Source organism: Ylistrum balloti, unplaced genomic scaffold (genome assembly GCF_031769215.1).
Source record: "Ylistrum balloti isolate Yb309-2 unplaced genomic scaffold, AGI_CSIRO_Ybal_v1 Utg370508, whole genome shotgun sequence".
Taxonomy (NCBI): Eukaryota; Metazoa; Mollusca; class Bivalvia; order Pectinida; family Pectinidae; genus Ylistrum; species Ylistrum balloti.
The window spans coordinates 88,215-376,572 of NW_026782328.1; the positions used below are offsets into that span (position 1 = coordinate 88,215).

The window sequence follows — 288,358 nt, forward strand, 5'->3', positions numbered from 1 at the left end:
CAAGATGTGGATTTGATGTCACCTTGTTCTGGGATTATCACACTGGATATCATTGTACAAGATGTGGATTTGATGTCACCTTGTTCTGGGATTATCACACTAGACACTATTGGACAAGATGTGGATTTGATGTCACCTTGTTCTGGGATTATCACACTGGATATCATTGTACAAGATGTGGATTTGATGTCACCTTGTTCTGGGATTATCACACTAGACACTATTGTACAAGATGTGGATTTGATGTCACCTTGTTCTGGGATTATCACACTAGACACTATTGTACAAGATGTGGATTTGAAGTCACCTTGTTCTGGGATTATCACACTAGACACTACTGTACAAGATGTGGATTTGATGTCACCTTGTTCTGGGATTATCACACTAGACACCATTGTACAAGATGTGGATTTGATGTCACCTTGTTCTGGGATTACCCGACTAGACATCATTGTACAAGATGTGGATTTGATGTTCAGGTTATTTTCATAGATATGCTGTGAAACAATCTGTTATAAAGTACTACAATAGTTATTCCATAAGGAAATGTTTTTGTGGGTTCTAATAATGATGCTTTTTTCTGGGTATTGTCAAAAAACCTTTGAACTAACAGGACATATTTCTGTCTATACATTTCACCATTACCCATAGCACCATGGCATATTTCTGTGTTATTTTCATATGTTATAACTATGTTCACAAACAAGACTTATAGGTCTAGAAATGAATCTTACTTCTTATATCTGACCAATATGTACTATGTTAATACTGAAAAATGGTAATATTCTGTTTCATATTTGTGAAATGTTATTGGTACAGTGGTACTGAAAGTTTGGTACCATAAAGAATTATTATGAAAACAAATATTCAAATATTTGATTATTGATTGAAATCCATATTTTTGCCTCTGAAAAGTGCTTCATTTTAAGAATATTTTTTGAGATAATATTCGTAAATTTGATAAATAAACCTTTTCATTTACTTACAGAATCAAATTCACGGAAAGTGACATCACTATCAAATCTGAGATCCCCGAATGTTGAGGAAGAATCAGCAGACACGAGACCCTGACCATCCTCCTCCAATTTCAGCATTTTGTTGGGACGAGTAACACATGGCATGTAAGTAGGGAATGATCTGCCAGACCTGTATAGATCACACCCAGAATGTAACAACTAGTTACCAAGCAAATTCTAATGCTTAGCAATACAATAGAAGTCACACAAAAAACGCTTATGATATGAAAATAATGAAATTGCAAACTAAACATTAACTGGACTCTATATAAGTTAGGGACCTAAAAATAAGGCTCACCAAGATTTCTAACTAGAATAATTCTTAGGTCCAGAAGACAATAACTAACATGAACTGTCATCCTGAAGATAACCAATACCCTAACATTGCAAAGTTTTAGTTTCAGTCTCGGTAATGTCAACGCTTTATGTATGACCTTAAATTTCCTCGACATTCACCATTCCTTTGTCATGCCTCATCTCTTACTATAGAATATAATGGCTATTACATATGTATAGGGATCTAGTTACCATGGCAACTAATGTTTTGGCCAAAAATATTGATAACAATAATAATAAAGAATAAAACAAAACCTGCATGGACATCTATATTTGGCTCGGAATACAGTTTCACTGAAATTGGTTCTCCAGTAAAGTAGAAGTCTGGACAAGATCCTATTAATCAGGTCATAATTGATTACCATAACAACCAAATGACATCAGTTGTTTTTGAAAATAGTACCACTGAACATTCTTCAAAACCCTTATACACCCATTATCATCATAATCTGAAAATATCCTCCCCAACACCACTGGGCTATCTAGCATTGCTAACTTTCTCATTAATAACAATTCCTCCACCCCATAGTTCCCTTGCATAAAACAAGAATTATACAAATACAAAGCTGATTCCAGCGCCCCCTACCTAATTACATAGCAGGGGTAGGACTAAACCAATATAACTTGTACCTATACAGATCATTAGAAAGTGATGAAAAGTGAAAGCATCAACTGATCCAGGTTCTTTACCTTTTCCTGATCCAGCAAACAACTGAAATAACAACAATGACAACAAGAGTAATGGCGACGGCCACCGAGACACCAACAACTACGGACTGATCCTTGTCTGTACTGGTCTCTCCTTGGAATGCAGAGTCCTCTTCTTCACAGATTGCACCCTTATATCCTCCAGTACATCTTAATAAGACACAAACTTACATCATAAACCAGATGGTAAATTATAAAAGAATCCCACTTAGGCAGATTGTACCCCACAGAGAGATAAAATTTGTTGAAATCAATTATCAATTATTTATAGTAATGATGGCCTTGACCTTGACCTTCAGGCCTGAACATTGTTTAGAAAATCACTTACAATCAAAACGGATTGTAAGAGGTTTGGGTTTATCTTTGAATGGTCTTAAAAGGGAACATAATCCACTGCATGGGAATCCCATTTCTATTTATAGTAATAATTACATTAACCTTTGACCTTAAAAGCAATCTTAAGCAAGCATGTTTTATAATGAAATACTGTGATGTGCAAGTTTCATAGGTCCAATGAAACACAAGCAATCCCATACAGTGAATTACAGTACAAAATTAGGGTTTTCAACACTTGTGTTAGTCTGTGCAAAAGCCTTTGCAGATGATACAACATATGATAGTAACATACAGATTTTATTAATCATCTTCTAAGGTGAGACTTAACTTCATATTGAACTGGATATTTTTCTAGACTTTTGTAGATCTGAATCTGTGTGTACAATATGTGAATGAACTCACTATGTTTACCTACCTACAATATTGATCTTTAGTATCTTCAGATATTACACATGTGCCACCATTGGCACATTTCAGTTCACAAAGACCTTCCATGCTACTGTGAGAATAATCTATTTGCTCTTGGAATGGAGGCTCTACCTTGAAAGGACTGATATTTACAACAAGAGATGGAGATGTAACCATTTGCGGGGTACCAGTTGCTGGTCTGGGAGTTGTCTTCACATTGTAGGGTAACTCAGTTCCGAGGTTCTGATTTCCTGATCCAGTAGGTACCCCTTCACTGCTGTCTGGTGTTTCTGTCTGAAGGCCTTGATTTTCTAGTCCAGGAGAAAACTTCAAACTGGTTGGAGAGTCTGTGTGAGGGTTTTCACTTGTTGGTCTAGCAGACAACCTTTCTTGAACAGTAGTAGACACAGTGGTTTTTCCATCTAAGTCAATATTCATTTTAAATGTAATTAGTTTTTAATATTGTACATAAAAACAATACTATACATGCTACTGAAACATTTTATTGAATACAAAATTACTCGTAAACTCTAAAATAAAGTCCAGCATATTTTCTTCATTAGTTAGTAAGTGCATTTTTATTTATGTAAGAAACTACAATCTTATTTTCAGGATAGGCGAATTTTTCGGGTCTGATTGTTTTCGAGTTAATATTCATAACATTTTAAATAAAGACGGAATATTGTTAAAGCTGTTGAGTTTTAACTAGTAGTAACTTTACCTGTACAATCTTTGAGAGAGCCTTGCATAAATTGGAAACCATCAGGACAGTAACAATTAGCTCCCCTTGGAGAGACCAAACACAAATGAGAGCAATGCTTAAGGCTACAGACATCAGTCCCTGAAAACAACAATGTTTAGTACTACAGGCATCAGTTCCTGAACACATCAATGTTAAGTACTACAGACATCAGTTCCTGAAAACATCAATGTTTAATACTATAGACATCAGTCCCTGAACACATCAATGTTTAATACTACAGACATCAATCCCTGAAAACATCAATGTTTTGTACTACAGACATCAGTCCCTGAAAACATCAATGATTAGTACTACAGACATCAGTCCCTGAAAACATCAATGTTTAATACTACAGACATCAGTCCCTGAAAACATCAATGATTAGTACTACAGACATCAGTCCCTGAAAACATCAATGTTTAATACTACAGACATCAGTCCCTGAAAACATCAATGATTAGTACTACAGACATCAGTCCCTGAAAACATCAATGTTTAATACTACAGACATCAGTTCCTGAAAACATCAATGTTTTGTACTACAGGCATAAATCCCTAAAAACATCAATGTTTTGTACTACAGACATCAGTCCCTGAAAACATCAATGTTTTGTACTACAGACATCAGTCCCTGAAAACATCAATGTTAAATACTACAGACATCAGTTCCTGAAAACATCAATGTTTTGTACTACAGACATCAGTCCCTGAAAACATCAGTGTTTAGTACTACAGGCATCAATCCCTGAAAACATCAATGTTTTGTACTACAGACATCAGTCCCTGAAAACATCAATGTTAAGTACTACAGACATCAGTCCCTGAACACATCAATGTTTAATACTACAGACATCAGTCCCTGAAAACATCAATGTTTTGTACTACAGACATCAGTCCCTGAACACATCAATGTTTAATACTACAGACATCAATCCCTGAAAACATCAATGTTAAGTACTACAGACATCAGTCCCTGAAAACATCAATGTTTAATACTACAGACATCAGTCCCTGAAAACATCAATGTTTTGTACTACAGACATCAGTCCCTGAAAACATCAATGTTAAGTACTACAGACATCAGTCCCTGAAAACATCAATGTTTATTACTACAGACTTCAGTCCCTGAAAACATCAATTTTTAATACTACAGGCATCAGTCCCTGAAAACATCAATGTTAAGTACTACAGACATCAATCCCTGAAAACATCAATGTTAAGTACTACAGACATCAGTCCCTGAAAATTCAATGTTTAGTACTACAGACATCAGTCCCTGAACACATCAATGTTTAGTACTACAGACATCAGTTCCTGAAAACATCAATGTTAAGTACTACAGACATCAGTCCCTGAAAACATCAATGTTCAATACTACAGACATCAGTCCCTGAAAACATCAATGTTCAATACTACAGGCATCAGTTCCTGAAAACATCAATGTTTTATACTACAGACATCAGTCCCTGAAAACATCAATGTTAAGTACTACAGGCATCAGTTCCTGAAAACATCAATGTTCAATACTACAGACATCAGTCCCTGAAAACATCAATGTTCAATACTACAGACTTCAGTCCCTGAAAACATCAATTTTTAATACTACAGGCATCAGTCCCTGAAAACATCAATGTTAAGTACTACAGACATCAATCCCTGAAAACATCAATGTTAAGTACTACAGACATCAGTCCCTGAAAATTCAATGTTTAGTACTACAGACATCAGTCCCTGAAAACATCAATGTTAAGTACTACAGACATCAGTCCGTGAAAACATCAATGTTTACACTGTACAATTTAATTTCCAGTAGCCTACAGAATAAATAACAAGTAATCAATGTTTTAAGCATATCCATGTTATAAAATATCAATATTTTTTGTCAAAAAAACATGTAGGTTTGCTACAAGAATCTACATAACCTTCTAATTCACAATGGCCTTTTCTGATTCATTATGTTTATGTATTCCTTACAACAAATGAGTTGTGCAATGAACAGATTATTTCAAGAATCAATTAACGACCTTTCACCTTTAATACTTATAGACAACAAAACCTGATAGGAAATATTACTTTTACTAGGTAGAGTGTGACATTAACCTTTGACCCCAATTAAATGACCTAGATATCATCTTCTACCCCATGACCTCTTTGTCTACATTATACCTGTACCTACTTAGCTGTGCCTGTTGGAAAGGATGCACTATTCTCAGACAGCTGGGAGTGGACACTAGCTGGATGTGATCTGTCCTACGGCTACCAGCCTTACTATACAGGTTCACACGTTTTGATCTCTTGTCCAACAGATACAGTGTGTTCTCAAATGCAGCAACACTGGAGAAATGAGGACCACTTACTGTACTCAGTAGTCTTCGCCTGAATAAATTCAAAATCAAACGAAATAGTATCAAAATATGGAACAGCCACAAGAGCAGTCAAATGAAATTCCACTCAAAACAGTAAATAATGTGCAAGTATTGACAGAAATACATTTTTCTCTACTGGTGTCGCATACATATATAAAGCAAATATGATGTATTAGGGGAAAAATGAAAACGCAATAATTTATTTCCAAAATAATTTGCCAAAATGATGCTGTTAAAGACCTATATCCAAGTAATAAATCCTAACAGCTGAAACATCTTGTAACCATTATTTTCAGTATCTACCATCCAAATATCATACTTCTGCACCTTTTGGTCAGTCAGAATAAGTTGGTTAAACAGATGTTGCGCCACAGCATAAGCTCAATTGGCCCTTTGGGCCAGATGAGCTATAAATCCTTAACATAAGTTAAATGAGATAAGATCTGATCACAAATTGTGGAATCAATATTTAAATTAGTTTTCTATCTGATTTTTTGTTTTCATTGAATCAGTTAGTTTTGAAATCTGTCTATGTACTTTATTCCAATTTTTGTTTGTCTTTGTTTAATCAGTTTTATTAAAAGAAATCAATCTATCAAATGTACTGTGCATGTATACCATAATTCAGTTTTACCTTCTTTTGCCATCCATATCACTCGACCACACCTGATTGGCTGGTGAACTGATCCAGTAGATGCGGTCAGTGGCATAATCAATGGTCAATGAATTGACAGACTGACCTACTGTGGCCTCAACCACAACAGTAAGATTGCTACCATCCATGGCCATCCTGATAATTGTTCCATCATCAGCACTAGTCCATAACAACCAGCTGTTGGACAGACATGTGATGTGTGTGATAAAGTTCAAGGTTAGGCCTGACCATTAAGACAATGTCTTACAAATGTCGCGAGAAGGAGTGGTCACTTAATACTGATTCCAATGTCATTGGTCTCTTTGGAATCACAACGATAAGTTATATTTGTAAAGTTACTGTCAAATGTGTAAACTGAATATAAATCCAGGCAATGCAGATTAAAGACAATCTTGGTATTCATAACATAAGATTCCATGAAATTCAATTGTGCATTTTGGAGAACTTATTACTTCGATGGAACAAATTGAATCTTTCACAATCATGATTATTTGAAAAATGAATTAAAATCCTTATTGAGTGATTGATACAACAAAGAAAGTTATATAAGATTTTCAGGGTAATTGTCTTGCTGTCCATTATACATTTTAAATGATTCCAAACTTTACCATGTTGATTTGCCTTTACTTTTCAACAGTACATCATATAAATGATTTACGTATCAGAAGAGTTCCAATTTTAATTTTTTCTTGTATAAGTAGTGGAAACTGCAAATTTTAACTTTCTATATATATGTATACATACCCAGCTATGGGGTGAAGGACGATAGCACTGACAGGTTCATATCGCAAGGACCGACAGAGGACAGGTACTGACTGGAGGCTACACACAGCCAAAATTCCATCTTCAGCATCTGTGTAGTAAACATTACGGCCAATCCAGTCATATGAAAGATCTGTCACTCTGTGTTCAAGTGTAATCAAGGTAGTCACAGTCCTTCCAGTCCTCTTGTAAAGCAGAAGTGCTTGCTAGGAGTTAAAACAAAGCTTTCCTGTGACTCTACAGGTATATAAACATATAGCTGATGGCTTCATGAATCTATCAGCCAAGGTCACAGGCCCTAGTGGTCAAGGTTGCAATAATATTTCTGAAATTCTGTAGACTACTTTCACCGAGTAAGGAGATTCATTAATGTTCACTCGTTATAAAGGAAAGAAAATCCTCTTACATTATTAATGATATCAGAATAATCGAAAATACAGAGCAAAAATTCAAGGTCAATATATATACTTTGTATCGTGTCTAATAGATTAGACAGTAAGTAGTCCTAAACAGTTTCCTTGTTATCAGTGGGATGTAGATTAGTAGTCCTAAACAGTTTCCTTGTTATCAGTGGGATATAGATTAGTAGTCCTAAACAGTTTCCTTGTTATCAGTGGGATGTAGATTAGTAGTCCTAAACAGTTTCCTTGTTATCAGTGGGATGTAGATTAGTAGTCCTAAACAGTTTCCTTGTTATCAGTGGGATATAGATTAGTAGTCCTAAACAGTTTCCTTGTTATCAGTGGGATATAGATTAGTAGTCCTAAACAGTTTCCTTGTTATCAGTGGGATATATATTAGATAGTAAGTAGTCCTAAACAGTTTCCTTGCCATGCATCAGTTGGATATCTAAATTAATCATCTATTTACTAGAGTTCTTTTGAAGTATTAAGACTGATTTCATATCAATAAAAACTTAATTTTGTTTTAAATGTCTGAACACTTTTCACTGTAAAACAATAATAATATTTGCAGAATCAACCTGAACAGATGTAACAAATATGATGTCTCCCGTCTCCATGACAACATCCAGGGCAGTGACAAATCCACTGGCTTCACCAATCATCAACTCCTCTATCTGACCTTGATCATTGACCTTGTCTATTCCACCAGTTCCACCAATTACCAAATAAGGACGTGGCTCTGACATTGTGAAACATATCCATTCAGCGCTAATTTCCATTTAACTAGTGAACAGTCATTGTTTATATTCATATTTGAATTCTTCTTCTTGATCTTGACTTACATTTATATTGCTTTGAAAATGAAAATCTTAAGTATGATTTCATCTTTTAGAGAGAAGAAGATATTGCAGAATTTTGGAGCAGAAAATAAATAGGTACAAGATACTGTACTTCTTTACCAGATATCTGTGTACATAACGGTTTTAGCTTTTGAAAACCTAAAAAACTGAAACTAAAAAACTGTCGAATTTTTCAAACAAAATTAGCCTTGAGCATAACAAGAAAACATGAAGTTTAAATTACCTTTAGCATGACATAAGGAGCCCCTTTTCATGTAACCATGACTACAACTACAGGAATAACCTCCATCTGTATTAGTACAAAACTGGCTACAGCCACCATTGTCCAGTTCACATTCGTTCACATCTTCACATCCTTTCAGGTCTCTTGATAGCTGGTAACCTTGATGGCAACTACAAATGGGTCCCCTGCTTGTTTTGTTACAGATGTGTTGACACTTGTTTGGTTTCAGACAGGCTGTGTCTTGAAGAGGAAAATGAGATCAAAATAGCTTAGATATGGTAAACTAATGATGATCAGTCTGGATATTACATCATATAAACTTCAAAACTGAGCTTCCTGAAACCTCATTACGACGCCTTATTCTCTCAGTTTTTCCGTAATCATTATTTTACAATTTTCTCTTCACATCTTATCAAACCTTTGAATGACATAATTTTACCTGACAACAGCTTTGGAAAAAATATGGTTCACAAGTCCAGTGAAACTTGAACAAACTTACCCTGTACTATGTTGTACTACAAATATGTTTTTCTGATGGTTCAAATTTTGTGCTTTTATGACAACCAAACAAAAAAATGGTCAAAGCAAAATGTAACCAAGTATATGTCATCATTCAGTAGACATTCTATTTGTCATCAATTACTTGATGTATAAACAATCAATGTTAGACCAACGTTATTGTTGTTAACCACAGGGACCTTACCCTGGCATTGTAGGATGTTATGAGATCACGTTGATAAATAGACCTCCCCCCCTCCCCCCCCCACCCCCCCAATTGTAGGAAATCTGACCTTTGACTTTACCTTTTGGGAGTTGCTCTGCTTTTGGAGGAGTCATAATGTGATCACACGGTCTTGTAAGTTCATCCTCCCCGTCAGGACAGTCAGGCTGACCGTCACAAAGGTAGGAGCGGTCAGTGAGGCAATGTCCATCCTGGCAGCGGAACACACAGCTAAGATCAAGTACAGCTACAAACAGAGCAATAACAGATCTTCCATCCACACAATGATAAACGCTGAAGAAAAAACATCTATGGTTATACAGAAACCAAAGAGATACAAATCAACTGCAAACATTTTATATACCAGCGTTTTACACACATATATAGACAAATACTCTGTATAGATAAAGACAAGTGGTAATAAAAAAATATCCTATACTTATAAGGGGGTGGTAGATATAGACAGGTAGGTGTTATATAGACAAGTGGTAATAAAAAAATATCCTATACTTATAAGGGGATGGTAGATATAGACAGGTAGGTGTTATATAGACAAGTGGTAATAAAAAAATATCCTATACTTATAAGGGGGTGGTAGATATAGACAGGTAGGTGTTATATAGACAAGTGGTAATAAAAAAATATCCTATACTTATAAGGGGGTGGTAGATATAGACAGGTAGGTGTTATATAGACAAGTGGTAATAAAAAAATATCCTATACTTATAAGGGGGTGGTAGATATAGACAGGTAGGTGTTATATAGACAAGTGGTACTAAAAAAATATCCTATACTTATAAGGGGGTGGTAGATATAGACAGGTAGGTGTTATAGACGAGTGGTACTTAGAAAAAAGTTGTTGTTGGTATAAAGTAATGGCAGTTATAGACAGGTGGTACTAATAGACAGGTACTGTAGTAGATTTATACAGGTAGAAGTCACACAAAACCAGTAGGTTACACAGGGCAGTTAAAGTTATAGACAGGTGGTAGATACGGACAGGTGGTAGCCACACATTGACAGTAGTTATAGACAGGTAGTAGATATAGACAGGTGGTAGATATAGACAAGTGGTAGATATAGACAGGTGGTAGCCACACAATGACAGTAGTTATAGACAGGTAGTAGATATAGACAGGTGGTAGATATAGACAGGTGGTCCACACAATGACAGTAGTTATAGACAGGTGGTAGCCACACACTGACAGTAGTTATAGACAGGTGGTAGCCACACATTGACAGTAGTTATAGACAGGTAGTAGATATAGACAGGTGGTAGATATAGACAGGTGGTAGATATAGACAGGTGGTAGCCACACAATGACAGTAGTTATAGACAGGTGGTAGCCACACACTGACAGTAGTTATAGACAGGTGGTAGCCACACACTGACAGTAGTTATAGACAGGTAGTAGATATAGACAGGTGGTAGATATAAGTGGTAGATAGAGACAGGTGGTAGCCACACACTGACAGTAGTTATAGACAGGTAGTAGATATAGACAGGTGGTAGCCAAACACTGACAGTAGTTATAGACAGGTAGTAGCCACACACTGACAGTAGTTATAGACAGGTGGTAGATATAGACAGGTGGTAGATATAAGTGGTAGATATAGACAGGTGGTAGCCACACACTGACAGTAGTTATAGACAGGTAGTAGATATAGACAGGTGGTAGCCACACACTGACAGTAGTTATAGACAGGTAGTAGCCACACACTGACAGTAGTTATAGACAGGTGGTAGATATAGACAGGTGGTAGATATAAGTGGTAGATATAGACAGGTGGTAGCCACACACTGACAGTAGTTATAGACAGGTAGTAGATATAGACAGGTAGTAGTTATAGACAGGTGGTAGCCACACACTGACAGTAGTTATAGACAGGTGGTAGATATAGACAGGTGGTAGATATAAGTGGTAGATATAGACAGGTGGTAGCCACACACTGACAGTAGTTATAGACAGGTAGTAGATATAGACAGGTAGTAGTTATAGACAGGTGGTAGCCACACATTGACAGTAGTTATAGACAGTTGGTAGCCACACACTGACAGTAGTTTTATATATGTAGTAGTTATAGACAAATATAAGCTATAGATGACCTAGTTACCTTGACATGAGCGACCATCCGCCTTGAGGATGAAGCCATCAGCACACCTACAGGTTACACTATCTCCAGGACCAAAGCAAAATTGGCTGCAGCCACCGTTATTATCTCCACATCCATCAACTTGAATGGTACCCAAACATCAAGGTGAAAATCACATGGTCTTGGTTTTAAAGTATTAGAATCCCTTACCAAACATTGATGTAGATATTGCATTTAATATTAATCTGTGGATAAGGGTTCAACACAGTACAATAGCTTATATTAAGGTCAATTTCGTTCAAATATAATGATCCGAAGAAAACTTCAATCAGATCAATCAACAGTTTTCATTTGAAGTCTGTTATTTTTAAAATCATAGAAGGGATATGAATTCTAATTATATTAAAGATTTTTAAAAAAATCTACAATGTACAGTTGGTGGTATACATGTATCAGTAGCTTAATTATCAAAAAGGACATTCAAAGGTCACAAGATAAAGTAAACCGATTTGAAAGGGAATTTCTGAATTCAAGAGTTCTGAAGTTCTGGTTTGATTTATTGGATATTTAAGGCTGTGCCAGGTTTAATTGACAGAGGAAAGACAATTTCTTCGAGAAAAACCACCGACCTATATCCACTACCAGGAAAACTGCCCCACGTCAGCCTCAAATCCATAACCAAGAGGTTGAGGGGCTAGTGATAAAGACACTCAGAGGCCTTAACCACTAGGCCAACACAACACCATGAGTTCTGAGATTACAGAGGACATTTGATGGACTTTTAAGTCTTTCATGTATAATGAGGTCACTCAGTATTGTACAGTTATTGACAATTAATAACTTTCACAATGAATCAACTGGTTTCAATTTCTTATATACTGAAGTGATTTTTACAAAAAGATTAACAAAGTCAAGTGTATTAACCTTGTGACAAGTCGATGGATGAAGGAATGGCTAAATCCACCAGTACATAACCAGTGTTATGAAGGAAACATGTCTCCTTGTTGTGGTCAGATTTGTGTACCCTACACAGTCGACTATGATCTGGTTGCTGGTCAGACCAGTAAATCCAGTGGTCAACCACAGCTAGACCTAATACTTGACCAGTGACACCTCTAAAAGGAAAAAAAGAACAATGATCAAGTCATCTGATCTCACTAATCCTATTGTATCAAATGTGGGAAATTCTTAAACTCCTATTGCTAATATTGGAAAATATCTTACCAGGTACTTTATATGATCAGGGATGAACAACTTACAGTTTAATTTCATCACATTAAAATGTACAGGACAGTACAAGAAGCAATGCCATTAGGACGAGTCTGGGCAAGGGAAGGCAGAGTCAATTCAGGGCTAGGGTAGGAAGGTCAGTATAGGGGCTGAGGTAAGGGGCCAGTATAAAGCTGGGGTAGCAGGTCAACATAGGGCTGGACTAGTGGATCTGTATAGGGTTTGTGTAAGGGGTCAGTATTGGGCTGAGGTAAGGGGCCAGTATAGAGCTGGGGTAGCAGGTCAACATAGGGCTGGAGTAGTTGATCAGTATAGGGTTTGTGTAAGGGGTCAGTATTGGGCTGAGGTAAGGGGCCAGTATAAAACTGGGGTTGTGGATCTGTATAAGGCTGAGGTAGGGGATCACAAGTGGGCTATGTTAGAGTGGGGTCAGTACAGGGCTGGGATAGTGGATCAGTATAAGGCTGAGTAGGGGGTCAGTAGTGGGCTGCGTTACGGTGGAGTCAGTATAGGGCTTGGGTAGCAGGTCAATATAGGGCTGGAGTAGTGGATCAGTATAGGGTTTGGGTAGGGGGTCAGTATCAGGCTGAGGTAAGGCACCAGTATAGGGCTGGGGTAGGGAAGGGGGTCAGTTTAAGGTTTTGATAAGGGGTCAGTATAGGTTTGTGGTGGGTGTTGGGGAGGAGGGGGTGGTCAATATGGGACAGGAATAGTAGGTAAGTATAAGGTCTTAAAAGGGGGTCAGTATAAGGCTAAGGCTGAGTAGTGGTTCAGATTTTAGATTTGGACAGGAAGGGTCACTTACTGCCAGTGAGTCCAGTGATCAGTACCATCAGGGAGGGAAACGGACATGATCTGGTGGTAATGTACATCCACAAAGTAAAGACGCTGGTCATCTCCCAAACTGACCTTGAGGTGGTCAGGGTGCCCTACATGAATGCTTAGTCTGGTGAACACTGTTCCATCAAGTTGACAACGCCCAATGAATGGCGAGTCACCAACATCAGAGAAGTACAAAAACCTTAAAGATAAGCAGTGGTCATAGATATACACATTGCTCAAAATTTAAAGAAATAATGTTTTCTTTAAAAACATTGGCAAAATGAATCCATTGCAATGTTAAATCAAATCTACTTCCAGCTTGAAGATTTTTGACATAAAGCCTATTTCAAAATGAACCGGAAATTTAAAAATGACCGAGATGCAGACTTACGTAACTTATCTAAAAGACAGATGGAGAGGATGAACACTGTATACACCTTTAAAGTCATTTCATGATGAAGACAGAAGAACAAAGTAAATAGTGTAGTCTTGATGCCAAAATTATCTTTAGTTGTGAAATGAGAGAGATAAATAGAATACTTCACACTGAAGCAGACCACTAGTCACTGATCACTGTCAAGTAATTATCCAGGCACACTGCGTATGTACCAATTTTCTCTTTTTAGTTGGATTAACCGGACTAAACAAATCTAGGAATTTGGTTTCACTGAAAACTCTCAAGGTTGAGTTTCTACAAGCTACTATTGAAATGAAATAAAAAACATCCGCCATAAAATTATCAAAACTACAAACAATTAAATCATATGTATTAATGTTTACACTGACAATGAGGTTTGCTAAAGTGTGCTAAGTATACCCATTGACAGGGTCAACATCCAGAGAATTGGGTTGATCCAGGCCGTCAGTCAACAAGGTCAGGCTGCGTCTTTCAGATTTGTGACCAACCATAATGGCCGCCTGCAACAGAAATATGCTTATTTGTATAAAGTAAACATTATACAATCTTGTGTTAAATCAAAAATGTGTTTCTATGTACACAGTAAACATTACACATTCTTGTGTTAAATCAAAAATGTGTTTCTATGTACACAGTAAACATTACACATTCTTGTGTTAAATCAAAAATGTGTTTCTATGTACACAGTAAACATTACACAATCTTGTGTTAAATCAAAAATGTGTTTCTATGTACACAGTAAACATTACACATTCTTGTGTTAAATCAAAAATGTGTTTCTATGTACACAGTAAACATTACACATTCTTGTGTTAAATCAAAAATGTGTTTCTATGTACTCAGTAAACATTACACATTCTTGTGTTAAATCAAAAATGTGTTTCTATGTACACAGTAAACATTACACATTCTTGTGTTAAATCAAAAATGTGTTTCTATGTACACAGTAAACATTACACATTCTTGTGTTAAATCAAAAATGTGTTTCTATGTACACAGTAAACATTACACATTCTTGTGTTAAATCAAAAATGTGTTTCTATGTACACAGTAAACATTACACATTCTTGTGTTAAATCAAAAATGTGTTTCTATGTACACAGTAAACATTACACATTCTTGTGTTAAATCAAAAATGTGTTTCTATGTACACAGTAAACATTACACATTCTTGTGTTAAATCAAAAATGTGTTTCTATGTACACAGTAAACATTACACATTCTATGTATCACAAAAGTACAATACAGTAGTGCAATCCCATTTTCTATCTGTCTTGTAACTAGTTCTTAATAAAAAATTTTCCACATTTATTCTGACACAAAGAATTTAGCAGCAACATCTCTTTCACTAAAATAGAATTATTGTGGCAATATAGCAGCATTCAAGGTCTAGAAACACCAGTCTTAACACTACGACTGATGCACAACTTCTATAAGGAATTCATTGTACAAGAAAGTAATCACTTTTCATCAAATTTACTTTTATAATATTTACACAAAGCTAAAACTTTCATAATTATGAATATATAGTTTTGAATGTATATATACAGTTAAATGATATGATACAACTCACTTGTCATACTTACCTTGGGTCCAACATCAGCCCAGTAAATGTTCCCTGACACCCAGTCTACAGTTAGCTCCCTGACATGTTGTACATCATCGCCATTGTATAGCATGTTCCTGGTAAGGTAAAAGAGGTCAATTAGTGATTAAAACAAGAAAATGTTTAAAGTGCTACAGATACTCCTACCTCTCTATACATGTTCACAAGCATAACCTATTGCAGGAGTTGACAAATGTAATCTTTGGCCCTTTAACTCAGCTTGATGACAATCAGAATCTGATCAGGTGTAGAATTATGATAAAGTGAAAATTCAGAGGATTTCATGAAAGATAATGTGCAACCTTTAAATTGTAGGAGTTGTTAATTTGGCTGTTGACTTTTTTATTGCAGAAGTTGTCATATGTGACCTTTGACCTATTCATTGTAAAAGTTGTCAAATGTAACCTTTGACCCTTTAACTCGGCTTGATGACTATCAGAATCTGATCAGGTGTATATGATAAAGTGAAGATTCAGGGGATTTCATGAAAGATAATGTGCAAGAAGACCTTTTAATTGTAGAAGTTGTCAAATGTGACCTTTAACCCTTTCAACTTGCTCAATGACCCCCTTAATGTAAGGTGTAGAACTTCATATTCTGGGATAAATATTAATGTAAATTTGTGTAAGATTTACAAAACATGGCACTGATTTGAAATGAGACAAGACTGACACACCTGGGTACTACTATATACCAAAAATGGTGGGAGACAAAAACCAACTTGACGTTAATCTAATAAAACAATCAGTCCATTATTACCAGGATTAAAGAAAAAGAAGTGTTACTATTTGTGTACATTATTTGTGACTCACAAGACTTTACTTTCATTTGCATATTAAAAAGGATATATTGAGATGAATAACATTGACATTTCACCTAATTTTCCAGTAATTTATTACTGTAAGTCAAAGAAAATCTACAAATTTTTCAGCATTGGCATTCTTTTCTCATTCAGCTTTCCTCTCAATCAGAGGAAAACCACAAATAATGTAGTGCATTTTAACAATTTCTGGTATCAATCAGTTAATTTGTTTGATTTACTCGGTCACTTGGCCAGTAAGGACATCCATTGTTGCCATGGTGATAGTGGTACCAGTGGAGTCGCAGTACACCACAGACTTGGTGCTGTTATCCACTTCCAGGGAGGCTGGTGTGCGGCCTGAGGCAAGGGTGGTGTGGAGGAGAAGGTCTGGGGTGTAACCAGGCTGTCCCAGGGGTAACATAAGGATCTGACCTTTAGTGCTTATATAAATCTGCTTGGCTTCAGGTGTGCCTTCAAAGTAAATTCATGTATATGTAATAACACCAAGAAAGATCGATAAAACATTAATCAGGACTTCTAAGATACCACTACAGCTTTAAAAAAATTACTACCTTTAACCGTTATTTCTACTGTAACATGTAATGTTTATTGTTAATTCAATACAACTACCAGGATGTAGCTTGTATAAAAGTCAACATTCAGGAAAACACCATCTATCAAAATTCAGTTACTCAGTCTGTTCTTTCTTAACCCTTTCGGCGCCATAGGCGACTAAAGTCGACATGCAGACAGACCGCTGTAGGCGACTAAAGTCGACATGCAGACAGGCCGCTGTAGGCAACTAAAGTCAACATGCAGACAGGCCGCCGTAGGCGACTTTGGTTGACAATTTTTATATATCTATCATTAGCCAAGATATGCTTGTTTTAGTAATGCCGCCATTGTTTTCAGATATTTTCTGGAAAATATTTGGCGCTGAGCTGTACATTGTAAGAGATATTTGGTGCTGAACTGTACATTGTAAGAGATATTTGGCGCTGAGCTGTACATTGTAAGAGATAATTGGTGCTGAGCTGTATACATTGTAAGAGATATTTGGCGCTGAGCTGTACATTGGAAGAGATATTTGGCGCTGAGCTGTACATTGTAAGAGATAATTGGCGCCGAAAGGGTTAATATGTATGTAGATGACCATGTTTTGGCAGAAATAATATCTTCAAAATATGTTAGACTTCGAATTAATCATACATGTAAGTGGAATTAAACTGTTAACACAGATAAAACTAAAATTAGGATTTTTGGAAATGTGGAAATGTGAAAGATTATAAGCACTGGACATGTGATTAAATTGATTTAGATATAGTTGACGAGTTTCATTACCTTGGAGTTGTATTGAATTATAATGGAAAATTTGACACAATAGAGAATTACAGAACAGGGTCATAAAGCATTTTAGCAGTTAAGATTAGGCCTGTCAGAAATATAATTTCAATTCTGAAACAATACTGTCGACATTTGACACATAATGTCGTGAGTATTTTTAATGCTGGTTCTGAAATATGGGGTTATGATAAAGCAACCAATATTGAGAAATTACATTCAAGATTTTGTAAATATGTGCATGGTGTTAAAAAATACCTCAAGATATCATGGAACGGAAATCGGAACAAGAATTTGCATGTTAAATCTAATCAAAATGATACAGACAATGTATTTTTTTTTATTCATAAATGTTGGTTTCACTACCACCAAAGGAGGTCTCTTATCAAACTTTACCACATCAAAACATGAGTATATATTCAAATTTATGCAATTATTGTCCATGTCAAACAAAAATGAATTATACACTTTGGCAAAATACGTAAGGTCAGCAAGCAAGAGATGGTAGAATTCAGAAATCTTCCTTTTGCATATTATATTTAATGTTAAATGTTGTGATTGATGTGAGATATTTTTCATTAACAATTACAAGGAGCATTAGTCCATTACTAAAATACTTTAGTTATTCAATGAATACTTACGAGAACAAGTGTGGCCATCCTGGGTCAAGACTTGATCTGGAGGACACATACACCTGTATCTATGGTGACAGGACAGACACACATGTGAACAGGAAGCTGTCTGGCATAGGACATTGGATTGATCTGTAAAAATTAACAGTATTTAGTCAACAATGAAACAACATGTCCCTAAGATTTATTTACTTTTAACAATAAATGACAGAGTATCACGACTACTGGACATCTAGATTTTAAGAAGTCATTTGAAAATTTTAATTTTGTTATAACCTGTGACAAAAAATATACTATAGCTTTTCACTTAAGCAAGTCATTCTTGCCTAATTGTTCATTAGAATTCAGTTTTTTTTTTGTTAACGAGTAATGACCTTGATGACATTGAATTGTCATCTAAACATCATGTCCTGGTGAACAGTGACCTTGAAAATTTTTTTTGATTAATATTTGACAGCCAATATAACTAACAGGAATTGTTACAGAATCCTGATTGTACCAGGCAAGTTTAGATAAAAATTTCAATTGTTCTGGCATGAATTTGAACATACTACCTAGACCCCACAACTTTCAAACACAGCCAGACATCATGGACAAAAAACAATAATGGCAGGAGATATGAGACGGTAACATACTGTATTTTTCCTCACGATAAGCCCTGTCTCCTCATGTTAAAGTCTAGTATGAAGATTGGGGAGGACTTTTTATGAACGGTTTTAAGTTTACTATTCTAAAATTAATGGTTCTGCAAACATGAAAGAGGGTTATTTGTTGGCAAGGGCTTAAATGCAGATAAATACAATTCTTTTGAAAATCAACCTCCACTAATTTATTTACCTTGAGGTAGTCCATGCAGAATTGGTGAGCCTATAACGAGAGACTTTGGATAATGGAGTCCATTTTTAAATTGTGAGATTTCACGACAACCATTGTACCAGTTACAGCTATTTAATGTTCCATGCTGGATGTTGGCCCAGTAGAGAACACCCTCTAATACTGCCAGAGATGATGGTTGGTTCAGCTCCCGTGACACCACAATCTACAACACCAGAGGATAGTCAGACCCCTCATCGAACAAAAGCTGGTAGAACTGTACTTAATGACCCCAATACAGTCAGTGTTTAAGTTAGCATTTTGACTAAGAAATGCATGTGTAAGTACAAAGATGTGTTGTATTCTAACCATAATTACCCCAGAAGGAAAGATGGCTTTAGCTGGAACCAAATTCAGCTGGCCATATTGGAGAGAATTTTGGCATAGAGAGAGGCCAGAAAGCTGGACTTCACTGTACATATAGTTATCAATTACCTTGCTTGTCAAAGTCTCAGGAAAGCATATGCAGTACAGTTCAAAAGCAGACTGGTCAGACATGCCAAGCAAGAAAAGGCAGTGTGTCTGATGAGGACATTAACAATGACAAGAAAAAAAAAACTCACTTGGACTTCCAAGATTCACAGCAGTAACACAACTCACCTGTCTATTGGATCCATCCAGGCTGGAACTCTCTATTCTGTGTAAAATTGCATCTGCCCACAGGAGTGTTTTCCTTGGCCAATCTATCACTAAACCTGTTGGGTGTTTGAGGCGGTCAGTTATGACCAAAGCTGTGTTTGTACCATCCAGGTTTGATGATGATATCTTTGGTACATCTCCCCAGCTTGACCAGAACATCCTCCTGTTTAATATCAATGTACAATTACATAAGATTCATATTTATATAATCTCATATGAGATCAGATCTAACCCATTATCTAATCTGTTAACTTTATCCGATATCATAATCCATTGTTTTTTTTTATAATCCATCGTTATCCGATATGATAATCCATTGTTATTTTTTATAATCTATCATTGTTACCTCAATATAGCAAAAACGAAATGCATAGTATGCAAAATAGAGATGTCAATTGTCAATATTCATTCTGATACAAATTCTAGGTAAGTGAGTTATTTTAGGTAAAAGTCACAGAAAAGAATATATTACTGATATGGAGAATGCATTCACTTTCTAAGAATATTTGACATACAGTTAACCGATTATGTAATTAATTGACTACATCGTAAATCCTATTGGATTATAACTGATAATCAGCTATGTATTTTAACCAATTTCCCATCACTTCTATGTACCAACAGCTGCTCATGTGAGTAATCAGGATTTACCTTGAATGATGGCAAATGACAATATCCTGTAAATTGTCCAGTTTTTCCTTGACAATGACACAGCTAATTGGTGATGTCCTCCGACAGGCTATTATCTGACCTCTGTCCTGACTGACCATGTACACAGCATCAGTCATCCAGTCTACAGCCACTCCCTTTGGATTGGAGAGACCTGTATTCACATTCATTACAGATTTACATAGGGAAACTTTAATTTTCAATTATCAGTATTAATTTATTTTAACATAGATTGGTTTAATAAACTTTCAATTGCTCCGAGTAGCAGTCAGCCAAAAATTTTCATCTCGATTCTCATACACATTTTTTTGTCAAGTTGTACTTTACAGATAATCAAAAATATCAGTAAATAGGTCAGTATTACCCCGTTTTTGCATTCTTACAGTATTTTCAGAGAGGTTGACACATTAATACTGATATTTTCATCTGTGAAACATTATCAACCCATTTTACTTTCACACAATTTTCATTTAATCTGAAATCTACCATCCAATCCATTCCCACCATCACATCAGTGTTTGAAAACTCCTGAAGTCTTGATGTAGATCTGAACTTTAATTTGGTAGGAAAATTTATTGATACAGCCCCATTTTGACATCTTCTTCATCTGAGGTAATTGATAATTAAACAATTTTTAACATCATATCAATAATATATTAATGTTCCAGGTTTGTTTTTAATCATCAAATTATCCTCTGTGATAATTGCATCTCTTGATAATGAAATCTTGAGGGAGACTTCTTAAAAGACTAGATCATTTGTTTCAGAAAAATAGATTGTTTCCACAGCACAGACGGTCACAGGTTTATACCTATATCCACCAGGGTGTGTGTTGTCCAGTTCCCAAGCTGTCCCACATATCTGAACTGTACCATACTGGAGGTCTTGTTTGTGGTTGACCAGTACAGATTATCATTTGGTCCAAAATCTGGATTCAAAAGTTCATTCTGCATTTAATATTCTCTCCCTTTATCAGGTCATGACAAAATCATCACCAAGTTTTATAGTAGTGCTCCCATCAAGTTTTGTTTTACCCTTTCTACATTGATAACAAATCTAATGACCCCAAAAACATGTACAGGAGTACTTTTAACAACAACAAAAGAATGCTCCTGCAATTGGTTAAAAAAAGTTGTTTTGAGAAATTGTTAACACAACAAAAAAACAATTGAAAATTGCAGCTTTTATTCTGACACTAGATTTGATACCAAAGGTCAAAGTCTATGATGTATAAACAAGAGGCCCTTGAGCCTTAACGGTCATCTGACTACAAAAACTTCTAGCAGGGAAAAGGGTTCTTTTTTCACTTTGAATGAAATCTTACGAAGAAGCTGTTTTCCATGATGCAGATGGTAGTTTGGTGGGGAGTAGGTAACTGTAACAATTGTTATCTATTTTTTTACTGTTAAGTTGGTGCTCAATCCAGCTGGTGAAATTTGAGAAGTTTGAAAAAGGTGTTGCACTGGAAAACTGTGATTGTGCAATTGTGTTACAAAATGGCCTCCCTGGATGCTGTATTAAAGTTTTGACATGGGCGAAAAAAGTAACATCAGTTTGTTGGCTACATTTCCTTAACATTCTCACCAATTTTATGCTCAATGACACCAGTGGAACTGGAGAAGTCTGAAATGTCAAAAGTTTACACACGGCGGACAGTGGATGATGATGGACTAAGCAAAATGGCTATAGGCCATCATGACCCTTATAGGCCATCATGAAAAGCTCCTCCTCTCGGTGAAAGGCGAGCTTAAAATTGTCATTTTGACTCAAACACTTTCTATGACCTTACCTAGAGCTGTGATGTCTGGCTGATCCTCAAACATAGTCACCCACCTCCTAGATCGGATGTGATATGCTAGAACTCCAGTGTTGGCTGCTACATAGAGCACTGGGTCAGGATCTGCACAAAACACAAATGATGCATGCATGTTCACAAATATTTCAAGATGCATGTCGGTGAAGAAATCTTATAGTCAAACTGAAATATATTTTTTGTAGACCATATCTTCTTGATACAAACACCTCTACAATAAGTTTACTATCCAACATCAGACTACACTGAAACACATATCTCCATCTTTATCATCTTTTAAACTTCTTTACTGTAAATCCAGAAATTTTTGTGTCGGGGTATCTTTCAGAGTTAAAACACTGTAGTAGAGTTTGACAAAGTCTGGTGGCCTTTAATTTTCACATTTTAAACATTCTTGCTACAAAAATTAAATACTGGTTTTAGTCTTTGCAGATTTATGCCACCTTTGAGTCAATGAATATTAAGTAGCACCAAAACTTTCCCAAATAACAGTATATCATTTCATATCATATCACATCATTTTTACAGTTTCAAATTTTGACAGCAAAATTTTACCATCAATCACAGACTACTTTCATGAAGTTGTTGAATCTTAAAGTTGGGTAAATCAGACAATTTCACACATTTCCTTGACAGCAGATTTCACATATCAACCTTAATTTACAGTACTAATTCAGGCTTTGGTTCTCCTGGTTTTACATAACATTATAAAAATGTTTGGTAACCAACTAACACTGACCTTGAACTCTACAGTGAGTGGTGTTCTGTATTCTGTAACCAGGGAGACAGGAGCAGTCGAAGCTTCCATTGGTGTTTGTACACTGGTGATCACATAACTTCCCCTGATATGTATCACATTCATCAATATCTATAAACATAACCAATATTGATTTAATAGTTAAACAAAATTCACAGTAATTCCTTCTTATTTTAACTCCACTTCCCCACTTTTTTAATATATTTTTACTAATGCAAAGCCTAGTGTTCCATTAGTGTACAATTTTATTCCAGCCTGGAAAATTTTTAATAAAGCCAGTTTTTCATCAGTCTCAATGTTACAAGACATAACCTGGCCCCAGATATTAAACTGGAGAAATTATGCCCCTCTTTTGATATCACCACATGGCTGATTAAAACTGACTGAAAATGAAGATATGTCCCATACTGACCATAAATAGTGTTAACCTTGAGGTAACACTGTATCCTGGAACTGTCCCCTACCTTTACAGGTAACATTGTCTGGCATCATAGAGTATCCCTGTTGACAGGTACACACAGGTCCATATGGAAGTGCTTTACACACTCCAAATTCTCCACATCTCCCAGCATCACAGGATTTTCTCGCACTTTCTGAATACAATGACAGGTCATTAATGTTTTTACACATTTTTAATCAAGCATTAACTACACCTTATAAATAAACTTGTCATCTATAACCTTCATCATATCTGTGTTCTTGATAATCCTGTATAGAACTCTGACCTTCACAATACTACAAATATTACTGTGACATTGACAATTCTTTTTTGAGGGTGAAAACTTGTAATGCCGAAAATTCTAGAAATTAACATTTAAATCAACATTGAAAGTGCAACACTTCACTTGAATCTTGACAATTAACATTGACAATCTTACATCTTATAGATCTTAAAACAATATTGAACCTCTGGACAGTTATAGAACCTGTCCATCAGTCCCAACATTGGGGCAAACAGAAAAGAACTGATATATGCATACCTACAAAGTTTTATGGTTTCTAAGTTTGAAGGCTTAATTATCAATTAAACAGAACTGATAACACACTGTTATTGCAGTTTAGCATATTTGACCCCTGTGACCTTGTAAGTAGGTTAAGGTCATTTGTTAAAAAATTTTGATAGCCCTTCATCCAAGCATGCAACTGACCCAATACTATGAAAATGTAAATTGTTTACAATGCACGATGCCAGACAAACCTGAACACAACAGATCGCTCAAGACTTTGTCTCAGATGACCTAATAGCTTCTAAATATACCTATCAATTCTCACTCAAAAACATGAGAATTCAATTTCTTACCGTAACCGTTAACAATTTGAGTTAACACTTTTAATTCCCCTTTTTTTCACGATTACCATGATAACAGAAACATGAGTATAACTCACCACATCTGGGAGACTCATCCGAACCATCCCAGCAGTCAACATGTCCATTACATACTTTAGAATATAACAGACAGCTCTTATGATCAGCACATAAAAATCGGTCATGCTCCAGTGAACAATTTTCTCTTGGGTCTAGAAAACAAATCAAACGTTACATCATATCAAACAATCCTCAAACACAAGATTCTAAAGAATCCTGCTTCATATATGTTTGTCTTATCGAATAAATAATCCTTTTTTCTAACCCAAACTCCATCCCCTAACCAAATTATACAATATCAGGTGCTTTGGTCATTCAAACAAAGTATGTTCTGATACAGCAGTAAATTCTGTTCATTTCAAAACCAGCAAACCCAAAAGAATGAAAGAAATCTCGTCAACTTTCATAAATTACTCTTGTTTGTCAGCATGGAAGTGCATGAGGGTGGGGTCCTACTGAGGGAAGAATCCAGAATATCTGGAAAAAAAACCCAAGAAGAATGGTGAAATAATCCTGTACCTTTAATTTCATGCCCTGTTAGGAATCAAACTCATGATAACCTTTCGCAGTGAAAAATCTGCAATATCTGCTGTATCACTGGACCAATCACCACTGAAAGTTTTTATATCTACTGTTTTAGACAGAAATCACTTACCACATACAAGTTCATCTGATCCATCCATACAGTCGTTGATACCATCACAGACAAAATGCCTGGACACACATTCAGCACTGTGTGAACATGGGAAGTAACTCTGGTCTGTACAGTTTCCCAACACTAAACACACAAATGAAAGTCAACATCATATGACGTTTTGAGATTTCTAAAGTTTTAGATTTTGCAAATTTTGTAAAAGGAGACAAAAACTTGAAGACAGACAGTGTATTATTATTATTATATATGACATGACAGATTTTATAACGGACTTCATCACCTACTTGGTTGTAAGAGGTGGAATATAATTACCACAAAATCTTTCATCCGACTGGTCTGAACAGTCAACCTTCCTGTCACAGAACTTCGCTTTGGGGATACAAAGACTGCCATCATGACACCTGACTTTGTCTGGTCCACAATCTTCTACACCTAGAAGTAAAAATACTGCAACAATTAGAATAAACGTGATCTAAAGCTAAATCACCAGTACAATATCCTGTGTTCTTGCTTTATTCTATCACCAACACTTCCCTCTCCCAAATCCCTATACTCAGCGACGGATCCAGTAAGCATTGGCCCATATTCTGGAAGGAAAGGTGTGTTTGTCTACATCTAGTAAGAATAGAGGTGTCTTGGCCCTTTTTCAGGCAGAAAAAGGAGAAAAGTACAGTGCCTATGTCCAAGGAGTTACAGAGAAGTGCCCTAGCCCACATTCAGGAAGAAAGTGGAGGGTCTATATGGAAAGGAAGCTTGGATATGCTTAGTCTAGATTCAGGTAAAAACATGTGTGCAGGGCCTTTACCTATAGGAGAAACAGAGGTGTGGTGGACAAATAATCTGAGAAGCAGTAGTATACAGGGTCTATACCCAAAGAAAAAGCAAAGGTGTGTGGGCCTTTATCAAGGGGTAGAGGCAGATATATGCAGGGCCTGGGTCTTATGGAAAACAGAAATTAGCTGGGCCTAAAGAGGAAGAAGCAGTTAAAGAGAGGTACATGTTCTTAGTCTAAATCCAATGGATAAAGGAGAGGAGTTATTGAATAACAGTTGTTTTTCTTAGAATAATTGACAGTAGATCAACGTGGTTTCACCAACAAGATTGCTCTGAAACCTAGAATGTTCATAACCTCACATCTTCATAACAAAAATTGTGAGAGGTTTTTATCTTGTGTTATTATGAGACAATTAATTACCTCTGACTGGTACTGATTGAATTTCTATGATTGTCAGGGCTCCACTACAATCTGATGATTTCACAATCACATTGAGACTTTTAACTGACCAGGGAAATTAAACAATTATACATCGTGCGTGACAATTTATTTCGGGAAATAGCTAGCTTACCATGAGGTTTATTATCTGCGTCAAGAAGTTTAGAGTTGGAACTGAAATTATGGCAAGTTCACTGATGAAAACAAAACTGATAATCATTACCTAGAGCAATAAAATATAAAGACATGGGATTTTCTTATACAACAGTTGGTTTCATACTGGCACAAATAATTATACAATTTAACTTGGCGTACGCGTGGAAATTGTGTAATACTTCTACTGGATATTACGTCAATAAGATCAGCCAATTGTGCCAATTTCGATCTAAAACACACTACCGTTTTGATTGCCGGACACCGATACTACAGATATCTCCAGTGTAACGAACACCAGACACAGGGCACAGCTATGGTACACCCTTGCAAACTCCATGGTCTTCTTTCTTCACCCTACTCCCTCTCAACTGCAACGTCTTCACCGGAAGTAAGCCATGCGTGAAATGCACGTGCATTTGTCATTGGACATTCCACACATTCTCAACTGTCACGTAAAATATGAACGTTGCTCCCAACCATTTTCATATTGTGATGGTCAATCCCCAATATCACGATTGAAATATTTCATTGCTTTAGATACCTGTCTTTTGTCTTATCCGAATAACAGGTACAATGTAAACATGGCAGGTTTATTAAGATTATCTCAAGGAGTTTACAACGATCGAAATGAAACTTCCAAAACTCACATAAAGGATATGCATGAACTTTTTTCTGGAATGATAGCGATGATCAATATTTTCTGTGCATCAACTGAATTCACGGTATTTGTCTATATCATAATTGACAATAAAAAATTCTTGTCGAGGAGTTTATATACACCATGTGGTGATCGTTTTATGTCAGGGAGTTTATATACACATTGTGGTGATCATTTTATGTCGGGGAGTGTATATACACCGTGTGGTGATGGTTTTATGTCGGAGTTTATATACACTGTGTGGTGACCGTTTTATGTCGGGCAGTTTATATACACCGTGTGGTGATGGTTTTATGTCGGGGAGTGTATATACACCGTGTGGTGATGGTTTTATGTCGGGGAGTTTATATACACCGTGTGGTGATGGTTTTATGTCGGGGAGTTTATATACACCGTGTGGTGATGGTTTTATGTCGGGGAGTGTATATACACCGTGTGGTGATGGTTTTATGTCGGAGTTTATATACACCGTGTGGTGATGGTTTTATGTCGGGGAGTTTATATACACCGTGTGGTGATGGTTTTATGTCGGGGAGTTTATATACACCGTGTGGTGATCGTTTTATGTTTAATAGTCGTTACACTGAGCATATTTTCTGGATTTCAATGCATAATAAATATCAATCAGGGTTAAAGTTGATTCGTTTAGGGATATTTTCTTCGATTGACACAAATGCCATCGGAACTTATGATCATATTTGTGGAGGGGCTGTGCAATCGTGATGATAATTTACTGTTATAGCTTTTTTTTCTGAGCGGATGCAGGATTCCGGGTTAGAGGAGCGCAAATCTGAAAAATATTTCTATCCCCCTTGTAGTTCTCAACTCTTCGATTCTACATGTTTTCCCGTACTTTGTTTTGCATGTAGATGTATGCGAAGAAGTGAAGTCCTATGTATGGTAGAGATTGACCAGGAGTTCCAGCAGGGTCCAGTGGCTGAGTTTGTTTGGAGGGGATGAAGATCAAGCCCCATCCTCCCCCACCCTCCGCCATCCCCCCTCCTTCGGAAAGAAATCAGCAGCAGCATATTTGCGTAAAGGCAGTTACGCGCCTGGAAGTCAGTCGTCCGCCTGTGACATCCTTCAAAATCTCCTATAGCTGTTTCTTGCGAAGAGCTCTTGAGATCCATTATCTTCATATAATTTTTCCTCTGCAGACAAATGCAATTTTAAGACCGCAACATCGATAAGATAAAAATCGCTTGATGGATTTGGACTGAAGAAGCTTTTTACCACCATACCTTGGAGTATACGGAGAAAGCCTTGTCACAAACGCGTATCTGTCGGGTTTCCTTTATTGCTATTGTTCAATGTTTTGGGTACAAAAGAACACATATTTATCTCGGATTTCGACAAATTATCTAACAAAATTCCATAGGCTATGTTTCCGATGATGCCTTCTTATCCATGTTTAGTTCTGAGACTGACTGGAAAAGTAACTTGCAGTCGCTATTTCAAGTTCTAAATTGAAAAAAGTACCATGCCGCATATATATTATAATACCACTCCTTTCAGGTCCACTTTTACGTACTTAAAAGAATGAGAACTAAAGAGCATCTTTATGTAGTAAAAGTAGAGAAATTTGTCGACGGGATTTATTTGTGACTATCAACAAGGGATTTACATGTATCAAAGAATCATGTATAGATATTCACAATTACCCTTGACTTTCTTATATCTACAAGTCATTAGATATATATAAATATCCATAAATGAATCATATATATTTATAAACCAGTATCCACTAGGTACTAGTCGTATCAATAACATGTTCGAAAAGTTCCGAAAACACGACAGGTGCTAAAACTGAATTATGAATATATCCAAAGTTCCGAAAACACGACAGGTGCTAAAACTGAATTATGAATATATCCAAGAGAAAATCTTCAGATTTGTTTTTAGGTCATCTCATCCGAAGGGTCATAATGACCTATAGCCATCGTGCTTCGTCCGTTATCGTCCGCCGTGCGTAAACTTTTGACATTTCAAACGTCTTCTAAAGTTCTATCAGAGGGATTGAGCTCGAACTTGCATGAAATGATCCTGATATGGTCCTGACTAAGTGTTGTTATTTTTCGGGTATGTCTGAAATCCAAGATGGCCGCCATCTTGAAAAAACATTTTAAACAGGTGTCGTTGAACTTCTTCTAGCTTGTGAATTTTAAAATTTTACTTCATAATTACAATATTGTTACAAATGCTGTCAAATTGTTATGTAGTACATATTTAAATTAAAATTTGATAGAATTGAGTTGTTTTTACATCAGTGCGTAGTGGTTCAATTTGAAAGACTATCAAGAAATTAGTCTTAAACTGAAAAAGTCTCCTCCATGAAATCATGTCAACATTTAATGCCAAAAGGTTCCATTAGACCCTGTAGAGCTCTAGATCTGTAATGATACTTTTTTATCCTTTCATAATCTTATGATCAGGTGGCCATAATTACAAAAGATTGTACCAAAGAAGAATTCCACAGAAGTAGATGTATCCCCGTTGTGGCCAACAGTAGAATGATTAATACAAGGCAGATACATGTTTTATTAAAGTTATATTGTTTATGTGAAAATTTCATAAAATTTTCACTGGAGATTCTCAAATTTAGGTCATACCATTTGTGAAAGATTTCATTAAGATTCCCAAAGTAAATATGGGCATGACTCCCGAAAAAAATTGTTGGGCCTTCATCAAGTAAGAACTTGACCTGTATCATGTTATTTAAAAAATTATATCAAATAACAGTTCACTATATCAGTTTCTGCAAATGCGTTTTTCAAGATGCCGCCATGTCAGCCATCTTAGATTTCAGACCGATATGAAAAGAAACAACACTTGGTCAGGACCACCTCATGATTATTTCAGACAAGTTGGAGCTCAATTGCATGGGTGAAATTTGAGAAGTTTGAAATAGGTGTTGTACAGGAAAACCATGATTGTGCAATCATGTTGCAAAATGGCCTCCCTGGCTACCTTGTCGAAGTTTTGACGTTTTCTATGAATTTTTTTCTCTCTTAAATCTCTCTCACTTTATTATTTATTTCCTTCTGACTAAGAAGGTCGTATACTGAATACATAAAACTGTGTTTTTTTCTTTACAGCAGTTCAATTGATTCAACAATTTGTGAAGGAATTGTTGACATTTGTTCTTTTTTTTATCTTATCCTGATATCCCCACCCTCAGTCTTTAACTATTTTCCTTGAAACTTGGTATGCCACATTGTGTTCTCATCAACAGCACTTTAATTGAATATTGTATGTCTATAATTTGTTTCCTATTGTTTATCTCATTATCTTTACCTTGTCTAGAGATGTTCACTTTTCAGTAATTATCAAATGTATAGCTTCTAGACTGCTAACACCTATGATATAATGCTGGTTTGTTTGAAATGTTTTACTGTATATACATATGTGCATGTTGTACAGGGGACTTATTTCATAGATTTACTATCTTCTATCTGTCAGATTCTTAAATTATTGTATGCACATATCCACATAAGAGTTTTCACTCTAGAAGTATACTTTGAAATTTAATTGAAGGTGCTAGCTTTGGTGGGGTGTTGGGGCATCCAGTCTGAATAAAGCACATCTGATCATCATGAGTGGAAAGCATGTTGATGTTTCCACACCAGGTAGTTCTATCTTCAGGTTGACCATACATCCTTTGTTTCCGACTGTTCAATAACCTCCAAAGATGCACCGATTATGATGATGAAGACCCACTGATGTTGTTAACCCAATGCTCTGGTACCAGGTGTTGTGACTGAATTCCCTGATGTCTACTAGTGTTATCACCCCCAAATAATTTTCAGAATTCCTTTCTAATCACAAAGTCTACAATGGAGTGATGCTTGCTTTTCCATCCAATACATTTATATAAAGTCTTTTTGAGCGACATTGTTGAATTAATGAATTATTTTATAGAAATAATGAAAACAAACTGTATGCATTTGAAATTGACTTAAGGAAGTACATTTGATGAGGAAAACGCTCAGATTAAACAAACATGAGAAAAAATGTAGGGACCTTAACGGTGACCAAAGTGGATCTCTATTATTGTGACTTCCTGTAATTGATGTTACTCATTCTCTTTGGGGTTAAGGATTTGCGAAGTATAATTCTGATCCCCATCTGTAAAGATCGTGTCAGACAAGTTTGATACAATCATAAATCACATCATTCCGAAGCTTTATCAATTTCTTTATATCTGTCTGTTGCCCAAGTTCAAGGAAGGCGTTACTGACTGATATACAAAGGTTGATAATAGTATTGTACTATACTTCGGTCTGTATCTTATCGCCTATAGATTTTGATTTTGTCGAGGTCATTTCCGCAGTGTGTAGCCAATATTTAACAGTAAACTTACATGAGTACCAAGTGACTAAAACTTCTACCTAACTTCCATTCCCCCCACCCCCTGTGGATGCAGCAATTTGTAGATATGTAATTGAAGAATGAAATTGCCAGTCACTTCCTGTGTAAGATAAGTCTCAGCTTGGATGGTTGAGTGGCACAGTAGTTACACACCCCTCCTCACCTTGACATCTGGGGTTCAATTTTCTTACTAGACATGAAAAGGTATGGGGTCACCTGCCTGGCCATATCAGTTTTCCCAAGGTACTCACGTTTCCTCTCACAATAAGATCCCTTATGCGCTTCCAATCAGGCCAATTGTTTCCCAATTGTTGTAAGGGTCCAGGGTGGAGGGTGGGCCATTTCCACCTGTCTCTCAAATACCATACATAGGATGGATATGTCGGCTAATTTAACTTATGACTTCTGTATTTTCTACATAAATTTCCATGTTTTGAAGTATTTCAACTAGTTCCTGATAATGGAAGTCAAATATTTTAATATTTATTAATTGTGGTAGCACAGTGTATGACAGTCTACAACAGAAATACACGGCAGTTGATATGACTGATTAAAGAGGAGACAACAAAGTAATGATAATTATTTTTGTGTGAAATTGATCAGCAAATAAATGAACTGTTAGACTAAAGGAACGCCGAAAATGAGTTACATATGCATTTATTTCAAAATTTCAGCTTTCATACAATTAAAATCTGCTAATTTACTGTAACATCAAGACCATGTTTCTGCTTGGTATCGTTTCTTCTGGTCGAGTTGGAGAAGGTATTTATCTGCCTCCTCCACTGTTCTGTTTCCATATTTCTGTATAGCATCCTTCAAGGCATCTCTCACGTCATCTGGCATACGTTTTGCATTTCTACAAACAAAACAGGATGTCAACAAGCTTTTTTTCATTCTCACTTTTTTTGCTTTTATGTTTCGAGTATCACACAACCCAACTTCATTTACCTTTAAAATCACACGCTTCAAAAGAAATATTAAAATATTATACATTGAATTGAAGTTCATATCTAAAATTTTATTAAGTAGAGAAAATTATTATTGTCTAGAGTGTTTTGTGTTGCTCTTAATTTTCTCTCAAAACTTTTTGTAGCAAAATGAAATTCTGAACAAAATGCTCTTGGAAATTGCATTTCAAAACAATCTTTATAAAAGTTTGGAATATCACGACAAAGATACTGAGGATGTACCCTGCTATGTAGAAGTAAGCATTGTGTTTGTCTAGAAGGTTCCACAGGGTCTCGCCATTCTCCTGGATACGGTGCTGGACATACACCTTGTCCTCCTGAAACAGAAAATATAAATTAAATCAAGCAAAGAGTACAACTTCCTTCACAAGTTATTTAAAATGTTAGACACTCTAACATCATTGTGGAGACAAACATAGTTGCAAGCCGTCACAATGTTCTGGTAAAACGATAGATTCCCAATGTCTCTTTGTTTTAAAATTATTGCTGATCTTTTAATGACTGATTTTGTACCAAAGGCAGCCATATGGTTTTCCCTGCATTCTAATAAAACCTATCTACTCCTCAGGTTTATATTTATACCACATGCCAACTTTAATTGAAATGATAATGCTGGTGACAATATAAATATGGTGTTTCAATAGTGAAATATTGTTAAAAATTCTAACAAGTGCCTGTAGGAAGAAGATATGTAGCAATGATTTATGTCCTTTTTTTAAAGATAAGGTATCGGATAGAACTTGGGAATATAGTCAGGAATGATGTGGTGAAATGGTCTTATAGAGTGGACCTGTATCACTGACTTATGTGACCACGTTACTGGCCTGTAGTTTTACTGACCTGATCTCTTGAGAAGGCAGTGTACAGGGTAAGGAGACCTCTTTCCATCAATAATGTCCATTCAGTCTCACAGAAGAAGTCCTTCTTTTTATTACGACAGCCAAAGTACAAGGTATTACCTGCAATAACACAGTCAAGATAGTTTACCTAGGTGAGTTACTAAGCCCTCTGTCCACAAGCTACATCCTCACTTATCTAACGGTTAAAATACTATCATTATCATAGTATCGGTTATCACCAGCATACAAAGTGCACATGTTAAAAACACCCCCCAGAAATTATGAAATTAAACAAAGCTTTATGTTTTTAAGTGCCTGCTTCCATATAGAAAAGATGTGCAAGTATGCTTACTAAACAGATCTTTCTAAATATTGGGAAAAAACATGACTTATTTAGCATAGATCCAAAGTATGTAAGTTGTGCTGGTGCTGTCCTACCTCCAATTTGCTTACTACTTCTTTCTTGGATGAAACTTCTGAAAGGGGCACATCCTGTCCCTGAAATCAACAATAATCAATGTTTTTCCTTTTTAATACAATTTTACATTTAACATCTTGTTTCTGATTCTTATCCTATGAGAGTTTGGACAAATTCCTACTTCAGTTTATACCATATGTCCGTTAGTAAAATTTCCTTATTATCAAAAAATTTAATTTGTGGATGGAATCTGTGGATTTTGTCTGGATTGAAAGAGACTTTTGCATAATGCATAAGTATACTAAGGCACATTATAATTTGTTCTATTCAGGAATGATATCAAAATCCCACTGTAGACTACAGGGTAGTAAAGTCTTCCTGTATCTTTCTGAATTATATACAAGGTAGCCATAGAAGGGTTAAGGCCATGTTTAACACACTGCACTAGTGGCAAAATAACATTAACAAGATTATTCAGTGAATTACAGTCCCCTACCAACACACCACCCTGACACGTAAAACCCTACCACCACCCCGACACGTAAAACCCTACCACCACCCCGACACGTAAAACCCTACCACCACCTCGACACGTAAAACCCTACCACCACCCCGACACGTAAAACCCTACCACCACCCCGACACGTAAAACCCTACCACCACCTCGACACGTAAAACCCTACCACCACCTCGACACGTAAAACCCTACCACCACCTCGACACGTAAAACCCTACCACCACCTCGACACGTAAAACCCTACCACCACCCCGACACGTAAAACCCTACCACCACCTCGACACGTAAAACCCTACCACCACCTCGACACGTAAAACCCTACCACCACCTCGACACGTAAAACCCTACCACCACCTCGACACGTAAAACCCTACCACCATCTCGACATGTAAAACCCTACCATCACCTCGACATGTAAAACCCTACCACCATCTCCACATGTAAAACCCTACCACCATCTCAACATGTAAAACCCTACCACCACCTTGGCATGTAAAACCCTACCACCACCTCGACACGTAAAACCCTACCACCACCCCGACACGTAAAACCCTACCACCACCTTGACATGTAAAAACCTACCACCACCCCGACATGTAAAACCCTACCACCACCTCGACATGTAAAACCCTACCACCACCTCGACATGTAAAACCCTACCACCACCTCGACACGTAAAACCCTACCACCACCCCGACATGTAAAACCCTACCACCACCCCGACATGTAAAACCCTACCACCACCTCGACATGTAAAACCCTACCACCATCTCGACATGTAAAACCCTACCACCACCTCGACATGTAAAACCCTACCACCATCTCGACATGTAAAACCCTACCACCATCTCGACATGTAAAACCCTACCACCACCTCGACATGTAAAACCCTACCACCACCTCGACATGTAAAACCCTACCACCACCTCGACACGTAAAACCCTACCACCACCTCGACACGTAAAACCCTACCACCACCTCGACACGTAAAACCCTACCACCACCTCGACACGTAAAACCCTACCACCACCTCGACACGTAAAACCCTAACCCCTACCACCACCTCGACATGTAAAACCCTACCACCACCTCGACATGTAAAACCCTACCACGACATGTAAAACCCTCGACATGTAAAACCCTACCACCACCTTGACATGTAAAACCCTACCACCACCCCGACATGTAAAACCCTACCAACACCTCGACATGTGAAACCCTACCACCACCGCGACACGTAAAACCCTACCACCACCACGACACGTAAAACCCTACCACCACCCGACACGTAAAACCCTAAAACCTACCACCCCCCGACATGTAAAACCCTACCACCACCCCGACATGTAAAAACCTACCACCACCTCGACATGTAAAACCCTACCACCACCCCGACATGTAAAACCCTACCACCACCTTGGCATGTAAAACACTACCACCACCCCGACATGTAAAAACCTACCACCATCTCAACATGTAAAACCCTACCACCACCCCGACATGTAAAACCCTACCACCACCCCGACATGTAAAACCCTACCATCACCTCGACATGTGAAACCCTACCACCACCTCGACACGTAAAACCCTACCACCACCTCGACACGTAAAACCCTACCACCACCTCGACATGTAAAACCCTACCACCACCTCTACATGTAAAACCCTACCACCACCTCGACATGTAAAACCCTACCACCACCTCTACATGTAAAACCCTACCACCACCTCGACATGTAAAACCCTACCACCACCTGGACACGTAAAAACCTACCACCACCTCGACATGTAAAACTCTACCACAAGTGTAAGTTCCAGCAACTAGTAGAGTAACAGACAGATATCACATGATCATGGTAGGTGATAGGTCAAGCTGTAGGTCAGAGTGACCTACTTTTGATATTGTATATCATAACACCCCATCTCACCAAGGTGAACCCATACCACATGTATTAAGTCTCTGTGACAGGAAGTGTAGGAGATAGACCCTGGACAAGACAATGGAAAAATGGAACTCAAATTTACAGAAATTCTTACCTGGTCCCACCATAATTACAGGTGTCGCAGGGTCCTTAGGAAACGTGATGGTGCCTGGTTTGACCCACACAGGTACATGAACATCCTTAGTGGGGTCTAAACTGGCTAACCAGGTTGAACAGACACCTTTTCGGGGACGGAAAAGCTTGGTTCGATACTGAACGACAGCCAGTAAAATCTGGATCTCTCCAGGATGTGCCTTTAGAGATGCAATTGATAACATTTTTATATGCTTTTTAACATGAACCCATGATTGTAACAGCTTTCAATAACATTTACCAAGTAACCCAGAATGCCAAATACCAATATAAATGTTTTTTTCATGAAATGCCCTTACCTGCAGGGATGATGCTATAGAAAATGTTCTTGGTTGTAGCTGTGGAATCACATCAAACAGATACTCAAATGGAATGTTTGCACTGGTGTGGGGGAAATCCTGCAGCACCTGTTCAACAACACATCAAGGTTTCAATATAGATATCAAATAGGCAGAGTGTTCTTACAGGCAGTTAGATTTTAGAAAGGTTTCACAAATACTGCACATAACATGTATTTGGGTTTTGGTTGTCCTACCATATAATTATCTAAGGTATGACTGTATTGGTTTGTAGGCTTATATAATTTTCTGTTACCATTGAAGTGTTTTGTTAATTCAGTGTAACTATATGAGTGATTTACCTCCAATATTGTCCTCCTCACACGGTTACAGTAACTATACAGTTCTTCCTGAAACGAGACCAATTCATGTACTGGTACAGGTGTACTGAAGTCCTATTTCAAATAGAATAATTCATATACTGGTACATGTGTACTGAAGTCATATTTCAAATAGAATAATTCATATACTGGTACAAGTGTACTGAAGTCATATTTCAAATAGAATAATTCATATTGGTACAAGTGTACTGAAGTCATATTTCAAATAGAATAATTCATATACTGGTACATGTGTACTGAAGTCATATTTCAAATAGAATAATTCATATACTGGTACATATGTACTGAAGTCATATTTCAAATAGAATAATTCATATACTGGTACATGTGTACTGAAGTCATATTTCAAATAGAATAATTCATATACTGGTACAAGTGTACTGAAGTCATATTTCAAATAGAATAATTCATATACTGGTACAAGTGTACTGAAGTCATATTTCAAATAGAATAATTCATATACTGGTACATGTGTACTGAAGTCATATTTCAAATAGAATAATTCATATACTGGTACATATGTACTGAAGTCATATTTCAAATAGAATAATTCATATACTGGTACATATGTACTGAAGTCATATTTCAAATAGAATAATTCATATACTGGTACATGTGTACTGAAGTCATATTTCAAATAGAATAATTCATATACTGGTACATGTGTACTGAAGTCATATTTCAAATAGAATAATTCATATACTGGTACATATGTACTGAAGTCATATTTCAAATAGAATAATTCATATACTGGTACATGTGTACTGAAGTCCTATTTCAAATAGAATAATTCATATACTGGTACATGTGTACTGAAGTCATATTTCAAATAGAATAATTCATATACTGGTACATGTGTACTGAAGTCATATTTCAAATAGAATAATTCATATACTGGTACATATGTACTGAAGTCATATTTCAAATAGAATAATTCATATACTGGTACATGTGTACTGAAGTCATATTTCAAATAGAATAATTCATATACTGGTACATGTGTACTGAAGTCATATTTCAAGTAGAATAATTCATATACTGGTACATGTGTACTGAAGTCATATTTAAAATAGAATAATTCATATACTGGTACATATGTACTGAAGTCATATTTCAAGTAGAATAATTCATATACTGGTACATGTGTACTGAAGTCATATTTCAAATAGAAAAATTCATATACTGGTACATGTGCACTGAAGTCATTTCAAATAGAAAAATTTATATACTGGTACATATGTACCGAAGTCATATTTCAAATAGAAAAATTCATACACTGGTACATATGTACCGAAGTCATATTTCAAATAGAAAAATTCATATACTGGTACATGTGTACTGAAGTCATATTTCAAGTAGAATAATTCATATACTGGTACATGTGTACTGAAGTCATATTTCAAATAGAATAATTCATATACTGGTACATGTGTACTGAAGTCATATTTCAAATAGAATAATTCATATACTGGTACATATGTACTGAAGTCATATTTCAAATAGAATAATTCATATACTGGTACATATGTACTGAAGTCATATTTCAAATAGAATCATTCATATACTGGTACATGTGTACTGAAGTCCTATTTCAAATAGAATAATTCATATACTGGTACATATGTACTGAAGTCCTATTTCAAATAGAATAATTCATATACTGGTACATGTGTACTGAAGTCATATTTCAAATAGAATAATTCATATACTGGTACATATGTACTGAAGTCATATTTCAAATAGAATAATTCATATACTGGTACATATGTACTGAAGTCATATTTCAAATAGAATAATTCATATACTGGTACATATGTACTGAAGTCATATTTCAAATAGAATAATTCATATACTGGTACATGTGTACTGAAGTCATATTTCAAATAGAATAATTCATATACTGGTACATGTGTACTGAAGTCATATTTCAAATAGAATAATTCATATACTGGTACATATGTACTGAAGTCATATTTCAAATAGAATAATTCATATACTGGTACATGTGTACTGAAGTCATATTTCAAATAGAATAATTCATATACTGGTACATGTGTACTGAAGTCATATTTCAAATAGAATAATTCATATACTGGTACATGTGTACTGAAGTCATATTTCAAATAGAATAATTCATATACTGGTACATATGTACTGAAGTCATATTTCAAATAGAATAATTCATATACTGGTACATATGTACTGAAGTCATATTTCAAATAGAAAAATTCATATACTGGTACATGTGTACTGAAGTCATATTTCAAGTAGAAAAATTCATATACTGGTACATGTGTACTGAAGTCCTATTTCAAATAGAATAATTCATGTACTGGTACATGTGTACTGAAGTCATATTTCAAATAGAATAATTCATATACTGGTACATATGTACTGAAGTCATATTTCAAATAGAATAATTCATATACTGGTACATGTGTACTGAAGTCATATTTCAAATAGAATAATTCATATACTGGTACATGTGTACTGAAGTCATATTTCAAATAGAATAATTCATATACTGGTACATGTGTACTGAAGTCATATTTCAAATAGAATAATTCATATACTGGTACATATGTACTGAAGTCATATTTCAAATAGAATAATTCATATACTGGTACATATGTACTGAAGTCATATTTCAAATAGAATAATTCATATACTGGTACATGTGTACTGAAGTCATATTTCAAATAGAATAATTCATATACTGGTACATGTGTACTGAAGTCATATTTATTTCAAATAGAATAATTCATATACTGGTACATATGTACTGAAGTCATATTTCAAGTAGAATAATTCATATACTGGTACATGTGTACTGAAGTCATATTTCAAGTAGAATAATTCATATACTGGTACATGTGTACTGAAGTCCTATTTCAAATAGAATAATTCATGTACTGGTACATGTGTACCGAAGTCATATTTCAAGTAGAATAATTCATGTACTGGTACATGTGTACCGAAGTCATATTTCAAGTAGAATAATTCATATACTGGTACATGTGTACTGAAGTCATATTTCAAATAGAAAAATTCATATACTGGTACATGTGCACTGAAGTCATTTCAAATAGAAAAATTTATATACTGGTACATGTGTACTGAACATATTTCAAGTAGTAATTCATATTTACATGTGTACTGAATATATTTCAAAATGAATTGGTATCCTAACTACCACATTTTGTACTTGGTAAGTACTGAAGTCATATTTCAAATATAACTACCATACCATATGAATAGAATATCATAACTACCACATCCTATTTTGTACTTGGTAACACTATTTAAACCATATTCATGTGTATGAATTTGGTATCCTAACTACCACACTTGTACTTGGTCATATTTACCATAGAATAATTTGGTATCCTAACTACCACACTTGTACTTGGTAATACTATACCTACCACACCTTGATTTGGTATCCTAACTACCACACTTGTACTTGGTAATACTATACCTACCACACCTTGATTTGGTATCCTAACTACCACATTTGTACTTGGTAACACTATAACTACCATACCATGATTTGGTATCCTAACTACCACATTTGTACTTGGTAACACTATAACTACCATACCATGATTTGGTATCCTAACTACCACACTTGTACTTGGTAATACTATAACTACCATACCATGATTTGGTATCCTAACTACCACACTTGTACTTGGTAACACTATAACTACCATACGTGGATTTGGTATCCTAACTACCACACTTGTACTTGGTAATACTATAACTACCATACCATGATTTAGTATCCTAACTACCACATTTGTACTTGGTAACACTATAACTACCATACCATGATTTGGTATCCTAACTACCACATTTGTACTTGGTAACACTATAACTACCATACCATGATTTGGTATCCTAACTACCACACTTGTACTTGGTAACACTATAACTACCATACGTTGATTTGGTATCCTAACTACCACACTTGTACTTGGTAATACTATAACTACCATACCATGATTTGGTATCCTAACTACCACACTTGTACTTGGTAACACTATAACTACCATACCATGATTTGGTATCCTAACTACCACATTTGTACTTGGTAACACTATAACTACCATACCATGATTTGGTATCCTAACTACCACATTTGTACTTGGTAACACTATAACTACCATACCATGATTTGGTATCCTAACTACCACATTTGTACTTGGTAACACTATAACTACCATACCATGATTTGGTATCCTAACTACCACACTTGTACTTGGTAATACTATAACTACCATACCATGATTTGGTATCCTAACTACCACACTTGTACTTGGTAACACTATACCTACCACACCTTGATTTGGTATCCTAACTACCACACTTGTACTTGGTAACACTATACCTACCACACCTTGATTTGGTATCCTAACTACCACACTTGTACTTGGTAACACTATAACTACCATACGTTGATTTGGTATCCTAACTACCACACTTGTACTTGGTAATACTATAACTACCATACCATGATTTGGTATCCTAACTACCACACTTTTACTTGGTAAGACTATAACTACCATACCATGATTTGGTATCCTAACTACCACACTTGTACTTGGTAATACTATAACTACCACACCATGATTTGATATCCTAACTACCACACTTGTACTTGGTAATACTTTAACTAACAAACCATGATTTGGTATCCTAACTACCACACTTGTACTTGGTAATACTATAACTACCACACCATGATTTGGTATCCTAACTACCACACTTGTACTTGGTAATACTATAACTACCATACCATGATTTGGTATCCTAACTACCACACTTGTACTTGGTAATACTATAACTACCATACCATGATTTGGTATCCTAACTACCACACTTGTACTTGGTAATACTATAACTACCATACCATGATTTGGTATCCTAACTACCACACTTGTACTTGGTAATACTATAACTACCATACCATGATTTGGTATCCTAACTACCACACTTGTACTTGGTAATACTATAACTACCACACCATGATTTGGTATCCTAACTACCACACTTGTACTTGGTAATACTATACCTACCACACCTTGATTTGGTATCCTAACTACTACACTTGTACTTGGTAATACTATACCTACCACACCTTGATTTGGTATCCTAACTACCACACTTGTACTTGGTAATACTATAACTACCACACCATGATTTGGTATCCTAACTACCACACTTGTACTTGGTAATACTATAACTACCACACCATGATTTGGTATCCTAACTACCACACTTGTACTTGGTAACACTATAACTACCATACGTTGATTTGGTATCCTAACTACCACACTTGTACTTGGTAATACTATAACTACCACACCATGATTTGGTATCCTAACTACCACACTTGTACTTGGTAATACTATAACTACCACACCATATTTTGGTATCCTAACTACCACACGTGTACTTGGTAACATCATCATTACCCTTTCTACTTTGTATTACTACAGTTACCTGTCCTTCAGCTGTGCAGAATTCCTCAAGTTTTTCCTTTTCTAATTCATTATCAGCAAAATAGACCAGCAGTTCAAAGAATGAACGTCGAGGTACTGAGTTGATATCCAAGTAATGACGAAGTAGATATTCCACTGTACACACATCAGGCAGGGTGTGGGGCAGAGCAATATCTAAAATATCACACACATTATTGTTTCTCACAAGAACTGGACACTCTATTTATGCTATTTACATCAAGATCACTTCATTATTTGCTTTCTTAAGAAAATATTTACTTTCATATAATGGAGGGCTAGGAGAATGGTTCTACCTACTGTACAACAACTCTGCTCATATTCCTTAGCTTTGGTCAACATATGACAGAGTATGGCGTTTTGTTATCTTGATAAGTTTTCCTAGCCTTTCTAAATCAAATACAATAAAATTGATTTTGCACATCAAATATGGAGGAATGATTTAACTTTTAGAGCTCCACCTCATTATCTCCATTTTACAAAATCACAGAATATATACTTTCATGTAGTTTAGAGATTTTACACTTGTTTAGCAGATGTTTAATTTCTTGAATCACAGCTTGAATCCAAAAATATTTTCAAGCTCTGGAACTTTAAAATAAGGATTGAAAATATCTAGTTCGATAATTTCTGAGTCCATTGTGATTTTTATCCCAAATTTCACTGCAAATGCAGCACAAATTCAGATGTGCGGACATCACTGTTTGAAGGTGTAGTTCTTACTTGGATCATTTTGCTGAATAGTGAATGAAGTATCAGGTGAAAGTCTCATGTGTTGTATAAACTCATCTACACTTTCCTGAGAATTCTGTGGTGCCAGTAAGGCCACATATCCGGGAGAGAAACTGAAAAATAAATCAGAAATCAGAAAAACTTTATTCAGAAAAAAAATGGAAGTAGCATCAGCCAAACACTATGTCTGTAAATACTTCCATCAGCCAAATACTATATCTGTAAATCTGCTTACCTCACTATCCTGTTAGCACTAATCTGATTACCTCATTATCTTGTCATCACTTATCTGGTTATCCCAGTACCCAGTCACCACAGGTCTGATGCCCTGTTATCCAGTCACATCAGGTCTGATGCACTGTTATCAAGTCACATCAGGTCTGATGCCCTGTTATCCAGTCACATCAGGTCTCATGCCCTGTTATCCAGTCACATCAAGGACTGATGCCTTGTTATCAAGTAACCACAGGTCTAACGCCCTACTTTACAGTCATCACAGGTCTACTGCCCTGCTATCCAGCCACCACAGGTCTGATGCCCTGTTATAAAGTCACCACAGGTCTGATGCCCTGTTATCCAGTCACATCAGGTCTGATGCCCTGCTATCCAATCACCACAGGTCTGATGCCCTGCTATACAGTCACCACAGGTCTGATGCCCTGCTATCCAGTCACCACAGGTCTGATGCCCTGTTATACAATCACATCAGGTCTGATGCCCTGTTATCCAGTCACCACAGGTCTGATGCCCTGTTATCCAGTCACCCCCAGGTCTGATGCCCTGCTGGCCAGCCACCACAGGTCTGATGCCCAGTTATCCAGCCACCACAGGTCTGATGCCCTGCTGTTCAGCCACCACAGGTCTGATGCCCTGCTATCCAGTCACCACAGGTCTCATGCCCTGCTATCCAGTCACCACACGTCTGATGGCCTGTTATCCAGTCACATTAAGGAAGGTGGTCCTACACTATATGAATTTTACTGTGTTTGTAATGTTTTAGAAGTCTGCCAAAATTACTTAATATACATTTGTAAAGTCCCTTTTGCTAACCTTATCCTTACCTTTTGGCCAGCATCATCACACCTTCTCTTTTTTTATTTATTGTGGGAGTTGAACATTCTCACACAGGCCATTTTAAGGGGTGTGTGGGAAATATGAAATAATTGTCTCAAGCTAGTTAAGTTGATGATTATACATTGCAAATATTATATATCCTTACCAGATATTTGAACCCTGAATATCCAGTCTCACCAAGCGAACATCTTGGAAATGGTCCTCACTTGTAACTCTGTCATTTGAAATCAAACGTGCATAAAATGGATTTGATTGGCTGTAGTCACTGTTTCCATGGCTACCAAGTCTAAACCCAGACAGATCTTTAACTTTGCTGGAGTCATCAGAATATATCACCTTGTACCTTGGAGGTGGTCTGTTTGGAACAACATGAATTAAGAATATATCATTTTTATATCCATGAAAAATTTAGTGAAGGTAACAGTTCTAATGCTGTCAATTCTACAAAGCTCAAATGAAACTGAAGGGACAAAAAATACTTGGTCAGTGTTACACAAGTTTCTCACAATCATAATAATTAATATGACCATGTAAGTAGAAATAAAATTGATTAGCATCACAACATCATTACTATATAGACAGAAGACTTCATGAATTGACTTTTGCTTCACTGGTAACAACAAAGTAGTATTCACATGACATACAAAAGGTAAAACAAATGGGGTATCAGCAGATACAAACTAACACAAATGATAGATAGATACACCTTGTACTGTTGTAGTAGTGATTACACCTAGTACTGTAGTAGATAGTGATTACATCTAGTACTGTAGTAGATAGTGATTACACCCAGCACTGTAGTAGAGAGTGATTACATCTAGAACTGTAGTAGATAGTGATAACACCCAGTACTGTAGTAGATAGTGAATACACCCTGTACTGTTGTAGATAGTGATTTTATCTAGTACTGTAGTAGATAGTGATTACACCCAGCACTGTAGTAGAGAGTGATTACATCTAGAACTGTAGTAGATAGTGATAACACCCAGTACTTTAGTAGAAAGTGAATACACCCTGTACTGTTGTAGATAGTGATTTTATCCAGTACTGTAGTAGATAGTGAATACACCCTGTACTGTTGTAGATAGTGATTTTATCTAGTACTGTAGTAGATAGTGATTACACTCTGTACTGTATTAGATAGTGATTACACCCTGTACTGTTGTAGATAGTGATTTTATCTAGTACTGTAGTAGATAGTGATTTTATCTAGTACTGTAGTAGATAGTGATTTTATCTAGTGCTGTAGTAGATAGTGATTACACCCTGTACTGTTGTAGATAGTGATTACACCTAGTACTGTAGTAGATAGTGATTACACCCTGTACTGTTGTAGATAGTGATTACACCCAGTACTGTAGTAGATAGTGATTACACCCTGTACTGTTGTAGATAGTGATTACACCCAGTACTGTAGTAGATAGTGATTACACTCAGTACTGTAGTAGATAGTGATTACACCCAGTACTGTAGTAGATAATGATTACACCTAGTACTGTAGTAGATAGTGATTACACCCAGTACTGTAGTAGATAGTGATTACACCTAGTACTGTAGTAGATAGTGATTACACCTAGTACTGTAGTAGATAGTGATTACACCCTGTACTGTTGTAGATAGTGATTACACCAATACTGTAGTAGATAGTGATTACACCTAGTACTGTAGTAGATAGTGATTACACCCAGTACTGTAGTAAAAAGTGATTACACCCAGTACTGTAGTAGATAGTGATTACACCCAGTACTGTAGTAAATAGTGATTACACCCAGTACTGTAGTAGATAGTGATTACACCCAGTACTGTAGTAAATAGTGATTACACCCAGTACTGTAGTAGATAGTGATTACACCCAGTACTGTAGTAAATAGTGATTACACCCAGTACTGTAGTAGATAGTGATTACACCCAGTACTGTAGTAGATAGTGATTACACCCAGTACTGTAGTAGATAGTGATTACACCTTGTACTGTAGTAGACACCCATACACCCAGTACTGTAGTAGATAATGATTACACCTAGTACTGTAGTAGATAGTGATTACACCCAGTACTGTAGCAGATAGTGATTACACCCAGTACTGTAGTAAATAGTGATTACACCCTGTACTGAAACACAGTACAGCAGTACTAAGGAATAGTACTCAGTAATTATCAGGAAGAAAGTGTGTTGCAGTTTTCATTGAAAACTAAAAAAATCTTATATTGGAAAAAAAATACTTTCATCATCGACATATATACCAGTATTTGATAGCCATCAATAGTATAATACATATGATAACACAAGTGTATTCTCACATGAGCAGGCCAAATCCTCACAACTTTCATCCACTAACACCCAAAAAGGTTTAGAAGGAGATGGAAGTTGGAGTTCTTCGCATGATCAACTATGGTGTTTTTTTCTTGATTTCATACACGTAGCTTGTTTCCCTACAGAATTACATATGGAGTGAATCTGTTACGGTCTGATTTGATGACCACTTTCAGATAGAAGAAGTCATATACGGTATATGTGATCATATTTTTCCTAATTTTTTAACATCAAAATAGCTAGTTCAGTCAGAACACCTGTGTGTTGTCTTACCTTATATGGGCTGGAATTATCTCCAGTCCTGGGGGGAAAGGATGTAAACTGAGAATACGACTCCACAGAGATGCCAACCAAGGGTAGATAACTGCATCTGGCCTGTAAATCAACACAGGCATCAATCGCAAATAAGTTTCCATTATATAAAGCATGTTATTGTGAATAGAATCAGACCCCGTGTTAGATAACAGAGACAAAACCGTGAATAAACGATCACTTTGTTAAACTTCAGAGCTAGATCAATATTTTTATTTGCCTTTCTCTCTATATTTTTATCTGAATACAAGGTATAACATCTTGTCGTTTTAACCTTACCCAAGGTCATGTTGATCATCGGCGAGACCAACAGGCACCAGGCTCTGTCCACCAAGTTGCTGGATTCGTTTGAACAGTTTCTTGCCTATTACATTGAATCTGTGAAAATCAAGAAATTATACAATTTTAATGCAAAATTCCATGTTATAATGGCTACCTGGTATTTCCTTTGAAGAGAGTCTATGAATCACAATGTTTACTGGTTTTGAAGAAATGGTTTAAAGCTTTCTTTCCATTCTTACTTTTGATAAGATGAATCCCCCAGTCCTAATACAGCATACTTGAGATGGACTAAAGAATTGGCAGGAAGATTCTTTCTCAGGATAAATCTCCAAAACAACTAAAACAAACATAAAATGAATCAGTTAAAATCAGTGACAAATTGATAAATTAATGAGATGGCAAGTGAAACTCCTTTTAGTATTACTGTTTACTTATTAACTGTACTGTTCGAAGGACAACATGTTAAAATTCTGTGTTAGATCTTCCAACAGTTACTCTCAACATCATTCATCACTATCACACTATCAACATAATGTCCACAAACACTTGCCTTCATATTATCTGGAGGGTCCCCTTGTCCTGTTGTGGAACACACAAATATCACTAATCCCTCCTGCAGCAGGCTTGCCTGTATGGAAATGAAGCCAAGTGTGATCTCTTCATTCCAATTTCAAACTTCTTCATTGAAACATGTATACATAATGTGCATATGTTGAATACTTAAACATATTATGTGGTATCAGATTGAAATACCAGGCAAAAAATGACACAAGTATGATTGAAAAGCGTGAAAAAAAAAGATTTTTTCCACAATTCTTTACTACAATAACTTACCACTGTGTATGAATCAAGGGACATCACTCTTGTTGAAAAATGTCTCCGCTTGGCCTCCCTGCATATTTTTTCAGCAACATCTTGCGATGTCCCTGTCTGACTTCCATATAAAATCAGCAGTTTTCTGTCCTCCATCCTAATAAAATGACATGTATTGAGCTTAAATGTATACAAAATTCAAACAAATTTATCAGGACTAATGCAATTGACGGTAAAAAATAATCAGAAATTTTCATGGCTCCATTTAAAGTATATTGTTACATGATATTAAAGTACAATTATTCTAAATATGCCAAACCTCAAATCAAGACATAGTCTGGGATTCGCAGAAGTTGATGGAGCTTGACTGTTTTTATCTTTTAAGCAATAGTATCCTACTGTTCAGATCTCTCATTTAATACTAATAACAACAAACAAAAAAACAATATCACACCCTTGTCTACTTATCATAGGCTATAGTAATTTGTTCATGGACAGATTCGGGACTCAATTTTTGTTGTTATATAGAATTCCAAGAGATAGTGTTTATTTTGATTATCACCCTTGTTTGATATAATACCATGGTCATACAAAAGTATTTAGAGGTTGGTGTATGTAAGTGTGATGCAGTCTTTTTTTTTAAATAACTTTTTAAAGCTTCCAATGACACCAGAATCTTAAGCTGAAGAAATACCTTGCTTGTTTATTGTTTAAAAAATGGCATGTGTGATAACTATACTTTAATTTAAGGACAATTTTAATGAATCTACACAAATGAAATGCTAAAAATAATAGATTAAGAAAATATTCATCAAATATGTTAATTTGAAGTGTAAAACACATTCAAGTTGTGACTCAACTTGGGTAAATGAATTTGAAAAAAAGCAAGAAAAACATAAATAAAATAGATGATGTCAAATGAATTCCATAAGTTGGAATGAAAACTTTGACACTGAAAACACTGTTGGATATTTAAAAAAGGGAGGGAAGGGGAGGGGACAGCAACAGGAATTAAAACCCTGGTGTACAAATTGAGCCGAAGATGTACAAGCTACACAAAGTTCCCCTCCTTTTACACATTCAAGGGCTAATCTGCTCATGCGATCAAACATGCTCAGCTTGACAATTCGTGGTTCTTTGAGATGTTAAAGTGTTAAAACTGATGTGCAGGTGAGATGGAATGATAATACATGCATATGACGAGATACTTTGACAGGTGCCCTTGCCACCCCCTCCTTCCCTTCCTTATTAATCAACAGCGGCCGACCAATGGTCATAGAAATCAGGGTCGTTGAATAAAATTAAAGCATTGGGTCTGAGTCAATGGTCAACAGAAAGCTACATGTTCAGAGCTTGGTCAAAGGATCACATGCTGCTGTTTACCTTTCTATTTCATCAGAACGGTACTACTGTCCTTTCTTGTACCGGAAGACACCAGCGGCGCGTTCGAATAAGTTACCGTTGTATCCACGGATTTAGGATACTCGTAAGCGTAATCCCTAGAGTATCGAGGATGCGGACTTAGATGTAGATCTTCATCTAAGCCCATGGACTTATATTGAATAAAGAAGAATTTATTGTCAGGATGTGACGATTATTCAGTGCAATATTGCGTTATGTGTTTCAGAAAAGGGAAGATGGAATATAATCTTCCAATATAGGATATAACATGTCAGAAAATGTCAGTAAAACACAGATACACACAGAATAGGTTTTGGAAAATTATGAAATATGCTCTTATTTGGGAAATTATATTACTGAGGAAGTGACAGATGAGGGAATCAAAAGTAGGAGACTGTGGTCAAATATCCGTAGTTTAAACAACGAATAAACCAATTCAGGAAAGGGAAGCTGCTACTAAATACAATATAATGAATTTCAAAATCAGAGATAAACTAATGGAAGCACGAAAATGTTAAAGTATCGACTCAGCAGGGACTTCATTATATTTGATAATAGTGTAGAATAGAATCTCTTAGCCCAGTAGGGACTTCATTATATTTGATAATAGTGTAGAATAGAATCTCTTAGTGGTTAAAGGCTCAGAATTGTACTCCCCAAAAATCACGTCTGAACTTCTAGATAACTCTATAAATACGATATGTTAGTCAGTATGAAGAAATTATTTACAACAAAAGGTTGTAGATCACGAAAGTCTACAGTCAGCACATAGTAAAATATCTCCATCTGGCTTTTGTAACAGTATTGTGACAAAAAGCATCGTCACCTTTAATCGGATCTTTACACAGTAAAGTAACATAAGACATTTTCTGAGTTGAACATAGCTCGCCCTTTCCTAATATTTCAGCTTATAAAGACATCAATTTATCTACAAAAAATATCCGAAAAAGGCCATATAGAATTCTTTCGTAAGACCATCTGAACCTGGAGATTTATTTTTTTCATAGCTTTTTAAAGCCGATACAATTTCAGTCTTTGTAATTAGTTCCCCACACATAAAATTATCAAACTGTGTTAATTTGGGAAGATCTTCACAAAAAGAATCAGCTAAGTTAAACTAAATTTCTTCTTCAGCGAAAAGCTTTGAATAGAAATCCCTAATGGCAGCTAAAATAGCATTGGAATCCGAAACAGAAGAATCATTCATGTCGATTTTCCTTGCAATTTTCTTCATCTTCATCATTTTCCAATTAAAAAAGATAATGTGAAGGCTCCTCTGGAAAATCTTAAAAAGAAAAAAAAAACTTTCGGCCTTATATAACGTCTGGTCTTGGCCCCCTGAGAAATGAGGGGCGAGTCATACAGGTACAGATCAAATTGATTAAAATTTCTTTTCTTCTGTAGGAATGTCAGAATTTTGTCTTTATTTGGTCTGAAACATCTTTGGGCGAATGGGAATCTATTTTTGTATAAAGGATGTATGTCGGCCCCTGAAGCATGAGGGGCAGGGCCCAATAGGGGAACTAGAACGATTCTTTTAATCCCTCTTCTCTTGTAGGAATCAGATCTGATTCTGCCCAAATTTGGTCTGACGCATCATTGGATGAAGGGAAATCATTTTTGTATAAACGGTTGGTCTTGGCACCCTTGGACATAACGGGTGGGACCCATTAAGAAACATCGATCAAATTCTTCTAAATAGGTCGAGGCTGTCGTCAAATGGGTCGGTATCGCCATATCGCCCTATCTATTCTTATTAGTTGTAGAAATATAGGCTGTTATGGACAACAGCAATAATTTTTTTATTTTCAGTTGCATAATAAATATATGTAATAAATATGATAATCAAAATATGGGTTTTCTTTCAGAACCACATGCACAAAAAATTTAGGAGGCTTTTGTAAAAAAATGTTAAGCTTATTGAAATATACTGTTAAACGGTGTCTTTTATAGTCTGACTACGGGTCTTTGGATCGGGATCGGTCGACTCAACATTGTTTATCTATTTATTTAACCGGTTTTACGTCCACTTTTAACACCTTTTGGTCTTTAGTGGACGAGTGGGCTTTACACACTTGTTCTGGATGTAAGCGAGCATACCGATCCGGTTTCAGGGTTGGCGTACAAGGTTTTCACTCCAAACGTATTCGGTTTACTCATCTCGCAATAACACACCGCGTAATTTGTATACGCGACCTGACGATTGCGACAAGACTCAGGTTAATGCGCTGTTAAAAGATGGGAGAACGGGTTTATGTTGATTTTGTTGGTTGATATAAAAGGCTCTATCTCGTTATACGTGGATCATGGATCTCCGTGGAAACCCAAGATTAATGGGACCGATGCGAGTAAGTGTTAAGGCTGAAGTTAGACGCTATTATCAGAACATGTCTTCATATTTTCCAACGTCGGGCCGAAATCACCACTCCAGGCCCACATGTTACTGTAGACTCTCTCAGTCTCTTTCCGTACCCAATTCAGAGCTAGTTACTTGAACTTCCGAGTGCCAGTTGTAATAAGACTATTTTTCTGTCGATACATGGTTAGAACAACTTGCTTTAATGCTGATAAATCTTTGAATGTAATCATTATTCAGTTCTTCGAATCGTTGATTTAGAATAAAGCTGAATATATTTATATTATACTTCCAGTTTCCATGTGGAATGGGAAACAACATTTCTCCCCGGATGCCACAACAACAGGGCATGTTTCCAAATGGGAGTCCATTTCTACAGAATCAATCACCAAACCATCCAGTATTGGCACAGATGTCGCCCAGTCTTCGACTTCCAATGGGATGTCAACCCCCGGGACCAACTCCCCCTACTATGAGGTTATTCAATCATCTAGGCAACGTCCCAATCTCTGTTCCTGGTCAGATGCAGCCACTGTGGGGGTCAGGGGCCTTATCAGGAATGCAACGTCCCAATCCAATGGCTGCTCGAGGACAAATGATTTCAGGAAATATGAATCTTGGAAATGTTCCATCTCTAAACTTGATGGGTGCAACACAAAATGCACCTTCCCAACAGGACCAGCTGGCATTTAGTCCAACAGCTATTAATTTACAGGTGGGATCCTTAATCACTTTTCAGTTTAAAATTCAACCCCTGGTTGTACATCATTGGTACACAGATGAAATATTGTTTGTTTGGGAACAGCCAGTGCCATTTTGAGGTGGGGTCTCCTGGTGGCTTATACATTGAACAACATATGAGAGACCCACTTGTGTAAAATGCAGAGCAATTTGAGTAAAGTGTTACCTAAGGACACATTCACAATAGAACTAGAAAACTTTCCAGAGAATCACAAACCATGCCAAGTATAGATAGATCATACCACACCCCAAATCTTCAGCTAAGGTTGCAAAGTTTTATCAGGATTTACATTTGGTATATCATAAATGGAGCTCTTTTCAAATTCAAAGGAATCCTTTGTATATTTTGAATGGCATTCCAGAAAATAACTCAAACCAAGCTCTGCTGATGTTCTAATGAACTATAGGAGCCCAAACATCATGCATTGTAATTATGATGAAATGCAATAATTGTTTTTCGTTTAAAATCCTCAAGAATAGTTTTTTTGTTTTCATTGGTTATTGGCAAATCAATTTCTTTAATTTACAGGTGCAACAGCAAGGTAACATGGGCTTTATGAATGGAGGACAGATGAGGTCTCCTGTTTTTCAAAACATGAATCAGACATCTGTGGGCATGCTTGGTAACATGGGTCCCAACCAGAACCAGCTCAACCAAAACTGTCAGAATATGGACAGTAGAGGGCAAGATAGGAGAAACAACCAGTCTTCATTTAGGTCCCAAAGCCATAGGGACAGAGGCAGAGGACAGAGAGATCGCGACAGAGGTCAAGATGATGGTAGAAGTCAGGGATCTACCTCTAGACGTAACAGAGATAGCGAAAGATCACAGCATTCTGATGGCAAGGATCATGATCGATTAAGTGGAAAAGGCATGTCGGGTGACAGAGGAGGAGACAGAGGAGGGGACAGAGGAGGGGACAGGGGAGGGGATAGAGGAGGGGACAGAGGAGGGGACAGAGGAGGAGAAAGACAAGGAGATATACGTCCTCGAGATAGAGATTCTGGAGATTCCAGGTATACATAAATGTCATGTCGTTTTTGTCCTATAGATAAACTGTAGTGTGAATGGCATTGATAGATGAATCATCTTTTACAATAGCTGAAGTTAAAGTTGACATTTTTTCTAGAACTGGAGAGAAAATTTAGAAGCCATTGTCTTGCATTCTTTTCTGGGAATTAAAGTGTCATCACACTGTAGATCAAATGGCACTGTCAGTTTGTCTAATTTTTTGGATTAGTTGTCTGTAATCCAGAATGTCATCTTAGACTTGGACCCTGGAGACACAAGAATATATATGATCAGGCAATATTATTTCATGTACCAGTACAAACTACATATAGTATACAGTGATTGGTGAATGTATGTTATGTACTCATTGCTATCAAGAACCATGATATGAATCAAAACACACAAATTGTCACATAAGTAGTAACGTACTTTGACTACAGTATACTTTCATATTTAATTTATCGGAAAGAAGTAAAGCTCCACTGATTTAATTGCAGGAAATCCAGACGGGAGTCTTGTGGCAGGTCAGATTCCAGAAGGAGGGATAACTCTAGACCTAGACAGAGTCCGAAAGACGATAATTCACGTAAAAATTACTCAAGAGGATATGGTGCCAGAAGAGACGATTCAAGAGGAAATATACGAAGAGGCAGCAACTCTAGATGTAGCAGCAGAAGAAGAGATAATTTCAGTGAAAGTCCTAGAAAGGGAGGACAGCGTGAAAACAGACCACGTCAGAACCGTGACAGTGGAGATGAAACGAGAGGAAACAAGAGACGAAATGATGAGGAATCTTACAGCAGGTATGTGTCTGTGTATTGTTTAATAAGGTATAGATCATATATGTTTTGTTTTTAACCCTTCAGTCACATTTTGTGTGCAGAACTGATCTCAAAGTGCATTATTTATAATGAAAAATAAAATAGATTAATGCATGGTGTAAAATCTTCAGTTATGAGAATGTACAATACATTGTCTTGAAGTTTTGCTTTACTAAAGCTATAAGAATATTCAGGTCAATGCATATGTGTGGAGTGCTACTTCACAAAAATATGGAGAATGTACCTAGTCTGAAGTTTTACTTCACTAAAATTTGGAGAATGAAAAGTACACTGTCTGAAGTGTTACTTCACTAGAGTTATGAGAATGTACAGTACACTGTCTGAAGTGTTACTTCACTAGAGTTATGAGAATATACAGTACACTGTCTGAAGTGTTACTCACTAGAGGTATGAGAATGAAAAGTACACTGTCTGAAGTGTTACTTCACTAGAGTTATGAGAATGTACAGTACACTGTCTGAAGTGTTACTTCACTAGAGTAATGAGAATGTACAGTACACTGTCTGAAGTGTTACTTCACTAGAGTTATGAGAATGTACAGTACACTGTCTGAAGTGTTACTTCACTAGAGTTATGAGAATGAAAAGTACACTGTCTAAAGTGTTACTTCACTAGAGTTATGAGAATGTACAGTACACTGTCTGAAGTGTTACTTCACTAGAGTAATGAGAATGTACAGTACACTGTCTGAAGTGTTACTTCACTAGAGTAATGAGAATGTACAGTACACTGTCTGAAGTGTTACTTCACTAGAGTAATGAGAATGTACAGTACACTGTCTGAAGTGTTACTTAACTAGAGTAATGAGAATGTACAGTACACTGTCTGAAGTGTTACTTCACTAGAGTAATGAGAATGTACAGTACACTGTCTGAAGTGTTACTTCACTAGAGTAATGAGAATGTACAGTACACTGTCTGAAGTGTTACTTCACTAGAGTAATGAGAATGTACAGTACACTGTCTGAAGTGTTACTTCACTAGAGTATTGAGAATGTACAGTACACTGTCTGAAGTGTTACTTCAGTAGACATGGTTGCTCTGATGTATTCAGTCTGTGATTCGCTTGTCACTGAGACAATTGTCCTTTAAAAATAACCATGTAAGGTTTACATTTTATAATTTCACAATGCCTCTAAAGTTGGTTTGTTTGGGAAAAAAAATGAAAACAGATGTAGTTAGTTTTTTCCAAGTAATTTATGTATGAAGATAATATAAATACAATATCATTGTCTTGGATTGGCTAAGGCTCAACCCTGTAAGATCACTCACAACCCTGTAAGATCACTCACAACCCTGTAGGATCACTCACAACCCTGTAAGATCACTCACAACCCTGTAAGATCACTCACAACCCTGTAAGATCACTCACAACCCTGTAAGATCACTCATGGCTGGTTAACTTATCTGTCATAAGGGAGAATGGCAGTGTTATATATTACACACCTGTAAAGGTATATTATTGAAGACGTACAGCATCTCCATCCTAAGAAACCATGTAACTTACTTGGAAGTGGATCGCAGCTTAGGCAAGAAAGGGATACGTTATCCTCTTATTCGTTTCACATACATGTACTCTCGTTATTTTTATAAAGTTTGTAAAGAAAATTTGATTCATGTGTCACAGATATGTAGTGGGCAAGTATATAGGTGAATTATTGATAATCCACTCCTTTTTAATGAAAGTGGCCTCGTTGAAAGGTTTCATGATAAGTGGAACAGTTAAAGTTTATCTCTTCCTTAAAACATTGACTACCAGTACAACAGAACTGCGCGTGCGGGTCATGCAGATCAAGAGAGGTCATAGGGTCACCAACTTGGTGGGATGGGCTGTCCGATTTATGAACAGAATGACAATTGCCCAAAAACTTCCGGACTCATTGAATTCCAGAGATACATCATCAAAATGAGGTGGAAGTTCAGACACTACTATAGCCCCGACCAATATTAAGACCGTGACTATTCGAACGACGGGAAACGAAAAAAAAAAATAGATTCACCGTAATGCCAACGTGTATGGCCGATGATTAAAACATTTGAATTTTATTTATTTATTTGTTGTTTTTATCTCCAAACTATCATATATGACCGATGACTTTTACATATAACTATGTGAAAGGAGGTAATCCAATGTGGCGGACGCAGAACTCGGGAATGATAACCCAAAGAATGGCATGTTCCTGCGTATAATGCGCACCCCCTTTTTTAAATGATAGTTTTATCTTGAAAAAGTGTGCACTATATTCGGAAATTTACGGTATATAAGGGATAATGGATTCAGATTTATATTCCTGCTAAAATGTAATCTATATATGATGCACTTTATTTACACTCATTTGGATATTACATATTCCAGTGGATCAAAAAGGAAACGGACATCAAGTCCAAAATCCTCATCAAAGCTGGAGGAAGAGCCGCCTTCAGATGGGGACATTGAGACAGAGAGTCAGGACCAGTTTGAGACTGTGGATCCCAAAGACATGTCCCCACCTGCCTGGATAAGATGCTCTCCGGCTGATCTCTACTTTGCCAGGAACTCAGAGGTAGACACAACTTTTGTATACAGTTAATGTCAAGGTGTTCTGTATGTAGGTGTATAAGGTCATTCTGAATATAGCTTTATAGCATTTTTTGACAAGAAATTCATTTACTTTAAAGGATAAAAATGCTATACAAAAATGCTGTTTTAAGATTTTGAAATTTCATAATTATAAATCTAATTACAAAGTCTAGCATTAGAAAACAGTAGATAAGTCAGCTGTATGTTTTCAGTCAGGGTGTATGGAAAGTACAAAGAGAATGACTGACCTAGAGGACAAGTTTGATCTGGACCTGCTTCAGAGAGCCAAGTTAATCAAGGAAGCTCAGCCAGTAATAGAGGTCCCTCCACCAGTCATGCATGGCCACACCCATCACCATGATCACTCAGGTAAATTCACTAGTAGTAGAAGTTCCCCTATCAATCACTCACGGCCACACTCATCACCATTATTCACTCAGGTAAATCCACCAGCAGTCGAGGTTTCCCATGACAATCTTGCTTTCTTTTAAAATGTATGTGATCTGTCTGAAAACAATTGCAATAGTCACCTTTAAACATTTATTCTCTTTGAACATTATATTTTGTTTTCAAATAAGTTTTATCACGACTGGTTTAAATTGACTGTCTTCATAACTATGGTAAATTTTTACCATTGTATAGACTCAGACAGCAGTAGCAGCAGCAGCAGCTCTGATTCTGATGACAATGAAGATGAGGACAACAAGTGGATGGAGGAGCTAAACAGGAAAAAGAATCACCCGTATAGACTGCATGAGGAACTCTGGTACAATGACCCAGGGGAGGTAAGGTCATATAGGGTTCACCTCTGTGTTATGGTAGCTATTGTTTGAACTCAGGAATGTACAGGAAATTTATCTACAATTTCTGAAGTTTTTTACAATAAAATGACGTGTATATCCGAGAAGATCTCAATGAGTTGAATATGTTAGAATGAAGAAGTTAAATATGAAATAAGATGTAATCACCATTCTTCATTAAGTGGTAAACTGGAGATCTCAGCACCGATATTTTATAGTTGCTGGTCATAAATAGAGTAATAGAGTGTACATATACTAGGGCAGTCTTTAACCAAATTTTAAGGCCATCTAAAACATCATTTGTTCAGAGAGTTGATTCAACACCTAGGGGTCTGAGGATGGGGTCCAAAAAGGGACAATGGTTTGATTCAAAATGCTACTCATCCTTTATTCTTACAGATATTTCATTCATATTTTGTCTAAAACATCATAAGGGATGGGTAATTAATTCTTAATAGATAAATAAATAAAATAAATAATAAAAAATTAATAGAAAGTCAATTAGACCCTGAGGGACTTAGATGTGGGGTTCTGGAAGGGGAAGTTAGGCAATATTTGCTTCAAAATGTCATCTTTCTTAATGCTTAAGTAGATTTCAACCAAAATTGGTCTGAAACATCATTGCAGGTTGGGAATCATTTCTGGTATTTAGATAGTTGATCTGATTGCTAGAGACCTGTGGGCAGGGCCGAAAATTGGGAAGTTAGACGATGCCTTGCTTCAAAATGCTACCCGATGCACTTCCTTAATGCTTGAATGGATTTCACTTAAATAAAATGTTGGCAATTAATTCTTCAATTCAGAAAGTGAATTTGACCCCTAGAGGACTTAGGGGTGGGGCCACAAAAGGGGAAGTTAAACAATACTTTTTTTTCAAATTGCTAACTGTCCTTAATGCTTGAATAGATTTCATTCAAATTTTGTCTGAAATGTGGGCAAACAAATTCTTCAATTCAGAAAATTTGACTTTTAGGGACTTAGGGGTGGAGCCAATATTTTCCTTTAAAATGCTACTCCTTCTTAATTCCATTGTGGATTTCACCCCCAAATTTGGCCTGAAACACTACAAAGGAGTGGCAATGATACCAAATGTCCATGAAGTGATCCTGAGATTGTCCTGACCAATTCTTATTTTAAGGTTTGGTCCAAATAGTCTGAACCACTTCTCAAGTTTCATTCACACCATTGAGAAAATATGGAGTTAAGTTGATTTAGGAAAAGAAACAGATGATATGTTATCAATTTTCAACCTGGTCAAAACTTCAACATGGCAACCACAGTAGCCATTTTGTAACATGATTCAGTTTCATTTCAACAAATTTTATTGACAAGATGTAAATGTCAAACTGGATTGAATAACAGGCAAAGCCTATGTAAATTCTCTCCAAATAACTGTTTTCTATGTATGAGTTTCTGATACTTTCTAGGAATGTTCAAAATTTGAATTCATCAGAATAATTTGACCACCATTAGAGAATTCTGTGGTCTGTCTGATCATCTGTTGATTTCCAGATGGCCGTTAAGGGTCAAAGCCCTCTTGTTTATGGTAGGTCTGCAAACTTAAGTGGCTTTTCATAATTTCTGACTTCTTTTGCTGTATCCAGTTAATATTCTATTGACAGATGAATGATGGTCCTGTCTGTCGCTGTAGTTTGAAATCCAGAAGGACTGGAATACGTCATGACAAATATCCAGGAGAGGAATCATATGATTTATGTAACTCTGTATCTAACAATAAAAATGTGCTGTACCACTACGTCATCACAATGTCCCCGCCCACAAACTTTCTGGTGAGTTGTATAACGGCATCACCATCATATTTTCATCATTCTTAAAAAAACCACACTTTTACTCATACCTTACAGCCTGTGAGATTCAAATTAGGACTAATATTTTTCTCTGTCTTAATGTTTATTTTGATAAGCAGGCATTACCAGAGTTTCACACCAGAAAGTTTCTGTATTTAAGATATTAATTGTAAATCTCTGCCAAATTGTACCGGTTACATCAGTTTGATATGAAATAATGTTATATTTGTTTTTATTTCAGACCCGTAGCCCCACCATTATTGAACATGACAATCACGAATATATTTTTGAAGGGTTTTCATTATTTTCTCACTATAAACTTGAAAATGTAAGTATTCTTTTGGAGATATACATTGTATTAGAATATGTGATTTATGTAAAGTAAAATGCCTTCCAAAAGCCACTTTTTTATATCCTAGTAACAGTATTTATCTGAAGTGAATAGATTGAATGATTGTTGAAAAAAACATAAATAAGCTTTAGGTAATTTGTTTGAAATAGACTACTGTGAAGTAATATCCGTGATTTTGCCAGATATATTGACTTTGTCCTGATGGAGAACAAATTGTAACTTTATCTAAGTAGGTCTGTATTTACAACCTACTGGATGTTACATGTAAGTAAGTAAAGACGTACCTGTGAAAAATTTACCTGTTATCAACAAAAAATCCACTTAATAAGCAAGTGTCAATAGAAACTGAATATACAAATTTCATTTAACTTAAAATTTCAACTGATGATTCATATTTGGGAGTTTAAAGACATTGTTCTTATAACCAAGACATGAAGAACTTCTACTTGTGTTTTGTTTTATTGCGTCAACAGATACCTGTGTGTAAAGTGATCCGGTTCAACATTAACTACACAATCCATTTCTTTGAGGAAACAGTTCCAGAGGTGAGACATTTATTGTTGAGGTTTAAAAATATTGAAAATGTACTGTGTGGTATTAACTAGATACCAGAATTCTCTATCTATTTATTGTAACGGTAAACTTCATGATATCTTTTTTGTGTTAATGTAAACATCACAATATCTTTTTTGTGTTGTTGTAAACTTCACGATATCTTTTTTGTGTTGCTGTAAACTTCACGATATCTTTTTTGTGTTGCTGTAAACTTCACCATATCTTTTTTGTGTTAATGTAAACTTCACCATATCTTTTTTGTGTTGCTGTAAACTTCACCATATCTTTTTTGTGTTAATGTAAACTTCACCATTTGGTTTCACAAAATATCTTATTTCAGATACACTGATGTATATCATAATTTTTCATCATTAAAAGTGTGAACTGAAAACACATAAGATTACTTTTTCCTGATTCAAAGTTTGCCAGTTCTTATAACAAAAATAGCGAAAGTTGGATACAGGAGACAAAAATACGATGTAATTGTTTTAACATCTATTTCACTGATGTCCTGTAAATGTAGGAAGTTGTGTTATTCAGTGAATGTTGTTAGAAGTTTATATTTTCTTGTTCCGGTATAATACTTTTGTTGTTCTTTCAACAGAACTTTACCATCCGGAGCCTTGATCTGTTCTCCCAGTTTCTGTTCACGGAAATTCTAGAACTAGTGGATCTTGACTGGAAAGGTCCTGGAGGGGAAGATTCATGTCCACGCTTTCACTTAATGCCAAGATTTGCTCGTAGTCTGCCAGGTCTGTCAAGACATTAACGAAACTGAAACATCAGAATTTACTTTTTTTAAAATTATTCCATTACTGAAACAATCATTGTTTGAAAGAAATATTTTAATACGTTGAAGATCATAAGCATCATGCTCTGTAGTCCTAATGTCAGTTGCTTAAAGGTCATGTAGAGTTTACAAGTTGTTAATGAAAAATTGTGTATCATATTCCATTATTGAACTGACTTTGGCACCCGTAGGAGATCTTTTATTTAAGGAAAAAACTTTTAACGGTCTGAGAAAAGATTTGATCAATAGATTTTGAATGAAGTAAGGTGACCTTTCCTTTTTATTTTTTTTTTCAGAAAATGGTAAAGAAATCCTATCAATGAATGAAGTGTTGTTGTATTTGCTGCGATGCTCTAAACCATTGTTGGAGGAGACAGAACTTGCACAGATGTTAAAAGCTGACCAGCATGAATGGCAGAATTTCCTGGATGAAATACGTGGAATGGTGGTCACATATCCTGGAATGGTTAGTAGTAATAGCTAAACAAAACCTGTAACCAATTAATTATTGTCTAGGTTTACTGAAAAAGTTGTGAAATAGTTATAGTAACATTAGAGTATATAGAGCGTAAGGGGTCAATAGCCTCTGAACTTTGAAAAAGAATTTTTGTGTGATAAGTGATTTTAAAGTCATATGTATCTCAGATATAAATAGTACATGATGACAGCAGTTTGACTAATGGATAGTGTAAGAGAACTTATACAGTAGACATGTACTGTGATTATCCTGGTTTATATACTGTTGTTTATCATTTATTGTTATAGAAGCCAAGTTCCCTAAGGATTGACCAGCTAGATCGACAACAATCTGAAACAGACGTCATTACTTATCCTCTCATCATCCACTTTGGTATCCGCCCTGCCCAGCTGAGTTACGCTGGGGATCCTTAGTAAGTGGTGTCCACTCAGCCCTGTCCAGCTGAGTTATGCTGGGGAATCCTATTTAGTGGTATCAGCCCAGCTGAGTTATGCTGGGGATCCTTAGTAAGTGGTGTCCCCTCAGCCCTGCTGACTGAGATACGCTGGGGATCTGTAGTAAGTGGTGTCCACTCAGCCCTGCTGACTGAGTTACGCTGGGGATCCTTAGTAAGTTTTGTCCACCCAGCCCTGCTGACTGAGTTACGCTGGGGATCCTTAGTAAGTTTTGTCCACTCAGCCCTGCTGACTGAGTTACGCTGGGGATCCTTAGTAAGTGGTGTCCACTCAGCCCTGCTGACTGAGTTACGCTGGAGATCCTTAGTAAGTGGTGTCCACTCAGCCCTGCCCAACTGAGTTACGCTGGGGATCCTTAGTAAGTTTTGTCCACTCAGCCCTGCTGACTGAGTTACGCTGGGGATCCTTAGTAAGTGGTGTCCACTCAGCCCTGCTGACTGAGTTACGCTGGAGATCCTTAGTAAGTGGTGTCCACTCAGCCCAGCTGAGTGATGCTGGGGATACCTATTTAGTGGTATTAGCCTAGCTGAGTAATGCTGGGGATACCTATTTAGTGGTATTAGCCCAGCTGAGTGATGCTGGGGATACCTATTTAGTGGTTTTAGCCCAGCTGAGTGATGCTGGGGATACCTATTTAGTGGTATTAGCTCAGCTGAGTGATGCTGGGGATACCTATTTAGTGGTATTAGCCCAGCTGAGTGATGCTGGGGATCACTATTTAGTGGTTTTAGCCCAGCTGAGTGATGCTGGGGATACCTATTTAGTGGTTTTAGCCCAGCTGAGTGATGCTGGGGATACCTATTTAGTGGTTTTAGCCCAGCTGAGTAATGCTGGGGATACCTATTTAGTGGTATTAGCCCAGCTGAGTGATGCTGGGGATCACTATTTAGTGGTATTAGCCCAGCTGAGTGATGCTGGGGATCACTATTTAGTGGTATCAGCCCAGCTGAGTGATGCTGGAGATTTTTAATAAGTAGTATCTACCCAGTTGAATCAATGAAATAGTTCATTTGAATTGTATTAATTTGTCATAAATAGGTTTTTGGTTAAAACTTCAGATTTTGGAGAAGTTGCTGTCAAAAATTTAGTGGCTAGTCCATTTCTTTTCAGAAAGAGTTTATATCAGATAAGTTTTCTTCTAATCTCTCAGAAAGAAATGCACTTTGCATTGAAAATATTATGTTTAGGTGAATTTTAGATAAGTATAATGACATCCGAGTTTAAACATGTTACACACTATAAGGGAGATGGTTTTTTTATCTGTCTGGTTTGGAAGGATTACGGTTTTGAGTTAAAATTATTATTTTTATGATGAATTTTGGGAATTATAGAATTTAAGTGACCTGGATAGTGTTGTATTTAAATAGTGTTCTCGTGATAAGGATTTACCATTACTACTACTGTTATTATTATGACATTCTTAACGGCCGTCGACACATTAAACGTCATTAGAGCCATCAACCGGTAAAACACTCAATGATCTTGCCACTACTAATTTAAGCTATATGATAGGTAGATTTTAGGAAAAGATACCTGTCTCTTGGTGTCAATTTTGTGCAATAATGATAATATTGACAAAGCAGAACAGACAAGACCTTTGTTCACATGTAATTCATTTGTTTAGATTTTGTTGTTAACTGATAGTGTGTGAAATGTCTAAGGCATTATTTTAGTAAATTAACTCCTGCAGGACACGGGGACAAATTCTCTCTAATATGTTTCATCAAATGTTTCCAAATTTAAGTGATTGTATTTGTGTTGGACAGCTACCAGAAGACTTGGAAACAGTATGTGAAGTTTAAACACCTCCTGAACAGTAAACCCAAGGTGACCTTCTCAGACAAACAGAAACTAGAACAGAAAGAGAGTTATTTACAGGAGCTCCGCACGAAGAGGTGAGACACATCAATATTCCTATGTTACTTCACAAAGAGTTAAGACACATCAATATACCTTTGTCACTACACAAAGAGGTAAGACACATCAATATACCATTGTCACTACACAAAGAGGTAAGACATCAATGTACCTTTGTCACTACACAAAGAGGTAAGACACATCAATATACCTTTGTCACTACACAAAGAGGTAAGACACATCAATATACCCTTTTCACTACAAAAAGAGGTAAGACACATCAATATAGCTTTGTCACTACACTGAGAGGTAAGACACATCAATGTACCTTTTCACTACAAAAAGAGGTAAGACACATCAATATAGCTTTGTCACTACACTGAGAGGTAAGACACATCAATGTACCTTTGTCACTATACAAAGAGGTAAGACACATCAATATACCATTGTCACTATACAAAGAGGTAAGACACATCAATGTACATTTGTCACTACACAAAGAGGTAAGACACATCAATATACCTTTGTCACTACACAAAGAGATAAGACACATCAATATACCTTTGTCACTACACAAAGAGATAAGACACATCAATATACCTTTGTCACTACAGAAAGAGGTAAGACACATCAATATACCTTTGTCACTACAGAAAGAGGTAAGACACATCAATATACCTTTGTCACTACAGAAAGAGGTAAGACATATCAATATACCTTTGTCACTACAGAAAGAGGTAAGACACATCAATATACCTTTGTCACTACAGAAAGAGGTAAGACACATCAATATACCCTTGTCACTACAGCAAGAGGTAAGACATATCAATATACCTTTGTCACTACAAAAAGAGGCTTCCATCTGAGCCAACAAGAACGATTAATATAAGTTGGAAAAACTTGCTTTGCAATTGTTGTAAAATAATTAAAATTTATTATGAAAAAAAAGAGGTAAGACACATCAATATATGTGTTGTTGGATACTGTATACTGATTGTAAAATAACATGTGTTGTCAGATAATGTATACTGATTGTAAAGTAGAAATGTTGGTTCCATAAGTTCTGTGATCTTTTGTTCCAGTACCATGAAGAGGGAGGTTACAGTGGAGATCAGTAGTGAAGGTTTCCTGAGGACAGGAATCAAGTCTGATATAACTCAGGTCACTATCATTGGATTATCAGGGTTATTTCAGACTGTATGACACTGTGTGCTGGAAGTGAAATGTCAAGGTTTTGGGGAATCAAACTGTATGCTGGAAGTGAAATGTCAAGGTTTTGGGGAATTAAACTGTGTGCTTGAAGTGAAATGTCAAGGTTTTGGGGAATTAAACTGTGTGCTGGAAGTGAAATGTCAAGGTTTTGGGGAATTAGACTGTGTGCTGGAAGTGAAATGTCAAGGTTTTGGGGAGGGGAAAACTGTTACTAAACTTTATAATGATAAGGATGGTGAAATAGTACATAACTTGGTATCATTATCTTGCCTTGTTGAAGCCATGTTTACCGGATATATCACTATATCTGTATTTAGGAATATTTTTATTTCTGGTTTGTAATGTCAGTAGAATAGAAGTTCTTATAACACAACCAGTAGAAGATTAGAGTGTCACATTTTTATGACTACACGGTCACCTTCATCCCACATGAAAGTTTGATGGAGGTGACCGTGTAATCTTTTCCACTATATCTATACATTTTACAAGATTAAGAATGCCACATTGGTTTATTTAGTACCAAGAAGTAATTTGGTTTCCGATTTTTTGATAGATTAGAGTGATATCAGCTGAATTGACCTGTTTCTGAATAAAACATACACAGATTTAATATTTCTTTCTGTGTGTTGTCCCCAGATTTAATATTTATTTCTGTGTTTCATCACCAACAGCATGCCATGTTGATTCCAGTACTGCTAGGACATCTTCGGTTCCATCAATGTCTGTCTGTGCTGGAGAAAACACTTGATTACAAATTCAAAGACAGATCATTGTTACAGGTATGTACAAAGACACACTACTTATATATCAATCAATTAGAGATATTTCTTAATGAGATTTCTTTCCTTTTAGTTTTTCAATCGTTGATATCATTAGAGATACATGATAGCTCATTTGTCATGATACACCACTTCAGTTTGGCAGGAACAAGCAGATACAATGATGTAATTTGACCTGGTGTATATATTTGTGTTAAAGTTTCCTCTTAAAGAGTTCTTTCTTTCTTTGATTTCAAAACTGTTTTCTAACTAGCAAATGCTGTACAAAGTTCAGAAAAAGAGGATTGTGTAAAAAACCCCAAAAATATCACAAAAATAAAATTCCGAAATCTTGTGTGTTTGTGACAGTTGGCTTTAACCCACACCTCATACAAAGTTAATTACGGCACCAATCCTGACCATGCCCGTAACTCCCTGTCAAATTGTGGGAGGAGGCAGCTGGAGTATGGTGATCGAAAGATCCATTACGCTCACACACGTAAACGTGGTAAGTAAACATACAAGGAGACGTATGCAACCAAACTTTGTTTAAACTCCAGTGAACGTTTAGTAATGTGTGCAGAGTAATTGGAGAGTGTTTATTTTAGGTTTTATGATATAAGAACAATTTAGAGGATTTAGATATAAAAGTGTAATTAATGAACATGTTCCTGGCTTTTGCCTGAATGATTTTAGATATTGTGAGTATATTAAACCACTCTTGAATTGAACTTAGTATGTCACTGAAGGAAGATACCTATTCTACATATTTTTTCATGAGACTGGTATTCAGCTAGAAGTCGTGTAAAACAAATGTTATATTTGTGTAAATATGATAGTCAAGTTCAAAAATTTATTTCTTACTTAATGTAATGAAATTGGGGGCAAGGTTATACACTGTTTAGAAGGATCAAACTGTCAGTGGTGGCCACATTGAGTTACCATGTTGTCCCGTTGACTGTTGTTAGGTATAAACATCCTGTTGAACATCATGTCACGAATGGGTAACAAGGAGGAGTTGTCCTCAGAGATCCCGCACAACGAACGACTTGAGTTCCTCGGAGATGCTGTTGTGGAGTTTATCACTAGGTGAGGTGGTAGACCTTTCAGAAAAGTAATATATAACCATCTTCCCATAGTGGATATTATATAAACAATTCTACACCTAAACCTACCACAAGTGATATATAATCAACCCTGCTCAACTCTTACATGATAGATATTATATAAACATTTCTACACCTAAACCTACCACAGAGGTAATTTATAATCAACCCTGCTCAACTCTTACATGATAGATATTATATAAACATTTCTACACCTAAACCTACCACAGAGGTAATTTATAATCAACCCTGCTCAACTCTTACATGATAGATATTATATAAACATTTCTACACCTAAACCTACCACAGAGGTAATTTATAATCAACCCTGCTCAACTCTTACATGATAGATATTATATAAACATTTCTAGACCTACCATACACTGTTGTTTGGTTGATAACATGTCTGAAAAGGAAAGCACAGATGTGTACCACATTTTGGTGATGAAATTGTGTTTATATTTTCCACTCTCCGTCTTAGAGTGAATATGAATAGAAATCAGTGTGTCTGTGTATCCATGCATGGCTTGACCTGTCTGTAGTAACCAGCTTATCTACAAGATATCTTATGAGACTCATATCAAGTTCACTTCATATCAAAGCCACTGTATCAAAGAATTAATTCTACACCTGATGAGATTGCTTTGAGGTTAAGGTTAAAAGGTCAAAGGTCACACTTAGACCATTTTTTTAATCAAAAACTTATTTTCATAGCATATTTAATTATTTAATTCATATGAATGCTATAGTATCCTAACATAAAAATCATTATCTTCTTCGACCTTAGTGGTTGATGTAATAACATCATTTATCAGTCTTGAAACTTTGGATTGCTTTTTGTCAGTTCTATGTTTCATACATGAAATTGGTCTTATGTTGCAGTGTCCACTTATTCTATATGTTTCCCTGGCTGGAGGAGGGTGGACTGACCACTTATAGAGCAGCCATTGTCCAGAATCAACAGCTGGCTGTACTGGCAAAGGTACATAATCAGGATTACTGATCAACATGACAAAATTATGTCTTGTTTCTTTTGTGAATTTACCTTTCCCATCTCCCTTTCCCTAAAAATAAGCAATCACAATTTGTTACTGGAGATATGTATTTTGCTTTCAAAGTTCTGTCATTTAAAATGCCAGAACAAGACAGTGTCATTGTGTATATACCATATTGGACCTAAAAAGCACTTATTGCACTTACAAAAATTAATTCAAACAAGATACACTTGATGAAACTATTTACAGTTTGCCTGTGAAGCTATAAAAATGTGGAAGAAATGTTTTGAACCTGTTTGAATTTTAAGAAATTGAAACTACTGGTTAAAAATGTTATTTTCCTGGGTGGAGATGGGAGTCTATTATAAAATTGTTGTCTTTTGAAACATTCACCATACTGCAATACATTTTAAATGACAGTTGAGAAATCACAGGTTTCATTTTTATCTTCATAACTTTGGATACTGTGAGGAAACCAGCCAGTGAAAAGCACATTTCTGCTTGTATATTGGTTGAAGTCAGCATTGATACAGTGGTATACAGAGGTGGATTTAGACTTAATATGACTAAGGATTAATGTTTGGTAAAATCTTTATAAAACTTAAATTATTGGAATAGCCTTGATTTGATTATCAAAAAGTGAAGCAATGTTGTTCTTTGACAAAACGATTGCTTAGCTTGTAATACAGAGTTGGGGCCATGAGTTGTGTCAGCTGGCACACACACGATTTTATGGCAAGATGTAAAAAAAATAAAACTACCCAAACATACTAATTACGTGACGTGTATGTGTATAATTTGATGCTATCAATTACTTATGGTGATTTACTGCCTGCTACCCAGTGTTTAACGTCAATGTGAAAAGTGACTATATGGAACGATTATTGTGACGCCAATATCTCTATCAATAGTAACATGTGTGGTCATGTGATATGTTCAAACAATTCGAAATGTAAGTGAAACAAACTAAAATTAGAATCAGTTCCAGCTATTACTAGACAGAAAATAATTGTTTTTGTTGAAAAAAATCATGTGTTCGAACTACCTGCCTATTGGAACTGACTGGAGGTTAACTGTAGTTTGAAATAAAACTTCAGCCTGAATACTTTGTAGATGTGAAACTAGGGGACAATGATGCTGAATATTGTAATGGTAGATTACATTCAGACTAATAGCTGTTGGAGTGAGACACTTTGGAGGCTGCTATTGTATAAAAAAAGATTGCTCTGTTTTAAAGTTGGATCAATTTGCATTGTTCAAATATACTTCGATAAATTGCTGAAAGCCCAAGATTTAGCAAGAACCATATCAGTTGAATTTTTGTTTTCAGAAACTCACCCTTCAGAACTTCATGCTGTATGCCCATGGTCCAGACCTGTGTCATGAGTCGGACCTCAAACATGCCATGGCTAACTGTTTTGAAGCCCTTATGGGTAAGTTTGATTTGTCTTGTAACATTTATCACCCAGCCTGCTAAATGTTTGTCGTGAAATGCGGTAATGTTTGCTTACATTAAAAAAATGGCTACTAAAACAGGCTCTAGTGAAGCTTTCCTTTGGTTTGTACATCTGGAAGTTTCATTGAACTTTGATATAACTGAACTCCCATATTACCCACACTGTTATGGGAATTACAGCTTCTTTTGTGAAAGAATTAGTCAAGAAGCTGATTTGGAATTCTACCTAAACTCCTCAGGAAACTGATTTGCTTTGATTTCCTGTACATGATAACCAGAAATTCTGCAAAAGACTTAAATGAACCTTGTTATCAAAACATCTCGACTAGGGATTGTTGAGATCGTTGTTCAGTACATGATAACTTACACTGTGTTTCCTATGACCAGGCATGTGGTGTAGTCCCATCTCTAGGAACTCGAGTCCTCAAACTATATACTTCCATGATCCTGAGTTGTCTTTGAGGAAAATTGCAGATTATTTATATTCAGTACACAGATTCATTTTTGATGCACATCTAAAAACCTTTGACAGGTTTGGTCTTCATACACCAGGGGATATGGGTCATTATTTTCACCTGTTTGTTTTCCAGAAATTATCAGTTGCTTTGGAACAGTGTTAGACAATCTAAACCTTATTTGCATTTTTCAGATAATTTATCTGTAACTGTAGCAGGTGTTCTCTTCAGATGTCAAACATCTATATGTACATTTTGATAAGGAATGTTTTTTTATTTACTCTTAAGAATTATTCTTTTTGGGCAGTTCTCAAATCTTACAGGGACCTGTTTTCAACAGGGGCTGTGAAGGATCATATCAAGATTAATATTCGATTTGTAAAATGTTAATAATAGTGGATGTTTTTGTGTTAACAGAGTATCAATTGATGATTACAAAATCAATTATGTTACATTATATTAGTACTAACATGTCTCTTTTGAAACAGGTGCCCTGTTTATATACAAATGTTAGTACAGATATATCTCTTTTGGAACAGGTGCCCTGTTTATAGACAAATGTTAGTACAGATATATCTCTTTTGGAACAGGTGCCCTGTTTATATACAAATGTTAGTACAGATATATCTCTTTTGGAACAGGTGTCCTGTTTATATACAAATGTTAGTACTGATATATCTCTTTTGGAACAGGTGTCCTGTTTATATACAAATGTTAGTACAGATATATCTCTTTTGGAACAGGTGCCCTGTTCATAGACAATGGTATAGAGCTAGCAGGACGTATTTTCTGTCAAACATTGTTTGATGATGACCGCCTTGTGAAGACATGGAGAGAATTGGCCCTTCATCCGCTCCAGGAGGAGGAGCCTAATGGCGACAGACAGTGGGTGGAATCAAGCCCTGCCTTACAGGTCAGAACCAAAGGGTTACTGGAGCTGAGAGGCTATATAGGTCACTTGTCATGTCTTGTCATTGAAACCACTTTATGACTCTAATTTAACCTTGGTTTTTACAGAACGTGTTTATCTAACAAAATGATTTTCGACCATGTTGTCATCAATACTTGAAACAATTATACACATTTATGTAAAGAATGGGGTCAGGCAGTTTTATAATAGCAGCTTTATTAATAAACATATGTTCTACAGGTTTGGTTTATATCCTGTTGAGTAAGCTATAGGTCCATGTAATGTTACAATGTTAAAAAGCTATCTTACAAAGTTACATTTTCCGAATGCTTTGTAGATATTCCAAGAGACGACAATATCTTCTAGTTCTTGAAATACTGCTAGCTGCCTTAAACAGTTGGATGTATTATGAGGACCATATTCAGAGAACACAGAACTATGTGATTGACTAGAAGATATATGATATCAGTCTGGTGTACTTAGATATAGTTATATACATTTATGGACACAGCTTTCATTGAAACATTAATTCTCAAGTTGAATCTAACAATTTTTTTCTTATTTTTTTTAGAAATTATTGAATTTTGAAGAAGCAACGGGGATTACATTTAACCATATACGTTTGCTGGCCATGAGGAGTGTGGGCGTACATATTTAACTATATACTGCTGGTGAAGGACCTTGAGGTGTGTGTGGGCTATGAAAGGTGTGTTGACTATAATAACCTTACATTGTAAGTACATATTTAACTATATATGTCTGCTGGTGAAGGCTTTCACCTTGAGGAGTGTTGACTATAATAACCTTACATTGTAAGTACATCTTAAACAATTATGGACCTTTGATGAGGTCAGTATGAAAAATGTTAACTTAATAACTACTGGAAGGAATGTACAAAAGACACACAAAAGAACATTAATTTTCAGTAGGAATTTTATATTAGAAACAGTAGAGCTCTATTATGTTGTCCTCTGTGAAAAAGAACTGAGCATTGACAGCCTTACTAATTACTCTGTAAACTTCTTTAACATTTGTTTGTGATGTTTTTTCAGGGGTCATAACCAGAGGCTTGAGTTCCTAGGAGATACAGTGTTACAGCTTGTGGCATCACAGTACTTATTCCGTCACTTTCCTGACCATCACGAGGGCCATCTGTCTGTATGTTCCTTACTCTCATTTCAGACAGATACACTCAAATAATACAAGTGGGAGTGAGCTGGGAATACCCTATTTGTGTGCTTGTTTGTGTGTGTGTGTATGTATGTCTGTCTGTCTGTCTTTCTGTTGCTAATTGTGCAAAACAAAAGAAAATCACATTTGGTTCTAAGACAGTTTCAACAATTATATTATTGAACAAGATTATATACTGACAGGATAAAGACTTTTTTCATCTCTGATGATTTTACTGTGACATGATGTTCTGACTGACCTTTGTGTCCCCAGTTGTTGTGTGTTGCGAACTCAATGTACTGTTTGACCTTTGTGTCCTCAGTTGTTGTGTGTCATGGAACTTAATGTACTAACTGACCTTTGTGTTCCCTAGTTCCAGTACGTTTTGTTGCAGACAAACCAGTGTGTTGGCACTTTGAATGTAACATTTCAGGCATAAATTTGGACAAGCCTGCAAGTGATGATACAGGCCTTGAAAGGCTTAATCAAAGCTTGTTACAAAGCAAAATGAGATCAGTAGTTCTACCATGAATGAACGTCTCTGGTCCAACTGATCAACAAAAATGGCCCATTTGCAGTATAGTATGTGACTTGATGCACTGACTGATTGTTCTGTCCCAAGTTGTTGTACATCATGTGACCAAATGTACTTTCTATTTTCACAGTTGTTGCGGAGTTCCTTGGTAAATAACAGGACACAATCCATCGTATGTGATGACCTCAATATGTCCGAATACGCAATTTTTGCGGAAACAAGAGGAGATAAGCTTGATATGAAAACAAAAGAAAAGGCTGATCTTCTTGAAGGTCTGTACTTTGTCTGATTCTGTTCTAATGAGATCCAAAACAGAACTGTTTCTTTATCTGTATATCTATATACTGTCTACATGTACCTATATACTGTCTACAGATATCTATATACTGTCTACAGATATCTATATACTGCCTACATATACCTATTTACTGTCTACAGATATCTATATACTGCCTACAGATATCTATATACTGCCTACATATATATATATACTGCCTACATATACATATATACTGTCTACAGATATCTATATACTGTCTACAGATATCTATAGATATCTATATACTGTCTACAGATATCTATATACTGCCTACATACACCTATTTACTGTCTACAGATATCTATATACTGCCTACAGATACCTATATACTGCCTACAGATATCTATATACTGTCTACAGATATCTATATACTGTCTACAGATATCTATATACTGTATACAGATATCTATATACTGTATACAGATATCTATATACTGCAGATATCTATATACTCTCTACAGATATCTATATAATATCTACATATATCTATATACTGTCTACAGATATCTATATACTGTCTACAGATATCTATATACTGTCTACAGACATCTATATACTACAGATATCTATATACTGTCTACAGATATCTATATACTGTCTACAGATATCTATATACTGTCTACAGATATCTATATACTGTCTACATATATCTATATACTGTCTACAGACATCTATATACTATCTACAGACATCTATATACTGTTTACAGAACTGTCTCTTTATCTGTATGTCTATTTGGTGATGTGGTGAGTCTATATCTGAAATCACAGAATTGAAAACTTGGATTTATTTTTTTTTGAAAAGAAATTTTTGTGCATTGTTTGATTTCTTATCTGTTCTACATTACCAATAAACATTTTCTTTTTGTAGATTTTCCAAATGTAAAGTGGCATTTATCATTGTCTTTGTAGAAAATCTAAGAGGGACAACTTTACATGTAATTCCATAGAATTCTTGAATGTTATATTGCATTGTTTGAAACACCTGTTTAGAATACTTTTAATTTTGCAGCATTCATTGGAGCGTTGTTTGTGGACAAAGGTATTGATCACTGCAAAGTCTTCTGCAATGTCTGTTTCTTCCCACGACTCAAGGACTTTATCATGAACCAGGACTGGAATGATCCAAAGTCCCAACTTCAACAATGCTGTCTCACTCTTCGAGAACTGGATGGAGGCGAGCCAGACATTCCTTTATACAAGTAAGTAGCAGTTTTGTCAGAAAAAAAATGATGATTTCATGCATCTTTAGGGAAATATTTGTACCGTGTAAGCAGAAATATGCCTTACTTATAAGAGTAATAAATCACTGTTTTGTGTGAAATAGAATCTTACACATGTCATACTGAATTAATCAAACTCGTCCATTGATTAATGTAACACTTAATTGTTATATCAAATTGTAAGAAGAGTTTGATCAATTCTATAAGACATGGCAACTCTTAATTTTCTACAGAGCAAACCTTTTTCTCACTTTTCAGCTTTTTATTTTGTCGGTAGTAGTATTTTATTGACACTAGAATGTGATATGACACCCACCATAAAATATAATATCAGGTGAGCTATGTACTACTTAAATGTTTCATATAGTTATTCTTCTCCTCATTTTTTGTATTTGGACTTCCCCAATGATGTATTTTTTTCTTTCAGGATGATAGAGGCATTCGGACCAACTAACACTCGGGAGTATACTGTGGCTGTGTATTTCCGAGACGAGAGATTAGCTAAGGGGATGGGCCACAGTATTCAGCAGGCGGAAATGGCTGCAGCCAGGAATGCACTGAAAGAAAGATCAGGTAGAGCTCTCACAGTTGTAACATTTCATATCAGTGATTTGTAGATTTAGATATAAAATGAAAATAACTTTGAGAGGAAAACATTGTTTGACAGTTGGAAGGTAATATCACAAACACTGGTAAAGTACTTTATTAAGTCTTCACAATATACACCACAATAATATTCTATGTTAATTTTTGCTGACAGCATATTTTGAAGTTGTAATATCCACAGGATAATAAATATTCTGTTTATCTGTGTACTGTAGAAAGTATTTTTTTTTAAAGAATTATTCCCTATCCTCGCACACCAAAAGAGATTCTTGGAGAAGAAACAGAGGAAGAGAAAGCATGGTCGCAGACAAAGGGTAGGAGAGCGGAATGGAGGTGAAAGAGGGGCTGGATCTTCCTCAGGGTACAGCCAATCTCCCAACAAATCAGCTGACAACAGGCGGCGGCCCGGCAGGCGTGGACGGTGAAAGAGACTTGCTGGTTTAGAGTGTTTATAAGTCAGAGTAAAAAAAGGCGAGGAATTGATTACCTCTGCCTTTTTACTATTAGACTTTTGGAAACAGACATGGTTCTGTTAATAACCGTATTGAAATCAACCAAGTTGATTGTGTGGCAAGACATCAGAAAGTGACCAAACCACCTTGTCAGATGTGAAAGGACTGTTTAATAGGGAAGGGCACCTGTTAACACTGTCTGATAAGGTATTCTGTAAGTAAGGTCAAGTAAACAGCAGTAGACAATGACCTTATCACACAAGTCTGTTTAGGATGATGTTACAGATGGTGAGTCTGTTTAGGATGATGTTACAGATGGTCGAAGGTAGGTGAAAGTGGTCGTAAATGGAGTAATAAAAACTTTCACTGTCTTTAAGTTGAGATGGTGAATCTCAACCCAATGGGAATATAATTAAGTTGTCAAACACAAGGCTTGCCAAGTGTTTTACAGCTTTGTTATCTTCCCCTGTGGGTTTAGATCCCCCCATCTCATCCTAAAGGGGATGAGTGATTGTTTTTCTTTACAAAGTGTATTGTGTGTGAACAAATAACATGGATGGTGTATGGATAGTGATGAGGCCTGCTTTTAATTTTGATGGGAACACAAGATTTTTGGTTTTGAGAATAACACAAGATTCCAGTAACAGACAAAATAAGTCTGTGTGTGACCTTATAAAGGTAGTTCTACTTCCGGGTCACATAAGTGACACCTCTTTAATTGTAGTCGGAACATACAAAGAGTATGTGGTATGTGTAGCTTGTCTCAACACTAGGGTGAGACAAGAAAATCTCACACTAGTAAAAACGTGGATTTACCTGTCCAGGATAAAATCAACGTCTAGTCTTGTTTGAAACTCTTTTATGTGAACAGTTTCCTAGTCAAAGGTGAATGATACAGCCAAGTGCTTGAAGTTTAGCAATAAAGTTTGTTTTACTGTTAATGACCTTATGTCATTTCCTTCTGAATGTTTACAGTTTTCAGTCATGGGGAAATGATATTCAAGATATTAGATAAAATGTTTATGCCCACAATGGAAGACAATGCAAAACTGGTTTTTGACTAAATTTGTATGTGTATCATTTATTCTTGGCATTTGAGGATTAAACACAACAGGAAATTCTGTTGATTTATGTATCCTATTATCACATTTGCCTTATCTTTCATATTCTAAGGAAATGTATCTAGTTCAATTGATATTATGTATTATTGGTTCATTTTTCTTGTTTAATTGACCAGATGACTAGACCATTGATTTGTAAATTCTATTTAAACAAGAGTTACTGAACTTGTGTATAGTTCTCTAGTCTGTTACTTAGTCAAAGGGAGGTAACTCATTTAAACAGTTACAAAGAAAATGAGAGATGGTTGTTTGTATTGTTCTAATGAATAAGATTTTATACCAGATATTTTGTTAATAATACAATGATATTTATTATTGATGGAAATTTGTTATTTTATAAATTAAAGTAGAAAAATAGAAAGAAGTGTGGATATGTATAGGCTTAATGGTTATAATGGTTAAACAATAACATCTGTGCCAATAATAATTGAATTTGTGAGAAATTTGAAGTGAAACATTGGTATGTTGAGAATCTGAAATATAAACATTCATTCCTTCATTGATATTTCTTATATTTATTTGTGTGAAAGAGATAAGTATTGTACTTTAAATTGTCAAAGTAAGGGATCTGTTTGAGTACTGTAGTATGTAACTGTTGATGTTTGATGATCATCAACAATAAACAACTATAAGTGTACCATTTTGTGTTGTATTTTCCTTTTAATGTTGTTTTCTTTTTGTACATTGGAGCCATTTCAATCCTAGCAGTAAAGAGTGATTCAGTTAACTGAATGATTTCAAAAAGAATTTGGAAGCAGTCCATTCTACTTTACATTTGAGGTATCCATACTGATGCTGCATATGTCAACACAGATCACAGCTGGGTCAACAGACTGATGACAGCTGGGTCAGCAGACTGATGCTGCATAGGTCAACAGAAAGATCACAGTGGGGTCAACAGACTGATGACAGCTGGGTCAACAGACTGATGCTGCATAGGTCAACAGAAAGATCACAGCTGGGTCAACAGACTTATGCTGCATAGGTCAACAGACAGATGACAGCTTGGTCAAAAAGACTGATGCTGCATACATCAACAGAAAGATCAAAGCTAGGTCAACAGACTGATGCTGCATAGGTCAACAGAAAGATCACTGCTGGGTTAACAGACTGAAGACAGCTGGGTCAAAAAACTGATGCTGCAAAGGTCAACAGAAAGATCACTGCTGGGTCAACAGACTGATGACAGCTGGGTTAACAGACTGATGACAGCTGGGTCAAAAAACTGATGCTGCAAAGGTCAACAGAAAGATCACTGCTGGGTCAACAGACTGATGCTGCAAAGGTCAACAGAAAGATCACAGCTGGGTCAACAGACTAATGACAGCTGGGTCAACAGACTGATGCTGCATAGGTCAACAGAAAGATCACAGCTGGGTCAACAGACTGATGCTGCAAATGTCAACAGAAAGATCACAGCGGGGTCAACAGACTGATGACAGCTGGGTCAACAGACTGATGCTGCATAGGTCAACAGAAAGATCACATCTGGGTCAACAGACTGATGCTGCATAGGTCAACAGAAAGATCACAGCTGGATCAACAGACTTATGCTGCATAGGTCAACAGACAGATGACAGCTTGGTCAAAAAGACTGATGCTGCATACATCAACAGAAAGATCAAAGCTAGGTCAACAGACTGATGCTGCATAGGTCAACAGAAAGATCACTGCTGGGTTAACAGACTGAAGACAGCTGGGTCAAAAAACTGATGCTGCAAAGGTCAACAGAAAGATCACTGCTGGGTCAACAGACTGATGACAGCTGGGTTAACAGACTGATGACAGCTGGGTCAAAAAACTGATGCTGCAAAGGTCAACAGAAAGATCACTGCTGGGTCAACAGACTGATGCTGCATAGGTCAACAGAAAGATCACAGCTGGGTCAACAGACTGATGCTGCAAATGTCAACAGAAAGATCACAGCGGGGTCAACTGACTGATGACAGCTGGGTCAACAGACTGATGTTGCATAGGTCAACAGAAAGATCACAGCTGGGTCAACAGACTGATGGTGACTCAGTCAAGAGACTGATGGTGTCTGTAGCTTGGTCTACATACTGATGGTGTCTGGGTCTACAGACTGATGGTGTCTGTAGCTTGGTCTACAAACTGATGGTGGCAGGGTCAACAGATTGATGGCGGCTTGGTCTACAGATTGATGGTGTCTGTAGCTTGGTCTACATACTGATGGTGTCTGGGTCTACAGACTGATGGTGTCTGTTGCTTGGTCTACAGACTGATGGTGGCTTGGTCTACAGACAGATGGTGTCTAGCTTGGTCTACATACTGATGGTGGCTGGGTCAACAGACTGATGGTGGCTTGGTCTACAGACAGATGGTGTCTGTAGCTTGGTCTACATACTGATGGTGGCTGGGTCTACAGATTGATTGTGCCTGTAGCTTGGTCTACAGACAGATGGTAGCTTGGTCTACAGATTGATGGTGTCTGTAGCTTGGTCTACAGACTGATGGTGGCTGGATCAACAGATTTATGGTGGCTGGGTCCACAGACAGATGGTGGCTTGGTCTACAGTCTGATGGTGGCTGGGTCAACAGACTGATGGTGTCTGTAGCTTGGTTTACATACTGATGGTGGCTGGGTCTACAGACTGATGGTGTCTGTAGCTTGTTCTACAGACAGATGGTGTCTGTAGCTTGGTCTACATACTGATGGTGGCTGGGTCAACAGACTGACCACAGCTGGATGAATGGTACTCCACTTATTTATCATGGTTTAAATGTATTACATACTCTTTAGGTTCACTGTAAATATTAATATAAAAACAATTCATTTCCATCCCAAAGAAAGGCCATCTTTGTTAATCAATAGCACTTGAGAAATTTCCCTAGCAAATGTGGTCACTGTCCGTCATATTACTTCTGTACAAGTCGTTAATGGTTAGTTGCCAGGTGTGCCAATTTGATCTGCTTTCTAGCACATTCTTCAAAATAACACACTCTGATATAAACTCAAAGCTTTGCCTGGTAATAAGCCCATCTCTATCTACTGGTGTTGAGCAGAGTTACAAACCAAAGCTGTTTCATTGCCCAACAATAAAACCATCCAGTGACTTTACATGAGAATTTGTATGATAGGTCTCTGATGGGATAAAGAAAGTATTTTATCTGCTAGACTTGGGTATGGTCAATCACAAGAAAACTGCAAATATAAATGATTTGTGATTTTATTTACAAACAATACAACCTAATTGACTCAGTCTTAAGCAAGAAATGATGTATTGCATGTCGGTCTCCTAGTAACACAATAACAAAGGAACATATGTACTAAATAAAAATTACAGCCACAGTACTCAACCAATCACTAACTCACATTTACACCTCAAATCAGCCAATTAGGAGTTAGAATGCACAACATGTGATTCATCTCCATAACAACTGAATGACCTTGTGCCATATGAACTTATATTTAAATCATTTGAGAGTATAATGATTTCCATTAATAGACAGATCTCATTACTAATACATAATCAATAATGACTGTAACTTTTAGATGAAATGGTATCGAAATATTTCAATGGAATTTCACTGTTTCTCACAGTTATTTTGAAAATGACCTTTTTACATCTGATCATATACTAGTTTAATCTATTCAAACAATTTTTTGACATTTCACAGGAATTTCAAGTTGATGATAATGCTTTTCCGTTCAATAGTTAAGCAATGAAATCTTTTTTTGAAATGAAAACTGCAACAGCAAATTGATTCCATGAAACTTGTATATGATATTGACTTGAATTTAAAATGACGAAAATATGACAAAAACAACAGATATGATGAGGACAATATCCAAGTCTTCAGAAAGTGACAAGTAACACATAAGATATATCAAATCCCTACTTTTTACATAGTTATATAGTATTTAATGTACAATCCTCATTTTAATTGGAAGGTCAACTGGCTGCTTGTGACTTCTGTGGTGATTTTCATTAATGTTTTAATTAAACCTATACAGCATTTTGTCAATTTCAATTTTAGAAAAAAAAGCATGAACTTTTTATTTGAACTTTTTGGATTAGATAATTGATGACGAATAAATTTTTGACTTCTTTTTGATTCAATTGAAAAAGAAAATGAAATAAGCGTTATAAATCTTCCCTACATGGTAAGCCAAGCAAAATTTTAAAAATGTTTTATGATAAGCACCTGCATTTATCTGTTTTATTTTGTTTAAATAAATAATAACAAACAAAATGACACCCTTTTGAAAATGACATATTCCTAAAGACTTGGATATTTGTAATAATGAATTACATAATAATATGACTCTTGATTTCACTGAATCAACGACATCATGACAAGTCAACTGGAATGACATAAATATAGAAACATGATTTAAAACGTATCTAGAACACATCTACATCATGAGATATAAATAATAAAAAGTGTCACCCTGTTGTCATCAATAAGCACTACCTTTTGGTGCCCCAGCTCAGTGTCCAATCAAGACAAAGATCTGGTGGGCAGGGCCTCATCTCTAGCCAAAACAGTGGGGTACACAAAGGGTGATTTGTTAAAAAAACAAAAAAAATAAACAAAGCTCTGACATATTTCACAAATTGCTATGTACACGATTAAATCACAAATTCAGTTGTTTTCAATACCATTTGTTTCTAGCTATTTCTATATATATTAGATATTTACGATACGTACAGCTTTCTATCTTTCTACTGTACAAAGCTAGATGAATGCAGTTGCTCTCCTGCTGTGTAAAAAGGCAAAATAAATGCAAATTTGGTTAACTTTTGTTTGTACATCTCTCATTTACAAGCTCATGCACACGCGATTGCCATTGTATAAAAATATAACCCCAATCACATCCGACCTCTCGAGGTCATGTTGATATTGAGTACGACTTGATACCTGATCAAATCCATCTTGGAACACAAAATTTTAACTTCCTTTACTTTTTAGCACTTTTTGCATTACAGCAGGTTTGGGCTGAATCTTTTTGATTTTTTTTTTGCCGTTTTCTAAGATGGTTGTTTTTAAGACTTGACAGAAGGATATTGTAATTCAGATCTGATGTTGGCCATTTGAATTAATTTTTTCATAACAACAGATATACCGTCAGTGTTCCAGGATGGTTTCCATCTTTCTTGGACATAAGTCATAATATTAAGTTTCAATTAAAGTCACAACCCAAAGATATTTCGATAAACTCATTAACTTGCATAAATTCTTATTTTCATATATAAATGATATGCTAGAATTGTGAATGAGACATGATATCACTTTTTTTCGTATCTGTTTTCTAAAAAGTTAAAAAAAAAAAGTCTTCATCCCCATCAAAATGAAATGGTAATTGTTCAGGATTTCCATGTAACATATCAGAATATATGTCAATAATCATCCATGCAATGTCTGAGCTTTTACACCCTGAATACACATTACATATTTTAGTTTTTTTATGTATTTTTTATATAAAAGTCTATGTTTGTACAAATATTTCAAAAGTGTTCAGTGAAGTCTTAACATACTCAAGTGCACAGCATTCATGGCACTGAAAAGTTAATACAAAGATATCATTCTCACTGACCATTTTTGTAAAAAACTGTACATAACTACTGTGATTTATACAAGTTAAGTAAAAATTTGTGGGGAAAAAAAAAAAAAACAAAAACAAGAACAAATCAAAACAAATACAAAGGGTCCTTACATAAAACAGCTGACATCACAAGAGTTAATGCTAGCAAATATATATTGTACATACCTCCACTATACAATATACTATACATGTGTCCACTGTGGGAAATACATAATGTACAATATATTATATCTCCAGTGTGGGGTATATAACATAATATATTGTACATACCTCCACTACTGGGGGTACATACTTTCAGTGGCAAAAGCTCTACTTGTAAATAAAGATAGTTATGTACAAAAGCTCTGTTGGTATTCTGTCACAAGTTGGAGTTAATGTAGAGAGCATTCATATTTTACATCTGGTGGTGGTTGAAGTTTTCATCAATAGAATATCTTTACATTTATTAACAAACTCAAAACTTAATAAGCAAATTTGTCAAAACAACAATTAAAAAAAAAACAAAAAAATGAAGTTACCATGTGTTTCTTTTGGAGGAGGGAGGGGGTTAATTCTACAAAAACATAATTAAAAATGATAATTTAAAACATTCTTCCAAAGGTTACAAAAAGCATGCTAATTCAATCACAAGATAATTTCAGAAGGTAGAATATTTTGGACATGGGAATCACTCTAGTATTAATAGACACATAACAGAGATCATTGTCCATACATCTACACCTATTTGGTCGTTCTATGGTTATTATTTATGGTTAAAAAAAAAAACAACAAAAAAACAAATATAATTGTTTTTTCAGCTTTAAAAATGGCATCTTAAAAACTAGCTATGAAAATGTCAGCATCTATATAATATAGAACGTATTGCACCTTTCAAATTTTACAAATAATCTTTTATTTTTACCAAGCAATGAACAACAAGGGAGGAAGTTTACAACATAAAGAAGATAAAATTCATCTTTATAATCAAGATGTATGTATAATCTTAAGTCCGGCCCCATTCTGTTGAGATCCTTTGAAGAAGGTTCCCCAAGGACTTCGCTGTGTTTTATGTAAATTCTCAGTTTGCTTGCAACAGTCAAGTCATTGAATACAAATGATAGTAAGCAGCATTAAAACTGATAAAACTTTGCTGAATGCAAAAATGCAAAGGCATTGATTACAAGGAATTAGGACACATATAGTAATTTAGCACTATGATTGTTTTCAATAACACACAACGTTGTAATGGAACAATATATATATCCCATAACTTATTCTTCTAATTTCATTTTAAATGGAGATAACACTATTGTCTCAATAACATTCTTCATATACACATGATAATGGCACAACTGAAACAGTTGATCAGTTCTCACCCCCCTCCTTAAGAACGCCTTCATACAAGTTATAACAAAGGGGAGACAACCCAATATTATAATTCCCAATGCTTTTGAACACGTTTATGGTTATATATGTGTGTAAGATAAAAACCTTTGCAATGACTGGAATTAAATACAATCAATTTAAAAATAATGATCAATATGCTGTTCCTTGTATCACTAACACTTTCAGCGCTCTTTTTCTTCCTGGAGAAACAGGGGCAGATAACTGATGTGATCAAGGGCAGATAACCCTTACCCACTCCTAATTAGGCAATGTATCTTTGATACACTTAGAGTGTTTGTAGGAGCACAAAGGTGTTAATCAATTTCTGTATCATCAGAAATAAGTCAATTTTATGATAAAACATTTATAAATAAGAATTATTATGGTAATACTATACATATAGCTCTTCTCTCCATGGATTTCATCACTATCACAACAGAGGTGAGTATGAACGGACTCACTCGAGTACTTGTGTAATTCAGATCATCTAAACGCTATCTTTTATCACAATTCCATTCGTATGACTATATGGCAACTGATGTGTCAATTTCGGTGATGCATGACATCAGAAAGGGTGCAATGATGATAGGGTCCTAGCACCTGTCATTTCAGGCGGGCGAGTTCACCTGCCACTCCTCTCTTTAAGATTGGGACAGCCCAATCATCACCTATCCCAATCACCAAATCTGTCTTTGGTTTCGTTGAAAGGAAGTCCACATTTCCCCGTGTTGCACCAAACATGATTGATCCGTTTCACCGGAAAGTTTGAATGACTAGTATTTGCACTGGGTCACAACCTTGAAACATATGACAAACCCAGATTTAGAATACATTCTTAGGTAGTATTCAAAATAATTATTGTGATCAACAAATTGGCACCCTTATCTGGTTCATCATTTCGTCTTTTGGGTTGTAACCCATGTTTTTCCTCTGCAAGAACATATGTATTTCTCTGTAGGAAGGGCGATAGCATTCGTTCCTGTTCCAGCACTCGTACATAAGGTCAAAGATCTCCTTGGGGCAGTTACTTGGCTGCGGTAGGTACACCTCTTTGTTATCGTTACGGTAATAGTGTCCAGCGTTCTCAATCACCTGCTCATCAGTCAGACTGTCAAAGGGCTGGTCCTTGGCGAAGGTTAGCACTTCCCACAGCGTCACAGCAAATGACCACACGTCACTCTTGGTCGTGAATTTACCCTGGAAACAAGGTTTGTAGAGATGAAAACACTACTATACAACAAAATATCCAGGTAGATGTCTTGTTAAATCCTTGAAATTCCTCCGACAATACAGTGATCAATCAAAGGTCATAAACTTTCATAAAATAAGCGTTTGACACTGTTAATATAATTTACTAGTAATAATTTAAAAGACAGGTTTCAAGATTAAGATGAAAAAAACATATCAACACACGATAAGATTTATATAGAACTATATCTATTTTACATACCAGTAGGATACTCTCCCACGCCATCCATCTAATGGGTAGTACAGCACGACCCTCAATCCTGTAGTAGTCGGAACTGTACAGGCTACGACTCATACCAAAGTCAGAAATCTTAATGGTGAAGTTGGTCCCCACCAAACAGTTACGTGTCGCCAAGTCTCGGTGAACCATGTTTAGAGATTCCAAGTATTTCATTCCCGAAGCGATCTGGGAGGCCATGTAAATCAGACAGCCGTAGCTATGAAGAGAAAAGAAAATTATTTATAATTTCTGCTTTTGTATACTTTCATATTTCATATCATGAATCTTATGATCACCTTCTCTACCAGATCATTCTTAGTCAGCAGATTTCAATCAGTAGATATTGATATCCAAATCTAATTCGTTTAGACATCACAAAACATTTAACATTTGTTTATATTCTCATTCAGATTTTTTTGTGGAAGTTTTTAAAAATACTTTTGATCCAAAAATTAACATAAAATTAGAAATAGCTTAGATATGGCTATAATTACCTCAGGGTCTTGGCATTGGTTGCCTGGGCAACTGGGCTTTCTGCTTCATGGTCCAAAAGAAACTGGTTTAGGTCTCCATACTTCATGTACTCAACAATCATACACAGTGGCTCCTCATGGGTACACACGCCGAGTACACGCACAATGTTCGGGTCCTTGAGTTGGGACATAATCTTAATTTCCTTATGAAAGTCAGACCTGTTTGATAAAACAACATCATTAACCATTTATCTAAAGTCTCTGTTGTGAAATTTGTATGAAAAAGAGAATTGATTAAATTACTTATCACTATCATAATCATGTTTTTTTTCCATGTTTGAACATTTCTTCTTCCCTTTTTTACTCCCAACCTGAAGTTCTCTGAAGTCTAGAAAATGTCTGTAGGACATGAGGTTAATCAGTGCTATCCTTTGGCAATGTCTATAATTAGAAACAGTGACCTTAGCCTTGAGCTTGGAGCCTTGAGATATGAAGTTTTGACTCCCCATCCCACAGGTATTCTTTTTGATAAGATTTGTTAAGAAATGAAGTGAACACATGGTTGGTCAGAGGTAATGAAAATACATTAAAGGGAGCATACTTATTTACAAGTATCAAACCATATTTAGATATTCTGTAATGATTGTGTGTGACAGGTAATGTGAACTGTAGTGACTTACCTAGCTCGGTCATCAGCATTCCTCCTCAGCATCTTCACAGCAACTAACACTGGGCGAGAACTGGTCCGGTTTCCAAAATATTCGTCATTAATGAACTCCCCACAGTTGATGGCCTCACACAGATGAACCTGTTGATCAGGAAGACAATGATATATAAATAATTAGGTAGCTATTCCTTTATCACACATATACAATTAATCAAGCTCTCTTCCTTTATTTAAGTTTCTGAAAATCACAATAGACACCCGGGAATCACTCCTTTTTACATTTCATCTTTTTTACAGGGACTGATTAAGTGAAAAATGTTTCTTCATCAAGCCACAAATCTTATTTTGTAAAATTTTTATTCTATTAATTCTACTTCAGAAATGGAAGCAGCAATGGACAAAATATGTGGATATAGTTCAAGCTTTGCAAAGAGGAAACAGACCAAAAAACCCCTTACCTCACCAAACTGACCCTCGCCGAGAACTTCAATGAACTGTAGACTATCTCGGGGGAACTGCATGACAGAGTGTTCTAGAGACAGAAGGAGTTCAGCATTGGGAACAGCATACACATTGTTACCACTAACACCCTGTAGACTTGGGATGTTGGGCACCTGCATGTTGTTGATTACGTCAGCTGCCGCATACAGGGCATCGTATGTCGGAGGCTTGTCCAGGGAATTGGTCATCAGGGAGGGTGTGCCCCCGGCTGATTTAGGGGTGGCATTGCTCCTCAGGGGAGGTTGAGGGGGCTGGGGTGGAAGGGCTACCACCAAAGCAGACTTTGTCACATCAGGTACGGCATAGTCTCGAGAATCTAAGGAAGTAGATGAAAAAGTTACAACATGCTTTAATTAAAGTGTTACATTTTAATGACTGTGGACTTAATTAAAAAAATTGAAATAAGCATAAAACCTGCTTATATTATAAATTTATAAATTTTCCCATTTAAAAATATGATACAGAAAAGCAATGTTAGGTATTGTTGTTGTAGAAATATTTTTTTTCTGTTGTGGTATGGAAAATTCTAAAACTAAAAAATATTTATTTAACAGGTTTTATGTCCACTATTTCGGCCATTTGGCAGATAAGGATGGTTAATAAAATATACATGAGTATCTATAGAATAACATGTCCTTCACACCATAGAGAGATTACAAATTTATATATATGGTACACCTACATATATATACACCTACAAGAATACATATATATTTTCTACTTCAGGGTAATGAATTTATAAGGACAATAAAAAAAATCGTAAAAGCTTCATCTATCAAATGCATTAAATATTGAAAGTTTTGTTTTTTCTTTACTGAAGATAAGTTTTAAAGAATAATATAATTTATCAGATGTAGCTATGGGAGATTTATAAAATAAACACCTAAATATATTACTTTTTTTTCTCCTAAGCCTTATAAATCAGGTGTTTCTGGAGGAAAAAAAGTACACACTGTTGAAATTAAAGCAGTATGCAAAAGCTTTATAGCATATTTGTAGAGTAAATATTTCCATGAAGCAATGGCCAGTTGTCAACTTTATTATGACTGATTAAAACCATAATTATTCACAAGATTGGAAGCTGGCATTTGAAAAATCCTGGATATGTTGAAGTGACAGAAAGTGAAGCATTGAATTGCATTAATAAAGAACAATATATATGTAGCTGTATGAAAAGAAGTCAATTAATTAATTCTTAAAATCCATTCCATACATATCACAAAGAACACAAGTCTTAAAACATTCTACTGTGTCTGAAGGGGAGGTAGGGTATACAGGGGATGGAACAGCTAAATGGTATACATTGGTCTCCTCTGTAGCTTGTTGAACATTAACCCTGCCTTCAACCTCATCTACATGCAAACTTTACAACATTGCATCATTTACATTTCTGTTCGTTGGAACACAGGAATACCATGGTCAAAGGGAAGTAACTCAAAGAATATCTGAGGATTTTTTTATCATTACACATTCATTCCATCATAATGAGCTTACAACATCCAGTTTAAAGCAGATAAACTACAAGCCAAGCAAACACTGCATTCCTTTATCTCTTCCATCCATTTCAAATTACAGGGTCCTCTTTCAGAAACCAACTTAACAAGGAGGGTCTCATTCTCCTAACAATTCATACAATATACAGGTTCTATACACATCAGGAAGTATCCTTTGAAGATATGGCACCAGGAATTTACTACATAAACCATTCAGAACACATGCTTATCTTTTCCTCTTGAAGTAAAAGAAGAGGTGTTCCAAATAGCAAACATGCTTCACAACACCAGATGTCCTTAATTATTTCTAGGTCTTGATCAAATAAATTCTACACCAACAATCACATTTTTTAAAATCAAATATGAATATTTGACGAAATGAAGCTTTAAAGAATTTGCTGTGATTGGGGTCTTGTAAATGTAATATTATTATGGAATTTGTGAAAACTACCATGGAGAGGTTTACACAGTTAAGTTACACACAGGTCAGGGTTAAGTATGAGTATGGCTATATTTAGTAATGAAGGTTTAATATCTCTGTAGGATTTTTAATTTCTCTTAAATATTTTAGTTAGAAAATGTGAAATTCACGAAAATGGACTTTAGAAACAATTATTATAAATTTTTTACAAAATCATTGGTTTTTGTTTTAACGGTTAAATAATCTTTAAGATAATTAACATATAATACTTTAACAAAACCCAAACAAATTTGAAAATCCAAAATGAATGAATGAGTTTTACAATAATGAAGTGTCTACTGTCAATGCAGAACTCCTGAGTAAAGAGATATTGGTTTGTTGGGAGCAGATGAAGGCAGTATATTTAGGGGCAGGCATTACATCCCATAATATCTGGTAAGCAGTATCAGGCGAATCCACATGGCACCCTCGACATGCGCTGGTATTGAGATTAGACCAATGTATACCTGTTCCTTCAGACGAACTCGGGAAGTCAGGGAGTTCTCTCCCTTGTATTGAATCTTTGGGATCCAAGTATGGACAGGAAGGAGTTGGGCTCTTACATAATTTTTCACCGCCGTTGCAGAGTTCTCGATCTACATCCATTTCGTCAGTGGCTACACTGTTGTAGACGTTTCCGTTAGACACTTTGCCATTGGTGTTGCCTTGAAGGTCACTGAGATTGACAGCGATGTGTCGTTCAACAGCCGGCTTCAAGCTGCGACGGTTGTTGTTTTGTTTCATTCTCTTATGTCGGATAATGAAAGTGATAAGAACGACAAAGAAAACCAAGAGGAGACCACCTAGGGCACCGATGATAATTCCAATATGATCGTCTTTCATGGTAGCCGTTTCCTTTGTTTCAGGTTGATCATTACGGTCATTCCTATCTGTGCCTACAAAAGTCAAAACAAAATATGAAAAAATTCAGACACAATAATTCTATTTTTTTTTTTAACTTTTGATTTTTTATTTAAATATCAGTATTTTCTTTGAGACAATTTGATATTTTGATGCTGTACACTGAGGGCCTTTATTATCATCAATTTTCTAAAAACGTTTTCAGTGAACTAAACGGTAAAATAAAATTTTAAGTATTAAGCACATGACCTAGGTTGTCACAGAAATCTAGCATCTTTACAAGAAGATTCTATATTGCAGGCCTACTGACTGGTACTAGACATGCAATATAATCCTATAGATTTTATGAGAGATGTTAATTGGTCGCAGTCTTAATCAGAAAATTAGGAGTGTAAGTGAGTCGATGACGACTGCCGTGAAAGTTGGACGTTAGTTAGCGTTAGTGATTATAGAACTGTTAGAAAGTGAGGTGGTCTGGTCCAGTGACTTTCTTAATTCTCAACAAGAAAAAATCATCAATTAAATTCATTATTAATTTGTAGAGGAGAGACTGTCCAGTTGGCGAGAAACAGAATATATCTTACCCACATCAATCGTTGGCTTATGAAAATTGATATCCTGATTTGTATCAGAAGAATCCAAGGTCTTGGATTTGCTTGTAGTGGGAGTGAATGTTGTAGGGGGAGGAGCTTCCATTGTGAAGTTCCCATTGGCTGGTTCTGTTATAAAGATATAGCTGATATTAAACCACTGCTGACAATATGAAAGTTCTACTGAAAAAATATTTAAATCCATAGCAAACATTAAAACATTATTGGTATAACTGAGTTTTTGAAAAATAATTTGAAGAATTTTGCCCTTGACTTTTGTCTAGATGGCACTAAAATCATTTTTACAGATACTAATCTATTCAGAATGTCTTTTAGATAGAAGATCTGTCTCAAAACAAATAATTTCTAATCGAAATAATACTGAAAACTAACAATTAAATACCATATTAAGTTGAGAGTTTCGTCAGTGTTCTGTGTGAAGTTCTAAAAACCTACCAATGGTATTGCAATAGATTTGGGTAATGAACGAATGTAATCACTTTCACTGTACTTACCTGAACATCTGACAAGTGTTATTTCTTATCTATGTGGGTTAACCTAAGTTAGTTCATCTCTCCTAATGGAACAAATACTATGATGAAGAAGTAAGTCTTACATAACTATGAAGTAACAGGACACTAGTAAGAATTGTATACAACTATTGAATGATACTGGACTTGAAAACTAAAATTCTAACAATCTCGGTCTTCTAAAATCACTTCTGACCGTGCAGCTTCACATATAAAATATAGTGCAATCAGTGGAAACAAGTTCATTATTAATTTTCAAGTGAGTGAAGAATCTGATCATTAGAACATCTCACATGATCAGATATAAAATAAAAAAAAGGTTAGTAATCCCAGTTAACTTTAAAAACTATTTGACTTGTAAATAAACTACACTAAAAGAACTGTCAAAATTTTGCTATAACCATTTTAAAAACATCTACTGTAAAACTAGTACAGACACCACAAACATTGCCCTCCTGTTAAGTTGGTGTATCAGTGTGATTTATACTACGGAGACAAAAGTGAGAATAACAAGTAATTACATGTAGATTAATCGTTCGATTGTGATAGGGATGTCAGTACAATACTACAATAAATCACATATAATTACTCCACTGGACTAATGTAGAAAGGAATTTGAAGCAATTTCCGAAAATTTCCAAAGAAATCTGATGATGTAGTAGACTTTGTAAGTTGAATGGTCAGTTTTGCACCATTATCCACAATATATTAGAGAGAAGGTGAGTGGTCAGTTCTAAAAATTAAGATTATATACAGCAAGTCTTGTCCATTCACCCCCTATTAGAGAGTAGGTAAGTGGTCAGTTCTAAATTTAAAGCTTGTCTACATGGTCAGTTTAGTACCTTCATCCTTTTTTAGAAAATTAAAGTGACCAATGGTCAAGTTATAATGATTATTCTTACCTGAAACAAACTTGACTTCACTGATCATCATCCACTTGGCATCAAAGTAGAGGACAATCTTGACAAACTTTCCAGTTGTGTGGTTGAGGCTAATCTCAACGTTCCGAGCATATTCCATCCAGGAGTCCCTCTGAAAATCATAAACTACTGGTGGCCCAGAAAAGTATTTGCCTCCCACACTGAAAAAGATCTCAGCCCTTCTAAACACTCTTACATCTTTGTTAAAGTAGTTATTACAATGAAAAATCACCATGGAAAAGTTCCGGATTTGGTCAAATTTGAAAACAATTTCAATAGGCATGGTGGCATGAGTGTCATTCTTCCATCCAACCCACTCATACCCTTTGATTCCAAGGCCTCTCTGGTCTAAACGGAAATTCCCTGTACCTTCATCTCCATCAGTCAGTTGTCCTAAACCTCCAGAAAGGTAATTTTCATTGAAGATTCCATCATAGGTGAAATCAAACAGATCCACCTCTGATCCTCGTTTGTCCCCTTGAGGCATCGTGTATGCAACTACGCTGTCTGTAACAACAAATAAGTTTATAATCAATTTAAATGATTATTTTTGCATAAAAACACATAATAAATCAGGGTTTTTTTTCAGTAAGAGTTATCTTTCTTGTCCCTATAACACACATCACCAAGTTTGTTTCATTAAAATTTTGTAAAAATATATTAGAAGTGATTTCCCGCAGTGACAAGTGTTTTCTTACTACTTTCATCTTCTTGTCAAAAACCAAGTGATCAGAGAAGCAGGTAATCAACAGATGTTATGGCAGTTTTCTGCTTGGACAGAAGAACTAATTGACTAGTCCCAATCTGTTGATGTCGTTCATGAACCAAAATATCTGTCTAATGAAAGAAATATGAAACTCCTGAAACAATGAATAAAAGGGACCAATCGGATAGTCTAGCCCAGTCAGTTAGAACCAGTTTTCTGCAATAAAAATTTACAATATGTTTTTTTCATTAGTTCCTACATCATTATTACCCGATTGGCATTTCGTTCTCAGGCAGCGGAGAATATTTGTTTGTGATCAGAGCTGTGTGGTGGAGAAGAGATTTCTGTGAATTTTGATCACAGAATAAAAAATCCATTACAAGCTAGGTGGTCAATCTTGAGAAATCGTTAAAATCCTGCTAATTTCAATAGCTATTTTTAAACTCACGAATGAAAGAAATTTACCTATATATTGTAAATATAACAAAATTAATTATAAGAATACTGGTAACTGATAATATTGATGAAAACTGATTCTATAATGGTATTGATTTAATCTTCTATCTAAACGATGATAAACTTGGCAGAATTCAGATTGGGGTTGAACTCCTGAATATGGTCTTACATATATTCACAGTTGCTTCAAATGATTCAGACCAACATCTACCGTCTTGAAGTAAATAAAAACAGATACAAGACAAATCTTTAGATTTTGTAAAAAAAAAAAAAAAAATAGAAACTTTCACATACTTACCTCCATCAGTATATTTAAAATATTGCCGAGTCCGTTACATATTCATAGCCGTATATTCATACATTAACAACATATTGCTTAGCTAGTGGAATTATGTTAATTAGTATTGTTAGTCTCTTAGGATGTTGATGATGATGATGATGATGATGATAAATAGGAAAAAAAATCATCTACAAGTAAATATGTACATGAATAAGTTTCATGTGACAACAGAGCAGCAAATTATGATTAAAAACAGTATATGTTTGCTGCAGTAAGTGATTTCTAGTACAAAATCACAATATATACAATGTTTGATTTACATTTTTAAATTCATGAACAATGCAAGATGTTTTAGGTGAAGATATTCTTATGACGGCTCCTTTCATATAAATACCTAGAAAAATATCCTAACATCATACGCTACCAGCTGAATAGGAAAGTTGTTTCATATACAGATTTTGGAAAATTAGAGCAAAGCAGCATATCTATATATATATCATAACCTAAAAGGCAAAGTGCTACATGTTAAACTATAAGAAAATTACTCCAAATCTTATTGGGTACGAAAAGATATAGAATATAATTTCCTGGCCTGATCTCTGGTGTATATACAGGAAGGTATATACTTTTTTCCCCACTTTAACCCCATTGGCTAGATTACTCTGTCTGCCATTTCACCATTACAAGTACTCAAAGAGCTGCCAATGTTAACCTAATCTCTGACTACTTATGTAAGTTATAAATTTGTAAATATATTATAAGAAAGACTTCACACTGTTAGAAACTAATGTTTTGACTCATAAAACAGATATAATCAGCCGTTAGGACCTCGATATCTGTAGTTAAATATGTTTGTGAGTTCTACATTTGTAAACATATTAGAAAACAACCTAAGAGTTGCTATAAAGTGATGTTTTCGCTCCTAACATTGATATTTTCATTATGGTACCATCGTCAAACCTCCGACATCCAATTTTCCGCCACCAGGCTAAAACCCTTCACTAGTTAGTGCTTGAGATAATATTTTATGCTCAGCATTTTTGTATCGGCGAGGTCTTGATAACTGGTGATTTAGCCATAAAACATCAGTGCCTGAATCATCATCATATTTTCTCAAGCATTTTACGTAAATTGTCAGTGTTGCCTAATGATAAATGTAATCAACCATCTTGTAATAGACAATTTTCACGAAAAATATTCTTAACTTCCCCGGCTGCGTAAAGGACTGGAATGTAAACTAATGTATCATAGTCGGGTCTGTGATTTTTTTCTGTGTAATTAACTACCGCGCTGATTGAATTTGAATATCAATTACTCGTGTTCTATGGCAGAATCAGGATGTGCAATGAATTTGTAAAGCAGTTAGAATTTGATATCATAAAGTTAGAGAGTTCCATCTTTTAATTTGAAGTTGATGGCATGAGTAATTTGAGCAATATATAAAAATTTTACAACTCTTTTTAAATCATCATGAGCAAAAATGAGATCCTGCTTTTAGCAGACAAAGCAATAACATTTTTATGACTGACAGGATGAAACATCAATGATTCTACACATTTACAGCCAATCATTACATCAATGTTACAGTGAAAACACAATATTCAAATATAAATAAACTATGATTTATATGAACATGACATATGTTTTGGATAATTGACCTTGTAAGGTTTTCATTAGTTTTATAACAATGGAAGCGTAATGGTTTTTTGAAATTAGAATCAGGAAATCAGAACACACAAGTTTCAACTTAACAATACCTAGTCATGCATTGTTTCCCTGGGGAAATTCTCCAGATCTGCTGTTTACTGTTATAGGTTTAAACTGTAAGTAATCACAGCATAATACATTCATGTCCTCTACTTCTATGTAGAATTTTTTTCAATCTACCTTGACCAAGTTGATTATCTATTTGATGTTCCTTTGTCTATGTGGGATTTTTGATAACAGGTAATGACTATTTTATCCTAACTGTAATGACTATCACTGGTGTTTACAATCAACTGTTCCAGATTCTATACCAGTCAGACTTCTAACTGTAATGACTATCACTGTTTACGATCAACTGTTTCAGATTCTATACCAGTCAGACTTATTCCATTGTATTTCCAGGTAAAACCAGTTCCTATCACAGAGAGGTATTACACAGTTTATCTCCCTTGATGAAATATCATCACAACTCTATCTGGTATCATTCTTTTCCTCGATATTTCTACATCAAATCTGTTCTTGGAGTGTATTACAGCATGAAAGAGACTGCTTTCACCAATCCTTCCCAAACTTCTCAAAAATTAACAATAGCAAAAGAGTGGAAGTTTTGTATATAAAATATTGGACTTTGCTTACCATTCCAGTTACATCCATAGAGCTCGACTCGCATACAGACAGTACGTGTGCGGAGACTGTAAGGAATAAATCGGATGCGTTTACAGATGATGGGCGGTGACACCTCACACACTTCCGCCAGGTAAGTATTTGTGTTTCCAGTAAATTGCTGCAAAATAGAAACATATTTTTTCTTAATTTTTACTGTATCAAAAAATAGATTTCTTATCAGACTTTCAATTAGTAAGAAAATCAGTACGTGAGGGGACTGGCTTATCATAAAACACTGGTATATCACTATGATGGAAATGGAGCCAACACAGAGGGCTGGAGGAGGATACAGGGTTATTGAAACAACAAAAAGAAAACATTTTAAAACAATTTATTCTTATAAAGAACTTGTTTAAAATAAAGAGTAGATTTGACAAAAATACTCCCAAAAAACATCCTTCTTGGAATAATTCCATTGATGTTTGTACAGATTCTAATCGTAGACTATCAGAGTATTTATCAAACAGGCAACACTATATTGGTTGAAAAGGAAACTTTACAGCAATTAGCCATGTAATAGTCTCCTAAGTGGATGCCTTACAAGTCTGACAAATGATGTAAACGTGAAGTTTTTGAAATAGAATGAAATTTCACAAAACTAATACCGTACTGCCAGAATGTAAAAAGTGCAGTTGAAATATAGCTTTATCACATAGTGATACTTGACAAAAATACGTTTGAACAAATCTAAATAGTCATCCTTCTTTATATCTGGTTCCTGACTACCAACCCTGGAATGTATTCACCAGAACGTCCAATGGTAAATGCCATTCACAGAGGTATGCATCAGTATAAACATTTCAATTCTACAATATCTTTTTTATCAAAACCTAAACTAACATAAACACACCAGTGCTAGAATTATCCTTTTTATCAAAAATACCCAATTATGTAAACATTTCCGCAATATGTGGTTAACTTCAACATTCCTCCCATTTTGAACACCTATTTATTTTGTTTGTAAGTTTACACTAAGAAAGAAATCAGATATGTTCAGGAAATCAAATGGACATCATCGACAGTATATTTGTATGGTAGATGGACATCACTGACAGTAGATTTGTATAGAAGACAGACATCACTGACAGTAGATTTGTATAGAAGACAGACATCACTGACAGTAGGTTTGTATAGAAGACAGACATCACTGACAGTAGAAGACAGATTTGTAGAAGATTTGTATAGAAGACAGACATCACTGACAGTAGATTTGTATAGAAGACAGACATCATGACATCATCGCGACAGTAGATTTGTATAGAAGACAGACATCACTGACAGTAGATTTGTATAGAGAAGACAGACATCACTGACAGTAGATTTGTATAGAAGACAGACATCACTGACAGTAGATTTGTATAGAAGACAGACATCACTGACAGTAGATTTGTATAGAAGACAGACATCACTGACAGTAGATTTGTATAGAAGACAGACATCATCACTGACAGTAGATTTGTATAGAAGACAGACATCACTGACAGTAGGTGTGTATAGAAGACAGACATCACTGACAGTAGATTTGTATAGAAGACAGACATCATCGACAGTAGATTTGTATAGAAGACAGACATCATCGACAGTAGATTTGTATAGAAGACAGACATCACTGACAGTAGATTTGTATAGAAGACAGACATCACTGACAGTAGATTTGTATAGAAGACAGACATCACTGACAGTAGGTTTGTATAGAAGACAGACATCACTGACAGTAGATTTGTATAGAAGACAGACATCACTGACAGTAGATTTGTATAGAAGACAGACATCACTGACAGTAGATTTGTATAGAAGACAGACATCACTGACAGTAGGTGTGTATAGAAGACAGACATCACTGACAGTAGATTTGTATAGAAGACAGACATCACTGACAGTAGATTTGTATAGAAGACAGACATCACTGACAGTAGATTTGTATAGAAGACAGACATCCTCGCGACAGTAGATTTGTATAGAAGACAGACATCACTGACAGTAGATTTGTATAGAAGACAGACATCATCGACAGTAGATTTGTATAGAAGACAGACATCACTGACAGTAGATTTGTATAGAAGACAGTAGATTTGTATAGAAGACAGACATCACCGACAGTAGATTTGTATAGAAGACAGACATCACTGACAGTAGATTTGTATAGAAGACAGACATCACTGACAGTAGATTTGTATAGAAGACAGACATCAGACATCACTGACAGTAGATTTGTATAGAAGACAGACATCACTGACAGTAGATTTGTATAGAAGACAGACATCACTGACAGTAGATTTGTATAGAAGACAGACATCACTGACAGTAGATTTGTATAGAAGACAGACATCACTGACAGTAGGTGTGTATAGAAGACAGACATCACTGACCAAATGTTTGTTGGAAGAGGGTGGGAATGAAGGATATCAAGGGGAAAAATGCTTCATTCCCATAGAATATTTGAGACATTTAGAACAGAATTTTAAAAGTTTGTTTTTAGCCACCCACTTTGGATCTGATATTGTTCCTGATGAAAACTGGACCGGCTTAGGTGACAGGGTAACTGGATAAATATACACATCTGTTGTAGGGAGGACAGCAGTAACGTATCCATCACCGGGAGGGGGTGGGGAGAGGGGTGAGGGGTGTAGCAGAGGCACACAATTTATTGATAAAACTGCACTGCAGCATATGGTTATGCAGATGATGTTGTTTTATTTATCATAAATTCACATTAAATCTTTCTTGTTTTGATAACTTATATTATGCCTTGTCTTCAGAGTCTTTGATCTTAACGAGATGGGTGTATCAGGTTTTTGTGGGGGTGAAAGAGGGAAGGCAAGTGGAGAGGAGGAAATGGGGGTGGATATCATGTTCACTGACAACCATTACTGGTACAAATATAAATGAACATTGATGATTTAAAACATTTACGTAACATTGTGGCTTTAACCTTGGAAACTGTATGGATCCAAATTTTCCTTTCCAAATTTTAAAATTTACATGAATCCTATTTCCTCAACTTCTATCTTAACAGTATACATTTATTTACTGAAAATATTTTTGACCAAATATTCTCACCTCTCGACCTCGTCGGTCCCTGAATCGTATCCATTCACCATCATCTTCTCTCTGGTACTCCAGTAAAAAGTGTTCAGCATATTCTTTCCCCTGAAAATTTAAACAAATATACATAAAATCATCTGCTACGTGAAATTTTCAAATTGGAAGACTTGCATGTTGGGTAAATCTATTTTCTGGACAGGTGAGCTAAGTTAAGCCACTGCATCAGTAAAGCTGAAAATTTGTGTTGAAATTGATTAAGCAATAATCAATATATAAAGTTCTCTGACCTTGCTTCGGAATTGTTTATCAATATGACCAATTATATATATCAAAAGTTTGATGACAGTAAACAAAAGGGCAGTCAGCTGATTGTGGTTCCCCTGAAAAAATCAACATGGCTGGCGGCCATTCAACTTTTAGACACATGGAAGTTAGATACCTCTTCCTAGTTTTGTTTAAATACTCTGAATGAAGAGGTTTAAAAGTACAATTCCATCAAATTCCATTATAGACATCTGTAGTACAATCAGAATATTCAGAATCAATGACCTTACTGCAAATACGATGACATCAAATAAATCTGCAGAAATATTTTGGATTCACTTTAGTTACACTAAAACTATCCTCCTGCACAAAAGAGTATTTTTTAGGGTGAACTGTGAACAAATATTGATATACATTTTCATGTAAATAATAATGTTTTATTATCAAATTCAATGGTATGCTCATGGCCCATTAGAAACATGGAAAATATTAACCTGTCTGTACAGTCAGAAAATACAATGAGACCCTATCAAACACGCATCACCCGGAGGAGATATCACCCCTGCTATTGTTTGTGTGCAGGCAGCCATATTGTTTCGTTTCTGCTCTCTGTTAGCTGCTGATTGCAACTTCATTAAACATTGATCTGATTGTAACAATGTGCATCTATAAAATTCTAAATGTAGTTCATAATGAATGTGTTTTTCATCAATATGTATCCCGGTGGAACATTTGGCTGATCTGAGGCTATGATACGTCATGTTGGACTGATCTGTTTTTATCGTTCTGCCTGATATATGTGTAAGTGGAAGTCTTTAAGTGCTTACATTTGACTTGTATGATACTGCACTATTGATGTACTTCAGTTTAGATTTATTCTAACAGAAAGTTTCAGATTTAATTCACTATTAATATTATTAATTTACTATTTGCCTTGAGAATTTAAGTTTCACCATCATTAAATTTTCAAAATTAAATTACAAAACTCTATTTTGTCCTCATCTCTGTGCCAATACTGCATAATCTAAACTCTATTCTAATGCTATTATAGTAATTCTTCCAAAGAAATAGAATAAAATGCAATTTCTGAAGATGACATTTACAGTAGTAACACATCAGTCTTTCTTTCAGTTCTTGTGGCGACACAAAAATTTGACTCGACCTGTTACTATAGATCTGTTGCACAGAAAAATGTATGTGTTTCCGCCTGTTTACACGTCTATTTCTACACTTCACATGTACTGTTAAAGTATTCCAAACCATCTGTTTATATCATCTTCATTAATGCTTCATGAATCTTAGTCTGAACTGTTAAACTGTGTACCTTAATATGGTAGAAAAGGGCTGGAGGAGGGGGAGGAGGGGGAAAGGAGAGGAGAGGAGGCAAGGAGGAAGAGGAACAAGGAGAAGTGGAGGGGACAGAAGGAGGGGAAAGGAGAGGGAGGAGGGGGAAAGGAGGGGAGGGGAGGGAAGGAAGAAAAAGGGAGAAAAGGTGAGAAGATGGAATTATGTGGAGGAGAGAGGAGAGGAGGGGCAGAGAGGAAGAAAAGAGAAGTGGAGAGGAGAGAAGAAAGGTAGGAGAAAAGAGAAGAAGGGAAGAAAAGGAATGAGGAAGAGAAGGGGAGAGGATGTGAGGAGGACAAATGAGGCAGATGGGAGTGGAGAGGAGGGGAGAATGAGGAGGAGAAAAGCAGCATAGAGAATCACTCGGTAATTCAGTCATGAATAAATGCAGGTCCATATGCTGAAACCTGCTTATCATTAATTGCAGTCTCATCAAAACTTTATGGGAGAGCAGCCATAAAAGGTAGTGCCAGATTGGTGTAGCATTGATAGGGAGGTTCCACATCACTGAACACAAAGGTAGATTTTTACCTGCATAAAAGTTGTACTTAATGCTCTTAATGTATTCCGATTAATTGGAAACAGAACCCGAAGGTCGCATAAGATTTTTATCATCAGTTCAGCATTAGACAAACAACTGGACAAAAATATCCTTGACAAGGTACAGGTAAACTACAGGTACCCAAGTTTAAAACTGAGGGAAGGTATGGCTGGTTAAGAAAGGCTGGTAGAATAAGTGTTAATGACATTTTCAAGGATATGATCAGAATTTGATATATATCTTAGGAAGTTCAAATGACAGGTTATTTGATATTAAATATCAAAGACTTCTTTTTTCGATTCAAACAAATTGATAACATTTCTTAAATGTGTAAACAAGTCCCATAACCACATGCATGACCTTCATTTACCCCTGAAATAGTTTGGTAGACATGAGGAATTATTAATTTACCTGGGTTTTTTACAATCATTACTAGATTAACTATACTTCCAGACCATAATGATTAATTCATATTTATTTCCAAATGCTTTTTTCTCTAATCAATATCTGAGCCGAAATCCTCAGTACACATCAATGTCAATATATCTGTTTCTTCTTTTCACTGTGTAAAACTTTAAGCATCAAAACGTTGCCAGAAATATGTAAGCTGATGCACAATACTTTTTTTCTTTCTCAGCTGAAAGGAATTTTGGCAAAAGCATAATATGGCGAGAAATTTCTTCACTTCTCATTTAAATTCACATGAAATGAGCTGTACACAATTATGTGTCTTTTGGCTGTAAATGTATAGAAATATGTCCACCCCAGGAATCTTATCCAATCAATAAGTAACCAAGTGCACACATGTAAACCCTCCTTGAACTGGACATGACATGAAAGATTCTATCTGACCCTGATATATGATTAAAGCTTCCCAATGAACCAACCGATCTCTATCATTTTCAAATTGAAACTAATTACCCAACTTGATTTGGCCTTCTGACACAATAGAGAGACTATCTTCGGAGTTTTCACAAGACTTCTATCTTGGGTCCGAGTAGGAATTTATTAAAACTTTGTATTGGACCATATTCATGCTTGTCGCTGAGGCATGTATTGGGAGTAATGAACCTTTGTGCACCTCTCCAGTGGCAAATCGGCCATGAAATTGTGAGATGAAATTCTGTTCAATTTCAACCGTAGGAGACTGTCAATCTCTCAACCAGATAAAATGTGATATGGCACCCTGTATACTCTTTTCATGTCCCATCTCATGAATGAATCAACCTTCGGAGAAAAAACCCAATCTGATGGCTCAACTGATCGTCTCAGGGATATTTCCAATATGAACAGTGTGCTCATGCAATCCAAATTTTATTAAAGCTGTATGGCGAACACAGATTCTTGTCTCCCTCAAAATCAAGTTTCTATCTTTTCTCTGCGAACCTTTGTTGAGATATTAATGTTATTATATAAAGTATACAGACACCCTGTATATATGAGAGAAGTTTAAACCTGCTCACTATTTAAAGTTATTTTGATAGCCTTATCCCTAAAATCAAATCTTCAGCATGAAAATGTCATTACAAAGACGTGTACATGTCTGATATAAAAAATTCTCATAGAATGCAATTCACTTTTGGGTCTGATAAGAAAAACCAAAAAAACCCAGCAAGTCTAGCTTTACTTTCATCAATAACTTTAATGAATGGTTGAGATCACTTATGACATTCACAATAACAGCAAGGTCAAAAAACTACCATGTGGTCTGAGTTTATCTTTTAATTCTCAAGTCACAAGGCATCAAAGTTAAAATTTTAAATTTTAACCAGGCATGGATTTTTTCCCCATTTCACATACAAAGGAAATGATTTCCTAAGGAAAATGTGCAGAGATCATTGACAATATTGTAGTAAACACAAGATTTTTTGTTGCTTCATATAAAGATATACGAGAAGGCCCCAACAGACAGGAAATGTAATGTTGAGCACCAACATATGAGACAGCCCCAACAGATAGGAAATGTAATGTAGAGTACCAACATACAAAATGGCCCCTACAGACAGGAAATAAAATGTAGAGTACTAATATACAAGATGTCCCCTACAGACAGGAAATGTAATGTAGAGCACCAACATATGAGAAAGCACCAACAGACTGGAAATGTAATGTAGAGTACTAACATACAAGATGGCCCCTACAGACAGGAAATGTAATGTAGAGTACCAACATACAAGATGGCCCCTACAGACAGGAAATAAAATGTAGAGTACCAACATACAAGATGGCCCCTACAGACAGGAAATGTAATGTAGAGTACCAACATACAAAATGGCCCCTACAGACAGGAAATGTAATGTAGAGTACCAACATACAAGATGGCCCCTACAGACAGGAAATGTAATGTAGAGTACCAACATACAAAATGGCCCCTACAGACAGGAAATGTAATGTAGAGTACCAACATACAAGATGGCCCCTACAGACAGGAAATAAAATGTAGAGTACCAACATACAAGATGGCCCCTACAGACAGGAAATGTAATGTAGAGTACCAACATACAAGATGGCCCCTACAGACAGGAAATGTAATGTAGAGTACCAACATACAAGATGGCCCCTACAGACAGGAAATGTAATGTATAGTACCAACAGACAAGATGGCCCCTACAGACAGGAAATGTAATGTAGAGTACTAACATACAAGATGGCCCCTACAGACAGGAAATGTAATGTAGAGTACTAGTTTTATGTTGTGTTTGCCTGAATCTATTTCTTGTTCTTTATATGGAGTATCTCTGTTTTAAACCTAATGAATTTATCTTATTTCAAAAAGTGACAAAAAATGTTAACACTTTAACAAACTAATAATATTCTTCTGATCCAATTTGTTCCTACAGATACCACCTATTAAATTTTGAATTCAAAGACAATCCAGTTTGATTGAAAAAAAAGATCATGTGTTTCATTTTTTAAAAAAATTCTTGAAAATAAATCTGTATCCGCCATACATGCTATTGACATAAATGCACTTATGCACCTATCTGTAATATACATCACAATACCTGTATCACTCTCCACGTACACATAACAACATCAAAATAGCTGATCTGCAACTAATGATTTCAAACCATTGAATATTATTCTTTTAATTCTTGGTTGGAACTATTGCCATGGTAGAAATTCTGATTGGTTTTAGAATTTAAAAGACAATGAAAGTGTTCAGTAAGACTACAGAATAATGATCCTCAAATTGAAAATACATCTAGTGCAATAAATACAGATTTTTTCTCTTTTTAATTTGAGAATGTTCATTATTTTAAACACATTTTCCTTTTTTTAATGTTGATTTTAGTAACCTAACCCACAGATGATATACGTGTTTCAGGGTGACAAACCTAACTAGTCATTTCTCTCTGGAAACTGGCTGTTGATTTCGTAGATTGGTTCTTGTCTGTGATTTCCACAGAGAATACCTTTATCTACACCCTGTAGGTCTGTGTGATTGAGAAATATAATTGACTTTTCACACAAGTGTTGCTGTATAAGTTTTAATTGAATCTCGCAGAGTGAGTTGTAGCTACATAATTTACTATTCCTCAATACTTTAAAGGTTCCCGTTATATATACATATACATATATGTAAAGTTAATCTTATTTACTTGTTTACAGTGTTACAGTAATTCTCTCAAGACATAAATCAAAATTCGGGAATATTTTCTGACTCTGTCAAATTGACTAGAACAGATACAATGGGTTCTGTAAACCAACACAAGCTTGTTGTAATTACGTTTCTTAATTGTCTCAAACAGATTTCGTTATTGTTATTTATTCTCTTAGCAAAACAAATGCTGTATGATAGTCTATTCATTTGGATGAATTCTACCAAGGGAGGTAACTGGCCTGTGGGGAACACCTGATCCGATTTGACCAGTACGACTACCTTAACTGTGAGGACTGGGGTCAGTGTATTCTGTAAACAATGTTTTATGGTTACAATAACAAGGAGGATTAAATTCTAATCAGTCATGATTTCCCCAGATCTTGCGTAGAGCTTTCCTCTTCTCCGACTTTACGTCAATATGACTTTTAGTTTGGTTATCTTGATTCAGATGTAGGGACCCTCTATCAAAACAATAAACATAATCTTCACAATTATCAATACTACAGCGATAAGACAGAAATGCCTAGGTCAATGTACTTTTAAACGATGTTGATATACATCTTAAGTGAACGGTATATTCAGCCTCCATTTTCTATTCATTTTTTTCAGTTTCTGTCATATTTTTTCCTTTCATTTCACTCAGTAAAACTTCTCAAATCATCAAACATATACCATTATTTTTGGAAATAAAACGTGTATTGGTTTACATGTTGTTGGCCTGCGCTTGGTCACTTTAATATTCTATATTGAGTCTAGACTGTTGATCATAATACTTGTATACCAATAGATCATAATCAAAAATAATTTATTTTGAGATAGTTTTCATCCAAATCCATCATCTGCCTGCCACCAGTGGAGTGCGGTCTGCTCTATCTATCCTAAGGTGGTCGATGGCTGCAGCCATGATCTGACACTTGTAGTATGATAGCTATCTCTACCACATAACACCTACTGCTAGCATCCTCTTCATTTTCTTGGCTTTGGAAGCTTAAACTTTCTAGTGTGAAATGCTGAATTGTCAAACTAGTTTATGAAAAAGATTTACTTATATTTGTGAACAGAATATAATACCAATGCAAGCTGAAGCAGATATTTATATGTTATATGGTTGTTTATTTTGAATCTTTATGTATGTACAAAGGTATATTCTATTTTTATCACCTATTTTATAGATTAAGCTCAGCCGTCTTTGCAGAAGTTTGCTGTTTATGCTGTTCATTCTTTATACTGTTATAAAAACCTAGCCTTAATCAGCTCTGTTTTCCTTAGTGAAGCCTTCCTGAAGTCTTGAGTTCAGAAACAGCCACTAGGATGTCAATGACTGGTGACTTATACTAAACAGGAATATCTCTCTGATCTTAGACATTCAGATAAAAACCATTTACAATAAAGTGACATTTCCTATTGATGAATTGATTATTGGTGAATGAAACAGGATTAGAACATCACAAAAACTTGGAAATTGCCATATTGCAAAAACTGTTCCATATCATGGGCTTGGCTGGGCTCAAATTCCTGTCTGAAAAGAATTGACCTCGTATTTGATAAAAGTTGATGGCTCAAGACTACTTTTTTACCTTAAAGAACAAATGATGTTTCTTCAGGCAGGTAAGTCGCCACCGGTAGATGTTGTAGCATATGGAAGTTAATTAATTTTCACCTGGTTTTCACCTGTCTGAACATCAATCACTCCTTGACAAGTATGCTTATCATTATAAAAAGCTCAGGAGCCCAAAGGTCAATCCTACCTAGAACCTAATTATATAGCCACTACACGAAATCACAGGATTAAATTCACAGCTTTTTTTTTATTCCTACATCAAGTATAGATATGTTCTTATTAACACTTCTGAACAGCAAATTATTTAGTCATTCCCAATCGTAAACCTACTGGGCTAAGATGGATGGTTTAATTGAAGGTTGTCAAGTTCAAAAACGCAAAAAAGTATCCGATTAAAAAAAAAAACAGTTGATTGAAATTGATTTTAATGGAAATCAAAAATACTCAATGGACAGATAAATTTACCTTCAACTTTGACACCGCAAGTCCGCAAGTTTGTGATTTTATTTTGACAAAGGAGAAAGATGAATAATGTAGAGCTAGATAGGGCGGAGATTTAAAACACTAGAGAAGATGAGAGATAAAATTTCAGAGTGGCTGGTAATACATCATCATTAATACATGATTTTCAATCATTTCCTGTCCTTGACCTTTCAGTTCTAGTAGCAAACTTCAAGGTTATCAAGGTGAGATTTAATGACAAATGATGGAGTTACCAACCATTGTTATTCATGGTCTTGACTATATGGTCAACAATGGTTTATGTTCACAATGTACAAAACAATCCAATTAACACTAATGGCGGAGAATCAAGAGAGTTATAAGCTCATAATATTTGGGGAGAGTAATTCCTAAGATGATAAACAGGCTAGCGCTAGATCTGGGCAGTATAAATTTAGATCCTTGATGTCAGTGAAGGTTTGTCATTGCCAGGAACAGCGCCATTTGTCTCTGTCCAGACACTTGCAGACATAATGTCATTACGATAAGTGATTTACCTCCCTCCAATCTCCAGTCTTTTTCCTCAGCTTTGTCAGACTTTACAGGCTTATGTTGTCAGGTTGGATAATACCGGTCAGTCCGATTTGGACAACATCATCCCTTTATTTATCAGTAGACTGGCCAGAACCCAGGCTGATAAATAAACTTAAGTATGTTCAGTCTGGAGGTATTCCAAACTGGATACCTCCGATTCAAACAAACACACACCAATCCTACACTGGAGTCAGCCCAAAACTATGATTTTTAATTGATGCTGTCATTTCACAAACTCGACATCTTTTCAGCTGACATGAGAATTTAAATTCATCACGTAAGTAAAAAAATAAAAAGTTTACCTGTCCATTGCCGAAGCGACCTTGAACTTCAACCTTGGTAATGACCGTGAGCTGGTCGAGGTCAATTTGGAGGTATTCGTAGGAATCCATAGTAATTTGTTCTTTTGGACACCATGCTCCACCACTGATCTCTTGACGGATTCTAAAAAGACAAAAAACACAACACTCTTTACTTAAGTTACAATTTAAAAGATAGGCAAGCAGAAAAATTACGAAAAGATGAAAACACAAGGTTGTGTATGATACAATGATATATGTAAGGCTGATTTAATCCTAAACCTTCATGTTACAGGTTTCTAAATCTATTTATAAACTTGAAACCTGTCTATAGATCTTAACAGCCATACTATTGGCTGGTTCAATTCTAAATCTTTGTGTTAGGGGTTTGAAAATCTATTTATAAACTTGAAACCTGTTTATAGATCTTAACAGCCATACTATTGGCTGGTTCAATCCTAAATCTTTGTGTTAGAGGTTTGAAAATCTATTTATAAACTTGAAACCTGTCTATAGATCTTAACAGCCATACTATTGGCTGGTTCAATCCTAAATCTTTGTGTTAGAGGTTTCAGAATCTATTTATAAACTTGAAACCTGTCTATAGATCTTAACAGCCATGTCTCCTTCACTTTCTATCGGACATTATTATATTAGGAACAATATCAATATTGATCTTCATCTTCCTTTTGCTCTACATTTTTTCCACTTATAACGTTATTTTTAAATTGCACCTCATTTATGATGACTCTGCCCCCGATTTTATCTATATCAGTTGTGGAGAGTGCATGAAACCTGTGTATGTACTATTTATCTTCTGCTTACTGGTTCTGAGAAATTCTCTGATTGAAATGCCAGATATGATACCAATATTTTTACAAACTGTAATAGATGTCTGATTCATTTACTAAACACAAACACTCAAGAACTATTTCTATCTGTGAGCTTTTCCTCATGTTCTATATCAATATAGCAATATGTATCAGATCATTTGATTGGTCGATTCAAGGAACTCGCAATCTCATTGGTCAAAAAGCAGCATGTGTAAAACTCAGCACCTCAGGAATGCCTTAATGATATAGAACATACAACTAAATCATTCAATAAAATTTTATTCTACAGACATAAGAAATTTAATATGATAACACTTTGTTATTCAAACCGTTTCTTCACCAAAGTTAACTCAATGCTGCCGTTATACACAAAGATGATGGCAGAGTGTCAGTAAGTGTCAATACTATAAGCTAGGCTTTCTTAGCAAGCAAGCCAGAACATGACAGGGCCACCCAATCCCATCTCTACTTCAGCTAGGAAAAAAAATCTCTCCATGTCAACCAGGTCTGTGCCAATCAATATTCCTCCATTTAAAGTCACCAGGCAGGAAAAAATGGTGACAGGAGGCTGTAGCAAGATACAGGTTACATACTTCTGATGGAAAATTTGTTAAAAACAAATTGGCAAATTTTCCACTTGGGCGTCTGCACAATGTTAACTGATTATCCTGCTAGAATTAAGGCCATGTGTGGTTACATCTATTACAGTAGTATAGCTTTCATTTCTGTTTAGTTTGGATGATATTGTCTTTTCTCCTCTGCTGAAATATCTTATTTAGAAGTTAAGTGTAGTGTACGTCTAATGGTATAAAAAGTAGGAGACAAAGACGAGGTATACTGTCTGAAGCAGGAGGGACACTGAGAATACACAGAGAAAGACAGGCCTTTATACTCCCATTATTAACACCTGTTGCTGTGCTAAACAACTATCTGTCTTTACCTTCAAACACCCACGCAGTCAGTCCAATGTTTCCTGTACCCTGATTTTTTGTGGGAGTCTGAAGTTTAAAAATATGGCCTTGAAAAATTTCTTGGAAGTTTTGCCAAAACAACTTAAGTTGACATTCAGTGCCTTGAAGTATATAGGCCCTTCATGATAACTCAGAATGGAACATTTTTTTTTCTTGCACTTTGCATTTATAAATACAGATAACTTTATCTATATTCCAAGTTAGTTCATTTTTCAAGTCCATCATTCAGGAAATCGAAAACGGGGAACATTTTGTTCACTGAGTGTATCTTTTCATCATGTACAAGTTTAGGTTTTGCATGAAAATTATAAGAGCCTGTAGCTTGTTTTATATTTCTAAACACATATGTTCATATATTCTACCAGTTACCATGACAACTGTTACAACAATTTATCATTAATATGAAACAAGACACTGATGTCACAAAGTACATCTTCTTGTTACATTGAAGGAACAGAATGGAATGTCAATTTGTATCGTGTGATCTGTCGACATCATCTGGTGATGGTTTATTTAGGTACATAGAAATACAGTAGTGATACTGTTGTGTTCTAACTTGGTTATGTAATGGTGTTACTTTAGTCACTATAAAACAAGTCATATGTACCCTAACATTGGGGTTAAAATTATTACTTAATTATAGATAGGGGTGGGGGTGGGGCATGGTAAGACACAAGCATGTGTATCTTAACATTGGGCTAAGTGGTATCTCTTAGTTATAGCTAGGGGTGGGGGTGGGTCCCAGTAAAACACAGACTTTTCACTAATGATAGGAAGTTGATTTTTAGTTATCAAAGTTATGTGACCTTATAATAATAATTCACCAATAATGTGTCTAAACTTTCACTCTAAAAGACTAGCACTATCTTTAGAGGTCAGAACCAGTACCAGAGGCTCTGCAGACTCCCTATACAGCCATCACGATGTTTTGGAACATTTCCAGTCAGGGTGGAATTGTAATGCCAATTAATTAATGGTACCCATTTTTTTATCACTCAAGAATGGCTTTACTAGTGTGAAAGGTTTGAGATAAAAACCTATATATATAATTTATCTTTTGCTTAACTTATCGCAACCTTTCTGAGTGACATTTACGCAAAAGAAATGGCATTTTAGGTAATAGCACCTCAAGAAAAAAAAGCTGCAAATTTTGGTTTTTCAGCTGATAAAGTAAACCTTCCACACTGTAGGAACTAATTCTCTTGTAAAATGATTTCAGAGTTTTGTTTATTCCTAAAACATTTTTGCAAATCAAGGATTTTTTTTTTGACAAAAATCTACAGCTGCCAAAAACATGTGAATATCTCAAGATCCAGTCTGTTTAGATGTAAGATATATATTCAGATGCTTACAATCTCAGAAACAACAAATTGTAGGGAACTAGATGCCTCAGGTCACTCTGAAACCTTGCAAACTAAAACTGATAGGTGCTCACAAATGTTGATTTTTAAAGGAAAGAAAGCAGTCAGAGATATCAGATAAAATCTCTGAGAAAAAAAAAAAAAAAAAATTGGTGAAGTACTGCAGCCATTGAAGGGTTGGCAAAGGAAAGAACTGTTGGCTGATATGGATGTGAGGGAAGTCACCAACAGTGATACTCAAGTACATAATGATAATGATGAAGATAAAGGAAGGGGATAATGACAATGAGAGAGGAGAGATAATCAAGGTGGCACTGGTTTTTTATAAGAAATTTCAGGAGATCTATAAAGTACTATTAAAATTTCACATTAATGTAGCAGATTCAGTTCATTCTTATCTTTCTCTCACATATCTATAATGTTGATGATTACCTAAAATACACACGACATTTCAATACTACACAGCCAATCATCTAAGTCAAATAGATTTAACATTTGCAATCTAATTCACTGTGACAAGAAGGAGAGTTTCGACTTGATGTAATCATTTTCAGCTCGTACCAAGTATAATTTAATAATTCTCCAATTCTAAAAAAGTCGAATAGAAAATTGAGTTTTTCATTTAATTGTAATCTTCAGGTCTGTACACTGTTGCCATGAATTCTGAAAATTACGAAATGTTTATGACCTGGCAATGACATCATTAAGACCAATGAAGAAATGTAAAACCTCGGTCATGCGAGGCGCCCACCGTAATGGTCGTCTGCCTGTCTGAAACCAAACCTCACACGCCACAACTGATCCAGTTTGTAAGAGCCTAAAACGAGCTTTCATCTCATCATTGTCTTCAGGAACGTATCACAACTATTGCAGTAAACTCAATTTCAAATTTCATTACTGCCGTCGTTCAATTTCGTTCCTCAGAGAGAGCATGGTCGATATCAGGTTTTGTTTCAATTTTCTTGCTTAATGACTCTGCCTATGAGTCTATTGATACTTTTCATCACATCTGAAGAGCTGCACAAAAGGGAGATTATTCTGTTCAAATGGAGATTATCACCTCAAAATGTTACAAATAGGCTGAAATTGTGCCTGAAAGTTTCATGCAAAAAGAGTAATTTATAAGACAAGGGAGATAACCTTTTGAAAAGGCATAGAAATAAATTAAGGGAAGATTCAGTTGCAATGAAAGATTCACATGAGAATTAAGCTGGACTGAAATCAAAATAGGAAGGTTGTACTTAGTGCTTATAATGATTATCTATTGTTTACCAAGATGTGTGTGCTGAACCTAGAATTAGACACAATTTCCCCTTTGTATTAGATACCCCTCAAATTCCATAGCCTTGTATCATCATGCACTCTGCATAAACAACCTGAGGCAGGCAAAGTTGATTGAGCTTCACCCACAGAAATCAGGAAAAAATGTCTCAAAAACTGGATAGAATATTTCATATTCTACTACCTCTTTCTGTATCAATGGCAAAATGTTATAAAAATTATCACCTAAATGTCAAAAACATCTCCGATGAAGATCTGTAGTTTATCAACACTTCCCTGACAAAGCTTGATGCTAACAAAGCTCTTGGTAACAGTCTGTAGTCTTATCTAAGGAGTACATGCATACAGAAATTGGCTGCACCACAACTTAACCGTAAATGTGAAATGTTGAATTTTTATAGACAGCACAGAAACTGACAGAACGGCACGATCTTCTAGTGCCTGTTTTTTTGGAGTCCTTCGTTACTGATAATATTGTTTCTGGTTGTGTCGTCTGACTTTCCCAGACAAGAACCACTCAAGACTGATGTTTGGAGAGAGCACACAGCAATGGAGGACCTTTGAAAAAGTTTGCATAACCTGTCTATGACAACTCTTCACTAACTCATATTTTACCTATCAATCAAAATAAATCAATAAATTTATCACATTTTCATTCCATAACCAAAGTCTGTGACACCTCAGAACATTGAGAATCATAAAACCAGATTGCCTGGAATATTCAGAAAGAAATATGTGATCAAGTTTAATAATAGTTAAGAAATTGTATTGAGGCAATGGAAAACCTGTTGTGGTGTCAAAATTGGACAAAATTGTGTATGTGTGTTTCATATGTAGAACAAGCAGGGTTTTCAAAGTCTACATCAACATTCTGTGATTTTACTAAAAAAACACAACAAGAGAGCCAAAAAAAAAAAAAATGTTTGCCTTTTATTTTTAACACAAGTTGATAAATCTTAAAAACAAATTGATTTGGGATATTGATTCCACTCTGAGCTACATGCAAATGGAGTTAAGATTTTACATTTGGCACCGATTATATTCTCCTGAATGTGGATCTCTGATGTTTCTAAAAATATTTCCGGCTGTCGATTTTAAAGTTTAGAGTGCATGGAGACCATATGTTTCCAAGGAAATGAAGCAATCTGGAATTTTCAAAATCTTGGCATCATAAACCACAACAGGTGATTTCAAACAAACTTTTCAATATTGAATTTGAAAAAAGTGTTGGTGGTTTTAAAGCATGATATGCATGAAAAATCCCTTGGCCACTTTTTTTCACTTTCCTAGGCATCAGTGTTACAGTAATGTTACAGATAAAAGCAAACACCAAATGGACTGACAAAAGAGATATGGTTTAGAATTTTTTGCACTAAGTATTCTGTTGATCCATAAAGTTCAAAATGACTTCACTTTTAAAATTTAACACAGGAATGATGTTCCAATGTCACTAAAAAATGATTCCGCTTAAAATTTCGGCATCTACAGATCTTAGAGCCTTGTTTCAATCGTCATTCAGTATGCTGGGCAGGATATTTGATGGTTCCATTTCAACAATAAGGGAGCTCAAGAGAGAGGTGGAGAAAGTTTATGCTATTTTCAAAACAAATCCAGAACTACTCAAATAACAGCAACAGAATCTCCAGAGATTGGAAGAGTTAGGTATAGATTATATAAAATAATTTACTCTGTCAGAAATAATCTATATAAATCATAAATTTTCTTGTCAACACAACATTCTTTCAAGAAGATGGATGATGATTTTCCTATGAAAATTTTTGTTCATTCATTCACCCCTGGATTAATACAGAGCATCTTGTGAATCCATTCCCTGTTGATGGAGAGATACTAGACAGCTACTTTTGTTTTGTTTTAATGCAGTGATAAGCAGAAGGTGTGAAGAACCGATAAAAGTAATAACATATAAACACAGACCGAAATATGGGTGAAATTGGATGTTTATTTAACCATGTTAAACTCCAGTATACATTTCCAGCGATCCAGCTGATAATTGTAAGAGATTTATTATGGTGTGGTTTTCAATTATGAAACGCAGCTCTCTGCCAAAACTGAAATGAAAATATTCCAAAGATGAGTTTGGGGATTGAAAAGGCTAGTATTGGAATCCATAAAGTTATACAGGTTTGTTAAATTTCCACAAACTCTGATCCTTGTAGAATTTTTTGTTTCAGTTTTAACTCCAATAAAATTTCTCATTAGATTTCCTCAAGGCAATGACAAAAACCTAACATTCGGTCTCCATCTACTCCAGTTACCATGACAACCAGTCCAAAATAGCAGCCTCTATACCACTATAAGATTTATAATTAGCTATTTTATAGACATCTGATGTTTGTTTTATTCAAAATAAAGAGAAATTCTATTCTACAGAAATACTTTGGTTTGGTACCACAAAGACCTAAACGCTGCATGTTTTTGTCGAGACGTCCCCGCCTTGTCTCGAGGGAAACCTTCAAATATACCATCATTCTACCTAATTCAATCTTATACCCTACATGTTTAAATAAATCAGCAGACCTGTTCCTCTTAACTCAATTACTCTCACTGTATATCCATTTTTTTCTCTATTGATTAGAATTTATCCGCCTTTTCAAAACATCCATAAAATCATCATCCACAAGAATGGCTTTTAGGTCAAGCTAGAAATAATTTTACATCAGGCTGCAACTGTTTTGAACAATGAGCCACTGGTCAATATATATCCACGAAGGTTGACCAATTATGTGGAACTGGACTATTGTCTCTGGCCATGTGATGAACCACTGTAGAACAATCAAAACCTGATCAGCGATACATTTTGGTTTACGACTCTGTCAAGGTTTATGGTGCGAGACTCTCTACTACATGAAGGTGAAATTAGTTTATCGTGTCTACCATTATAGTGGACTCTACAAAGACTCCCCTGTCGCCATGGAGATCTGTCCTTCATCAGATTGCCTTACATCAAATTAAAGACGCTAGATAGAGTGTGATGTGCTCTCCAAGGTTCTGCTAAGATAAGCCTGAACAAGTTCCCCAGGCTATAGACATCCGCAATCAATGCATTTACATATATAATAATACTTCATATAGAAAGTTGTTTAAAAGCTGAGAAAATATCAGTCACACCGTACTGAAATCAGAACAAGAGGCCTAGTGGCCATGATGATTGAATATAAAGGTTAATGGGTAAGTAACTTTCAACTGTTATGAAAAAGAAATTGTGACACTGATGGTAGTAAGCTAGTGTCAACACATGCATACCATCAAAAATGTTGTTCTATGCTAATAATTCTTACAAAGTTATTTCCATCATGAAGACCAGCTTCCATTCATGAAGAGCATTTAATTTTATCAAATCTTGTTGTAGGGAAAAAGGTTTTTGAAATTTGAAATTCATTCTTTTGGTTTATCTTAAGCCAGGGAAGGTTTCTGCAAAATTTCATTGAAATTGGTTCAGTGGTTTTTGAGAAGTTAAAAATGTTACATTGTTTGTTGATGCATAACGGTTGAAAAAAGATGATTACAATAGGTCACCATGAGACTTTAACTCAGGTAACTTAAAAAAGCTGGATTAACATTTCAACACAGGTTTGAGTGAACCTAGTTTTTTTTAATAAGCCAGTGGAAGATTTTTTTCATATGCCCTGTTTTTTTTTTTTACCTAAACAGACAAACCTATAATACCGTGATATTATATAGTTGTTTTATAGTGAGAATATCCTGGTACTAAGCTGACCCTGTAGTTTGTGAATACAATTTATAGATTCCTCTCTCTCTATATATATTTATTAACATTCTACATCTATTTTCATACTTTCATTATCAACTTTGTGAAATGTGATCTATCCTCCAGCAAATTTCCTTCTCTACTGTTGATACTGTAATATTTGAGAAACCTGAGTAAACATCACATTTCAACTCTGACCACCTTTAGCCTGTTTATAAAGGAACCTGTGTAGCACAGACAAAAGAGCGTGCTGATTCTCCCCAATTATTTAAGACTAATACACAAGCAGAAGCCCTACCACGGATACCCTCAGATCTCACACAGTAATTCAATACCGTGATATTTGTGTAATTTAATAATATCACTGAGACATATAAAGCCTGGATTGGAAGGTAATTGTATCTCTCTGTTAAATGCTTAAATATTTCTGTCCTAGGAGTCCAGGTCTCTTTATGAAGCCATACATTGTTTTCAATGCCTTTCAAGTATTAATATGTTCATTACAATACATTCCGTTCTATTTGTAATGAACTTCCCTCCATCACAAACATGGCTCCGTTTATTCTGTATACCATGGTCTGGTGAAATCCTCCATGCACCCATCTTCCATATGGTGTCTGCTTTATCAGCATTATTGATCCGGTCAGAATTGATTTTCCTATAAGATTCAGATAATTATCAGCTAGCATCATCACCAGCTAGCGCTTTCAAAACCAGTTAGCTCCCCTACAACAGGAACCTCTCTATTCTGACCATTTACCAACAGCTCTGTGATCAAAAACATAACAAATAAACTTGATTGGAAACCAATCTATAACTTCCATCCTCATTTTTTCTCCATCGTGATTGTAAACTTGATTCCTGATTAAATCCAATTGATTCCAATATATAAATAAATGCTGCTATATATCCTACTATTTCTAAATAATTCTCATTTCCTGACAATTTTTCATTAAAAAAGATATTGATAACCTATTAAAAATGTATGAAATTAGCAAATTAAGAAGAAAATAATTTGAGTCGATAAATTCTAATATAAATTAATAGCAAACAAACAAGAGAGATTCCCAGTGTAACAATTAGGAGTCTGCTGATGGATTCTCTGTCTTTGGGAACTGCTATTATGACATTCTAATCCAGAGCGATTTCCCACGAGGCTGCTGGCAGATTTTTTCAGTGTAACTATATATCTTTTCATTCATTAGATATACACTCATGCCAAACTGCATGCAAGCGAATTGCAAATTTTCTTTACATTTTTGACATAATGCAATTAAATTAATGGATAGCTTGCACTGCATGTTGGAATTTCAATCTGCGGTGAACTCCACAACCCACTCTGTAAGCTCATGAGTGAAGTAAACTAGTAACATTGTGCAAATTAATATAGATCAACCATTTTTATTCTATTGTAGAATGTTTTGGTTCAAATTTCTTTATTTTCAACACAGACCTACCAATATGAACACTTTTCTGAGGACACAGTGTGATGTACAACTTAACCCTGGACCCTACAACCCTTAATCACAGGCTATCTGTAGATGATGAAAGTTAATTTGTATCAGACAGAACATTTGAATAATAAAGTACATTTTATGATCAATTGACTGTAAAATTCATAAAAACCTCTTACTCTTTTTTTCTTTTTTCAGATGACTAATATTTTTTTCTCTACTGTTTTTTTGTTTTTTGTTTTAGGAAGATAGTAGACCAACTTAGTGTTGATAAAGTTCCAGTACTTCTCAAAAAAATAATGATAACAAAAATTGTTTACAGATGGACGGACAGACGGACACTGGACCATGGATGCAGGGCGGTTTGAATAGCCCATCATTATCAGATGGTGGGCTAAAAACAGCTGATGTCTGCGTCTTTAAGCTACCAGTTACAAATAGTACAATTATCAGACCTCATTTCTAATTCATGAATTTACTTTCGTTAGAACCAATATTGTATAATTATTGAAAAATCATAATTGCCTCATACCGATAAACCTTGGCTGCTTACTGATGCAGAAACCTTCACTAATCTCCTACCTAGCTTCATGGAAAATCGTTGAAGCGAGGACTGTTGCTAATTCTGTACCTTTTGACTCTACGGTGCTCTTCCTGTTTAGAGAATTGCCTTAGAAATAGATTTTCCGTGTCATCAACTGGACGTCCTACCATTAAAACTAAAATGTATTCCACAGCAGTGCCATTTCTGTTTTTTTTTTCTAAAGCCATCGCTGACATTTGATCGATGATAGGGAGTTTGATGGTAATGCTTTTAAGACCTTAAAACACTTCACAATGTAAACTTTGTTTCTGAAAGTATTCTCTAGATTTTGGTTGGTTGATGGTGCATACAAAGTGTTTGTAAGAATGTCACAAACTGAAGATAAAAAACAGTGAAAGGTTTGATCAATTAACCAATGCTGACATTAATTCAGCAGTAAATGTACTCTCTACACTGATCTCAGTTGTAGAGGCTGATACTGCTTCTAGTTGACAAGTCACAGGCCATGCCCTTATATGGAATCGAATGGACTTGGTCAAGCGTAAAGGAACTATGTTCATGCAAACAACAATAAAGAAGTTAACGACGCGATGCCGCGCACTTCCAATGTAAATAACAGCCGCCTCTAGGGGAATGTCGCAGCCGGCTTCCCCACGAAAACCGATACAGCTCTCGAAGCGTCCCATACACTATAAGTTGACAACGGCTTCATGTTTACAATATAAAGAATAAAAACAGTCTCATATTAGTCTGTGTTTTAGTGTGAGCCTATCATTTTATAGAATGTGACGCACAACTCGGTCTTGACATGAGCCAGGCTTCCAGTGTCAGGGCATGTAGCTGCTTTTGTCCTAACTTTTGGTGGAATAAAGACACCTTTATCTGGTCAGATGACGGATTGTCATGTTCTTCAATTTCAAATGCATTGACAAATAAATTGTAAAAGAAAGATGAATTGGAAAAAGCACTTATGATTCATGCAACACTATGACAATGACTACTGAATATTACATCATTATGGTAGAACTATGCCTTGATAAATTAAAAGGGTGCAGACTGAAACCTGTGTACCCACATCTGATAAATAGTGTACCTACATGTGATAAATAGTGTACCTACATGTGATAAAGTAGTATACCCACAACTGATAAATTAGTGTACCCACACCTGATAAATAGTGTACCTACACCTGATAAAGTAGTGTACCCACATTTGATAAATAGTATACACACAACTGATAAATAGTGTACCCACATCTGTTAAAGTAGTATACCCACACCTGCTAAAGTAGCATACCCACAACTGATAAAGTAGTGTTCCCGCACCTGATAAATAGTATACCCACAACTGATAAATAGTGTACCCACAACTGATAAATAGTGTTCCCACACCTGATAAAGTAGTGTACCCACACCTGATAAAGTAGTGTTCCCACACCTGATAAAGTAGTGTACCCACACCTGATAAAGTAGTGTACCTACACCTGATAAGCCAATGTTGAACCAATGATAGAGTGTGTTGTTATGTAATGTAGAATCTGTACATCGATTACATAGCAGGTGATCATAATTACAATCTCCAATCATTGCCTTACACCAAGAAAAAACAGGGAAAAAAATCACTATAAATCAAAAATCCTATTTAGCAGATGTCTTGGCAGCCTTTGCTAGCTTCCGATATTTCATGTTTAGATATTCTGTGGAAATAAGATGTCAAGTTTAGGCAAAGTTCTCAATGAAATATGTGTGTAATATAGCAGCAGCATTTTGATTCAGAAACCTGCTCTAACCCTCTGAAACTGCTGTAATAACATTGCAGCAGCACCTGGCTCCAACAAAATACCATTTATCAAGGAAATGTGGGCAATTTTTTAGGTGTGCTCTGTTTATGATAGCCAACATCTGTCTCAATCATTGATAGATTAAAGTGAAAATGGCTCAGTGTTAGTGGAAACATCTCTTACACACAGAAAAACATGGATGAGATATCTCTTATGTACAGTACAACAGGGACAAGAAATCTCTTATGTACAGTACAACAGGGACAAGATATGTACAGTACAACAGGTACAAGATATGTACAGTACAACAGGTACAAGATATGTCTTATGTACAGTACAACAGGGACAAGATATGTACAGTACAACAAGGACAAGATATGTACAGTACAACAGGTACAAGATATGTACAGTACAACAGGTACAAGATATGTACAGTACAACAAGGACAAGATATGTACAGTACAACAGGTACAAGATATGTACAGTACAACAGGTACAAGATATGTACAGTACAACAAGGACAAGATATGTACAGTACAACAGGTACAAGATATGTACAGTACAACAAGGACAAGATATATCTTATGTAGAGTACAACAGAAACAAGATATATCTTATATTATATCTCTGAAACAGTTTACATCAGGAACATGGAGTCAGTGGTAGACAAGGGATAAACACACCTCTCCATAGATTGATATACAGACTGCATTTACAGACTTGTACATCATACCATTAAATGATTATTATATATTTGACTACAACAGATGACTGAGACCTCCAATTTTATGTGTAGATGAATGAAATAATATAGGCAGATTATTCCTAAGCAAGAATGCTGCCTGTGTGATTGCTCTCACCCTTTTCCAACTAGGAACAATCAGCAAGATTCTTACAAACAGAGGGAATACATTAGCTTTTAAATAAATATGGCTAATGTGAGAAAGGTATGTCAGACAGCGTCTAAAAGATGCTGAAGGGTGTAACAATGGGACCTGAAAAATCTGACAGATTGTACTATTACTGCACTACATGATCACTGTAGCTATGTTAGTGGAACCCTCCTTTAGGTAAATTTCTCTACCTTTGTTTTCGACAGAACAAGTCATATTTACATTCCAGGAAACATTATGGTTTTGCCTTTTGTTTTTCTAGTGTTGCCTCGCCTAGTACATCCCACATCTAGGATGACGAAAAGAAGTTTATAGTTCCAGGGCAACACCAATCCTCTTTGTCACCCACAATGTAATTTCACACTTGACAAATACAGCAATGAGGGGATCACACAATTTTTTGTTATTACATTAATCATGCCAACTAAATCTATTGAATATCATATATATACACTGACGCACCTTCGTCCCCAACCTAGTCAATTATCTCCCTTAATTTACATACAATTTTAATGTAGCAATGGCTTAAAATGGGGGTGGCAATTTATGTGTTGCAAGCAATAAGCAGCACGGAACCTCATATTAAGTACACAGAATTAAATTTTGTAAGCATGTATAATAATGTATCCTATTGACTGGTTGGTGCAATGACTAATGAACAGTACAATGTCCTAGTCAGCGTTGGTGAAAGTGTCATTTAGCTCTGGCACGGTTCATGGAAACAGGTTGATGAGGACTCTACTGGCCATTAGTAAATTCACACCTACTTTAGATTTCAATTTACCAACTATGAAGCTTCTCTATTTGTGTCCAATACAATTTGTTTTAATCATCACATATATACAAACTATCACAGATCATAAATTTGTGGTAATGTCAAACCTAATGGACATGTGAATTTGACGTTTCAGTAGTCGCCATTTGCTTTATTGGTCTGTTAGAGTGTGACAAATTCCCTCTCTTCAGAATCCATTATATCACAGTATATGCCAAGCAGTTATCACGGCCAAAGATCAGCTTAATTAAATTTTTTGTAGATGTAAATATGGCAATTCAGCGTGAAAGTTGTTGGCATCAAAATCGGTTATAATTGAATTTTTGCTGCTTGTGGTGCATGATGGACTCATATATACCAAGTGGAAGAAAGTTTAATGTGCCCTCTGAGGTTTGAGTTGTAGACACCAAGATGAATGTGAAGATCCTAACAGGCTAGTCATGTCTGGGCTTGTGTGGAAACTAATGCAGCTTATTCTTCATGCTTGGAAGCATGACCACCAAAAGGACTCTAATGCATATTTCATACATGTCTTTCACACATATCCTCCCCTCCCACTTCTCACTAAAATTGAAAACTTTTAACATGATTAAAAAATAACAAGACTAAAAGGACATCATTTTGACTCCTAAAACTGGACAACTGGTTTTCAAAAAAGAAAACAAAAAACGATATACCTTACATAACAGAAGATATAACTCAAAATTGTTAACTTATTTTGAATGTTTATTAATTTCCTGACAATAATAAAAAAAATTTAAACAATGATACAAAGCTGATTACTTCTGAAAAATTTTATTACTTTTAAGCTTCTCAATGAAACAGATCGTACCGTTTGCCTTACTTGTAAGTTTACACGATATGTAGTAAATGTACTGAATACTTTCATCATTGAAATTTCAACTTTAGAATAGCATTGCTGCCAATCACTTAGGTCATGTAGTACTGTGTGCTGCAGGAACTCTAGCATAAGACAACATAAAATTGTAGTCAGGAGACTTCGAACTTTGTGGAGTATTCTTTCTACAAGATTAGACATCAATAGAAAGCAGACATGTTCCTAAGGAAACCAGGCGATGTTGTTATCAACTGGTGTTGTCACCAGGCAAACAAAAGCATATATATCTGAAACCGTTTCCATGGTAACACCATAAAATGTCATTCAAGTGTGAGGCAATAGAAACAGCACAGACAGCCACAAAGTCTGGCCTTGTTTACATTTTGTAACAGAAAAGTTAAAGCAATTAGATTTATTCTGACAACCTAAAGTACAATTTTTTGTCCAGTGTTTAAAATTATGAATACCTTTCTAGTATAGGTAAGTGTTTATTAGTTGAAAGCAAAGCTTGTTTTGTCAAAATCCAAATAATCTGTTCTATGTAGATCAATGTCACCTTCACACTAATGATGATGCAGTACTCCACTTACAGTCAGCAGATTATCTCATCATCTTTAAAAGCATTTTAACTTTCCTTAAAAGGAAAGGACAGAAGTAAAGAAGACAACTCTACATTGCTTTTGTTGTTGATGAGATTGGACATGGAGTGTGGAAAACACAGTACCCAACACCTTGAATGGCTGTACACAGAAACCTCAATACAGAACTTAAGCTGTTCACAGAAACCTCAATACAGAACTTGAGCTGTAAACAGAAACCTCAATACAGAACTTGAGCTGTACACAGAAACCTCAATACAGAACTTAAGCTGTACACAGAAACCTCAATACAGAACTTAAGCTGTACACAGAAACCTCAATACAGAACTTAAGCTGTACACAGAAACCTCAATACAGAACTTGAGCTGTACACAGAAACCTCAATACAGAACTTAAGCTGTACACAGAAACCTCAATACAGAACTTAAGCTGTACACAGAAACCTCAATACAGAACTTAAGCTGTACACAGAAACCTCAATACAGAACTTGAGCTGTACACAGAAACAACATACAATACAGCAATACTTTAAATGACACACAGGAAGCACATCTTTTTTGCATTTAGATTTTTCTGGATGTGATAAGTATACATGTGTCATTACCACAAAGAAATAAGAGTGTCATATTATACAAGAAAACATGCAGATGGTACAAACACTCCCATCACTAAAATAAGAAATATGTTTCCGATAAAAAAACTCACAGTCGGCATGTCTGTCATGTGACGTTTTAGGATTCTTACATCACCTGGACAAAAAGCTACGACAAGAGAGGGAACCCACTTACATAACAGCTGCGCCGTCACCTGATTACAAAACTACAACACAGGGAGGAAACCACTTAATGGAACAGCTGTACATGGGTAGATCCAGGTGAATTCATATCTGCAAGTCTAAGAAGTCAACTTACGATGCGGTAGATGGAAGGGGCAACCTTCAATTGCTTCTTTGTTGGAGCAAAGTGGTAGATCTATCAGTGGGTGGATGAATGCTTATCAAAGTAGAAGAGAAAAAGGTCAAAAGCGTCAAAAGAGAGAAAAAGGGTAATTCTTGCAGTGTCTGAAGTCTGACAGCAACAGTGAGAACAAATTTCTGACGTATACAAAAGTGCTATATCTTAGAAGAGTGAAAAAAATTATTGTTGGAGGTTAAAATGTGGTCACCTAGATGGAAAGCCCATTTCAGCAGAGTAAATGGAAGGGTGGGGAGCTATTTAATGACACAGCTGCGACTTAATAGCAAACATTATACACATGTAGCCATTAGCAATCATCAAAAACATGCTATATCTCCCGCAAAATGTTGTAAATCTTTACTCAAAACTACAATTTTTGCAAAGAAAGCAATTTTAGAAAAAACATTTTTAAAAAATTAATAAATAAAAAATGAATAAAAAATGTTGCAGTGTATTGGATTCTAACTAATGATAAGTTTCAATGTTCAAATCTGTCAAGGTCTTACCTAATTTATAGGACGATGTTTGCAAAATAAAGACGGTGGGCAGATGGTTGATTGGTATATTTCAACAAAAAAAGATCAATCATATCCATTCCTTTAAAAGTAAACTTAAATTCCTTAAGTTTTTATTCATTACTTAAATTCCTTAAGTTTTTATTTATTTCATAATTGAGACATTTGAAGAAGGGCAGAAGTTAATCTTGAAAATAACTGGAAAGATATGTATTGCTTTGTATCAAATTCAATTAACTTTTCAATTTAAGTCAGTGAGATACTTGTAATTTAGGGGACACCAAGCCTGAACTGCTTTCACAGAATCATTGATATCCCAAGACTTATTTTTTAAAAACATCCAACAGGCTTCACTTGATAAACTTAACCTATGTTTATTATGCTGATAGCCATGGGAACTATCATTAATTATTCCTTAATATTGAAACAATATTGAATTTCACAACAAAAAATGAAAACATCTTGATTAAATTTCGTTTCTCCCTTCCATCTCATAAATTGTGAATTGCAATCTGGTTTTCATGTTTTGGCAAGGTGACAGAAATTTTTCATCAGAATGTCTGACAGCAGTATATCCTTTCTTCCTTGCTTCATTAGCACAAAGACAGATTAAACCTTACTGGTTTTGCCATCTCACCTCCTCATGTCCTGTTAAATATTCAATAACAAAAAAAGGATATTACATATTACACTTGGTCCGCACTATTGCACATTCCTATGACAAGCTTCATCAAGATAAGTCTTGGTCACTCAAATGTTTAGATTGCAATGTGGCATGTAGATACATACTAGTGATCTTGTGCACTGAAACGTTTATATTGAACTTGATGAGTTAGTACATTTAATTCATCATGATCAATCACATGTTAAGTAAGTAAGTCTTGGCCATTCAAACATTGATATTGCATGTTAAGTCAATTGAGTTCAATATTGTTGGCTGATTTCATGCAGAGTCAGCTTGCTGTAGTCTTAAAGAAGACCTGTTCAAATAGTTAAAATTCAATTTCGTTGTTGTGTCTGAATAAACTTCCTTTGTTGATTCTACTTTTGTGAAATCAAACTTCAATCTTTAAGACAATTTGATGAAATAAATTCAAACCAACTTCCAGTCCTATTAAAGATATCAAAGATACAGATTTGTAAGCAACATTCCAAACAATTTACAAAGACTCAATAAAATGTTAACTGAATAACTTTTCCACAAGTGCTTGTGTCCTTAAATATTTCTATTATGATAAAAATGTGTAACTTCACACATCAGCAAGATTATATGGAGATCATTATCACAACAGCCTATAATAATCTCTCAAGAAAGCTAAGAGAATTGCTAGAAGCAGTATTGAGCGCAATATTCTAGATCTTCTTTCAACAAATATTGATTATCTAATTACCCTGTATATATTGATCATGTGCTTACATGTTTACAGGTATACAGAACTGACAGCATCCCTCTCAAATAAAAGCGTATCCTGCTTAGTAGACGCAGGGATTGAGTGATTTGGCAGACATTATCGCCTGTATTAGAACCATTCCGCTGTGCTAGCTTTTCCCCTATTACACTTGATCTTCCTTGAAAATCCATTGTCAAAAGAGCTCTTGATGAATAATTTACAGCTTCGGAGGGGATTTATTGGTTGTTTATTGCTGGTTTCCTTGACAACAGCTGGGTGTGTTCTACTCCTGCAGCTTGACAAGAGCCTGTAGACCCGGACTAGTCCATATCCCTCGCCTCCATTGCAGGTATATAGGGGACACCAAGTCTTCTATGTTTGAGTCTTTGTATCAGCTTAATTGACCCAACATGGTCTTCCTCTTTTGTTTAATGAACAACAATCGATTCTCTGTCTCATACTTGCATCATTGGAATTTTTTTCGTTGAATCGTTAAAAAAAAATCAATACTATACCAACTACTGCAGTAGCATCAAGAGCTAGCAAGCAGTATAATACAAACTGAAAATTCCACCACATTGGCATATTCTTCTTGTAATCAAAACTAGGACATGAGGGGCTTAACTCTATCGACAATCTATATGTGAAGATATGGAGTAATGGGTTAGGTCTCTCAAGCTTCATTAATTCTGACAAGTCCAAGAATATGTTAACACACAATAATATTATATATGTTACAGAAGTTATGCCTGAAAATTAATTTTTTTTTAATTAAGCTGGTTGGTTACAGAGCATGTTGTTTAGAGCTATGTATTCTGAAACGTAATTGCTCTTTGAGTGTAATATTCGTGAAAATTGGCACTGCAATTTTTTTTGTTTATATAACCTGTCTTCATTTTATCAAGATATTGAAAGAGTACCGAAGAAGTGCAGTTCCAGACATGAGAATCCTTTTAATAAGTAATGATAATCTTTGACTGATGGCAGTGTATTAGAAACAAAATGTTAGGTAACAATGCCCTAGTATAATACCTACAGCCATATTTACCTAGGTATGGTAAATATTTCATGTAGATCAGCATCAGTCCGCCCCAGCTCTCAAATACACTCATCATTCTCCAGAGGTACAAGTACCCAAGGGACGAACAAGTACCCCACAATTGTTTGCTGATGTGTCTCGCATCATGTCAGCACCACCCAAACTTCATGGACCGATAGTTATGAATAATTCCTTTTCTCCACTGCATCGCAAATGCGTCATCTACCTTGGAGCTTATAATTTCAGATTATTTTCCATTTGTTTCCATACTTTTAAACTGATATTTTTCGTGTTAGTATTCTTTCAGGAAAAGACCCATTTGTAAAACTTTGATCTCTCACTGACCTAATTCTCAAACAGTACTGTCAATAATGAAAACTATAAACATCAAATTAGAATTTCAAATTGCAAATGCTGGAACTTATATTGATATACAGTGAAATTAATGATGTTTTAATTCCGAAAGTATGAGTCATATTTGAAGTGTGTTACAGTAACATTTGTTTAACCGTAGTCTTTATAAGGAGACTGATCCATATCTATATTATCACTTAAGCAACACCATCGCATGTAAACTATTAAACGTGTTAAAAGGAGAAAAATATTTAGATTTTTGAAAAACAAGATATCATTGAGAAGTTGAGATGTGTATGTTTGATATGCTGTGGAGCCTTCGTGTTTCTATCAGATAAAGTGTCACCAGTATTAGTTAGACTCAACAGTTACTGGTGCTACGCTCATATTAAATACTTTATTTACACCAGTCCGCAACTCAATGACATCTCTGGTACTCAGAGTTACAACACATGAGTCACTGTTGTTTTCACTCCTAGGCTGGGCATATCGAGAATCTCATTCCCTATCCTACAGGATCATTAAGTGGAATTCCAAGAATGATTTCCATATGTGTGACAAGGACCTACCTATATACTTGATCAAACAGAATTGAAGAAACACAAGATTTGTCACTTTCTGGTATCTAATGGAGGGTTACAGAACTGTTTCGAATGCTGCCATTTTTATCTAAAGACATCCCCTCTTTTAGATGTGATCATTGCTAGAATAGAGCCTAAATTGACAAAAGTAAACCTAGTATATGAAGCTTAGTGCAAAGTGTTAAATATTTATATCTTTTTCACTTTCTGGGGAGTTTTACACCCTAAACCACTACCCGAAATAATGAGAAAGAAGAAGATTTAATGAGTTAACATAGTGCTTTCTGCTATAACCTATACCAACCAATGCTGAAATGCACCAAAATCCTCTCAATTTTTACTGGTAGGCTCTTTATTATCACTGCTGCCGTTGAAGTGTGCTCATTTTGTAGCTGATTATCACCAGAAGTAGGAGGAAGATAAGGGCAAACATCAAAGCGACACTGCTAGTCTGGGGTTTGGAGATGGACAGATTTATAGACTAGAGAAAAACAAACCTGTACTGCCACATAGTGGTAAATCATGGCTTTAGGACCAGCATAACAAGCATGAAATCAAAAGTTCTCAACTGGGTCATTAGGTGTTGATGTAACGGAACCACACACATACTTTCTCCCCTCCCCAGAAAAAGAGTTCCCTTGATACCAACGAAGAGAAAATGTACGATCTTTTCATCCCCCTAGACGATGGTAAATTCCAATTTGGGTAACAAGCTAAGGAGTCAAACTTATATGTTTGTTACCTCCTAAGACAGGAGAGCTTTCTTTGTAGCATATTATGGAGGTGTTATCCTTTCAACCCATTCACCATGACAGAAGGATTTAGGTGTCAAAGCACTTAAATCTTCATGTAATGTCTCTTAGCAAGAGGGTTCGTCAAGAGTACAACAGAGGAAGTATACCTAGCTAAGGATTCTTACTCAATGATAGTGAACAGACAACAGATTACAATATACAACATCCAACATACATGAATGGTGACAGGTATATAAATTCCTTGAGATTTCTTGTTAGTTAAAAGCATGATATTGATCACACAAGTTCAACACTTTGATTATTTGTGTAACCTACATACATAGAAGTGACGTTATTAGATCAACCAGGTAAAAAATGTTTGGATAATGAGGGTCAAATTTAACATAATGCTATTAAGTGTTAATAAAGAAAAACATTCCTCTTAGAACAAATGCTATTTGCATTAATTTCCTTTTGATAGTATAATCAAAGGCACAATTAACTCTTGTACATAAACCAAGAAGTAAAATAAAAAATGACAGGTTATTTGGAAAATAGTCCTGTTAATATTCAAAATCTAACATCAATTCACAAGAAATATTTTTCTCATTTGAGGTCAAGGTCAAAGACTTCAGGGGTCAAGGTCAGGCATTTCTGAGTCTACAGAAAAGCTTACATTATACAAGTCTAACAAAGGAACCGAGGCCAAGGTCAGATATGACCAAAGGAAGGTGAGATTAGACCAGTGGGGACACATCTGCCAAGAATGAACAGTTTCTCAATTAAGAGTCCTTCAACAACACATTTCTGATCCTTTGATCCTGGTTTCATTAACACTGTAATTTCAAGTTCCCCATTAATTTTTTTAAAGAGAAAAACCTGTTTGGTGATTGATGAGTGCTGATTCCAGCTTAAGTTATGTTTTTGGATTCCAACAAAAACTATCTTGAACAACTCATAGAATTCTTTACATTTCTGCTCCTGAAATCAATAGTGTGTATGGAAATATGGATTTATCAAGAAATCAATTTCTTAATTTAGCAAAATAACATTGATCTGTACTCAGATCTTTAAAAATACTTTAAATAATAGAAAATATGTTCATGAATAATTCTACTCATCCCATTTCAAGGACAAATACCATATTGAAATTTGTGAGTTTCCATCCTCGACACAAACCAAATGAGGAAGCCTCCAGAGCTGTGCACCATTATAATATATTGCATGTAACTGCATTTTGTTCTGCAGCTATCCTTAATTGACTTAGCTTCTAAAACGAATGGTGAGTATTACATAATTAGCGCGGTCCTTGGATGCGGCGAAGGGGAAACATTTTACGGTAATGAGTTCGCCCATTGTTCAGATAATAAGGGCATGTGTAGCTCTAATTAAAATGTGGCAATTTTTCAAGTCGTTCCTTGTAACATACTTTTGCCTCATTCTCTGTAATTCTTGCGACAGGAAGCCGTCCCACCAGTAACACGAGTTGTAACAAGCCACAATTCTAATAAAAGATTAAGTGAAATTTGCATGCTTCTGTGTTGTATGTCTTCCATGCATATGAAGCGTGCAACAACATGGCTTCCTTTACAGGGCAAGCACAAGGTGGCTGACTGACATGAAGATCTACATATTTAATTCTATCTCGCTGTGAAGACCTACAAAATTAATTCTCTTTAATTCTGTTCTCCTCTGAAGTCCTAGAACTTGTTTGATTAATGATTGTTCAGCAGTGCTAAATGTTTAGGAGTCTAATTTTATGGTATGGTGAGTTTTTTTCTAATTTTGTTAGAATCATGAACGGATATGATTCTTTGAGTTACAAATTTCAAGAGAAAGACCTACCATGCATAATCCTTAATTGACCAGTTTGATTTAAGAAGTGAGAAAAAAGTTGAGTACAAACCTTGCACTTTTTGGTCCTACAGATTGGTCTTTGTAAGATGAACTGGCGGTAATAGCAGTATCTGGGATCCGCCAGGATTCCATTCCTAGGGCATTTGAACATTTTACTGAAAAACACAAATAAATGAAGATTTAATGACATAAGTAAAGAAAAAATGTAAAAACAAAATAATTCATATCATACACAGAAGCCATGTTTTTAGTGGATCATACAACACTCGATCTACATTCACTGCAGTCAAGAACAGAGAGAGAATGACAGAAAGGAAGATGGAGGAATAGAAGAAAAATCTACCAGGTGGTGATTATAACAATAAGCACCACTATCAATTACTGCGTGACAACAACCAACATTAATCCACATACAAACATTCTTAGTGCTATCTGTATCTCTTACATGTTCATTTTTGTACTCATCCTTCCTTTTTCCCCGTTTTCTGTCATCATTTAAGAAATATCAGCATGTATCAGATTAAATCTCATTGAATTAAATTCTTCCTAAATGTCACCTCTGATGAGGACCAGTATAAAAATGAATGTAGACAGAAGTCTATCAGTAAGTATATTGGAGAAAGGAGAAAAATAATGAAGTTCTCCCGAAGAAACAAGAATTTTCAAGTATAAACAGATAAACAGGGACATTTACATCTCACAGTCGGCCATGCCTGCTAACCATCTCGGAGAAACCAATTGAAAAAGACCAGCTGGTGTGTTACAGCATATAATGATGACAACTTCTATCTACCTTGTTATGATTCCATGTCTAGATAGACACTGCAGAGCTTTCTATCTTTACGAAACTGTAAATTTTAAAATGCTACTTTAGAATTCCTTTCGGCTACATAATCTGTTACAGGGCAGATAAAATACACGTAGAAATCTGGTATTATCTAGGCCTACAACACTAACAAATTTGTCTGTTTAACGTCAGACAGGCATTAACTTGGGGAATATTTTATGCCCCAACTTTTTCGCTCTTGAGATCATGAGAAGTGAGGTAGTAGAGTCTACATTACAGAGAAGGATATAAACTGGAATGGAGAGGAAATTTAACTTTGACAATACACAGAAATGGAGATGAAATTTAACTTCAACCATACAAAGGAATGGAGAGAACTTAACTTCAACCATACAGAGGAATGGAGAAGAAATTTAACTTCAACAATACACAGAAATGGAGAGGAAACTTAACTTCAACTATACAAACAGGGATTGAGAGGAAATTCTATGCACAACCTTTTTTTTATTCAAATTATACCCTTGTGGTTTGTTAACTTTATTGCAATCAAGAAATTATCAAACTCATATTTGTAATGAAAGCTTAAAGTCAAGTACAGAATGTGGAAGGGAAAATGTTGAAAGGTGATGACCAGGTTTCTTTATCTTTAATAATTTTGAAACAAGATCCTAGCTGACCAGAGAATATAAGCTGACTGATCTTAAGGCTAGGCTGAGAGCTGCAGAGCTTACTGGGTACAGAACAGGTCTAGTTACTGCAGCTGTTGGTACAGTTTAGAACATTCTCAATATTTGGTAGATAGTACCAGTGATGTAAGATGTATTTAGGTATTACAGATAATATCACAAAACACATAATACGTTAGGTATCTCCAAATTCCTCCAGCTTCCTCTCCACTTGATGGGATGAAATCACAATCTAAAACACACTATCAGGCACCTACCATTTTTTCTCCTCAATTCTCCACAGGAAGTCAATCTTTGAAATTAATTCCCACAAGTTTGGTGTTTATCCTAAACCTGTGATGTAGTTTGTTATAAAGCATGGATACCTTTGGGAATCACATTTTTCAGGTATTTACTGAAACCTCTAATATCAACTGTACTGGGATAGCAGTGAGTATACAGATTATACCCTTAACCCCTCTTTAATCCAGTTTCTATATTTTTATACCTGGAGTGAAGAGATCTTGGGTCATTCCAACAACACAGTACATCAATCCAGACTTGACAGATTTCATTTCTAGATTTATTAAACATATAATATTTACATAGGATTATGTGAAGTTAATATAGGCAGCAAGTGAAGAAATTTACATGAATTTGTCTGCTGAAAATTGTCCCAAACAAAATTTCAATACTTTTACAAAAAACAAAATTCTCACCTTAAGTAAAGATAAGTATTATTTCATTTCCTTTTCTATATTCATGTAACATTCTATAATTTTCTGTTTTTAGGTTTTGAAGTGAGATTTCAATAAAAATGACCTTTTGATAAGAAATTAAATTACAGCCATGATCGACAACAGTGTTATCTCCCTTTTAATATCAACCTGGAACATTGACTGATAATCACCAAATTCAAACTAAATAGATTAAAATTTTCCTGACACAAATACTATGTAGATAGCCCCAGTAAAACCTTATTCAGTAGGTCATGTTAGATGGCTGTTGTTTGTAAGTCATTCTCAACTTTATTATTGGTTCAGTGCCTCAAATTAACAATGATTAAGAACAGATGGCATCACTGTTCAGCTATTTTTTTTCTCTATTTTTAATTTTTTTTTACTTGACTCATGAAAACAATAATTTTCTCTCAAGCATCCAGTTTTGGCTGTTGAAGCTAGAATTACCAGAATTGGCCAGTGAGATCAAATTAACCAACAGTCGTTGTTAGCATCTTTTTGCAGACATTTCCAGATCTGTTATTAGCAGCTAAAAAGCCAGGATTATACGAACATCGATGGACACCAATTATTAGATCGTAGAACAAAAATGGTTTCCTGTATTTTTCCAATGGCCACTAATTCAGTTTTGTTTAAAGACAGTTGCTGTAGTTGAATCTTAATTGCCTTGAATCATACGATTTGGCAGCACAAATCTTTCCTGTTCTAGTGGCACTCTGTGATTACATCTAGGAGAGAAAAATACTGTGCATCATTTTACCAAACACTTGAATACGTGCAGTCTACAATATATGCTACACAATTTCATTAAAAAAAAAAAAAATCTTCCAACAGGTATTGAGTGAAATTGTTTTCAGAAAATTGAAACAAAGTTTAACAATACCGAGAGTATGATTCACCTACCGTTCTAGAGTTAAATTAACAATGAGTAATTAAATGGATGACTTTATTGTTGTTTTAATTTTTTACAATGTTCTCAAGCTTTTTTCATTTCTCATTTTATTTGTAGATTGAATCACAAATATGGTGGAAAAATGGAGACAAACATGGGATGTAACTTATCAGTAGATGGTAATATTGTAACTGTAGTGACATGCACAATCAGACCACATCTAAAATACAGTAGTACAGCATTTTATTTCTACTCTTAAAACCCCCCACAAAAAATATGACTAAGACTTCCACATAAAGATCTCACTGTCAGAGCTCATTAAGGAGCCTACCTCTCCATTGTTTAAAGTGATGCATGCTTATCTTAAAATAGTATCAATGTACTACAATTTCCAATTAAACTTTGTCAAAGTTATCACTTGTGTTGTAATTAGACACTATCACTCCCTGTATTAATGTGTCTTTTTAATGAAAATTAAGTGGTAGCCCCATAGGACATATGACTAAGATCAACATTGTAAAAAGGTAGGAAAATGGAAGATTTTGGGACACCAAATAGTCACAAATTGTCATAAATTTTCAAATTTTTTTTATTGACCATAAAAAGGGACATATTGTATATAAAAGAGAGGAAAAACACATTTATCATGAATGGCGTGTGGCAGCCATCTTGAATTTTTGTACATGATTTGGCCCATTCATAGAGACACATAACACACTATGGATCATTAACTTTGTAAGGTAGCACACAGCCACCCCATAATCTCCAGAAAATTGAAATCACTCATATGATAAAAATCTACATGCAATTTTACGATTTATCACCCCCTTCCCATCATCCATCATCCCCAGGTGTTACTCAACAGGGAACTTTCACCAACTTAAAATTCACTAAAATTGAACAATTTTACGAGCTCAACATGACTTTATTTGGTGATAAGTGTGTTTACCTGCCTATAAATGATAATGTTTGTTGAAACAAGATTTTTATCTACTTCTGAAAGAATACAGCCGTTCCCGTCTAACAGGAATGGTGGCCATTTGAGCTGTTGACAACCATGACAACCTTAACTTTAGAGCTGGGCTGTGAGGCGTGCACCGATAAAAAACCACAAACCAAACAACCAAGTCCCATTCACAGGTGATCAGAATTCATCACCATTTTCGATTAGTTTGTGAATCATTCCAGATGAATGGAAATTCTAAATTCAGGATATAAATTTTTCAGTGATTTGTTTTACATTTCAAGTTTCTGTGACCAATATTTTTTTATTTAATCTACTTAAATATTTTAATTTATATCAATAATACATTTTACGTTATATAAATAAATGATAACCCAAAGCTGTCCCCTACACTGTTATTCTTATGCCGATATTAATGTATGCTGGCATCCATGGCTCTTTAACTTTTGTCCTTGGTGTATGATCATGAATTCAGAAAACACAAAATTTAACACCAAATACATTTGGTTCTTGATGATGGTTACTGAATATTTCATCAATGTTCAGCTATATAGTACTGTATTATAGAATAGTTCAGAAAAACAATGAATGATGCCTGGGTCTACAGCATCAGTACGCAGATGGCCATGAATTTTAATACAACAAAATTTCAAACATCTGAAAGAATTTGAGATTTTAAATTCTTTTAATTAGAATACATCAGATAACATTTACACTAAAAGTCGAAACAGAATATAACAATTACAGTAACAAAGTCTGAGAATAATAAAGAATTATGAAATAGAGTATTATCACACTTTAAATCATTTTCCTTTGTTTCCATATGTAACATATTGATGAAACAAGATAAAGTTTTGACAAAATCTGGGTGTTAATTTTAATGTCCACTGTGTACATCCATTTATGGGGCAAAATCATACAGGATAGAAGAGATAATGTTGAACCATCCCAGGGAATATGATGTGTCCTCTGTAGTAGTGGACATTTGACCAGTGGTCAGATACAATCTACAATTCTGATAATCATGCTGATCACTTCATCCTTTTGAAGTTGTCTGACCACTCCCACACTGTGGTCAGGTAAGTCCCTATTTCCTTTGTTGTCCACTGTTCCACCACTTGGATTGGATGGGTATTAGTGAAGGTCCATTGACCTGTAATATGGTATGATGTTGATGTCCAGTCCTTAGAGTTTGTCACATTTTAACTACTGGGAGATTTATGGAGTTTTTGGCTCTAATCACTCCAGGTTAATCTTCTCAAGGGTTTGTAGGAGTAACAATACCCTCTACACATGGTGAAGGATTGAAAAAAAATCAAATCTACTGCAAATTATGTATGATTTACCCAGCCTCCCAAACCCCTTTCCTTGTTATAGATACTTAGCAGTTCTCCCTGATGGGTGAAACGAGGACTTCGGACATTTATTTGTCATCATGTCCCCCTGTGGCAATTCATTACCCAGATGGCGGCAGTGTGCCGATGGTGTGCCCAGTGGTGATTGGGATACTTCTGATTGAGATTACTAGAAGTATTTGTTTATTCAAATATCCTTTTGGCTGACCACATGATATTAGTGAAACCAATTAAGTTTATCTGGCCATTTCAGACCCTTAAAACTGTGGGACAAAAGCAGAGTAATAAAAACTGAAGACAAAGACCATGTCAGCCAATAAAGAGTCTGTACACAAAATAACCAACAGCATCTAAAAGTCTGATTTCCTGAGAACAAAGACCAGACAATAAAGAGTGTATAAAATATTTCCTGTCAAATTCAACTTTACTTCAGTGATTATCATAGCTTAACTCTTAATTCTATAATTTCTGCTGGATCACAGTTCAGAAAACAGGAAGCGTTAACTCAGTTTGAATCGATGGGAAGTTTTAACTAAGGCTGAGTCTCAGTTTAGAAACAGGAAGTCTTAACTAAGGCTGAGCCTCAGTTTAGAATCAGGAAGTCTCAACTAAGGCTGAGCCTCAGTTTAGAAACAGGAAATCTTCATTAAGGTTGAGTATTCACTTCAGACAACAAGAAGTTTAAGTTGAGTCATTAGTTCAGACAACAGGGAGTCTTGAATAAAGTTGAGTCATTAGTTCTGACAATAGAAAGTCTGAAATAAGGTTGAGTCATTGTCCAGACAACAGAAAGTTGTAATGAAGGTTGAGTCATTAGTTCAGACAATAGAGTCTTAATTAAGGTTGAATCATTAGTTCAGACAATATAAACTTTAAATTAAGGTTGAGTCATTAGTTCAGACATTAGAAATTTTAAAATTAAGCTTGAGTCATTAGTTCAGACAACAGGAAGTCCTTAATCAGATAACTTTGGTAAAACATTCTCATTTCAACCAAGGCACCGCTAAATTTAGCAAACCTGCTTAATGAAATAAAATTTATTTCTTGTTGATGTCAAATGAACATTTGGTGAGTTTCCTTTAGCACTCTAATCTTGTAAAGGGCACTTTAATCTAAGTAATCATTTCCATTGTTTGGCCATCTCTTGTGTTCCTTTTGAAATACAATATATTGGGCAGAAGCTGCCAGTGTATAGCTATACATCTGCAAAGTCGCCATTATTGTTCTGTGAGACTCGTTACTGATAATGTCATTGTACTTGTATCTTCTCTACACACTCATAGTATTGATCTAATATCACACACACACAAAAAAAAGAACAAATTTGTGTCAAAACTGCAGTAGTGAAAAATTGACCAACGACCCACAATTCCTTTGTGTGAATTTAAACACCATTTAACAATGGTCGCTTGTCAGGCACGGAGCCGACACAATTAACCAAAAGACAACCAATCAGGATGGTACGTGAAAAGGTTGTGACCTCCTCTGTCAGCACGGTCACACTTTTGTCTGAAGGTTTTTTCATAACTTCAAACGATATTAATTATTCAGCTTTTTTTTCTCCTTCTTGCAAGGATATAATTGTACAGGGCTCCAATATCTGGACAGAACGCGAGCCCCTGTTCACACTTTATCAAATGGTCTTGGAACACACAGGTTAAGCCATCATGTTGAGAATTAACTATCATTAAGGCTGTTTAATTGTTAATTTTCATTTAGGAAAATTGATATGCTTGTAATTTTACAATGCAATATCACGCTTATTTACCCAAACAAATAGAGCATGGTCTCACAGGGGTTTGAACCTGACAGGATTTGAGGATCACACATGGACAGACTAGGAGAACAATGTTGGCACTTTTGCCTCCGGCTCTATCTCACTGGTGTCCAATCTGTTCTGCTCACATCAAGTTGATTCATCAAACGTACAAAAAAGAGTTAAATACCTTTTCTCACATTCTTTATTTTACCAGATGGTATAGCTTTTTGAAAGTTTAATCTAATTAGAAAAATAATTGAGATGCATTACAAGTCTCATTATCCTTGAACTCTATTGAATAGAACAAACAAAAATGACACCAACATACAATCATCTCAATTCCAGTTTTAAAATTACGAAATTATTTGATGGAAAAGGTTTTTCTGTATAATACCAAAATAAACAAAAATTATACAGTTGTGTCTTTAATACTGATTTCCTAAATTATGGAAAAGTCCTTATCACAAACGACGTATTTTGGTTTTTTCACCTACAAAATAACTTGTGTGCTTACCTATTTAAATATTTGACATTTAATTTATATCAATTTTGACAATTGTAAAATAATTTAACAATTTGCCCACAGGGGTGCAATAGATTATCTAGATCTGGTCTTATGATAAATCTAGCATTTAAAACCATTTTGCTACCTCCACACCGCAGAGAATATCGTGATAACAGACACTTGTGCTGCAGTCGTGATGGTATCAGTCTCACTATGGTATCCATATGTAAATTTTCAGATAATGAATACATGTTTATTCATTTCCTGTTGTTCTATCAGGGAATCGTCAATTTTATCCCGGTGAAAAATCAGATTTTCTAGTGCAAGTTATGCACAAACCATCTGTACCCTGACAGGGCACTGTGGGGAACGGTGGCCATATTGGTTCCACCAGAACCAATACATTCAAAGTAAACTGAATACCTAATAAAAATTTGGCACTCCTTACTTTTAAACATTTTGGCAATAAAAGTTGATCTATCATTTCTGAATAAAAAGTTTTTGAACAGAGAAAGATAAAACTGAAGTGTCTTCACACATTTTTAATCATAAAATTGTATCATTTTTCTATATAACTGGTTAAAAAACCATAGAAATCACAACCACTTGGTATGAACATACCAACTGATGGTTACACTATCATTTATTTTACTATGGTTGATCGCATCAGCAGATTCACTAAAATTCTCTCCTCCAAAGTGAGGAGCAAACAGAATAATTCTGATCACAAAACACTTTGCCAAATCATCAAAATCCACTTGATGGCCGAAGCTCTCTGGTGATAACGATGTAATTGCCGAAATGCTGTGGAGCCGATAACAATGGCCGACGTCGGTAACCGTGGAGCCATCACCACAAAAAGTATCACCACCATCTTGGAAATTAATCATGAACTTGAGCGAGAGAATTGTACGGCTCATTTAGAAGAGTGGAGATTTCACATCCTACAACACTCCTTGTGGCGGAGCATAGATTCAGTAGATAGTCCGGAGCAGATTTATTTCTTGTGGCTCCAAGGATAAAAAAATATTTTTACAATTTAGATATCCATCAACAATCTTCTATCATTTAATGTCAGATATCGCGGGTGCTTTACAGATAAATTCATTAGAACCGCCATCTAATGGACAGTTTTTCCACTCATTCTGGCATCTTTTTTTATCAAATGTTATCTTTAAAAATGTTTTTACTTTATTTCCATGCTGTGAAAGTTTAATTGAAATGTTCTTCTATATTAAAATAGGCTGGAATGAATACTTTTTATACAAAATTAAATAAAAAAAGCTGTTACTGTAAAGACTCGTCATATAAAACAACTTATTACTTTTTCTTTCCTTTTCAAACCGACTGTATTTTCTGAAATAAAGATGAGTTTTGTGACAGCGTCTGTCGTACATCATCCCTCTGTGTACATATGATAATTTTCATCGTTTACTGCCGACCATCACGTAATGGGATTTCATAGGTAAACTTTACCAGTAATCAAATTTATCATATTTTAACCGGCATAATGATAAAAAAATTGTGAAGAGGTGAGATAGGTGATAACATCATCATTAGACTTTATAGGATTCTCAAAACAATTTATAATGTTGTGTAGACATCGCTCTGCTGGAATCGCATTATATTTACACCAAGGTACGCTTTGCGATTGTGGAAGGGAGCAATGATTTGAAAAAAGACATGAAGGAGAACTGAGTTTTAAAGATAAAATTTAGCGTTTATAGCATTCCTCTCAAATATTGTTGGTAGATAATTCTGTCGATAAGACGGAAGCCAAAGAATCCATCATACGTCTAGTATGAAGGGAGCAGTATCGGAGAAAGAAAACCATCAGTAATAATTGTAGAGCTGGATGGAAAACAGAACACTCCCTTATTGTGTATGAATGTGTCAAGTGGTTAGTACTACATAAAACTGAGGATGAAGGAGTGAACACTCCAGAACCTCCACCTATTTCTGTGGAAATTCCAGCGCTGATACAATAAAATGTTTTCATTACAAAGATTTAGCAGGAAAGACCTCCTGCCAATTCCCTCGGAGAAATTGTCAGAGTCTTCAAGTGATACTCCGTCCTTGATAATCAAATTTAAATTCTCCATCTTTATTAACATGTTCATGTGCCTTTTGACAAGAACAGAATGGTTGCCCGCCAATGAAAGTCTCACATTTGGTAGATACAAATGCAGAGATGCTTAATATTGCATACAATCAATACAGTTATGGGATTTAGACTTTTTGTGAAATTCCATCATGGGTTTTCTCAAGATATCTTTCCTTGAAAGCATTTTTCATTCTAGGAGGTCCTGCCCTGCAGATTTCAGTGCAGATTTTACAGTCTTTTCATCTGTTGTGACTGAGACCTACTCTGGTCTATGGAAACCAAGATTTCAAAGAGTCTTCCAACATATATACTTATTTTTCATCTGATACATGTTAAATGTATTACTGAAACATACATATTTATTTAGAAACCAAGACTCAGGGGAAAAAATGCATTTTAATTGATTGATTTAAAAGTGTATATTTTGTTTTTGAAGGCCACATCCTTCCTGAGTCGTGAAGCCATCCAAATGATTAATGGCCTTTATCAAACATGTGATAATTTGTCAGCCAATCAGAAACCAGAGATGTGATCACACATGAGGGCCAAACCTTTTTCAAACAAACATTTTTTGCTGATGGACAGCGCAGCTTGATACAGTCCTGTTGCAAGCCTTCTACAGACGTCCTACAGTGAAATGAACTGTTGATATAGAGGAAAGTTTCCGATTCATACTGATACCATACAAAGCTTAATGCTTAGTCAGCTTAGAATACAACTCTAACGAATCCACCTCTTGAGATTTTCTTGATTTTAAATGGCAAAACGATTATTTCAACTCAACACATAGAAGAATTTTAACACCAAAATATATATATAAAAAAAGAAAACTACTTTGTATATCTGTAACGTTTAATTAAAAATTCTTCAGAATTTCATGAAGAAATGATTTTATACTGGTTCCAGATACCCAAAAGTGGCATTTAGTGAAAAGATTTTAGAAATAATCTTTTGATACTGTCTGTGAGTATAGAATATCAGGTGTACATGGAGCTGAACCAATCCTCATGTCAGGGCTCTCAGGATGACTGCAAGCAGTTGTACCAAACCATTGAGCTGAGTATCAGAGAACTCCTTATTACTAAAACAGAGAGTCCTAATGATGCTGATAGTCTGTGATCCTTCAACCAATGAAAACTAACTCATACTATGTTTTCCCCTAATCAATGATAACTATTTTAACAAATTACTTTTCCAAATTCCCTGGAAAAAAAGAGCAAATTAAGAACTTTTAAGATGACCCTCCTGACTCCAATCTCACAGCTACTTGTCTTAGTCAGGGGTATTACAAGCAGTCCCACGAGACTGTATGAGCATGATGATGGTATCCCTTTACAGGTCCCTAAAGACCTAACAAAACCCATATATACCTACTTGGCTATTCTAACCCCTCATCCCATGGTAGCAGTGATATTAGGTGTGAATTCCTAAGGATACCAAAGGTTAGGGAACATCCAGTAGATTACGTTCCCAAAATAACTGTCCTAATATAAGTTAACTTCCCCCTCTCTATCTCATGTCTTATATAATCTAATTCCATCCTCTAGAATCAGCCCCCACAGGAACCATCAGGTGCGTAATAGTCTTTACTCTTCATATGTGAAGTGTAATAGTACAAGGCTAGTGCAACCCTTCCTTATTACGTTTTTCCTTCAATCCTCCCTTAACAGAGGTTGTGATGAAGCCCCTTTCCTCAGACCCCTTCCTACCCTCCTCCTACTGGAGGTTCAGTTACAACCCCTTTCCTCAGACCTCTTCCCACCCTCCTCCTACTGGAGGTTCAGTTACATCCCCTTTCCTCAGACCTCTTCCCACCCTCCTCCTACTGGAGGTTCAGTTACATCCCCTTTCCTCAGACCTCTTCCCACCCTCCTTCTACTGGAGGTTCAGTTACGACCCTTATCCTCAGACATCTTCCCACCCTCCTCCTACTGGAGGTTCAGTTACAACCCATATCCTCTGACATCTTTCAAACCTCCCCCTACTGGAGGTTCAGGTGTGCCTCTTTCTCAGTTTTCTTCAAATAATCCTCCCAACCAGTAACAAATCAGCCTAACCAGTCGGCCGGAAGCACTGCCGCACCATAACTGTTTGTTATTGGTGTATATAACTCCATAATATACAGCATACACTTGTACCAAAGAAATGGCACAATAACACTTGATTTGAGATTTATGTTCTAGCTTTGATGGCACAGTTTTACCTAAATCACTAACCCCTCTCTTCTGGAAAGTCAAGATGACTATTATGGAAGTGTAAAAAAAACTTGAAATCCAAGAATCCATTTTTTGTGGGCCCCCTATCATCTGTTTTCGATATTTGGAGGTGTGTGATTAAGCAGTACAATGTGTGGACAGAATCTATTTACAATGTAAATGTGACATAGGGGAGGTTTTACCCCACATTTAAATTGTTTTTCATGCTGAAAAAAACCCTCATATCCACCACCTTGTACACCAAAAAAGATTTTTTATGTCACATTTCCCCATCCCCTGGGGACTACTTACTCACTAGAACACTGCTAGGATTACTGCTTTTTTTCCTACCCTCAACTTTATTACAACCATACTTCTCCCCAAGGAGGATAAATTACTGCTGAAGATGGTATTGCCTTCTCCACCCTTCCTAGCTACCAAAGTATGCTGAAGGATTCCTGAACCTCCCCTGTACTTGGAGGGGTGTCTTCAAGGAGGTTCTCATTCCCTCCCATCAACTCCCATCTACTTATAAATAGTGATCAAATTTCATCCTAAATGTCATATGCCTTGCAGAGACATTCTTTCTAAATGGGTATTTGTAAAATCATTTTTGAAAAAAAAAGGTTTTCTGACAGGGATATGTCAGTTGCAAAATTATGCTGTTCAGAGTGTAGATCAAAATAGAGAAAAATTTGATGAGCAGATGGGGGAGAGAGGGTGAACTGACAAAAACAGGGATTGGAGGGAGGGACGGAAAAGGAATGACAAAGTCCCCTTAGGGTACTGATGACCTCATTAGAACAACACGGCTGCACTCTTTTAGGCTAAGATTCTTACACTGATAGGAACAGATCATCAGGATACGACATGTTCTACCAAAACCTCACCCCAGGCATTCGCTCTGAGGTGTGGCACGACCCTGCTCTATTCATTCTTGGTTAAAAATTTCCACAGAAAACATGCTGTCATTTTCCTCTTGGGCACATGTAGTGTGCCTAATTGTAAGAAAGATGGGTGTCGTTTCCTTCACTCTATTCAAATGGGCAAGCAGAATGTTGTTCTACTAGAAAGTGGGATGAGATTATGATCTAACTTATCTCCCCTGAGTGTCAGTCTGGGTCAGCCCCACACTGATGGAGCATGAATGAGAAAGATAGTCGACAAATGACAGGAATGGCAAAATGTGAACTTGGAGCATTTCGGGGTTGTCATTTCTCTGTGTCACAGAGCCTCACTCTGGTCATGTCCAATCGCACTCTAGAATGTAGGAGACATTTTTTGTGCATGTGCAGCCATGTCAGACTGGAGCGTGGGTGCCAGATGTGCGTAGTCCCTGTAACATTACATATGTAAACATGGCGTACATCTGTTACAGAGTGCTCACAAACACTCAAACACAGGCTCTCCAGTACAAACAGATTATATATGATCCTCACATCCTACAAACAACATGAATGACAAAACTGAAGACTTGAGCATTCACTACTTTTCATTGTGTGAGAAGACAGTCTATATCAACAGTTCATACTAATGTGATTATTTAGTTTATTCCGGAGACTGAACTCGCAACTCACTCTCCAACAAATAATGAAGTTAACGAGTAGAAATTATTATGTAGAATATTTGTAGTACTTCACAAAACCTAATCTTGTGTAAATTTAATCAAGGGCTATCCACATGAAAACCTCTTAAAGTAATCAGTTTTAACCCCATTTCACCAAAATCTGTTCACAACGGCTTTCATAAACCATTACACAATTTGTACATTAAAACTGAAACAAGGATTACATGTAATATCTTACAGACCCACCATTTTCTAATTTGTTTCAATATTTTCCCGGAATTTCATATTACTTGTGGTATCGTGTCTATGAGTAAATTCACTGAAATGTTTCAATCTGCGACATCTGTGAACATCAGGTCTACAATAGACCAAGTCTGTTTTAATTTATTTTAAGGTTGAATGAATTGTAGATATATTTGACAACCAAAAGCTTTCACTCTTCTGAGTTAACCTTCGCGATTCATTTGAATCCATCTTTATTGGAAGTGCAATAAAATAAGATATGTTAATATGCTACGTATCAGCTGGAGGTGAATTAATCTATGCGAGTTGTCACAGAAGGACTATGAAATGAAAAACCCTTTTAACTGGCATAGCCACCTAAATCATTGCGGGACTTCTCTCATAAAAAGGTGACGCGAGACATTCTGCCCTAGGAAATTAGTACATAAACATAATCTCCACAACTCCTGCGACCTGGATCATCTTTTTAAACATTTAAATCACATAAAACCTAATGCAATGCCTCAAGTGTCAAATCGTAGCCCTAAAAGCCAGAACTCTTCATACACATGGAAAAACGTGAATGAGTTAGTTAGATTCAAATTTCCAGGTACTTTTTGCACCCTAATGACTTGGTCGTAAATCACAGCTGTCAACGCTGGAGTTGTATACCTCTTAACCTGACTGATGATGTGACACTGAACTCCAAATACAATAATTACATCACTCTGTACTGTTCTTATATATCACATAAAATCTATTATGTAAATAAACGTTCTGTAAAATATTTTAAAAATTCATCTAGTTTTCAAGCTTTTAAATGAAAGGTAGAAAATCATTAGTAATAAAGCTGTCCATCAGACACATGTTCAGATTAAAATAGGATCATCTGTTATCATTTGCTAAGTACCAATAATTATTCAACATTTTTTAAACTCCCTTGAGAACTTAATAAATAACAAAAAAGTTAAAAAATATCTTATTTATTCCCACTTAGTGTTGCTTTGAATATACTTTATCATTAAAGTAACAGAGAGAAATCATTTCCCATATAAGTTTGTTGACAATTACGGTAGATGAGACATTTCCATTTGTCAATAGCATATAAAATCAAGCTGTATTTAAATAACACCTGAATTTCAATTATCAGCTGACTAAAACTTTTGAAAGATGGAGTTAGAAGACTGTATGACAGGTTCATTGCTGAGTTAAAATTGATTCTCATCTCTTATTTATTATCTGTCATCCATAACAGTTATACTGACATCAAACATCACGATAAACCAGCCCAAACATCACGATAAACCAGCCCAAACATCACGATAAACCAGCCCAAACATCACGATAAACCAGCCCAAACATCACGATAAACCAGCCCTAAATCTTTTCTATCCTAATACAATAAACAAAACTGAACCAGAGGTCATTTAGTACAATTCATTTTCTTATATTCGGGGATATCGAATTTTAAGAATCAGGAAAATTTCCTAATATTGGATTAATTTACCTAAGTACAGACAAATATAGTCATGAAATCAACTTACTGTATTTATCAGGAAATAAGCCATGTCTGGCAATAAGCCCATTTATGAATAATGTGTAAAAGAATTGATGCTACTTCAGTGTCCTGTAACAAATCCACTCCCTGACGTTGTTTTGCAGATAAAATACTATATACTGTATTTACACCAATGCTGATATTTTCATTCTTTATTTCAGTGAAGAAAACATTGCCATTATTCCTCTTAAAATCTTAATAAGTTCTAGTCAATCATCACAAACTAGTTTTATCAACAGTTTGTATTGTTGATAAAATGGAAATATGATGATTAGTATAGAAGTTAGAGCAAGTCCCTTTAGGCTCCCTGTCCTAATAAATAAACAGTTGTATCTGGAAGACTCACAGGAGAATATCTATATACAGAGATTAAAACAAATAGACTGATTTATACATTATTACTATACACCATGGGACACATTGGAAACACTTTGTTGTGTTATTAATTTACCATTTAGATACTGGCGACCACAAAACAAGGCATATGCAACAGACAATTAATGGCTATGATGAATTCCAAAGACACCCATTTTCTTTCAGTCCAGAAATTCAATTTGTTGTATCTGTATAATGTCCATGTGCCATCAAACTTTATTGCGTTATCCAGATGGTCGGGTGATTTTTATCACCTCCAAAAAATTCCTAGTGCTATAAAATGCCAGCAACAATCAGCCGGACCAATAGCATAAACATTTCCAAGTGGGGTAACAGAAGATGCAAAGAATTCTTGGACATAAAAAAGCATGGCACTAATTTGACCAATAAACAGCACAAAAGCAAGAATTGCCTGTCATAATGTGATCTCTAGTAATGGGTCATTATCAACTGGGACGAAATCCACGCCAAACTTGTCTCAGAATTTGTCCCCTAGATGCGTTTTATATTTCAAACATAATTTGTTGGCCATTGATTCACCAAGACCTGCTTACCCTAATGTTTGAAGTTTAACACCTCCTTTCTTTCGATACAGAATGGTCCATTTGGATTTTAGGGGAAAACAATGATGATTCAGAGACCATAAAATTAGGTTGCCCCTATCAAACCTGTTCACATTAGTAATCTGAGAATGTAAGCAGGTTCTAAGAAAGCCATGATTTTATTCTAAAACTTATTTCTGCAAAGATAAAACACTCTGTGTTCAGATTGTTTAGCTCAAGAAAATATTTCTTGTGAATAAGTTCTTTTTTTGTGTGGTAGACTTGAAAACTAAGATTTATTGTTTACAAATGGACCATAAGTGATCACTTTATCATTCTGAATTATGCAGGACATTTTTAAAAGCTGTGTCTCTCATTCCGCAACCGGAAGGCCTTGTATAAAACATCACACTATCTGTAATTTGACGGAAATAAATAACGATTGTGTGAAGGCAATTTTGATAAAGCTTTGGCACTAATAATATTTTACAAAATTCATTTAAAAATTCCCATGTGAAACTGTGATAACAATTTAAGGCTGAGTGAATACAGATATTCTTATTTCTATGCTGCGATTTGATCACCATTTTCATTTCATTTTCTCATTCTTTATTTTGAGAAATTTTCTGATACAATATCTGGTTACTAAGAGAGTGATATTTTCTATTTTAAGAGATTTTCTATGGTAAATTTCTGAATATATATATATATATAATAGTGTTGTCTGTTTACTTTCTCTGCCATCCATCACACTGTGTAATTGAGATGGACCTTTAGTCCTTTGTTAGAAAATCTACCTAGGAATGCCAGTGCCATGTTCCATCTTCTGTAATGGCTATTTCAGGATTCATTGACTCTAGGTTTTGTGCAAAATTAATGACCATGGAATCGTGATGGTGAGTCTGTTCTCCTATTCTGGTGTAACATGGACACTGACAGGGGCGTCAGAATTCTTATTAGACTAGCTAATTAACTTTATCAGTTTCAAGCATGAGCTTGACCATGATCATGAATTAATTTGGAGTTATCAGTGAGGAATTTGAACCACTTTGCTGTAAGAGTGCTGCCAAATGTTTATGTCACAAGACACTACCCTGTCAGTCTCTCTGCCCTAATCCCCTCCCCACACCATCCTCTTTCTATCTCTATATATAAACCTTGTCCAAAGATAATTCCCTCCCCTCACCATCCTCTTTCTATCTCTATATATAAACCTTGTCCAAAGATAATCCCCTCCCTCACCATCCTCTTCCTTTCCTATATATAAACCTTGTCCAAAGATAATCCCCTCCCTCACCATCCTCTTCCTTTCCTATATATAAACCTTGTCCAAAGATAATCCCCTCCCTCACCATCCTCTTCCTTTCCTATATATAAACCTTGTCCAAAGATAATTCCCTCCCCTCACCATCCTCTTCCTATCTCTTTATATAAACCTTGTCCAAAGATAATCCCCTCCCTCACCATCCTCTTCCTTTCCTGTATGTAAACCTTGTCCAAAGATAATCCCCTCCCTTACCATCCTCTTCCTTTCCTATATATAAACCTTGTCCAAATATAATCCCCTCCCTTACCATCCTCTTCCTTTCCTATATGTAAACCTTGTCCAAAGATATTCATGATTTTTATGCATATATGCACAGGATAAAAGAAAACAAATTTTGATAACAAACTATACATGTGTTTAATGTCTGCTTCTGTACATGTATAGTTGGTGAGCTAATCATCTGGACTTCCTACCAACACCTTTATGACCAAGACCAAACCCATACAATCAATTTTCACTTATCAGAAAGGAATTTCTTTCCACATTGCAAACTGACTGGCACTGTAATATAAACAGATAAATGATGGCCCAGGCAGTCAGTAATCCTGGTCTAATTGACAGGGAAGGGGGAGATGTGGGTGGGGGTGTAGGGGTGTAAATGTTGAGAACATAACAGCCTTGGATTGGACATAGTTTGTGGGGACATCATAAATTTATGCAAAGTCATCTCTCTTGACCACTTGGCAGGAAAACCCGATACAGCAGGCACTTGTTGGAATAAATCTGTATTATAAAACTGTAAATCTGACATTTTGAAGCATACATACAAACTTCTTTACTAGAAATTATATTTTCATTATCTACCGAACTCCATACTACTTTTCGTTATGTCTGAATCATCTTTAATCCTACGCTAAAAATGTTAATATACAGATTACCAAGACTTTTATTCCTTTTTAGCCTTGAAAGCTTACTGCCTTTTATTCCTTTTTAGCCTTGAAAGCTTACTGCCAATTCAAATTTACAGATATACTAATGTGGAAGTTGTACAATAACTTGCTCTATCTTTATTAATGACTGATAACAGTGACTGAGAAATAGATCTATTTTACAAACTTTAGACCACTATCATCGCAACTAAGAGTGGAAGATATCTTTTATACTCTCTAGATTTGAAGGTGTAAAACAGGTATGTGATTCCAGTTACAAAATGTTCTACATGACAACCTGAAGTAATGACATAGGAAGGTGTGAAAAGTGCACTTGAACTCAGTGATGAAGATAGATATTTGTTTTATCAACACCAAACACACCTGTTATAGTGAAAAAAAGCCTATAAAGCTATTTTATAACAGGGATATAATTGGTACTTACAAACTCATTAGGCTGTTATCCCTAATTTGATTTCCACTCACTAAACTATTCTTTAATGTAAGTTCAAGTATATGTAATGATCACATCTAACACATATCTGAAGGACTTTGACCAAGAAAACATATTTTGTCAGATTTCTTTCAGATCAATTACATCTACATACAAGTCCTTAATCAGACTTTGTAACCCAAAACAGGAAACTCCTTAGCATGTTAAACAAAAAAAAATAAAAATTATTTCCTTGTTTTCCCATGAGGAGTTAGGCTATGTAACCTGAGCATAAACCGATTTACAGGATGTTTGTTGAAGATACCTCAAATACTTATCTGGGAGATTGGACGTCATTTTTCCATTAACAAATTACCACAATTCCACTAAACTGAAGAAAATTGGTTTGTACAGAAGTGGTACTAATGTACATCAACCGACAAAATTGTTAATTTATTTTTACTGCTGACATTTGACATTCATAGTTTTATAGTACAAGAGGTAGTCATTTCCTTACTCTGAGGTCATGAACCCTGTAACTAGAAACTGGCTCTACCCACGATCAGGCAGTATAGATAATATTTTGAGAGAAAAGCTTATAAGCATAAATATTTTGTACATCATATTAAGAACCACAGACTTGTTAACAGATAGTAAAGCTAGGGATATCAAATCTTAATATCCACCTCTGTACAAGACAATGATTGGTAGAACAATGCAGCCAAAGTTTTTAGTATTGAATAAAGTACAATCTATTTACGGACACTGCAGATAAAAGTCTGTCGGTTGTTGTTGGTCAATATTCAGTTTACTGAAATATGTTACAAAAAACATTTTGAGATTGTACCAGAGCTTTATGAGATTGACCTTGACCTTTTTAGAACAAACAATCTACTTGACCTTGACCTTTTTAAAACAAACAATCTACTACCAGTAGCTTTCTTCATGAGCCAAACATGAACATCACCATGCAAAATACTTCATCTTTGACCACTTGAGCCATTGACTGCAGCCTAGTATCGGTCACTTACCTACAAAGATAAAAGAGAAAATATTTTTAAGTATTTTGAGTAGAAAAGCTGAGAATTTTTATCAAGAAAATAAAGATGAAAATTTAACCTTCATCACAGCATACTTAAATGATATTAGCTTTGAACGAAATATTGTCACACACAAATTTTGTATCTACTTCTGGGTGGAGAGGTAACAGGGGATATGGACACTAGACACATAGCAAGACACCCTTTAAACAAAAGTAGCAATAGACACATAGGGAGACACATTCTAAACATCAAATTCATTTTATCACAGCACTTCAGACAAAAACAACATATATTATTTTCATCTGTACAATTTTTTTGGTATAATATGAAATCATGTTGAACAATTTCTCACTGTAGATGTAAGTGTAAACAGAAAATCTGTGCCACTACTTAAACATATGTCAGAATCTGTACCGAGATTTCTTGCTTGGATTTAAAAAAAAAAAAAAATCTCCAAATAATTGGTGTTTTTACATTTCTCTCAGTGAAAGATAAGAACATAGGCCATCTTGTCATGAACTTTTTTTAAAACCTTCATTTCAGGTGCAATTAGTCTACACTTTCACTTATATCTGAACCAAGTAACTCTGACGGGAATACAAATAGAAACAGCCCCAAGTATAACCGTCTAGTAAACATTTACCACAGATTTTTTATTGTAAGGATAAAACTTTAGCCTCTGTCATTTGTGTGGATGATGAAATCAACATCAGCTTGAAAAGCTTGGATTGAGAGAGAACAAAATTAATGGAAAAATACACCACTCTTTCTTCTATTGATTTTTTTTTCTTATCAAGATTCTAAAGAAATAGAGTCAGATCTACCAATCAATATTAGAAACGAAACCATAGAAACGAAACTAAATAAACATAAATTATTTAATTTGATACATGTGAAGAAATTAAATAACTTTTATCGCCTGCTCAAGAATTTGTACAAATAAGTCAGTTGAAACCCAACACCATGCTGACATTTTACCCATCTAAGCAAATGAGTCCTTATCACCTTCTAAATGTGATAGACCCTTCCACACACACAAAGTTAGCTTGAAATTTACAAAAATTTACACTATAAAGCTGTAATCACGACAAATCAATCTTTTTCTTTCTCTTTTCGGTAGACTAAATAGTTTTATTAAATTTGTTTTTGAAAAGTTTCAAAAACAATTTTGAAATTTTCCTGAAACTGATAAGTAGACGCCATGTGAAGCTAACTTGACAAGCTACAATCACCCTAGGATTCTATAATTTTCCAATCTTCAGTACTCTAAGTTTACACTGAATGTGGTGATAAAGAGGGAGAGAGAATGATGTATAGAAGTAATATACTCCGTTTTAACCCCAGGGGTCGGGGAGAGAAAGGGAGGGGGTGCTAATCGTCCTTTGTCAGGCAAGGTAACTGAATCTCTAACCATCACTTAAATTTCATTAAACTCCACTAGATAAGATCAGAAGAGATCTTAGTGATGATTCAATTATTCCAAGACTTTTTTAGAGGATAAGATTGTTCAGTTCTTTTGTATTTCATTGCTTTGTAAAATAATTTGATAAAAAGTCTTATTACTGATAAATATATCATGTTTTGTGTAAAAATCATAAATATTTCTGTTTATTGTCTGATGATGAATCATAAATTTAGTTTCCTTCCCAGATGGTATCATTGTGTGGAGAGTATAACAAGGTGACCTCTAACCTTTATACTGTGTGACCTATGCATAGCCATGACTTCCACAGATTTTATGAAGTGCAGAGTTCTGTTTTGGGACATGTAAATACAGATTGATCAGTCAATCTTAAAATTTCATAACCACAACAAAGAAATGTTTGTTTATAATGATACAGGAGAAAATGTTTGAAATTTAACATTTATAAATCTGCCTTCCAGAAACATCGTGCTGAAGGAATTGATACCAGGTAGCCACCTTATAAAGTGGTATGTTTATATTAGAGGTCAAGGTCAGTACTTTCCTACAGACGAGGAGGCTCCACGCCACACCAATCCATCAATGGATTACCCAACACGAAATCCTCACATTAATCCATGTATCTCTCCCAATATCTCCACTAATCAAACATTGCTGTGCTGGCCAGGACCCTTATCAAAAATTTAATAATCTTACATGACCAAGTATGTCCTGTAGTAACACAGAAGGTCTCCTGTCTTATCAGCTTCGACATATATTTACAGATCAAACTGAACCAATAAACAATAGCAACTTTTGGAAATTTCAACAATAACACCATTCTTGAAATATAAGTGTGGGTCGTTTTTTGTTTATCCTTGTTTATACATGCCATTTATTTCTAATGATATAAGAGGCCATGATCACCTTTCTAACAACCTAATGGGCCCGTTTCACCACCTATTTTCATATTTTGGTCTGGTTTATATGAACATTTGTCCAATATACTTCGTTGTGATATCGTTAACCAATATCATACCAGGACTGACTCTGACGAAAACAAATCGGATGTTTCCATTTTTTCAACAAAACTGTCATCAATGGACATGTCATCTGAAAGCATGATATAGAATTCTAGAAAATCTGACAAAAAAGCTGGTGATATAGTTGTGTTTTATTCTATTATCTTGTTGAATATAAATTTCAATTCAGAAAAAAAAAAGATTCCAATTTTAATTGCCCCATGAAAAAACTACAACTAATGAAATAATCTAATTCGGAATTTGATACAGAAAATTTCTTGAATTGAAATCCATCTAGTATCATATATCTTTGTCTTGGTGATGCAGACAGACCACATCACAAGACCATTACTTTTATTTCAAGAGGACACTCCATTTACTTTTGTATCTCAGCAAAGGGAATTGTTTTCCAGTAATATAAAAGAGTCTTTTGTAAAGAATACTGAACAAAGAACTAATTTTAAACAATGAAAAGTTTTGTAGGCGACATCTGCTTTTTTTCTCAGGGGGGATAGTGAGGAATCTTTACATCATGAACTCAGCTTTAATTTACAATATTGCAGCTATTACTGCAACATGCAGACAGGAAAATTTTAACTTGTCACAGGGGAATACATACCCAACAGAATGTAACTACGACCATCTGTAGAATTCAATCTGATTGTTTTAATGAGTCTGGTGTTTCTCTGTGACCAGACTTGGGATTCACTTTATAGCCAGCCGGTATTAATTCATTCCCTGTCATGTTCTACGATAATAAGTCCAAAATATCTCGTGTGTTGTAGTAATTTGTAGGAAAATAAAATGATAATTACAGATAATCAATAAATCAGTAGATCATATCATTGGACATGAAATTGAGGTCGTTTACTCTGCAGACATATTCAAAAATGGACTTCCTGTTCACTGACATGAATCAAATTATGTACCCAATATCTTTTGAGCAATCAACAGAAAGATTTTTTTTATATTTTACTAATTTCCTTGTGCACCAGTGTTGAAGTTAAGTGAAAGTTGACTGTAGAAAAGGAAATTCTCGTTATTTCTTATTTCAGGACAACGTCACTCATTACCAAGCAATGAAACACTGAAGTAATTTACGATTAAAGCCAATCTATTTTTTTTTGATCAACTGAATCGTAAAGCTGTGATCGCGTCATGTGATTGGATGATGATTTTGATGGGGAGGTTAAGTATCCGTTTGTTGTCATGGCAACATATGCTGTAATGGTATTGCCTAATGAATCAAACATGTTGCTGATGCAGACTATTTTTGTGTTACAAAATAAAACATTTAGAGAGATACAGTCAGTCATAATTTGATTATCTCCCTTAAAATCCTAAGATATTTCTTGCTTTTGAGTGATAAAAATGTCACACCTTGTAACGGTGGATACCTCCTGATGAAACCAATTACCTGAATACTGAGATGAGGATACATATTAACTCCCAATTACACCAGCCTGTCAATTTTTTTTTTACCTTGGCTGACAAGTTCTGCCACGTTTTTTCTTGTGTGATGTTTCTAAACAAAAGCCATGATTAGAGAAGAAATTAAGGATTCAAATTGGCTAATAATGATATTCCTGTTGAACAGAGTTAACTAAACTGAATATTTATTTCTTTTCATATTCAATTACTGTGGTGGGGAAGATGGTATTGTCATCCACAAATAACTCTTCATAATTAGTGCAATATCTGAGTTTTTTATCAATAAGACAAGAGAAGTGTGCTTTTCAAATCTACAGATAGTGGACTGTTGTCCTTGTCCTCAATAGGACTGTTGTCCTTGTCCTCAATAGGATTGTTGTCCTTGTCCTCAACTGATCAGTTTGCATTAGGACACAATCAGTGCCCAGACTTTAACTTCCAGGAAGACATAGTTATATAGTTAACATTCATTTGATTTGTTTTGTTCCTCCTGACAGTACTCTTTTTCCCCCACCATGGCTATTTTTAACATCAATTTACCATGGCTATTTTTAACATCAATTTACCATGGCTATTTTTAACATCAATTTACCATGGCTATTTTTAACATCAATTTACCATGGCTATTTTAAATATCAATTGGGACATCTTTAAATTGCCCACAAAATTACAATGTCTCATTCAATCCATCAGTTCTAATTCTCTCCCCTGAAATCTTCTCCACTGTCACAGATCCCTATAATTAGCATGTGAAAATATACTGTTGCCAATCTGAAGTTTCAGGACTTTCCAGCTTAACGTGTACAAAGACTAAACAATACTATTACAGGGTCTAGGAGCCAGAGTGACCTTTGTTGAACTGTGACAGAATTAGAAGCCCTACTCAATCAACATTACAGATGGCTGAATTCTGACAATTCATTTGAATTTCATGCATTTACTTGCTGGATGTAATTTTTTAACTTTTAGAAGATAAAGAAAGCTATAACAAACCTCAGCAATGAAGGTCTAAACTATAGAGAATTGCTTAAACTTCAATGTAAGGTTGTAAAAAAAGAAATTCTTCTTCCACTGATTGAATGTTGAGGATATATTCACAGCTGAATCTAAATTCTAAGAATCTTTTAAAGTGTATTTCTACTCCAAGATAACTGTATATAACATCTGATCTTTGAATCAAGCATCACGGTTTCTGTAAGGTACAAGTAATTAGCTTATCTATTCACCATTACATCAGAGTTGTGGAGTGGCTCCCTGCCATCTCACTTTGTGGGTGGGGTTATCTCCCCTTTCAACCTTCACCTCTGACCCAGCACTTCAGTCTGTCATTACCTCTGATTGCCATTCTATACATAGCTTCCCGTCTGACTGTGAGGTTTGCTTTCAACTTCCGTGATCCTTTGAAACTGTTTTTTCAATGTTATGGTGATCATCTACGAGGTTCTGTATTGATAAATGTTGGGCCCAAGCCTTACTTTACCATATTTTTAAAACTGATTCATGCTCACTGCAGATCTAGCATTATGATATGACCAATTCAAAGAACACTTACTCCTCTAATTTCAAGCACCCGTTTGAAGACAAATTTTTCCATAGAGTAAAACAAATCCTGGAACATTAGTATGAATACATGTAAGACTACATTTAATTTGTCCTGAACTTAGAGCATTACACTAATAATACTGGTAAGATTTTTTTTTCTTTTTCACTACATTCTGGTGTATTTTATGCCATCCTACAACACTGACCCTTCAACATAGTTTAATGAGCCTTGATTTTAATGTGTAATTTAATATTTATATGAAAAAAAAAGGTTCTCATGCTTTATCAAGTTGTAAGCTGAGTGACAAGGAATAATTGTATCATTGGACTAAGGATTTCAGGAGAATAAAAAAACCCTCCCCTTATCATTTGAAAGATTTGACCTGTGCGTCCTGAAATAACACTGGCAGACAGTCTCCCCTAATAAGTTAAACATTTTCTGCATATCTTTCAAAAATGACTGTTGACCTTGTCAGACAACTTTTGTCAGACTCTGCAGCTGGCTGTCACAAAAGATGGAAAAGATGTTCAAGATGACAGATGGGGCGTTGGACAATAGGGCTTTGTTATTACCATGGTGATGTGATCACCGACACAAGAGCAGGTTTTGGTCTCATTATGTCTCTTTATATTGTGAAATGAGGAAGGTACTATCCCGAGATCAGCCCTGATCTGTCTAGAATCAGTAATGGAAGGAGGACTATTCTTGTAGGAGACACACGATTCTTCTGTGGTCGACACCACATTGTTGTGTACCGATTTATATTCATGACGTAAATTGGTCTATGATATCAGCCCTAACATTCTCCTCCAAATGTACTTTTAGCTTTGCCATTTTCTTCATGTACCTGTCTGCCTTTCCAGTTAGCATGTTCAATTAATTAATTTTGCTTCAACTTTTTATTTTTGTTTAGATCTATCATAATTTAACTTGGGTACTTATCTTCTTCCAACATGTATGAAGCCAGCATCTTTCCACTTATTACACTGTGAAAATACTCAAATAGGGCTCCTGGTTTAGCTAACCTACGGATTAGAATCTGACTGACTGATCGATTCATGGCCAGTCTCTGCTCATTAACATACCTCTATTTTTAAACCCTATCTCTACACCCATGCACATCCCTCTGTTTTTATACCCAATCTCTGTAACCATTCATATACTCCTAATTTAAATGTTTATCCCAAGTCTGCTTGTTTATATTTCCTCACCTGCATGCAAATATTTCATACTTCAAACTTCTGCCAATAGATAGTCTCTTTTCTAACACATATCTTTGCCTCTCAATTGTACCCGCCAAAACCCCATCCCTCTCACAAGACCACAAACTCCCAGTACACCTGTAATATGGTTAAATGGTCCTCCCAGGACACGTGTGAAAACCTGTTATTGGTAACACCTTTCTCTGTCATTTGGTACAGGTGGTTAGAGCTGGACACTGACCCATACATCTGGGCTTATTGTTGACCAATCCGTCATCCTCCAAATTAGTTCTTGGACACCTCCCATATTAGGTCCTGCTGTTCAAATAGGCTAATTCCGTGACTTGAAGTCCTAACACTAGACATTGGTCAATTAGAATTCCGTGCTGCCATCCATGGTTATCGGAATATCCCACCGAGTTCAATCAATCTGAAGCTATCAATTTATCACACTGGACAATGGCCAGTACCTAACAAGAATTATATTCAACTGGTCAATTCTTCTGCAGGGGAAGTGGCATCTGCTTCAGACTTATATTAGTGGTCAGTATTGGACATTGGTCATTCACAATGGTCTAATATCAAGGCTGATTTAATGCCACTGGTCACTGATCATATAAATTTAATGAACTCCTGATCATTACTAGCTTTCCCAGAGACTATAGAAGAGACACATATAAGATATGTCCACACACATAGAATATGATTGCTGTAATTAGATCAAACATTCAGCATAATCTCCACTGAATGGCGAGTATATGGGAGAGAGGACATATTTACATCCTCCAGGAGATGTATGGCTCTGATGAAGGAGCTTAATGTCTAAGCAAAGATTTAAAAGGGACATCAATTCAGCATCACCAATATACATTCTCCATTGGCACTTTACTATCACTTTTCCACATGCTATGTTTGCTGTGAAAGAAAAATCAATCTGTCTCCCTTACAGTCTCTCTGTCTAACATGACATATTTGATATTATAAGAAATAACTATTAGATAAAACATTCCTTTATACATTTTTGTACAAGTCCTTCTAAATAAACCTCTTTTCATTATGGACATAAATATCCAACATTTTCAGTCACAACACAAGCGTTAGGATTTTTCTTGCCTCCCAGTAGTTTTTCTTTGTAATATTGATATCATCTGAACTCGTAACAACACCGGTCTCCCATAACTGAAACATTTATGCTCTAAACAATGATAGTATGTTTAAAAATGCTATTAAACTTCTAGTTAGGGATGGAGAAGGTCAGTTTTCAATGGCTGAATCATTATTAACTACTTACATTGACGATAAAATCTGATACTGCCGTTAGTTATAATTGCATTTCAGAGATTTGCACATACATTTATATTGATAGGAGACGGTTATCTGCGAACTCTTCTGCTTTCGGCGAACAATTTTGGTTCTATGACCAATAATTGGCAACATTGTTATGTAAATTATCACCAAATCGTCATTTGCCCAAGTTGCTCGGAGGCATTTTTTCTCAATCACAGTCAGTGCCTGACATTTATACACCCAGGCAACTAAATGTACATATGTTGTAGAGTTGTAGGCCGACCTTATTTCACAAGGATTAGAGAGAGTTAGTTAAGAAAGAATATTTCAATGTTTAAAGAGAATAAATAAAGAAAGACCTTCGCAAAAATTGGAGAGATTTAGTCAAGAAGGAATATTGAAAGATTTAGAGAGATCTAGTTATGTAAAAGTGTCTGTAGGTTGTATTTATATTTACCATACAAATATTTCAGAACAGAGACTTAATATAAATACTCTTTCAAACATGTGAGACAGACTTGTCGATTAAGAAGCAGTCCACTGGATCAGAGACTAGGTCTAATTTACACACTAATTACAGCGCCATTTTTATGTGTGCTGATCTTTATTTGAGAATTTCATGCTTGCTTTCATCGCCCTTTGAGATTTGTCAGCCACCACCATCACGACTGCTGACATAATTGTTTAATGTCTTGGATCTCAGAGCTGCAAATTTTCATTTTAGTCAAAAAATTGTTTTATGACAAATTATTTTTTTAGTGTTTATGCTTCATGTTTCCCATAAATTGCATCATCATTTCCATTTTCTGTTTTCCAAATTCTTGATATTTTCATTAAAGCCTTATTGATTCGAATCAAATGGCACAGCTGTTTGTTAAATCTCTAATTCCTTTTAAAAGTTATTATGCAAATCTGGGGAAATTGACATTACATAATTTCCCATAGCACACTGATATTAGTGCTACCAGTTAAAGCTGAGGAACACATCACACACTCCTAAGCTTCAATAATGATGTTTTAGTTTGAACAGCTAAACACACAGCTGTGTCCACTACAGCCACCATTAACTTGACCATTGGGTAAACAAGGTGTCTAAATTGACACATTAGGAGGTCAAGATGACCAATGGTAGTTGCAAATAGGACCTTGGGCAGTGTGAATATTATAAATCACTTGTCATCAAGCTTTGGCCAGTTTTCAACAGTGTGGTCAAGCTTACAGCCTTCTAGTTGTCAGAGGCAAAATTACAAATGACTAGGCATGTCATGAGCATTTCCTATTGAGGAAATTTGTAACCATTAAAACTAATGGAATCAATACCATCATAAGTCATTAATATTGGAAGGTCTTCCACCACTGGTCAACATAGCTGACCTTTGGTCAATTTGACCTTGGTAATCCTCCAGCCATCTGCTGATATTTGATTCCAATGCTAATAAGCAATAAAGGGAATATAATACCTATTGAGATAGGATCACCTTCAATGTTACACCCCCTCCAAACTTGGTTCTTACCAACTAACAACAATGCCAACTTTATTCAAATTTCTGTTACTCAATGAAAGATGGGTTCTGAAAAAACTCATTTATTGTTTTTTAATGTATAAAGTTTGACAAAGGTTAAAGGAGGTATGTAGAGGGAATATAGAGTGAATATTGTGTATAGTTGTCCATCTGTTTGCATGTAAACCAATAGGGCAACTCAAAAGCAGTGTTTGATGGGTACAGGCCCACAACAGTACAGCTTGTAGCCTGTGTCTGGTACTGGATGAGATGGTCCCACATTTTATGATGATGAAAAACGTGTATAAGCTTCTTCTTAATTATAATTAAGAATACTTAAAAATTCCAAATACCCTGATTAAAGTGCTGCCCATCTGTCCAAAATGAAACAAATCTCACAATTAACACATAAATCTACAAAATGGGAACATTTTCCAAACAAATATACAATAATATGGCAATCTAAATCAAGGTTCGGGTAGGGATCGGTCTAGTTCCATAAACACAATAGAAACTAAAATCACGACTGAATCCTTACAACAGCACATCCTTTATAATACAATTACCCTGATATTGTAATACTGTCAAATCCTGGATGGAACCCACGGATCAGATGGACTCAGGCTGTCCATGTTTAAACTTGAGTCCATTGTTCCCAGTAACCAAGTGGTACATTCTATTAACATAAAATTGAAGAAAACAGCTAGATAATTACTACACGCACCTCTGATGGATACTAAAACTCCAATAAAGTCCCGACAAAATCTATACTGGAATCAATTTAGGAAAATCTACACTGCTTCCCAAGAAATAAAAGAAAATTAAATAAGTCTCCTCCCCAATTTTATCATCAAGATCATCCACTGGTCAATTCAAGTATCCAGTGGGCAGATGTAATTTTCTCACCTGGACGAACTTAAGCCAGCAATTTATTTGTAGTAAAACTTTAGTGACTAAAATTCAACAAAAATTTGAGGCTAAGTCCACTGATCAATGGAAGCATGGAAACATTTTAAACCTGACGGTCATCAAAATTTGCCATTAAAATTTTATGATAATTTATTTGTATCAGTACTGATCCACAGTAGTGTCCCTTATCGTGATGACTCTCACCTGGTAGATCACTCCTGCTGCTTCATCCAATCAAATACCAGATCAGAAAAAACTAAAGAAACAAAAGTTAGAAAAAGTGTAAAAAAAAAAAAAAAATGGTACAAATCCTGTCACCTACATCTTGTTAAGTTAAAATTTTCACTGGAGCCCAGTGAAGGTCATGACCTCCTGAATTAATATTCACATCTGAAATATGCGAGTGGTTTTGTTGATGAATAAAGATCTGTATATTATACTGAAAACTGAACTCAATAACTTATCTACAATCCTTTGAGAAATGAAGTGAGGAAATCAACAACTTGAATATTCAGCACATGTCCTGACCGCTAAACAATCGTCACATGTCCTGACCGCTAAACAATCGTCACCTCCGGTTCAATGTTTAAAGACATCAAGTAGGCAAAGATGATTCAATTATTCTGAAATCTCGGCACTCGTCAAACTCTGACATTTCAACAGTAAAGGAATTCTACACCAAACGACCTTTAACCCTTATTAAAATGATACACATACTAAAGAGAGAATTTGAGTCAGTGCTTTTGCCGTCAGCTTTACAAGACCTAAATATAAAGTTCATACCAATGAACAAGGCTTAAGGCCTACACATATATACAATGAGGTATTCTTTGCTAACTTGACGGTACAGCACCCTTCCCTGACTTCCTGAGACAATATCGTCCCTACATCTATCAGTGTACCTTTAACAGCCTAATTGACCCCATCAAAGGCTGTTTGTTGATTCTTTATGTATCATTACACACCTCTGGCTGAATATTAATTTTTGATCACCTGACAAAGGCGTGTGTAAAGGTGTCACATTTGTTGTGAGTCCTGACCACCTCCGACCACAGATCGAGCAAATGTATGTCCTGAAGGTATTACATGGTTGGTCGGCAAATAAGCAATAGGTAGCCATGTGTAAGTAAGGCTAGAAATCATGTCTCTATAATGCTAGATGTGATAAAAAAAGACACAAACTCTGTGGGTGTTCCAACGTCCCTCTCAACTCTTTTGGTTGGCTGTTCCATTGATTGTAGGTCTTACCATCATTTTTTTTTAACCTGATCTTATGCAGTCGTGAGTTTAAACACTCTAATCAGGAAGCAAGGCAGACATTTCATATAAAACAGGGGTATCTTAACAAGATTAAAATATTTTCAATCATTTTCATTCAAGATTTAAGGAGATTTAAAAACAATAATCATGTTATCAATTTCTTAAATTTTTTCACAAAAATTTATTACAAGGGGAAAAAAATTCCAATTAACAATTCTAGTATTCTAATTATCAGTAAAAACCAATTATATGAATTGAAAAAAAATATGTTATTACTATTACATGATAGAATCTTGTCTGCTGATAGTGATATTGATATATATCTCTATGCAGAAACTTTCCTTTATATGTTCAATGATATCAAATATCCAATAACCCGTCATCTCATATAATAATTACTTCCCAAACAGGTGCCCCATTTCTCCTTCACGCCTTCTCATCATCTAAGTAATATGTCCACTAACTTATAGATCTTTCAAATCTCCAAAAAGATTGGAGTCATTATTTCTGTCACATCAACTCATCATTCTGTTAGGCTTTCTGGAGTAACAATTGTCGGTGTGGACACTGTGTAACCAATTCTCACCATAAACAACAGGAAAACTGTAGACAAATTAAGAGTTGTCAAGACCAAACCTCATAAGATATGTGACATCAAAGGCCAGGTAAGATACACCGTTACTTTAGTACAATAGAAAGACGTTTCTGATTTTTTCTCCTTCAATAAACATGGAGAATGCACCAATGAAAACCTACCCCTGTTTATAAAGAGAAGATAAATTTTCAGAATGGACCAATGAAAGATGATTCCACTTGTAAACAAAGGCTCTTACAGCATGGGGCGGCTAAACAGTCAAAATAGTGCAACCGTTTAGGGAGAAAATTGAATTAATGGGGCGACCAGTGTCACGAAATAACTTTAGGGGTCGCTGGGCCCCTTCTTCATGTGAGCTTCATAACAGGGGATTACACTAGCTCTGGGTGGCTGGAGCCAAACTGACTACCTAATTGGTATTTTTGAATACATTTAATTGCCCAAAACAGTACACATGTATCCATAGTTTGTCTGTGGAACAGACTGACACAGACCCCAGACGGAACAGCTTTTTAATGTTTCTTACTGAGGGACAAGAATTTTATTTCATTTGATGAAACATAGCATATGTTGAAAAGTTATTTGATACAAGATGTGTAATGTTTTACAGATATGGTTTTTATCAGCAGCAGATGTAGAAAAGTTCCAAGAATTTCAGGTTTTTAGTAGTATTAATATTCAGTCATTAAATGCATGTAATTTTGTAGAAAAAGTTTGGTATGTTGTAATCCATTAGGTTAGAATCAATGTCATATGCTCTCAAAATACCATTATGTTTGTATAATATAAAACATTCCCACACAAATCTCGTACATTTTCATACTTGATAATGAATTTTCTCAAGTGTCTCAGAATGTATTTTATTATGATAAATCTGAAAATTATGTAGAAAATGGAATTTATATCCAAGGAATGACATTTCTGCAGAGGGCGTACTACTTTTTTTGTGATAAAAACGGTCAATTGTATAAATACTATGCCAATAACTTTATCAATAAAACCATGTTTATAGTAGTGACACTATAAACTCACAAGTGTGACATATTTATTTGGATGTGTCGACACAGGTCTGCTTTGTGTGAGCTATGTCTGTAAGACCACACCAAACATATAACACACAGGTCAGTTATCTTATCCTTGTGACAGAATGACCAATGGTCAGAGGTGTGGATGAAGAACCCCTGTCACCCAGAGCACTGACCATATGACAGTTGTGTTAATCTCCCCATGGTCACCAAAACACCACCATGGAGAACATGTGAATACCACAGCACTATCTTGTGCAGTGATATATAGCCCAGACTCCATGCCATCCATCAAAGACTAACAGTCATATTTCACGGCCCCATAATACCCCAGGTCATCCATCATTTCCCTAAGGGCCAATCCATCAGTGGTTAAGGACCTGCTATGCAGGGTCCAGTAGTGCTAAATGTTTTAAGGGTAGATCTGTGAACATTAGCATGACAAGTGTTCTTGACCTGTGAAAACACATCATGAAATACACTTTGGTGGCAGTGGTAGGAATGTCCTTTATCAAGTATTACTGTGTATATAATGTTGTACAAATGTCTACAAACTCTAAAAGGCTTCAGACGACTGACCATAAATCAAAAATACATATTACCTACTGTTATCATCCTGATGTTCATCACCTCTGCAGACAACATCGACAAGACCCCCATCGCCTTAAGAGCAAAGACCTCCCCATTACAACATTCAGCGTGTGAGATCTGGGACCTGTGTCTTTGTTAATTTAGGTAGAAATGAAAAAAACATATCTATCTAGACATGGGGCAAACAGGGAAAAGGTCTATCATTAGCTAACAAGATACATTAGCTCTAGTATTCGTAAGGATAGTCACAAGGTCTGGTATCTATCTCCATCCCACCGTGAACAGCCAAGTGGTCACAGTTGGGACGGGAACGAATCCCATCGTGTCCTAACAATTACAAAAAACTCCTGTCTTCTGGACCAAAATGTCTAATTTTATTCCCATCATTTACTTGACAGCTCGATTGTGTTACGGTTTACGCTTGAAAAACATCCCAAGAATTGTTAATGAGAAATTCTTCATGAGAAACCAGAAATTCTGGGACTCTCTATGCCACTGTATAGACTTTAAGAATGACTGTATTCCCCACTGTGCTGGTCTTATTATAGGTCAACTGTTCATAATAAGATCCAACAGTTTGTAATAAACACCACCCTTTCTTGAAAGGGAAACAAATTTGCACTAATGAAATATCAAAACTTCAATCAGTTTCCAGATTCATAAAACAAATCTAATTATAAAGTAAGAAATAGTGATCACTGATTTTGTGTTCTTGAAAATGCAGTTCTGAATTGAACATGGAAAATATTTTGGTAATTACAACTAAAGAGATCACATCCCAGACTGAAGTTGGTCTGTCACACCTTTATAATTCAAACTGGCAGGGTAATTCTACCAGTACTTGTAGATATGTAAAACCTTATATATGAATTACCAAAACTTCGACATACAAATTGCCATCATAGCCAAACATTAAGTAAACTTGTACAGGTGGAAGGGAGCAAAGTATTCTGGTCTTAGGAACATCTCAGACACTGGGTCTTGGAGAGTGCACACATACGTAGAGAGAACTGCACTCTCTGCTCCAGTTTTGGAAGAATTCCAGACATCAAAAATGTGCCAATTTAGATGAAAAGCGGGTCAGAATTACCTTACAATCTATAACTTTATCCTTGAAATTACGATAACTCTTGGGAAGAAGCTATTGAATATCTAGAAATGCACACAGGACATGTACAGCAATGTAGACAGATCAGCATGGTTATTCTCATAGTGCACCACAGCTTTTGTATATACTGTTTTGCTTTCTCTCCTATCAGCAAGTCATAAAAGCTGATATATTTTAAGTTAGTAAAAATCCTTCGCCTTATGCATGGAGTTTTTAGGTCATCTATACAACTTGAATCACTTGGGTTTTGGTACAACTGGAACAGCTATGGTATCAGCACAACTAGAACAGCTAAGGTCTTGGTACAACTAGAACAGCTAAGGTCTCAGTACAACTGGAACAGCTATGGTATCAGCACAACTAGAACAGCTAAGGTCTTGGTACAACTAGAACAGCTAAGGTCTGAGTACAACTAGAACAGCTAAGGTCTCAGTACAACTAGAACCACTAAGGTCTCAGTACAACTAGAACAGCTAAGGTATCAGCACAACTAGAACAGCTAAGGTCTCAGTACAACTAGAACAGCTAAGGTCTCTGTACAACTAGAACAACTAAGGTCTGAGTACAACTAGAACCACTAAGGTCTCAGTACAACTAGAACCACTAAGGTCTCAGTACAACTAGAACAGCTAAGGTCTCAGTACAACTAGAACAGCTAAGGTCTCTGTACAACTAGAACAGCTAAGGTCTCAGTACAACTAGAACAGCTAAGGTCTCGGTACAACTAGAACAGCTAAGGTCTCGGTACAACTAGAACAGCTAAGGTCTCGGTACAACTAGAACCACTAAGGTCTCAGTACAACTAGAACCACTAAGGTCTCAGTACAACTAGAACAGCTAAGGTCTCGGTACAACTAGAACAGCTAAGGTCTCAGTACCACTAGAACCACTAAGGTCTCAGTACAACTAGAACAGCTAAGGTATCAGCACAACTAGAACAGCTAAGGTCTCAGTACAACTAGAACAGCTAAGGTCTCGGTACAACTAGAACCACTAAGGTCTGAGTACAACTAGAACAGCTATGGTATCAGCACAACTAGAACAGCTAAGGTCTTGGTACAACTAGAACAGCTAAGGTCTGAGTACAACTAGAACAGCTAAGGTCTAGAACAGCTAAGGTCTCGGTACAACTAGAACCACTAAGGTCTCAGTACAACTAGAACAGCTAAGGTCTCGGTACAACTAGAACAGCTAAGGTCTCAGTACAACTAGAACCACTAAGGTCTCAGTACAACTAGAACAGCTAAGGTATCAGCACAACTAGAACAGCTAAGGTCTCAGTACAACTAGAACAGCTAAGGTCTCAGTACAACTAGAACCACTAAGGTCTCAGTACAACTAGAACCACTAAGATCTCAGTACAACTAGAACAACTTAAGTCTCAGTACAACAAGAACCACTATAAGAAATGGTGAAGATCATACATATACAATCTGAAACATCAGGAAGCAGACACATAATGTTAGATAATAAATGAGATTACATAACAATAACATGCTATTCTAAGAGTTGTGCATTCAGTGCTATCAGGAGACAAGCTTTCAAAAGACCAAGATTACACAGATCTGATGAGACATGACAGCAGTGCTTTAGTTATTAATAGTAACTCATTAAGGTGGTTCCTGAAAGTCTACCTCATACACGTTTACTTCAACGATATACTTTGTTAGTAAAACAGTTATCAGTGGGAGACAGAAAAATAATGTTAATGTTTATTATATCAGGACATTAGAGAGCTGAGATATACCTTGACCATTTACAAAGAGTAGGGAATAAATATATGACCTTGAATGTTTAAGAAAGTATAGGGAAAGTCTTTGACCTTTGTTGTTTTGGGAGAGTAGAGGGCAAATGCAGGACCTTGACATTTGTAAAGTAAGTAGGATTGAAGACAAAACCTCGACCTTTTGTTGCTCATAAAGAATAGGGGCAAAAACAAGACCTTGATCTTTGATGTTTTGAAGTTTCCATCGCGTTATGTAAAGAAACATGAAAATGAAACAATTACCTTCATTATCTTGGGAAGAGGGGACATAAATCTGGGGAGGATAGGACAAAACCCAAGTAGAGAATGTGTTTGTAACATGTGTATAGTGACTGCAAAAGCAACACATACATTCTGCATGAGAAATACTCTAGATAGTTAGATGCTATGCTGGTAATTTACGAGAGAAGGGATCCCAGATTGTTTGTCTTATACAGGTCTAACATTCTCAGCTATCTTTACATTTCCTTGAAATGATTAGGCCAGCAGGCTGAAACTCCATGATGACCAGTAAACCATGTTGATGACCATACAAACGGACTGATGACTACTTGAAGAGGTATGGAGAAAAACTTTGCCTTCCTAATAAATAGCAGACTCAATGTACTAAGTCTGTTTCTGTTTACCTAGGACTGGCCAGTAACTTCCAGTTACTATTACAATCATTACTCCTGTTTTTCTAAACCAAGTTTATTTTTTCTGGTATCTGACTCCAAAACATATTCAGTTTCCAGTGTAATAGATAGACCTGTAAAACAACTTTTAAACAATAACACATGTTGCCCCCTCCCTTGGCACAGCGCTCTTTTCTCGCCTAATTATACAATCCTGATATATTTTTTCAGCATGTAAATCTTGTAAATAAACTTCATTATTTGATACTTTACTGTAACTGATAGGGAAAATGTCTGCAGAAAAAACACCTAATGACACTGATGAGGTGGCTAGAGTCAGATTGGGTTTCTCTCACTATGGTCAGTCTGCGTCCTATTTCAGCCACTTTTGTCTTGATAAAAACACATGTTTGCCAGCTAACACAAATACTGGTTCAGTTTTTTCCTGCTGTGGTCATTCTCCACAGCTAGGGTTTGGATTGTTACAGTCAGGTTTTACAGACCTTCTAACCCCTGATGGGCCACATGCTGACAACCAGTATCAAATTCTGGGAAATTTTTCCAAATTATCTTGTAAGTATATTTTTTCTGTAAGTTAACTTACAAATTAATTTTCGCACAGATTTCTCCTATCCAATCAACCTACATATAAAAAACAGATCTAATACCAAAACTAACATCCAGCATTGGTTTGAATCCGCTGACAAATTATTCATGCACCAAATTTAAAAATCATTCCTTTGCTGGTTTACTGCGGTGGAATCTGAAAACTAGCTTAACTGCAGGAAGAACTATGTAAAAATATTAGTTCAAATTGCAAAGCCCATCTTGTACAACACATCTTGTGTGATGTCCAAACACAAACCATTTTCTGAGGTCTTCAAAACAGAGGTAAATGAGTGAAAAATTTAAGGTTAAAAAAAGGAGGAAATAAAATTGGTAGCAGAAAGAAAAACATGTGCCCTGATATTATCTGATACTGATGCTGGCCCCAGTACCCAGACAACAGGCTGGTCGGTAGTGTCAGACCTCGCTCCAATAACAGCTCATCAGTACACATTCTGTGGCTTGTGTCAGTGAAGATAAAGGTCTGTTGATTAGTGAGGAACACCTTGTGTATTACAGGGATAATACAGATCAACACAGAAGAAAAAAATCAACTAAATACGGACTGTACTAATCAAGTATGACAAAACACACAAGCAGAAATTCCATTCATTTTCGGAAAAAAAATTTCAAAGGTGAAGAAAAAACATTGATTAAAGCTGCTGGAGGCAGATCTGTTTGTTTGACTTCATTCTTTCCGTCTAAATGTCTACAGTTCATTCAATAATTTAAAACACAATTTGTAAACCATGTGAAACTATTTCAGTTTCACATGCTCTTTTTGTTTCAGAATAAATATGCATTGAAAAGGCAAGCCTGATCAAGACCTGTTTCTATTGATCAATCATGATTGAAAGCATTTAAACTGACAAAATACTTGTTACTATGGAAACCAGATTTATGGCTTTTTCTATGAGAAAACTTTTGGAAACACAGTAGGGAGATGTTCCCAGTGTTAAACCTTTGAAACAGGAAGCAGAAGAGAAACCTACAGAATGGGATTGGAAATGATCTCTGTTTTCAGATTACAAGCAGATGACTAGAGATCTGTGTTACAATGCAGTGTAGTATTATACATGGACTTGTCAGGATAACCAACTTGGATACAGTGACTTGGATTACAAAACAGTAAAATTTTCACATAAATCAGATCCACAACGGTTAGCAGAAAATGAAAAAACTCTACAGAATTGAGACTAAACATGTCCAGGTATTGTAGGTACTGATTTAAGGATTTATAATAATTCCATTAGAATGAATATGTCTAAAAAGTGTGGCAACTAAAAACTTGTTGTCCCTCTTCCATATCTGCTATTGGGACTACAGCACTTTACATAGAGGATACATCTTGGTGATGACAACTGAAATACTGACACCACTGGTAACAAATCATTACCAGATTTTTAAATGTCTTCTTTTTTTATTTTTTCTGTACACAGACAATTTTTTCTGCTAATCGTAACATAAATGCCTACATCCGTTTGTCAGTAGACATAAACATGTGAATGTCTATATGTACAGAAGCCTTCGTTGGAAGGTAAACATTCAGTAATCACTGTAGAATCATATATCGTAGACTTTGGGACTCGAAAACATGACCTTCAGGACCTGAAATGACACTTTCATTTGTGTTTCGACATGTGGTAACAACCACACTGATAAAGCAACACTCCTGCCTTCATTAGTGTGTTTTTGGACACGAGAAAGAACACCCTGTTACTGTAGTTCTGGAGTACGTAAGATTTCATATTTATCTTTTAAACAGAAAATGAAAGCAATGTCTCGATAGATGATGTATACTTGAAACTTGGAAATAAAGACAATACTGGGAAGACCAAAAAAATTGTGTTGCAACATTGATAAAGCTTGGGAGGGTTTATTAAGGGGTATGGGGAGGGTTTAAAGAGAGGTGTGGGGAGGGTTTATTGAGGGGTATGGGGAAGGTTTATTGAGAGGTATGGGGGGGGGGGGTTTATCGAGAGTCGTTGTAAGGTTGATTGAGAGGTGTGGGAAGGTTGACTGAGAGGTAAGGGTAAAGTTTATTGAAAGGTGTGGGAAGGGTTTATTGAGAGGTAAGGGTAAAGCTTATTGAGAGGTGTGGGGAAGGTTTATTGAGGGGTATGTGGAGGGTTTATTGAGAGGTGTGATGAGAGTTTATTGAAAGGTATAGATGTGGACAGTTTATTGAAAGGTGTGGGGAGGGTTTTTGGAAAGGTACGGAGAGGTTTATTGAGTAGAAGTGTGTCAGGTAGGAGAGAACAATTACATAGCCTAACTCCTCTGTCATTGCTGTTATCAGGCCATATTTGATCTTTCCCTAATGAGACTTACAGCAAACAGCCCAGTGGGACTGTATAGTGTCTCTGTGTGCAACTATGCATAGCAGTTCAGGAATTCGTTACAAAACTACACCCTACTCTGTGAGGCAATGATTTTTTCCTCTTCTTTTTGAAGTGAAATCTTAGGGGCAAAAAAGTCTAATGGGTCTGCGTACTTCAAGAATTAAAGGTGAATTTTGAAGAATATGAACTCTTTTTAATGAAAAAGGCCACAAAGGCCTGCATGATGCTACTATCTGCTAGATACAGTTAGCTACATTGGCTGAAAATCAGTTGCTCTATAACTTACAGATTTACAACTGATCATCATCAGCACAACCCCAACACTTCAAATGAAATTCCACTTACCTGAAAAGACACAAAAAAGCAAATATGAATAAGTATATGATCAAATAATACAAAAAAGACATGGCACCATAGCTTTACATATCTACTACATACTTCCGGGAGTGATGATTGTTAACCTGGCAAATAAAGGTGGAGTATACCCGTTTCAAAATCACACCTATTCCGTAATGTGGCCTTTTTATGGAAAATTTTCTTGCAGAGTGACCAGTCCCTATAAGAATGCCTCCCATTCTACTATCGGAATGGAACCCTTCCAGTTTTGTCATTACTAATCTGTCACTCCAACATAAGAAGTCCAGCCTCTGAAACATCGTCCAACTTTAATTAGACCATGTCCAGATTTAATCAGAAAGAGTCAATAGGTTGGTAGGGGCTCTGCCTTACAATAACTACATCTCCACCACTGATATTTTTACACAATGGAATGCTGGCACAGATAGTAAACAAAGGACACCATCTCGTTTGCACAACACTCCATACTTCACATCACAGGAGCCACTCCACCACTATTTCTGTACTGTCTATCTGAGCCACACCACTACTACTTTTGTCTGTGTGTCCTGCCAATGTTACTATGGTGACATGTCAATCTTTAATCTGGAAATAACTTCTCTTTTTCATACACCATATATTTTCAAGTTTATAGAGTCTGTGTGCCATGCTCGTTTACCAAGGCAATACTTCTATCTTTACAAACCTATTTTCCTCATCAACTGAAAAAATGGATCTTGATGAAAGAATAGGTTTTATCAATAGATCTATGTTGACATATCAATATCCCTATCAGAAAATAATCTGTGACGTAAATTGTATGTTATTTTTGATGATACTTTATTTATATATTCTTAGATCTTTGTCATTGGATGGAGAACAAGGCAAAGCTGATCTGACGAAACAATAGATTGTGTGATGTTAAAAGCTAAGGAGCTTTTCAAAAAACCGCTAGAAATAGATCCCTCAAGAAGCTCATTTAGAGATTGTCTACCTTTGAAGAATAATGAAGATCGCTCAGAGACAAAATACAGAGCTGACAAAACATCAGCAGCTAAATCTCATTCTACAACGTAAAAAACAAAGCCAGGAAAAATACATGAAAACTCATTCATTGTATCTGACTAAGAATTGAAATCTGAGACAACCTTTTTATAATGCATTGATTTCAGGGACTTTTTTCTTTATAAACTTTATAAAGATATACTAAATATTTTATTTTATATATTTATATCTCGACCGAAAAGCATTAAGAATCCCACAAAGTGAAACTACTGAGAAATGAGAACGGAACATCCATTGTTCCATAGTATGTTACCAACTTTATATATCTCATAGCCACAGAGTGTACATGTCAGTCATTTACATAATACTGCATTTCAGACATTTCTTACTGTGCCCTCTGTAAGTCACTCGGAACATCTTCTACAATCTTGTAGTGCTTCATGCTCTATAAAAGTAATTTCACATGTGAAGGTATTTAAATTTATTTGAAGAATGTCAAAATTTTCTTTTGATTCCAAATCTTTTCTGGATGATATAAAAGTGAATTATACGACTCAGAAGTCTTACTTTTACGACTTCGTGCTGCCAAAGAAATGCAGGCTGTTATCTATTTTTATAAATTCATGAAATATTGATCAAAATGAAATCTTGCCTGTAGGGAAAAAAAATCTGGCTATCAAAATTATGTAAATGAATTACATAAATGAATGCATCTACGTGATTTGTGAGCGTTTTGTTTATTAACATTTTTCTTTATACTGGTTCCAATATGTCCATGAAGGAAGCAATCCTGGATGCCAGGAAGAACCAGGACCTGAAAAGTCCTTGTTATCGGAAATCCTGAACTAGTTCACCTCGCTAGAATAGATGGCAGCGGTAGATGTTTATAAGTTGTGATAACCGATTTTCCGAATTTCAAAGTAGAAATAATCAAAAGGTTTCCTGTAAGAAGCATTTCTTCATATTATTTAATTTTCAATTTTTTAATGGAATTGTTAATTTCAAAATTCAAACCTGCTAACTGAGTGCTAAACCTTGTTTTTTGTCAGAGGAGAAAATCACTTTTTTTCTGCCTTCATGGAAAGTTTAATGATACCCAAGCGATATCTCCTGAGTATCGCCTTTAGGAATCACCATTGTTTTAGGAGTGGACTAATGATAGGCTTCAGCCAGCTACCCAACAGGCTACCCGTAGTATTTGACGAGGGTTTAGGGTAACCCTGCTCTAAGCTCTCAGATAAAACCCCCACAGACAACAGGAAATAAATCATACCAGCGAGATTCTCTTCAACAAAATGTTCTCGGAGACCCCAGTCGACCCTGAATCATCAATTTGAAGTGTTATGTTGACAAATGACCTATCATCACTACAGGTGCTCCTAGGTGTGTATGCAGGTAGATGATTAGCAAAAGCATTTACCTACCTGAGACTTTACCTGTCTACATAGATAAGTAAAATCATCTGGTCTTTGTGAATGAGAAAGACCATTTTTTCGTGGACAAGTAAATTTGTTTATTGATTCATGACACAGACATTTTTTAGAAAATCTCATTGGTGATTCAATATCCCAAAATTATTTAGAGGAAAACAATTCCTTATGTTTATCTACTCTGTATTCATGTATCAAAGCAGTGAGCGATGGAGATCTCCACTTAACTGTTGCTGATCATGTCATATTTACCTCACTAAATTGTAAAATTAAAAGTATTTATAATGTATAAAATATGATGTTGTGATTTCTTACTGTTGATAGACAAAATTCTAGGTCAGAATGACTTTGACCTAAGAGACCATGTGAATCTTATTGTTCATACATATTGACCGACCTGAAAGTGTTGATCTGTCAGTGGCACGTCGCTAACTGTTTTTTTAGCTACTGACATGAGTTGAAGGTGTTTGGATTGTTTGTAAGGGGGAAATTTACTATGACATTACCTAAACAGATCTCTTGTCAAAGCCAGGTGACAAATACCAGATTACTGGCGACAATGTCGGGCTTACAATCGCCTATGTCAGGCTTACAATGTCATACATCGGCCAAAAGGCTATCCTCGTCCAATCCCATTTTAAACTCTTTTAAGGTCTATTTTTCAAAAGTTGGGATCTATAATGTGTGTCATGTCTAAATCTCACCTAGAAGGATCTCTAGCTGGCTAACGAAATAAAATCCGTGTAAAAATTACTGTCAATATAAATCGGAAACACAAAGTACCAAATACTTTATCAGTTAGGACAGTTCTGGTATAAAATATGTTGTTTTAGTGTTAATAGTTTGATTTCTATGTAAACCACTTTTATAATAAATTTTACTTTTTGAACATTTTTGTACATGCTATACTTTTTCATATAACTTCAAGTGACTTTAAAAACAAATTATAGGTACTGTAGAAAAGTTACATTAATACATGCAGTATTTTGATCAAAGCACATATATCTTTGAAATGGCAAAAAAAAAAAAAGAAAAAAAAACATATACAAACATAAAGAGCTAAAACTGACACTTTTTTTATAACTTTTACATAAAATTTACACTCTATTTTTTATCTGAAAGCTTCACAGCTATAGATATGAACTGTTTATACTTCTAAACTGATTTTCTGTTTGATATTCTGTGGAGCTGAGTTGTTTCAAAGTAACTTTTCTTCTCAATAAAATATTCAGAAACTGGCAGTATTCATTTTGTTTTTTTTAACAAACTCCTTGTGTCATTTAAGAGCTACTTTGAAATTTATGATTTTATACTAAGGCTCATCCAAAAGGAAAATGGCCACGAAATGTCGTAAAATGTCTGTAAAGGTGAATTAAAATTGTACGGTGCCCATAAAATTGTGTGTCCATCAATGTTTGTCTGTGTATCCCTGAAGTGCTTTCCAACAGCTCCAACCTGTTTCTGTGTGTTTAACAGCATTCCTAATGTCTTTCAGTAAGCAACTAGGCAATAGAAGATGCCCTATTGACAAAATAAAATGTCTTTTGTACATTTATGTTTGAATTTACCATTAAGACCTGAAGTCACCAATATACAAGTAACAAAGGTCATTATTTTTATTTCAATTCCTCTGCTAGGATTTGAACCTGGGACCTCTGGCTTACAAGTCTTACACTCAGCTACATGAGCTGAAGGGAAATTCTATGTGATTGGTATATTGTTATTAACATAGTTACATACTAACAGTATGTCCATAATGTTGATCACAACCACTTTCTGTTACAGGTATAACCCACAATATGAACAATGCCAATGAATCACTGACAAATTTATACTACAGGTATGGATTTTCTGGGTCAAGCACTATATTTGTGACTTTACAATGTTTGTGACTTTAAAGCCATTTTTTTGTCTAAAAGAAGAGACAAACTCTTTTGGTAATCCTAAAGAAAATTTAGACAAAATCAGAGATATCCACAGATTTGAAAACCTTTTTAAATAAAGGTTCAAGACTATAGCCATTAATAGCCATTCAGAAGTGTTAATATTAGGCCATGGGAGCTGTTGACCTTAAACTTAGTATACTAACTATAACATCTGAACTTGATATATACATATGTGTGACCTTTGACATCTGACCTTGAGATATGATATTTGTGTGACCTTTGACTATCTATGATGAATCTACCTGTAAAGACAAGTTCCCATGGATAAGGTGACCATTTTACACAAAGAAACTACCAGATTGCTAAGCCAAGATGAGATGCACCAATGAAAAATCTGATTTCACCCCAAACAATGCACCTTAACAACCGTAACGAGATTTCTTCTGTGATCTACGCTGTTCTTTAGTTTGTATACACAGTGCCCAGGGAAATAAGATCAAACTAGATGGGTTTTTTTCTCAATCACAAGCATTTAAAGTAAATCAGTGAATTGTATGTTGTTCTTTTTTTGCTTGCTTTACAACATAACACAAAATGTCTGCTTTTGTAATCATTGTGTCCAAAGATTTTCTGTAGTTGTAGTGTGCTGTATTACATTACATAAAATAAAGCGTCCAGTCGACAGAGTTTTACATCAAGAATTGTCTCAAATCTCCTGCTTATTCAACGTCAAACTTGATACTGAATACCATGAAAACATATGATTTGATCCAACTCAGAGAAATCTTCATCTTCACTCTAACCTCAAGTAAATATGTGCTCCGTCACATAACAATGGATCACAATGATAACATTTGCTTGTCCAATCAGACCTGACAGCCTTGTCAGAGATATTTGAACAATTCATAACGACCGATCAGTATAGGTTACAATGACTGACAATATTTGTCAATACATCCTCCAATGATATCCCAGTAAAACGCTCTGACATTACATCAAATCTTTTGACCGATGAATATTTGTCAATATTTGTTTTTCATGAACTCAGTGTTGAAAGCAGAGAGGCAATAAAAACACTTAAGTCAACAAATATTTATTTTTTAAATCTATCAAGAGGGTTGATGAACTTATTCTTCAAAATGGTAATAATACCATTGAAATATTTGAATATCTGTTATAAGAATGGGAGAAACATTGGGTTCAACAATACTTCTATTTGTTGAAAATGTCAGGTTGGTTTAATATCTCAGTAATAAAGACTTAATGGAGAACATCTGACTTCCTTACCTGTCAGCGTGAGACATGGATCTTTGTGAGGAGTCTATATCAACAGGAGCAAAGGGGACACTATCCACATATCCTATCAATTACACCAGGGGGCGCTCTGATTACTACCCTACTGCAGTGTGGGTGGTACACTGCATTCATCCCCGATTTCCTCTGTATGTTCCCATACTTATGTGACATCACATACAAGAATTTTACCATTTCAGCTTTGTGTCAGGATTCTCCACTTTTCTTTGTTAGTAAGCTTCATTTAGTTATAACAAATTATCGAATTCGAAAATGCTTTTCCCTATATCTTCCCATTAAATGTTTGACTGTTAATATTTTCTACTGCTTTGTTACACCAGTGATTCTAACGTAGAATGTGACAATGATAGGTAGTGTGGATGTCAGTTTGATGTATGTTTAGATAGAACCTTTATGTTATATTTGTGAGCTGCCACAATGCTATGATGTAACAACTTAGCCACACCATACCTAGTCAGAATTTTATAAATACATATAAATACATAATGAGTTCCTCCCTGTACAGGTCACCCTATAAAATCGGGGACAGGGCCTTAAAGCTATTCTTGCTATTATTGCATGACATTGACTGGAAGAATACAAATCTTGGCAGCTGAAATACATAAAACATGTCGTCTGCCATTCTGGAGACATTTCACACAATAGGAAGACAAACATATGCACATGTCTAAGGAGAAGTTTTCATAGCTCCAAAAATAGCTCTGTTGAATTGAATTAAAAATGTTTGACATTTTGTCCCAAGGCCCAGTATTTTAAGCCCTCTGTGTGTTTCAGGCTTGGACAAGAAAGTGTTTTTAAACAGATAAGTTGAGTTGATGCTGTACTATAAATAGCAACAATGGCCTTGACCTTGGCATCCCAAAACACAGCCTCATAAAAACATTGTTGTAATTAAGTCTCCAAGAGTAGCTTTGCAATATGTGATAAACAATTAATATTATCAAATATCGGTACTGACTGCCTTTACCACAGGGTATCTCTGCTCTGACAGCCTTTATCTCTTAATGCTGTATAAAGTTTTTTTAATTAAAAATTAATGTATTCAAATTAAGTTATTACCATACAATATGCTAAGAGCCTCTATCCCAAATCACACATTTTCTTAAAAATTTTGTTTGAAAAATGAAAACAACATCTGTAATACATATTGTTTATTGGTCTCATGAGTTTAGTTTGAAAACAATGATTATGAAAAATATCCCTGCTAGTGCACCCTTGGTTAATCTCCTCGTACACAATGGGTTCATTTTGTTTCAGACATCACTTTTTACTGTCGAGATTCAGTTATCACTGCCATAACACCTGATTTATCACAGAATGTTCCCAAGCACAATAGACAAGATGAGTATTCAGATAATAATCTTTTAAGGATTTCATTGGACTCAGATGACCCATAAACAAATAAAACATTCCCGTGTGAGATGTGAGGTTTGCGTTTCTTCGTCTTAATTATCATCACTGAAAAAGGACACGACACATGTCGTCTCTTTATATCAATACTTAAACACTGGGCGGATAAAGACGGCGTTAAAGTCACAACTTGTCACGAAAACCTGACTCTCTATACGAGGAACCTCTTCACAAATGTAATAAAGCTTGTATAAGAATACCTGGACTTTATATCGATAGAAAATCTGTCACAACTCTGTCCTTATACCTTTACATCTAAGAAAACAAACCAAACACATTTTTGCAGATACTTGACATGGCCCCACACAAGTGCGCCTCTATAGACGGGGTGCCGTGTGTGTGTAACTCTATCGTTAAGGGTGACAACATTCCGTCTTATCTAACATGTTATTATTGATAGTCCTCAACAAATTTTCTTTACTGAGCATTTTAAGTAGGTGTCAAGACACGGGAACATTTTTGTGTCGACCCCAAACAGCTGAAGGAAAGACCATTGATTGTTCAACGATTCTTAATACTGAGACAAGATCCAATGTTAGAAATAAAGATTTGAATCGTAACTTTGATTTTCACCGATATTTGTGACTGAAAATTTATGATGTAATTTTCAATGTTAATACACGTTAACCACCCATAGAGAACCTACAATTGTTGACTCCTAAACCAACTCTTTGATCCTAAATCCTTTCGTCTAACATCTGATATTCAATCAAAACCATTGACTCATAAAAGCAATTGGTACAATTGTACAACTATTGCAACAGAAAGAATTACTGCCAGTTTTAGACACAAAAAGGCAATTTAACTTTGAACATGGAAATAAAACAAATTTGTTTTATTTGAAGAAATTTGATAACAATAAAATTCAAAGTTAGAACAGTAAATATCACTTTTACTTTGTAGTAGATATACATTTTGAGTACAATTTGTAAACACAATGAAAATAAGCCATGCTCCTTTTCCAGAAATTGTTAATTTCACCGACAGAGTGTAAAATTGTTGTCATCTGATGAAGATAGATTTGACAGCAGTAATTTACTTCGGAAAGAGCCAGTGACAATAGTAAATGTCAGAACTGAGATCAAAGTGTTCCCTGCACCCAAACCACAGGAAGCTGATCTGGTTACCCTGCCAAAATTTATCTCCTCAATTATTCCTATATTTTATATAATCACTATAACCCCTCCCCGGGGAATGCCCTTCCTGTGATAGGTCTTTTATTCAAACTTTCAAACCAATTATATCTATAGATCTTTTTGAATATTCCCCTCTATAAACTTATATGCCACTAAGTACTCTTAACTGCTCTGTTGTGGTAAAATTTCAACATATCACTAGGGCTTTCCTCAAATTTCTTTCAGTTTTTTAATAACAGGCACCGGAACCCTACCATTTCAAATTTGCCTCAATTCCCAGTAAGTGGGCGACGCAGCCTTTTGATACTTCACCACATATCCCAGTCACTTTTAATAACACTATGATCTCATCAACTTCTCCCTTTTCAAAAACTTTTATCTGATGCTATTTCTTGTCTCCCTGCTTACATCAAAAGATCGACGACAAGACTGACCAGGGATTAAAGGGTAAAGTATTAAAAAAAATTTTGCATATTTTCCTTATCTCTCCCTTTCATGACAATACTGTTAAAAAGTCTGTGGCTGTTTGCTATGCAAATTAGCTGAGAAATGACAATGGCTGGTATTTATATCCTGGGTATGTCCTATAGGAAGTGTGGTAGGATTGAGATTCAACTATACACATGTAATGTCTTGTAAGGTATTTTCCTGGTAAAATAAAGCGGGAAGGAATCAAAATATCAAATTCTTTTTATTTAATATCAAATAAGTCAGAGCTCTCCTCTCAAACAAAGCCAAAGACAGCTTAGAGCTTACATAGACATGATATATATAACCTGGGGTAGATCTGTACAAGCAGATCTAGACTATTGAACACTTCTGGATTAAGATTCTATGAAGTGTTTGTAGTCAAACAACTTAGATCATTTATACTGTGGCCATACAAATTTTCATAAGTGAGAAGACATTGGGGGAAAAAATCCACAAAATTCAGGTATTATTAATTACACAAGATCTCTTCAGGACACCAAACATTGGACAGACTCAGAGTAACTATTTCAGATTAAAACGAGTGAAGTTTGAGGGGAGTGTTGTCCTCACAGACACGAGTAAATCACCCCGTGCCTCGGTGTAACAATGGAATACTTTGATGTTGTATTCAGGGACAGGATTACTGCTACATTTTAATCTCTTCACCTTACGTCTGATCTTCTTTTATAGCCATGTACACTTCCAACTTCCGTCAAAACCTGAAATCTTCATTAAAATTCTATGACTTAGCGTTTTAACAAGACGAGATAATTCATTCTGAACATTTTTCTCCGTTTTTTTTGTTGTTAATCCCAGCGGCCTATCAGTGAAACGCTGTGGTACATTCTTGTGGTATCACAATAGTAATTGAAAGGTGATATCATTAACACTAGTCCCCTTTAAGAAATTTAAAGTATAAGGTGTCGTTCAAATTTTTCCTGTATTGTGTGCCAGGTTACCTGAGGGTAAAGGTATTAATATAAAGATGACATTTCCTGGCCTCAGTATTATCTCCCTTTGTTGAGACAACTGTTACAAAGTAATGGATAATTCCACAGGATTGAAGTCGATTATCTGACCATTAACCTTTGTGTTGGTCTACCAAAGGTCACTGCCGACATCACACCAGCCTTTGTGACAGACAGACTGACAGACAAATTAACTGTACTTTAGCTTTGTGAATATTCTTTATCACATATCCTTAAAGAAATGTACCAGATACAATTGTTAAATACTTTCGAAAAAAATAGTATTTCTGTCAAAATTGAGGCAAAATTTCTGGAATTTTTCATTGGGTGAAAATAGAAAATGCGTTTCTCACGTGGGATTAATTTTGAATAATGTTTGTAATGAATTTTCACTGATGCGATATCAGAGTTTGCACTGAAATTGGATTATGGCATGTGGGAGAAACTTGGCAATGCTTGTTGTCGATAGAGTCCTTAGAGAGTAACTTCTCCTCACACACTCTTCATTTGGTAGATAAATTATCGCCACTTCACAAATAACTTTTCTATTTTTAGATTATAGTCTCTACCCATTCTCATAGTCATTGTCCAATTGAATTTCCTCGTTAATCATCAGTCTCTTCCCCCGGGTTCTAGGTCTTCACCCAGAAGCCTTCCAATCAATAAGAAAGACATCATCGCGGTGGGCATTATTAATATCCATATTTTATCCCGCCTCCCAAACAACAATGTGCCTTATCTAATCAAATCATTTCAAATACAAATTTGTCTGAGAGAGAAATCTCCTGGGTTTTGTCATAATAGTTAAAGTGACCTAAAAATCTGCACATATGCTATGGATGTGTAAGGATATGACAATGAAAAGCTGCATTGTCTCGATACCATCTTCCCCACAGTTGGCTGACTGTAAATCTATCAGACCTTCTGGCTTGTCCCTGAAAGTCTTGTCCCCACTGGTGGGCAACTGTAAATCCAGTAAGACATATATGGTTCTAATGTTTCATCAAATTATTTCCTCACATGTGCCAATTTTAAGAAATAAAGTAGTAACTGTAGACAGTGTGACAAAACAGCAGTGGAAAAATTACTGTGTGGATGAGTGGTCAGACATAAAGTCTAGGATGACCTCTGTCCACAGTAGACACCAAATCAACATACCCCTCATCCTACCTAAATATAGATACTGTAGAGGTATTAACCATTGCGCATCGCTACCTTTCAATATGAAGATTTCCTCCTTTGAGTAATAATTCTCCCAGACATAATGGCCTTCAACTCAACAGAAACAAATTATGTCCCTTAAACACGCAACTCTTTCAATTGCTTCAGACACTGATGGGCTTTGGCTGGTATCTATGTTTTTACAGAGAAATCCCCAGTGTCCTACATTTTCTACCTTTGTGACAGAAATAAGGCAATATGCCTGCGATCTAGTTATCTGCACTCCAATCTAATCCCAGGTGTGTAGTAACATTTTCTCACATTGATTAGAAATCTAACTCATTCCAACTTTTTTGCAAATTCCAAACGACCTTCCTCAAGGAAATTAGTCTCCTGAGACAATTGTACCAAGGTAGGTCTGGAAACTGTTGTCCTGTCAATACTTAAAGAAAGCATGCTCAGCATTTCAGTTGTCCAAGTAAGGTACAATGCCTGACTACAGTCTGTAAAACGCTATCATGAGAAATGTCTCTCTGAAGAATTCAGCTGTATTAAATTGCAGGATCATATTTTGACAAATTTTGTAACTTAGGTAATGTTTGGAATACTGGCACAGAAGCATTCTCCATCTCCCCTGGAAATGATTACATATATAGAATCTTCCAACTTATGGACTAATCTAAAAGCTTTGCAAGGGAAGAAAGAATTCAAGAGAACTCTTCTATAGTAACTAAATCAATATTCTGGGATAAGCTTTCAACAAATCTACTTGAATCATCCTGTCAACTGTAATCTTTAAACATCCACCATTTTCGACACTAATATACGAAAAGCTGTGATAAAATCAGAATTCAACACATTTCAACTCCCATGAAATATCAGAATGAGAACTTAAAAATAGAGATATATAGAAAAAACAAAAACATGATTGAATCACATCTCAATTATGTCAGTGATGCTATCTCACTAGGAGAACTAGGAAACCTGCAAAAATCAATATTTTAAATGTCTTTAAATGGAAAATTACAGGAATGGAAAGCAGTGCTGTGCCACACAACATATGGGCCAATACAAAGCTACAAATTACTGGTGATTGAGAAGGCAGATATTTCACTGATTTTGACGAGAAATGGAAGTGAGAAGGACTCATTGCTCAACAGGCATGAGACGAAGACAGATCCTGGTCACATTAACTTTTGGATTTCGTCAGCATGATTCATTCAAATTCATGTGAAGTACAAAAGCTCCGGATCTTTTAGAAGCTTGAATTATCATTGATTGAGGTCTTGATAGCGTTTCATGGGAAGTGCCGTGCATCGCAAAATTCAGAAGTCTAAAAAAAAAATCCACATCACTTGATTATAATTGTCAAGAGTCATGCAACATACGGACATCTTCACAAGCACTGTACCAGATGTAACTTGAAAAATTCCTGTTAACTAACCATTGATTTATTTACTTCAAGTTCTCAACAGATATTGAACTCAGTATTGTCTACCTGAATTCTGCCTGTGGTAAACTCAGTATTGTCTACCTGAATTCTGCCTGTGGCAAACTCAGTATTGTCTACCTGAATTCTGCCTGTGGTAAACTCAGTACTATCTACCTGAATTCTGCCTGTGGTAAACTCAGTACTGTCTACCTGAATTCTGCCTATGGTAAACTAAGTATTGTCTACCTGAATTCTGCCTGTGGTAAACTCAGTATTGTCTACCTGAATTCTGCCTGTGGTAAAGAGATTTAATTTTCAGTATATAAATGTGTAAAACAGATGAACAGATTCCAGAAATGTATTTCCAGCACTAATTATGCTTCACACATGTGCAACTTAGTTGTAGGCCAGAATTTGAAGAAAACCTGCTCTGTGTGGAAGATAAAACTACAGAAGCAACACAGTCCCGGACTTGGCACTTATATTGTCCAATTACAGCCCCATAAAATAGTTTTTAAAACAAAAACCCTGCAAACTATATCCTACTTACATAATTTAAACTCAAGTTTTTTTCCCCTGGTGCATACTGCACCATAAAATATTAACTGCAAGGGAACTAACTCATGTGAAGAAATACAACAAGACCTTTCAATAAAATTTTGGCAGCTTCCGTTCGATCAGTTGTTCCATGTGGATTTGTTTTCACGAGGAATAAATGCCAGTTTACACATCTGCAGCAATGTTTACTTTTTATCAAGCCGATTATGAGAAGAGCTTTGTTAAATACATTCCTTCAACATGGAACGGCTTCTCATAAAATATACTGACTGTTAAACGGTAGAAATAGAACGCCGAGGATAACACCGATTACCAAAACAAACAGTGCTATGTTTTCACTTTTCAGACGAGAACAATCCCTACTTACTATGTTTTACAACTAACATTGATGTATGGATTATGTATTTGTGAAATCTCTCCGCAGTTTAAATGGAGATTACTGAAATGTCAGTAGGAATTGAAAGAGCAAAACGGAAATCAGACTTTTGAAGATTTCAAATATCAACACTTCAAATTAGGAAGTTTCAGCCACCTTGGCATGTAAAACTACGGCTAGTTCTGATCTAGAATTCCATCATGTTAATTGTTGATGGTGACTTAGCTATAAAATACAGATTAGATAGTAGCTGTTATAAGGATCTTTGAGAACCAGGTTATTATGACCTACTTTTTAACATGACAGTCCAGCAGCTTCATCACATCTTTTTACATCAATTTGAGTTTCACTTACCTATGAAAATAGAAAAGAAACATAATATTAGTATACTTTATACTTATAAACAAACAGGCTTATATCTATGTGCAAACATTATCTCTTATATGACATCAGCAGGATGGGTGGGCTACTGTTTCTGGTATGTGGACTTGTTCTGGAAAATGTCACTTCGCTCTATGATGAAAATTGTCCAGCAGAGTAGGTAATTGTATAAATAAAGACACATAACCTGTTACTTACCATTCTATATCTCTCCTATCTAATTGTCTAGAATGACATTCACCCACAGTAAAATAACTGGCTATGCATGAAATGTTTATTTTTGTGGGCCGTTAGGTAGGTATTGTACAAGCGATCATTTCTGTACCACTCTACATATATTGTCACTGTATCTGGCTAAATGTATAGATTAACCCAATTGTAAAGCTTGAAACTCTGAGGTTGCAGATTCAATTAGTATTGGAATGTTGTGTAAATAAGCAGGCAGCTAGTCTATTGTTTCTTGGCAGGAAGTTGCTCTACCGATGGAAATGACGGCCGTGTTTTTGTAAGGTTTGGTACTATGGGCAATTTAAACTCCAGCTCCCACTACCTGGCCTGATGACAGACAGAAGGAAGCAGGGAAATACAACATGCTGACAGAAAAAAGGACCCAGAAGAAAGACAAGTCCAGGGAATTAGCGTCAGTGTGAAATGAGATGTTGGCATGAAGGAATAGCCTACGAAAAGTGCACTGCAGTACAAAATCGTGTGTAGTCTGTGAACAAGGCTTCCCTAAGCAGATGATGTATTTATTTTGTTTTTCAATATGGTATCCTTCGCTCTTCAGTCTGCAGAGTTGACAGGTGCTCATTGAACTTAGTTAAAATTAGATGAAGAAAACGACTGCAAATGATTAATTGAAAAACTTGAAACTGTAAAATGAACATCCATCATACACCATACTTAGGTTCTTTTTCTATCAACAACAAGGCCACATGTCTGGGGTAGGAAATGCCACCTCAGATTGAGGAAATATCAATGATGTAGGAAATGATTGACCATCGGTCAGCTGTCTATCCATGTGATGAGAGACAAAAGAAGCTAATTACTGAATTAAATGGATACCTCTAACATAACAATAGGTAGGAACTGATATGTCCTTCCTGTTAAGGAAACCAACAGATGATCATTGAGGACAAACTGATAAAACAGAGAGATAAACAATGGGGTTAGAATAGAGTCGGGGAATGCTCGATGGATAAAACTCAGAGAAAGATGGAAGAATGGAAAGATGAAGGTGATACTGTATTACAAGAGCAGTATTGGGATAAGACAGCTTGGTGAAAGATAGAGAGACAGAGAGATAAACAAGCTGACAGCACATCCTCCTCTTAATGAGATGGCTGGGCAGTGAACCATGTGATAACAATAGTCGAAACTCACATGGTGGAACAGACAGCCTACACTGTTGGGGCCCAGAGGGGGAGAAAAAGTGACACACAGACAGGGGCTCAGGAGGGGAGCAACAGTGACACATAGCCTGGGGTTCTGGAGGAGCGTTAAAGTAGAGACAGGGGGCTCAGAAGGGGAGCAACAGTGACACATGGACGGGGGTTCTGGAGGAACATAACAGTAGAGACAGGGGTCTCAGGAGGGAGCAACAGTGACACATAGACAGGGCCATAGGCTGGGCACAGGAGGGAAGCAAGGTTTACAGTGACACAAAGGCAGGGGTTCACAAGGGGAGCAACAATCTGGAGCCCTGAAGCAACAGACACAGACTAGTGTCCAGGCAGATGGGGAAGGGGAGATCAGTACCACACATTAACCAGAGGAGTTCGGGTAGGGTCAGGATAGGCTTCAAGTTAAGCACTGATCTAATTCATGTTTCTGTAAACAGTTAATGCAGGAGACATATGTAATGTATATCTCTGTCCTTAGTACTACATATACCAAATCAACTTCAATATATAAGACTGTGTTTCTATCTTAATCAACAATTGAAGTTGGGTGATGAGGGAAACTAATGCTGATAACTCTCAGCTCAGCATGTACATATGAATCTGAACTACTCTGGAAACTGCAGACTTATCCCAGACAGCAACTATTCCAACTATGTCCAGTATATATCCTTGTCAATGCTTTTTTAAACACCAAACAGATATAACTATTTCCTGGTGGGTGTAAAAACACAGGAACTATTCCATAAACACCGACTGACCATGATCAGGTGCTGAGCCCTGCTGGACAGAACATTGGCTGCACTGATCATCAGATGATAGGATGGAAGCATGCCCAGATCATAACTCACTGGTCAGCAAGATAATGGGTCAAAATGTTATCACAGTCAGTGATTAGGGACGACCAGTAACAAAATTGGCCACAGGACTCAAGTGGACATCTGAATGGATTGGGCTCTCAAGTGTATGGAAAATGAAGTCATATAAAGTTTTAAGGAATGAAAAGAGATTGGTGTCTTGATATAGGGCCCACCATCTTTATACATGACACAGATAAGATAAACCTTTGTGGACCCCCTCCCCACCACCATTTACTGTGGAAACTGCCCTCCCATCAGTTGGTCTACAATGTATTCCTGTATGATGAGTCTGATAAACAGGGATGATGGACAGCCCAAAAGGCCACAGATGAGGGCCCTGTAGATTCAAGAGGATTTCTAGTGTCTAAGTACTATACTGACCACTGGTCAAATCAACATGATCCCTTGATCCGGTTATATTTAGAGTAAAGATGATGTTTACCTACAGTAGTTCACTTTAAGTACATTTACATATAGGTTTATAATTGCAGTATATCTGTATACAAGATTTGTGTTCGTTACCAATTTTACCTTCCCTACTATCTGCATGGCCAACAAAAGGTGAAAATTAAGGCTTGAAACTTTCTGTGCTTGAATTTCATTGATACAAAGTTTGGTTTTGTTACTGAAACAAATTTTGTAGTTTGCAATTTAATATTTTTAAGTGACACTCCTCTATCAGGAGGCTGAATTCAATATACAGAACATGTATTTGTATCTAGTACTTTGGAGCAATGTCAGTCCAAGTATGTACCTCCCAATGGCAAGACAGATACAAAGATAGCTCTCAGTGTGTCCAAGGATGTACTTCAAGTGGAACAGATACCGATTGCTGATGGACAGACTGACCACTGGGAATTAGTCTGAAGGAAATGACTGCTGTGATAAGTCTGTAGCTACTGACCAGCTCTCCATCTCCAGACAAACTGACCACTCAGTGAAGTCTGTAACTCTTGACTACCTATTCAACCTGTATTTTTGTCTGCCTGGATGACGACATGATAGAAATCTCCATCTTGTTAACTAAAAGATACATGCAAAGAATTGACCTGCCTATTGTGATAAACAAACTTCCAAGCTGTTTTGTGAGATGAATGTTGTCATGATAGGAATTGTTTATTTTTAGAACACCCACATGCACATGGAAGATCAGTATTTTCAATGGGTGATAAGGTATCATAAATTTATATATAAAGCATCCTGCTGACAAAGATTATTCTAAGTTTGTTGATAAAAATATTCATTCCCTTCCCAACATGCACTGCAAATTTAAACTGATTTTGAAAAGATAATTTTGTCATTTGCCAAATCAGTTTTTCTCAATGCAATTGCTAAATAATATTCATGACTTAATGAAATCTCCAATATTTACAAGTATACTCATGGATAGCCAAGCTTTATCCCTTTAGAGTTTAGAACAACGTCCTTCTGACCATGATTCATAGACAGAATGATCCATTATTTAGTCAGGACAATGCCAAGATGGCTGTCAGGATGGCACCGGACATAACTGCAAGACCCCTGTGGGGGAGATAGCCATCTCCTACTATCTCTTCTGCCGGCTGCTTTATTTTCTTGGTGGGTAAAAATATCAACAACAACATGTTTCTGTTTTCCTTCACAACAAACAGAAAGTTTCAGTAGTCACTGTGGCTCTTGTTGTGGTGCTTGGCCTCTGAACTACCCAGGGGGCACTAGTGAGAGTACACATATCCACCAATTGTTAACATGCTAAGGAATCCTACCAATGATCATAAAACATACCCAGGATAGGGTGCCAAAATCTCCAGATTTACAGACCAAAAAATGTGCTCAACATCTCTTTAACATCTATATTTTCAAAAGAAACCATTTGTAGTACACACGAACTCTCTTGCTCTACAAATGTTCGTCTTGATGTGATAGTTTGGCGCCATAGTAGCGATTCCCTAGCACAATGTACACTACAATATTATGAAAGACAAATACAATATCAGGAATTGGGTATTAATTATCTTTCGTACTCTAAGTCTACACGTCAGAGACAAGATTTATATCCTAACCTCTGTGAACGGTTTAGTCCTTGAGGTTTACAAAAGTAGCAGAGACAGAGCAATGTAATGATCATATTTTTCAACAAACATGACACTGATATGATCAGATATGAAATGACCTTTCAGGTTTTACTGGAAAATATTGGTCTATAATTATTTACAGAGCCCATCTGATACTGTAGTAGTACAGATGGTAAAGAGCTTTGTGTAATATTGATAAACTTGTAAGGGACTAGGAAAAAGTGAAAATTAAAGTACAGCTAAACCCTAACAGAATCATAGCCATAGAACATTGTTGTTGAAAGTAGACAAGAAAATGTCAGCCTATTTAGATGGAGTCATCAAAGAAATGTAGGTGTAGTTTCAATTCTGAACATGTTCTGAATGTAAAGATGTCAAGACAAGAGATTTATAGAGACAAGAACGAAAACTTTTTTTTATTTTCTAAAGTGCATTTTAACTTCTGAACCACTACCGCAGTCTAGGAACAGCTTTATTAGATACATAATAATTTATGTGCTGCTCTGTGCAGAAATATCCTCACATAACTTACATTAAGACGTCTTGCTATATATCACGTCAGATTGTGGAAAGTCAGAAAAAATGAAAGGCCTGTGTGACCTGCACCATTTACCATTGTACCAAAATAGGTAGGACAACATCTAGACAAGACAACATCTATTTACACAATAATTATATACAACCGTAAAACCATTTTTATGTTCTGGCCAATCCTTCAGATAATTTACTGAACATGAATATACAATTTCCGAAAACAACCCAGCAGAAACAGGTTATGTTTTTTCCTACTCTAAATTTATTGCTTAAATACATTTTTTACTGATTGTCTACTTATATTTTAACGTTGTGTTTTTGTGTTTACGAAAAAGGCTGAAATATCAGCTGTATGACTGACTCGGTAGATGTCCCAAGGTCTGTGTGTGGTATATGTTTGTGACATGACTCTCTCAGAATACATGACAGCACAGTATTACAAGGTTCCTATACCTGGACACCTAGACTATGCCATCTGCTTGATTTTTTTAGAGTGACATGAATGAATTAACACTATAAAAAGTCAGAACCTTACAGATGTCTTTTTTTCACAAATTTTCTTACACCATTAAGAAATGCTGTTTGTGATGAATGTTTTAGCTGTTAGTACAAATTCACCTCAGCCTTTCACCATTTGTTATTTTTACCTTTTATTCAACGTCCTAACACTGTTTTAAAAAGAAACCTTTGATATATTGTGTCATTATCTTGTCATCCTAACACTGAAATATACTGCGCCTGTATATTTATGACCTAAGTAACCGACAGCCATATTATTAAGATGTGTCAACTCAGAAAAAACTAGAAAAGGAATATCCCCTGACAATTATCACTCAACCTTTCCTGTACCTGTTGTTGAAATTGACAACTGTGACGAAACTGTCCAATATCTAAAGCCATTTTCCCAAATGCACTGGTGATCAAACTCCGCATTCCACACCTTAACTGTTACAACATTGTCACGACAATTTTAATAGCCAATTTTCAGCGTGTCTCCAGAAAGGTTTCTGTTTCCTTTTTTGCTACTGTCAAAAATGCTTTCTTATGTAAATGTACATTAAAGGTAAGGATTACCAATCTGCATAAACTTTCTACTTTTTTCAAATAATAAATGTTTCAAAACAAACTTGAAAGTTAAAATCTACTAATGTCTTTAAAAGTGGTTCATGATAGGATGAAAGTGAGGCGGAAAATTCTCATTTTTTTAGTACTAAAAGTCAGTGATAAGGATTAGCTAAGTTATATGGAATCTTGTTTTTTAATGTTACAGATTTTCATCTTAATCCCACAGACATCAAAATACACTAAAGATTAAAATATCTATTACTCTAAAAAGGGACTTTCAAAAATAAAATGATTCCATTATTTAAATCCCTTATCAGTTCTTAGTAGCTATATAATCAAATTAAAGAAGATTAAGTTTCAAAAGAAATTGATTATGTACTAAAAAGAATTCCAAGATCAAAACTGGAATTGTTACGTAATATCAAAAGAACTTTCCATTAATTCTCCAGGAAAAGATTGTGTAATCAGAAGAAATGTATAGCCAAATTGCTATTTCCTCCATACAAGTGATACAAATCTCTTTCTTTTTGACAATTTATCTTCTATTGGTTTTAAATGAAGTATTCATTGCTAACATAACAGGTATAATCATTTAATTACTCAATCATTGATGTAATATAAATTTCTAAATAAATTTAGAATTTTTTTAAACATTCTTTTTATCAATTTTTTTTTTTCATTGTACAATGAAACTTTGTCTGTCTACTTTACAATGAAGGGTGATGACATCATGGTGCTGTAAATGTGTGAACATGGTTGCACCATTGCCTTGGTGATGACGAGGCCGGAATTACCCATAGCCTGACAAAGGGTGTTATTCTACAAAGTCCCATTGATCTTCATTTGAATTTTGTATTCAAGACGGATGGTTTCTCTAACTAGCGAAAATTACAGACCTAGTTGAGTCTTCATTTTTTAATTTTTTAATTTCATTGACAGGTGGAAAATCATCCTCATGGCAATGAGGTGAACAAGGGGGAAAGGAAGGAACAAGAAAGGGGGCACTGATGTAGGTGGGGTTCCCACAGGGAGTCAAGATACTTATTATACATTCATCACCTTTACTTGATGGCTCAATTATGATGAATTTTGAGACTCAAAAATTAAGGTATAAAACAACTGAAGCTCACTAGAGGTAGGACTTGTTAGAATTATGTTGTAGTTATGGACTGACAAAGAGGTCATGAAGGGTCACATATTCTCCATTTTCCAGAGGATCTATTGAAAAAAACCTTTCGTGTGGAGCTTCTCATTTTTTTTAATGTGTACTGAAGATTGAAGATTAAGGGGGTTTAAGGAGGGTCATCAAACCTACTTGTTTATGAATTCTTAAGTCTGCAGTCTGCTCTAAAACTGAACAGTAAACAAGCTGGAGTCCTTTTTACCACACACACGCACACCAACCAATGGACAACTCTTGTGTAATACACTGGCCATTTCTCACTTGAGTTCACACATTTAATCCAATTTAGCTGCAGATAGCCCATGTCATGAGGCTGGGGGTGTCTGGCCTGATGCCTCCTCCTCCCCCTCCCTAACACAACACAAGCCTGGAGCCAGTCTGTCTTGTCAGTGGCCATAAATACATACACCTTACACTCCTGGGCCTGATAAGATTTCTAACCTCTGAGCATTAGCAACAGTAAAACCAATTGAGTCAGATATCAAAATCTGCTGGAATATTCAGCCTGCAGGCTGTTGACACAGCACAGAATACCTATGGATAATTCATGACAAATTTGTCAAGGTTCAAAGACTCGTCAGTGAAAGTAATGAAAATGCATATTAAAAAAAGAATGTTGGGAGAAGTAATCGATTACTGGTAGATGAAATATACATCATCACCATAACAGTGATCTTGTGATTCCCAGACCTGTCTGACTGCATCAATGTCAGTATGCATTGTACCCTAAAATTTCATAGTATGCCAATTTTCTTCAACCTCAGCTACCCATTATTCTCCCGCTGACGAATATTTCTAACTAAAAACCCTTCTCCACCCCTACCCAATGTCCCTCCAATTGGCCAACAAATCATTAACCCCTACCAAACATCCCTAAACCTCCTAAACCCCTTACAAATGTCCCTCTAACAGATGTTCCCTAAACCTCCTAAACCCCTTACAAATGTCCCTCTAACAGATGTTCCCTAAACCTCCTAAACCCCTTACAAATGTCCCTCTAACAGATGTTCCTTAAACCTCCTAAACCCCTTACAAATGTCCCTCTAACAGATGTTTCTCAATCCTTACAAAATATCTCTCCAACTAACCAACATTTCGCAACCCCTATGTACCCATCATCACTTCCATTCAGCAAATGTTGTTTAACCCCTCCGCGTTATCCCTGCTAACCAACAAAAGCCTTACCTGAACATTTCTCCCACCCGGAAAATATTTCTTGACCCCTCCCTTACATCCCTCACCAACAGGGAACTGTTTTTAATCCCCAACCTGACACCCTCCTATGTTTCCCTTGACATGCCCTGTAATAGATACACTTGATGTTATTATACTACCAAGCAGAGCTGACCTCACCTTGTTAGGGCTAACAGTGGCAACTATTGATCGCCCTGTTACTCTTCCACAAAAATCTATACTTTTTCTCTCTCAGCATTCCAATAGCTGATTGTGGCCATGGGCTAAGTGCAGAGCCGTGCTGCAGATCGCACTGAATACCTATCGTCCATCAACTGCTGCCAATACTTCCTTACCTGCAAAATTATCAATTCTACTCCACCATTAGCTGAAGTATTGATATTTCCGCACAGTATCAAAGGCACACATATTATTACTAGGCTTGACTGTAACAAATGCTATTCCAGGTAACATCAGGATTTTACATACAAAATGCAGTGAAAAAGATTTTGATGGACTTGGGTTAGGAAAAGGGCTTCAATTTATGAATATCTTTCACAACATATCCTTTAGTCCTGTTAGTTTGCATGCTGCCACCTGGTGGCATCGCCAGGACACATCAGGACTCATTTGCATATATGGTGCCACCTGGAGACTCCAGTCTACAGATGGAATCATACATGTCATGTCAAAAATCCATTATCAGTGGTCTCTTGTAGCTTTCCTCAATTATACTTCCAACATTTGACCCCTTTTTGAACTGACATAGTCATGCAATGGTATGGCTGGCTTTCATCTCATCATGGCTTTGTTGGGAGTAAAATAAATTTAATTTAGGCATCATTTGATAATCTTGGAGTCTTACCTAAATTTCTTCATATACTGCTGAACTTTTATTTTCATTGTTTTAATTCTGTTTTATCTCTGAATAGTAAGGACAATAAAGATCACTTTAGCTCCAAGCAGTGTGACTTTCTGCTATACCCACAGAGATTCTGATCTCTGACCTGAATAAGACTCCAGTGTCGTAGAGTCTTCCCGACTTGATCAAGTCAAACCGCAGAGTCTTCCTGACTTGATCATGTCAAACCGATACACACCATGTGCTTATAGCATTACCTGTCATCTCATTATTACCAAGCATTTTGTGTTATTCATACAGGTGAAAAGACATTCCGTCATTATAGGCCCGTGGTTACAGCCAACAATTTCTTTTATATTTGGATGGAATTTAGATCTCATTATGTGAAAGTTTTCGTTGACGAGTGATTACAATCACGATAATTAATCATGAGTCTACATCATGTGGAAGCTTGATTAGATCTATGTATTTCTTTTTTTCCTTTTCAATTTCTTTTTCTAAATACACTTATTTCAAGGTTAGAATGTACACCGACTTCACAGCCTCTAATTTTAAAGATCAAAATGAGACCATAATTCTTATTTTACATAGAAAATCCTGTATGCTAGCTTTAAGAGTGTTTCATGACTTCCCTCAGCAATTAATTCTCTATGTACTATCTACTTGGATAATCTACAAGATACATTTGAAATATTTGATGTGGTTGAATTTTGATTACAAGGACCTTTGGAACTCTTTAAAAACATTTCAAAGGGAACTCTTGGTGAATGAGAAATGGAAATTCTTCTGCTGAATGTAATTAACACCAGATGGTAAAGAAGTCATTTCAATGATTGCTGTTTTCAAAAGACATCATGAACAGATAATTATTGCATTAATTCATCTAAATTTAAATTTCAAATAGTTAAAGAGACTTTCTAAAATATTGGTTTCTGGTTATCAGTGTATGGTTAATACACTTCTGTCTTTATTGGTCATAAAAACATTTATCATTGTGAAGGAAATATTTCAAAAACAGTAAATAAGTTCTATTTATAGTCATTATTTACATCAGGTTCATGACAGGTACTAATTAGGATGAGTCTCCAAAACTCACCTGTATGTCAACAGACTTCAGGCTTTGTGTAAGTTTTCCATTTGAATGTTTAAAATAAATTGAAACTTGAGCTCACTGATTTAGGATATTTTGTGTGTTTACCACTATACAAGACACAAACACAAACATTAAGTAAAACTCATACTTTTCATCAGTTTCTTTGCATTCCTAATCAAAATAAGGTAAATCACTTTGAAATTCTATACCATTTTTGTGTGTATATCATTACTCTATGCTATAATGCAAATGTATATAAGGTTTACAAGACCTGATGATATTTACCACACATATTATGTAAAGAGTTCTTGAACACCTCTGTACATAATGCTAATATAGTTAATTAACTCTATTGGTCAGCAAACGAAAGTAAGTTTGTGTAAGTGCGGCCTGACATTGTCAGAGACATGTCCGAACACTGGACATTAGCTGAGTTAAATAATTGACTTGGTTATTGTGTGGCTCCCAGGTGTTAAAATGATGATAAATGTGTCAAGCCCTTATACAATATGTATAAAGCAGCCCTATGCATGCAATTGTGTATTATTTTAGAAGAAAAGGTTTAGTTTTCTTAAATCTATTTCATTTAAGTGATTTTTCTTTCGAATTCTGAAAATTTTACAGAAAAGCAATACAGACAAATTTTGCCCCCAATTTTCAGAGGAGTAATGGCAAAAAATACACGATTTTTGTAAAAAGTCGGAGAAATTGTCAGATTTAAAAATTCAATTTTTGTTGTGTGAAGCTGATAAGACTTTCTGTTGGTATTGGCAGGTGATTGTGTATATATGAGTAGTAGATGTGGTCAATATAGATGACCCTGTAGATTTTACATTACTTATTCATAAGTCTGTGGTCAAGGTGTCTTAGGTCAACATTGTTATCTTCTATTGGCGTCCTTTGGACAAGTTTCCTTATCAGGCGTAATGTCCATATCAGGGTCAATATTTACTTGACTTAGCAGCTCAAGACAGCCCCTATCAGGACCTCTAGGGAGCCATTGAGTAATGGTTGTAATTATTCTGAATTTCCTAACACAATGTGTATGTATACAGAACTACTATTGCAGCTGAGGTGACTGAAAACCTGGTGTAAAAGTACTGTACTTAATATTTTTTCTGCTCTGTGAAGTTTTTCTCTGTATCAATTTCAAGGAATTCTCCAAAGTTTGAACATATCTTTTCAGTAATATTATTATTTGTAACTTTCTGTGTAATAACATGATACCCATTCCTTCCAAAACTGGGAGAGCAAGCCAGCTGTTACAGTTAATATGTTGGAGCCACTTCTTCAAATCTAAGGACACAAAACTCTTTAGTACATGTCTCACTTCTACAATTTAACAGACACAAAACTCAATAGTACATGTCCCACTTCTACAATTTAACAGACACAAAACTCTTTAGTACAGGTCCCACTTCTTAAATTTTATGGACACAAAACTCTATATTTCATGTCTGTATCTAACCTAATGGATGCATATGAATAGTACATTTGTTCTTAAAAAAAGAACTTTAATGATTTCCTTACAACTGTAAAATTAATGTGTTCTGCAATATCTGATTCCAATCATTTGAAATCTATGAGGGATTAAAACCTAGTATCTGGTGTATGTGCATGATTTGATAATCTAGGTCCTCGCACATGTCAACTGTATTGTCAGCCCTGGAACTTATCGACATATTTCATCACTGTACCTGTCCCTGGCATACAGGTAAATACACCCTTCGCGTGAAGAGTTTACAACCCACAGGGCTACGCCTGATGAGAGTTTGATAGGCTATGAGTGTCAAAAAGGCTCCACAGTGATCGTTACCTCTGGCTGGCAGTAGGCTTTAAAGTCAAACTGTTGCCAAGAATATTTCAATCTCTGTTGGAGTTGTAGAAGTTTCCCCCTTTAAACTTCACATTACATACCTGTCGAGTCAATTTAGTGTTTCACAGTATAAACACACAAGTACATGTCCGTCAGACACAGAACATAAACATGGAGACTAGTTCGTAGTATATATCTGTCTTTAACGAGAGATAGATTCATTGACAACAGATATTGAGTTCACAAATGACAGGTTAGTATGAAAAGCTTGTTTCCACCACCTTGACTTATTTTGTCATTAATGTTTAGGTGAGACACCTGTTTCTCAGAGCACTTCATTACTGAGGTAAAAGCTGAAAACAATCATGATTTTACCACCTCAATGATGTCACAGAATTATGGTTATTTATGCTTTTTTTAAAAATGTTTTACTAAGTATCTGATGTGATAATGTTCAAATCTTAACAGGTCAGCTCCTTGAAAACTTTGTCCCCATCTGTATGCTTGAATAAATATAATTCTATAGATGAAGACAGGCCGATCCCCATATTGATTCAATATAACTACAACCTGTTGTGTACATCAAGTTTGGTCTGTCCTGAATCAATCGCATAATTCTACTCCCTGTATCAAATTTATACAAATAAACTCCATATCCGACCCCATTAAGAATAATGAGATTTGCATTAGGGAGTTTGAAAAGGATCATTACCCTCGACCCCTGGTTATGTAAGTGACACATAGGGCTTGTCTAGGCTTGAATTAGAATTCCAGATTTATAAATAAATAAATCACTCTCTCTAATTTGAAAATAACCATTTAACTTGACACTTGTATGCAAATCTGAAAAAAATTACACCATTCCCAAATGAAAGCTTGAGCTATATGCAGTCTGATGACCTATACCCAAAATTGAAAAATCGGCAAATCATACAAAAGAATTACAAAGTATGTGTGACTGTTTCAAAACCTTAGAATTCAAACTCACACTTCAATGTATTATGTATTTAAATAAAAATTTGGGTCCTTTTTTAGTCACAAAAGAGTTCCTTACACTGCCAAAAGCAATATCAGCAAGCTGTTAGATGTACAGAATTCATATATACCTACTACAATATATGCTGTGAGACAAACTGCCCTGATAACAATTCTTCCTTACAACCAATTTGTAGGTCATTATCAGTGCCTAGTGATTTCCTTTAAAGATTTCATACCATATTATGAATAGTTCCATGCTTAATCTTTCAAAGGGAAATTTAATGAGAAAAGACTGCATGTAATTAATTAGTTATAATTTTTCCCTTCAGGATGAAATTTCATCAGTTCATTCTTGTAGTTGTTGACTAAATCTCTGATTCTTTGAAGACCTCTTGGTAATCTGATTATTTTATTCAGTGGAGTATTTGTTTACCAAACTACCATATCTTTGATGCATTTCACAGTAATTATGTCCCCTGAGGGAACTCTTTGGGCAGCTCTTCTATTCTTTGAGACAGTATTTGTTATTTCAGCCTTTGAAGGACAACCTACTTTGAAGTTGCTGTGTGTTCTGATGTTATAAGTCACCATCTACCACCCTCTGTCCCATTAGCTGTGCCAATCACCAGATTGTATATACACTGTGATGGATGTTAAGCAAATTTTAATGAAAGTGATTGACTCCTTGGGGTCATGTGACCCCTCCCAGCATGCACTGCTCAGCAGGTGTAAACTTAATCAGAATGCAACTTAACATGATTGGATCCTGGTATTAGAATATACATCACCTGAATCCAACACCGACCTAGTCAAGGGGAAAGGTTTGGCAAGGCTGATGAGGCAGCTTACTGAGCATAGGTTAAGTTAATGAAGGAACATTCAGTTTCAGTGATGGTACATGATTCAATGCCAACATATCCTGGTCCTCACCTGCCTCCTGCTTGCTATTCCCTAATTCATTGTTACAATTTCTTTAATATTTGTGAATGTGAGTAGGATTCTTTTTAATCAAATATAAACCCACCTGAAATGAATGTATGATCTGCTTTTGTAGTACAACTAGAATACCAAACAATGTCACTCTAGCCATGGAGAAAGCCATAGAGAGGATTAAATTAGACTCTACAACCAGAATGAGTCTCTTCATTCAAGAAAGGTGTAGCTCTAAGTTTTAAAATGTTTCATTAGCATTGATATTACTATTAGTACTATTGTATAAAGGACATATGTCCTTGATACTAGTACTATTGTACAAAGGACATGTGTCCTTGATACTAGTACTATTGTACAAAGGACATGTGTCCTTGATATTGAGGTCACCACTTTTAACAAAAGGTAAATTTATCATTCAATGTTTTGATATTTGGAAAAATTGCTCTACCCTACAAAAACTTCTGTGGAGTATATGGACAAGTGGCACTTCCAACCTTTCCTCTGATCTGAAGGTTGCTGTTAAAAGTTGGAGGAATAGGTAAAACATATTTGAATATTAGACAATGTCTTCTTATGGGGATCTTACAACATTATCACATCACTACCCGCCCCGCCTTTACACAAAAATATGCAAATGAGTTACAAGACACCCCGACATCTGGGTGACACCCGGCCTATGTTTCAAGCATGCAATTAACCATGATGCACCTGCATAGAAGATGCTAGAAAATTATACGCTTCTTTTACAATGAAAAGTTATGGTGATTTCAAGCATTTGTAAGGAGGAGAGCTGTGCTTTCACTGAATAAATTTTAATTTTGATGCCGTCAATATTAGATTTACCAGACGATTTCTTGCTCCTCTGCACCCAGAGTGTGCTTGTCTGGCTTCGCCTACCATAATCAAATTCATTTCCATTTCTTTTTTCCCCTTAAACTATTAGTGCCTGCTTGCCTTAGAAAACACCTTAGTACACACATCTAAAGGGCATAAAAGTGCATATTTTTCTCATTATTTTTCTCATGGAATTATCTGTAATTAATTTTCACAATATCATTAAATAACATTTTGATGAAGCCCCATGCAGTCACTAGTGTGAGAGTATTACCAGTTGGAATAACATTTCTGATCTAGCGTGTGACATTTCTGATAAGGAGTACTATAACAAGTATTGAGTGGTGATAGTAGTGTGTATTGTGGTTGATATCACTAGACTCCATTGTTCTCTAATGGAAGTAGATCTACAATGTTGTTTACAAAATAAATCATAACAAAAGAAATTTACCCTGATAGGGAATCGCTTACTCATGGCTTGCCATTTAATCCCAGACGATAAATTAATCACTCGAACAAATGGCTGCCAGAAAGATGAAGACTTGTGACTTTGAGATGTGTATCCTGCTCTGATGGACAGAGAATATTATGATGACACGGTGGGGAACAAAGAGATAACCAGACTAGGCCACAGACAGGGATAAACATGTCCATGTCAGCCATGTTGTTTTTACCAGAGGGGCAACTTGTCTCCACTCACATGCAAACTGTGCAAGTTTTCATTAAATATTTTCTTTCTCAATGGTTGCCATTTAGTTCTCATCATGCTTGGCTTCATCTTTTTCTGGGCCTGATTACAAGGGTTTATGTGAGGTTGGCAATTCTGTAGGGGGCTATTTGTTTTACTAAAGGGGATCTATATGTCTGTATATACACAATGGGGCAAGGATCCCAATAAAAAATGCTGCACTTGTTATTCTACTCCAGTGATCTGTCTTACCCTCAATTAACCTCTGTTTGTATGAGACTTATGTCCCCCTCATCACTAACATTCAGTAGGCAGTTCACGATGTGCCCTTTCTGCCACCCCTCCAGTAGCTAAGACCAGGACCAAGGTAAATATTCTGAACCAACAGATCTAGTACACAAACCTAGTGATATACATCACAATATGATTAAATTTATGATGAAAACATTATAAATGCATTTGCATGCTACAAAAACACCCCCTAAAACTGATGTTAAGGCTGTTATATTTCATTTAGATTTTTCCATATTATAATTTTTTCAGAATTTTAAAAACTGAAATGGTAAAATGGAGATGTTTTCTGCTATAAATTTGACCAGTTTGTCCTATGCCCTCAGTGAAGGTTGTAACAGGTATACCACAGAATTAGTCTGTCTAGTCTGTACATAGGTATACATCTGCCACAAACTGTTCTCATCGTCATTGTTGTGTAATTGTCTACAGGCTTCTATCATATGCATGTACGTACTTGATTCTTGCTGATTTCTGGCATCATTTGCTGTCTGCTCTCCTGAACCGTGAACATACAATAATTAGCTAGAACACTTCATTCCTCGGAGTGACAGTGTCTGTCTGTGTGTCTCCCTGTTCCTGTCTATGTGTCTGCTTCATCATGGTTATTGTCTTTATTTTGTAACCATCATTACCTACATACACAAACAACTTGCCTCTATCAAAATCCTTCTGTTTTCCCCAGTTTAAAGTTTTCTGTAAATGCACCAAATAGTAATTTGCCAGCATAAAAAGCTCATAATACACATATTGGTATGAGGGAACCTGACAAACCTACCAAAAGTTATAGCGATGTCACTTCTGTGTATATTGTGTACATGACTTCTGCTGGGAATATACAAATTAAAAATGTAACTCTGGAGAAAAGCAGCATTTGAAAGACAACTGTCAGAAAACCTGACATATAATACTAATGCAATCTACTATACAGTCACTAGCTAATATTACTGATGAAAAAAAAAGTCATTTTTTTGTGTTCCACAGTAATGATGATAGAGCAATTTATGTGTACCACAGTTACTGATGACAAAATGGTATTTGTGGTGAACTGTTACCGATGGTGTTTTTTAAATAATGGTCATGTCTTGTAAAATACGAATTCCACAGAAGTTGTAAACATGAGTCCTAATTTACAGACTGTACTTAAATTCTAGAGTCTTTTAAACAGAGTCATCTAATAACATTCATATCTATAGCAATGGTGACCTTGACCTCTGACCTTTGGACCTGGTTTGGGAAGCATTGTATGAAGTTTAAGCTTAATTGGTCAAAGGGGACTGGAGTTATCGCAAAAAAAACCTTTGTGTGGACAACGTCACTGCTGACATAGTAATACCTATATGTCACCTTTGGCAGGCAGGCAACACAATAAAATGATGCTAAAGATTTCACTACTACAATAACAAAATTTTGAAACAGAGGTCATGCTCTTGTTACATCTTTCTTAGCTTTGAAGAATTTGAAGAACTATGAATTATGCATAAGAGAAATCTATACGATCAACCCTATTATTTCCATCAAAAGCTCTCAAAGTATCAATCCCATCATTCCTGGTAAATGCGTGTGAGAATGTTTGTCCAGACATGATGGCGTATCTCCTATCTTCATTATAAACATGACAAAAACGATACACAGTTAGTGGGAAATAATTAATGAAATGTACCGCAATCAAGTACAGTATTGACCATACAAGGCATTGCATGTTCATTTTGCATGCTGAATTATTTGCGATATCTCTGTTTATTAAGCAAGACATACTGGATGATGAACAATTGCTGTTTGAAGCCTTGATTACGGACTAGATAAGCTAAAAGTCAAACAGTGCTTTAGGTGGATTGAGTCGAGACTCTCACAGTTTATATCGGTCTGCCAATCTCTAACTTTGATTGAAACACATGATTGAAGCGTATCATCTTAAAGCACTGGTATACAGTTATATTATGATTGACCATTCAGCAATTAATTAAGTTATAACTCATTAGTGTGTTATACTACGTTCATTCAACTGTGACCATATTCCTGAGGCAACACTTTATCATGGTTACCCAGCATCTCTGCTTCAGCCGACAATGGAGCGTCAAGTGAGATGTCCAAGTCTGTCATCTCTTCAAAGTATTGAATAATTTATAATTGTCAATGAAACCATAAATGAGAAATAGTCATTAAAGCAAAGACTTCAGCGCTAGCGATTTTCGACAATTGTGTATAAAAATATGAGTCACATCCAGTGATCGACGCCAGCGGTAAAAGAGGACTTGGCTGTGATGTCACTGTAACAATGTACAGAGCAGCAGTGTGGGTATAACGTGATCGTGCAAGCGTGTCAACAAAACATGAGAGGATGTCAATATCATTCTGTGTCTGTTAGTGACATCGCCCATGTTGAAACGACCAAAAGTAAATAGCTATCAACACCAGCATCTGTACCTGCTTCTAATTAGAGAACACTTATTTCGATTATTTAAAAGGGCCTGAACAGACACACACTTTTCTTTCATTTCAATGTGTACATTTAAATAAAATCAACAATCAAATTCTGTTTAATTATAATAACTTGATTCAGTTCAAAAGATTGAGACATGTGCATGCCTTGTCCTTTAATTAATGTGATAGGATGGCCCTCGTCAGGCTGCTAAAGCTATATCCTGTGATTGTATATCCTCCAGATAACCTTTTTCTTTTTATCTTAGCTCATCAGTTACATACTAAATACTAGATCCTTCAACAATACTCGAGATATTTACTTTTACCATTACTGTTTTCCGGGTTGTATTATGGAGGCATGAGTACACAATACATTTTTTTTTCTTAAATTTTTTCCCAATTAATCACACCTTGCTAATGTTACCTGACATATTCATGGGGCCAGAAAAAATCTGATTTGTTTCATGTCATTGCTGTCTGTCACAATGTATTTTTGTAGCTCACCTTATGTCTGTTTTTTGTCTATAATCGGAATCTCTTAACAAATCAGCTATATTCTAGTCGGGACACCTTCGGTATGAGCAGGCGGTAGGTAAGGTGTAGACTTTGTGGCCGTAAATCAAGAAAATGGTGGAAAAGCAGTAACAGGTCAGCTAGGGTCATGGTCGATTGACAACCGGTACATAAATCATCAGCTACCCAGTAAGTCAGTAGAGACACCACAGTGACAGAATGCAAGCTCCCTCTGACATGACCAAGAACTACTAATATGTCCTACAACACCAAACAATTGTTCTTCGCAAACCTGACACCCGTCACCAACAAGTACCGAGTCCTGTGGATTACTATCAAATCTGGTCAGTTCCTACATAACAGATCTATTTGTACTCCTAAAACCTAAATCTCTAGCAGTATGTTTATTAATAGTATGTTTAAAAAAATCTATAAAGAAAACATATTGTCAAAAAGAAAAGAAAAAGAAAAAAAAAAAAAAACACCACAAAGAACAAAATAAGTACCATCAGTGTTTAAGAACATATACCTGATGTGGTTTTTTGAATACATCATTGTTCTAACTGATCTGATATCTATACAATTCCTGGTCACAACTCCGTGGAGGCCTCATCAAGACTTATTCCACCCCGACCACTAACAGCCAATTTTTTGTATATAATTTTTAAAGTTTATTTACCTGTCAATCAACAGGTAGACCTGGTACGCCTTTGTAATTAATTTACCTGTAATTAATGTCAAAGCTAATGATGATTTACAACAATTAACAGAGTATCAATATCATCAGACCATCAGGTAGAATTAAAATTACTTAAAGCCTTTTTTCCAGTCACAATGATTGTCGTTTTTGAATTGAAGTTAAAATTCCACTTAACAAAATAAAATGATTTATGAAGAGAGAGCATATGATGAAATTCTGATGCCTCATATTTAACTTAAATATATATATATATTTATTTATATATATATATTTATATTTATTTATTTTAAGAGGAGCAGGGTGGGTGCTTAGACCTCAAGTTTCTTTAAAAAAGAATCACAACCAAAATTATTCTTTTAACTTATCAATTTTCAAAATATACCATGAAAATCTAATATGATCTTACCTGTTGTAGAGATAAAAAAAAATTTAATTGAATTTGGAGAAATCTGATCAATAACAACACTTCAATCCGATCAATATCAAATATAAGCCCTTTGAAGTTGTGTGTACCAAGTGTGTGTGCATGTCATATGCACATGTTCTCATGATAACGATGATACTACGTTACATCACCAGAGCTGATACAGGTACCAGCTTAGCTGTTCTACAAATACCTTTATCATAGGTGCAAATATCACAGGTGTGAATTTAAGTTTGCTTAATACCTTTCTGTGTGGAATTTGGGAATTATAACAGGCTTGTTACAATCCTCCTCACTTCCACTTGGCACCTTCAGTTTGACCAGTATCAACTGTAGTTGTTTGGTGGAGAATGTGACCAATATACCAAGTTTCAAAGTACATCTTTAATAGGCACTGAATTATGTCTAAAACATCCACAGAACACGTACTTATCATCATCTCCCACGCTCTAGAAACACATTGTCTACCTCCATAATCTGTTTCAATGTAAACTCATTATTTTATCATAAAACTGATAAACTAGCACACCTCCGAGACATTAAAATAAATTGTTTCTTTTTTGTATCCACCAAGATGGAATTACCCAAAATTTAGTTATGTTATAATGCAATCTCCCGCTTGTAATCATTGTTGACATTTACAAATCCCGATCTCTATACAAGTGCTTTTTATACTAATACAGTTCAGAGTAGCAGAAGACGTCCTTAGTTGTGAAGAGAAATTGCTATAATATTTAACAAAAAAAAAAAACAAAAAAAACCCACTTATATTTCAATTACATCACTAATGTTGCCTTGTTCAAGAACATTTATGCAGGAAGAAAGAAAGCAAATTTGATATCTAAAAATGATATGGAAACAGAAATCTTTTGTGTTAAGTGGAAAGAAATTGTAGATATTGATAGACGGATAAGTTTTCTTTCCTAGACATTCTGTCTTCAGTAAGGTTTCACTTACTACCCAAGTAGAAGGCAGAGTTGCCATTTCCTGGTGCAGTATCTTTAACACAGAAAATGATGCAGGTTTCAGTGTATCACATGACATCACGGTTTCCTTGACTGAAGTTTTACGTTTAAAAAAAAAAAAAAAAGGCAGTTGTAAAAAAGTTATTTTTTTTCCTGCTTATTCTTCACCCTGACAAAAAATACATTTAACACAGAAGAGATGTGGATGCTTTGTGGTTACATGGCTACTTTACTCATACAAAACACCTTTTCCCACAATTTTCAAGGACTTGGTCCATCTGTGTTTAAAGTAAGTTTCTAATAAACAGTAACGGTTGATACTGAAGCATTCTCATGGTACTATGTCAGGAAGCTCTGGAAATAAACACCAGTGTTCCACATACACAGAAAATGTTTTAAATGATTTCTTGTAGGAATATACAGTATCAATGAAGGCTCCAATGGTCTCATTCAAATGTCTGGGAAGTTTGACAGGCCCCTTACATCAACAAGAATGTTTGACATTGAAGTTCTAACATGTGACCTTCAAAATGTTTGACAGCTAAAGTTCCTTGTAGCCTTGAAAAAAGAAATTCTTGACAGAGTTCATTCTGTTATTGAAGACCTCTGGCAGGGTCCCTTATATCATTGAAGATGTTTTCATTGCACCATTGAAGTCCTATCACCAACTGTTATCAGTCAGGGCAGGGAGGAATGTGTTTGGAATTTTCTTTTGTCTCACCAATGATGGGTGAAGAGTGAGCTGAGAATTCCTGCCCATTCTTCAAGCCGATGGATACCATGTTCATACAGACTCCATATGGTTTTGATTTAGATTCTTAACTTTGCTATAAACTTTGAAAACAATTATTGTTGAATGACATGTAGACAAGACAGCAGGATCATGCTTAAGTGATACAGAATGTTAGCCTTTTCTCCTCCCAGTGACCCCCTCAGCATCCCCAGACCTGATAGTCACCTTTACCACCCCTCCTATCCTTCCCAGCTTGTCCTACCCCATGTCACCTCAGCCCCCTTCTCCCAGTATCCAGAGACCTGCTAGTCACCTCTACTGTCCCCCACTCCCTCTCACTTGTACCTCCATGCTATCTCCGACCTTTCGAATGGATTTTTGTTTTCATTTTCACATGGATTTTACGATGAAATATTTTTTTATTTTGTCAGTATGACAAGGGTCTTTGGATGTTCAGATGCTTGATCAGTAATTTCACTGTGCAGTTTATATTATGTATGCATCAATACATCTGGATCAGGATTATTTTCAGCTAAGCTTATATAAAAAGTAGATTTTTACCATAACTGAACTCAGAAAGTCCAATATCTAGTTCTAGCTAACAATGTAATCTTTGACATGCTTGAATGAATAATCATGAAATCGTCCTCAGACTTGAACTTCCCCGGAATGTTGGTGCCAGTACACCAACAGTGGACAATGGTCAGTAATTAACATGATCGATCAGGTCATAAGTTATGTAGTGATAATCAACTGATCATCTCCTGCATAAACAATTAATTAATGATCACATCTGCCTTTAAATGTTTGGAGTAAGGCATTAGTCCAGAACTGACTCTATGCTAATGTGGTCAGTACAGACAGCGGGTATCACAGTTATTAATGAGCTGTTCTTTATCTCAGCACTGACCGCCTAATTAGATGATGGGCAGTTGATATCAAGCAGTCACTATATCATCATAAACCTCTATGAAGTCCTGTGGTCAGTTTCAGATGGTCAGTTTATATCAAGCAGTTACTATATCATTATAAAACTCTATGTAGTCTTGTGGTCAGTTTAGATAGTCAGTTTATATCAAACAGTCAGTATATCATTAGTCCTTGAGTGGTCAGTGTGGTGTATGTATGATGTCTCTATCATCACCAGCCTCACTCTGAGCAGCTGGCTCTCCTGGTTTCCCTGGTGATAAGTCCAAGAGATCAAAGTAGAGGAAGTGCCCTCATAACCCTGTCAGGGAGTGTAAACAAAAAGTAGAAATCTTGTCTCCACTCTGTAATAAAACATGGCCGACCCCTTGATAACCACAGTTCACACACTAGTTATAATTATTGTCAACAGGTCATCCAGTGAAAAATAGTCCTCTTGTTCTACTGTTTACACTGTGAGAAAAGTACCATGTGGTCATCTTAATGGGAAATTTTGGGGGAGTCTATTGTTTGTAATTTTATTGAAAATAATCAATAATAAGAAAATCCCAAAATTTTAAGAAAATAAAGCTTTTATAAATTCAACAACGTGAAATAATGTTGAAGATTAAATAGTCAGAAAGTAAATAAATAATTAGTGAAAGAAACTATCATAAAAACTGAACTGAATTGTTGTCTGATGTGTTGGTTATATGTTTTAGTTAAGTATTGTAAATATCATATAACACCTCATCAATTTCATCACAAAAAAAAAAGGAAAAAGAAAACTGCACTGAAATTATTTCACTGTGTAAAGAGTTATGTCCCCTTTTTAGTCTCCATGTATTTCCTTCTCTTTTAACAAATCAATATTTCTGATTAATATGTCTCACAAACCAAGAACAAAGAAGGAAGCTGTTCCCAGACTTGGTGTGGTTTAAGTCTTTCTGCCAGATAGTGGAATCTCTCACTGAATGGAAGTCGTGCTAGAAGCTACAGCTAAGACTGGTTAGTTTATCATCAAGTACCTAGTTTCCTTCTCAGAATGTTTTCAAAAAGAAACAAATTTCAAACATCATCACACAAAATTACTTGAATCAATGCTTGCAAAATAACATATATTAATGAAACAGAATATTTAGCTATTATGATATAAAAAGTTCCATGTTTAGTAATATAACTTTTGAAGCTTGAATTCAACATGGACTCTGTCATCTTCAATGGTTGTCATGGCTTCCAGATTTTGTCATCTATGGTTGTCATGGCATTCCTGATTTCAGTCTTAATCATCTTACAAGCATCAAAGAGAAAAGATGTCAGCAAGTAAGATAATACTTTTAGGTGCAAAATAGAAAATCAATGTTCTGGATAATATCAAATATGTCGTTACAAAAATTGCAGAGTATTATTGTTGGTAATTTCATACCAAGCTAAGATGCTGGTAAAACTACAACCCCTACTCCCACAAAAAAAAACCATAAAATAATTCGTTTTACACCTATCTTACCAGCACATGGCCTGAAGCATATGGGGGATGTCGTAGAGATTCACAGTATAGTCATCAAGTTCAGAACTATTCATAAACTTAATGTCTAAGTAATCTTCCAATGTCAGAGCAGAATCTTCAAAGAATTAGAACTTTAAAACTTGAAAGTAGTATCATGTTCGGGTTTAATATCTTATAATTATGTACCATAGTTGATTTCAGGCTGCCCAATATAATACAGATATCAGGAACAGCATGTCTCAACCATTCCAAAGTTTTCTTTTTAAGCACCAGACTAACAAGGATTGCTATATCAGAACTAGATCAGCGGTATGTTTGATCCCCAGTTATTTGGCTTCAGTACATGATTGTCCCCGAGGAAATATAAAAAAAGTCTGTGTACAGCTGTGTTTTATGGTTTCTGCTACATATGTTCTCCGCATGGCGGCTCTATTCTATACACTTTGTAAGGACAAATAAATTGACTACATATGTTTTGAGTTGTAATTTCAGTAGATCTATATCGCTGTCAATGATTGCATCTATGATACGATGAATGGTGTAATGATTAAATTCTAGATATGTTTCGAATACCAATTTATATCTTATCAAATGCTACGTAAATCTTATTTCAAGTTTCCCTAGGTCATTATTTAATAGTTGACTATATATATATATCTTACATGAAAATCTGCCTTTCCACAATAAAACACGCACACACTGATAAAGAAATATTCATATCTAAATCCAGCGTTGATGATAAATACAAGAGAGCTCGATTTGTAATGTGTAGTGTCCTTCTGCCAGTTTAACTGTTAACACAAGGTTGAAAGGTGTTTTAATAAAGAAGAACAAAAAAAATATTTCCTGCAACAATTATTGACATAACACCAGATAGTTACATGAATATTGGTGATTCCATGCAGGAGGCCGCAGCTCAGCAATGTCAGCCATTTACACTGCTACCTTCAGTAATATCATGAGCTACATGCTGTGACAGGCCAGAAAAAATCAATTCCTAAACCAATACAGGGTTAGAGGTGATCTAAGCCCACACATCGATCATATAGCAGGTTAATTCCATAAGTTCAACTGCCCCAAAACAGGTGTTACTTTGGACCAACAGGAGAACATCTAGCCTTCATTCAATATCTTATATTCAATAAAATCGGACGAAAATGTCAAAACAAGTGTCAGAATTGATTAACTGATAAATTTTATAGTAACAATATATCACAGGGTTTACCGTTCATATACGAGCTGTCTTCACTTCAAGGACTGTTCAGTTTAAAGAGAAACTGTTGAAGTATTTTTTGTTATACGTTATAATTTTATCAAGAAAAAATGTGTGAAAATCAAATATATTTCATCAAAATAAAAGTAAAACTCATGAGTTATATTTGACATTCCCAATGTTTTGTTTTCATCGACAAGAAACCCACTAATATGTGGTAATTAATTATCATTATTTTATTATTCAAGGATATTTCCTTTACTAATTCTCTGGATATCCTTCTTTAATATTCATGTTGGAATCTTCAGAGGACCGCTACTGGTTATGCACAGGAAGTAGCTGTGAGGAACTCAAGCACTAACATGACAGAGTTCAAGTAGAGTCTGATTCACACAAAAGCTTGATATGGATGGCAATGGAGTCTTCATAGTTGATGACTGGTATGGAGCAGGTGAGCCAGATGAATGAATCATGGCAAGCGTTTTCACCAATAAAACCAAATAGTTGAGATTCCAACAGACAAGAAATCTGTGTTTTGTTGTTCATCTTGTTCTTTACAACTTCCATTATTTGCTGTGATATCCAAAATACATATTATTTTTTTTTTTTTTACATTACCACTGAAATGGTAACGGAGTGTGGTCTTGTAAATTTTTGTTTGTTGATTTTTGAATTCCGTTGCAAAAGACTGCAGTATTTAATTAAACTTGGAGCACATTAATATTGAAATAAAGAACAGTAGATCTTTGTTTCAAAGCTGCACATTTTTTTATCAATATTTTCTAACTTCTGTGTTCCCATTTTAAAAAGAAATTTTACATTAAATTCTATTTTTAAAAGTTTTGACTTAAAGAATTACTTCAGGGTGGAAATCAAGTAATAAATCTAGAGTTGAGAAATATTTTAAGTTCGTGACTAAGAAGTACATTTACGTGATTTAGAGAGAGACAAACCTGTGAATGTCATGCCAAACACCAAGTCCTATTCAATATTAATTTTCTTCAGTAGATTTGATTTCCTCGCTGGAGTGTTTACTTGGCAATCGGCACGAGTAGGTGGCTCGACCGCCTGACTTCTCAGAAAGAATGTAAATAAGCCATACAATGGATATGGCATAAATGTTTAGGGTGGGTTGAGATTGGAAACAACTGATCGCTCAAATTTAAAACAAAATGAACAGGTTTTATTTTCTTCTTTTATAATAGAAATTGGCTGCATTTAAAATGAGTTTAAATTGTTAGTGTTATCTATTAAAGAGTTTTAATCCTTTTTAAAATTTGCTCTTGTCACGAAATTGTCCCACAAACATTTTCCTTGTTGATAGCTTATTGTTAGGAAAATATATCATTGACATTCGAAGGCTGGAATCTAGATGACTGAAGAAAAAGTTTCCTTGTGTTACTCTTAGACAACTACCAATATTTGTTTGTGTAATATATATCAATCTATGTTGATATTCTGATATATATCAATGATTTTATATGCTGGGTGTGAAACCCTTGATAAGATATATGTATATATTGATATAGAACTGATACAAATTTTGTTGGGCCTCCTTTTGGCAAGTGTAAGACTCGTTGATAAGAGGACAGCAGTATATTGACAAGTTTAATATTTGTGTTTGTGATATAAAACTCGTCTGATAAAATGAACACTGTTAAATTGACAGCACTGTATATTACACATCTCCATTGGCTTTGGTGTGAAATTCTTCGATAACAATTCCAGTGAAATGGTGCTGATTGTGATGTGTGTTGACTTTAACACAGTACTGCTATAGTTCTATGGCCAGGATTTTCATTCGCTGACTGAAATATTCCAGATAAGCCCAGTGAAATAACACCGTGGTTTAAGTTCTATACATGTGTACAGTTGTTCCGATAATTCTGTCCTAGATTAGAACACTTTCCAAGTCAATACATGTCAATTTCCCCATTCTTCAGACGACTTGTTGGATTTATTTCTAAATTCTCATCTGTTTGATTTCTTCAGATCTTCACAACTTTTACCTCAAATCAAATCCACATCTGTCCTATTTAATTTTATTCTGTCACTTTATCATCAGGCTTGTTTAGATTTGTAGTCCCAGTGGCTAAACTGGCTTGATCCACGCTTTGTAAATTTTGTCTGATTTCCCCGACTTCTTACTGCCTTACTAAAGACAATTTTTGTGCTATTAATGGTTTATGGATATTGCATTTTACATACAGAAATGAGTTATATTGAGTTCAATAGAAGTAGCCAAACAATTAAATCATAAAGATGGTAATGTTTGCAAGGCAATCATGTCCAACATTTTATATACTCCCAATAAAACGCCCCCACTTCACATGCATCACCAATAAGCATTAACCAACAACAAAATACATCTTATACATAAAATGTCTGTTTTCACATTTAACCATATATAGAATCACAAATTAAAATTTCTCCAATGATGAATGATCATACAACCACTTCTAGAGTCAGTTAGTCAATCAGAATATAAAACAATTTAATTTTAATGGATTTTTTCACTCACTTGAGAACATACTTAGATAAAAAACAGATTCTGTTGAGAATGACTAGGAAAGGAGAATGTAATTTCTATGCACAAATGTGCTTTTTACTTGATACAGTGTATGCTAGATGTATGTCAAATCAGTTTTTTTTGGTGTGTATCTGAGAATGTATAGGTAATCAAATTCTAACAGTACTTCTAGTATTTTTTTCTTCAAACGCTGACATATTTGGAATTCCTAAAAATTTTGAAAGATAAAAAAATATTCAACAAAAGATGTGGAATAAATTTCTTGATTTAAGGACAAAAACATCTTTTGAATACATGCATCATGATGCTATGTGTGTGCTTCAATACCCAACTGTAGTTAACACTCAATATCTTCAGCGTGTTATGGAATCTCAAAGAATTACTGTAGAAACACCAACTACTTCAGAGCAACTACTTCTGGCGTTTTGGAACTGGTATTTTCCCAATTTTCTCAAGATCCTCAGCAAATCAATACCGTCGCTATGCCGACACTCACCGAAAGTCAATCCTAATACAACTTAAGCCTGAAGCCCAATTTTCTGTTTCCTCCATTCTTGGCGATAGCTTTCAAGTCCTACATCTGGAACAATCCCTAGAGATGAGCAATGTAGGTTTTCTTTAGCATACCTTCTACTTTGTAAAATCCAATTTTATGTGTTTTAAAGTTGAGGAGAGAAATATTAACTTCTTATTCTAGGGGAGAGTCAACAGGGACTAAGATTGAAAAATAGACAGTGAGAAAACAGCTCGTCAAATAGTAAACCCAGACACCAATAACAGGTCAAGTTATCGTAGCCATCACACCTACTGGCCTACCAGGAGTGACAGGCCTTAGCAAGCACATCACATTGCCTTATTCAAATTTTATTCAGAGAGCCATACATGTTCTAGACATTGTACCATTTGAAGATTTCCTTTTTTTTTTTTATCTGTTTTATGTTTCATCAACATAGCTCCCCCCACCCCACTTACCTCCACCTGCATCAGATAATGTGTACATATATGAGCATAAAACAAACACCTAAATTTTAAAACATTCAAAATATAAATCAGCATACATTCTTAGTCGCAGCACCACAAACAATTAACTTTTCTCTTCAGTAGTTTCAACAAATTATGACATCAATCTTAATTCCAAATCCATTTGGATTGATATATACGACTTCTTTCAAGTCAGAAAAATAAAATAAAATAAATAAATAGAATGAAATAAATAACTGAAAGTAAACTTCAATCAATCAGATCATCGAAACTGTAATGACAATTAATCTTAAAACGTCAGAACTTATGTAGACCAAAGTTATAAAGACATATATACCATATTACAACATTTGAAATACGGACAAAGTTTTCCTTGATCGTCAAGATACTGATCAAATTTTTAAAATAAAAGGCCACAGCGAGTTTGTAAGAGTCCTATGTAATACATACAACACACAGGACTTGAATTTATCTCCAATTTATCGTTAGATTTACGCTGGATTAACCATGTATCCGATATATAAATACAGACCCATGCACTTAGGCGTTACACAACCTTATCAAAGGGCCAACATGACGAGTGTCTGAGCCGTGTAAACAAACATGGCACATTGTTAGAAGTGCCCAGTGCCATTAAATACAAGCCTGATAAGATGAGAATTATCCGCTTGTATAAAACACAGTAAGCCAATAAAAACAATGTTAGTGAAAATCAGCTTTTTACAAACATTCCTACGTATCAAAATTTTTTAAATTCATGTTCACAAGTAAAATTAAAAAAGAAAAAAAAAACTATTTGATTAAGCATTTCTCAGATAGAGATTATCGTTAATCACCTAAACCCTGGCTTTCAATATTCTAACATTAATTATGGAAATTAGATATTAGTGAAATAGAGAAAAATAAAAAATTAATGACACAAGAAACAAATTCTTCTGAAGTTGACATTAAGTTAACTAGACATGGATATGTGTGTTAAGATAGTGATCTCCACTGCCTCCACTGACACACACCCAGGGTAGACCTAACAAAAGTCACGAAACTTGTGGTAGATAGTACAGTGATAACTCAACATGCTAACGTAATATATACATATACTAAAAAAAAAAAAATGTAAGCCCAAATTCAAATCTGGTAAAAAATTATTAGAAAGTAATATGACCGTCAAATATCATTCCAACAAAGAATTGTCAAAATGTTTATGAAGTGCAGACTTGTGAAATGTTTTAAGTCAATCTCATATATGTCATGATTAAATAAAGGTATTACAGAGACTAGCTTTCAATATTGGTTTTATTTATCATAGTGGAAAATCTTTGTCCATAAAAGACCATTCTGCAGTTGCCCTCCATTGCAGTTTAGCTCCTGACCTGATAATTCACAGCCAACAGACATCCTGACAACTCCTTGCATTATCGACAGTAATACTCTATAAGCCAGTGTAGTGTTTCTCAGTCTTCTCCAATACAATAGTCCACCGAAGCCTTTGTCTCCCAAAATGTTGGCAGCCATTTTTACACCGAATCCTAACTCAATTTTTTTGCCAATGAGGTCCCTCCTGGGTCGTTTCACGATTTTATGACTTGAGAATGGAGTCAGATATTTCCTTTTTTTACTTGTCCTCTGAATGGGGTTTCAGAATTTTCTCAGATTGAAGTGAGCCTTAAAATGGATTTTTTGAATTTATAATGAGTTAATCGCTTCCCAGGGTAATGGCAGTGTATCCCCTGACGCATGAGTTTAGGGGTCAGATTAAGGGGCCGGGCAAACTGTCAAGAATTGTATGTTTATGACAAGAGGAGACAACCCTGAGGGGATGTGGGGTAAGCAATTGGACCCTGGTGACACAACATGATTTACATTACAGGTACCATGCACAAGCCACATATTTTTTCACCTACATGGTAATTTTCAAGGTAGCAAATTTCTGCAGATTACCACAAAATCCTGCAGGTGTTTTGTGGCCACAATAAATACCATGAAATGTCTATTATCAATGTCACATGTCTAACTAACAAGTTTGTTTTCACACAGAAGTTATCTATCCAGGTTTGTCTAGGTATTTCAGCAGATACCCCCTAGAAACATCAGGATATATAGGATTTTTGGTCTACAAAGTCTGCCTTATCACACCTAGGTGCATTGTCACAACTGTTTTTACCTGTGTTATTTCGGACTAAATTTCTATCTATCACCGTACAACTTGGGGCTATAAATGACATAACACAAAGATTTCGGACACCTATGGTCAGCACATGAGATAACCACATACTAACAAGTTTTTCACCTGGAGATTATTACAGGTAGGGTGAGATCGTTAGGTGTGAGTAGAAGAGATACCATGACGTAACATCAGAGAGTTATATATCAGCCCTTCGGACATTGTCACAGTAACCACACATACCAAAAACACTTTTTCACCTGTATTCTAGGTAGGTTGAGGCGTGTCCACATAAGTCAGCCTACAGCGGTACATAGACAGGACAATGGTGTCCCTCATCCATGTCCTGATGTATATAATACTAGTCTGTTGAAGTGTCAGGTCTGCACCCAACCTCACATCCGTTACTGGAGGTGGGCAAAAAATACACTATCTAATGATGGATCAAAACAAAATTCCAAAATAAACTTGAAAATTATATAAAAATAAATCTGGAAAATTGACAGAGTAAAAAAAATGAGTTTAATTTTTATTTTCTGTATTTTAAGATATCTTCTTATTTTTAAAAGCATAATTCAATGTCTTTAAATTTTGAATTTTTGTAATAAAATATAACAATTAAATATGAAATATTCTGATATCTTTTCTACATTTTTTCATACATATATACAGAAACAGATATGTGGGAAGGGAAGAAGGATTCAACAATTTGTGATTTCAGACAATTGTCAGCTGTCTCCAATCTGGTTGGGAGGGGACAACAAGGGAAGGGGTGTGTGGGAGGAGGGAACTGCTTAGGGAGAGGGAAGGGGAGGGGGTGTACAGAGTAAGGGCATTTTCAAGGACAGCCTCCATTCCCTAACAGCCCCCAACGACAACACACATGTGTAAAGGATTAGTGACCACTTGAATCTCATCTTCTCTTATGTAATTTCTAGAGAATCAAATCTATTCTCAAAGGGGGGTAAATTCGTCTATATAAAGTCCTATGGTGCATATATATATATAGGCTAGGAGTACTCTATTAAATACTTCTGAAGTACACCTCTTATTAGGGACTAATTTCTTTAGTAATTTCAATCATTTTTGACATCTGCGATTCTATTTATTATATTTACTTAAATGAAATTGTCAAATATTTAAGGATTTGTTCCAAATATTTGGACCTTAAAAAAAAATTCTAAGGAATAATTTCATTAAGATATTATCTTTGAATTAAAAGACCAATGCTTCAGAGCATTTTTACATAAATAACATCAGAAAAACATTTCATTTAAATAATGAATGTTTTACAAAGTTTCTGAGTTAATTAATGGAGAAATATTCAGAAGTTTTTTGACATTGTTTCTGTATTTCTTATGATGAAACATACCACCTGCTATTTTCCATTAAGCACAGATTCACTATTTATTTATATATCACCTAGCTTTTTATTATAATCCAAACAAACCATCAAGTATGTAAGAAAAAGCCCCTTCACCACAATAATGTAAATCTCTTTTCTCATCAAAGAAAAGTAAAAAGAACGATTGTAGATAACACAGAGTTAAGGATTGCTGTTTACTTAAAACTCCAAAGGAAAAACATTTAAATATATTCAATGAAATTTCTGCTACAGAAACAAATGAACTTCTTCAAGGTGTTTTACTTTGGGTATAACACCACTGATGTAGGCTTACATGAAACAAACAAATGTGAAGTAGAAAATCCAATTGCCTGTGCTGCGCCAGCAGATCCTGGTTTTAATCCAGTACCTATATATCTTCATCAATAATGTAAGCCTGAATTAAGCAAGAAGAGCTTAATTAACACCCCTATCATTACTGAACCTTAGTGACAACATCATACCAGTGTACAGCACTAACAATTGGCTAGGACAGGATGGACCACATGAAAGAAAGCGCAGACAGAGCCATATCTGGTGAATGTCTTACGATAGATGTGAATAGCTGATGTTAGGAGATTTCTAGTGAAAATCCAATGTTGCTATATTCAGGGTAACTGTTTGCTTCTTCCATACAAGGAAATAAATAACCTTCAACAGCTGAATTTTTCTAAAATTTAAAACCAAAGGCTCTTATGTCAGAATATTCTGACATTGACTGGGCATGAAATAGTCACAGAAGTAAAATACATCAAACTATCCTTCTAACAGAAAGAATTTGTTTAATTTGTTCGATATATACAGATTAAAATGAATTAATCTTTCCTGGTATAAGTTTAACAAACTTAATGTCTGTTATTTCGCCAGGAATCCCTCCTTATTTCTCTTGTATCATGATCATACACTGGCTACAGACAGATTTTAGAAAGGTGATTTACAGTTATTTTACCAAGAAATATCTCCAGTAGATGTCATCAATGTTAAATTTCGTTCAATGATAAGAATTAATGAAATAATGATGATTCCACATTCCTAATTAGGTATTATTTAATGGGTTATGGTTTCCTTGAGGGGTCACCTATCACTGACCGTGACTATCAGAGAAAACTTACGCAAGGGGATTGAAAGAAATTTGAAATCACCTGGTCAGTTCTAATGGATCAATAAACATGATTAAGCCCAATAAAAGTAATTATGACTGACCACTCACTACAATGTAGAATACTGAGTGGCCAAAGTGGATGGACAAACAGAGCGTGAGTGGACAATGGCTGGAATCCCAGTCTTAACACCCTGGTTAGTTTGCCCAAGGATTGACCGCTGATCATAGTGTCTACTTCTGACATAACTAAAGTAAGGACAGGGACTGGTCATTCTGACCAGACTGGGGACAGTGGACACTTGAGATCTATGTAAGATTTACATCAAGGGTTTCCAAATCCTGGATCATCTTTACAGTCTAAACGCTTTAAATATACACTATATATAATAGAGACAAACTGTGACAGAAACAGATCTATAAATGTTTATCCAAATATTTATTACAGAATTTTAAGTCTATCTCTATACTATAAATTATATGGTAAGAAAGAGACTCCACGCTTCAGTTTCATTGTATGTATGTACTTCTCAGTAAAAACAGTTAAAATTAACCAATTATTGTTGCAAAATTATACCTTAAAACAATACATTGTTCTTTGAAGGAAAGCTAGTATTAATGGTTATGCTATATCAAGTATTTCTTTAATCAAATCCTGATAGAGTTTCATAAATACCCTTTCTTTACTAGATCTAATTATTTTAAAGTAAGTTGTTATAAATAAGTGTACAGAGTATTACATACATGTGTAAATCCATTATCTTATTTTCCTTATTTTGTATGGAAAGAAAAATGACGATTAAAAAATAATAGATTCAATAACCTTAAAAAAAAAAAATGGATAAAAACTCCCCATCATACATCTGAACTTGGTGTTGACTTTTGACTTGAGGGGAAGAATCTGACAGAAGATGATTAGACCATCTGAGTGACCAGATAATGTAGATATTAACACATACAGGTGTGAGGTTCCACCTTCCTCCAGGGCAGATGTCCACATCTACCTTTACAACATGTGTACCTAAACAGATCAGCTATCATCACCATTACAGATAATCAGAAACTCGCCACTGGTCAGTCATCATGCAACACCTAACAGACAACTCAAAGTTACTTTAAAAATTTGGATTTAATATTTTAAAGACTTTCTTACAATTAAGTTATAAAGCTCACATAAGTCCTTAAATAGAACACCAAAAACTTGAGTATTTATTAATGGATTAGCTAGACAATTTCCAGACTGCTGTGTTTTGCACGAAAAAGTTGCAATTCTAGATCTGGAAAATGTTTTTTTTTTTTAATTTTTGAGAGAATATGATGTTCACACCCAGGAAATATTCCTTTAGAATATCACTGACACTTCAACCCAAATAATCATAATATATTCAGGAGATTCAATAATTCCACTGGCCTCCATTTTCATATCCAAGCAGTATATATAGATTCTCTGTCTCTGAGAGACGGGACCAAAATACCATTTATTATATATTCTCATTCAGGATGGAGTTTTATATCCTTTACAAATGCTTGAACCTGTTTAGATATGTATCAGAGATATTTTTATGGACATTTTTTTTATTTTGTGTAGTTGTCTATATTTTATTCTATATTTTATTCGAGAGTAAAGTATTGTTATATCATCAGAGACTAGCTAACATGTAAAGAGGAAATATTGTAAGTCCCTGATTCCAAGATATCACTACATCATAATAGCGTTTATTTATAAGTTCCAATACCTGGAAACATTAACTGTCAACATATATCGTGATGTGTGTTTCAATGTAAGATCTTTCTTTGGTAAAAAATACCATCTGTTCAACAAATGTTGAATAACAAATTTCAAAGTCAATAAATTTGCATACAGAAGGTTTATTTCTAATCACACCAAAATTTGTGTATATTGATTTTTCTGAAAATTTAAATAAGATTCACATTTGACTGTTTAAACATTGATTATGTACTAAAAATACAAACTGTTACAAACGGCATTGAATAAAATAAATATAAAAATAAAATAGGAGTTTGCCAGTTGTTGTTTTTATAAAGTAGCGTTATATCAATTTGTATGACTACAAGATGTAAGATTATTTTTGTCAGCTAGAGAAACAATGAAAGCTTTGAGAAAAAGGTAAGCTGGAGAACTATAAGGAATCTGGTTACAAACTTGAGTAATTTATGGGGTTTGAATACAAAAGCCCCCAGTAAACCTTGAGTAACGTGTGTGCTGGTGAATACTTCTGTACAGGAACAACTCCTTTTCATCTTTGAACTGTATCATTATTGTAGTAATACCTGACTTGTTAAAGTACAGCTACAGATATAAATGTAAAATAAACTTATTTTACAAATATTTTTCCTTATTCTTTGGTGTGGAAGTTAAAAACAATGATTGGAATATTAAACAATACACAGATTTAAATTGTGGGATGTTTTATATTGGTCAACAGAAACTAAGCTGATGACCTTTCACCTGAAATTATACCCTCATTAACTTTGTAACATAATGTGTTTATTTGTATAATTCATTCTAATTGGTATTCATTTTATAAATATTTTGATGTTAAAGTGATATAATAATCTTACATTCTAAGTATCTCATCTATAGCTTATAAGAACCAATCCACACATGGACGATGATCATGATAGGAGCTACGCTGTTTTATTCCAGTTACGATTAAGTAGAATAGTATATCAGAAACTATGTTTTGAGCTCTGTAACACTTTTACATCCACATAAACAGATCCACATGCCGAAACAGATATGTTCCCAGGCTTCCTAAACACTGATGGAGGGAGTCAAAGAAATAAAAAAATGATGTAGAGAAGTCTGATATTAATCTGTAACAGAACAAACAGAAACAACAGAGAGGGTGGTTTTACAGTAGCAACACAGACTAAAACTGCTGGGAGTAGTGGCAGAAGAATGGGTCACAAGAGAGGGGCTGGTTTTAGAGTCAATATACAAGATGTAGATGCCATCCCGCAAAATACCTCCCAGTACCAATAACACATAACACAAAATAACTCCCAGTACCAATAACACATAACACTTACCTAAATCAAGGGCTTCCACCTCCTGGTAAACGTCCATCGTCAAAATCCACAGAATTGTTACAAACATAGCATTATGCCACAAATTAAATTTAGACAAACAACCAAATTCCAATGGTTTGGTTTTAGTACGTGTATGGACAACCTCCATCCTGTGACTGACTCGTCTGAACAACATCGTCTCTCACGACGACGATCATCCACGTATATTCATCGACTCATCCCCCAGTAATGGTGAGTTAAATATTGACAACAAAATGGTTAATCCTTCAGCATCAGTGTGTATCTACAGCTAACCAATCCATCCAGCAATCAAAATATACGATGAAAAAGATTTGTTTTGTCACACAATAAAAACCCAGTAGAAAAAAAAATCCTTTCAAATTGAATAAATAAGAAGCGTCAGAGTTTCCATCTTAATGATAGGTTTATCCCTGGTATTAAAATCCATCTGAGGTGGAAATACACATGTAGCTGTGTATACACTAGGTTAGCTCCATTCACTGTCCGACCACACCAACTTCCAATGGGCTTCTGTATATCTATAGCCCCACCAACTAGCTAACTCTTCATTATGACTGGCTGGCCTGTTACACTGTGGGTTTAGGGGAGACAGGCTGTCAGCTCTGCTTTCTGCTCTATGGCTGGCTGTGAGCGCACAGTGGAACAAGTATCCTGGCCTTACCTGTGGGAATAGACATAGGCTTGCTGTACATTACAGAAAATAATGACTGTGATACTAAGCTCCATCTTAACTGCTGAGGCTGTGTACCTGCTCAGAACCAATTAACAGGTACATATCACCTCAGGTATTTACAGTTATGTACTGATAAAAATAACACATATATTTGGTTTCAGAGAATTTTCCTGGATAGGTGTAAAAACCAATCTTTTTGATCTCCTAAGTACCTGATACAAGTACTGTTATTTTAAATTATCAGTATGGCTGATATTTACCTACAGAGCAGATAGCTCAGGTGTATTGTTTGTTTACAAAGTAATAATATTGCTGGTAAACAACCTGTAATTCAGGTATGAAGCATGTATCTAGATCATCCATATAAGAACTAAATGATCTACCAACAATTTTTGTACAAGTTGCTACAGGCTGAAGTACGTTATTTTGTGCCTTGGGGACAGTAGATGTGTAAAAAGGACATCCTCAAGCGACATTTTTAAATTGATCATAAAGTACCAGAATGTCTTTAATACTTTAACTTACGAGGATAGAATTAATACACATTTATGTGTGGAAGCAATTATAAACTATTAATATATACAATATGTCACGAGACTCCTTGATACATTACAATTTTGTCATATATTTCTCCTGGAACTAGAGACTGTCACAAATCTATTACATAACACTACCTGTACATCTCATCTGGGACATGAGAATGTGTTGTAGGAAGTCCCATATTTATCATATAACATGGCATGTACATCTCATCTGGGACATGATAATGTGTTATAGGAGTCCCAAATCTATTATATAACATGACATATACATCTCATCTGGGACCTGAGAATGTGTTATAGGATGGATGTCCCAAATTTATCATATAACACTACCTATATATACCTCCTGAATCTAATTAATTCTATTTATAGTCTGGAGACAGAGAGTTTAATTGTTAAAAAATTGAGTTATAAAAGACAAACATAATGTGAGAAGAATGGCTCCAATCCAACAATACATAGGTAAGTACTGACACACACAACCCTACTTGTATTTACCTGTACTATTCCCCTGAGTACACCAGGTAAAGTCACACTGGCTAGAATGACCTGTCAGTCACAGCCAACATAAAGACAGGTATACACATATCAGCAGGTTATCATCAGATGTGGGTGATGTATATCTGTATCAATTATTGAAATATCATCCTATATACATTTTAATCAATTACTATATAGATACATGTAGATATCAATTTAAGATAACATCTTACCTGATTAATACTTAATATAATACCTGTACTTATTAATAATTAATTATTTATTGTGTCATCACATTTTACAAATGTCTTACTTCATAGGTAGACTTAGTAATTGTACAACCAGCATTGAGAAAAATTGAGGTTTTTCTTGTAAAACCAGTTTTCATGATGTAATACTTACCATACCGTATTTTACCGCAAATAAGCCCCCACATCCAGTTAAAAAAAGACTGTCAAAAGAAGGTAGGGGGCTTATATGCGGGCAACCCCCCTGTTCACGAGATGTACGTGTGTCCGCCATCTTGGATTTTTCATCATAAGGAACGATAACTTGGCCTATCTGTCATCAAAATTAACCCAAAGACGAAAATAGGATCAATAATTTTATTAACAATATAACAAAATTTACTAAATAGCTAATCCTCCGGGCCGAATCCTCCGAATAGGAGAGTCTCGTCATCGGACTCGTCAGAATCAAATAAGTTGCCGTGGGCCTGTGTCGCATCAAGTTCCTGCTATAGGACCTCATCGATCTCGTAGACGTCCATGCCAACATCTTCACGAAGACGGCGCGACATCCTGGACAGTTACAGGCCACACACCTGCCCAGAATACGACGCACATCATCCGTGTTTGGTTTTCACACACGCATCACCCTTGCGACTTCTCTCCCCTTGGACTGCAGTTGATAACCGGAGACAGCTCGACCCTCAGCGCATTCCTTGACGAACCAGTCAAACACGGCGTCACCAATCTTAATGGACCTGGGTGCTGAGTTAGTGCCAAGCTTCTTCTTCTTGGAGTCTGTTCCTTTTCCATGGCCAAGGAGTTTCTCGAAATCTGTGTCCCACTGTCTGACGAGTTTCCTGTCGACGAAGAATTCTCGTGTTGTCTGATGGAGATTTCGGCCATTGTCCCGGAACCAATTGACGATGTCCAACTTCTCCTTTACTGTGTAACGTCTTCGTGTAGCAGGCATGATGATTTGTGTCTTGGTTGGATTTTTACTCTCTATTTAACGACACTGATATGGCTCTCAACACGTCAAAGCGACACTGTGTTGTTTTAGCGTGTTTTGAGCGAGGCCCTCTTGCTCAGTCGCTGTGATTGTTGGCTAATTATCACCAGTTTAAATAACAAAGAAGTGGTCACCTGTGAACACTACAAAAACAAACCCTTAATAATTACACCTGACAATTAAATGTAAGTACTGCTTTATTGTCGCAGGTGTTTTTTTTTTTTTCCAAAAAAAGAGAGGAGGCTTAATTGCGAATACCCCCCTATTCTTGGCAAATTGGAAAAAGTGGTGGGGGGGGGGCTTATTTGCGAGAGGGGGCTTATTTGCGGTGAAATACGGTAACTGTAGTATGCATATCTCCCACTAATTACCGTTCATTTGTATATAATATAAACAGAAAAAGAGAACCCGTTAACCCCCCCCCGTAGGGAGCCCCTCTACCTGCCGACATACCTACTCACAACTGGAAATAATACCTTCTTATCACTAATGCCACTAATGAAACCGCAGGATAGAGAGGAAAGGGGAAGCAAGAATTTGGAGCCAAAAGGAGGTAAGGACTCAATAAAGTTATGGTAAGTATTGCATCATGAAAATTAGTTTTACAAGAATAACTCAATTTCATTTCAGTAATAATTACCATAATTTTAGTATACAAATTCATCTTACCATAGAGAAGACTCACATCCCAGTGCCAAATCCAATACATGGCAGTGAGAAGGGCAGAATGATACCCAAAGGGGGAGTCGTAAAACAAAAAAAAACGCCCATGGACAGACAACATGGGAAGCAATGCATACTAATAACTTACAGAAGTGGGAACAGCCATCGACTGTGCCACAACCAAGTGACCTAAAGAAAAAAGGTCATTAGAGACTGATGCCAATGATCTCAGGTAGAAGTCAGCGAAGGTAGTCTGTCTTTGCCAGAAGGCAGCTGACATGACCTCCTGAAAGGAAGAGCTTGAGAGGAGAGTCCAAGACGTAGCAAGTGCCCTGACCTCATGGACCCTAACCTTGAACCGTCCATGGCTCCCTTCATCAGAGTGGTCATAAGTAAAGCGCATCACCTCACATATCCATCAAGAGAGGTACTGAGTGGTGATATCCTGCTTGATAGGCAGAAACATCAGATAACAGAAACCTCGCCCCTATCCCTCCACTGGTTTAATCGAGATAAAACTGCAGGGCCTGACAAGCACAAAGAGAACTGTCGCGGTCAGAAAATCCTGCCACAGAACCCAATGAATCCAAATGGGATCAGGGGAAAAGCCTTGCACCTGATTCTTGGTCAAGAAAGCAAGATCAGTGACCATAGAGACAGCAGTATACCTCCTAAACAAACAAAGACAAGAAGGAAGACACTTCATTCCGTCTTCGCCCAAAAGCCAAGACAATGAGAAAGACCGTTTTGGAGGGGAGAAACTTTAAAGAGGCATTCCCAAAAGGCTCATAAGGGGCTCTAGTCAAGGAATCTAGAACAAACGCTAGATTCCATTGTGAGGCTAACTATCTAACTCTAGGTCTGGCCAAGCCAAAGCTCCTAAGCAAAGCAGAAAAGGAAGAAGACATGCTGACTTCTTGCCTGCCACGAAAGGTAAAGACGCTGACTAAAGCAGAACGATACCCTACAGTAGTTCCTGGCACAAGAATGCAATCTCACAAGAGGAAATCCGCAATCAACGGAACAGGAAGACCTGATTGATCTCGTGATGTTCTCTGACACGTCCTCAGAAAAGCCTGCCTGAGCAAGGCCTCCCCTGATAGCCTGCATGCAAAAAGGTGGAGGATCTGAGGCCGAGAGTGCATCATTTTGGAACGAGGCTACCGAAGGTCTAAACTGTATGGCAACCACAAAGGCTGGTCCACCAGCAGAGGCAGTAACTCTAGAAACCATGGCTGACTACGCCAGGGCACACAGCACATAAGATCTGGTGCCCCCCTGCTTCTCAAGGTAAGCGACAACTGTGGAGTTGTCTGTTGCCAGACAAATGACCTGTGACTTCAGCATCTCCCTAAGGGATTGCAGAGCCAGCAGGACTGCTCTCATCTCTCATGTGCTCTGCAAGCTGTTCCCTGACCAGACATGGCCAGCCAGATAGGTGCCCCACCCTGTCATAAAATCATCCATGTACAGGGTCATAGAGGGAGGGGGAACCCTGTAAGAACATTGTCCCGACGAGTCCACCAAGCTGCAAAGTCCTTCACTGACTGACTTAAGGGGAACATTGCTTCCGTATCGACCAATTGCCGAGCAGAAACATTTGCAAGGATCTGATGTGAAGACGCCCCTAAGGAACCACATTTGCCAGGGAGTTAAGATACCCCAGAAACTTGAGGAACCAATGCACCTGAACCTGTGACATGTTCATTAGAAGGCTAGAGCCAAGTCTCACCCTCTGGTTAGAGGACAATGCCCAGAACCGTATCAAAACGGTAACCCAGAAACAAGAAGTCATGAGAAGGGGATACCTTTGACTTCTCTCTGGGGGGAATGGAGCCTACCTTCAGCAAGAGCTTCAGGACCAATTGGGTGTCCCGCACCAACAAATCCTGACTATGTGTAACATGAGGGAATCGTCGAAGTAGATGTGAAGATTAAATACTCCACAAGTGCAGGAAACTCACCACCACTTGCAACAGTTTTTGATAAAAACCAGTGGGCAGTGGTTAGGTCGAAAGGCCTTGCGTGGAACTGGAAGACCCTGCCCTCGCAAGTATAAAAGGAGGTACTTCCTTGCTGACTTCTTAATGGAGATATGGAAATAGGCATCCTTCAGATTGACTGAAGTTGCCCACATACCCTTTCCGAAGGAAGTGATAATGCCTCGTGGGGTCTCAATCTTGAAGTGAGGAGAATCCACGTGCTTGTTGGACACCATACACTGGACTGTGCTGAACAAGAAACATTCTGAAGTAGAAGCGGGGCTTACATCCTACGCTGGAATTTCCTCAACTGCCCCCTTGCGTAGCATGACTTATAATTTCTCCCTCAATGCAAGAGCCTTCACTGGATCCCCGGGAGGGAGAAAGAAGACAGGTATTGCAGACAAGAGGGATCCTGAATCAAAGGAATCATCAAACCTTCCAACACCACGGACAAAGCTCAGCTGTCCTGTTTAATTTGCCTCCACTGAGGAAAGAAGGCCAGAGGGTACATGTACCAATAAGTGGTGGGTACCTGTGGTATGTACATGTACCAGTCAGTGGTGGGTACCTGTGGTATGTACATGTACCAGTCAGTGGTGGGAGACCTGTAGTATGTACATGTACCAATAAGTGGTGGGTACCTGTGGTATGTACATGTACCGTTCAGTGGTGGGTACCTGTGGTATGTACATGTACCAGTCAGTGGTGGGTACCTATGGTATGTACATGTACCAGTCAGTGGTGGGTACCTGTAGTATGTACATGTACCAGTCAGTGGTGGGAGACCTGTGGTATGTACATGTACCAGTCAGTAGTGGGTACCTGTAGTATGTACATGTACCGGTCAGTGGTGGGTACCTGTGGTATGTACATGTACCAGTCAGTGGTGGGAGACCTGTAGTATGTACATGTACCAATAAGTGGTGGGTACCTGTTGTATGTACATGTACCGTTCAGTGGTGGGTACCTGTGGTATGTACATGTACCAGTCAGTGGTGGGTACCTATGGTATGTACATGTACCAGTCAGTGGTGGGTACCTGTAGTATGTACATGTACCAGTCAGTGGTGGGAGACCTGTGGTATGTACATGTACCAGTCAGTAGTGGGTACCTGTAGTATGTACATGTACCGGTCAGTGGTGGGTACCTGTGGTATGTACATGTACCAGTCAGTGGTGGGAGACCTGTAGTATGTACATGTACCAGTCAGTAGTGGGTACCTGTAGTATGTACATGTACCAGTCAGTGGTGGGTACCTGTGGTATGTACATGTACCAGGCAGAGGTGAATACCTGTGGTAAGTACATGTACCAGTCAGTGGTGGGTACCTGTAGTATGTACATGTACTAGGCAGAGGTGGATACCTGTGGTATGTACATGTACCAGTCAGTGGTGGGAGACTTATTACCACATCAAATTGAAGATGATTTAAACTTCAACCCTTTCACTGGTTTTTACCTGTAGTGTGATGACTACAGAGAGTTAGGATGATCACCACTTATTTACCTGTGCTCTATCTAATAGTAATATACAACCTAATTACCTGTCAATTATCACATTACTTATTGATACATAACAGGCCAAATATCTGTACAGTACACATAGATGCACCTGTTAATGGCATTTCTCAGGAGTACACCTGGTATTTATCGGTGCAGTGAAAGCAGCTCCTAACAGATAAAACAGATGTACTGAAATCAATTTCTACTTATTAATGAATGATATCTTTCTTTTGTCTCTGTCAGCCACTCTTGGCTGAAGAAATAAGGGTATTATGAATACACCTATTTGGTTCTTGACTAGGTGACAGCAGTTCCATACGGAAATACACAAGCTAAGGTGTCATCAATAATTAAAAATCTCTGAGTAATCGTCTGGCTAATACCTAACATTATCACCTGTTACAGGTGTACACAGGTGTATTTTAGTAGGAAGTTAGTACACCTGTTAATGAGTACTACACCTCTTATAGTGATACATACACCTACGGTTAACCACAGCTGATAGCTAAGTGTTACAGTGTATAGAGTAGAAAATTATGTATTATTGTATGTGGACACATTTATAAGATTTGTTAAAGGAAGTTTTATTTGTGGACACAAAATATCAAAATAGATACAAAACTTCTTATAATGCATATTTGGGCTGGCTATTAATAAAAATATTTCTGAAGGATAACATGTTTAATTATCAAATAAAATTAATCGTCCTGGCTCCAGTTTCATGAATGTTCCTTAACCTCAGGAATTTTCCTTAACTTTAAATTGCCCATGATCACATTTAATATACACTAATTAGATCTATGACATTTAGCATCAATTGATCATCAATTCAGACTCTCCTAAAACAAATGCAGATCTCATAAAACTTAATTGATGTCTATCCACTTCCAAGTATGTCTGCACCCATTTATACAGCTAGGTGAATTAAAAAGTTTTCCCATGGGCAATTTACATAGTTAAGCAAATTTCCTTAAATCGAAGATTTTCCTGAACTTATGTATAATAACTAACATAGAATATCATTACATAACGGCCGTCAACACATAAAAAAGGTCATTAGGGCCATAAACCGGTGAACGACACAACAAACCAAAAGGAAATAACAAAAAAACTAAAAGGTATCAAACAAATGTTTAAAATCTTGTTGAAAATGGTAACTTATATCCCATAATACAGACCAACATCTTTCAGATGAACTAGAATTTTATAAAGCTTCAAAAACGGTCTTTAGATCCGAAACATTACAATACAATTTTTCTCTAGTAGACAGAAGGTCAATGCAGTTCAAAACAAATGTCTAACTGTAAATGGGTCATTACATGCTTTGCTTCAGCTAACATTTCTTAATGTCAAAAAGATTCATGAAACTGGAGCCAAGTTAGATAGAACAATTATTAATGTTCCCATACTTCCAGACAAAATCATATCCTCATTCTGACTTGACGTTTCATAACCAATGTTGATGGCTGATTTCACCATCTTTTACCACTGCTAACGAGTTATCAGGTAAGTCTGACAGACATATGATGGTTAGGATATCCTTATAGTACAAGTTTAACATGACAAAGGTTATGCGTTGATTTGATTCACACATCCATAATTACATTTATCATACACTAATTAGATCTATGTCATTGAGCACCTGTGAAAATCACCTGTACCTCCAGTGAATACCAGGTATTGACAAAGCACCCATCACAGCGAGTCTGCGATGAGTGATCTTCCTCACAGGAGACAGACAGCTGAGGAACTTCAGCCATCAAAGCATATATTATCCTGTGATCATTGATCTTATATCAACCATCTATTTATTAGTGGACATGACTGGACACTGGTCAAATACAGACCAATCATTACCAAGCCAAAAGTTGAAAACATGATGATAATGCATTAAGAACATATGTGATTTTGAGGAAGTCCATCTGTTACAGATCTAGAGATAGGTGTATTTACAGTTAATTTCACAGGTAAACATCAACCAATTAAGAGCAGATCTGTATAGACATACATGTAGTATTGCCATAAAGGTATAAAATACAGTGGTGCCACCTAGCCAACTATGAACACGATACAGTTGCACCAAATTGGTACTCACTGTGGTAATGTCAACTAGGAACACATTACAGAGGTACTACCTCGGTACACATTACAGTGACACCTGAGCTCGATACCCACTACAGTAGTGTCAACTGTTTATACATTACAGTGTCACCTGATCTAGATACCCACTACAGTAGTGTCAACTGTTTATACATGACAGTGACACCTGACCTCGATACCCACTACAGTAGTGTCAACTGTTTATACATGACAGTGACACCTGACCTCGATACCCACTACAGTAGTGTCAACTGTTTATACATTACAGTGTCACCTGATCTAGATACCCACTACAGTAGTGTCAACTGTTTATACATTACAGTGACACCTGACCTCGATACCCACTACAGTAGTGTCAACTGTTTATACATTACAGTGTCACCTGACCTCGATACCCACTACAGTAGTGTCAACTGTTTATACATTACAGTGTCACCTGATCTAGATACCCACTACAGTAGTGTCAACTGTTTATACATTACAGTGACACCTGACATCGATACCCACTACAGTAGTGTCAACTGTTTATACATTACAGTGTCACCTGACCTCGATACCCACTACAGTAGTGTCAACTGTTTATACATTACAGTGACACCTGACATCGATACCCACTACAGTAGTGTCAACTGTTTATACATTACATTGACACCTGACATCGATACCCACTACAGTAGTGTCAACTGTTTATACATTACAGTGACACCTCACATCGATACCCACTACAGTAGTGTCAACTGTTTATACATTACAGTGACACCTGACCTTGATACCCACTACAGTAGTGTCAACTGTTTATACATTACAGTGTCACCACTTAAGAACCCTGTAACAAGGTACACACCACAGTAGAACCATATATGTACCTGTACATAATGGTGCATTTACTGAAACGTGTAGCATGGCTGGCAGTGTGCTGGTGACGGGTGTTGACAAATCAATATATTTTAATCATGTAAAACAGTAGTCAGCCTGCCTTTCAATGTAATTTTATCTATCTCTGGGTCACTGGAGCGAAGCCACACAAGTTACCATTTCCTTAGGTGGTTTATCACCATGAGCAGAGACAGTTTGCTGTCAGCCATGGGTCCATCAGCTTATCTCTTAAAATATCCAAGGTACAGAAAAACTGACTTACTGCAAAGTACAAACTAAGTGCTTCAACAAACAAGAGATCCCAGAGGGATCTTGGCGCCCACCATTTGAGGATCTGTTTTCAGTTCTTGATGATTTGTTTATTTTTTTTTTTGTGAGTTACAGGTGTTGTAAATGTTCATGAACTGGTCTTCATTGAATGTACTCAATGATGGCACAAGATTTTTTTATTAAGCACCTATTAGAAAATATCATTTGAAAAAGATCCCAAAGTATTATTAGATAGCAGTCAGTTACAGGTGGATAATGGACAATATGCTTGTGCTGTATTACTGTCGACATCCAAGATGGCTGCCTGTGGGCCACCTTGATTTCAAATCAGTCCAAAAAAGGTACAATGCACAACTAGGGACCAAGGGAAACCAATATCTATGAAATATCAGAAGGATCCATCCAGTACTTCCTCAGATATAGCAGTAACAAGATTTTACTCTCAAAATCCAAGATGGCCACCTGTCAGCCATCTTGAATTTGAATCAGTCCAAAAAAGGTACAATGCACAACTAGGGACCAAGGGGAAACTGCATATGAAATTTGAGAAAGATCCATCCAGTGCTTTCCAAGAAATAGCAGTAACAAACTTTTACTTCCAAAATCCAAGATGGCTGCCTGTCTGCCATCTTGAATTCGAATCAGTCCAAAAAAGGTACAATGCACATCTAGGGACTAAGGGGAAACTGCATATGAAATTTGAGGAAGATCCATCCAGTACTTTCTCAGGAATAGCGGTAACAAACTTTTACTTCCAAAATCCAAGATGGCCACCTGTCGGCCAAGGGGAAACTGCTTGTACTTTCTCAGGAATAGCGGTAACAAACTTTTACTTCCAAAATCCAAGATGGCTGCCTGTCGGCCATATTGAATTCGAATCAGTCCAAAAAAGGTACAATGCACAACTAGGGACCAAGGGGAAACTGCATATGAAATTTGAGAAAGATCCATCCAGTGCTTTTCCAGAAATAGCGGTAACAAACTTTTACTTCCAAAATCCAAGATGGCCACCTGTCGGCCATCTTGAATGCGAATCAGTTCAAAAAAGGTACAATGCACAACTAGGGACCAAGGGGAACCTGCATATGAAATTTGAGAAAGATCCATCCATTCCAGAAATAGCGGTAACAAGAATTGTTTACGGACGGACGGACGGACGGACCACGGACGCAGGGCGATTTGAATAACCCACCATCTATTTGAATAGATGATGGGCTAATAAATGTAGTTATAATTATGGACAGAGAAACCACACACCTATCACTTCCCCTGACTAACATGATCCTGTGTTGATCAGACAAACCACACACCTATCACTTCTCCTGACTAACATGATCTTGTGTTGATCAGACAAACCACACACCTATCACATCTCCTGACTAACATGATCCTGTGTTGATCAGACAAACCACACACCTATCACATCTCCTGACTAACATGATCCTGTGTTGATCAGACAAACCACACACCTATCACTTCTCCTGACTAACATGATCCTGTGTTGATCAGACAAACCACAAACCTATCACTTCTCCTGACTAACATGATCCTGTGTTGATCAGACAAACCACACACCTATCACTTCTCCTGACTAACATGATCCTGTGTTGATCAGACAAACCACACACCTATCACTTCTCCTGACTAACATGATCCTGTGTTGATCAGACAAACCACACACCTATCACTTCTCCTGACCAACATGATCCTTTGTTGATCAGACAAACCACAAACCTATCATTTCACCTGACTAACATGATCTTGTGTTGATCAGACAAACCACAAACCTATCACTTCTCCTGACTAACATGATCTGTGTTGATCAGACAAACTACACACCTATCACTTCTCCTGACTAACATGATCTTGTGTTGATCAGACAAACCACAAAACCTATCACTTCACCTTACTAACATGATCCTGTGTTGATCAGACAAACCACAAACCTATCACTTCTCCTGACTAACATGATCTGTGTTGATCAGACAAACTACACACCTATCACTTCTCCTGACTAACATGATCTTGTGTTGATCAGACATACCACACAGCTATCACTTCTCCTGACTAACATGATCTTGTGTTGATCAGACAAACCACAAACCTATCACTTCACCTTACTAACATGATCCTGTGTTGATCAGACAAACCACACACCTATCACTTCTTCTGACTAACATGATCCTGTGTTGATTAGACAAACCACACACCTATCACTTCTTCTGACTAACATGATCCTGTGTTGATCAGACAAACCACAAACCTATCACTTCTCCTGACTAACATGATCTTGTGTTGATCAGACAAACCACACACCTATCACTTCACCTTACTAACATGATCCTGTGTTGATCAGACAAACCACAAACCTATCACTTCTCCTGACTAACATGATCTTGTGTTGATCAGACAAACCACACACCTATCACTTCTTCTGACTAACATGATCCTGTGTTGATCAGACAAACCACACACCTATCACTTCTTCTGACTAACATGATCCTGTGTTGATCAGACAAACCACACACCTATCACTTCTTCTGACTAACATGATCCTGTGTTGATCAGACAAACCACACACCTATCACATCTTCTGACTAACATGATCCTGTGTTGATCAGACAAACCACACACCTATCACTTCTTCTGACTAACATGATCCTGTGTTGATCAGACATACCACACAGCTATCACTTCTTCTGACTAACATGATCCTGTGTTGATCAGACATACCACACAGCTATCACTTCTTCTGACTAACATGATCTTGTGTTGATCAGACAAACCACACACCTATCACTTCTTCTGACTAACATGATCCTGTGTTGATCAGACAAACCACACACCTATCACTTCTTCTGACTAACATGATCCTGTGTTGATCAGACATACCACACAGCTATCACTTCTTCTGACTAACATGATCTTGTGTTGATCAGACAAACCACAAACCTATCACTTCTCCTGACTAACATGATCCTGTGTTGATCAGACAAACCACAAACCTATCACTTCTCCTGACTAACATGATCCTGTGTTGATCAGACAAACCACACACCTATCACTTCTCCTGACTAACATGATCTGTGTTGATCAGACAAACCACAAACCTATCACTTCTCCTGACTAACATGATCTTGTGTTGATCAGACAAACCACAAACCTATCACTTCTCCTGACTAACATGATTATGTGTTGATTAGATAAACCACACACCTATCACTTCTTCTGACTAACATGATCTTGTGTTGATCAGACAAACCACAAACCTATCACTTCTCCTGACTAACATGATCCTGTGTTGATCAGACAAACCACAAACCTATCACTTCTCCTGACTAACATGATCCTGTGTTGATCAGACAAACCACACACCTATCACTTCTCCTGACTAACATGATCTGTGTTGATCAGACAAACCACAAACCTATCACTTCTCCTGACTAACATGATCTGTGTTGATCAGACAAACTACACACCTATCACTTCTCCTGACTAACATGATCTTGTGTTGATCAGACAAACCACAAACCTATCACTTCTTCTGACTAACATGATCCTGTGTTGATCAGACAAACCACAAACCTACCACTTCTTCTGACTAACATGATCCTGTGTTGATCAGACAAACCACACACCTATCACTTCTTCTGACTAACATGATCCTGTGTTGATCAGACAAACCACACACCTATCACTTCTTCTGACTAACATGATCCTGTGTTGATTAGACAAACCACACACCTATCACTTCTTCTGACTAACATGATCCTGTGTTGATCAGACAAACCACAAACCTATCACTTCTCCTGACTAACATGATCTTGTGTTGATCAGACAAACCACACACCTATCACTTCTCCTGACTAACATGATCTTGTGTTGATCAGACAAACCACAAACCTATCACTTCTCCTGACTAACATGATCCTGTGTTGATCAGACAAACCACACACCTATCACTTCTCCTGACTAACATGATCTGTGTTGATCAGACAAACCACAAACCTATCACTTCTCCTGACTAACATGATCCTGTGTTGATCAGACAAACCACACAGCTATCACTTCTCCTGACTAACATGATCCTGTGTTGATCAGACACACCTACAAACCTATCACTTCTCCTGACTAACATGATCCTGTGTTGATGAGACAATCCATTGTACTTTACCTCTTTGATAGAGCTCATATTGTACTTTACCTCTGTAATAGAGCTTATATTGTATTGTACCTCTGTGATAGAATTTACATTGTACTGTACCTCTGTGATATAGCTTACATTGTACTGTATCTCTGTGATAGAGCTTACATGGTACTGTACCTCTGTGATCGAGCTTACATGGTACTGTACCTCTGTGATAGAGCTTATATTGTATTGTACCTCTGTGATAGAATTTACATTGTACTGTACCTCTGTGATATAGCTTACATTGTACTGTGTCTCTGTGATAGAGCTTATATAGTATTGTACCTCTGTGATAGAGCTTACATTGTACTGTATCTCTGTGATAGAGCTTACATGGTACTGTACCTCTGTGATCGAGCTTACATGGTACTGTACCTCTGTGATAGAGCTTATATTGTATTGTACCTCTGTGATAGAATTTACATTGTACTGTACCTCTGTGATAGAGCTTACATTGTACTTTACCTCTGTGATAGAGCTTACATTGTACTGTACCTCTGTGATAGAACTTACATTGTATTTTATCCTTGTAAAGAGTTGCATTGCATCCCTGTCACATTTATGTACATTGGGCAGTATTCCATCCTTGTGAAGAATTTTGTTCTTTACCTTGAAGAACCTGTCATTATCTCTATAAAAGAAATAGGTCAGAAGTTTGAAAACTGAAAATTGACCCAAGTGATTATCTAGATATGTTTATCTTCCATATCAATGGTCTGGTATTGTTTTAAATCCAGGAAGATCAAGTTTGTAGCCCAACTCCCACTAAATTCAAATTCAACTTATAAAATATTTTGGAATGAAATTTACATTCAAGAACTTGACATTTCACTACAATACAGAGTAGATTCCTACAAATATTTCATGGATATGGGCCATAGACTTCAATAGATCAATAGACAGAGACTAACATTCATCAGAGCATAGTTGCTGATCTGTTTTAGAATATTACATACGTTAAGGGTAAGGATGTTATGGTAATTTTATCTGTGTATTTCCAGGATAAATGGACCAGAACTTGGGTTATCAATCAGCTGTGGTCCAAGTGTGACATCTGGTCCTGTGTATGGGGGTAGTGAAATAGGCAAGGTCATATGTAAATTACAGGGTCAATAGCCCATGACCAGAAGCAGTATATAAATTATATATCAGGGGCCAGGAGAGAGATGGTGGTATTTGTGGTGTAGGTGATGATATAGGGCGGGGTGCTACAATGCTTCGGATGCTGTAAAGTTAACAGGGGATTTAGATAGTGCTAGGTATATAGACCACCAGTTATATATACCATCCAACATATCTGACCCAATCACTCCCTGCTCTTAACAACAGATATGTACAGTCACAAGTGTGTCAAAGAATTTTTCAGCAGTTGTTCTATTGTCCATATAGACAATGTTAAAATGTTCCTACAAATGCAATAAAAGATAGTACGATATTCAAAATCATGTTCCAGCAAAAACGACAGGCTTAAATGTTCTTGCAGCACATCAGATGATGATAGGACTATTTTAGATAATAAATCAGTTAAGAGCAATGATTTCACACAGCTTATTATGACAGCTAGAGATATATGGTGAACGATATATAAAAGTGTTTGTGTTGGGGGTGCGAGTGGGGTTTGAGTTAAGAGTTTTGGGATGATCAGACAGACATTATGTATGGTCACTGTTATACTATGAGTCAAGGTTGTCACTACTTAACACAATATTCCATAAAGAATATCTAAAAAAAATGGTATAACTCTCTCCCAAATGTTGTCGAAAAAAAAAAAAAAAAGGGGGGGGCTGAGCTAACTACCCTAGATATATAGATATTATAAATTATAATGTAAACAAATAAACATGGGTTTATGTAATACTACAATTGAGCAAGTGGTACTTAACACCTACAAATGATAAATATGGCATATTTTGGATATTGGTTACAAAGTGTGAGTGTTACATACCTGTACTTAATACATTTTTATCATGCTGAAGCCCTTTTTGTTTCAGTGTGCTGTGAAGACTACTACTTGTTTTCTGCCAACTTTTGAAGAAACTTACTGAGCCAACACGTTTATCCTGTAGGCTAGTACAACTTCGCCAGTGAGAGACATGATGGTTGGGGACAAGTATTGATCCATGGACAGGAATTTGGGAACGCTACAAATTCTTACCTAATGGTGGTAGTGAATTGTAACCATAACCAATTTATTCCCGAACCGCTATAGTGAACATGGCAAAAATTCCACGTCAAAGTCTATTTTTGTAATACTGATCAATTAAAGCATGACAGTAACATTCCCATTTTGTACTGGCAATTTACGCAAGTACTGTATGAGCACGATGTCATCCTGTGTTGAACTACGATAGCCACACAAAAGGTGATTCCACTACCATGATCAAATATTAATGGGCAGCTTCACAGGTCTCTTACTGTCATGGGATTTAATGTTATAATGGCTACTAATCCTGTTCACCTCAAAAGTATCAGTTTGTGACCTATTGATAAACTATGAAAAGCCAAAGGACAAAGTTAATTGAATGATTTAACAAATTTGAACTCCACAACCTAGAGGATGGGTCAGGTTTCTTTCTTTGAAAAAAAAACAATAAGAAGGCACTGGTCAACATCCACATCTGGACATATGTTTTCCTGGTCTATTTGAATAATACATATATGCCCTAAATGTTTTATTTATCAAATTTCTTTTTTTTTTTTTGCTTGTTATAGGCCTTTAAAAGGAACAATACTTTTTTCTTTTTTTTTCTCTACCATCTGAGTGTACTACATATCTGCAAATTGGTTTTTGACGACAATTTGTGACAAAAACACAGGCAGCTTAATGACAATGGACTGGGGTATATCATACTTGGCCCTGGAAGTGAGATAAGAAACATTGACTTTAACACATAATAAAATGTAAGATTTTCTTCACTATTTTAATAACTGACCACTGCTGTCAGCAATACCAGACTGAGACAATGATTTCACATACACACTGACCAATCACTACCTCCCTGACCAATCACTATTGCCCTCACCAATCACTACTTCCCTGACCAATCACTTCTAACCTGACCAATTACAACCTCCCTGACCAATTACTATCTCTCTGACCAATCACTATTACCCTCACCAATTACTATCACCCCACCAATCACTACCTCCCTGACCAATCACTATTGCCCTGACCAATTACTACTTCCCTGACCAATCACTATTGCCCTGACCAATCACTACCTCTCTGACCAATCACTATTACCCTGACCAATCACTACCTCCTGACCAATCACTACTTCCCTGACCAATCACTACTTCCCTAACCAATCATTATCACCCTGACCAATCACTACCTCCCTAACCAATCATTATCACCCTGACCAATCACTACCTCCCTAACCAATCATTATCACCCTGACCAATCACTACCTCCCTGACCAATCACTATTACCCTCACCAATAACTACCTCCCTGACCAATTACTACCTCCCTGACCAATCACTACCTCCCTGACCAATCACTATTACCCTCACCATTCACTACTTCCCTGACCAATCACTACCTCCCTGACCAATCACTATTACCCTCACCAATTACTACCTCCCTGACCAATTCCTATCTCCCTGACCAATCACTATCACTCTCACCAATCACTATCTCCCTAACCAATCACTATTTCCCTGACCTATCACTACTTCCCTGACAATTCACTACCTCCCTGACCAATCACTATTACCCTCACCATTCACTACTTCCCTGACCAATCACTACCTCCCTGACCAATCACTATTACCCTCACCAATTACTACCTCCCTGACCAATTCCTACCTCCCTGACCAATCACTATCACTCTCACCAATCACTACCTCCCTAACCAATCACTATTACCCTGACCAATCACTACTTCCCTGACCATTCACTACTCCCTAACCAATCACTATTGCCCTCACCAATCACTACCTCCCTGACCAATCACTATTACCCTCACCAATCACTACCTCCTGACCAATTACTACCTCCCTGACCAATCACTATCGCCCTCACCAATCACTACCTCCCTGACCAATTACTATCACCCTCACCAATCACTACCTCTCTGACCAATCACTATTACCCTCACCAATCACTATCTCTGACCAATTACTATCACCCTCACCAATCACTATCTCCCTAACCAATCACTATTGCCCTCACCAATCACTACCTCCCTGACCAATCACTATTACCCTCACCAATCACTACCCCCTGACCAATTACTACCTCTCTGACCAATCACTTTCACCAATCACTACCTCCCTGACCAATCACTATTACCCTGACCAATCACTACTTCTCTGACCAATCACTATTGCCCTCACCAATCACTACTTCCCTGACCAATCACTATCACCCTGACCAATCACTACCTCCCTGACCAATCACTATTGCCCTCACCAATCACTACTTCTCTGACAAATCACTATTGCCCTCACCAATCTCTACTTCTCTGACCAATTACTATAATCCTCACCAATCACTGTCTTCCTAACCAATCACTATTGCCCTCACCAATCACTACCTCCCTGACCAATCACTATTGCCCTCACCAATCACTACTTCCCTGACCAATCACTATTACCCTCACCAATCACTACCTCCCTGACCAATCACTATTGCCCTCACCAATCACTATCTCCCTAACCAATCACTATTGCCCTGACCAATCACTACCTCCCTGACCAATCACTATTGCCCTCACCAATCACTACTTCCCTGACCAAGCACTATTGCCCTCACCAATCACTACTTCTCTGACCAATTACTATCATCCTAACCAATCACTATCTTCCTAACCAATCACTATTGCCCTGAACAATCACTACCTCCCTCACCAATCACTACCTCCCTGACCAATCACTATTACCCTCACCAATCACTACTTCTCTGACCAATTACTATCATCCTCACCAATCACTACCTCCCTGACCAATCACTATTGCCCTCACCAATCACTACTTCCCTGACCAATCACTATCACCCTCACCAATCACTATCTTCCTAACCAATCAGTTACCCTCACCAATCACTACCTCCCTGACCAATCACTATTACCCTCACCAATCACTACCTCCCTGACCAATCACTATCACCCTCACCAATCACTACCTCCTTGACCAATCACTATTACCCTCACCAATCACTACTTCTCTGACCAATTACTATTGCCCTCACCAATCACTACTTCTCTGACCAATTACTATCATCCTCACCAATCACTATCTCCCTAACCAATCACTATTGCCCTCACCAATCACTATCTTCCTAACCAATCAGTTACCCTCACCAATCACTAACTCCCGGACCAATCACTATTACCCTCACCAATCACTACCTCTCTGACCAATCACTATTGCCCTCACCAATCACTACTTCTCTGACCAATTACTATCACCCTCACCAATCACTATCTCCCTAACCAATCACTATTGCCCTAACCAATCATTACTTCCCTGACCAATGAATATTAGTACCTTCCTCCATACATTGGTTCTACAGTAGCTGAGAGTTAACAACAAAAATATCCATTTGTGTGGCAAGACAAGTAAATCACATTTCTGAGTAATTTCAGGAGAAAGGGTTGAAGTGATGATGAAAACTTTGTGGTTTAATCAAGCTAGTGTAGGTTTAATGACATCAGGTATTGTTTGTGTTAATAACTTAATGTGTGTGTGGTTACACAATGAACACAAATCTTGGAATCTTGCCAGCCACTTTTACAAATTGAATTTAGCAGTGCAGTTAACTGAGGGAGGTTTCTCTAAAAAGGAAATTAAAACGGTTTTGTTTTCTAGGAATGTCGATAGATATATGCTTGATTCTGGGATAAATAATTTGGGTGAAAAACACTTCCTTCTCCGCTATTTCTTGTTGCTATGGCAGCGAAACTGTAATTGGAAAGTCTGTGTGCTCTGTGAGGGAACAAGTGAAAATTAAACCACAATCACTAGAACTTGATAAGAAAGTGTAGTTATGGTGGAACAGATCCAGATTGTGACCACAGAAACATGGTGTACACCTTGCAAGAACCTCTAAAAAAAAGGTTTTACATTTTTTGCTGAAATCTCTCTTTCTTCAGCTTTGCCCTTATTCAATGATGTAATGAATGTATTTAATCACAAAATGAATATCTAAATTTCATCTTTGTTTCCTTGGGCGCCTGAGAGGGATCACTCATAGACAATCTGAAAGTCTCAGGGTTTATATCTGTCCTAAATCTTCCTATTTCGATTGACACCAATAAGTGAGTAAGTAATAGTTGTTTATTGTCAGCATACCTGATATGTGATATATTGTCAAACAACATTTCTAATGTACAGTGCACCCACGATAATCCTGACACCTTCCTTCCCAGCCAGAATCATCCAGCAATTTCCTGGACTACCAGGTTTAGCAAACTGGCCAATGTAACTGGATTATCTCCCTTGATTACATGACAATAAATTTTTTAGTATGATGTTGTTTGCTATTTCCAGAATGTGTTAATAGTATTCACTGTGAATACAGGTATCTATATATATCTCCATTATCTAATATCTTTCATTTTCATAAGTATCTGTATATAATTTAAAAGTAAAAGTTGTTGTTCATTAAAGTCTCATATTATGTCTGTTCAATATAAGAAATGGTGTTTTACTCAAAAGCATTTAATAACCCATGCTTTCTGAATATTGTTTGAACTGCTAACAATGTATTTGCATGTGTTTTGATACCATTTGGATGCTGACTTCCAGATGAGTAAGACTATTTGTTATATATGTAACTATTCTATCTTTAGAATAAAGTGAGTCGGTTAAACATGTAGTAGACACTTACCGCATGATGAGCACATCTGGGGGACTCATTGATTTGAAAGCATTGAAATACTTCTATTTAAAAACTGAATACATATATAGATATTTCAAACTCACTTTTATCTTTGTGAAGTACTGAGGGATGATGGCCCACTTCTAATTTCTATTATTTGTATCAAATGTAAATTACATTTTTTTTCAGTATATCAAAGAATGATTTACTTTTGTTATTGTGCTTACCACCAACATTCAAAATCATTTGGAATTCTTACTGAAAAACATTTTTCTCTCCCTATAGGACTTGCCATTAATAAACATTGAATCATTTAGAATTAATTGGCAGATGTTTAAAAAGGATTTAGCAATCATTGGCAAATTATACAATTATATCAGGCCAATATCCACCAAGTAGGATAGCATGGATGATAAAGTAGGAGTCAAATGTTTCAGTAAAAAGAAAATAATTTTCACTTTGTTTTCTCTTTAACTTTCCACATTTTGGACATTTGAAACTCAGAACTTTCTTGTATTTCAAGAAAAATGTTTATCAACACTTTGTGATATTAACAGAATGCTGTGCAGTAACAATATAACAATGTTGAAGACCTTGGCACTGCCTGCCGCCATGTTGATGTTTAAATCATTATTGCAAATTGGGTAATTTCTGACAACCTCTCATCTAGGAGCAATTTCAGATGGGTTTAAAATTGGACATGGAGTGAAAAAGGGCAGCACCTTCTCATAGCATATATTTTATGAGTTTAATTAAATCATATTGGAAACATATAAAACTATTGTGATGTAACAACTTGTGCAAAAATTAAAAATTCTATTTTCTTTCTTAATATGATGTGCTGTTTCTATTAAGAACTACCTTGTTATTTCAAAGGATTCTATTTTTTATAATATTTGAGGATGGAAAAATAACATTTTGAAATATAAGTACATCAAAAATGATACAGGAAACAGTGAAACATAATTCCCTTTAGCACCAAGCTTTTAGTAACACCACCAAATTTGAACGACTGAAAAAACAACATTATGGAGGGGGTGGACAGTGACTCCCTACCCCTAAAACCCCCCACCCCAGTCTTCTCCCTCAGTATGTCCACACACTGGTGTCAAACCAGCATTCATAACAAAATCTCACTGTTATAGAGCTTCAGAACTACAATAATTGTTGTGGTGAAAAGAGGAGGAGATAAAGGTGTGTGGCTAGCAGGTGACAGTATTTCTGTATCATAAACTTCTACTGAATGTTAGAAAGGCCAACAAATATGCCATAGAAAATGTGTGCATCCACTGCAACTCTCCACACATACAGACACATGAGCATGGTTAGCTTTCCACTTCAAACTGTTAAAATTTACTTTCTCCATATTTTCTTTTTTTCTACATGATTCTAATTTCTTCTCTATGGATCTGCCATGTTTAAAGACAAATGTTGTAAAATGTTTTTTTACCCTAGATAACACTTCTAAACAAGAAAGATGTATATAAATGTGTTCACCTGGGCTATCCCACCCAAGATACTGAGCATTTCACCAACAAGGAAACAACAAAAAAGTTGGAGGCGTACATTACGTATCCTCCACATCTGCCGTTGGGTGTGTAACATAACAACTCAGATTCATTGTAAACTGTAGCAGATACAAAGGAAGGCAAAATAAACCAGAGAAAAAAATAAGAGACCAAAACCCTCCAAAAACACTTGCAGTACATTGTCTCTCTATAGCTCAGCAACATGTGGGGTTTTCTACAAAGAATCCATGTCATTGTAAACGATACAACATTTTTGTCGATGATTACATAATCGCAGCCTCACCTTAGCATTGTAGTTTTGCTTGTCAGCGTGTTAATCTATGTTTCCCCCTTGACGAAAGGTTAAAGGTCACACGATCTGTAGATTTTCATGTCAGAGTTCAGTACCTGCACATTCTCTCTGTGCCGGTGAGGAAAGGCTCCACTCCTGAAAATAAATAAACAATGAGGGCTGTTTATATCTGTTTAATTTCTACTTTTGTCAAGAATCTTAAATTTTTTGAACTTTTACTGTTCATTTGGCTCATTCTAAAGCATCTTTTTCCAAAAATAAATAAACAGGAACGGAAATGTTTAAAACCTGCTTCTTTTCTATTTTTATCAACTTCTTTTAATTCGAAGTCTTGTGTACACTTCATTAAACATGGGGCATGCATTGAGAGCTCAGGACAGGTGGTCCCCATATTGAAAACAAATTCTTAACCTTGATATTCTCAATTTGTTTCAGAATGACTTTGTTACATTTTAAAAACCAATCTGGTCTCTGAAATATGTATGGAAATCCCAAGTGCTGAAATGAGAAAAAAAATAAAAAGTGGAAATGCATCATCACTTTTCACCGAGGACGAAAAATATTGCAGATCATGAACTTCAAGTATGAAACAGAGGTGTGATCTTATCTTTCAACAACCGTTATCATTTGCCTCTGAAATATTGAGGTATTTTGACAAGAAATATGTCTATTAAACTTCAGCACATCAGATTCAAAGAAGGGATATATCTTCTCTTTAATTATGATAACTCCTATTGTAACCTTTGTACAGCTGTTACATTTGCCCACTGGTAACCTTTGACCAAGGTTAACCTCTGTCTAAGTATAACCTTTTGTCCAAGTTTAACCTTTGTCAACCTTTGACCAAAGTTAACCTTTGTCTATATATAACCTTTGTCCAAGTTTAACCTTTGTCCTGGTGTAACCTTGTATAATTTTCATTCAATCTAACTATCAAATTTTGACCTTCACCCCGTTTTCCCTTTGAACTTGTCCAATCTATAGCATTACACTATTTACTACATCTAAACCCTGTGTTGTTTATTCTAGTAAAATATTGACGATTTAATTAACCCTTACAAAATTTCTGCATGCCTTGACATGATGGAAACACCAATTTTAACCCGAAACTGCAGATTGAAATTGTGTATGTTCCCCAATTTCAAATTCCTGCATTGATTTACTATTAAGTATGGCTACCAATATGTAAATGATGCTGAGGGTTTTATCTTGACGGCCAGGAGATGTAAGCTGGTGTCATGTTTGAGGTATGTTCTAGAATTATTCAAAGTTAAACTTGTCTCGTATTCCTGTGTCATTAGTTACCAGACTTACGAAGGGAATATGGATGAGTGGGCCCAGTGAGTGATATATATCTATGTTGCTTTCAGTGCCATCTATCCACAATTTTTTAAAAAGTGTGCCACTGTCAATTTTTTTCTATCTCGTTATGTTTTCAGGGTTGTGAATTGATGGATGAGCACCTAATGCCATGATATACCACACTGTTATGCGACATCTATAAGGTAACGCCATGATGTACCACACTGATGTGCGACATCTATAAGGTAGCGCCATGATGTACCACACTGATGTGCGACATCTATAAGGTTTTCTCCTCTTATGGCACTAAAACTCATCTCTTCCTTTCAGGAAGGTTTTTTTCCTCCAGTAAAAGATAAGCTGGTGCATCTGTAGGAGGTACGTAATAGTATCCATGGATCTCATTAGGAGACGTTCAGTTTATTTCACCAAGCATCCCTATAAAATGTTTTATTATCACTATGTACCATTTCAAGAAATTAGCATCATTCCACATTTCTCTCTACCATCATTAAACTTCTACAAAAAGATCCCCAAGAAAATTTTACATACAAAGATTTTTTTATTTAACAGAAAGCAGTCTAAACACTGATTGTGAACAACATCTGAAATATTCGATACAAAAAATATAAAATGAAATAAAAGAAGCTTTCAACCGAAAATTCTAAATGTTAGTCAAAGATCAAATTTATCCACTATCAGATTACATTTGTCTGCCGAAAGAAAATAACCGTCAGTCACAAAAATTGTCAGTTCAAAAATGTCAGACAAATATCACACATTTCAAGTTAGTCAAAAGATTAAACCAAAATCAAATTTGTTTGCAAAAAGATCAAACTTGTCAAACAAAAGATCAAACATGTCAGTCAAAAGATCAACCTTGTCAGTCAAAAGATCAACCTTGTCAGACAAAAGATCAAACTTGTCAGTCAAAAGATCAACCTTGTCAGTCAAAAGATCAACCTTGTCAGACAAAAGATCAAACTTGTCAAACAAAAGATCAAACTTGTCAGACAAAAGATCAAACTTGTCAGTCAAAAGATCAACCTTGTCAGTCAAAAGATCAACCTTGTCAGACAAAAGATCAAACTTGTCAAACAAAAGATCAAACTTGTCAGACAAAAGATCAAACTTGTCAAACAAAGGTCAACCTTGTCAGTCAAAAGATCAACCTTGTCAGACAAAAGATCAACCTTGTCAGACAAAAGATCAAACTTGTCAAACAAAGGTCAACCTTGTCAGTCAAAAGATCAACCTTGTCAGACAAAAGATCAAACTTGTCAAACAAAGGTCAAACTTGTTAGTCAAAAGATCAACCTTGTCAGACAAAAGATCAAACTTGTCAGACAAAAGATCAACCTTGTCAGTCAAAAGATCAACCTTGTCAGTCAAAAGATCAAACTTGTTAGACAAAAGATCAAACTTGTCAAACAAAGGTCAACCTTGTCAGTCAAAAGATCAACCTTGTCAGACAAAAGATCAACCTTGTCAGACAAAAGATCAAACTTGTCAAACAAAGGTCAACCTTGTCAGTCAAAAGATCAACCTTGTCAGACAAAAGATCAACCTTGTCAGACAAAAGATCAACCTTGTCAGTCAAAAGATCAAACTTGTTAGACAAAAGATCAAACTTGTCAAACAAAGGTCAACCTTGTCAGTCAAAAGATCAACCTTGTCAGTCAAAAGATCAACCTTGTCAGTCAAAAGATCAACCTTGTCAGTCAAAAGATCAAACTTGTTAGACAAAAGATCAAACTTGTCAAACAAAGGTCAACCTTGTCAGTCAAAAGATCAACCTTGTCAGACAAAAGATCAACCTTGTCAGACAAAAGATCAAACTTGTCAGACAAAAGATCAAACTTGTCAAACAAAGGTCAACCTTGTCAGTCAAAAGATCAACCTTGTCAGTCAAAAGATCAAACATTTCAGTCAAAAGATCAAACTTGTTAGACAAAAGATCAAACTTGTCAGACAAAAGATCAAACTTGTTCGACAAAAGATCAAACTTGTCAGTCAAAAGATCAAACATGTCAGTCAAAAGATCAAACTTGTTAGACAAAAGATCAAACTTGTCAGTCAAAAGATCAAACATGTCAGTCAAAAGATCAAACTTGTTAGACAAAAGATCAAACTTGTCAGTCAAAAGATCAAACATGTCAGTCAAAAGATCAAACTTGTTAGACAAAAGATCAAACTTGTCAGTCAAAAGATCAAACATGTCAGTCAAAAGATCAAACTTGTTAGACAAAAGATCAAACTTGTCAGTCAAAAGATCAAACATGTCAGTCAAAAGATCAAACTTGTTAGACAAAAGATCAAACTTGTCACACAAAATATCAAACATGTCAAACAAAAAGATCAAATTTGTCAGTCAAAAGATCAACCTTGTCAGACAAAATATAAAACATGTCAAACAAAAAGATCAAATTTGTCAGTCAAAATATTAAACTTGTCTGCAAAAAGATCAAACTTTAACCTTATCAGACAAGAAAAAAAATTTATCAGTAAAAGATCTTATTTGTTGGCAATAAGATCAAACTATCCTATCAAATCAAATAGGAAATCAAGTAACGTGATAACATCACAACTGTTTTATATAAGAAATTGTCAGTCAAAATCACACTTGTCAATTAACATTTATTTAATGTGTATCATATTTAAAATCACAACTTAAAGTTAGTAGATCAAATATTTGTCTTCTCAAATGATTATAATCAATTGTAAACCAAAATAGTGACCTGGTACATCATGATCGAGTCAACAGGATCTTTACCAAATTCTTAAAAATCAGAAGATATCTATCAATATACAGCCAAACTCATAACATAAAATTCCACTACATGAAAACAGAAGACTCACATTAATTGTAACAGTAATTCTGTAGAAGCATATTAAGCCAATTCAGCAAAATTCTGTATTCTGCAATTTAATACTTTCATGGAAATTTTGACCTAATTCCGTAAATTGGAAACTGATGATACCATGGAAGTAAATGATATTGAACATCAGTTTACTGGGAGACAAACCATGGAGCCTGGAGGGACAGAACACAGCCTGATATCTCTGAAATATGCATGTTTGATGAGCAATATCCAAACCATCAGTGTAAATCTTACCTTATACAGACTAGTGTAACAACTGGACTGGACCAAGAGCCTCTCATCAGATATTTATATTCAAAGTGTCACAATTGGACTGGCAAAGGGAGTGTCCAGTGTCCTGGAGTGAATAACAGACAAGTATAACAACTGGACTGGACCAAGTAACTGACCACTGTCCTTGTAGTGAAAGACAGACCAGTGTAACAACTGGACTGGACCAAGTAACTGACCACTGTCCTTGGTGTGAAAGACAGACCAGTGTAACAACTGGACTGGACCAAGTAACTGACCACTGTCCTTGTGTGAAAGACAAACCAGTGTAACAACTGGACTGGACCTAGTAACTGACCACTGTCCTTGGTGTGAAAGACAGACCAGTGTAACAACTGGACTGGACCAAGTAACTGACCACTGTCCTTGGTGTGAAAGACAGACCAGTGTAACAACTGGACTGGACCAAGTAACTGACCACTGTCCTTGTAGTGAAAGACAGACCAGTGTAACAACTGAACTGGACCAAGTAACTGACCACTGTCCTTGGTGTGAAAGACAGACCAGTGTAACGACTGGACTGAACCAAGTAACTGACCACTGTCCTCGTAGTGAAAGACAGACTAGTGTTGTAACTGGACTGGAATGAAAGATTGTCATTTGATCCTTGGATTATAAAAAGTGAAAAACCAAACCAAAGGAAACACTCCTTGGATTGTAAGACAAGACCAATGGAACAGCTGTACTACATCTGTTAACTGATCCTTGGATTGTAAGACAAGACCAATGGAACAGCTGTACTAGATCTGTTAACTGATCCTTGGATTGTAAGACAAGGCCAATGGAACAGCTGTACTAGATCTGTTAACTGATCCTTGGATTGTAAGACAAGACCAATGGAACAGCTGTACTAGATCTGTTAACTGATCCTTGGATTGTAAGACAAGACCAATGGAACAGCTGTAGTAGATCTGTTAACTGATCCTTGGATTGTAAGACAAGACCAATGGAACAGCTGTACTAGATCTGTTAACTGATCCTTGGATTGTAAGACAAGGCCAATGGAACAGTTGTACTAGATCTGTTAACTAATCCTTGGATTGTAAGACAAGACCAATGGAACAGTTGTACTAGATCTGTTAACTGATCCTTGGATTGTAAGACAAGACCAATGGAACAGCTGTAGTAGATCTGTTAACTGATCCTTGGATTGTAAGACAAGGCCAATGGAACAGCTGTACTAGATCTGTTCATTGGTCCTTGGATTGTAAGACAAGACCAATGGAACAGCTGTACTAGATCTGTTAACTGATCCTTGGATTGTAAGACAAGGCCAATGGAAAAGCTGTACTAGATCTGTTAACTGATCCTTGGATTGTAAGACAAGGCCAATGGAACAGCTGTACTAGATCTGTTAACTGATCCTTGGATTGTAAGACAAGACCAATGGAACAGCTGTAGTAGATCTGTTAACTGATCCTTGGATTGTAAGACAAGGCCAATGGAACAGCTGTACTAGATCTGTTAACTGATCCTTGGATTGTAAGACAAGACCAATGGAACAGCTGTACTAGATCTGTTCATTGGTCCTTGGATTGTAAGACAAGACCAATGGAACAGCTGTACTAGATCTGTTCACTGATCCTTGGATTGTAAGACAAGACCAATGGAACAGCTGTCTTAGACATGTTAACTGATCCTTGGATTGTAAGACAGACCAATGGAACAGCTGTACTAGATCTGTTAACTGATCCTTGGATTGTAAGACAGACCAATGGAACAGCTGTCTTAGACATGTTAACTGATCCTTGGATTGTAAGACAAGACCAATGGAACAGCTGTACTAGATCTGTTCATTGGTCCTTGGATTGTAAGACAAGACCAATGGAACAGCTGTCTTAGACATGTTAATTGGTCATTGAATTGTAAGACAGACCAATGGAAAAGCTGAACTGGACCAATGGGACAGTAAATTGAATGAATCAAACTGATCCATTATTTTTTTTATGAAAACTGAGGATAATGCAACCCGACCTCAACTTTTACTGTAAACATAGTCATTTCTCCAGGGGGTTAATTCATGACTTCAACAGGCAAACTGTAGGCAATGGGCTATTTGGGAGATCACTGTACCTTAAATCTTATGTGTAATGTATATTTTAATATGAATATAACATGCCACTAATTCATATGAATGGTTAAAATTATGCAGCTGAATGACTTTCATGTATTTTGTTTAAATTTCCCACATGCATGAATTTCTACGTTTACAGTTATTTGACTTGTATAATGTTGTGCTTTGACATTTCAATATGGGGTTGTCACAAGAAATGACACGCACAAATAAGGCCAAGAAAATCATACTTATGTAATAAATACAACAAACTCTCACTAGTAAAATCCAAGATGGCCACATTACTATTATCTTGTAACATTGTTCATTCTATAAACTGGATATACAACAGGGATATAACGTATATAGCTTTCTGAGAAAAATGGTAACAAACTCTCAAAGTCACTTTCCAATGAGCAGACTTGTTCCTCTATACAACTAAGGCCAAAACTCCAAACCCTGTTGGGCAATCTGATAAACCGTAGGTGATTTCATAATTATTCCAGATCTTATAATTATCCACCAGTCAACTGTTTAAGATATGACATGGAAATTTTAGGTAGTCCATCCCTTCAGATTTTATGTAATAGAACTCGATTAAATGGCTTTTATTTTGGTAGTAGGATTACTTACACCACAAAAATACATACAATACATATGGCATCACATTACTTTTACTACCTGGCTCACATCTGATGTGTTTTGGTAATTAAAAAATTACTATCAATTTTGTTGTGACAACAACAGAAGGCTTGATCTACAAGTTATCCACAAAATCAACGTATCAATAATTTAGAAAAAATAAAACAAAAGGAAGATACATGAAAAACAATTGGAGTTCCATGAAAACATAGGATTATACTTAATGTGTTGATTATTGTAAATCCTGGTTATTGAAGTTGATCTGTTGACCTTTAAAAGTTTGGAATGAAAGCACATATTTCCAGATCAATTTGATTAGGAAGTGTCATCTGATCTCTTGGCTCAGGTAAGCTGAAAAATTGATGGATGATGGTATCAGTGCCAAAGAAAAAAGGCTAATCAGGAAGATGAGCTGAAGTGAAAAAAAACCCTGGCAATCAGAAAATGTTGACTGAACATTACTTGGTATTAAAGAAACTTGGGTGGGAGGTAATGATGGATGATGAAATGGAAGCAGATCTGAGGTTAAGTATGATATATACAGAATCACTATGGATTACATTAGGTGACAAATCAATCAAAGCTACACTGAGGTCCATATCATGTTACTGTAAAACTGACTCTTTTTCTTATATACTTATATACCTAAGTCACCAAGATGTTTTTACTGGTATTGACATCCATTTCTATTGTATTTTGCTTATCAAGTAATGTTTGTTCAAGTTATTTTGTAACAAAAGCTCTCATCTTGATGTTTATGTTTTAACTGTAGATTAATATCACATTCACCTAATATCACATGTTATTAAAGAGAAAGTCACTGTAATGCATTTGCAACACCTGTTAATCTAAAGCAGATTTTCTTAATATCACATCATTAAATATAAATTATCTGTGATGCGCATATAAAACTTGTTAAACTAAAGCAATTTCTCTTTATATCACATGTCATTAAAGATAAATTCACTGTAATGCATTTATAACCCTGTTAAACTAAATCTGTGGCAGTTTCACTTTATATCACATGTTATTAAAGATAAATTCACTGTAATGTTAAACATTAGAAGCTTCACTTTATATCACATGTTATTAAAGAGAGATTCACTGCTGTGAACTTATGACACCTGTTAAACTGATCTACAGCAGCTTTAGCTTCCGCCCACCATCACCAGACAGCAAGCTCTTCAAAATGCTCTTTGTCTTGTTATCACTATTTCTGGAAAAATACTATATGAATCATTCTCAAATTTCATAGGTAGGTAACTTTTGGTTTCTAGTTGTGTACAGTATATTTTGGGACTGATTGGAAAAACAACGTGGTCATCTTAGATCATTGATAAAAACATTTTGTTATCACTATTTCTGAAGTGCTTGATGGATTATTCTCATATTTCACATGTATGTGAATATGTCCTGGTCCCTACATGTGCTTAGTCCATTTTGGGACTGATAAAAAAAACAAAAACAAAACAATATAAAAACACCATGGTAAGTGATAAGTAGATGTAATGGATTTTCACAATGAAAATATGCTTTTTTTTTTTTTTTTTATTAAAAAATGCTACATGGATAGTTCTGAAATTTCATACATCTGATCAGCAAAACAAAAGCACCAAAAGGCATCCATCTTGGATTTCAAATTCCAAATGCTTAAGAGTAAAAACTGAGGAAAGAAGTGAAAACTTTAAAGAACAAAATAACAAACACAAAGCTTGCTCTGTGATCTCTTATGTTTTCAATGTATTGAACCAAATGTTTTTTTCTAAATTTGCTTAAACTTTAGTTCTGATACACTTCTAACATTGAAAGGTTTCTTAACCAGTGATTAATTTCTCTCCCAAAATCTGTAAAAATGCTACTACAGACATCCTGACTCTTTGGAGAATCTTTCCAGAATTACTATTGCATTAATTGAAATAAACAAACTTTAAAAAAAAAGAAAAACCAAAAAAAAGATCTAAGAGGGATCTTGGTGCCCATCATTGTATGACTTTCATATGCTCTCTTCTTTTCTCTTCTCTGTTTTTGCTCTTAATGATAAGACATTTGACCATTCCTTTGCATGTGTCTGAGTGTCTGAGTGATCGGGTTTTATACAGGTATGTCTGTACACTGTGGGAATATGTTTAGTTAGGTGTGTCTGTACACTGTGGGAATATGTTTAGTTAGGTATGTCTGTACACTGTGGGAATATGTTTAGTTAGGTGCAAGTGTCTCAGTGTTTGGGTTTGATACAGGTATGTCTGAACACGGTGGGAATATGTTTAGTTAGGTGTGTCCGTACACTGTGGGGATATGTTTAGCTAGGTGTAAGTGTCTCAGTGTTCGGGTTTGATACAGGTATGTCTGTACACGGTGGGGATATGTTTAGTTAGGTGTGTCTCAGTGATTGGGTTTGATACAGGTATGTCTGTACACTGTGGGAATATGTTTAGTTAGGTGTGTTTCAGTGATCGGGTTTCATACAGGTATGTCTGTACACTGTGGGAATATGTTTAGTTAGGTGTGTCTCAGTGATCGGGTTTGATACAGGTATGTCTGTACACTGTGGAATCTAGACAAATGAGTTCAAAATGAAATATTCTAAACTTGAAAAGAATTACCATTTAATTTCCATTATATTAACCATGGAGTGAGAAGATCCATACACAGTGTATGTTACTAACAGTGTTATTTCATTCGGACATGCGCCTGATCCCTTGGTATTTCCTCTGCCTGGAGCTCATTCTTTGCCAGAACACAAAATGCATATGCAATTCTGGAATGTTGTCAGGAAATTCTGGACAAGAAAAAAAGTACCAACTTGACTTGATATCTTAAAATTCACCCATGTAAACTGCATGGATTTATTTGTTTTTGATGGAAATGTGATCTCAGTGAAGGTATGGTGAATTACCACACACAGGCTAGCTCCTGCTTTTTTGTCCCCATTAAGCGTTGGTATGTAAGAGGGAGCCTGCAACCCATACATAATGTAACAACAACTTCCTCTTCACAGTTACGACATCTTAGTCAGGTCTGTAAGATGGAAACATTTTTTAAACAAGGCCATTCTGACATAAGAACTCATTCTTTTATGTCTTCATTCCAAACATATATCTCTCAACACTATCTTGATGAACTGTAATTCCAATACTGTGACTTTTTCAAATTTCTGTCATGAAAGTCATTCAAGAATCATGTCAGTCGCAGATCTGTGGGACTTCAGACATGTGACCTATGAGGAATTCCATTGAAGTGACCTTGTCAAGAAAATATTACAAAGCTCCTGATTTGAGAGTGAGATTTTTAGTTTTGAAGGGAGATAATGTCTTGGTGAGAAAGTCAGATAATTCTTTGGGGAAAAGTCAGTGATTTTTTTACAAGGAGAATCCTCATTTAGATCTAAAATTAAAAAAATCAGCAGAATTCACTTAATCCTGGGTCTTACTCATATTGAATGATTTAACAGCATAACATAAAACAAAACATTTTGAAAAATGGAGTCACAATTTACATCAACACCTCAAACAACCTACCATACAGTGACCTTTACCAGGCCAGTATCATTTACATCAACACCTCAAACAACCTACCAAAGTGACCTTTACCAGGGAAATATCATTCACATAAATACCTCATACAACCTCCCATACAGTGACCTTTACTAGGGAAATATCATTCACATAAATACCTCAAACAACCTACCATACAGTGACCTTTACCAGGCCAGTATCATTTACATCAACACCTCAAACAACCTACCAAAGTGACCTTTACCAGGGAAATATCATTCACATAAATACCTCATACAACCTCCCATACAGTGACCTTTACTAGGGAAATATCATTCACATAAATACCTCAAACAACCTCCCATACAATGACCTTTACCAGGCCAGTATCATTTACATCAACACCTCAAACAACCTCCGATACAGTGATCATTACCAGGCCAGTATCATTCACATAAATACCTCATACAACCTTCCATACAGTGATCTTTACCAGGCCCGCATTATTTATTACAACACCTCACACAACCTCCTATGCAGTGACTTTTACCAGGCTAGCATCATCACAAAATTTATCTTTAGAATTTTTGTGTAATCAATGTTTTATCAAAATATGATATGATTTACAAATTGAGATGGTGCAGGCTATGATTGTATAATCAGATTGATGAGTTAGATTTACACACTATGGGGGAATGAACCATACTCTCTGTGTGTAGAAAAACACCCTAAACAACATGAACTGGCCACCCTGAAGCTAATTACTTCCCCCTGATCAAAATATAGGTGTCTCTGACCACCAGGAGGGTTGGCATTTTGTTGAAAGAACAGCAGCTGATCTGACGTGTCTAGTCACTTTCTATATTCAGATGAGTGTCAATTTACTCAAAGGTCATTCTACTTTGAAATGAAACTAAATAGCTTGGTAAATATTTGATATGACTTGAAAGTTTTGAAAAAATATTCAAAATGCATTGATTAGTTTCAAACAAAAAAAGAAGTAATTCATCTTGATAGATAAAAAAATCAAAATTAAAAGCCGAAAGATAAAATTTTACCTGAAAACTTTAGCCCTTCTCTTACAGTATCAAGCTTACAGTTGACTATATAAAAGACCAATTAAAAAAGAACAATAATAATGCTATCCATCATCATCATCTATCATGACCTTATAGATACCAGAGTTAAATACTACAGCCACCAGCATCTAATGCCATCTGATTTCACTGTCAATTTCTTCTGTCATCTGCAAATACTGCTACCACCCTAAACTACCACTATGTGATACCACCTCCCAACACTATTGCTACCCCCACCTACCACTGCGTGATACCACCTCCAAACACTACTGTTACCCCCACCTACCACTATGTGATACCACCTCCCAACACTACTGCTACTCCCACCTACCACTGTGTGGTACCACCTCCCAACACTACTGTTATACTTACCTACCACTATGTGATACCACCTCCTAACACTATTGCTACCCCCACCTACCACTGTGTGATACCACCTCCACACGCTACTGCTACCCCCACCAACCACTATGTGATACAACCTCCCAACACCACTGCTACCCCCACCTACCACTATGTGATACCACCTCCCAACACTACTGCTATCGCCACCTTCCACTATGTGATACCACCTCCCAACACTTCTGCTACCCCCACCTACCACTGTGTGGTACCACCTCCCAACACCACTGCTATTTCCACCTACCACTGTGTGGTACCACCTCCTAACACCACTACTACCCCCACCTACCACTATGTGATACTACCTCCTAATGCCCACTTCACCTACCACTATGTGATACTACCTCCTAATGCCCACTTCACCTACCACTATGTGATATCACCTCCCAACACCACTGCTACCCCCACCTACCACTATGTGATACCACCTCCCAACACTACTACTGTTACCCCCACCTACCACTGTGTGGTACCACCTCCCAACACTACTGTTACACTCACCTACCACTATGTGATACCACCTCCCAACACTACTACTGCTACCCCCACCTACCACTGTGTGGTACCACCTCCCAACACTACTGTTACACTCACCTACCACTATGTGATACCACCTCCCAACACTATTACTGCTACCTCTACCTACCACTGTGTGATACAACCTCCCAACACTACTGCTATCTCCACCTACCACTATGTGATACCACCTCCCAACACTACTGCTACCCCCACCTACCGCTATGTGGTACCACCTCCCAACACTACTGCTATCTCCACTTACCACTGTGTGGTACCACCTCCCAACACCACTACTACCCCCACCTACCACTGTGTGATACCACATCCCAACACTACTGCTATCTCCACCTACCACTATGTGATACCACCTCCCACCACTACTGCTATCTCCACCTACCACTATGTGGTACCACCTCCCAACACTACTGCTATCTCCACCTACCACTATGTGGTACCACCTCCCAACACTACTGCTATCTCCACCTACCACTATGTGATACCACCTCCCAACACTACTGCTATCTCCACCTACCACTTTGTGGTACCACCTCCAAACACTACTGCTACCCCCACCTACCACTATGTGATACCACCTCCCAACACTTCTGCTACCTCCACCTACCACTATGTGATACTACCTCCTAATGCCCACTTCACCTACCATCACCTGATTCCACACAGATACCAATGTTGGTGCATACCTTGTTCTTATTTGAAAATGTGACAATGTGTACATACATTGACCAAGATTTGCTTGACAGGTTTTGATGATTAAGCAGAAGACCCTTACTCTTCCAAAACACCTGGTCTTATTCTCCTTTTTTCAGGAGTCTCCGTGTAAATCTATCTTTTGTTCATATATTGCCTTAGTTTTATCAAATTTTTGTTTGGATTATGATTATGCTGCCATGCTGGTATTTTCTTGTTTCTTTATCTAGGCCTTTCAGCCATGTAGTAGAGTTTTGATTCTACAATGTAAGGTAGGAAATAATGGCATGAATCCAAAGTCTCATCACACTTGCTTTCTGAAGGTAGTCTAGTTTCCTCTCAGATTAAAAGAATAATCAACATAAATCATCTTGAATTGGTTTCATAAATGTTGTAAAATAATTAATTTGATGAAAATCTATATGGACAGCTATGTACTGATCAGTGTAGAGAAGAGACATGCACACTGACATACAGGTCTGCTGGCCAATTCCTCATTTTCATAAAAAAAATCATAATTGGTAAAGAATGAATAATTAGCTTTCTTGATGGGAATGAAGCAGCAAAAGCCAGGGTTTTTAATTGTTTTTACTAACCACTCAGCTAATAACTTATGACCCTACCTCTTCTGTAAAACACAGCCTCTTTGTATTCTTTGGCATTAATCCAATAGATTAAATTAACATGGCTTTGTTTGAATTCTAAACTGACCTGTGTAGTAAATCTTCTACCCGTTTCAAATTTTTTGTTCGATTTTTATAAAGTTATTGAAGCTATAATTATTCCTAAAGTGAAGGGTTTAGTGTTGTATGTCTCGTTGTCACAGTTACCATGGAGATACTATGATATGGAGGTTTTAACGATGATGTGTCTAACATTATCAATACATTTTTTAAAGGGACAGTTTTTTTTAAAAGTATTTTCATGTCCAAAATTCTGTCATGGAGTTGTAGTTTTGTACTCCTTATGAACTATACATGTCCTTATATTGGCACACTATTATGCTTTCCATAAATTCTTCTAAATAATCGTGAGGAATTCTTACACTTACAGTCAACATTTTATAGGCAAATACAAGGACACTTTCATCTCACGAGCATGCGTGAACCCATCTTGAGAATGTCAATAAAAATGGCATCCGACTTGAAGCAGGAGAGAGAAAAAATTAAGTGACAGGGTTTCACACCAAATTGAGATATAGTTAATAGATGTGTAAAACTCCTAGAATAAATGTTGGACAAGAATATGAGAGATGGACCATACTTTATACAACCTGGTTAGGTAAATCCTAATTCTGAGGAAGATTTATATTACTGTGTCATCACTCTGTACAGCCATTGCAAGGATTTGTTTACAAGCAACTATATTCCCACCAGAGGGCGCAGCATTTCACCCTACATGGCAATTCTTTCTATATTTGGCACAGGCTTTCCCAAAATTTAAACTGACCAGACTGAAGATTGCCTACATTGCAAATGATTTTTTACAAGATTTTTTTCAGCTGTATATGTATATTTTCAATTCTACTTAAATTTAATAAAAACATAGGTTGTCTAAATTGTTCCGTTAAATCTAGCATCTAAAACTTTGATCGTGTTCTGATTAAGGTCAACTCCATCTGCATCCCCAGTTTTTCCGTTTGATAAAGACAATACATATTCTAATTTGATACATTAACTTTCATTTTCAAATTTAAATCAGCAACATTCAAAACCACTATCAATTATCATCTAAGTTTTAAATAATTTAAATTTACTTGCATTATAAATTTTATTTGATTATTTACCGTAAGTCTGTCTACCAGTATGAGATCAAGTGTGCAGATGATAAGAAAAACACCATTCCTTCAATGGGAAACGATTGTTCCATGTGTAACTTTAATTTGGCACAATTAGTGACCAGATGTACAAATTGGAAGCAAACAGGAAAACATATGCAAATGAAATCAAATGAAAGCAGGAAAATGAGCCTGCATGCAATCTCCTTCAAAATCCTACTGGGCTAAACCTATGTTAACCTGTGTTTAATGACTGTCTGTTAAATCATTCTCAGCTGTAAAATTTCATTAGCATTTACATAAAGGCAGTGCACGATAGTACTAAACTCCACAACATCAGAGTCAATTAACAACATTTTAATTATGATAATTATGCTGTATTTATTTCTGACTTACTTTTAAAAACATCAAACATGTAAGGCATCATATTTATGTACTTTTAGTTTTGGACTTGTATGAGTTTTTGTTAATGAAAAAGTGCTTTAATATATTTTCCTTTCAAAGTTAATTTTTCCAAACTGTTTATATCAATAACAGAGATTATCACCTAAAATTGGTTTTCTCCATTGTTTTCTTATCCTCAAATTAACCAGCCTGGTTTAGGTCCAGTAGCACACTCACAAAATCTTGTCGCTGTTTTTTACATGATCTGCATCATCATATCCTGTGCCCTTTAACCTCCCTCATCATTTTTGCAGATTGGTTTTCTCTGCTCTAGTGCAATATGGTTCATTATCACATGTACAACATTACTAATTAAATGTTATACCGTGATATACACTGAGAAATAAATAATAAGATATGAAGATACCATATCATTAGCAAATCACATATAGCTTAAGCAGCAATTAAAATCTATACTTACTATTGGTCCATCCACTAATTATGAGGACTATGTCGTGATAATTCATCAATTAGTCTTACCTGTACTCTGATTGGCTGTGTTACTCCTGCTCTTTCAGTACCCTGACATAGACTGATTCTGTTGGAGTATGGGTAATATGTTATCTCCTTTAAGTTGTGTTATACCCAACTTGTAGATTAGCAATCATAAATTGACTAATTAGCTGCATATTTCACCCAGAGAAATAAAAACATGCTGAACCAACTGCCATCATGTCTCCACAGAAAGCAACAACTGTTTGATATCTACTCTTTTCAAACTTGTGTGATTCTACAAAAAGTTGTTTTCAAAATTTGACCTTTCTTTACCTTTCAAATGACTACTATTTTGAGTTTCATGATTAAAACTTAAAAACAACATTTTAAATTTTGACTATACTGCAGTCATCAACAGTTGGGTTTTATATCACTGAAGTATGAATCTTTGCTCTACAATCTTAGCTTCAGTTATCTTTCTATTGTAGCGCATACATGTTATAATTCAAACTTTCTCAACGAATATTACTCATAAACTATGTCGACAGGTTTTGCAACATTTGAAACATATAAATGGTCCTTTTCCATCTACAAATATAAAATATCCATCAGTGTTCACATTAAATTTTTAAGGTATAAAAGCCATATTTACTAATGCTCTGGAAAAGCCATATAACAAAAGCATTAACTTTGAAATATACATTTCTACTGTTTTATAATGTAATCCAAGCCTCGCACTGCCGAGAATAATGGCCACACGAGGAGCCCTGCAAACTAATATGGCTTCCGATAATTCACATGTAGATTTGCAGCACCATAAAAACTGAAACACTACATGACATACAAGTGGAAGAAACCAGCAAGAATAGAAGAAATTTATGACTGTTTTTATCAAAATATTACAAATGTTACACCAGTCTATCACACTTTTTTTTATCAAAATATTATAAATGTAGCACAAGGGTATCACAATTTATCGCAGAGATGAAATGCACTTGGCAAGCATTTATACTTATTCCAACTGTTAAAAGAGTTCCTCCTCAAATTACTCTTTGTTGTAATTAATTTCGAAGCCATTAGTTTCGCAAGACTTACTTTTTACAGTTATGAGCCCATATGTCATTTTTTTTTTCAGTCAATTTAATCGCTACATGAATGTACGGATTGTATGATACAGTTGATCTGGGCGAGTTTTACATACGTAAACAGTTATACAAGAATATGTGTATAGGTCTATAACCATATCATGTCCTGTAGGACAGTGGGGAAGGTACAAAGTGAAAACCTGCTCGGTGATTTATCACAGTACCGACACCCATGCACCCTATTTAGTATGGCAACATGACACGTGCTGCACAAGGTGCTATATGATTTATAAATCATATTGAAACAGGAACCGATGTAGTCATGTGATCTACAAACCACCTATGGAGTAGAACCTTTCTTTGTATAATTGTGATGGTCTGACAAGTCAATAGAAATCAACAACTTATACGTCATTTCTGTACACATCACGCTTGCTACACAGCCAAGCATCTCCTGACATCATAATCTCTGTGATATCATCGCCAAATGACGTCATGTTTTGAGATGTGATGTCATAAAATAACAAAGAATAATTAAGATTGTATGGAAAATAACAGAAGTAATGAGTGATTTACATAAACACCAAAATGAAGGAGTAATGCCTCATAATTCTGGGATATAACATATTGTACTTAATGATGTCTGTGTCAAATAAGCGTACAGAACATGACATCATCTTGTAAACAGGAATTACATCACATTTGATGAGTGTGAGAATAAACTAGGTAATTACAGAGAATTTGCATGTCTCACACCTGGTTTAACAGGAAATTGAATCTTCAGATTATTACTAGAAAAGGCAACAAGAATTGTATGGATTCTAAAATTTCTATGGATCTGATAGTTGTATTAAGACAGGTGAATGATTTTTTCAAGACAGAAAAAAATTGTCAACATTTCTTCATATTTCAAATACTTGCCTTTGATATTATCAAACCATTGATGCAAATATGCAGTTTGATTAGATGGACTTAATGCTTTAAAGTACTCGTAACATCTGACCACTAACGGCCTACCTTATCACCCTCCAGTGTCTAGCAGTTTTAATGACCATCATTTCGCCTATCAGTGACATTTCAAACATGCAATATGGTCACATTTCACAAGCCACTTAGCATAGGTTTTGAGTACTTTCTAAACAATCTGTCATCATTAATTCCCACAAAGTTTAATCCAGCGACTCTGAATTACTTACTTTTATTATGTGACTTCCGGACCACCGCCCCCTCAGCCAACCCCCTATACCAGATCTGAATAGAATTCCTGATCCTCTGTTTGCTACCCAGTCAACCCTCCCTGGAGCAAAAAATGCCTAGTTTGCCTCCTTATAACCAGTCTCTAGTCAAACACTCAGACAGGATGAACCACTGCAGATTCCTTCAAACAAGAGAAAAAATAAAATAAAAAATCTTATTAAGAATTTTTCATTTTTGAAATTTCTTTAAATTTGCGATGTGTTACTTTTCCTAGCTATGATAACCAGGGTTATTTGAGTATGGGAGCTGGTGTTCACTTTTCCACTTTATATTTATGGAAAAGCTATAAGAACCCTTGAAACATTATGTTCCAGTTGAAGTATGAAATATAGCTCTTTAAACTGGTTAAATTTATCATGGCCCTTCTAGTCACCTTGGCTTGTTTCCCCAGACCTGGCCTTTTATATCCTACTTTACAATTTTCTTTGTCCATTGTACACCCCTTCCTTTGTCCTCATGATGACAGAGAAGTTACACACACCCCACCCCTCCTTATGTTTCATGAGGACAGATAAGTCACTCTCCTCCTGCTGGTCCTCGTGAGGACAGAGAAGAGCCCACTCTCCTCCAACAGAAGGAATAATCTTTGTGATGTTGCCTTGGTGAAGTGTTTGACCCCATATCTTTCTGTCTAGGACCAGACTCTCACACCTGCTCTGTCTTAACACTTCAGTTACCGCGTCATATTTGTTCGACCTTAGGATGACCATGGTTGTGTTTATCGTTTACAAGTATGACAAGCCCTGATCTGCATAACAATTTAAGTCATTGATTTTTGCCTGGTATTATCTTATATTTTTTTTGAGAGCAGGATATACAATGGCTAGTGGCAATAACAAAAGTGAAGATATTGGAAATTTATACAGCTGTGGTAGACTGGAATGTTCCAAGTCCAGTGATTTCATTTAAGATATGTGTAGTTGTGTTATTGATGAATTCCTACCATCTTACTAAATGTTCTGGTTCAAGGAAATTTAACTTGGAGACAAGACACATGTATAGTATAACACTTCGAAACTAACTATACTGCTTAGACCATAACACACATGCTCCTATAGAACGAGTTCAGACCATATACACAGTGTGTCTTCTTGGATCTAACTATATACCACAATTCTTTTAATATCATTGTGTCACTTTTCCCTTAATATCATCAAGTTATTTTCCCTTAATATCATCATATGTCACTTTTTCTCTGAAAAACCATGATTTTATGAAATACACTACAAAATCTCCCTTATTTGAACTGTCATTTCAATAAATAGATATGTTTTAGTGTTAGAATACAAAGTTAAAACTTTTTTTTTACCATGATTTTTATAGCAGTCGAAATCTCACGAATCACATTTCAAACATTCTATAACAGACTGATACGATATGTATAAACAGTGAATTTATGTGACTATTTTCCTTTTATTTCAGGAGTTATGATTTCATATTACCAGAACACTGCTGTGATGAATTAGGCCTTGCATGATGGTGAAGCACATCAATCCCAGAACTATCCTTACATGTCATGTACATTTTAGCCATTAATAATTTGTGACTGGATACATCTAATAAATAATTTGAAAATAAAAGATACCCATTACATACACTAATTCACATGACTAAATGTCTGTCAAATAATGTTTATATCTGTGGTATAAAATCTTGATATATTTAATCTACAATGGAGTTAATGTAATGTATTCAATAATCAGTATCCTGTCAGCAGTGATAAAACTATACAGTATAAAAATGATTAATTTTCAGACTTTTTTTCTTTATCATTATTGTAAATATGTGACTTATGATTTCTGAATTTGTTTACTAATGTTCATAGAGGCTCATTCACTTCCATGTAATCAATGGATCAAAGTGTAGACAGGGATAGAGTGTAGTTTGGCTGAATTAGCTATCAATATGAACTTAAAGCTAATAAATGAAATTTTATTTGACTACAGCGTCAACTTAATCACACATAAAATAAAAAGCCCCTAGGCCCTAATGTTTATGTAATCATTATGACCGAGCAATGATGTACAACAACAGAAGTGAGAACTGTTAGAAATGAAACCATTTTAGTATTAAAGGCAATAGAAACAACAAAACTTTCTTTGTTTCAGAATCTCAACATTTCTACCCCCTAATGTCAGATTAAATGGCACTTAAGGAACTTGAGAAGTAATTTTCAAGATGGCAGTCATGATGGCTATTTTAAATTTTGGATCCCAAAGAATATGAACATGTGGTCGGAACCATTTTCGAATGGAGTTTGAGCTTAATCCCACCATTCGAATTGAAGAAGTTAAAATATGTGTTGGTCACGATAACCATGAATGTGTAATCTTGTTACAAAAAGACACCAAGGCTGCCAGTTAGAAGTTTTGATGAGGCCAAAAATAGTTGCACTTTTTTTAACGCTTCCTTGCATTAACACCCCCACCAATTTTCAGCTTAATGACAGCAGTGAAAATCTGGAGAAGTTTAACTTATGTTTTTCAAGATGGTGGTCATGGTGGCCATATACCAACCCCAAAAGTCACATTTGGTCAGGACCATCTCAGGATACAAGCTTCAAATAAATCTCATTGGCAAAATTTTAAAAGAATTTTAAAATGCAAAGTCTTTTTAGTGGTGCATGACGATGGCAGAAGCATGATGACTATAGGTTTTCCTGATCCTTTGGAACAGAAGGCATCACTATCAACAAATATAGGCTCGAATAACTCTAGCCAGTGATAATGACCTTAGGTACAGAAAACCATGAATGAGCTAATCCAGAACAATAGTACAACACTGTTCTGTTTCGATTGTGCTAAAACCATCTTTGATATGAGGAAATCAATGCTGGTGAAAGGTGTGTGAATTAGGTTTATGATGGTATTAGTACACACTTCTAAGACTACACCATAATGTACAATAATGTACTGAATGACCTCTCTCAACCTGCCACTGTACATGCATTGCTACATTGTACTATAATGTTGTGACAATGACTGACATCCAGTTAATACTGAGAGAATCTTGTTTCCTTTCTCATTCTACCAAGATTAACTGTCTCTACTCATGATAACCATCACATTCTTTGCGCTGGTGTGCTATGCATTACAAGGAACTAATATGCTACTCCTATGAATAAAGACTTTCTAGAAATTAATCATGTCCACTTTGAACACTTCAAAGTGAACATCATGACCATAGGACTCTCCAAGAATCCTCAAAAGTTGTCATCACTCACTGTTCATCACAATTTGCATCACATGTGCATGTTTTCCACAGATTACCCATATTTCAGCATAATGTACCATATTGTGTTTCAGAATGTGTACCTGTGACTAGAGATTTAGACTGCTGTGTATGACTGGAGCTTTAGAGTACAGCGTATGACTTAATCTTTAGACTACCCATTCATGTGTGGAAAGGGTGAAACCTTCTTGAAAAAAGGAAACCTTGTTTTCTATACAGCTATGCAGACTTGAGCTCTAGGTATTATCATACAATAAAACTATGGCTGTAAGCCATCTCTGTGTTAGATTTCTCCATTTTGATATTTTTTATCTGTGTTCGAGCAATTGAGCTTGATTTGCTGTACTTTTAAACACCATTGTATATAAAGTAGCATACTCTTAGTTCACACACATTTCTTCCAATATCTGTGTTTTTCTGAAATAAAATTCTAAGGTTCGGAAATCTTTATTGGAAAAGTTCAGAAAAACTCTTTAACTTAACTATTAAAGGGAGGAGTCTGATGAAATAAATTTCTCAGAATGCCAACAAAATTTGCATTCTCTCTTGCCAGCCAGTCACCTAAAAAACTCAGATTTGCACAATCATCACTTTTTCTCCGCCTGATTTAGGAGATTTAGTTACATTATCATTGACTTTGGGTATCCTTTCTGGGGTAGCTATCTAACAACAGATGTATAAATCAGAACTTCTTTTGTTTTTACAGAAACTCCTGACAAAGTATTGTTAGCATCACAGTAACCATGTACTCTACCTGTACACTTCACAGTTTGCTGTGGTAAAGTTACGAAAAATCTTATTTAAAACTTCTAATTTATCAACACATAAGCATTTTAGTTTGCATACAGACACAGACTCATGAATACAATTTTTTTTCAATGTCTTATGAAAAAGCATTGATGACCTATTTGAAGGATGACAGTTGTCGATCACCAGGTCACCTGACCTTCGCCTATCAGACCAAACAAGATGGTGATCTTATTGCTAAGAGTGATCATATCACCAGAGAAATAACACACCTTAGCGATATGTATAAAATCCTATATTGTTCTAGATATGACTTTTCATCAAGAAAACCTGTCGTACTTAATTAGCTGTCACAGGAAAGCTAGCACTTATCCGAGTGCTTTGGTTACCTTTACGATTGCTCTAATCATGTCTACCTCAGCACCTACACTAATCACAGGTGATACCTCGTTAGGCCTGTCCTACCTGAGAAACTAATTAGACAAGATGTAGTAAAAAGGTTTGCTAATAACTGTAGGGTATATTGTGTGTAAAAGTGAGAAGGATTTTCCTGTAATCACGCAGAGTAGATCAGAAATCTTGTGTAACATCTTGGTTATCAAAGCACCATTTGGTGATAGAAGTAAGGATATATCAGGCCTGGATAATATTCTATCCTGATGCACCAAGCTTTAAAGGACTTGTACAATAGAATAGACATAGCTACTGGTGTAGGAGTGGTTTTCTGTCCAGTACTTTTGCTTACCAACTGACATAAGTAATCTAAATTCCTGAATTTTCCTCTGTTGAGTGAATAAAGGTCATCTTGATTAAATATGTCACATAGCACAATATTTCATCATTTTTTCCTCTATAAAACACCCACTTAATGTGTGACAGTATATACTAGAGTATAGAGTATCTTGTATGTTTTTGAAAACTTGAACGATACATTTTCAAGAATCTTATTCTAATGATACAATGTGGGTGGAGACATATGGTTCTATTTCACAAGTTCAGGTCCGGTATTACATCGGCTTTTGTAATATCAGCTATGAGTCATTTATATCTTGGATCCCTACCCAATTGTTGCAATGAAATATGTTTTCATTATTTAGAACATGAAAAGTTACATTTTTCACATAAAAGGCCATTATCAAATTTAAGTGTCTTTGATGTATAACATTGGTCTTTCAAGTCTGCTCTTGCCAGAGTCCTGTATATCTGTTGTTTTATACTGCCACCATCTTAATAAAAGTCATCGATTTCACTTTTGCTTTTAACAGTATTTTGCTATATTTTTAAAATTTTTCAAATTGAAACTTAAGTGTTCATTGTCATTTTTTTTTTTTTTTTTTATCTATTTATTTATTTATTTATTTTTTTTTAAATATGACTTCATCTCCAGTATCTGTGAAGTTAAATGGTTCGGATTACACAGAACATAGATCTAGGGTTTCCGGCCAAAGTATAGGTGATGAATCCTTTTAACATCATTAGCAGGTCTGCTTGTCCTTGTAAGACAAATATGGAACACTGTTATATACTACAATCCTACCTGATAAATCTCCGACAAATACCAGCCCGCATCACAGACATATTACTCTCACCATAACTAAATTATCTACCAATCAAACATGTCCTTATATATATCAAACCACAACAGGAGAAAAAGGTCATACATCAAGGTCATTCTGAAATACAGTGGGATACATCAGGTCTCAAGGTCATTAAGTCAATGTCTGGATGGATTTAACTTTTGGTTCTTTATTTCTACCCTTCAAAGAAGACATTTAATGTTAAAACATGTACATGCTCATCAATCAAACCTACCATCCAAATTATGTCTTTGTAGAAACCACATCAGTTACAGTATATCAGAGTAGATGGAGTGAGTGTACAATCAGATCGAGTCATTAGAACAGTTGCTGTTATTATATATACATAACACTTGTCCCCATCAGGCCTGGGTGGTAGCGCCATTCTTAATACCAATGCTGCCCAAACTTTTCATCTCTGTTGTTTTTAAATGTTTATAAATTGTTAAAGGAATCTTAAATCTGTCTGTACTTAACTTCAGATTAAAACAGGTTTATCATTGTGTATCAATCCATTGCCCATCTGTCATTGTTCCTTACCATGGCTTTTAAGTCATAAACTTCTTTCAACTAAATTCTGATGTAATTTTGTGTCAAAAGGACCACACTTCACATAAAATACAATCTCTAGATTATGGAACTTGAGCAGACTCAATATTCACTGCCATCAAATAAAAACAAGCATCATCCCCAGACATACAGTATTTTACATCAAGTGGACTCTTATATCTGTAGTATAGAGTGTTCTGTTTGTTTCCAAAAGAAACAGCACTTTGAATGTTTCCTGCAACTTGAGATGTGTATGAGGACTGTGTTAACATCTCTAGACTATTGTGATTAACACAGAAACAGTTCTCATGGTTCATAAGTAATATCCACTTAGTTATCCTCTGTAATTATAAGTAGTTTTTGGTACATTGCCATACAAACAATGATGTAATTTGAACTCATTTGAACTTAACGATTAACTAACAACAATATTTATTATGCTGTCATTTTAATCAGATGACCCTTTTTAAATCTAAATTTTCATTGTCTTTGAGAATTAGGATTTTTTGACCTCTTGTCTGTATCATTTTAATGTGTCAAACGCTTCCTGGCAACTGAGTTTATATTTTTGCACAAACCATCCATATTGTCTGTTTTGTGTATCTATTTCACAAAAGTCCATACAACTATGTTTGACATTTAGTCCATTGTTTGACAATTAGTCCATTGTTTGACAATTAATCCATATCCTGTTTGACAATTAATCCATATTATGTTTGAAAATTGTTCAATGTTTGGCAATCAATCCATATCCTGTATGACAATCAATCCATATCCTGTATGACAATTAGTCGATGTTTGACAATCAATCCTTATCCTGTATGACAATTAGTCGATGTTTGACAATCAATCCATATCCTGTTTGACAATTAGTCGATGTTTGACAATCAATCCTTATCCTGTATGACAATTAGTTGATGTTTGACAATCAATCCATATCCTGTTTGACAATAAGTCGATGTTTGACAATCAATCCATATCCTGTATGACAATCAATCGTTATCCTGTTTGACAATTAGTCGATGTTTGACAATCAATCGTTATCCTGTATGACAATTAGTCAATGTTTGACAATCAATCCATATTCTGTTTGACAATCAATCCATATCCTGTTTGACAGTAAGTCGATGTTTGACAATCAATACATATCCTGTATGACAATCAATACATATCCTGTATGACAATCAATCCTTATACTGTATGACAATTAGTCAATGTTTGACAATCAATCCATATCCTGTTTGACAATTAGTCGATGTTTGACAATCAATCCTTATCCTGTATGACAAATAGTTGATGTTTGACAATCAATCCATATCCTGTTTGACAATTAGTCGATGTTTGACAATCAATCCATATCCTGTATGACAATCAATCGTTATCCGGTATGACAATCAATCGTTATCCTGTATGACAATTAGTCAATGTTTGACAATCAATCCATATTCTGTTTGACAATCAATCCATATCCTGTTTGACAATTAGTCGATGTTTGACAATCAATACACATCCTGTATGACAATCAATCCATATTCTGTTTGACAATCAATCCTTATCCTGTATGACAATTAGTCGATGTTTGACAATCAATCCACATCCTGTATGACAACCAATCCATATCCTGTTTGACAATCAATCCTTATCCTGTATGACAATCAATCCATATCCTGTTTGACAATAAGTACATATCCTGTATGACAATTAGTCGATGTTTGACAATCAATCCATATCCTGTTTGACAATTAGTCGATGTTTGACAATCAATCCATATCCTGTATGACAATCAATCGATATCCCGTATGACAATCAATCGTTATCCTGTATGACAATTAGTCAATGTTTGACAATCAATCCATATCCTGTATGACAATCAATCCATATCCTGTTTGACAATTAGTCGATGTTTGACAATCAATACATATCCTGTATGACAATTAGTCAATGTTTGACAATCAATCCATATCCTGTTTGACAATCAATCCTTATCCTGTATGACAATCAATCCATATCCTGTATGACAATCAATCCATATCCTGTATGACAATCAATCCTTATCCTGTATGACAATCAATCCATATCCTGTATGACAATCAATCCATATCCTGTTTGACAATAAGTCCATATCCTGTATGACAATTAGTCGATGTTTGACAATCAATCGTTATCCTGTATGACAATCAATCGTTATCCTGTATGACAATCAATCCTTATCCTGTATGACAATCAATCGTTATCCTGTATGACAATCAATCCTTATCCTGTATGACAATCAATCCTTATCCTGTATGACAATCAATCCTTATCCTGTATGACAATCAATCCTTATCCTGTATGACAATCAATCCTTATCCTGTATGACAATCAATCCTTATCCTGTATGACAATCAATCCTTATCCTGTATAAAAATTGGTTCGTTCTTCATTTGGCAGTAAGTCCTTACCTTGTTTGGAAATAGATACAATAAAGCCATATAACAGATAGACCACTTCCTCCTGTTTGACCTACTGCTATCAGACACCTCATCACATCCATCTTCTCTAGTTTAGAATATTTTCAACATCAGTTTGTAAGGCTACATGTTGCTAATATTCATTTCAAAAATTGTTCTTGGAGAAATTGCATCTTCACATGCACTTTAACAGACATGCTACCTCAACTTGACATATTTTCAATCCTCTTTGCTTCCCAGCCATGCAAATTACTCAAGAGGAAGACACATTCCATTATTTTTTTCATTTTTGAAGCTGAAATTTTCTATAATTTAATTTTCAAGTTTCCATGTATGTCAGTCATATCTGTAATTGAAGTAAATATATAATTGAATATGACAACAGAGTTCACAAAATAAACAAAATGGAATCGTGACAGCAGTGATGAAAGTAGAAGGTATCTAACAACCATCAAAGTCAATGTTCTGGGTACCTGTCAACAGAAAATTACTGACCACTGGGTCAGCTTTAAATCTAATCAATTTATTGTCAGGAGAAAAGTCAGCATTACTGCTATGTTTACAAGCTATGACGGGATCATGAATATCCGAGAACGTTCAAATGTCTGCACAACATGAATGCCTCCATTTTTATGTACAAAAAATAGTAATGATGACCTTTACTTTGACCTTTGAAAATTTATCCTGGCTATCTTAACAGTTTATCTTTATGTAAATTGTGTTTGAAATATCCTAAGTAATGAATTTGATGCAGTGATGACAATGATTCGGTATAGGTCGCAGCACAAGACGGACAAACATAGATAATGCTATGTCTCCTATCCCTAATGGACCATAGTCACAGTTGTACTATATATCAGAGAAACAATCTTGTTAACAAATTAAGTTGACTTCAACTACATTGTACATGTAATGCACATGTAAAACTTTGCAAGTTTGAATTATTTCCATTGAAAGTTAAACAAATTATGTTCAATACTTTTATAGATTATAGCGATATTTACCCACAGGAAATAGAGTGAGAACCAGAGTTATGAAAATCACATATCTGTTTAATCACATCTAAAGTCTATTTCATCCATGCAGAGTATTTGATTCTATCATATCTGGGTCTTTAGAAAAATATTCTAGAAATTTGAGTCAATTTAATCTCTTTTGGTCCTGCCCATCAGCTCCCGTGGATCAGCCGTGTCAACTGTCATCCTATACTACTACTAATAATAATAACTCTGAACAAGTTTGAATTATCTAATAAAGAATTAAGAATTTTTGTTTAAAAACGTAATTTCCTTATATAAACTATTGTAAAACTAAACCACCACATCAACGGTAAATGCTATTCCCTGTAGTTAAGAAATTCACAACTTTGGTAAAGCACTTTTGTAAGAAGACTTCCGCACATTAAAACGTTTTGATTTTACTACATATGGATCTGATTTTGAAAAGATTTTTGACTGCTTTTGGCACCATCCCTAATGGCCCCTTAAGGGAGGGGGCATATAATTCACAATTGTGATTTACGTTTCATTTTCTATTTACTTAATGGTTACTGCAACATTTTATTAAAAAAGATGATGGATAACATGGAAATGTTAGGATCAACACCAGAAATTATCAGTAATATAATCATTTGTAGGTATTTTGAGAAAAGATTACATTCAAGCCGGTGTGAAAAGGAAAGAACATAGTGTTTGTCTCTGTTAGACAGGTTTTCTGTTTAATGAAGGGTTTTGGTTTTGACAGGTTTCACACTCTCATCAGACACTGCTGGTGTATAATTAATTGTTTGGTAATACATCTGTTACATACATTTTTGGTTGCAATACAAAAAGTGCTTTCAACTGACCTGAGACACACAAATTTTAACAGTTAAGAAAGCTAAATAAATTGCTGTCTTGCAATATAATCTCAAACATTTTACCCGATTATTTCATTCTAAAGTTACAATCACTCCAGCCAAACTGTGTTATTTCTGTAATATTAGGACAGGGTGATTCGCCTGTCCGGCTCCAGGGAAGGCGAGGCGTCCATACGCCATGGTGATCTATGTGTCTGTTCCAGACGGATTTCTCAGTCGTTGAATTGCCAAATGGAGTAAAAGAATGTACATGGTTTACATATATAAAAATTAAAGCTCAATTTCGAGGAAAATCAATAGACATTTTGGTGAGTAATGTTCACCGAATTGACATTTGTCAAAGAAATAGATGAAATATCCTTAGCGGTATGGTTGGAAGGTACAGACAATGTCCTACTCCGCTTCAACTCCTGACTCAGAAAGGCGTGATTTTTCAAGACAAATAATGTTAGCCATGGTCATTATGTTCATAGATATATCAATCACTAAAGTCTTCTATCAAAATGCATCAGGCTCCCATCCTACACCGACTTTTCATCAATTATGGCAAGTTATACATATTGATTATGAAATACATCAAAACTCCAGTATACCTGTTGTCACTCTGAAAATATCCTTCATTTTGTCTTCACAGATTATTTTGTATATATTTATGTTATTGATTCCCTTTGTTCCATGATAATGGTAGAGATAAAGAAACATCTGTATTGTTGTTTACTATCGCCAATAAACAATGACATACTATTGAATTCAACATCCTACCCCTCCTGGTGACTGCCCTTGACATGTAAGCTATGTACCTACCATGATTGCCTGCTTTAAGCCCAGGGTGACAACAGGTTACTTCCAAATGAAAATCAGGTGATAAACATGATACAGGACAGAGATTCCACATTTGTTGGTTAATGGTACTAAACAGTAAAAAGTATACAGGAAGTTGGGCTCCCAAGTAAAACTCCATTATTCCATTACCAATACCTAGATTCATAATGACCTCACACAGACCTGTGGTAATCACTGGACCATAATTATGGTCATTCTTATCATGACAATAGAAAGTCACACAAGAAGGGACATAACTTCCATAGTAAAACTCTCAATATTTACCTGTATGATGCCTTAATTAGATTAGAATTTCAGTAAAACTCTCAATATTTACCTGTATGATGCCTTAATTAGATCAGAATTTCAGTAAAACTCTCAATATTTACCTGTATGATGCCTTAATTAGATCAGAATTTCAGTAAAACTCTCAATATTTACCTGTATGATGCCTTAATTAGATCAGAATTTCAATGGAAAAATATTCTTATAGGAATTAACAACAAAGTTTTAGGACAGCTCACTATAAACCTAGGGAGTTGATTTGTTTTTAACACAGCCTATGTTGTTACCATTTCTTCCATTTGTCAGTCAATAATGTAAACAAGAGGCCCAGAGGACCTGTATCACTCCCCTGGATATTTAAGTCAATAATGCAAAACTTTACATTTCTTTAGAAGGAAAATATTACCCCTGATGAGCCTCAACTCACAAATTCGCTAGGGGGTGGGGACAGAGATCAGTTGTTAATCTCTAGCAATGCTATTAAGTTATGGTATGGTAATTTCACTTTCAAAGATATAGTCTGTCCTTGGGTGGAACCAGACCCCAGGACAATTTATCAGTTACAATTGTGTTTATCGCTACAACATATTTACAATCAAGTAGGTGACTTGGCAAAATTATGCAGCGAAAATGAATAAATTCAAAATGGTCACATCAGCTGACACCATTGCTTCTGTTGTAGTACGTTTTGGCCCGACTGCGTGTTTGAGTAGATGGGTCAGATCTGAATCCTTGGACAGTGTCAATGTCAGACAATCTCTACAGTCAGATGTATTAGTGGAATCTAGCCATGTTCAATATATTGTAAATTTCTCCTTGATATCCTAGAACTAGTGTAAATGGGTTCCAATTATAAGTGTAGAGTATACTCACAAAGTGCTTGTCAATTCTCATCCTAACAGGCAAATGTATTACTGACAAGAAACACAATGTACAATTACGGACACATTCTGACCGCTTCCTGTAGACATTGACACAGAATCTGGTCTGGACACAGACAAAGAATCTGGTCTGGACACTAGGAGGACCTAGTGTTGACACAGATACAGAATCTGGTCTGGACACTATCAGGACCTAGTGTAGACACAGATACAGAATCTGGTCTGGACACTAGCAGGACCTAGTGTAGACACAGATACAGAATCTGGTCTGGACACTAGCAGGACCTAGTGTAGACACAGATACAGAATCTGGTCTGGACACTAGCAGGACCTAGTGTAGACACAGATACAGAATCTGGTCTGGACACTAGCAGGACCTAGTGTAGACACAGATACAGAATCTGGTCTGGACACTAGCAGGACCTAGTGTAGACACAGATACAGAATCTGGTCTGAACACTAGCAGGACCTAATGTAGACACACACACAGAATCTTGTGTAGACACAGAATCTGGTCTGGACACAAGCAGGACCTAGTGTAGACACATACACAGAATCTGGTCTGGACACTATCAGGACCTAGTGTAGACACAGAATCTGGTCTGGACACAAGCAGGACCTAGTGTAGACACAAGACACAGAATCTGGTCTGGACACTATCAGGACCTAATGTAGACACACACACAGAATCTTGTGTAGAGAATCTGGATTAGACACAGACATAGAATCCTGCCTGGACAAAGATACTAATCTGGTTGTTTTACTTTAATCCAGTCACAACTAATCTGCTTGTCCCTCTATAATCTAGTCACCACTAATCTGCTTGTCCCTCTATAATCCAGTCACCACTAATCTGGTTGTCCCTCTATAAACAAGCAACCACTAACCTGGTTGTCCCTCTATAAACAAGCAACCACTAATCTGGTTGTCCCTCTATAAACAAGCAACCACTAATCTGGTTGTCCCTCTATAAACAAGCAACCACTAACCTGGTTGTCCCTCTATAAACAAGCAACCACTAATCTGGTTGTCCCTCTATAAACAAGCAACCACTTGTCCCTCTATAAACAAGCAACCACTAATCTGGTTGTCCCTCTATAAACAAGCAACCACTAACCTGGTTGTCCCTCTATAAACAAGCCACCACTAATCTGCTTGTCCCTCTATAAACAAGCAACCACTAACCTGGTTGTCCCTCTATAAACAAGCAACCACTAATCTGGTTGTCCCTCTATAAACAAGCAACCACTAACCTGGTTGTCCCTCTATAAACAAGCAACCACTAATCTGGTTGTCCCTCTATAAACAAGCAACCACTAACCTGGTTGTCCCTCTATAAACAAGCAACCACTAACCTGGTTGTCCCTCTATAATCCAGCCACCACTAATCTGCTTGTCCCTCTATAATCCAGCCACCACTAATCTGCCTGTCCCTCTATACTCCAGCTACCACTTATCTGGTTGCCCCTCTATAATCCAATTACCACTAATCTGCCTGTCCTTCTATAATCCAGCTACCACTAATCTGGTTGTCCCTCTATAAACAAGCAACCACTAACCTGGTTGTCCCTCTATAAACAAGCAACCACTAATCTGGTTGTCCCTCTATAAACAAGCAACCACTAACCTGGTTGTCCCTCTATAAACAAGCAACCACTAACCTGGTTGTCCCTCTATAATCCAGCCACCACTAATCTGCTTGTCCCTCTATAAACCAGCCACCACTAATCTGGTTGTCCCTCTATACTCCAGCTACCACTAATCTGGTTGTCCCTCTATAATCCAATTACCACTAATCTGGTTGTCCCTCTATAATCCAGCTACCACTAATCTGGTTGTCCCTCTATAATCTGACAAAAACTAATATCACACTACATCAATAATCAAACAAACACTAATCTGGTTGTCCCTCTATAATCCAAGCTACCACTAATCTGGTTGTCCCTCTATAAACAAGCCACCACTAATCTGGTTGTCCCTCTATAAACAGCAACCACTAATCTGGTTGTCCCTCTATAAACAAGCAACCACTAATCTGGTTGTCCCTCTATAAACAAGCAACCACTAATCTGGTTGTCCCTCTATAAACAAGCAACCACTAACCTGGTTGTCCCTCTATAAACAAGCAACCACTAATCTGGTTGTCCCTCTATAAACAAGCAACCACTAATCTGGTTGTCCCTCTATAAACAAGCAACCACTAACCTGGTTGTCCCTCTATAAACAAGCAACCACTAACCTGGTTGTCCCTCTATAAACAAGCAACCACTAATCTGGTTGTCCCTCTATAAACAAGCAACCACTAACCTGGTTGTCCCTCTATAAACAAGCCACCACTAATCTGCTTGTCCCTCTATAAACAAGCAACCACTAACCTGGTTGTCCCTCTATAAACAAGCAACCACTAATCTGGTTGTCCCTCTATAAACAAGCAACCACTAATCTGGTTGTCCCTCTATAAACAAGCAACCACTAACCTGGTTGTCCCTCTATAAACAAGCAACCACTAACCTGGTTGTCCCTCTATAAACAAGCAACCACTAATCTGGTTGTCCCTCTATAAACAAGCAACCACTAACCTGGTTGTCCCTCTATAATCCAGCCACCACTAATCTGCTTGTCCCTCTATAATCCAGCCACCACTAATCTGCCTGTCCCTCTATACTCCAGCTACCACTTATCTGGTTGCCCCTCTATAATCCAATTACCACTAATCTGCCTGTCCTTCTATAATCCAGCTACCACTAATCTGGTTGTCCAACTATAATCTGACTACAACTAATCTGCCTGTCCCTCTATAATCCAGCTACCACTAATCTGGTTGTCCCTCTATAATCTGACTACCACTAATCTGCTTGTCCCTCTATAATCCAGCCACCACTAATCTGCCTGTCCCTCTATACTCCAGCCACCACTAATCTGGTTGTCCCTCTATAATCTGACTACCACTAATCTGTCCCTCTATAATCTGACTACCACTAATCTGCTTGTCCCTCTATAAACAAGCAACCACTAATCTGGTTGTCCCTCTATAAACAAGCAACCACTAATCTGGTTGTCCCTCTATAAACAAGCAACCACTAACCTGGTTGTCCCTCTATAAACAAGCAACCACTAATCTGGTTGTCCCTCTATAAACAAGCAACCACTAACCTGGTTGTCCCTCTATAAACAAGCAACCACTAACCTGGTTGTCCCTCTATAAACAAGCAACCACTAACCTGGTTGTCCCTCTATAAACAAGCAACCACTAACCTGGTTGTCCCTCTATAAACAAGCAACCACTAATCTGGTTGTCCCTCTATAAACAAGCAACCACTAATCTGGTTGTCCCTCTATAAACAAGCAACCACTAATCTGGTTGTCCCTCTATAAACAAGCAACCACTAATCTGGTTGTCCCTCTATAAACAAGCAACCACTAACCTGGTTGTCCCTCTATAAACAAGCAACCACTAACCTGGTTGTCCCTCTATAATCCAGCCACCACTAATCTGCTTGTCCCTCTATAATCCAGCCACCACTAATCTGCCTGTCCCTCTATACTCCAGCTACCACTTATCTGGTTGCCCCTCTATAATCCAATTACCACTAATCTGCCTGTCCTTCTATAATCCAGCTACCACTAATCTGGTTGTCCCTCTATAATCTGACTACCACTAATCTGCCTGTCCCTCTATAATCCAGCTACCACTAATCTGGTTGTCCCTCTATAATCTGACTACCACTAATCTGCTTGTCCCTCTATAATCCAGCCACCACTAATCTGCCTGTCCCTCTATACTCCAGCTACCACTTATCTGGTTGCCCCTCTATAATCCAATTACCACTAATCTGCCTGTCCCTCTATAATCCAGCTACCACTAATCTGGTTGTCCCTCTATAATCTGACTACCACTAATCTGCCTGTCCCTCTATACTCCAGCTACCACTTATCTGGTTGCCCCATACTATTTCAGCCATCACTAATCTGATAGTCCCTCTGCTTGTGTTTCAGGGTAAGCAGTATGAACAAAATTTCATCCTGTTGACCTTGGAATTAAATAAATTGAAATAAAACTGATTACATGACTAAATTCAACATGTACAGCAGAATTCTTTTCCATAACACAAACACACAAAAAAAGGCAATCAAATAAAATCTACAAGAAGTCCATTAAGAAAGCTTTAGAATGGTTTTTCATTTAGGGCATTTACACATCATGGCACCATTTTGTACTGAAACAACAAATTGAAAAGTTGGTCTGCAGATGCATTTTATGCGCATAAAACATTTTAATGGTAAGATCTGTTTGTGTAACTTTTAGCCGAGGAAGATTTCCACCATTTTCTACAAAAAAAAACCCCAGCTTACCGCTTCAATATTTTCACTGAACAAATTTTGGTTAACCAGACACATGACCCACTTGTTTTTATATGTACACTACAGAGACAAATACAGCCAAGACTCTCACAGTGAGACAAAGTACCTATACAACAGAAAAATACAGCCAAGACTCTCACACAGAGACAAAGTACCTATACAACAGAAAAATACAGCCAAGACCCTCACACAGAGACAAAGTACCTATACAACAGATAAATACAGCCAAGACTCTCACACAGAGACAAAGTACCTATACAACAGAAAAATACAGCCAAGACTCTCACACAGAGACAAAGTACCTATACAACAGATAAATACAGCCAAGAGCCTCACACAGAGAAAAAGTACCTATACGACAGATAAATACAGCCAAGACTCTCACACAGAGACAAAGTACCTATACAACAGATAAATACAGCCAAGAGCCTCACACAGAGAAAAAGTACCTATACGACAGATAAATACAGCCAAGACCCTCACACAGAGAAAAAGTACCTATACAACAGATAAATACAGCCAAGACTCTCACACAGAGACAAAGTACCTATACAACAGATAAATACAGCCAAGACTCTCACACAGAGACAAAGTACCTATACAACAGAAAAATACAGCCAAGACTCTCACACAGAGACAAAGTACCTATACAACAGATAAATACAGCCAAGAGCCTCACACAGAGAAAAAGTACCTATACGACAGATAAATACAGCCAAGACTCTCACACAGAGACAAAGTACCTATACAACAGATAAATACAGCCAAGAGCCTCACACAGAGAAAAAGTACCTATACGACAGATAAATACAGCCAAGACCCTCACACAGAGAAAAAGTACCTATACAACAGATAAATACAGCCAAGAGCCTCACACAGAGACAAAGTACCTATACAACAGAAAAATACAGCCAAGAGCCTCACACAGAGACAAAGTACCTATACAACAGAAAAATACAGCCAAGACTCTCACACAGAGACAAAGTACCTATACAACAGAAAAATACAGCCAAGACTCTCACACAGAGACAAAGTACCTATACAACAGATAAATACAGCCAAGAGCCTCACACAGAGAAAAAGTACCTATACGACAGAAAAATACAGCCAAGACTCTCACACAGAGACAAAGTACCTATACAACAGATAAATACAGCCAAGAGCCTCACACAGAGAAAAAGTACCTATACGAGAGATAAATACAGCCAAGACCCTCACACAGAGAAAAAGTACCTATACAACAGATAAATACAGCCAAGACCCTCACACAGAGACAAAGTACCTATACAACAGATAAATACAGCCAAAACCCTCACACAGAGACAAAGTACCTATACAACAGAAAAATACAGCCAAGACCCTCAGAGACAAAGTACCTATATGGCAGTCAATATCAATTCTTGTGAATAAGAGTTGTAAAAAGAAATTTTAATACTGGGATAACGTTAATGTCTGGGTCCATCTTCCTAACATCTTTGATGGTACTGTCTGCCAGTATATCATGAAAAGTTGACGTCAACTGATTCTATTGTTGAGAAAGCCAGCACAGTAAACAAAAACTGGCTCTTTTCACCATAGTAGCATTTTCGCAGTCAAATATTCTCTTAAAAATGTTTTAAAACAACTTTTCCAAAGTTAATTGTACTGATAATAATCGTAAAATTCAATAAAGTAAAAGTGTGGTTTTTTATTGTTGGTATTTATTGGTAGTTATTTATGTATTGAGTGGATTTGTGTTTTGTTTTTGATTGTTTATATTGATCACTTACACAAGATTACCTTGTCTTTAGATTCAGTAAAAGAATATATGATTTATGAAGTATCTCCGTCAACAAGCAGTATCTTTCAGAAATTTTGTTTCTAAAAAATATCATATAAAGTTTATTACAGTGTTATAAAATAAACAGCTGCCTATTGCTATCAAACAGCACATAAAAGTTGATAATCTTGTATTTTCAGAAAAATTAATATCAATAAACAAGATCATTCCCAGTCTATACTAACATAAAGAACCAAAAAGTCTCCAGGGTTACACCAGTTTTGTTTACATAGGGTGCCCACACATTCACCAGGTGCAAATATAATACAGATGATTTAGTACAACTGAAGGACAATGAATAGAGTGTACAGAAAATGTTACTGAACTGTCAGACATCTAAAACATTAAACAGTGTTGTTATAGACAGCAAAATAACAAGAAACAATGAACAAATCTGTCACCTTACGTAGAAACATTGAAAACTGAGACAACAATTAGAAACAGTGAAAACTGAGACAACAGGTAGAAGCATTGAAAACTGAGACAACAGGTAGAAGCATTGAACAAAACTGTAACAACAGGTAGAAGCATTGAAATCTGAAACAACACGAACAGACATTGAACAAAACTGTAACAATAGATAGAAACATCGAACAAAACTGTAACAACAGGTAGAAACATTGAAAACTGAGACAACAGGTAGAGACATTGAAAACTGAGACAACAGGTAGAAGCATTGAAAACTGAGACAACAGGTAGAGGCATTGAAAACTGAGACAACAGGTAGAGGCATTGAAAACTGAGACAACAGGTAGAAGCATTGAAAACTGAGACAACAGGTAGAAGCATTGAAAACTGAGACAACAGGTAGAGACATTGAAAACTGAGACAACAGGTAGAGACATTGAAAACTGAGACAACAGGTAGAAGCATTGAAAACTGAGACAACAGGTAGAAGCATTGAAAACTGAGACAACAGGTAGAGACATTGAAAACTGAGACAACAGGTAGAAGCATTGAAAACTGAGACAACAGGTAGAGACATTGAACAAAACTGTAACAACAGGTAGAAGCATTGAAATCTGAAACAACACGAACAGACATTGAACAAAATTGTAACAATAGATAGAAACATCGAACAAAACTGTAACAATAGGTAGAAACGTTGAATGCAATTGCAACATTGAAAAATGTGTTGCAATTGGCAGGATTATAAAACAAATCTGGCACCAATGGCAAAATCATTGAACAGTTTATTGCCAAAAATGATTGAAAAAATCTAATATTGATAAATGAACCTATAATAAACAGTTTTGACCTCAACTCAAACATTGGCAGAAAAACTGAAAACTAAACCATTGAGCAAAACTGATGCTATTGACAGAAACATTGAACAAAAATTATCATACACAAAAGCATTATTTAACATAGCTATTGTAACCAAGGATATCACTGGGTATGTAAAGATATCAAATACATCAACCTTTACAGAAAAAAAAGTTTGTGTTAAAATCTAATGTTTTCATCTGTATTGAAAGCTAAGTGTTCTGTGAACATCATTAGTCATTCTAGTGCTATCTATATCTGTTCTGGAGTCCATTCATGGCCATGATGCTGACACCAATTTTAGTTTCACATTGAAATTGAGTTTCCTCCAAACAATTTAATAAGGAGGAAGTATTTATGTAAATCAAATTAAAATAAATGGGAATCCTTGTGGAAAATTGAGAAGCTCTACACTGCTACAGAAACTGTGCCTGAGAAATCAGGTTTGATAGAGACACTGAGAAATAGAAGCACTATATATAGTACTTAGTACTTCCACAATGTACCTATATGGTGTTGTATGGCTTTTTATAGACAAGATTCTCAGTACAAAATAAAATATCAACACAAAGCTGACTTATCTTGTAGAAAACGATCAATGGAAAAACAACCTAGAACAATGGATCACTAATTCTGATAAACAGGAAATGAAGATCTGTCGTTATTGGCAAAACAGATGTTTATCTTAAAAATGCAATATTCCTTGTCACCATCAGCCAGTATCCTGGTTCTACAAACAAGTCACTACAAGTTAATAGCCTTGTTCAACTACCGTTTCACCACAAATTAACATCCTGGTACTATTACCCAGTGACCACAAGTTAACACCCTAGAACTACTTCTCAGTCACCAAACATTAACACCCTGGTACTATTACCCAGTGACCACAAGTTAACACCCTGGTTCTACTATTCAGTCACCACAAGTTAACACCCTGGTACTACTACCAATTTATCACAAGTTAACACCCTGGTACTACTACCCAGTCACCACAAGTTAACACCTTGGTACTACTACCTATTTATCACAAGATAACACCTTGGTACTACTACCCAGTCACCACAAGTTAACACCCTGGTACTACTACCTATATATCACAAGTTAACACCCTGGTACTACTACCCAGTCACCACAAGTTCACACCCTGGTACTACTACCCATTTATCACAAGTTAACACCCTGGTACTACTACCCAGTCACCACAAGTTAAAACCCTGGTACTACTACCCAGTCACCACAAGTTAACACCCTGAAACTACTACCCATTTATCACAAGTTGACACCCTGGTACTACTATTCAGTCACCACAAGTTAACACTCTGGAACAACTCCCAGTCACCACAAGTTAACACCCTGGTACTACTATTCAGTTACCACAAGTTGACACCCACTTTCTGCAAAATTCTATCTTTGAGAATTGTAGAAAAAAAAATATCTCCAAAACTTAAACCATTAACAAAATCATTATGCAATGCTAAAATGTAATGTCCAACACTTTCTTAACGAATAATCAAGCCACATACAAAAAGGCCATTTAAAACACATTTTATATTTAATTTCTGATTTTTTGAAATATATGTAGAAATAATAGGGTCATGGCCACAGTGATTTATGTCATGTGATAGCCCTCAGCTGTTGTCTAATTTTTCTTTTCTTTCTAACACCTGCTTGTAAATCTAATTTATATAAAATACAGTTTTTAATTGCTCATTTCCATTACCATTTTATCCTGATAGTAAAATAGCATCAGAAAATCATTTGATGTAAACATTAACAAAGTACCATAAGTACCAGAATTGGCATAAGTCATATATCTTTCTGCTGGCATGCTTTCTTCCTGGCAGACGATAATCCATAATCCCATGCCTTACTTTCCAGGCTGTGATATAATTACAGGTTTGTTATAAAAATCACTGGCTGTATTGTCAGGATCTAGATTTCAAACCGAATATAAAAAGTGGTTTCCCAAACATGCAACCTGCCATTCCCTATAAAACATGTTAAAAGGACCACAAACCACTAGGAATAAAGCTCCATTACAAAGTTAAAGGGGTGTCAGAAAACTAAAGACAGGAAAAGCATTTTAAACATTGACAAAACTAATGTATTATGGGTAGAAGTATCCATTAGCTCGAGGCTAAAAGAAAACATAGTAATTGACTATATAATCTTGTGTTCAAATCTTTCGGCAAATTATACATTGTTCTAGGCAGTGCGGATGATGCGAGAGCTTTTAACGTGTGGTGCTTATAGATTTTACAGTGTATATGTCCTCATAAGCAACCATACAAGTTGTGTTTCAAGGAATTCCCTCGTAACATCATTTCTTATCTAACAGTCTTAAACATGATTTTGCTAAGCAAGATAATTCAACATACAGCTTTCTGTCAGCCAACTCAACACATGAAGGTGTTATGCACTGTTCTCGCCCCGAATCACTCAGATCTCAGTGTCTGAAAATGTCTAGTCTGTAGTCTAGGCAATGAATGTAGAAATGTTGTTCAAACTTCCTCATTTTATGAAAATGGACATCATAAGCTTTCTAGGGGATGGTATCTATTTTCATACACATATTGCCGAGATTGGTATAAATCACAACTTTGACCTTGACCTTGGACCATTAAAATACAAATTCTTCTTTTGTATTAACATACAAGAAATTGACTATAGAGTGATCTAGAACTGTTGCCCGGGGGTTCAGTATAACCCTCCAGATGCTGGCTGCTACATTGTAAGTGTTCCTATAGGGGCTGGATAAACAATTAAAAATATAAGAATGATCCAGGGGCATAACTCTGGAAAAAAGGACAGATGAACTCATGTTAGCAAATATATCTGTTTTTCTAGTGATGTAAGATTATATAATGGGTAATGTAAACAATTTTGTGTACCTTACAACAACACCTATAATTGTATACAAAATACCTATCAAATCAGAGATATTTATCCATTTAAGAACTGCACACGCACACACCCATATGCACACGCACACACACAAAAAGGTGACAGAGGTCAAAGAAGGTCACCTGTTCCAGCACAACCCGAGCTGTGAGGATGTTTAATCCATACTAATGTAAATATAAATAGAAGTCATCTGGTGCAGTACAAACCTTATAACCTAATATTTTATATGATGGAGTATGAATTACAACCAAGGAATTGTAAATTTTTAATAAAGTAACACAAAAGCATGGTAAATTTATCTTGGATGACAAATCTAATTACGAAATCATTAAACCAGATTAACTCCATTGAGTTCCTGATAGAACGAGGACAAATCAATCTTTCCTGTAGTGTGAGGCAGATTCTCCCAGGAGTTACGTTATTTAATTATCACATTCTTTATTTATAGGACAAAAAAAGGGCCAAGTAAATCATCGGAGTATTGATCAGTTATTACACAGCCTGTAATCAAACTGCTGTAAGATGTAAAACATTATTTGAATGTATGTGCCTGATAAAACATCAGCATGACTTGGATGTATGTGCCCGATAAAACATCAGCATGACTTGGATGTATGTGCCCGATAAAACATCAGCATGACTTGGATGTATGTGCCCGATAAAACATCAGCATGACTTGGATGTATGTGTCCGATAAAACATCAGCATGACTTGGATGTATGTGCCCGATAAAACATCAGCATGACTTGGATGTACGTGTCCGATAAAACATCAGCATGACTTGGATGTATGTGCCTGATAAAACATCAGCATGACTTGAATGAATGTACCTGATAAAACATCTACAATACTTGGATGAATTTGTAAAGCATCCATAAGACCAGGAATGAAGTGTCTGATAAAACATTCACAAGACAAGGATGTATATGCGTTATAACATAAATATGACCAGATGTGTTTGCATTATAAAACATCTGTATGACTTGGATCTACATGCCTTCTTAAATATCCACAAAAAATGGATTAAGTGTCTGATAAAACATCCATGTGACTTGGAAGTACATGTCTGATAAAAAATTCACATGACTTTGGATGTTAACTACACATAACTGGAAAATATCCCTCAAAAGAAACGTATTTGTGATAATGTTTTCTGTTGTTGACAATATTATCCTGAACATCCATTATTTCTGGCTAGCATCATCAAAAAGTACATCTTTTTCAATTACATGGAGCTCTTTAGCTAATGCAGAATGTCAACTTTAAAATCCATATTGTACTTTTTCCTGAAAATACAATTGAAAACATGGAATTTTCAAGATTTACTGATTTTTGTTCAATACTACATCGGTGAATTGTGAACAATGAATTGCCCTGCATACATGTATTGATGCACATTCCATTCTTGTTAACCTTGGAAAGCATTAGTTCAATACTAATTTGTCAATAATTCAGAACTAGAACACTGACAGGTCAGCAAGGGTCCTGCTATGTGACAGGATATCCCCCACCCTTTTCCCCACCAACCCACACACACACACACCAGAAGTAGGATTTTTGGATATTATTCAACTGATAAGCGTGAATAACAGTTATCTTCCCCACAGTGAAACAACACCAAAGTGAACTAAAAAACATGACATTTTATATATGTTATTCATCAAGAAATGACAAATGTTTAATTTATAAAAGATTTTTAAATAAGAATGACAAAAATCAGAACAAGGAATGTATTGATGTCCTTCCCTTTTCTGGTGTTGAACAAAAGCCAGGAAAAGTCAACAAATTATTTTCACGTCCCACACTACACAGTTTCTAACACTATAATCTATATCACAGGACATATGTTCTAGGACAGCCCATCATGTCCCACACTACACAGTTTCTAACACTATAATCTATATCACAGGACATATGTTCTAGGACAGTCCATCATGTCCCACACTACACAGTTTCTAACACTATAATCTATATCACAGGACTTATGTTCTAGGACAGCCCATCATGTCCCACACTACACAGTTTCTAACACTTTAATCTATATCACAGGACATATGTTCTAGGACAGCCCATCATGTCCCACACTACACAGTTTCTAACACTATAATCTATATCACAGGACATATGTTCTAGGACAGTCCATCATGTCCCACACTACACAGTTTCTAACACTATAATCTATATCACAGGACATATGTTCTAGGACAGCCCATCATGTCCCACACTACACAGTTTCTAACACTATAATCTATATCACAGGACATATGTTCTAGGACAGCCCATCATGTCCCACACTACACAGTTTCTAACACTATAATCTATATCACAGGACATATGTTCTAGGACAGCCCATCATGTCCCACACTACACAGTTTCTAACACTATAATCTATATCACAGGACATATGTTCTAGGACAGCCCATCATGTCCCACACTACACAGTTTCTAACACTTTAATCTATATCACAGGACATATGTTCTAGGACAGCCCATCATGTCCCACACTACACAGTTTCTAACACTATAATCTATATCACAGGACATATGTTCTAGGACAGTCCATCATGTCCCACACTACACAGTTTCTAACACTATAATCTATATCACAGGACATATGTTCTAGGACAGCCCATCATGTCCCACACTACACAGTTTCTAACACTATAATCTATATCACAGGACATATGTTCTAGGACAGCCCATCATGTCCCACACTACACAGTTTCTAACACTATAATCTATATCACAGGACATATGTTCTAGGACAGCCCATCATGTCCCACACTACACAGTTTCTAACACTATAATCTATATCACAGGACATATGTTCTAGGACAGCCCATCATGTCCCACACTACACAGTTTCTAACACTATAATCTATATCACAGGACATATGTTCTAGGACAGCCCATCATGTCCCACACTACACAGTTTCTAACACTATAATCTATATCACAGGACATATGTTCTAGGACAGTCCATCATGTCCCACACTACACAGTTTCTAACACTATAATCTATATCACAGGACATATGTTCTAGGACAGCCCATCATGTCCCACACTACACAGTTTCTAACACTATAATCTATATCACAGGACATATGTTCTAGGACAGCCCATCATGTCCCACACTACACAGTTTCTAACACTATAATCTATATCACAGGACATATGTTCTAGGACAGTCCATCATGTCCCACACTACACAGTTTCTAACACTATAATCTATATCACAGGACATATGTTCTAGGACAGCCCATCATGTCCCACACTACACAGTTTCTAACACTTTAATCTATATCACAGGACATATGTTCTAGGACAGCCCATCATGTCCCACACTACACAGTTTCTAACACTATAATCTATATCACAGGACATATGTTCTAGGACAGTCCATCATGTCCCACACTACACAGTTTCTAACACTATAATCTATATCACAGGACATATGTTCTAGGACAGCCCATCATGTACTCAGGATTCCATTTCTTCTCCCTTCGCTTCAGAACAGTAGTTCTGTTAGAGGAACTGATAATTCTATTGATAATGATCTTGACCTTTGACCTTCAAAATGGTCAAGCAGTCCTAAGCAAACATTTTCAGTAAGGAAGTGCTGTATGAAGTTTGGGTTAGATTGGCCAAAGCAAACTCTAGTTTTCACATGGAAACTGATTTCATATTCATAATCTCAGTGACCTTGACCTTCGACCTTTGGAGCTGAAATGCAATCTGATGCAAGTACTTTCAATATGAAAACACTGTATGATGTTCGAGCTTGATTGGTCCAAGGAAACTGAAGTTATCATAGGGAAACAAAAGTGCTGACAGATGGACGAATGGACACTGATTACTACAGGGCACCTGCACTTTCATGCAGGTCCCTATTAAGCAGATGAGAATCCTCTTCATTTCATTGTATTTTTCTAGATATTACTGAGACACTGTTTTTCCTTGCGGTGGTAGTAAAATGCCCTTCATGACCTGACAATAAGTTTATAGCGTTTTGATTTACAAGTCAATTTATAAGGGTGGTGAAAAGATGATTCCTGATTAACTGTTTATGTATATAAATTTCAAATTCTTACAAAAGACTGGAGCCAAACGTTGACATTACCTAACAATGAAATGCACTAAAATGTACAGAAATTCTACACCAATCAACAACGAGAAAAGTCTTTAGTGTCAAGTGTGTAGTCACACACTCACAGAAGGGAGGATTGTTCCGTAACCAGACACTGGTAGACTGTCATTGTTTTGACGTCAGGTGTAATGTAAAACATATTTAGTGGAGAAAATGTCAAACTTATCTATATTTATACACACCATCTGAGG

At 36.0% G+C, this 288,358-nt stretch overlaps 3 protein-coding genes across 4 annotated transcripts; 1 reads left to right on the forward strand and 2 right to left on the reverse strand.

Annotated features, from left to right (window-relative positions):
- Positions 1 to 32,290: 32,290 nt before the first annotated feature.
- On the reverse strand, positions 32,291 to 49,594 carry LOC132555633 (NADPH-dependent diflavin oxidoreductase 1-like). Its single transcript, XM_060219981.1, has 16 exons — positions 49,575 to 49,594; positions 48,213 to 48,348; positions 47,929 to 48,006; positions 47,618 to 47,715; positions 47,376 to 47,474; positions 47,058 to 47,159; positions 44,619 to 44,828; positions 43,391 to 43,512; positions 42,651 to 42,823; positions 37,107 to 37,154; positions 36,766 to 36,873; positions 36,429 to 36,627; positions 33,895 to 33,954; positions 33,458 to 33,576; positions 32,840 to 32,934; positions 32,291 to 32,505 (listed from the first exon to the last, which is right to left on the reverse strand). The coding sequence occupies exons 2-16, from the start codon at positions 48,345 to 48,347 to the stop codon at positions 32,361 to 32,363; spliced, it is 1,791 nt and encodes a 596-aa protein (XP_060075964.1). The 5' UTR covers position 48,348; positions 49,575 to 49,594; the 3' UTR covers positions 32,291 to 32,360.
- Positions 49,595 to 51,859: 2,265 nt separating this feature from the next.
- LOC132555600 (ribonuclease 3-like) lies at positions 51,860 to 77,105 on the forward strand. The gene is made up of 28 exons (XM_060219950.1): positions 51,860 to 51,940; positions 52,244 to 52,663; positions 53,219 to 53,706; positions 54,199 to 54,504; positions 56,899 to 57,085; positions 57,315 to 57,471; positions 57,745 to 57,887; positions 59,525 to 59,692; positions 59,952 to 60,038; positions 60,536 to 60,607; positions 61,222 to 61,369; positions 61,704 to 61,873; positions 62,173 to 62,297; positions 64,107 to 64,235; positions 65,280 to 65,358; positions 66,081 to 66,188; positions 66,537 to 66,675; positions 67,136 to 67,256; positions 68,156 to 68,255; positions 69,599 to 69,701; positions 70,923 to 71,092; positions 71,661 to 71,729; positions 71,861 to 71,901; positions 72,142 to 72,247; positions 72,925 to 73,066; positions 74,125 to 74,314; positions 74,763 to 74,908; positions 75,176 to 77,105. The coding sequence occupies exons 1-28, from the start codon at positions 51,899 to 51,901 to the stop codon at positions 75,364 to 75,366; spliced, it is 4,347 nt and encodes a 1,448-aa protein (XP_060075933.1). The 5' UTR covers positions 51,860 to 51,898; the 3' UTR covers positions 75,367 to 77,105.
- Positions 77,106 to 79,686: 2,581 nt separating this feature from the next.
- LOC132555594 (discoidin domain-containing receptor 2-like) lies at positions 79,687 to 220,205 on the reverse strand. Of its 2 annotated transcripts, none has more exons than XM_060219942.1 (13): positions 219,734 to 220,205; positions 129,455 to 129,560; positions 106,923 to 107,064; positions 98,287 to 98,376; positions 95,197 to 95,344; positions 91,394 to 91,918; positions 89,956 to 90,090; positions 89,074 to 89,406; positions 86,515 to 86,873; positions 86,070 to 86,197; positions 85,411 to 85,608; positions 84,899 to 85,133; positions 79,687 to 84,645 (listed from the first exon to the last, which is right to left on the reverse strand). In XM_060219942.1, the coding sequence occupies exons 1-13, from the start codon at positions 219,906 to 219,908 to the stop codon at positions 84,313 to 84,315; spliced, it is 2,907 nt and encodes a 968-aa protein (XP_060075925.1). In that variant the 5' UTR covers positions 219,909 to 220,205; the 3' UTR covers positions 79,687 to 84,312. The 2 variants fall into 2 exon arrangements, with proteins under 2 accessions (XP_060075925.1, XP_060075924.1); XM_060219941.1 differs by having other exon boundaries at positions 88,978 to 89,406.
- Positions 220,206 to 288,358: the final 68,153 nt, after the last annotated feature.

Bases quoted from the DNA above. Each gene is read 5' to 3' on its own strand.
- LOC132555633 (XM_060219981.1), bottom strand. From the start codon at position 48,347: ATGGAGGACAGAAAACTGCTGATTTTATATGGAAGTCAGACAGGGACA. The intron at 44,829-47,057 runs GTAAGACAACAC...TGTTCCAAACAG, and splicing joins ATAATTCCAGCCCATATAAG to ACCACCTCCAAGGTACAAGG. The intron at 42,824-43,390 runs GTAAGAACTACA...GTGATATTTTAG, and splicing joins TATTCAGCAAAATGATCCAA to ATATTGCTCTGCCCCACACC.
- LOC132555600 (XM_060219950.1), top strand. From the start codon at position 51,899: ATGGATCTCCGTGGAAACCCAAGATTAATGGGACCGATGCGA. The intron at 61,874-62,172 runs GTTAGTAGTAAT...TTATTGTTATAG, and splicing joins TGGTCACATATCCTGGAATG to AAGCCAAGTTCCCTAAGGAT. The intron at 72,248-72,924 runs GTATGTTCCTTA...CTATTTTCACAG, and splicing joins ATCACGAGGGCCATCTGTCT to TTGTTGCGGAGTTCCTTGGT.
- LOC132555594 (XM_060219941.1), bottom strand. From the start codon at position 219,908: ATGTTGTTCAGACGAGTCAGTCACAGGATGGAGGTTGTCCATACACGT. The intron at 129,561-219,733 runs GTAAGTGTTATG...TGTGTTTTTCAG, and splicing joins GGTGGAAGCCCTTGATTTAG to TAAAATGTTCAAATGCCCTA. The intron at 98,377-106,922 runs GTAAACTTTTTA...TTAAATTTTCAG, and splicing joins GTCGCTTCGGCAATGGACAG to GGGAAAGAATATGCTGAACA.